Genomic DNA, 279,805 nt, shown 5'->3' on the forward strand with positions numbered 1-279,805 from the left:
TTCTCTGCTGCTCTCCTCATCCTTTGCAGCCCATTGCACATTGTCCTGCAGAACAAGTCCTATCCTAAATGTTGCCCAAGGCAGAGCACTATGGCTTTCCCACCAAGGAGAGGAGACACTGTTACAGACCCCAAGCTGGCTTCTCTGCTCTAGGGGCCATCCTTCTTCAGTGCCAAGTGCCCAACTCTCCCAGGGCTGGAAAACCAGTGCCAAACCTATAACATGCCTCTGGAAGGGGGAGACAGGACCTCCTGCATCCTCACCAGCTGCTGCCTGGGGCAAGGATGCTGGCACAGCTCTGCAGGACAGCTGGCAGGGTGGATGCCACATGGAGTAGGGCAGGAGTTTGCTGTGAGGCCAGCTCTGCTGCTATGGGCAACCAGAAGCAGGGTGAGTCAATGCTGTCTCAAGGAACAAAAGCAGCAGCTGAACAACAGAAAAGGGATTTTTTTAGGCTGATTGCTTAAAACTCTTATTCCATTAGAGACTGTTAAATTTGAAGGGTAATAAGCAATCAGCAGCAGGATGCCTTTGCTGCCCCCTCCACTGCTCAACCAATTAATTACAGTACACAAAAGCTCCCAACAGGCATTTGGATGCCTTCTCATGTCAGTTGACCTGGACAGCACAAGCGCTTCCAGTAACCAGTATCTCCAAAGCCAGAGCCAACAGGAGACCAGTAAACCACTCTCTGTCATTATTTTTTTTCTTTTGGCTTGCTTGGGCCTTTTATATTGAAATAAACATAAGGCAGCCAAAAGGGCTGAGACACACTGTTGTCCTTTATTAAACAGTACAGCTGGGTGTAAGAGGCACACAGACTAGTTCAGTTCTCTTGGGATTTGCACAAAACGTGGTACAGGAGTCGAGCTGGGAAAGCTACAAGGAGTGAGGATCACTTGGGGCAGTAACACCCACACCCCACCCATCACACAGCTGCCTACTCATCACATAGAGCCAGAAGGAACCTCCCATACTGCTGAAGGCTGATGCCCCAGAAGAGCATTGCAAAGAGGATGTCCCCATTACCAAACCCACCTGGCTCATACCATGCTGTCACAGACAGTGCCTCTCCCCAGCCCCATCTCCTCCATCCCTCACTACCCAGCATGAGAATGGAGAGGACCTCACCTGACCCAGCTGATGGAGAGAGCCACGGGCCAGGATGCACAACACCATGCTGCAGGACTGCAGAGTGGAGCCCAGTACTGTGGGGAGAACCGCAACTACCCTATATGGAGATAGTCACTGTTTGTTCCTCACCCTTCAGCTCCCCTCCTGAACACTGATAGAGGGATCCTTGCTTGCTGCAAGCCCTGGGAAACCCATGGGCACCACCAGACTTGGTGGCAGGGAAGCAGAGCCCCATCTCACAGGGTACCCCAGCATCACCTTCATGTCATGGGGCTTGGAGACCTCAGCTGCAGCTGCAAGGAGCAGGCAGCCCTCTCCTGCCTCAGAGTAAAGGACTTTTGAGTACAGAAGGAATGTGTCTCTACAACAGGATTGTCTCAGCCCTCAATGCCAGGCTCCTCCTGCCCTGAAGAAACAGCAATAAAGGGTGCTGCCTGTAACTGAAGACTTGCTCCATATCCTTGCCCTAGGGCTAGTGATGGCTCGAAACATAGTTCTGTCTGTCCCACAGGACTTCCCCATAAAGATGAACTCTTTCAAAGTGCTCAAGTTCAGCTCCCCCCCAGAGCCATCAGGTGCTGCCTCTTGGCTGTTTCCTGGGATTCATCCAGCAGATACTGTCTTGTCACTCCTATTCTGACACAGCACTGCTGCACACACCTAACAGGGCACCTCACTGTGCTCTGAAGTGGCTGTGTCTCAGATACACTTGGGAGCGATTACTAAAGGGTGAGGAGCTCTGCAGATGGGCACTGGGTACAGCTAGGAAGTGCTCCAGGTCCTGACAGCATCAGTAGAGAAATTCCAGTTACACTTCCTCTGGCCAAGAGCCAGAATGATTTCTGGAAGCTGTTACCATGACATGATTGCAACTTTCATTTTTATTTTAAGATATCTTTCCCTTGTATTTACTTTATTCTCCTTAACACAAAGCAGTAAAAAGCCCTCACTGCTGCTGCATTTTAGCTGCCTCTGAGGTTAAAGCAACTGGCCAAGCCAATATAAAGCCTTTCAGCTGGCAGCCCAGACCTGCTAAAAGCAGCCTCACCTTGGGATTAACATGACCCCACTGCTTGAAGCACCCCTAGGAAACACACAGAGAGTTGTGGCCAACCGGACACAAAGAAAATGCTTGGATCCTATCCTAGGGAGAGGAAGGCAGAAGAAAGCATCAGGATTAACCACCTGGTATTGACGCGTGGGTGAGGGGAGAGAGGGAAAGAGCTCCCCACAAGGTTTGGTAAGGATGGCCACACAGCATGGCCAGCTCCCACCTCTGCTGCGCCTGCTCCAGGAGGGAGCTAAAATCCATCGTTACCTACACAGCTGAACCACACACAGTGAGGAGCAAGTGGTGCCAGATCTGGCAGGTCTCCAGCATGGCAAACAGGATCTCCGGCAAATAAGCCCAAGAGGACTACGCTAGTTGTCATCTAACTAGGGTGTGTAGCAAGAGGAAGGAAGACGAGCCAGCTAAAAAAAAGAATAGGTAGATGGGCGTTGGTGCTCTAGCTAGCCCAGAGGAACTTGGGGCAGGGCAGCGTACCTGTGCTGCAGCACTCCTAGGCTTCACTGCAGAGACATACCCCGCCAGCCCTTAGCAAAGGCAGAGATGTGGCTGTGTCAAAGCAAGGCAGAATCACTGGGAGAGCCCCAAAGCACACGTGACTGGAGGGGATGGCGATAGGCTGGTGCACAGAGAAAGACACAGGTGGAGAGAGGCAGAGAGCATGGTGTGAGCACTCCACCTGCCCAGGACTGCTGCGTGGTCAGGAATTGGAATGGCTGGGAGGATCTAGTCCCCTTCTGGGAGTGTCTCCCAGCCGCGCTGCATGGCTTTTGCTACAGCACCGTAGAGTTTGCTCCAAGCCTCCTGCACATCCGGGCTGAAAGCAGTGCCAAGGCATTTCTCCAGCATATACAGCAAGGACTCGCCAACAGTCTGCAAACCAAACAGGGAAGGATCAAGCTCAGTACTGGGGGACGACACACAGCCCCTTCTCTCACTTGACCACCTTTTTGAACTTCTCCCATTGCAGCGTAGTTGCTCCACCAGTGGGGCCAGGCCATGCCATCCCTGGCTGCTCAGAGGGGCCCAAAGCCAGCCCACGCCATCCTCTTCCCTGGCTCTGTGCTGGCCTTTACCTCACACCCTGGGTGAGCCGGCAGTGCAGGCAGGGAGCAGGGCTGACATGGCACACATCCATCCTCTATGGCTCCCATGCGGGTAGCCAGCCCCAGCCCCTGGCATAGGAGTAGATCAGTATTGCTGAGCAATGCCCTGATGTCAGGAGAGTAGGACAGATACCAAACTGGATGCTCAGGGCCAGCCTCGTCACCTCTCAGGCCTCTCCACAGGGCACTGCCCCTTTATGGAGCTGCAAACAACCCCATCCAGGAGCACCTACACACCGAGCACAGGGCTGGTGGAGATCACTGCCCAAGCAAAGGGTAACCTGCTCTCTCTGAAGAGGACCAAAACTAGCAGTATCAGGAGGGAGCCATGCGATGGTTAGAAATCTTGCCTCAACCTGCCCTTTCCTGATGCGTTATCATTTCTGTCTGTGCTTGATGGCAGCAGAGGAGCAAGCAAGAGTTAACATGGAGGATGCTCCTGTCTTACTGCCATGGAGAAAGCAGAGGCTGAGGTGCAGCAATCCCATCCCAGTGCAGAGACAGGTGGATGCTCCTTTTTCCAGGCATGGTGAGGTTTGCCCAGAGCATTTGATGCAGAGATTCAGGGCCGAGGGCAAAGGCTGAGCCTGCAGCCCTGTGTCACAGGAGAGACTGCTGTGCCCCAAACCATGGTCCTCTTCAAACAGGGGAAATGCCTTGCTGACCTGTGTCCTTTCTCCCTGGGCTTACTGAGGGAGAAAATGAGCTCAATGAGTTTCCCTGATCAACCCAATATCACTATGCAGATACCTATAGCTTGGGGGCTGCCATAAGCCACCAGCTTTCTCTCCAGCCAGCTGAAGCCAGGAGATGGGTGCAGAGGGAGGGGGACAGCCGAGGGCTGCAGGCAGGGCTGCAGCGGGACAAGAGAGGATGCCTCACCGAGAAAGACTCCACCTTCACACCAACTGCCTGATGCTTCTTGCCAAGGTTGCACAGATACTCTTCCAGGCAGGAAAAGTTCTCCAGGTGGCTTACAGCAGCATCGATCACCAACATCACCTGCAGGAACACAGAAGCAGAATGGCATTAGCAGCAAGGTTCTGCTGTCCTCTGAAAAAGAGTCGGGCCCCTTCTCAGCCTGACCACATCTCAGCCCAGCAGATGTCCTCTGAACTTTCCTTTGCACTCTGTGTGTCACATCACTGAGGCATGCTGGCAGACACACTGCATCCTTCCATGGGACACTGTCAAAGGTGTCACAGCAAGCAGCACTACTCACCTCCCTGTCCCAGAGTGGGTAAATAGCCCTATAGCAGAGCAGTCACAGGCTAAGTTCTAATGCCGATGCCGTCATTACAGGTTTTAGGACCCCAGGACTTCCAGGGAGCCCTGGAAGTTGCCAGAACTAGAGCTGACAAGTAGACATTGCCAAGTTGTTGCAATTGACAATAAGGCAACTCTAATTCTAAGATCAGCCAAGGTATTTTGAGGATGTGGGGGGAACAGTACAGCCAATAGACCTGGTCTAGTAAAGCGTGTACCACCATGGTCTCATAGGAGCATGAAGAGTGAAATGGAAACAGGACAGAGAAGGGTTAAAGAAGGATGAAGGGAACAGAGACACCAAATTATAAGAACAGATTAAAGCCAGGGCATGGTTAGCTTGGCAAAGCCAAGAGGTGATAGAATTATGCTCTATAATTTCAACAGCAAAATTATCTCCAACAAGAGCAAAGAGCTATTTCAAGTAAATAATAGCAGAAGTAAAATGGAGTTAACTTTGCCAATAAGCAGAGGCTGGTAAATAACAAGAAGTTTGCAGTTATTTCAGCTGTGGAGTGTAGTCCTGAAACAGCCTCTTATCAGGAAGAAAGACAGGCAAGCGAGGCACCCAGCTGGTTTAAAGATGGAGCCAGACAGTTTATGAAGGCATCTGGAAGCCAAGGCTGTGCTCTGCCCCAGTGTGACCAGTCTTCAGTGCTCAGCAAAAGGTCTCTGCTGCACCGGGCGTAATTCTGTCAATGTATGAGCTCTTCCACGTGACATCAGCCTTGCTTCTCTTCTGATTTTTGGGGGGAGGTGAATACATATCAGAGCACCCGCCAAAGGCTATCCAGGAGATACTGTGGGCCTTCTGGATCTGCAGTCACACCCACAGCCTCTCCACAGGAGCGAGTCCACGGGACCCTGGCCCGCTGCTCAGCGCATGCCACCTCCTGGTCAGCAAGTGGCCAAGGAGAGGGCTTCAGTCCTTGTCTGGACATAAGTGACCTCAGGGAGGCACTTCCACAGTAGAAAAAGCAGGCTTCCAACTTTCACAAGAGGCAATCCACTCTCAGATGAGGGCATGGAAACAAGCATAGTACTTCTGACCCACCACAATTCAAATCCTCATCCCCTCCCCAGTAGGAGGGGATGTAGGGCAGTTTGTCCTGGCAATAGCACCTTCTGCTAGCATGAGGAACTCCTTGCAGTTACCACCTCAGGAGAAGATTTCTCATGTTCCCCAGACAGACACCCCACAGTCCCAAACCACTGCCTAACGGCTTCCTCCTCTACAGAAGCTGTGCTCCGGCCACACTACAGCCCTCTCACCTTCCTGACGTGGTCCAGGAACTCGGGAGCAGAGAGGCACTCCTGAGGGCTGGCAAACTGCTTGCAGTTGTACTGGAAAAGGGGCAACAGGTCAGGGTCCAAGTCAAACAACCTGCAAAAGCAAGAGAGAACCCCCTCTTCTTCTCACTCTCTCAGCTTTATTTAGAGGCCTTCTCACCCCAGGAACAACCCCATCAGCAGCACACCCGCAGCCTCCCTTCTGCCTCCCTCCCCACCTGTAAAAGACCCAGAAGTTCTGGAAAGTCTTAATTTTGGGCAATCCTCGCTATCTTTAGTCAAAAACCTGTCTATTTCCCTAGCCCACAGGCCCAGCTCTCTTGATATATGTTTATGGCACCTGAGGACCAGTCCCAGCTCACTGGAGTTCCTCCCAGCCTGGCCCTTCTCCCCAAAGTCTTGGTTGTTTTCTTAACTCTTCCCATTCCCACTTCATGAACAGTTTGAGCTTCAAAGCTCCCAAATCTAGGGAAGTTTCTCCAGCTTTCTTGCTTGAGCAAGAGGGACAGGTACAAAATCAGCTAATGCCCCGCTGTCCCACATCATCACCGGCTCCCATTTCTCCCCTCCCTCTCCTCCCGGCCAGCCTCTGCCAGGCACCTATGGGTCTCAGCAGCAGCCACTCAGGCAGATCAAACAGGCTGATGCTGTCCATGGAAACCACAGGGAATTCAGGCAAGACAGACTTTCTTCTCCCCATCCTGCACGTTTAACCACTGCATCCATGCTCCCTCCACTAAAACTTCCCAGCCGCTCGCAGCCCTGCTTTGCAAGGTTTGGCTCCCACCTGCCACTCCAGGAGCTGCTCAGCAACCCTCTGATCATCCTTTTTAAACGACTTTTCCTGGGTTTTTCCTTTTTTCTCTACCCATAACAGTGACATCAGCCTGCTCAGGAGAGGCGAGGCGCTGGGCTCACACCTTTTTCCTGACATACCGTTTCCTCCGGTCTCTCCCCGTGGCTGGAAGACGACAACTCGGGGGCCCCTCGCTGTGTGAGGTGGACACGCAGCCCCCCAAACTGCAGCTGCAACAACGTGCACACTCCGCTCGCAGCCGCCCTCCCTCACCCCCATTGCCTCCGAACCAAGTTTGCACGGGCGGAGGGTGTGAAGGGCCGGGCAGCAGCACGGAGTGGAAGGTGCTCACCAAGCCGCCCCATGGCAGCTGCACTGGAGGGCTCCATCCCCACAGCAGCCCCACTGGAGGGCTCCAGCCCCGCTGGAAGGACTCCACCCTCACAGCAGCTGCACTGGAGGGCTCCAGCCCCACTGGAGGGACTCCATCCTGACGGCAGCCCCACTGGACAGGTCCAGCCCCACTGGAGGAGATCCAGCCCCACTGGAGGGACTCCATCCCCACAGTAGCCCCACTGGATGGCTCCATCCCCACAGCAACTGCACTGGAGGGCTCCATCCCCACTGGAGGGGTCCATCCCCACAGCAGCCCGACTGGAGGGCTCCATCCCCACTGGAGGGCTCCATCCCCACTGGAGGGGCTCCATCCCCACTGGAGGGCTCCATCCCCACTGGAGGGGCTCCATCCCCACCGGAGGGCTCCATCCCCACCGGAGGGGCTCCATCCCCACGCTGCGCCTCGGGGATCCGCCGCCAAGCACGGCGAAGCGCTTCTCCCGCCAGCGGTGCCGGCGCCGCTCACCTGGTGAAGAGGACGCGGCCGTGGCGCTCGGGGCTGCCGCTCAGCCGCCGCCAGCTCTCCCGGACCAGCGCCCGCTGCCCGCCCGACAGCGGCATCCCGCTCTCCATGGGCCCCGCCCCGAGGCGCCGCTCGCCCGGCTGAGCGCCTGCCGCCCGCCCCTCGCCCGGGGGGGCCGCGCTGGGCAGGGTCGGCTCGCCCTGGATCCCCCGCGCGGGGGAAGGAACCGAAAAAACAAAATCCCCAACGGCCCCCGCAGGGCAGAGGGGAAAAGTTCAGCTCGTTCGCGGTGGAGGTGAAGTGAAGCTACCGAGGGAACCGCCGGGACCCCGCCGTGCTCCCTCCTCGGCCATGCTCCGGCGCTGCAGCATCCTCTCGCTCTTGGCCGCTTCCATGGGGACTCGGGATGCCCCGCGGCCACCTGCTCTCTCCGTGGGCAGATGCAGTCTATACGCCGCAAGATACATGTTTAATTTAACAGCAATTAAGCCAGCTGAACCAGGCAGAGTTGTTAACGCAGATCAGAAGGCGCGTTGTCTCTTTCAAGCATTCAGGACACCCAGTGTCTCTTTATTCTTCAGACAAAGGCAAACGTTGCTCTCGATTTGGCCCCAGGACTTCAGTAGCATGGAGGAAACAAAGCAAAAAGGGGCAAGCATGGTCTCAAGAACACAACAGAAGCCAGGAAAGCCAAAGCAGTCATGCAAGTAAAGGTTTGCAGAAAGATGCAAGTAACACAAAAGCACAACTATTACTGAAACCATCACAATCGGCTCTGAAGTAACAACAACTGCGCTGATCTTACTACAAGTTCTGGTTCTATACATCCTGTAATCAAGAGAGAAGACAGCAGCCTCTGACCCAACCCAGAAGCACATCGACTAAGTGTAGGCAGAAAGTCGGCTGTTCCCATTGGAGTGCTGAAAATAATCCCTAGAAGGAGACAAGTTTGAAGGCACAATGCTCAGCCCCAGCTTGTCTCCCAGGGGTCTCTCTCCTAAAGAGCCAGAGTGGTAGCACTGACTGCAGTGACAATAGGAAGTCACCCAAGACATCTCTGCAAGTGGCCATTTTCTTGGGCTTTTGAGACTCCACATTCCCAGCACAGATCAGACAAGAGTCTGTATAGGAAAAGCTCCATATACATTAGAGGAAGCCAGAGAACCCTGTCCTGTTGAAGAGTCCAAAAAACTCTCAAAGAAATTGCACTGTCAGATGGGACTAAGGAGTCACAAATGCTTCAAATTGTGGCTACTGAGTCAGAAAACAAACATTGCTTCAGGTTTGCTGTGTTTTGAATGCCACTGCAAGACAAGACAATGTCAAACCTCCTAGGTCCTTGAAACGTGCAAATAATTTCTGTTAAATCATAGCTTCTGTTAAAAATACAGCATTTTAGCTTTCATGATAACTAAGAAAAGCATGAAAAGCATATGATCTCTACACATCTATATTCTTAGAGAACGGATGATAAATAGAAAGCATTCAATAATAAAGAAAAGTCACAAGCTGCAGGTCTGTGGCTGGAGGGTTGAAACATGCAACCTGCCAGCCCATAGTGCCTCCTGCTGTTAGCCACCACCCTCCCATCCACAACAGGCTTCCACTGAAAAGAGTGTCTTAGTTGTATGGTTGCAAAGGAGGCATTCATACCAGGGACTGATGATTAGTCAATGCAATGATAACAGCTGAAGCTGCACGGAGTCCGAAAAGCAATTAGCAGAGAAGCGGGAAATACTGGGTTAATCTGAGCAGGGCAAACACGAGCCCAGCAGTGCCAACGCAAATATTAACCTTTAGCTATCTTGCAGCTGATCAAGTGCACCAGTAAAGAGCCTGAAGTGTCATCCTCTGTGCATCTGCACAAGCTACTCCTGACATATCAGCCTCTTGTCACAGCCGCACAAAGGTGGAGCTTCACCAGAGCTGAGCAGGACAGCATAGACTGACCCCGTAACGAGACGGGGGAGCAGAACAAGCAGTGCTGTGCTGTGCTGCCAGAGCGATGGAGAGTGGAGAATCCTCCCTAGACCGCAGGATACCAAGAAGTAGAGCTGAAGCACATACAAGCAGTCAGAGCAGCAACTGGGGCTGAACGTTTGCCTAGCAACATTTCGAATGTATTCAGAGCTGGTTGATAGAGGAGGAAGAGAAGCATCACAAAAGCAAGTTATTGTAGTTATGAGTGATCAGTTCGTAAAGCTTACTTGGGATATGGGACACCTTTTCTTGGGTCCATGCAGGCACTGTATAAGCTATCACATCCCAGAGCAACAGTAAAAGGCAGGTTCATCAATTGTTCCTAATGGAAAGGGTATCTTAGACAACAGAAGTGAAGCCATGACAGCAAGGGAGAACAGTGGCTCTTGTCCAATCTCTTCCTCCTGCACCTTCCCTCTGTGCTGCAGATGGTAGCTGCACGCTGAGGGCTCACAGACAAAGCACAAGTGTCAGAACAGAACAGACGTAACAGCAGCAATCAGAGTGCTAGAGCTTAACGTGTCTTCTTCCCTGGAAGAAGCCCCAGCTGATAAAAGGGGCAATGGGCTGGTTGTACCTGGTAGCACCCAAAATCTACACTGGTATGACACTTGGCAGAGTCTAAGAACTAAACAGAGTTAATTCCATCCCTGACCCCAAGCACCAGCTTCTTCTGTGCAGGATATGGGCACATTCAGGAGCAGTTTACCCACCTTCCCTGCCCTACTGAACAATCAATCCATCCCTCTGCTGCCTTCCGGCCCTGATACATGCTCTCTCCCTTAAAACCAGCAATTTTCCTGTGACAGCATAGATCTTCCAGGAGGAGGGATCTGAAATGAGGGACTTGAGGCGGGAGACAGGGAGAGCTCAGGGGTAAGAAACATCTGAACTGCCATTCGTGTGATTTTAAAAAGCGAAGACTCGGGAGACACAGTGCTGTTTCCTGTGTGCAAAGCAGCTTCTCCCTCACCGCTGTGTGGCTGTCAGAGGAGTCCCTCCTGCTGCCACAGCGCTAAGGCACTGACAGCTCAAGTGGAGGCCAGAGAGGATTTAAAATACAAGAAAAAACAAACAAGCAAACCTCCCTTATTGCTGAAGCGTTTTGTGAGCCTCCAACCATGAAGAAACCCCAGGATGCATCAAGAGGTTGAGCGGTGCAAATGTTTCCATTGTTTGAGGGCTTCCTGCAATGGTCCCCAGCTCCCTTGGCTCCCTGTACCTAGCCTGGCAGCTCAGCTCTTTTGTGAGATGTTCTTGAATTTCTGCGAGACTGTTCCTGGAGCTGTCATGAGTGAAAAAGACCAGGCCAGCAGCACAGAATTTTCCAAAATCATCTTTAGGCCACCTGCAGAAAAGGGACAGAGACCTCTGGGGAAACTCATTGACTTGCAAAGAAAACAATAGGGCTTTTTTTGTGCTTTGGAAGAAGACAAATTTATATAATGTTTTTAATTTGCAGTAGGTCTCATTACTGTAATCTACAGCCTCTTCAAATTACAGTGCCAGCACTCATAACTCTCCTTGCCAACTGTTGGCTTCACTTATTCAGCACCTCAGTTTACCCACAGGGAAAGAAACTTTCCCAATCTTGTAAAACAGTGTGACAGAACTGAGAATAAGCTTGAAAATGGCCATCTTGCACTTAGGGTTCAGGGCGCTTGGAAAACCAGTCTGCCTCCCAAAGGAAAACCACATCATCCTGGCCCAGGGGTTGCAGTTTTGCACATGCTGCTGTGCTACTGTCGGTTTTCATCCCAGCTGCTGTACCAATAAACCAAAACCCCCTTTGGACTCTTGCTCATTTCCAATTCTACATCTGTGAGTCCTCATGAATAATGCCACTCTGATCTAGCTGCTTCAGGCTCCCTGCTCATCTCTGAGACAGACTCGTGGGCTTGGCTGATCATCTTTCTTACCCCTAGTCTCAAAAACATAGGCCATGACAACTTCTCCCCAGACCCCTGTCCCCATTCTCAGGAGGAGCAGAAGTCATGCAAGTTCCCAGCAGTCTTCTCCATCCACCTCCTGAGCCGTGGCATGGCACAGCTCCGTAGCAAAGAAAATAACAAAATACAGTTGCATAACATGAAGCAAAAGAGATGCAGGAGGGAATAATCTTGCTCATAAAACTATGAAGGCAGCAGCTACAGAGCTCGCTGACTCTCTGCGTGCCTGCAGTGAGAGCAGGGCAGCACTTGAAGATTTGGGCTAAGTGCAGAGGGACAGGCAGAGGAAGGAAGAACAATGTGTGAGAGAGGATTCGACAGCATAATAAAATGGAAACATGTCTTTTGACTTCCATTTGCTACTAGACGTCTCCAGGTTCATCTTACATCTCTCACTAAGACCAGGTGGGGTAAGTTTGTACAGGCAGGTGGAAATAATCCAAGGCTGACAAGGCATGAAGCAGGGAGAGAAGCAAAAAGGGATCATGCAGAGCTGATAGCCTGAGTATTTTTGACTTATGGCTGTTGGATCAGGTCTGACACTTACAGATGCTCAGACCTCATCTTGATTCTTATTCACCTTGTGTTCTCTAGCACAGTGACAATCCACCCCCACCAGGCTGTGATCTTCCAAGAAGCAACCTTTGTCTTTTGTAAGTCACTCTTACCAAAGTGACTTCGAAAAGCCTATCTACCGTGTCGCTCTGGACTGAAAGCTGAATTTGTTCGCAAGACACAACTACAAAGGTGTGCACACTCCAAGATAGTGGGATGCAAGCAGCTGTGGTCCCAAAGCTCTCCAGCCTCATTAGCTCACGTGGAGCTCTAGCTAATATGTCTAGCTACTTGGCAAGCACTGTGTCAGCCATTACATGGCTTCTGTCCTAGCTAAGGATGGTGCACATGGGCTTGGATCTTCCTCCAACTGTCCCTACACTTCTGGACTAGATGATCCTTCAGCTGCCAAAACACCATGGCAAAAGCTTGGTGAAAAGATGATTTACTCCCCATGGAGCCTCCTCTGTAGTTTCCCCACTGGATTAGTCTTGTTTCAGAAGAGCTACTGGAGGTGAGCTCCGAAGAGGTCATTGATTGTCCTCCTTCTGATCTCAACTTTGTCTGCTCTTTCCCTCCTTCTTGTAATTTGAATTGATACAATTGACCAGGGCATATCCTACAATCTTTTTACCTACAGTAGTTCTCTCTAAGAACAACATCTTTTATTAAAAATTAGAAATTACTAAAAATAAGATTTTTTTTTTTCACTTAATTGGGCCCATTCTTTGATGGCAAAGCCCTGCTAGCATCACCTTTCAGCTTCACACTCAGCTGTCTGCTTTCAAAGCAGCAGAAATAACACGTGGGGGTTATGTGTGGAATTCATTTTCTGCTTGAGGTCGTCTTCTCCTCACCTAAGTCATTCCAGTTTTGGGGCTTTGCCAAAAAATATTCTCTAGTTCAGTAAGAAATTTTGTACCTGTAAACTCTAGCGTTAAAACTGCCTCAGCGTTGAATAAATATTGTGGCTCTGTCTTGAGAATGATGTACTTATGCCACATCATAGAGCACTTTCCAATACATTAGTAATTAAATAGGATGTTAAACAGCAGCTGTCAGCAATAAAAACTTAAAATCAGCAGGCACAGATAGCTTGCACCCATGAGTGCTACAAGAGCTGCCTGAGGGTATCTCCAACCCACTTATCATTAATCTTATTTTTTTTAATAATGCTTGAAACAGAAATTTCAGCAGACATGTTGAGTATGAAATGTGGCCATACTCAAAAAGGCCAAACAGGATGAAGAAACTCACTAGCCTGATAAAGCCAGCATAGAGAAAATAATGAAAAAACAGTAGGCAGTTTATCATAAATGCATTTGAAGACGGGTGTACAACTTCTCAGGGTGATCCATCAGTTCATGCCTTTCCATCCCTGCCAAGTAGTGGTCTAATTGTTGATCCATCTCTTACTACCTGTGTCCTAACAGTTTAACAGTTTTCCATTAACTTTGATATTCCTCATTGCATCTTCATTTTGTGGAGCAGCCTTTTTGCTTTCCCCCTCCACATGACCAGAGATGGTGTATTAGAAAACAGTTCCAAAGTGTACGACAACCACAACGCTAAGATGTAAACCAGGAAGATATGGTGGGAGCAATGAAGATTTATTTCAGTATATGGAATGGGGAGATGATGTTGACAATGTACATTGTTGTCGATATCCACTGATGTTGGAAGACAATGTATAGTTTGGGAAACAATATGAGTAAACCAAAGAAATGAGAAAAGAGGCACAGGAGACTTGAAGGCTGAAGAAAGCAACTTGCTCTTCGGTTAGCAAAAAGATCAACCAGCAGCTTGAAGACAGATCACAAACTCTACATTCAAACACTAGGTTATAAAAAAAGCCTTATTCTTGTTGAGGATCATATAATGAGACAACCGTTGGAATTTAGAAGCCTAGAAACCTCACAGATGCAAAACAAATGCAAAATGGAAACAGTCACCAGTGCCCACCCATGTGAGATCACTTACCTGCAGAAAGAAGCTATTCTTCCTTTTGAGGACAGTGAGAAGCTAAGTTTTATTTCAGATATTGTCAGCATTTTCTGAACAATGCTTCAAGCCTTTTCCTTATAGTTGTCTCCTTGCACTCTAGCACACTTCTATATGAGCAGTCCTTCCTTCCAGAAGGACAGCCTTGATCAAATATATCCAAAGACCAACCTGTACATTCTGAAGCAATACAAGATGTCACTAGGCTTTTCATCTACATCTATGGGCCTGCTGTATCACCTCACACAGGCCACAGACCAGCTTCTAGCTGTCCTGGCTTTAGCAGCCCTCCGAACATGTCTAAACAGACATTGGCTCTGATCTGGGCAGCAACGTGTAGCCCCAGACAAGAAGGCTGAATTTTGTTTTTCCCCATCTAGTAACAATTCCACCCCAAGGATGGCAATACTTTATCATATTGAACTCAGAAGTGTACGCTGCCCTACCACTACCGCCTGAAGCAGAGCCAGATTCTGATTTACAGCATTCCAGTTTTATTATATGACTTACAGAAAAATGTTGGGTGCCTGAACAAAGTGCTCCATCTGTCAAACGAAGTGTTCATAAGCAATCTACCAGAAGCTTGATGAATATACCCATTAAATCTGATGTATTATACGTATTTACAATTTAACACATCTTTAAACGTGTTTCAACAGACTTTATTCTTATCCAAATGTACCTGTTTCAATTCCCGCTGTGCTTATCAGCACATCGCTTGGACTGCAGTAAAACCTGCCCTCCTAGAACTGCAGTTCAGCAACATTTGTGTGCTAAAAGCTGATGTAAATCACCGTTGCCTGAGATCAAATCCTCCAATCGGCCCGTTTAAAGTTCATGTTGCTACTTCAAGTGTGCATGTGAGGGAGAGAGGAAAGGGGAAAAAAAACACCCCACCATTTAGACACAAATAAAATGCTTGAAAGAACAGATATTTATTACAAAATTAAATTCCAAATTCTACCTCTTTTTTCATGATCTTGTGTACAAAATACATTTTTAGCGCAAGGGAATATTCTCCCATCTACACTGTATGGTGCAGAAATTACACCTTAGTTAGAAGACATTCAGTGCATGGACAGACGCACATGCATGCACACGCACACACAGCATTAGTAAGAAAGGTTCAGCATATAGAACAGAATTACAAAAGAGCCTCTCTCACTGCTGCTCCAAAACTCTTGCGCAATCAAAGGCAAGTTCTCCAGTGCCTCTTGTAAAACACAAACTCACTTGGCAAAGTTTTAGGACCAATTACAAACTCAGCAAGAGTGTTTTCTATGCTAGTATGTCTCCTATCTCAGATATTATTTGTGACAATCATAGCCCTTGACATTCAAGTAAAGAGCATAAAGGATTTTAAAAAGTAAATCAACTCACAACCAATCACGCAACCAAGGTCTCAGTACTTTAAAGAAGACAGAGCCAGTTTTCAGTCCTGACTGCCTGCAGCCCACAGCACCCTGAAGAGAGCTATGGAGGTGGTGTTCTTATCCTCAGCCTTCCTCGCCCAGCAGGAAAGAGCCTTATGATGTTCTAACAGTCCACACATTTTTGCTTTCATGACACATGCTTGCCAGTGTGTGGGGTCACTTGCTATAAAGGGGAAAAAAATCTTACCTATATTCCTCAGCTGGCAGAGGCACAGGGCACCGCTAAGGAGTTTTTCACATTGCCAGCAGCATCCTGAGTGGAGGAAACAGTGTTAAAACGGTACTGGTGCACAGAGTGCCCACCCAGAAGGAAAACCACACAGGCACAGCCTCTGGAAGGGAAACTGTTAAACGTGGCAATGAAGATTTTCAGGTAAATGCCTGTTTTTCCATGTTGAAAATGATTCTCAGAGGGATCCAGGACAGACAGGAGTGACTTGTCAAATAACACATTTGTTAACCTTTCCATAACAAGGTTATGGTTTTGCTCTCAGTGCATGTGACAGGTATTCATCCACTCAGGCGAGGTGGCCTGTCCTACCCCCTAATCAGGCACCCATAAGAAATGGATAAGAAGCAGACATGTCCTGTACTTTGGGAACACCTGAAGAAGCAGAAGAAGGAGGGATATTCAAAAAGGTAGATCCTGTCAATGTCCTTTGTGAATCAATAAGCCCTTCCAATCAAGATGCAAAAAGAAAACTCTCTACAGGTGAGAGAATAAAGGTGGCTCCTCAGCCCGCAGGTAAGCAGTGCACGACACGAAAGTCCTCCACCTGGACCAAAGGCAACCTTAGCACAGGAGTCTCCATTCAAATCTTCCTCACAGTCACATCTGTGTCTCAGTTCTGCAAACAGGCCAGTCCCTGCTGCCTGAATAAGTATGTCCTGAAGTGACTTAACAGAAACCTTTTAAGATGGATGGATGGTCTAGGATGAAGCTATAAGAGCCTGGAGGCCTTCTACCTAGCCTCAAAAAACCTGAAGAGGTGAAAACAGAGTTTATGCATAAGAAAGAATTTGAAGCAGCTAACGTGGCAGCCTGCAGCTTTTTGTGTTTTGAATCATACAGTTTGATGAAATACTTTGCCACTGATAAAATGAGCTCTGTCAAGCAAAGTTCAAAGAGAGCAGCTGCTCCAGAGAAAAGCATCTTCTGGCCTCAGAAAGTGCCATTAGATATTTTCCACAGGACTGGGGAAGAGGACTAATAAGCGGTCCTCAAAACGAACCTGAACTAATTCTACAAGCACAAGTGGAAAAACTGAACTGAAGCAGCCAAAATTCCATTCAAAAAGCAGAGTGCCCTGCACCCATTGGCTCACATTTGCGCCACTCAGAATGTTTAAGCCAGAGTCAGTAAGGGAATCCCAATTATTCTATTGACCTCACAAAATACTGATTACTTTATGTTCCAGCTATAGCCTGACAGATTTTGGTTTCATAAACAAATATTGAAGGTCAAATTCTAACTAAAATATTTTTTTCAGTATTTTTCTCCTGGAAAAAAAACCCAAAAAAACCAGAGCAACATCAATTGACACTTACTTGAAAACCCAACTCTTGGGAGTCCAGAGGGTGCAGAGGAAATGTCTGCCCCCAGTCTTCAAATGTAGACCTTTTAATATTCTTAACTCCAGATTAAAAAAAAAAAAATAAAAATATTGTGCTGGAGGTTGCTCTCTCTTGTGGAATAGCTAGATTTTTTTCACAGTACACCTCCATCCCATTACCAGCACACAAAGCCTAAGAAACAGATTCGTCTCAATGCCATTCAAATGCTCTCAGAGAATTTCTGAAATGGTGGTCCTAAACGAAAAATAAACCTTTGTCTGTATTGAAACAGAAGCTGGGCTTGTGCACAGGAAGGTGGGATGGGAGCATGACATTTGCAACCTTCAGCTGGCCAATCCCAACCCAGAAGATTATTAACAACAAAGGACAGAGGGACCTTGGCCAAGGAAGCCCCTGGCTCATCTTCCTCAGGCAGCTCCTACAAATCTGACCCCTTCATAATAACTGAAGTAACCTAGGTTGCTGAGTTGATCTTTACTTTCCCACAGATTTAATTTGATAAATAAAGAGTGTTAGAAACTGTCACTCCAATGCACTCACAAGTTTCTTAATATTCTTAGTTATTAGTGTTAAGGGTAAGTGTGTGATTGTATGTACTGAGAAGAACCCTATGCTTTAAATAATGGCTTTTATCAGCTCTTCTGGCAAATCCTCCCCATGGCGATGGACTACCTTAGGGAAAGCTCATACTCAGAATAGCAAGGTATTAAGCAGACATTCTCAACAATGGCAAAAGATGCTGAATCACACTGCTACCTTAAAGGCAGCACTGCACTGTCTGCCTGCCATGTTGCCAACAGTTAACAATTTGCAGCTGCTGTCAAATCAAGCAGAACCTGAAGACCTTTGCAGCCTTCTCCCTCATCCTTCTTGCCTATTTATCACCTCTGTGAACCCCTGGTTCATGCAGGTGGAGGACATTCTGCAATAGCAAGTGGAAAAGCATCATCAAACCCAGCAGCTAATTAGTGCAATGACTTCCCATCATGTATTACCAGCATGTAGTAAACTCAAAACCTTTAGAATCAAAAGCATAGGTCCATACCACCTGAGTCAGTGTCTACAGGAGTCAGCTTCTAGAGAGAGATGTGACACACCAAGCCAGAGCCTTACAACAGCAAGCAGCTGTCTCACTGAACAATGCTATGGACCTCTACTAAAGACGAACGAAAGCGAGTCTGACTAGAGCCTCAGTTCCCCCTACAGAACAATTATGCTAACACAGCTCTTCTGTGTTGTAGGAAATACATTAGAATTCAAGGTTTGGTAAGAGAAAGCACAATTCATGTTTGGTAAGAGAAAGGACACACTCAACTGCTGCTCTCCCTGTACCTGTAATTTTGATGCAAGGCCGAGAAGCAGAGCAAGAACTCTGAAATGAAAAAGCTTGATTTTCTTGAAACATACACAAAAGAGTTTTGCAAATAGTACTACTTGAGACAGGAAGTGTCATTGGTGTTGGATGCTACAAGGTAGCAACCTTCAACTGTGACAAGAAACTGAAATTCCGTGAAGAGTAGAACATAGAATAAAAGGAACTTTTATAAAAACAGACCTAACACAGGAGAAAGAAATACTGATAAATAGTATTCCATTTGCTTGGAAGGGGTGGATTCATCATCCAGTGGCTCTTGACTCTTAGCAGACAAAGAATTTTTGCCCAGCCACACATTTTCTTCAATGCAGTAACTTGATGGCCAGTCACCTACAAGAGGGAACTTGCTGGAACATAGTCCGCAGATATCGTGGCACTGACAGCCAGTTTTGCAGGTGTCACATTCATTAAGATCAAACCTTCCCCTAAAAGCACAGGTACAGGCACTGGAATAGCAGGGATCAAAGCAAGAATGACAGCTGTCTGTAAAATTCCCAAGCTATCATTTCAGTCTCTAGTACACCCCAAGAAGCTGGTCCTCACAGCATACAATTGCCTGCTATTTTCATTCTACCTCCTTAGCAGTTTCAGACAGAACTACAAAGAAGCCACAAAACACTAAGCTGGAAAAATCTGGCTCTGAGTGCAGGCCTGCTAGGCAATAGTCACAAATGCTTACAGGTGACCGGAAAGCAAGGCAGTATACAGGGATAAACGATCTCCATCTCCTCTATCTGCAGAAGGCCTGAGAAACAGGCAAGGCACGGTGGCTCAGGAGATTTCAAGCAGACCCCTTTCAGTCAAAGTCTAAACATTCAGAGTGAGAACAAACACACACAGACAGCCAAGGGCAGGGTAGAATGGAGGTTCCCAGATACTCACAGGATGCTTTCAAAAACCTCACCATAAGAAAGGTGGTTAATCATGGTAAAAGTCCTAATGTCTCAGACACCGTCTGGCTCTCAAACTGCAATGATGCTTAGATTACCAGAAGGAAGACACACAAACACACACACACGTGAACCTGCAGCTTACATACAGCCTCCAACTTGGTCTGACTGCTGGAATACCACTGCTGTTTCACTGACATATATTGCTTAAAAGACTTGATATTTAAGCAGCTACTTGTCCAGGAGTATAGCCTAAGAATTCATGACATGAGTCTTTTATTTAAAGGGACCTTCTCAGGGTCATCCTCTTCCAACGCATCTTCCAACGCAGGCAGTGCAAACAAATGCCAAAGCAATAGGGCTATTATACCCAGGGTTCTCCAGAGAGGGCATTTTACAGCCACATGTCTCCAATGCATCAGAATCAACCTGACATGCAGCAGATCTCAGGTTTCTCATCCGCTCTTCCCAGGATCCCTTTGCTGGCTCTAGAACTCCCAGGAGTCCATCCACCGGAGCCCTGCCATGGGGCTGCTAGGGTCGGAGGCCATGGGTCCTACCATCCCGTAGGACAGAGGATGGAAGAGGTAGAAGCTATGGGAAGAAACCAAATGCCCATCAGCGACTGTAGAGTTTTCTGTCTCAAGAACATTGCAGCAGATCAGTCCATTCAGATGTCCTGTGGGACCTATGGTTTTGGGCTGCTCTAAGCTCCACTGGGGACCTTCTAATCTCTGCTGAACACAACATATACATAGTACACAGTTTTATCACAGGTGGTATTTTGTCTTAGAAAGCAACTGCTTTGGAGACAAGCCAGCTGAGAAAACCTACAACAACAAAGAATTTGCCTGTATTTGAAGGCTGTAGCACCATCTGACATGTGGACTAGAATCAGAACCAACTGAGCTGTGGGTTTGGAGGACAATCAAGTGTTCACACTGAGTGCTGGAATAAAAGAAAGATTCCCTGCAACAGCAAGATGTTTTATAATGTATTACTTGGACACAGATGCTGAATCCCATCAGATTTGAGGGTTTAGAATTGGGCTTGACATCTAACAAGTTCAGCAGAGAAGAGAAGCACAGACAAAGGCTAAAGATAATTAACAGGCAGTAAGGTTTCCATTGAGACAGTGAGTGTCACATTCAGGAAAAGTGCAGCTTTCAGTACTCACCTGTACACAATGAGCAGAACCAATGCCAGGAAACCCCCTTCATATACTCTTCTAGCTGTAGTGCTGGGTGACAAGTACCCAGCACAGAACTTCAGTAGTGTGTCCCAGGTGATTCCTAGAAGGAAGAGGTAGAAGTAGTCAGGAGCAATGCAGCGGCCAAAGAACAGAACTGCTATGTTCAGCCACAGAGCGCACTGACAAAGCTCTGTTAATACCAGAACTACAGGGATTGTTTTGTATTAGCAGAAGGTTCTTTTTCCCACCTTTCTGTTCAAGTAAATGCAAAAGAGATCTGGGCCCCAGCATGCTAACTAAGTTGGTACAAATTCACAAGAAAAAGGTGGGGGCAGCAAACAAAGGGAAGTACCTTGTATAAAAGCATATACAAGAACAGTTACACAGCAGAGAACAGGAATCATATCTCTAAATGTAAATGCCCTAAGCACTAGACATGACTGCATCTTCAAGGTAGTAACAAAAAAAGACTATTTGGCACTGCAAGCTGCTTTGTGGAAAAAAATTTTGAACTAGACAATGTTTGCAAGCACTTGGCACAAGAAAAAAATCTACTAAGAAAAATTATACCGTTTAGCCTGAAAATATTCCTCTTAACAGAATTTCACCTGTCTCCTTGCCTTGCCTTCTCCCAGACTTTAGTATTTACCTGTCAACATGCTGGAAAAAAGCATGGCAGGAAAGTAGTGGTGAAAGTAGAGAACGCGGCCCATCATAAAAAAAGGGAGGTAATGAAGGAGCCAGCCCAGCATGATCTGCCCTCCACCACACAGCACGACTCTGGACAGCTCTGGAACACAAACAGACTTTAGCAGAGAAAAACTCAGCTACAGATGCATTTGCAAGGCTTATCTCAGTAAGTAAACACAACAGGAATGACCTTTGCAGGAAGTCACGTACTGGTCTGAAATTGCTCCAAGCCTCTGCAACATCCTACCTACATTCTTCATGAACACACAAACATTTTTCAGGAGAACAGTTATCAGAAAAGATATACAATGACATAAGTCCCAAGGGAGTGAGAGGCGGTTGACTGTGTTCTACATTGAAACCGAACCTGCAGTCTCAGGACACACAGGAATTAAGTCATTCCAGTTTCTGATGTTTTTTACTCCCTCTTCAATGAGACTATGAGCCATTCAGATATTCACATCTGAACTTTCCAGCCTTTCTTGGAAAGAAATATTGCCTATCTTTCAGAGCCTGGGGGAAGGACTGAAAGCTCTGGTGTCTGCATGCAGCTTAGTCAATAACTTACTATGCAATAGTTTCACATCACATTTTAGAATTCAGTTCCCACAAAGAGATCTACAAGATGAAGCAACCATTGATGTAAACTGGAATGATCAAAGTATGACTTACTAGGGTTTGTGAAAAGCTCTATAACCCTGGCATGGAACATAACAAAGGATCATCATACCTCATTTCAAACATTTCACATTTCAAAATACCATGCATAGTATAGTAGTAGAGAGCACACGCAGAGCTTGAGAGCAGCGCCTTGATTCAACTAGTCTGTGGCTCTGATAGCCAATACAGGTAGCTTCTTGCAATATTTTTGTTGAAGATCTGTCCTGTTCACTAGTAAACTACTCGAGATACGAAGCTCCCACTCTCTTCCTTGAGGACACTGCTCAATAACCCAAGCTCAGTGGTACCCCATCCTTGGCACACAAACTGCCATTCACACATTTTTAGGGTGGCTTCAAGATGTATTTTCGGAAAGGAAGCCTGTTATCAGTAACCTAGGGGGGGCAAGTACCTCTACTAGAAAAAAACACCTTGGAAGCCTGAAAAAGAAAACAAGATAAGAACCATGGGACCAGTAGATTTCTGTATCAGGAAGGTTTCCCCGACATACATTTAATCACCTTCTCCTACTGATATGTCCAGATCAAATAGAGTTTTTCCAACAGATACATATGTGGTCATTTCTGAGCTGCAGTAATCAATGTAACTGAGAGCAACTGTAGCCAGCATTTTGACTCTTGGGCAGTTCATAAGCAACTCCTATGCTAGGTTTGACAATGACAGGCAGAGCTGGCACATGACTGACTAATTCAAGCTCTTGTCCCCTGCAAGAAGACAAGGTAGCAAAAGCCTACCGAGACTCATATCTTTGGATCACCTTAAGATGCCAGCTTATACCCAGACCAGCTCTGTAATCTCCAGGCAAAGGAGCAGTAAGACTTTTGAGGAGCCGCTGATAACATCTGCTGTCTGTAAGTGACTTCCAGAGCTCTTCTCTTCAGCTGAATAGGTGTCTCAAGGCCCATGCTGACATGAGGATTTCTGATCAAATTTTACAGTTTTAGGAAATTTGGCAGTTCATCAGGAATGATATGGCATGCAAAAAGCAAGATTTGTTCATCAGCATGATTAATTTCTTGTATGGAACCCTTTGTTAATATTCAGATCATTCAGTGCTACACTTTCAGAGCACTATATAGCTTAGTGTTTTGTACATACAGCTGCCTTGACAGTATTTTTGTTCAACTCCAGGGTTTCAATACAACATAAAAAAATCCTGTATCAGGAAACCAGGATGTTATAATACATATCCTACAGCACAGGTGGGATAGGAAGACTGAGCTCACCTTTTAGTTCAGATGTCAGCTGGACACCTCTCTTCAGGACCACTGCAGTGGAAACTGCTATCAGAAGATATAACCCAATAGTGACCAGATTTAGCCACCAAATCACCTACATAGGAAAAAAAGGGATATTGTGACTTAAGGCTGGACATGCGCACATGAAAGGAAATTAAAAGCTACAGGCAAGCATAAGAGTACAGTGAGAGACACTGTCCAAAGGGAGGAGGAGGAAGAGAATCAGTGTCACTGGCAAGAGTAAGCTAAAACTTGCTAAAGACATTGGCTTGGAACCTCCCGCTCCAACTTACCGGGTTTCCCAGCAAATAAACCCGATAATCAGTCTCATTGACACCAGAAAAACGCAGGCCCTGAGGAGACAGACCAGAAGGGGATAAATGGGTTTGCCTGAATCCATTTTGTATTTCGCACAGTGTCAAAGGTAAGATAAATTTGCATCCATGCAGCTCAGCTGCTACAAAATAAAGCTGACAGTATCTTGAATGCATTTAAGAGATGCTATGCTTCAAGAAGTACAGCAAAAGCACTTGAAAACAGAAAGGAAGGTGAATTGATCAATATACCTGGTAGTTGATGGGCCAGTGCCAAGGTTTGGATGTAACCTCATTGTCCTTTGGTTTGAGACCACTGTTTCCCTACAGATAAACAAGCAAGCAGTTATGCTGCGAAGCCTTCCCAGAAATGTCTGGATACACAAACACACATAAACGCTTCCTGAGTAAAGACTGTTTTTTGACTACATAAACAGATCACCTTCTGGAGATGGCCACAATGAGGACAATGAGTGTTTTAATATTATTGTGCTAACGAAAATGTTCTTTGGGTACTATTAGAGGAGTATCTTCTCACTATTCTCCAGCTTCTCTGTCACTGAGGGCGCACATTGCATAAGCAAGACGTTTGTTCATTAAGAGACTACTTTGACAGGTTTTCCTCCACTCTGAAATAACAGCCTCAGAAAGATTATTTCCATGGAAACTCATGCAGGTGCTTCCTTACCTGAGACAGCATTATCACTGGTTGCCGTGGAAATGCTTAGCATTAATAACATTTTGCTTGACTACCTTCTTTCTTTTAAGAATCTGAGAAGAGCTTTACAACTAGTAGCAAATAAAACCTTAGACCCCCCCTCCCCAAAACAGTAACTTCCAATTCTTCAGATGAACGATTGAGGAGCTGGATGCAGAAGGGCTGTGGCCAAGAACACAAAGAACAAGTACAGGCAAAGATCACAAAAGCAGTCACCTTGAAAATATTAATTCCAGCTCTTGTTTTATTTTTTCATATTCAGAGATAAACAGGGAAGAGGAAAGTAGAAAACACAGCACCTTGATGAATTTAAAAAAAAAATTAAAGCTTTCCATTTTCTGTTCAAACATTCATTGCTCTCTTCAGTGTCTGTTTAGCTAATTTTCCTGACCGATCAGAGTAATATCCCTCTGCTCACAAATATTAATTTAACTTTAAAGCCTTCCAATAGCATAGGGAAAACTTTCAACTCCCCTTTACAGAACTGAATTTCAGCAGGGGAGGGATTGCAAAACTAGGCTGTAGCTAGATCACACCAAAAGCAGAGTCAGGCATAAAGGCTACCAAACTTTGAGAAATTTTAGCTGCAATACCATCCCTTTTTTCATGTATAAATTCAAGTAGGTTGCTGAGGTATGTCAATTCTGCCCTAGCTTGCAGCCACCACCCAAATACCTCAGAAAATGCTTATTCTTTTTCATGCAAGAGAAAGGAGGAAGAAAATTATAATCCAGAACTAACAATACCCTACCCGGATCATAACCATGTGAGATTCTAGCAGAATTTCTGCAAAAGAGGGCTTCAAAACATCCAGGCTGATATTGGGCACTTTAGAAAAAGACAGAAAAATAGGTTAGAAGTCTGCATGGTTTACTTTCATTTGCTTCTTCCATAATAAACCAAACTATCTCCTCCCATGACAAATCTGTATTCTAAACATAGAGGCTTGCAGTCAAAAGTATCCCTCAGTGAATTTCACAACTGATGCACTCCTAGATTTCCTCCTTCACTTCCAGAAGCATGAGAAATACATAAAAGTCCATGAAATAAACATACTTGTATTCTAGCTGAAATTAGAGACATATTGTTCATAGGCTGCTGTTTATCTGTAAATGAGCCATGAGTGTGGGAGTGTAAAATGCACTGCAACAAAAAAGGCAATTCTACCAAGTCAACAGCCCAGGATTCCCTTTCCTCTGGTTTGCATACAGCCCCCCTCAAAGGATGAAGAACGCCAGTTTTTTTTAATAACTCAGAACTCAACCCAAGTCATCTGCAATTCATGGGGTGAAAATTATATTGAATAATTCAGGCATTATGAGGCTGTGACACATATCTAACCTCCTGGATGAGGCTGCAGAGCCCATCTGTCATAATTGGCAAACTTAGTTCTCTTCCCAGCCTCTGTCACAGTTCTACTATCTATTACTTGATGGTATGGCAAAGTCATTATTCAGCATGCCTCCTTGCCAGAGAAGGGAGAAAATACACCAGAACAGGATGGATTCTAACTTTAAAAAAAAATAATAAAAAAAAAAAATAAATATTTTCTTTAAAAAAGAAATAATTAAAATATAAACAACATACTCATATTGTATGTTGTAGAGCCTGAACTGCAGTGCCTATAAAACTTCCCACTTTTGTTATCCATGAAGATCTCAAAATCCTTAAAAAAAGACTTTATACATCTACTACACTTGAAGCTTTATCACAAGTTTACAGTACAGACAGTGAAGTAGAAAAAGGCTATGCATCTTCGAACAACCGGCCCCAGTTCAGCAAGTTTGGCTTGAGCTGAGAAAGAACACTCATATTTCAAACCCTGAATGCCGGTTCTTGCCATTTGATAGCACATCTCATCTTTTTAACAGCAAGCCAAGACACAGCCTCAAGAGGAAAAGGAAATAAATTACTTACATTTAGGGTTGATATGATCTTCAAAGTTCCAGAGGGAATTGGGACTCTCCTTCAGATATGGTGTGCAGGTGACTTCTACTTGTTCCCAGCCCCTGAGGAACAGCAGAGCAGTTACCTTCCACTCCACAAAAAACCACTTAGTATTTCCAGTTTCAACTGCTTTTGTCCCCATTTAGCTTCACGCTTTCCTGTAATACTTGCTATACCACTCAACCCCAGCAGCCTCATTCTTACACACTGTTACATGCTCTAAGCTCCATGTAGAAACCAAAACAGATTTGCAAGGAAGACAACATCAAAAAATCTACTATTTCAACCACATTTCTAACTTTCAGCATCTAAACTAAAAAACCTAGGTCCACACATAAGCAGTGTCATTTTTGAATGACGCATGTTGACAACTAGAAACTACTTCAAGTCAATCCTTAGTCTCCTTCCAGAAGAAAACCATTGTTAATTTAAATCAATCCATGCCTGTAGCAACTGTATTACAGAAACAAAAGAATTACTTTAGAGGGAACACCAACTATTCATTTAGTCTGTCACCCTGTTTCTAGCAGGTCACATCAAACACTTTGGGAGAAAGTCCATCAGACCTTGCAGTAATGCGACAGATTAATGAGGAATTTTCTACCAACCACCACTTAGAGGGCCTAACTCCACTAATTAATTAGCATTAACTAATCACCACTTAATTCTCTAAAAGACAGTGGTTACACCCCTTAAATTAAAAAAAAAAAATATATATATATAAATCAAATATTGTTTTAACCACCCATATCTGCAGTTAACAAGTAGTTTTTCCCCTCAGCTCTTAACGTCATCAATATTTTGCTGCAATAATTTCCATTCACAGGGTAAGTTTGTGTTAGAAGGGGGGAAATACCCGCTTTCTTGAATTCTGTTGACAGAGGCAGTGATTTTTATTTTCTTTTAACCAATCACATTATTACCCATAAGCCAAGTTTTACTGGTAGAAGTCTAAATGACACTTCTATTCCTGACCAGGCAGTCAGGAGAGGTATCTGCCTGCGCTCACTATGATTCAGCACCCACAGGATTCCTTAGAAGCCCTTTTTACCATAACACAGTGAAGGGAAACCTAAGATAGTAGCAATGAAGGCTGCTCTGGAAACAGAAGCATCGTGACCACACAGCCTGCTGCTTCAGGATTCATGTTAGCATCCCACACAATAGAGCTTTGCAGATACAGCAGCTTGCTCGGCACACTAGTCTGGATGTCTCTGCATATACAGTTTAATGACATAGATATATAATCCAAGAACATATTAAATCCCAACCCCTGCTAATAGCAGCTTGTTACCATTGCCCTTGCTTCAGATGCTGCATCCAAAAATGGCAGAATATCTTCAATCACAAAAGACACTACCAATAAAAAGAAATTTGGAAGATTATGGTATGGAACAGCACTAAATGCTCCAGTTTTTAGCAAGTTTTGTGAATTCCAAGGATAAAATTGACCTTGAAGAGCAGGTCTGTCATCCCCTTCTGGACTTACCAGATGACAAAAATCTATGGTCACGCCACTCTTGGATCTCTTAGTAAGGGATACTATTTTTCAGAGCTGTATACCTTCACTGTAACAGGCTGCATTATCCTAAACCAGAATCTGCCCCTCTGGTTCTACTTTTAGTACTTGCTAGTTACTTTTTAATTCTTTTAAAGATAAAGAAGGGAGGAAATGTGATTATTGCATAGTTTAGAAGTATCATTGAGCAAGGGAACATGTCAGCTCAAGGCCTTGCAAGGGATGGAGAGGGATTACAAGCTACTTGCCATTTTGGTAGAGTCTTTCCAGAAGAGCCCAATATGCACCCTGTGGCCACGTGGGTTAGTCGGACCTGACTCCGTAGAACCTTGATGAGCTTCCCAGTCTTTCTGCCCACCACTTCAATCCGCCAGAAATCATTGGAGTCTCCTGTTCCATTCTATTACGCAAACATAACACGGGAGAGGTAAAAAAAAAAAAAAAGAAAAGAAAAAGAAGTTAAAAAAAACCAAATGGAAGACACACAGGACTGAAGCATTGCAAACAGGAACTTCTGAAACTCTAATGGTGGCAAAGCTAAATAAAGGAGCCCAGGTTACCCTCACTCAAGACTTCACAGAAGAGATTCCTCGTCAGGAAGAGATGATTCTAGACATGAACAACTACTCACAAACACATTTTTATCTTGCTAACCTTACATTTTTTTTCTCCCAATTCATACTTGACTGTGGTTAAGAGTTACATTTTAAATAGAGGTAACTTGGCTGCTTCACAGAGGGGTTTAGGCAACAGCCCCTTGCATTTGGAAATTCAGCCCTCAAAGCAGATTTCATTTTCATGATGCAAAATCCTGTCATCATTCTGTCAAAAAAGGCACTTGTCTATGTGACAAGGCCAAATACATAAAATAATACTTGTCAGAGCAACTTCAAGGTTGCTCAGTTTGGCATTTATGCAGTTCAACACTGCCAAAGCCAGACTGGCAGCAAAAGCTTAAGTTATTTTCATGTCTGTGCTCACATTAAATAGACCTTAAATATGAGAGAAACTATTTCATGCTAAATCATTTTTTCCTCCGGTATAGTAGATGCACCTCTATCACCCTGACTAACAAATTAAGAAAGCAAGAATAAATCCCCTTGGCATGGTATTAACTCTCCCCAAAAGAAGGAGCTTTTGGTTTATCTTGCCATTCACTTACTATTCCATAGCCAGTGACCTGAAAATGCTTCCTTGTCAGGGGAGCCTCATGCTGGTGACTGTGAAGATTTCTAGAAGTTCTGTAATGAAATCGAAAGTCAAACCCTGGGGTTTATTTTTATGTCTCAGTAATTTGTTACAAGAACTTTGGTTTGAGCTATTCAGACAGCTGCCAGCGCTTTGACCACTGAATTCCAGACAAGGAGAGGGCAGGATACAGCCTTAAAGGCAATGGGGCCCACGCAGCGTAATGACTGCCTCCCACCCTGCCACTCTGAGCTTATGCTACACTGGACAATGCTGGAAAGGGAGAAGAGCATGACTAAATCCAATCCTCAAACAACATCCACCAGCTCCAAGTGGAAAATACATTGGTTTTTCTGAGGTTTATTTTTTGTAAATTAAGAGAAAAGGTGGGAGTAACAGTCCTGCTTTTGCAAGAAGCAAAACAAGATTCTGACCTCTCTTGATTATCAGTTTTGTTTTTAAGGGGGAAGATTGTACCATTTAGCCAGGCACATATTTACCAGGGGTAGAGAGGGGATCATTGGCCCCTGTTCGCACAAGCTGTACAGGCTGCAGAAAGCCTCTGGCCCCACAAGGGACTGCTAACCGAGGCAACCAGAAAAGCCTGGCCATATCCTGGTCAGTCCCTAATAAAGCCACTCAGACAATGAATCCCCAGTGCTAAAACCACAGCTGCAGCCAGCCTAGCCTTATCTGCACAAAACCCCTTTGCCCACACTGGATGAAGTTCATATGCAAAGAGACGGGAGCCATCTGCTGGATTTTTTCCTCAACACCACAGTTTCACGTCCCATTCTGGAAACCTAATGGAGACCTAACCAGTATTGCCTAATGAAGGTTTATCACCTTCATTATCATATATCTGGCTTTTTTTTTAATCTTAAAATCACTTTGAAAACCTAAGCAACGATTTGTGAACACACAACATTGAATGCAATATAACATGATTTCTAGGATTGCAGGTTTAGAGCTTCTGTTAAGAAATGAAAGCTGCAACAGCACAGAGCATTGTGGCACAGTGACATTAGACTACATGAAGATTAACTATCAAGTCACTAGGGTTCCCCTGCTTCCTCTCAGGAATTCCCTGAAAGGGAAGGCATCAGCCAACACTTTCATTTGAAGTGTTTCACTGCTGCGATTTCAGTGCTGTTGAGAACTTCAGTGGGTGGATACTGCCTGTGCACACAGGAACAGGACACTTGTGGTATGCTGACAAAACCCCCCCCACACACTCTGTTTGCCTAGAAAATCAGAGAGTGGGGACAAGCAACCAAATGACGGTTTTGAAATAGCTTCTCTGCAGAAGAGTTACCCTTAATATTGCAGCTCACATAGTTGAAAAAATCCCTCCGCTGCTTTCTAAGGAAGCTGTGTGGTTCCATTAGAAGTTTCCTGTTGAATGAACACCCTTCAAAACAAACCACAGAAGAAAGGTTCCAGAAACTCCACACTGGATACAGAAATACAGACACCTCTGTCACACAGCCTGCTTGTTCTGGCCTAACCATGTAGTCCCCAGCAGGAAAACCCTCCCACCGATTCTATTCAATCACACAGTCTCTTTCAATCCCAGAAATCAGCCTTACTCTTTATGCTCCAGACGAATAATATCTCCGTGTCTCACAAACTCCACAGGGCTCGAGGGGTCTGACAGATCTGCTGAAGGAAGGCAAATTAATCATATCAACGCACTGACAAACATATCAGGGTCTTAAAAAGTTTCTTCAGAATGCTCATGCCTCAAGCAGACAAACACAAAGCAAAATAATTTGTGTTGACTCTAAGCCTGGTGTAAACCACTGCTCTAGTTTAAAGACCAGCTCTGAGGACTACTCCTAAGAGCACGGCCCAGGCAGCACATTATGACCTTAAACAAAGAGCATTCCTTGTCAGACTACTGAAGATCAAAATGATACTTTTATTTCATGAATTATAAAATGACTCTAGCAACAGTAATTATATTTTTTCTACATCTAGCTTATTTGCATTTTTTATTTTTTAGACAGTTGTCGCTAATTTTTATATATACATGCCGCAAGTGAAGAAAGGAAACTATGCCAGACCGAATGTGCCTCAGCTACACTGTTATGATATTCTAAAACATGTGCATAGATCTTCATGTTCAGTACTCTATCTTGTCACAAGCACATACCTATGCAAATCAGTTGAACACAACACATCAGAATGTACCGGGACCCAACATCTCCGAACCCACAGCCACAGTAACAGATTGCACAAAATATTAACCGAGTTCAGTTTAATTTCCTCTCTTTTATTTGCAGTCCTGCCTCGCTGAAAAGTTGTCAATGCAACCTTCAGCTGAGAAAAGCTTATTTCATTCAGCTGTACAATCTGGAGAGAAACCAAAACCACAGTAGACACAAAAAGCATGGAGACAGATTCCCCTTGTTCTTCCTCCTCTCCTCCTCACATCCATGAAGGATATTTTGCCTTGGAGGGAACTCGGAATACTTAAGTGAAAAACTGAAGCAGCAGTTATAAAAGGCACTTCACTGGTACTTACCTGTATCTGAATTATGTTTCTTTATAATCCACAGGTTATTCAAATCTTTATGTAGGTAGGCAGTGACCTGAAAACATAGGATAATTTATTTTACCAAACAGAAAATGTTGGGGATAGCAGACACACATTTGCCAGCAAATCAAAGTTCCAAATGAATGCACCAGTAACAGAGAAATCCTGGGATGACTTTTATGACACTGTCCCCTAGAAAGTCAGTTAGTGGCCACTCCTTAACCCAGATCACACTTTCCATTCAGAGTATAGCTCGTACGTACAGGAGCACTACACTTAATGGCAGTTCACATGCACCCTGAGTAACAGCCTGCAACCACTCAGTTTGGCCTCCTCTCACCCTACTTCAGAGGCTCGTTCTACAACAACAGGGTATCCAAACCTGAACTTTTGGAAAAATCACTGACTGGTACCAGAAACAGGAGATTGAAACAGCACTGGCTTTACAGACAGGCAACACTGACAGGGCTTTATGACAACAGGCTGCCTGTGACAACCACAGTACTTCTGCCAAAACATCCAGAGAAGATAAGAAAGATTCAGGGATCAATTGTTAAAGCCGCACATGCTACCCAGCTAATCGTTACTGGCCTGCTAAACCTCAGACAAAGTAACTGCTCTCCTACTGCTACCATAGGCAGAGAAGACCATCTGGCCTCAGGGTGCTGTTCTTGAGCGCAACCTTCCCAAACAGCAAGACGAACTGTGCCCACTCTGCTCGCTCTCCTCTCCCATAAGCAGAAGCCCTGCTCTGTGGGACCCTAGCCCAGTCCCAAACCCAGGCCTCCAACTCAAGTGAGAGCAGATGGCCCAGTGGTTGGGTGAGGGGCCAAACATACAGGAGTGTCTGATTGTGAGAGAAAAGGGAGAGCTGGAGGTGGAACCTTATACCTTGAAGTCATATTATCAAGAGAGGAGGGGAAGGAGGCAGTAGAGAGATCAATGCCTCCATCTTTTCATCCCTAAATGTCCTCCAAGTTCTAAATTCCTTTCCCCTCTCTATAGCCCCCAAACTCTCCCAGCCCCAGGGCAGGGAACACAGGGAGGATCTCCACCCTTTCCCATTTACCATCAATAAAACTCTCATCAGAGTTCTCCAAATCCCTCTTCCCCGCTTTTAGTATCACAAAGCATGCTCAGCACTTGAATTATGCCCATCTTTCAGCCAGTTTTGGTATGATATCTCTGTCTACAGTAATAAATATCAATGTCATGTGAAAGAATTGTAATTTTTGGTTGGGAAATACAGCAGGAAAAGAAGATTGAGAAAAAGTTTCTGTTCTTTAAAACCTCTTACTCGCAACAGAGACTGAAGGGAGTTAAACACTTGTCTTTTTCTGGCAACTTTGTTTCAAAGAGCTCAGAATAATTTTTGTATACTAACATGCAAACTGCAAAATACATCTTGCAAAAGCTGCAGAAGCGGCAAAGATTTGTGAAGCTTGATGATGACGGACAAAAATAATAAATTAACTTTATTTTTTTACTACTTAAATTAGCAATAGTTACATGATTCCTGATTTTTACTTTGATTTATTGCTTAATCATTTAATCAGAAGCCCTTAGAGAGTTCTTTCGTTACAGCTAGCATACGAATGTATATTTATTTAACTTAACAAGCAAAGCTTTACAATTTCTTTGCAACAGATGAGGAAAGCAAAGCACAAAATGAGAAGTAATTCATGCAAGGTCACAGTGGCCAGTAGCAGGAGTGAAAACAACACCCAGCACTCCTGTTCTGTTGTTTTTAACACACAGCTATGAAACCTATAACATAAAGTAAAACTCTCATGTTTCAAACAAATCTATTACAGCCCTCCTTGAGGTAAGAAAGTACTATCATTATAGAAGACAATTTTTAAGCCCTCTTGGCCTCCACTTGTGGAAAGCAGTCTTGCTACCAAAATGATGCTTTGTTACTGTAAGTCACTTCCCTGGTTCAAGGCAGTGGGCTCTCTTCAAGCACCCTTCTTATTAGTGCTTCCAAGCCAAGTGCACCACTGTGGCACTGAGTAAATACATAGTTCCTGTCCCAGTGACATCCACCACCAAGTGCAACAGGAGCGAGTCAATGGTTGCAGTCAGATGCAGCACTACTGCAGTGCACTAACCTGCTGCTGGCGAGCCCCTATGCCCTCCGGGTACAGGTGCCAGTGGGAGTGAAGGTATCCCCCTGCCATCCGAAGGTTCTTCATTGTGACCACAGACCCGTATGCCAAGTCTACACGGGGAGGAAGGAGGGAAAGGGCATAAAGCAGCTCTCCTATAAATATCTCTCCCAGCTAGCTTCCAGTGCTCCAATTAGGTGTGCATTCTCCGGCTTTGTTTTGATGAAAGCTCATTTCCCCTTTGACATGTTACTCCACACAGCTCCTTGTAAGCTCATCTTCCATCCCCAACCATGATTCAGTAAAACTATTACATAACATTCATCTGAAACACTTAAAATTCTCCCACAAAGCTTTAACACGAATGGAAGTGTTAGTTCTTTTGTTTTCAGTAATGAGAGGTTTGAGATAGCTTTCCATAAGAATGTATGGTCAAAATAGATCACAACCATTTGAAGAGCACACGACTACTTTGAAACACTCCGTTGCCCAATCCCTAAAGCCATACAACAGGGAAGGGAGGCAAGCTCAGCTATCAGATAGTGGTTGATACCCTGGCTTAAGAACATCTTCCTTCATAGTCTCTCAACACAAGTGAGAGAACTGAGTCTTGGAGGACAGGATGCTCTCCCAGTAGCAGCTCTGGAGCAGGGAACTGCCAGAGAAAAGCTGAAATAATCATAAAGCTAAACCATATTAAAGGTTCAGTAGTCCTTAGCCAACCTAGGGATTAAGGAACAACCACAGAGCAATCTTTCCCATAAATTCATATGCACGCTGAACACAACACAGCTTACCCAGCAGCAGGCTGTGTTGCAAATGAGTTGATAGTTTTCATTTACAGACATTTTGGAAACAAATCCCACCTCTGAACACCTACAAACCTAAGGTGAACAGGACAAATCTCTTTTCATTTTCTCAAGCAACAGAGAGGCCAAAAAAAACCAAGATGCACGCACGCAAACTGTCAAATCCCTCAAAAGAGCATCTTTCCCTCCAGAAGGAATAAAAAACAGTTAGTGACCATGCACTAAAGCCAGTATTATTGTCAGCCTCTTTCTTTTCTGTTGATACATAGAACTGCAAAGAAGAACAGCGTGGGTCTGCCCATGAAGACAAAGGGATAAACCGCACTGTCCAGCACTGACTCACAGGAGACACTGTTTTTATTTAAATCCCTGCATACATTGACAACACTCAGAGTGGTTTATTCCTTTGAATACTCACACTCTGGAATGGAGACATTATGAAGATTGTTCCCAATCAGCTGAGACTGAAATGCTGAACTGAAGAAACCATCCCCAGGACCACTACAAAAGAAAGCAAAAAAGGTGACAACACAAAGTCTGGCAAAACAGGCAATCAAAGCTCTGTCACACATTACCAAATTGTTTTTACAGAAGGAAAAGTATAAAATCAGACATGGCATCAGAAGAAGAATGACTGAATCTAAGAATTCCCTTAGATACACCCCTAATGTGAATCAGAGCAGACAGGCACGATCTTGCAGGAAATTATCCAGAGATGCAAGAACTTAAGATCACAAAAGACGTACACACTGGCACTGCACAAAGCATCATCAACTACCTTTGAAGGTGTATTTCTAGCAAAATAACTGACCCACTCTCATGTTAAGATATAACAAAGCCTTTCTCTGTGGCTCCTTAAGTTTCATCTCTGCTTGCAGGTAAGAGGTAAGACCACTTAAACTGAAAAATAATAGATTTACTTTTATATTTATTTTTTTTTTAATGGTGAAATGGTTATTCACCTTATCCCTTAATGTTGGCCTATGGAACGTTATTACTTGGCCATTTTACTAGTGGTTGTGCTCTTCCCACATAAAAAGCATCCCTTGGTAGCAAGCATTCAGACAACAGTCCTCCCTTTGGGCATACTCAGATTTACTGTTGCAATCACAGTCAAAGCATTCTTCAGGAATGCAATGCCGTTTCAAGGAAAAAGGAAGAAAGAGAAAGAGAAGGGGAAGGGGAAAAGGAAAAAGAGTTGAAACATTTTCAGGTCCAGGAAAGAGAGGAGGGGGAAAAAAAGGCAGAAAGTTTGGTTCAGATATTTGCTTGGCATTTCAGAAAGTCTGAAGCTCAAATTCAGTTTCACTGCCAGCTTGGCCAGAGCCTTTCTCTAAGAATAATGCAGGAGTCTAGGAAGGGAATTAAACAAAGATACAGCTTGTGGCTGTGCTTCTGACACTGAAAGTGGAGAAATACATAATCAATAGCCTTTAATTCAAAGCAAAGCAAGTGATTCTTCATCTGGAGAAAATATTGTCAAATACCTTTTATTTAATACTGTAAAATGAACAGCAAACATAGCCGTGTAGAGGGCAAGCGGGAGCAGGATGAGGCAGAGTACGCGAGCCAGTAAATGCTTCCCAAACATGACCTGTAACAAACACAGACTGGGTCAAATGGCGCAGCTGCAGGAACAACTCCACTCTTTTCTGCACAGGACTCTGAGCAGCAGTCCTACAGCTGGAGCTTGTTATCCAAGCAAGCCCAGCAGGCCGCAGAATTACCTAGAGAGAGGTAAAAGCTTAGACAGACTTTGCTGTGCTGGAGCTGGGATACCTTGAAATTTCAGGGTCTTAGGAGGAAGAGAAAACCAAGCAATAGGAGAGTTACAAAGCAGTAGTAGTTTCCAAAGTGCTGGGCATCTCTAACTTTGGCAAAGGAGCCCGGGCAGTTCCCATTGACAATACTTTGGGAAAAAAGGACCTTAACTTGCTTATCAGAGCGTACATGTCTTGACACAAAATCACAGCAAGGGGATGCCTTTCAGAATAGGAAGTGTCAAAGCTAAGTGCAAGGGAAAATGAAAACTTGTTCTCCCAACAAGCTTCCCTATGCAAATGTGACAGTAACCAGGACTTCCTGGGGACCTAGATATGCTTCATTCACAGAAACCAGCTCACTTAGCCAGGACAGTCTCACACTCCAACTTCTTTTGCTGCTCAGGCAGAAGTTACAGAGAAGTCAAGCAGCAAAACCTGTGAACATTTCAACTGCCTCAATACAAATGCAGAATATTTTATTTAAAACACCTGGAAAGATGGTTTGTACACAGGTGCCCAAGAAGCAATTATATATTCACAGCCTACTGACAATGCTGATAGCAATGTAAAAGAATGGGTAATAAATAGCTGTGCAAGAAGAAAACAGCAATACTTGTTCCCTAAATGCCCACATCTAATTTCAAAGCAAATAAAGGCAGATGTACTTGCTATCCTGTGTATTTTTTTTCACATGGTGACTATCACACAATTATTAAGCTAATCATCCTCCATCCCTTAATACCAGATCCAAGGATTTCAAAAGTAATGGGAAAGGAGCTGAACACATTATAAAAATAAGAACTTAGTGAAGTCAATAAAGGAAACAGTTGCTCAGCTTGAGCACTTAAAGAAAACACTTAATAACCACTGGGCACTAGGAAAAATGCTGATTGATAGTGCATATCCAAGTTTATGCAATGGAGAGGCATATGAACTAATCTCCAGTTCCCTGCTCAAAATGATGATAATATGCTTCAATCTTTGTGAAAAGCTTTTCTTTAACTCCAGACTTCAATGCAAAGTCAAAAAAGGAAAAGCACACGAAAGACAGCATCAAGTAAACCAGAACAGCAGACCAAGACAAGCTGAGAGTTCTAGAAATCATATTAGTCCCAAAAACACTGCATGTAAGTAATCTTCAGTAGTTTCCTAACAAATGCAGAGATAAGTTATTCAGGCTTTCAGGGGCTTAATCCTCACATCAGTTTTTTTCCCCCCCTTGTCAAGCACCAAGGTTGCCAACTAGTTAGTTATTCAGAAAGTATCCACCTTCTGGAGTAAATTTCTTTACATATTCTAACACTCAGGGGCCTGCTGCCTTTGCCGACAGCAGCACAAATGAAATCACTGTGCAGCCGTCTGCTGGCAGAAAGCTTAGACATGATGGATTTGTTCCACCTCAAATGCAATTAACTGACTTTGCTCAAGAAGTGCTTCTCCAGAGCTGGAACACTGCATCTTTGCAGCCTATATCAGATTCACATTAATCAGAGAAAACAAATCACTCAGCAGGAATAGAAAAAGTCCCCCCAAACTCCCACTGTTTATGAGACAAACAGGAGAAAAACAGTAAGTGAAAGAAATAGCATTTTCAAGCTTCAGAAGAGGCTGAGACAAGAGGAAAACTGAACACCTTTTAAAATATGTGCTTGAAGAATTTGTTTTCCTGCTGGTTGCAAGAGAGCTAGTGGTACGTGTCAAGATATTACTCCAAACAGCAGATTTCATCATCCCCAAATATAAAATGCAATATATAAGAACAAGGTACCAAAACACACTAGCAAATTTCTCAGAGCTTAGAAGAACTAAGAGTGTGTGAAATTTGAGCAGGCTATGGCTGCCTTCATCCTCAAGACCCGCCAGGGAGACTGCAAGACGCAGAGCACACCCATGATTCACGACGGACTACAGCACGCTACTGCTATGTGGCCTGGGGACCCATACTCTCATCAAGCAGAGCCTGAGCTTGCTCTGCCTATGCAAAGTAGGTACTGCAAGCCATCCCTCTCTGCCAGGTAGCACGCACTCCTCAGAAGGTCACTTTACAGTGCTGAACAACATCTTGCTTTGGGCCCTTCTACAGCCATTCCCAATGAGCATTTTTAGCCTAGTCTGAAATACAATTCATTCAACCTGAAAGGTAATAGTTTCTCTGAAGAAAAACCAACAACCTTTTTGCTGTGCTCTTATGACTTTATACTTCGCTGACATATGCCGGCTTTTTAAATATATGGCGATAGCTTTTCCATTATAACCTTCATCTTTAATCATCATCATCCACCTCAAATGCCCCTCTTTGCTGCAGACAGAGCACCAGTGTTTGGTTAGTTCCATGGTTGTCAAAAACTAGGCGAATTACAAAGGCAAAAGAAAGCAAAACCAAATAAAGAAGCCCTTAATGTAAAAAAGAAGTTTGTGACACTCACCAGTGACAAGCTGAGGTCCCCCAGCAAGCCCCATAGGTCACAGACTGTGTTCAGGCCAACCAAGAGGACTATGAAAAGGCCAACAAATTTTACCCCCATTGCTCCAGCAAGGTTCATGCCAGTCAGACTCAGCCAGAGCCACCAGGAGGCAGAAAATGGCCTGCAGGACAGATAGGGCAGGTCAGTAAACGTGGTAAGTGATGGCTGCACGAATGGGCATCTGCAATTAGGTAAATAAACAGCAAATTGGCTACACTGCAAAATTACATTCCATCGTCTGTCTTCTCAGGAGCCCATGAGGAATAGAAAGAATTTTTTCATTAATTTTAGAATGATGCAAGGATAGCCCTGATACAAGGGCTTCAGACGGGCCCAACAATGAAGCCTGCGCAGCCCTAGATCTCCCCTTTAATGAAGGGAACATAGAACCAGATGTAAGCTAAAACACTAATGTGAAGATAGTCTGACTCATGAAAGGTCTGAAAATAGAAACAGAACTTCTGCTCCATAAAATGCCAACTTATATCTCTCAGAAAGCTAAGGACATGGCGGAGAACAGGAGAAAAGGCACAACCCCTTTTCCTAAAGCAGAAAGGCCACAGTGGAAAGTATCTACTCAAAGCACAAACAAAAGCTGCAGCAAAAACCCAAACAAATTACAAACTAAAATAATTTTAAATGACAGACAAGATGACAGCAGAATTTAAAACCCTTGACGCATGTATTTTAACAAGACAAAATCCCTGTGATGTGCTAAAGCAACACAATAGCTACAGCTGGAATTTAATTTGCATAAAATCAACTAGTTTGAAAACAGGATTAGCTCTAAGACATGAGAAATAAGTTCAGGTCAAGGTACATTACAGAGCTGATCAAACACTGCCCTGTAACCTAGTGCTTGCACTTGCTGTGAAGCCTGTTGTAGATGAGGATGGCCTTGGATGGCCCCACACAACGCTTCAGGCTGCATTTTAGACGTGTGCTGCAGTCATGCTACGACTAATATGATCAGTTCTTGAACATTTCATGAAACAAAAATTGCTCATATACAACACAATATACTAAGCTTTTATGTCTTTGAATCCTGGATGTGTTGTGGGGAAATTACTCTGTACAGCCCAGCCACAAAGAAGCCTCCTGACATACCCCAACACCTATAAATCACCACTTCTCTCTGGATGGGTCTACAGCAAGTATTCTGAGTAACTTAACTGCTTTATTCAGAAACATCCTGGCTGTATTTCTCTCAAATTTTTGGTAGCTCAGCTAGCAGGATTTTGTAAGTGCTTAACACAGATAAGCTGTGTTTCTCCAGCCCGGAGACAAAACTTACTGGTGCAGGACAACAAACTAATATTTTTGCCATTAAGGAGCAAAGCCTTGAAGAGGCTCCAACCATTCTTCATTCCTCTTCCTCTGACCTACAATGCCCTATGCTAGTTTTCTTTCCTGTCAAGTTTTAACACCATTTAGCCTTCTTTTTCAAGATTTGCATAAACACTACTTCTGCTGAAATTTCCTTTCATGCTAATATAATCTATTTTAGTCTTTCCCCTGTTTTACCCCAGACATGATACTTCCTCCCTAGTTTCGCAAATCCTCACACTAAACATTTCTCTATCCTACCACGGAGCCGCTTCCACCTGCAGATTTCCTGAAACAATCTCATCTCAGCCATTCACCCAGGTGACCAAGTAGCAGACACTTTCTAGTACTTTATCTGTGTGAAAGTTGAATACCTAGAGTTCAACAAAATTATCACCTTACCTGTCTGCACAGCTGTTACATTTCACCATACTCAGAACAGCTCCCATGAGGAAGAACATTAGAATGGGGTCCAGCAGAATATATTTGGACAAAGTAATACAGCCTGTATCTGCAAACAAATGCACAACGTAAAAAGCGCTTGCTGTTCCAAAATTAGTCTATGATTGCAGGAAGCCAGTTTCCTCAGTGTAGTCAGGACAAGAGAAATTTAAAAAACAGAAGTAGATCACAACATTACCGCTTCTACTTGGATAAAAAATGAAAAGAAACCCTCACAAAAAGCAGGCAGTACAACAACATCTGTGAAACGCTATTTGGGAGGTGCTGCTAACACATTCAGATGGGTGTGCTACAGATGGCAATGATCTACCTACTAAGGCACTAGTACGGTGCCAGGAGACACCACAGAAGAAGTCATTCTTTCAGACGTTACCTATCAAAAATGAATATGACTTCGATATTTTAAGTCTTCACGCCTCAGCTATCTGCATGTCCTCACAAAACCCCAATTTGGGTAACTCTATCTGCAATGTTAATTTCTCCACTTGGCTCATTTCAACAAGGAATTTTATTGATTTCTTACTGTGATCTCTTCAACAGTAATGCAGTAGGCTATTAAATAACTCTATAATATATACAAGGTATTAAATACCTCTATAATATATGGGAGACATCAATATTTCACTAGTGGGCAAAATTATTCCCAACCACCCATCTTACAAAAATTCTTAAAATTGAGGTGAAATTTAATCCCACACTGTGGTTATGCACATAACAGAAGCATCTATGAGCTAAACAGGAGTGTAAAATTCTCAGAGACCAACAATTAAAATGCTTCATATATACAAGGCAGAATTACCTTGCTTTTGGGAACCTCCCTCATCAACCCAAATATCCCCTGGCCAGGTAATATACAATAACCCAGAAATTAAATTAATTGAACAATTAAACTGCTCGATTTTGCTGTAGCAGGAACACATACCAAAAATAAGGATGAAAGCTGTGAGTAAAGCTGCTGGTAGCGATTTTGACAGTTCCAACACTGTAAGGTAGGCAAAAGGAACCAGGCAGGAGCCAAGGAATGCACAGAACTGCAAGAAAAGAAGATAATGGGAGAAGTTATAAACCTCCTCAAGGTGAACACACACTCACACCCTTCATTCATCTTCCACACCTGCCACAACAGGAGTAACTGAACTGACTCACTAAGTGCATCAGACAAAAACCAAATGAGCAAAGATACTGTTCCAAGAAGTACAGCTGCTTACTCCATTCTGTCTCTAGAGATGTCAGTAACAACAGTCGGTCATTCTCTTGCTAGACTACATCAGATATTCATAAAAAGATATGTCAAGTAGCCGCACCACACATCCACCATACCCAACTTATTTTAACAAGATATTAGAATACGAAATCTAAGAACAAAATACACCAGTACTTTTAATCTTTAGCTGAACAGTATCATGTTCCCTACACAAATAAGACTGTTCAAGAAAGAACAGAAATCAAAACAAAGGAAAGCAGCATCACAGTAAAATTTGTTCTCTTTTATGTTTGGTTCTTGCACTCTTCCCACTTTTGGCTCAAGGAAATCTAGATCCACAAAATGCTGGAGATCCGTGAAGTAAACCAAGAAAAATCACCTTCCCAGTTTTTATCCTTCTTTCTAGACACATGCAATTGGCCACTGTTTCTTTTGGGGTTTTTTTGTCTCATATTATCTGTTGTCAGTTTTATGGTTCCTGGTCTTCCTAGATTGCTGCACAGCCAGGGGTCCTGACAGAAAATCACTCTGAACAGTCATTTCCACACACCTTTTTGCTCCCTCAGCTTATGCAGTGCAGTGTCACTGGTGGTGGCAAACTGCAGGTGGCAGTGGATGATTCTGGCTTTTTGATCCTTGGCTCTCCAACAGAGCAGCCAAGCACAATCAAGTCAGCAGAAGCCCAAGCTCAGCAAAGTTCCCTTTGCAGAACAGATAAGACATTTGTGCCGCTCAGGAGTATAGACCCATTAATTCGCTGCAAGAACTGCTCTCAATAATCACCTTGCTTTCTCACCTGGCCTCTCACAGACAGATGTTAAGACTTCTTCACAATACAAACACTAATGCCTTTCTAAGGAGCTTAAAGACAAGGTACAAAGCTAAACAGACCTGTGATCTGATCCAGGAAAGCTGCTCTTATGACATAACACTCTGCTCTGAAAAGCACAGGAGAGCCAACCAGCTTGAAACAAGCCTGGAGCCTTACCCCTCTCATTCCCACATAGTTGTGCTGTTCATATCTGTCCCCAGGCTTTTGGAAAGGAAATGTACCATCATATCCACTAAGGTAGCCAGCAAGTCCAATCAGCATCTGAAGAGGAAAGGTGAAAAAACTGGTCAGAGAAATCACATTGGAGGAAGGAGTACCCAAGGCAGCAGCAGGTCAGATTTTCATAGAAGCCAAGTCTGATCCAGACAGTAACTAGTTAATTCAGACACATTACCCAAACCAGAGTATATGTACAGATTCCATATGCATACATACTGCTTTTTGTCTAAAGGCAAAACCAGAAGGGATCTGGCTGATGACTATAAGGATGACTGCAAACTCTACAGAAATACCAAGTGTGAGACTTAGCAGAAAGAATTCTGTCCCTGTAGACTCTCTCATAGTTCCCTATCCCTATAGTTTAAGAAGATTCAGCCTGAGAAGATAATCTTTCTGAGGCTGAAGGAGTGCACCTTCATCAACACAACACACTGTTGCTAGAACAAGTTCTTATATTACAGAATAGCAAGTGAAGGCTTTCAGGGCCCTTTGCAGTAGGCGTCTCAATTGCACAAAAGCTATCAAACTGTTTGATCCCTTTAAATCACAGGCTTCTGTTAAATACCCCATCCAAACCACCTAAGAGCCATGCTCATTTTTTAGCATCAAGCTTTTCAAATACCCAACATGCAAGACTGTTTTGTTTTCCCATAGTCAAATCATTTCGTAAAGAAGAAAAGACACCAGTTGAGGCTCTGGATAAAGGATGCATGATGCCAACAACAGTTAGGAAAGGTATTGGCATTCCTGACGTTTTTCAGCCAGAAGGAAGGGGAAGACTTTTCTTGGCCCATTGCCACAGCTTCTAAAAGATGTAACAAAAGAGCAGTTTACCTTCCCCAAAGGGGGGTGGACATCAAAGAAGAAGGTCCTATTAATGTAGTAACTTCCCATCTTCCCAAAATGAGTTTCATCCCAACTGGGAAAAAAAAAGAAAAAATAAACATAAACAAGACAATACCAAATAACCTGATACAATGCTGAAGGCAGTAAAAAAAACAAACCAAACCAACCAAACAAAAAAAACCACAAAAAACCCCAGGAAGGTCTTTTTACTCGTGCTTTTCATCACACTGAGGGTTAGTGCCATACATCCTATATTGGATGATGCATTAAATTCACTCAGATGTCAGGGAGAGTGCTTCAGTCATTCCAGGCAGAGTCATGTGTTGGAAGGGACCTTAAAGCCCATTCAGCTCCAATCCTCCCTGCAGAGAGACATTTCCCACCAGACCAGTCTGCCCAAGGCCCCATCCAACCTGGCCTTGAACACCTCCAGGGATGGGACAGCCACAACTTCCCTGGGCAACGTGTGCCAGTGCCTCACCACTCTCATGGTGAAGAAATTCTTCCTTATGTCTAGTCTAAATCTGCCCTTTCCTGGCTTAAAGCCATTCCCCCTAGTACTACCACTACAAGCCTTTGTGAACAGTCCCTCCCCAGCTTTCCTGTAGCCCCTTTCAGATACTGGAAAGTTGCTATAAGGTCTACTCGGAGCCTTCTCTTCTCCAGGCTGAGCAATCCCAACCCTCTCAGCCTGTCCTCGTATGGGAGGTGCTCTGATCATCTTTGTAGCCTCCTCTGGACCCGCTCCAACAGCCCCACATCGTTCTTATGCTGAGACACAGTTCTCCAGAGGAGGGTCCTTTTCAAAGAGCTCAATGCCAGCGCTCCCAAACCTCTTGTCTGCCCTTCTGAGCCGAGATGCTATAAACCACCCTGCGACCCACAGATCCTCGAACTCCCTCCGCGCTCCCTCCTCCGCACTGCGGCCCGGGAGCCGCCAGGACCCCGCCACAGACACGGGGCCCCCGGAGCGAGGCGGGCGGTGCTTGGAACGGGGCAGTGCGGGGCAGCCGGGGCTCGGCCGTACCAGACGTGCGGCGGCTCCGGCAGGCGGTGGAACCGGGAGGCGAAGCTCAGGAGGGTGACGAGGCCTAGCGCCGCCGGGTGACCCCGAACCGCCGCCGGAGCGGGTTGCGCCGGGCCGCCCTGCGGCCGGCGGGGTTCCCGGGGACGCAGCGCCCCAGCCCGGCTACCGCCCCCCGCCATCCGCGGCGCGCGGCGCAGCCTGGGACGGGGCGGGGCAAGGAGGCGTGGCCACGGGGCAATGGCTGAGAATGGGCGGGGACAGTGGGAGGGGCCGTGAGGGGGCGGGGGCCAGTAGGCGTGGTGTCAATGGGGGCGGTGCGAATGGGGCGTGGCCAAGGGCTGAGATGGGGCCTGGCAAATGGGCAGGGCCGCAGGGCCAGGGCGGGGCGAGGCCAGAGAGGGGGCATGGTCAATGACTGCGGTGGGGGCGTGACCAATGGGCATGGCTGCGGGGGCGGGGGCGGGGCGGGGGCGGGGGCGGGGGCGGGGCCAGTGCGGCCAGCGAGGGGCGGGGCCCATTGTATGAGCCAGCGGGCGGGACCAATGGGGCAGGACCGCTGGTGATAGGGCGGGGCCAGGGGCCAACGACTGGGCGGGGGCGCAGGGGGCGGGGCCTCCTCAGCGGGGCGGGCCTGATCGGAGGTCGTGGCGCCGCCGTGGTGGCAGAGCGGGATGAGCTGTGCCGCGGGAAAGGTACGCCGCACCGTCTCCCCGCTGGGTGGGGGTTCCGGCAGCCCTGGCGCCCTCTGAGGCGGGGCGGTGCTCGGTCCAGCTCCGTGCGAGCTGCTGACGGCGCGCTGAGCAGTGAGAGCGTTCCGTCTGCTCGTACCGCTTGGTCCCAGCCCGCAGAAAACAGCGGCGCCTTCCAGGCACCGGGTTTCCCCCTGCGAGGCTCCTAGGAGCGGGTTTCCCTCCCGGGCCCCGCGGAGGAGGCTGCTCGGCCCCAGCCCCCGGGCTGCCCGGACCGGGGGCTCTCAGGAAAGGGGTCAAAAGAGTTTTACCTTTCCCTGTGCATCCCACATTGTGGTCTGGGAGGAGGCGGTATCCGCAGGAGAGCAGCCTGGAGCAGCCGGGCTTGGAAACCCCAGGGCTTCACACACAAAGCTTGGGGCGTCTCTTGATTGACAGTCGGCTGAACGTGAGCGATCAGTGTGCGGAGGGGGCTGAGAAGGCCAATGGCATCTTGGCTTGTATCAGAAACGGCGTGACCAGCAGGTCCAGGGAGGTTATTCTCCCTCTGTACTCTGCACTGGTGAGACCACACCTTGAGTACTGTGTTCAGTTCTGGGCCCCTCACTACAAGAAGGATGTTGAGGCTCTGGACAGGCGCACACTCTCCTGGGTTGAAAACTGGTTGGATGGCCGGCCCAGAGAGTGGTGGTCAATGGAGTTAACTCCAGCTGGAGGCCAGTCACAAGTGGAGTTCCTCAGGGCTCGGTACTGGGTCCAGCCTTGTTTAATGTCTTTATCAATGACCTGGATGAAGGCATTGAGTGCACCCTCAGCAAGTTTGCAGCTGACACTAAGCTGGGAGGAAGTGTGGATCTGCTGGAGGGTAGGGAGGCTCTGCAAAGGGATCTGAACAGGCTGGACTGATGGGCCGAGACCAATGGGATGAGGTTTAACAAGGCCAAATGCCGGGTCCTGCACTTGGGGCACAACAACCCTATGCAGTACTACAGACTGGGGGAAGAATGGCTGGAGAGCTGCACGGAAGAGAAGGACCTGGGGGTGCTGGTTGACAGCCGACTGAACATGAGCCAGCAGTGTGCCCAAGTGGCCAAGAAGGCCAATGGAATCTTGGCTTGTATCAGAAATGGGGTCACCAGCAGGTCCAGGGAGGTTATTCTTCCTCTGTACTCGGCACTGGTGAGACTGCACCTCGAATACTGTGTTCAGTTCTGGACCCCTCACCAGAAGAAGGATGTTGAGGCTCTGGAGTGTGTCCAGAGAAGAGCAACGAAGCTGGTGAAGGGGCTGGAGAACAAGTCTTATGAGGAGCGGCTGAGAGAGCTGGGGTTGTTTAGCCTGGAGAAGAGGAGGCTGAGGGGAGACCTTATTACTCTCTACAACTACCTAAAAGGAGGTTGTGGAGAGGAGGGAGCTGGCCTCTTCTTCCAAGTGACAGGGGACACAACAAGGGGGAATGGCCTCAAGCTGCACCAAGGGAGGTTTAGGCTGGACATCAGGAAAAAATTTTTCACAGAAAGGGTCATTGGGCACTGGCAGAGGCTGCCCAGGGTGGTGGTTGAGTCACCATCCCTGGAGGTATTTAAAAGATGGGTAGATGAGTTGCTCAGGGGCATGGTTTAGTGGCAGATAGGAATGGTTGGACTCAATGATCCAAGAGATCTCTTCCAACCTGGTGATTCTATGATTCCACCTTCCTAAACGGTGAAACACATTTCCCAGATTTTTACTCTAGATTGGGCTTTAAGCCCAGATTTTCCTCACTGCATCACCAATGTTGTAAATGGAAACACAACTAAACCAGAAAGCTCAGTAGATCTGAAGCAGGTATCCCCCTGGTATGGTCTCAGCTCCAACCAACCTGACCTGCAGCTCATGGAGGTTGTACCCCGCAGGATTGTAAATGGGGTTAGTTCTTCTCTGCTATTCCCCTGGCCTGTGCTCAGATCTTCCTCTGAGGAAGACTAGGTGTAATGTCACTCTGGTGCCTGTCTGTTGAGGACAGAGCACTCCTGCTGTCTCAGGTCTTTGCTTAGCCAATTGTTTTGACTGCAATCTGCCTTGCCACTGAGAGCAACACAGCGTAAGAGATCACCCCAGCAGCCTCTGGAGGCATAGTTCCCAGCTGAAGGATGGGTTGTTTTCCATGTTCTTTTTGGTGAAATCGCCTGGGACCTTGAAATTATAGAGCGAAGCAATTAGTTTAGCACAATTTATTACAAATGATAACGCAGACTGCAAAAACAGCAAAGAACTGTAGAGAGGATCAGGAGAAACGTCTCTGCCAGCTGAGAGGCCAGAGTCCAGAGCAAATGTGGTGAAGGACATAAATTTCTGAGCAAAAAAATCATCAGCAAGGTTCCCAGGAAAAACAAGTAAAAATAGTATGCCATGAATGCTGTACATTTCTTTTTTGAAGCCACAATTTCTGTTTCTTTCCCTGTAACCCAGCAGTCTAGACATTTGAAAAAAAGCGTAACTGAGGTTTCTAATGCCCTGATTCCCTAAGGAGAGAATTTAAGTAAGTCAGTAAAAATGTGTTGCCAATACTGCCATCATGCCTCTCCCAATTTATAAGCCATTTCTCCAGTAAACTCTGCCGAGAGTAGTTTAATTAAATGCATATCTCATTTAAAGTTATTCGAACCAATCTAAACTATAATAGAAGCATCAAGTTTACAGAGAGGACTGGAACACAGAGAACCTCAGAGTCTCTCTGGTTTTCTGCTGACAGATTGTATGTCAGTGAGCAAATCCTTGTCTTTTTGTGCCTTGCTGTCAGTCTCTGTTATAATTTCTAGACATTTTTGAAGGGTGGAGACACAGAGAGATCCATGCCATGGTATCTATGGAAGGAAGGAGATGCATGATTGTGGGTTTGTTTAGAGGCATGCATGAGTCCCATTTTCCTGTGTGGAAAGAGAAGAGCATAACACAAAAAAAGTGAGCTTCATATTTTGCACAAAGCTGGCCAGAGAGCAGAGTAGTAGCCCTCCCAGGCATGCAATACAGAAAACCCTCAGCGCTGAGGTAGTCTACAGGAGGATGCTGAGGGTCCACCCTGCAAAGGCAGCCCTTATTCAGGGAGCTAACAGTCATTCTGTAGTGAAACAAAAAATCTGCATGTGGCTTCAGTTTCCTCGTTTTGTTTCCCATGGCTGGTTGCATTGGCAACTGCTGAGAGCGCATCAGGGTCTCTAGATATGTTATTTATTTCTGGACAAAAAAGCTAGGGAAATTAGGATGGTTCCTAAATGTGCTTCCAACCTCAAATCTGATTAATGGTTCTGATAGCTGGTCTGGGGCTGCAGCACAGCACACAGGGATGTGGATACAGCTGACCGCAGTTGCTCAGGATTGAATCTGACTGGCTAGTTTTCATGCCCTGGGCAAAGATTTGGAGGCATAGTCCTGTTCTCATTGGCTTTAGGAGAGAAGCCTTCCCACATTCCAGCTGAGTTAAAAGGGAAAGCGAAGAGGTGGGGGTTTATTTCCAGGAGCAGATTGCACACATTGACCATGGCATCTGAAAAGGTGAGAACTTGGACAGGGTCTGTGAAAGCTGCCTTGGTGCTGGATTTCAGGTAGAGATGGACTGTCTGCCCTCCTGGTTTTCACTGGGAACAGCAGTAGCTCCTTTCATTTGGAAAGCCATTTCATGTCATGCAAATATCCAGTGTGGATATTTGTAATAATCAGTGGGGAATTTGTCTAAAAAATACAATATAGGACAAAAGTTAGTAACATCTGGTGCGAGGGAAGCTTTGTAGGGGACAATTTAAAGGTCGCTTGTGTATTGCTGGAAACATCAGCTGCAACTACATATTCAGAGGGCCAGCATGAAAGACAGTGACATTACCTGTACACCCACAACAGGAACAGTCATGCTCAGAAAGGAGCCCTCTCTCACATAAACCTTGCTCTGTCCCGTCTTACAGTACCTGAAGCGCCTTCTGTTCATGCATTGTTCTCCTTATGATATTCTGGTGTTCCCACCATATAACCCCTTTATCTGTCTTTCTCTTCTCAGCCAATACTTTATAGCTATTTCCGAAGTTCCTGCTCTTGGAGAGTCAGAATTGGTAAGATCCAGTGCTGATCTCTGTTTCATTAAACGGTCTTGGTGTTACTGCAGTATTCTCCCCTTCACTAACCCAATTAATCAGTTACTTATTAAGAGAGAGATTAGCAAACATGATCCTGGAACAGTGAGGCATTTCTGCCTTTTCTCTGGAGTGGATTGGAAGGGAATACCACAGCCTACCTGTAGCAGGGGGAGGGGAGAGGAACAGACAGGAGGGCTTTGCTCAGCCTGCGGCTGGGTAGAGGGCATTACACCTTTGGTAAAGCTAACATGATGCAGATGGATGTTTGTTCCACGTTGTCTAAAAGAGCCCTACACCCTGTTTTCACACAAATACTGCCTCAAACCCTGGTCTGCCCAGGTCCTGAGAGATAAGCAGGGCTGTGAATAGTCCCTGTTTGAACTAAGACAGTCTTAAGCAAGGATTTGGAGGTGAGGGCCAGCTCTCCTAGCCTTTATAAGCCCTGTCAGGAGGGGCTGAGCTGCAAAGAGTGGCAAAGCTTTTTTTGAATAATGCAGTGGTTTTGCCAGGACTGATCTTTAGTGCTTTGGTCCTTCATTTGCCAGCGCACTATCTTCTTGGTGGACTCAGGCTGCCTTTCTTGAGGGATAGGGGTGGGGTTTTCTTATTTTAAAACCATTCGGTTTTCAGATGGGATGGTAACATTTCCCTGAACCTGTTACCCCTGACAGTGGTCTCAGAGTGCCTGTCTGAAGCTGTACGCTCTCTTCTTCCTAGCATTGGCTCTGAAAGGGATTGCCTATGACGTGGTGCCAGTGAACCTCCTGAAGGATGGGGGACAGCAGGTAAGGATATAGCTACCATTGCTCTCTCCAGGAGTACTGAACTTGAGGATCATTAGGGTGAATTTAGATCCACAGTAGAAAGTTCACAAGAAAACCCACTGAATTCCTCACTGCTTCTCTGTAACTAGTGGGTATTTCAAACCAGTATTCCCTGGCATGCAGACTAAAGATCATCTCCTCTCTTAAAGATCTGTGACTGAATTTCGTAAGGCTGAAGTTATTTTGCTCCTGCTTAGCCTGATATAACTGAACATACCTGGCACACAGATCTGAGAGAAGCTGCACTGCAGTTTAAACACAGACTCAACCTCACTCAGTTAACTCTAAAAGTGTGTGTGGTGGTGGTGTGTTCAAAAGATGCTGAATGATACAGCAGGGGGCTGCAAAGGGCCTGCCAAAGGAAGCGGTGGGTTGCCAGAAGAGATCTTCACTGATAATTTATTTGGAAGGCCTGAGCTGGGAGTTGTGCATCTTGTAATACCACCAGCTCGATGTGCCAGTATGGGCTAAAAATGTAGCTGGAGAACTAGTATGGTGATAACGACACTGCTGCAGTACTACCCATCCTGCACTCTGTATTGGTGGTTTATCAAGAAGTAAAATAGTTTGGCCTTGGATGCAGTGATCTCTGAGCCCCAGCGGGAGCTTGCTGTAGGCTAATAGTGCAGCCTAAATTGCTGCAAATATTGGTACTGAGGTAGAGGGAAAAGTTAGATTAAAAAAAATAAAATAATTCGGTAACTGAGTTCTAGGGGAAAGAAAAAAAACAAAGAATAAGAATTTCTTGTTGCAGTAATCTCAGGTTTGTTTCCACAGTTTTCTGCTGAATTCAAGGCAGTGAATCCAATGCAGCAAGTCCCAGCCTTGAAAATTGATGGCATCACCCTTTCTCAGTCTGTGAGTTACCAGTCACATCCCTATTAACCATTCACTCTAGCCTACTGCCAGTCTGGAGGGGATGGTATTGCCCCATCTCTTCCCTCAGAGCTCTCGTCTGTGCATTGGAAAAGAGATGGCATTTGTAATGAATGATCCCACTTAGGGGCAAAAGTATCACATAGCCTTTGCTGGGAAAGTGCTGTCAGGGGTTTAAGCTCAATTCAGCTCTGGTTCCTAACTCCACCTTCACTGAGCAGTTTGTAGTCTGACTTGGATGGCTGTGCCAGCATTTACCTAAAATTACAGCTGGGTTAAATGACTACAGGGTCCCAAGCAGACATTGAAAGGGCTTGGATTGTGTTGCTTGGAGTGGTAGCAAACTTAATTTAAAAGCTGTTGAATTCTCTTTGATCAACTCCCCTTTCCCACGTGCTCAGGATATGAACTTTCCTTTGGCTCTCCAATAACCTCCCGTTATCTTTTTGTTCATTACAGCTAGCTATAATTCATTACCTAGAAGACACCCATCCCAATCCCAGGCTTCTGCCCCAAGATCCAAAGAAGAGGGCTGAAGTCAGGATGATTGCAGATCACATTGCTTCTGGCATCCAGCCACTCCAGGTACTGCCTTGTCCTATCCATGCAAATGAGAAAACTAGAATGGATTTCCAGGAGTCCGTATCTCTGAAAAGTTCAGCCTCTTTGAATTGCTGCCAGAGAGCAAAGTGGCAGACTTTAGGACTGTATGTTAGCAATGAAATCTCTGTTTAGCCTCTTCCTGATCTGCCAATGGAAACAATATAGTACTTCCTACAAAGAAAATCCTATAGCACCCTAGAAACAGCTGAACCCATGCAGTTTCACTACAGGGTCTAGTGTGCTTCAGGAAGACAACAACTACAACTGTGTAACCCAAAGGGCAGAGGCAAAAGGATAACCTGGCAGCTGTTACAGAAGGACAGTCTCAGGAGAGAGATAGAGCGAGGTGCATAGTTCAGTGGGGGTGAGGTCAGGGCTGATCCAGCAGGCTGAACTCGGGTGGAGTGTTCAGGGTTTTGCCCCTCCTCATCTACCCTCTCCCACACTGGATGTGGCAGTGGGTAAGGTCCAGCCAGTAGAGGTCGATCTAACCTGGAGATCACTTGCCTTCACAGAACATGGGTACCCTGAAACTAATTGGGGAGAAAAAAGCGGAATGGGCTCAGAACTGCATCGCATCTGGCTTCCAAGGTGTGTCCCTCATGCAAAATTATCAGCACTTTGACTGACCCTTGAAAACTCTGCACTGGTGGGGTCCTACTTTCCTCCTCAAGCAGAACAACCAGTCTCCATAGGCTGGTGCGTCGGGGTCCTGCCCTGCTGATAACACTCCAGGATCTCGGAGGAGAGAGGCTGTCCACAATGCACTTCCAGTGCTGTGCGTTGAAGACGGAAAAAGCCTGAGGCCATCCTGTACACTGCAGCAGTTAATTCACTCTCCTATGCATGAGGGCTGACAGCACTTCTCCTTTCCACCCAGCTGCTCCCAAACTGGTCCACTTTGCACTAATTCTATCAACTATTGATATGCTTTTCTCATCAGACAAAAATATATCGGATGGCAAACTCCCACACAATCTAGCAAGTATCAGAGTAATTCTTTACCTCCCTGGTAGAAATATGGTGCTTTTCGTTTCCTCAAAACCCTTTCCCTGATATGCTGGAATGGCAGGCCCATCTTCACTTCTGGACAGACACAAGCTGACTGAATCCTTGCATTTTCCCCCTCCCCACTCTCACTTACCACTACATTGTCCTTTTAGTATTTCAGGTGCGTTACTTGAAGCAGCTGAAATCATCACCCTGTATCCCAAAATGCTGAAGGACCATAAAGACTCCTATAGCTACACTGTTATAAGATTTCTGTTCCTTCTAGGTTATGTCCCAAATTGTTCTTTTTTCATACTCGGCTCAGGGTCAACATGCTTGTGTTCATAATTCCCAGTCTAGAAGGTCTTTACCTCACTCAAGTATACCACCTCTCTTTGCAGCGTTGGAACAGATTCTGCAGCGCACTGCTGGGCGTTACTGTGTGGGGGATGAAGTAAGTATCTGAGAGTGTGTTGTGCACCATTGGAGAACTGAAAACTCCAGTATTTTCCATAAAATAGGAAAATAAATTAGGCGTGGAGACATGGCGCAACCCCATCCTGTGCCTGGAGTTACGTGTGGTGCCTTTACCATAAGCAAGACAGTTGCATGCATCCTACTTGGGCCATTACTGACTTGCAAATAGTTACCAGATGTTTACTCTTCCTTGCCTATAACCTGCTGATGGCCAGATTCTGCAGCTGTTTCTAGCATGTCACTGCTACTAGAGGATGTGGAAATGGATTATATATATTTAAGAGATTTGGAGTTCAAAGTGTCCTGTCATAGAGGCAAAGATTGGCTGAAGAAACACAGTTTCAGTTCTTAGCTCTGCCCTATGGAGCATTTAACTAAGCTGTGTTGTATTTTTCTGCTCTGGCTGTCCACTTTTAACACAGACAGATTTCAGAGGGCTCACATACAAGCTGTTCTGACCCTTACCAAGCTAAAGGCCACTCAGACCTCTTCCATTTAGTAGTCCTGTTTGGCAGGCAATCGGATGTGTCCTGCAAAGGACTGGCAAAAAGGAAGGCTCCTGCAATAACCTGTGATGCAGAGTCTTGCCTAATAGGAACCTTATGAAACTGGAGACCTTGGTGGGCAAAAGCTAGTTATAAGATTTTATACTGGAGAATAATAACGTGTGCTCTGAAAGGCACCAGAGGTCTGTGTCCTGGGGAGTGGGGTGGGGGCAGCTGGTTCTGTGTAGATAGGCAGCTAGCTGTGTTGTTCTTGAGTCTTCTTTTCAGACTGCAAGTTCCTGAACCTATGTGCAAAGGCCATATCACATACCAGGCCCTGACATTGGCAGGAGCTGCTTTGTACTTCTGCAATGCAAACAAGCAAAATTAACTCATCTTTTTCCCAGTGATGCAAACTCCCCTGTCCCTCCATCACCTCCCTCTGTGCCTTGCCAGCAGACTTGTTTGCTCAGAGGCAGTTGCCATAGAAGCACCTTGTCCTTGAGGTCACGGTGAACAGCTGGTAAACATGAAGCTCCCTAAGGGCTGATAGCTTCTTCTAGTAGTGATTCCTATGAAGTTCCTTTCTTTGTAGTGTTGTCATATTATGTATGCTGGATTAAAGAAAAGGATTGTTGTGACAACTCCGCTAAACTGGCTGATAAAATAAAGTTTCTATCCTGCTGCCAAAGCCTGCCATCACAGTGAAGCGCGATAGGACAGGCTCCAAGTTACTCTGACCACTTTTCTCTGCTACATTTGCAGGTTTCCATGGCTGATCTGTGCTTGGTGCCTCAAGTTGCAAATGCTGAAAGGTAATTAAGGCTAAGCTTGAGGTGATCTTCAAAGGCACCTATTCCTCATGCTGTGTGGGCTGTTAAGACCTTGCCCTCTGCTGTTCCCTGTGCTTGTTAGGAAAGCATTCCTCCTGCCTGCTCTGTCCAGTTACGGATTCTTCTCTGAATGAATTTTCCTACGTCACAAATACTGTCTCTTTTGGAAGCTCTTGGAAATAAGCAGCTGGGCTTTCTTCTCAGAAGCCCCTGGAGGAAACTTGATCTATGTCCTTAGAAAAGGAAAGTTGCCCACACTCCACATCCTCTCTCCCTGTTTGCACTATATTTGCACTGCACACAGCGGGGAAAGATTAATCTGACTATATTTGTTGAAAGCCTTAAATCTACGCAAGTAGCATCTGTGTCATTCCTGGGAAAAGCATAATCCCTTCTTACCTGGTGCTGCATGCTATATAAAAGCCTAGTGAAGACAGAAGAACTAACCTTTCCTCTAGCATTTGTTTTTTAAACTGATAAAGATGAACCTTATCTCTTAATGTGAGAGTACCCCAGCCTGTAAGATTTTCCCATACTGGGCAGGCACAGCACCTTTCTGCTCACTGCTGCACTGGCCAGCTGACTTTAGAGTACCTCACAAATTCTTTTCCCTTTGCAGATTCAAAGTAGACATGGGTCCGTATCCCACAATAACCAGAATAAACAAAGCTCTCTTGGAGTTAGAGGCATTCAAAGTAAGCCACCCATCCCGGCAGCCAGATACTCCTGCAGATCTGCGAGCTTGAAGCCCTTCTAATCATTAAACCGGAGCATCAAAGAAGACAACAGCTGCAGCTCAAGTAGGATTTCAGTGCCAGCCAGAAGGGTTAGTAGTATTGTCTCACTTTCATCTGGATGGGACGACAGAGGACTTGGAAGTAGGCCAGATGATGTACAGGAACTATACCTGTGCTGGAAAGCTTGCAGCTGCTTCTGACTATGCTTTTTTTTATTTGATGTATCTCCATGAAGCAGATTAAAACAGAAGCATCCATAATTATCACAAGTCTTCTTTTGTATGGCTTTGGGTTGAGGAGTGTGTCCACAAACAATTGTGAGGCATTAAGCCAATTCCGGACTCGCCACAGGGGCTTCTTCATAGAAAGTGCATCAGGAAACCAGTGTGCACAGTGTGCTACTGAACTAGTAGGCCTGCTTGTCCTTGCAGCGGCCTCAGAGCTAGGACATAATCATCAGTGGCATGGACATAAATAATAAAAGCTAGTCTCTGGCAGAAGACAGCTTAATCCCAACCCTTTTTGGGTCCCACTGGTCTTGCAAGAGCCAACAGTCCACAAACTATGCTACCCCTTGCAATGGCAAGAGAATTACTACCTGGGACATCTGATTTGTACCTCTTCTTTATGTCTAGCGGCATTCCTGTAGAATTTATAATAAAGGTCTGTCTAGAGCAAAGCCAGATGGTTTTGCCATAGTCGGCAAGACACAACTAGCTCACTTCTATATGCTGAAAATGATGGTGTTCTCTTCCCATCCTCAGACACTACTCTAGGTGTTTTTTCTAGTCCTCAGCTGCAAACTATTTCCCAAGAGAATCCCACTGTAGATTGCCCTCCAAAACAGAATTATGACTGAACTTTCACTGTGAGTACCTTCCAAACAGCAGGAGTAAATCCCATCCCACACATCCCAAATGAAACCCAACACCTGAGTCCCCTTTAGAGCTGAAAGCACCCTGGAAATTCCAAAACAGAAACGGGTAGGGCAAGAAGAGAAACCCAGAAGCCTGTGTTACCCAGAAACAGTGTTACTGTGCAGGCTCAGACACCACTGAAAGTTTTGGCACGCAGGCCCAGGTACCAAGCCAGGGACATGGGAAGGAATTTCTGCCAGTTTGATGCTGCATATCAGCTGCCCTAAGAGGGCAATACCCATGGCATTCAGAAAGGCTTTACAAACCAGTGATCTCTTGTGCCAGGGTAGCATTCACCTACATACGGGTACTTGGTCTGCCATATTGCTTGGACTCATTTATTATTATCAATATCTGTATTCAGGCTGGTGAAGAGCCCTTGCCATTCCAGGCTTATTGTGAGGATTGTGCATTATCCTAGGTCAAGCTGGATCTTGACTGTGCTGCTGTATAAGGCCCCAGCACAGTTGGAGCCCCCAAAGACCAACACCGTATGCACGTTATGCTCTTTGTTCTCCTTGTCCTTATCCATCAGGTGGGCAGGCATCAGATCAAGCAATGTGTGGCCAGCTCGGGGCACAGAGCAGAGGTCATGGTGGATCACCGTGCTCCATGAAAGAGTATCTGAAGTAGAAAGTGGTGATCAATACTGACAAACCCATTCCTAGTACAAAGGATGAAACAAATGAACCAGACTAGGTGTTCTGGGCTGCTCTGCAGCCCAATAATCACCTTCAACTATGGAAGCCACAAAGGAGAGTGACTCACCTAGGTGGAAGACAAAGGCATCCTTCAGGGCTCCCTTAGCATTGCAGCCCCCACTGATCAAAACCTTCTGGTCCGACACAGCCAGAGCTGCATGAAAACTGTGACCAAAGTCAAAAGGTGACTACAGAAAAGCCTGCTGGCTTTGCCTCACTCAGCAATGGGCAGGAGTGGGCAGACTTCAACAGGAGGCTAGAGAATTAAGATGCAGAATGGAAGTTACCTTCTTCTGCCCTGACCTGCTGAATAACCCCAAAAGAGCTATTTGTTTGCCTCTGCAGGTCAGACCATAATTGGGCCCCACAAGCATCTCATTATCTCAGAACAAGCTATCAAAACTCCTATATTTTGCTCTGTCAGTGAATAGGCTGGCTCGATTTTGGTGTGATTTAGGTCATAGTTCTAATGGGCAATAGAGTCTCTTCAGGAACAGCATAGTCCTGGTACAAAAGTTTCTTCCTCTCTGTGTGTCTGTTGTACTCCATGTACAGTGGAGACCAAACAGCAGGCATACAGTTCACTAGCACAAGGCAGAAAACTTCCCCTAGCCTGAAAAGCCGATTTCCAGGGAGACTTAGGGGTCTGCACACTCTACAGGCACCAACTAGGGCAGCACAAGAATTTGTTGTCCCACAGCAGAGGGGCTATCCACTGTATTTTGACTAGTGGAACAGAGATATGCAACAGGGTTTTATCATAATCACCATTTAAATCTGGCTTCAAAGAGAAAGGAGAGAGGAAGAAGATAAATCCTGGGTTTGCAATAGGATCTTACCAACGTGCAGAAGGCTGTCCTGCGAGGAGAGGAACTGATGTGTACTCCATGAAACCTGACAGCCAGTGGAAAGGCAGGTGAAATGTCCAAAAAGCTTAGCCTCATGAATAGACAAAAAACTTCCATACTCTGCCATATCAGCAACTTGCATCCTGTTACCTAACTTCTTCCAAAAAAAAAAAAAAAAAAGCAGTATCTTATTTTTCCTCATTCCCTCCCCTCTTACCCCAGAAAAGGTTTTTTTATCTCATGTTTTTTTGATATCAGTTACTTACTCAGGAGTTTTTATAATGTTAATGCTACCAAGCATGCCTCATCCCCCAATCCCCGCTTTAGAACAGACCTCCCCAAGGCATCCAGCTGACACAGACTTTCTTACCCAGATCGAGGATGTGCATGTCACTAAGGTAGAAAGAAGTTCTCCGACCCCCAAAAATCAGCAGCTTGTTCTTCAGTAGAGTGGCTGAATGCCTGACCAGAGAAGAAACAAGTGAATAAAGTATCTTCAGCAAGTTCCCACAACTGATGGTTCAGCCTTGGCTTCTGCTATTGGGCTGCCATAGCTTCAGTCTATACCTGCCCCTAAGCTCAAGCACTGCAGCCCAAGGACAGAATCCCATCAGTATTCATGACAGGAGATACTGGGGGTCACATTGCTGCAATCATAGCCCTATTTTAAGGAGCAAATGGTGGAGAATAATCCACTAATAATTTAGAAAATTGTACTGGGGTGAGAGGGAAGGTGAGCAAAGGTTTCCTACTCTATTTTGGAGGGCTGGAAGAAGAGCACTCTCACCCAAGCCTAGGTAAAGGCTTATCCCCTTCTGAGATGGGCTGATACCAAATTTCATGTTCTGGATTGAAGACATAGAGCACATTGCTGCAGGGTCCAGCTGCCAGTGATGACTTTTTGGGGAAAGTTCCTCCGAAAACAAAGAGTTCCTTGTGGTAGATAGTTGCACTGTGGTAGGTGAGCACTGGGATCCTCCCTTTAGCCTAGAAATAGTTCAACATAAATTTGTCACGAGAAGTGCATTGTTTGCTGCAAGACAAGTAAGAAAGGAGGCCACATCATGAAATGAGTTCAACAGGTCTCAATTTTCACTTTATTGGCTCCCCAGACAGATCTTTTCCTCACAGACAGACAGTACATCCTTTGTGTACTCCGCTCACAGCCCTGCGAGTGCTATGATAAGAGAAGAAAGTCAACCTCCTACCCCAGCTTCCTCAGAACACAACAGAGAACAAGAAGACCTCATCTAGGCTTATTCTGTAAAAGCCATGACTTAGTCAGGAAAAAGACAGTGTCTTGCTTACAAGGCCCTCTGCAAGAACCTAACAGGCAACTACAGAGCTCCGAGATCTGCTGTGCTCAGAGCAGTCCCTGATTTTAAAAGACCAGCTCTTCACCTCAGCATCCAGTGCTCTCAACAGCATATAAAATGAGAGGCCACTTCCCTCTACCATTCATACAATTCTTCCCACTCACAACCTTGGTCAGACACAGAACTCTGCAGCAACCACTTTTTCACATGGCTTTGTTGGTTGTAGGCACAGCCCCTCGTTTCTGCCAAGCTGTGGCCTTTCAACGTAGCCTTCTTATATCTGTCAATCCCAGCCAAGCAGCTCAGACCACCCGGAGCAATGGTGGACAATGACTACCCGAGGAAGGATACAGGCAGGCACATCAATTGCTACATTCTGCCAGGAGCTGCCACCCCTCCTGTGCTTTTGTCTGGGAAGAGCAGCAGTACTTACAGCCACAAGGAGCCATTTCCAGGTGACTGTGTCCAGAATGTAGATGCTGCTGTGGTCTTTGTCCTCTCTTATGCCCCCAAAGATATAGATACGCTTGGTGTCTGGGTCGTAGGTCGCTGTGTGACCATGCATGCACAATGGTATGGTGCTTTGTAGCTGGGAACCCACTGGAAGCCATATGTCACTGTCTGTGGGAGCAACACCAGACAGATGATGTGGGAGTTCAAAGATCCTCTCAGCCTCTCAAGATTAAAGAATATGTCATGAAATCTTTACTCAGGACTTTGCCCGCTTCATCTCCTCTCCTTGATTCAGGGCTAGAGGGAACACACACAGAGAAATGTTTCTGTGTAAGGAATTAAAGAAGACACTAACTAGGTGGGGAATAATAAGGTGGAAGAGAGGATCAGTAAAGTACAGAAAGTTGCAAGACACTGGAGCTATATCTCACACTTCTCGACCAGTGATCACACTCAAACTGCAAACTGCTCTGATGCTGTTACCCCTAAAAACCCACCCAACTCTTTCCAGAACTTATACCTTTGCTCCTAGCGGGCTCTCACATACAACCTCACAGTGTCTCACAGCACCTTACACTGTCAGCTCACACTAGGAGATGAGATACCTTTGCTGTTCCCTCCCTATGCACAGACCTCCAAGTACCCCTTTCCATCTGCATGAGCTATCCTAGAGTCCCATTGCCCACATTGCCTTTGATTGCCCTGAATTCCCCACCAATTTCCAGCTTCCAGAGGGCATCCTTGCAGGACTGCTGATTGGCACCTTCTCCACCGATCAGAACAGCTGTCCCCACGTCACTGAGGCACATGGCATGGCACCACCGTGGGCTGGGACTGCCTAGGTAGGGGAGAGCACAGGGCTGTGAGTAGACTCAAGACAAGACACCCCCAGCTCCCCTCCCTGCTGGGAAGAACAAGGCAGCTGAGGGCTCAGAAAGGGTCAAATGGGAAGGCAAAGGCCCCAGACTCCTTCCCTCTGGGGTTGCAAGGTACATAGCTCCCCAAGGAAGATTTTCTGTTTGCTTTGGGAATAATTGCTGTACCAGGAGAGACATTGCTAAATGAAAGCAGCCGCGAAGAGTCTGGCTGGAGGTAGGATGCATGCAGCCTGTCACTTCAGACAGGCTTTGGTGCCCTTCATTGATTACCCATCACCAGAAGGGATATCCCAGTTGTGCTGTCCCCCTGTGTTACTCTTTGTGAGGAAGGGCTATCAAGGGACAGCTTCTTCGTGCCTTAGATAGGGCAACTAGAAGCCTGGAGCTGCTTTCAGATCATTCCTCATACTACTCTGCTCCTCCTCCTTTCCTCTCCCAGGCCCCCACGGTTGGCTGAGCAAGCTAAAAAATACTTTTAAATCAAAATGTATTCTGCATCTTACCCCTTGCCTCAAAGGGCTATGCACCCACAGGCATGCCTGAGGGGCTACAGAAGCATATTGGAGAGCCTGAACTGGAAGCATCTATACTGAGGGCAACTGCATGGAGAGGAGCAGTAAATATATATGTATATACATACACCCAAACACAAACTACCTGTTATTCTTGATCACTGGGGAGATGAAGCGTGAAAGGCCTGTGACATTATAGGGAATGGCATCACTGAGTGGTTAAAAAGACAAACCAGATTCTAGGAACCAGATTCTCACCTTGCAATTCCTCCACCGCCAGATCTGCAGAGGAAACACAGAAATGGCCCTATATTGAAAGCAGCCAGCAGACATACCCTGCAAGCTCAACTCCATGGTTTAATAGCCCTTTAGCCTTCCTTCCCTCAATCGCAGCATAAGGCTACCTCACTGCAACAAACAAGGTGCAAGACCAAGAATCCTGAAGAAAGTCTCATCAGAAGAAATGCAGAAGACAGGTAAGAGCAGGGCACGCTTCTTTTGACTGCAGTCACGCTGTCGTCATTGTTTTTTCCCCCTTCTCACACTGCCTACAGCAGAAGTGACTTTATGATCGAGCTATATTCGCCATTGTGAGATGCAAGCCAAGCCCCAAGGAATCAACTTCACATGGGGACCACTGAGTTATCATCAAACACAAACTTGGTCAAGCCCTACAGGCTGACTGGGAATTCACATTCCAGAAGCTAAAACCTTTGTTTCCAAACTGCTTGGCAACTACCTTCTCACTACAGAAAAGTCAGTACAATTATACCAATTATACAAATATCCCTTTTCATATTATCCATGCTTTAATAACAACTGATGCCTTCTATGAAGCAAATGGTATGCTGTTAATAGGGGAACAAACGTACTAATGGAAAGGTTACAGAACATCACAGTAGGTAATTTTCTTTTGCCTCAATTTACTCTTTTTTAAAAGAAGGCTAATGATACCTCTTTTCATTTTCAAAGCACTTTTACCCATATGAAGAGATAAGCGTATTATGTTATGGTACAGTGTTGGCACTAAGAATATCCCATGTTCTATTTCTTGCCTTTTCCCAACAGGCAAAAATTCATCAAGTATTTTATCCAGGACTAAAAGGCAGTTCTAGATATCTTGCAAGCCAAGACAAACGTATCTGGCCTTGGAGGTATACACAGAAATGGTCGGGGAAGTTGTTGCCCAGCAACATTTATAGATCATTCAGGCAAGACCTGTAAAACAAACCTGGAAGCTGTCACTTACCTTCTTCATCAAGATCTCTCTCAGATGCAGTGGGTTCAAATAAAACTTTCCTGGGCTTCTTGGGGCGGACAGGACTCTTCCTATGGACCTCACTGGGTTCCCCCTTGCCAGACGCTGGTTTCAGGGCACAGGGTACTGCCAGGGTCCTCAGTGATGGGCAGATGTCATTCCTCCCAGGCCTGGCTGCTCTAGTGTTCACCTCTGAGCTCCGACTGTTAACCTGTGACAACAGTGCCAGTCAAATCAGCCCTGAAAAAAGAGACTTGAGGCTACCGTGATCTGTCTGTTATGGGGCCAGAGATTAGTTTCACATGGTGACTGTTTTCAGGCTCATCTCATCATTAAGTCACAAGGGCCAGCATGCCAACAGCATCAGCTGCCAAATATATGGCTGAACAATGCAACTACTTGACGCTATATCCAGTGGTCTCCTTTCACACTGCTGGCTGTGATGGGCACAGTGGGCACAAGGCAATGCGAAAGACAGAAAGGCCATCCATGCTTGAGTAACCAGGCAGATCAATCATCCCACCAAGGGCTGTTAAATTCAATGCTTCCAAAGGCATTTAAATGGAGAATAATGCTTTCTTTAGCACAAGTGAATCTTTGGCTCCAAAACTTACTTAGTCAGGTCTCCACTGAGAGAGCAGCAGCAAATGTTTCTGCTAGACATCACCTGTGCAGCTACAAGTGAGGGAGAAGGTACTAAGGAGAGAGTGAAAGAAGGAGAGCAAGGCTCCAGGATACATATACCTTAGCAGGATTCTCCAGGTCCTGGCCAAGGCACAGATCATCTGCTGGGAGCATTGGTAACTGGGTGGTCTCTGGAACAAGGGAGGGGTGGGCGGGCGTACTGCTGGAGACACCTTGGAGCAGCTGCAGCAGAAACAGGGACAGAGAGAATAAGAGGACATGGCAGGTGTACTGGCCTCCATCCACAAAGGGTCAGCAAAAAGGTGTCTTGTGAGGGACAGACACCTACAATGGAATGACCCAGCTTTGATCTCTAGCACCAATAGAAACAACAAAGAAAACCAAAGCCAGATGCTAGGAACAAACAAGAAAAGGACTAAAAGGCAGTTCTAGATATCTTGCAAGCCAAGACAAATGTATCTGGCCTTGGAGGTATACACAGAAATGGTCTGGGAAGTTGTTGCCCAGCAACATTTATAGATTATTCAGACGAGAAATAGAAACAACAAAGAAAACCAAAGCCAGGTGCTAGGAGATGCTAAATCCAAGGTCACCAGCACGAGATGAAACAACCGTGTGAGTAGAACGGCCCCAGGAAGGACTGGTACTGGACATGAACTGCCCTCTGCTGCCCTTCTCCTGCGACACATCAGGTGCTTCAGCAAAGCTCTGTTTGGGGAATAGGCCTGGAGCACCACAGAGGGCTTAGGCTCAGCACAGATGTGCATTAACAGATCCACGTGAGGCAGCCCTGCCTTGGAGCAGCAGAGAAGATGAAAAGAAGATAGGAGAGAAATTCCTGTGGTGCAGAAATGACAACACTTGGGACCCAGGGCAGGAAGAGAGGATGTTGGTTCTTTTACCTGTCCATCGACGGTCAGGACAAGCTTCACAGAGTTGCCTTTGCACATCTCTTTCAACGAGGCCATGAAAACATCCGTCCTCCAGTCACCTTCCCACACCAGAGACCTGCACAGGGGACCACGGGTTTTCAGCCCACAAGTGACACTGACCAAGGAAAAAAATCCTGCTCTCACACCAGCCAGTGACACCCCAAAAAGATCCAGCCCTGAAAGCAGCCAAAAGGAAGATAAAAGCATCACTAGAAAGAAACACCACTGCAGAGGACCAGTGGGCTTCAGCAGCCCTGGGACGACACCAGAACCAGGCAGCACCACAGAGCAGAAAGGCTTTCCAGGGCAGAGCCAGGACCTGCGGGTGGGCTCCAGCGTGCCGACCCGCTGCGGCGCGACTCCCGGGGACACCAGCAAGTCCACCGCGATGCTCGTGTCCGGCGAGTAGCAGCTCCAGTCGCCCAGCCCGAACACCACCAGCTGTTTCGGTAGCGGCAGCGGCAGCCACGCCTGGAACCCCATCCTGCTGGACTGGCTGCGAGCCGAGGGAAGGGGAGCAGCAGAGAATCATCCAGGAGTGAAACGGAAGGTCCAAAAAACACACGAAGAGGCTTGAAAACAGGCTCGTGCCAGGGCAAAAGGAGAGGGCTTGTCTCATTTAAAGAGGGAGCTGCGCACGGATAGATCCCAAGCGGCAGCCCAGGGCACGGGGCAGGGGCTACGGGGCACGGAGCAGGGGCACGGGGCTACGGGGCGGGAGCACGGGGCTACGGGGCACGGGCACGGCTCCCCCGCGGGGCGGCGCCGCGGCAGCTCCGCACCTGCCGAGGCGTCGCGGCGGGTCCCGCAGCGCCCAGAGCACGTAGAAGGCGAGGCGGCGGGCGCGGCCCCGCGGTGGGGCGCGGGCGGGCAGCATGGCCGGGCGGAGCGGCTCCTTCGCCCGTTCCCAAACGGCGGCGTCTGCGAGCGTTCCTTGCAGCTCGCGTAAAAAGGAGCAGGTGTGAAAGTTTGCCGCCGGGGCTGCCCCCGGAGCAGGTGGGATGGGGGCGGGTGCTTTCTAAATGACACCGAGTTCTGGAATCCTCAACATAAGAAGGATGTGGAGCCGTTGGAACGGGTCCGGAGGAGGCTACAAAGATGATCAGAGGGCTGGAGCGCCCTCCCTCCGAGGGCAGGCTGAGAGAGTTGGGGTTGTTCAGACTGGAGAAGAGAAGGCTCTGAAGAGCTCTTATAGCGACCTTCCAGTACCTGAAGGGGCAACAAGAAAACTGGGGAAGAACTGTTCGCAAAGGCTTGTGGTGATAGGATGAGGGGGAACGGGTATAAACTGGAGAGGGGCAGATTTAGGCTTGACATAAGGAAGAATGTCTTCACCATGAGAGTGGTGAGGCACTGGAACAGGTTGCCAAGGGAAGTTGTGGCTGGAGGTGTTCAAGGCCAGGTTGGATGGGGCCTTGGGCAGCCTGATCCAGTGGGAGTGTCCCTGCCCATGGCAGGGAGTTGTAACTCGATGATCTTTAAGGTCCCTTCTGACTCAAACCATTCTATGATTCTATGAATCCGTGCCACTCTGTATCTGGTACCACCTGTGTAACAATGAACAGCACTGCTGAGCTCAGAGCTGGTGTTGGTAATCAAACCACTAAAAGCAGTAACAGGGCTTCAGCAGCCAAGAAGCAATGTTTTTCACATGCAGCTTAACAAGGAAGAGTCACTTCCCAGGCAGGGCCATCAAAACACACTGTGGGGCTGAGCATCTCGTGATGGGAGCATTTCTGCTGCAGCCCAACCATAAAAAAAAAAAGAACACAGAAAGGGTGAGAAAGAAGTAACGTGATGAAATTTGACACACTTTCCAGCATCCCCAACTAGCTGCTTAGTTTTTCCCCTTGGCCATATTAGAGCATTGGAACAGGCTGCTTAAGGAAGTGGTGGAGTCTCCATCCCTGGAGGTGTTCAACAAGTGAGTAGACGTGGCACTTCAGGACATGGTTTAGTAGGCACAGTGGTGTTGGGCGGGCAGTTGGACTCTATCTTTGTGGATTTTTCCAACCTCAACAATTCTGTATTCTATATGACTGAGCCAAGCACAAAGCCAGGCATTCATAGTGAGTGCACAGTAATCATGCTGCTGCAGTCCTGTTTTTCTTTTCAGTGGTCTTGACACGAGAGGACAGGTCTTTAACATGGTAGAGTCTTCTTTCTCTCTGAGCAACTTGCTTTACAATTGCTCCTGCCCATCAATTATTTTATAAGAAGTGCTCCAATGAAACATCTACTAGAATAGAGACAATGGAATTGCAGCACTTGTCCTACTGAGCTTCGTAAGAAGATGAGGGGAAGGGTGGCTTGGGCTGCAGGTGCTTCCCACAGGCCATGCAAACACAGTACTCACAGAAAGATAAAGTTGATGGGCAAAACAGCTATGATGAGATATTATTAATAGCTCAATAATTATTAATGAGCTCTAGGTAATTTCATCAGTATCTGGTAACTGAAGAGATATTTTTAATCCTTTAGGCTGAAAGCTCAAGTAGTGGAGTAGCTAACTAGAGAGATCTCTGCATATGGATGAGAAAAGTACCAATATGAAGCACTGGAGGGTAAAGCATTCAAGCTCCACCATGATATGAGCTTGGCTACTTCATTGTTCCTCTCCAGTTCTCCAGGCATTCAGTAGAATCAGAGAATTTGAAGAATTATAAAGAAAATCCCAGCAGTTCCTTTTAACAGACAGAACATTTGCTGGTGGGAACCATCATCACCAGCTGAGTATTTTCCTATCCATTTGCAACCACAATGTCCAGTACGCTGCAAGGTACATTTTGAGTATTTGCCTCTTTGCTCATGAAACTAAGTTTAATTGTATTCTCAGATTGTTGGAACATTTGTAGTTTGGGTTTTCTTGCTTTAAACATAAGACAAAGTTCTTGGCTGCATAGTGAAAAGTTTATTTAAAGGGAGTAAGTTCCAATACACTATTACAAACCAGCCACAATATATCAAATATAAACAATACAAACCAAGCAGAAGGAATGCAAGCACACTATAAATATAGTCTTCACACGTGCCCTTCAGCAAGAGGTTCAGTGCCATGTTTTGTTAAAATACCCTCCCCTCCATTTAAAACTTGTATCTTGGGAGGACATGAAAAGCAAAAGGTTGGCACTGAGAACTCAACTTTGAAATCAGAAGACATAAATATTCGTATCACATAGATAAAGACTGACAGACAACCATCACAGTTCACAAGAATGTAGGTCTGAAAAAGGTATGACCAGCTACAAGATGCTCCCAATTCAAAGATGACACTAGCAGCTTGGAGCAGCGAGTTGACAGCAGACTGCTTGCCTCTGTGGGGAACAGGTAGTCACCAGGGCATCCTGAAGGTCACAGGGAGACCATCTCCAGTTATTTGTAATTTCCAAACATCTCCTAAACTTCAAGCTCACTACTTGGCAAAGCCTCCTTAGCTCCAAGCTTAATGGTTGGCATCCAGCTTCTCCCCCAAGAGACTTGATTCACCACTCCAGAAGGGCTTAAACCAGATAATCCTCACTGATGGATCACAAAATTCTCCCTGTCTTGTAGGCTAGGTAAGTGAAAACAAAGAAAGGGCAATTGTAGGCTAAATAAGATATAATTGGGGCAAGCCGAGTAGCTGCTAATGAGGTGATAAGGGTGTATAAAGCCTGGCGGCACAGCAATTAGAACACCACTCAGAGGGAAACCACTTGAAGGAGGAGCTCGGAGTAAGAGAGAGCGCTCCAAGAGAGAGCAGCTGGGAAAGTTAGGGCACTCCAAGGAGGAGCTCGGAGTTAGAGCACTACCCAAACGGAGGCCGGGTCGTCGGCAAGAACCCGGGAGGCGACGGAGAACAAAGACCGGGAAGAGAGGTCCGGCTATCCGCGGCACTTTCGATGAAACTTCCGAGAAAGCAACACGTAAAATCCAGAATGGAACACAGGAAAGCCAAGGGGAGTCAGACCCACCATCCACCCAACCTTATGCTGTGTCTTCAGTTGCAACAGCACCCCTGTTTCAGAATAAGTTGCTAGAGATTCTTTGGAGGCAAACATGGAATAACCCCACAGAAAACTCTCCTCCTAGCAAGATGTATTTAAACCCGACAGTTTTATGTACCTTCTAAAAGTTTATTTAGTTGGCATTTACTGCGAATCAATTTAAGCAGATAAATGATGTAGTGCTTTTGACTCCTGCTAAACCCCTGGCTTCTTTCACAGTCAAATTAGCCAATGTATTTATGATAATCAGTTCCCAGATTTTCATTCTACCAATTGATATGTTCTGCTACATCTACATTGTCAGAACCAATATTTTCTTTCACGCTTGTAGGTTAAATAAACAACCAACTTTGTTGCTTTGGTCTCTTAGCCAGCCTCAATACACATACACACACACTACTTAATGCCAGATTCAGACACTTTTTAGAGAAAATGATGAATGGCCACAAGGATTACTCATCTATGTCTATTTATTGTTCCTATGGTCCTCAGGTTTAGCATCAGCATATCAAAAGGAGTAGTCCTCTGGTGTTCATCAGTATCTGACAGCAGCATATGATTTTAAAAGACAAAGACATTATGGTGCCAGGAAACTCAAAACACCATTCTACTACTCTTCTGATGGCAACAAGGCAGTCTAATGAACAGCTTAGTCTGCAGGAACATCCTGTAGGGGCTCTCCTTGCCTGACCTTAGGAAGAGCCTCCCCTCCACTCAAATAGGCAGAGAAACAAGAAGAAATCCTTTGGATTAATGACATCTATGGCTCTTATTTCAGGCATGCTCTTTGTTCCTAAGGCACCTTGTGATAAATACTCAGTGGAGTGGCTTTTGTAGGAGTAGTAAGACAAGAACAAAGGGTATAAGCAGTCGGGTAAAAGTGAACTCCTTTAGGGATTCCTTCTTGACCCTAATGCCCCACAGGAATGAGTAGGTCTTCCAGCAACTAGACATGTGACAAGGTTCACACCTCTAACTCACCTCACCAGGTCCAGCACCACAATACCTGACTTGCTGCAGGCCACAGATGAAGGTTACATGTACACAGCACAGTTACAAGGAGACTAGCACAGAGGGTAGAGCCATAACGAAAGGCATGTGGCTGTATTTCACTCTGTTGCATAGTAACTCGACCCTCTTCTTCACACCCGAAATCAGACAACTAAGCTCTTTCCCCTACGCATTTTCATATTATTTGTTCATGTAAATAGCTCATTACTGATAATTACCTACATAAGTATTAAACGGGTCCCATGCATGAATTTGCAACTAGTCTATGTCTGACATCAATAACCCTTCACAAGAATCCATATCACAGGCCTCCTAATAGTTTGTGAATAAGTTAAATAAGTACAAGTGGTTCCCGATTTAAGCAATTTTAATCCTCTGTCCTTGATAAAGCACATACATTTTAAAGTCCTGCTCCTACAAAACAGGAAACAGAGAGCTTATAACCTTCTTTGACATAAAAAATTGCCCAACAAATTGTTACCATTGTTATAAATAAACAATTATACAAGCTAATTTTTACACAAGTCCTGCACTACAGAACTGTCACATCTCTGACTGAACATATACATCTTATTTCTAGATTGAAATTATATTCAAATAAAATGGAACACAATTTTAAGCTTTCACAAAAGCAAGCCTAAAATGCAAATAAGGCTTCTTCCTTGATTTAGCTTTTGGAATTTCAAGACAATGTACAGGAAGAAGAAACCTATCTGAAATAGGTTTAAAAAAATGTAGGCCTCTTTCAGGTACTGGAAGGTCGCTATAAGATCTCCTCTGAGCTTTCTCTTCTCCAGGCTGAACAAGCCCAACTCTCTCAGCCTGTCCTCGTAGGGACAGCCCTCCAATCATCTTTGTAGCCCTCCTCTGGACCCGTGAGAAATAAGAAATACACATGAGAAATAAGAATACTTCTTTGAACTTCTTTGGAATGTGAATGACCGCTGTTAATCACCAGCCACAGCCAAGCCATTGGATTTATCAGAAAATGAATAAAGACTATATATCCTTCCAAAAAGGAGTCGTCACTTGGATAATGAATGCTCTCTGAATACCTGAGAAACATACTCATGTAATGTGGAAATTAAAAGAAATAAACAAAAAGAGGACAACAGTGAAGCTTCTGTTTCCAGCAGAGGCACAGAATATTTCCTAGAACTATTTTGTGTTCATAAGAGATACCAGATACTTTTAGGAAACTTAAAAGTGAAATAACACACACTGAATGCTTTCATTTCCACTGCAGCAGGCCTGTCTATGGGCGCACCGCATTTGCAGGATAGGCACAAGCTGATTGTGATGTTGCTCTTGGGTTAAAGTCAATGAGACTGGGGGACAGGCACAGTTCCAGATGAGTGACCTGAGCCTGAGGTCGTTCCCCATTTTGGAAAGCTACAAGTGAGCAACAGGATAATCACCTACTGTGCAACTTATTTTAACTAGAACTACTAATTAATGGCTTGAAAACTGGCACAAACTATTCATGTGTCAGTGAGTGACCAAAACTGGTTGTGAGGAAGGTCTTAACTTCTTAAAAAATGACAAAATGTATTTTGAACCTTGATATGAGTAACAGACAAGCAGGAGGCGATGTACCTGCAGATTAGCCAACAGGGAGGCCACACTGTAAGGGGAACAGTTTCTTACTGGAGGTAACCTACTAGCCTGCAGCAAGGCGCACAACTGAGGATCAGTAATTCTGGAATATCTAATGGATGTACAGATCAGAGTTCCCTTAGTCATAAATGAATCCTAAGTAGAAAATGGAGTGGGTGCCAGACAGCACATGATACATTAACCGGCAAGAACATGTGTGGTTCTAGGGATCTCACAGCAAAGGAATAAAGGCAGCCACTGAGTGGGGCAGTACTGACATTGTAGTCAGACTGAAGGACCTTTTCTATCTTCTCCTGCTTAGTGTCTGGGAATTTAATTTGATAGACAAAGGATGAAAAAAAAAACCCAAAAAAAGAGAGCACCTTATCCAAGTTGCTCAAGCCTCATTCAAGTGCTGTACAACAGCCACAGGATGGTCCTCCATCTCCCCCAAGAGAAGCTAAAAGGAGGAATAGTCCTTCCCAAGCAACAACATGAAGGAGCTCCTTACTCTGACAGATACCAAGCCCTACTGTTCTGTCTCCCTGCAAGGTTGTCCTGTCATTGCCCCTGCTTGCATAAGGCAGCTGTGCATTTCCCACCCCCACCCTATCCAAGTGGATGTGCTCTCTCTCTCTCTTTTGAGAGAAGTGACTGTTTTCTCCCCATCCCAGAGCCCAAGGCAGCAACAACTCTGCTCCTTATCCTGACCAACTCAGCTCCCTGTCTGCTCACTCAGAAAGGCACTGTGCTCCAACCAATGTTCTTTGCATTTCCACTGCTCCTGCTCCCAGCCTGGGCTGCTCTGCTATAGACTGACTGCTCTCTCTTAGCCTTTTGACCTACTAAGTGCTCTGGGGCAGTGAGTAAGTAAACAGAGATAGTTAAAAGAGCAGCTTGAATGTGGAGCAAATTGCACAGTATTACGATACAGCCTTAATAGGAAATATGCAGCACTCCCATGAGAGTGAAATTTTTGGCTTTAATTTCCCCAAAATCATTTTGTCCATCCTTCCCTCTCAATAGAGGGAACAGACCAAGTAGAGGTGTTTTACCTGGAGGATTTAAAAATAAAACTCAGAACTCTACTAGAATCACCATGCAAACAGCCATGTTATGTCTCTGCAAAGAGGTATCAAAATGTAAATACAGCAGTATTCTTAGAAAAGAGAATTATTTCAAGTTAAAAGTATTAAAATAAACAACAGTTACAGATAAACATGAGTTAAAATTCATCTCTGAAGGATTAACTTAATCCTTGTTCAATTCTGCCAGTACAACAACTGCCAGTACTGCTCAAAGCAGAAGGTGATCCCTAACGCCATTGCTAGCCTACAAAACATGCCACACAATTCCACCCTTCACCATGTGGTCAGGATTACCAATGGCCTTGCTGATTGTGGTTCACAGAAAGGACTGGTTAAATCTCACACCTCTGGGGTTTCTGAGCAGAATTCTAACAATACATTTGCAACAGCAATAGCAGCTGACAAGCTACACTTCTCTGGGGAGCCTTTTCCTTGCTACATATGGTATTATCCAGCTGGCAGCAACACCAGTGAACAAACATGCTGCTACTAAGAAACATTTCCTGTATATTTATTGGTTGTTCTCCAACCTTTTTGTATTTACTCAGCACAGCAGTAAACAATTTCTTCTGCTTCACATCTGGATGACAGAAAAAAACTTTTGTTGACCAAAGTATAATCATCTACATATCCCTACAATCAAGAGGTATAACATCCAATCTGCAGGAAAACAGGACTTATGGGCTTCTAGGTGTGCGCCTTCCCCTCACCTCCTGTTCAAACACAGTGGCTGCTGTTTCAGCCCGCCCACCGTGTGCTGGCCAGCAGCACCCTCACCCACATGAATGAAGGAAGCGCTGGCTGCTGGTGACATGCTGTGGTGGTAGGCGATGGCATTATCAGTCGTTGGGTGACAGGCCAGCTGTGCTTTTGGCTCATTGCAGCTGACAGCTGCCCTCTGGCAATGCAGATGCAGCAGGAGAGTCAGAAAAGTTACACACAAAATAGTAACAGATCAAGAATATTTGCACTTCATTTCCAGTGCAACAGATCAAAACCATGGCCACTTGAACCTGGCTTCTGGGCACTGACCAGCTGTGACACAAAGGCCCAGCTCGATGTCTGCACAAAGGAGATCTCCCAAATTGTTACAGCAAGAGTAGCTGCCTGTCGACAACACAGCTACCTTTCTCCACTGGGACAGCAAGGAAGGAGGGTGTGGGGAGAAATCAATTAGCATCTGAAGAGGAGCCAGCAGAATTGTGCCTTGGTTCTGTCACACACCAGTGCTCATCAGGCGCTACCAGGGCTGTGTAGCAGCCTGCTACACTCACCATTACCTGCCTGCCATCCCTGCCCGTTCCCATGTCTTCAGCTAGTGTAATAGATGTGGAAGAACAGAGTCTTATTGCGGAGGAGAGAGTACGAGTTATCAAATTTCAACAGGTAGATGCCCTCGCCTGGGTACTCGTGGCTGCCCGCCTGCACCTCCCGATGACTGTTCCTCCGATATACAGGCATGATCTCTCCATAGCGGTTCCGCAAATAGCTTTTGGTGCCCCTTTCCACGTCACCAACAGGGCTGAGTCCTGAATGGGAAACAGGAGACAAGTAAGAAGGCCAGAGCCAGTTAAGCCACCAGGTAGTCCAGAAGAATATCAACAAGACCAGGATACGGCAGAGGCATGCACATATATGGAAGGCTAACTATGATAGCATTACCCACAGCATCTGCTCTGACTTTTCTGCAAATCACACCCACAAAGTCCAGCTTGTTTTCTTTCATGACAAAGGGCATGTCAAGAACCAGTTTTCTTTGGAATGGTACAGTATCCACTTGCCTGTCAGCCTAGTCTCCTCTCTCCAACTTTACCTTTTAGACACCTCACCACTTTTACACACACAACAGTGGTCCAGTGTTATTAATTTGAAGCAAAAGAAAGGTGGGAAAGGTTTTAGCTATAGCCTCACTGTGTTTATATCTTTAATGCACTTCTCTAAGAGGATTCCTCATACAGGAACCTACCCCTCTCTGGAGGGCCTGCAAAATTCATTTCAGACACTCGTCTCCCCAGCTACACTGGTCACACAAACACTGGAGCTACAGAATAGGCAATTGCTATATGTTTCACAGGTACGAGGACAGAGGTAGTAATCCTCTCAAACGCAGTCAGCAGAAGGAAATAAAATATTTTTGCATGTACTCACTACCAGAAGTATCTCAGTCTGAGAGGCTAAGAAAAATAGTCAGATTAAAATTTCAGGTCATAACCTTTTTATCAGCTAGAAGTCGAAGAAATTAATTCAAATTTTATTTTTTAATGTGTTCAATTTTAGAGAATGTTTTTGGAGAAGGACAGCCATTGAAGGCTGAAGCAGGAAAGGCTAAGTGCTTTCTCATCACAGCCTAACCAAGAACCGAAAAGGCCACAGAGATAACAAGTGAGCTGACTAAACAAAGTAGATGGAAATTACAGCATCTGACAGACACTTTCAGCAGCATGGCAACAAGTACTACAAATTAATCCTTATAACCTGTGCACTAACCTTCAATTTCCTCCTCTTCCTCTTCATCCTCCTCATCACTGGATTCACTGACCTGAACAGTAATGGCAGTGCTAGTAACAGTGGTCCAGTCAAAATAGACTCCAAACCCAATGTCGTAGTCATCTGTAGCAAACTCCCAGCAAATGCATTTCCCATCAGGATGGGTTGGCACGCGGACAGTCACCACTTCGCCTCGCTTTACCACCATCCGACCATTCTTCTCCTTTCCCATCTTGGCTTTGAATTCCTTTGTCTTCTCAGTGGTCCACATGGTAGGGGGAGCCAGAGGGGGAGGCTGAGCTGAGACAAGGAAAAAGATTGTGGGCTCACTTGCCTTCACTACTGACAAACTGTTATCTGAAAATAGTGAAGCTATTTCTGATAATATATTCTGATAATATATTTCTATATTTTGCATTGTGGAGCCTGATCCCAGAAGCCTTGGATGTGAAATTTTCTCACTTAATAGTCAGGAGCTCAAACTTCCAGCAGGAATTAGCAGTGTCTCCAGGGCAGGTACTTAAAAAGTGGCCCTTACCAGTGCTTTCCTTTCAGGACTCACCTTTCCTCTGCTCCCCAAGGAGGTCTGCAGTCTCCAGCTCAGCAGAAAGGATATCCACAGCACCAGTGTGATCTGACTGAATCATGACTATATCCCCTGCTCCTTGAGGTAAATGGTAGTTTGGTATCCGAACAGCTTCCTGCACAAAGTATGTAAGAATCATTATCACAAAGATCATCACGGTAAGAAAGTCTCCAGCTGCATTTAAAAAAACTCTAGTAATTCAGGCATCTTTCTGAAGCCAAGTCAGACTCTGCAGAAGCTTCTATTAGTTAAAAAGAACTGTCTATCTCTGAGACACCTCTCTGCATTATTTCCCCCACAGCATCAAAGTCATGAACCTCGAAGTCAAATGCTCCCATCAGTTTTACAAATTACACACCCCCTTGGCTACTGGGGAGCCCCTTAGCAGGCACATCTTTGCATCTGTCTCAGAGTTAATTGTCACCTCTCAACAAAGCAATAGCCTTACAGATTTATCTGACTTTTGGAAAGAATTCCCAAGACATTCCCGAGTCTTACTCAGGAGAGCCTTTCAGCTCTGTGTGCATCTGAACTACAGCCACAATCAAACCGTCATTTGCTGTATTCTAGTTAAAAGTCCATCCGTTTCACTAGAGCCGACTCTCTCTCCTCCTATATGAAAACACAGCTCCTGTGCTGGGTGTCTCTTGCACAGGTTTTACTAACTGTGCCTGCAACGCAAACAAACTGGCTGCTCACCAAAAGAAGCAAAAGACAGCAGAGTCACTTTCAGTTCCCTCTTCCATAAATCTGCAAGAAGGGAATCCCCAGAGCCCCAGACAAGAGAGAGAAGGTAAGAATAACCTTGAAGCCTTAGCAAGCCAAAAACTGCCTGGAAGTGAGGACTAGGCCAAAACTTAAGAGAGATTTTCCAAATCAGACTGATAGCCTTTACCTCCTGCTAATGTATAGAAAAAAACCCCTAAATCTATGTTAATACTATTTTCATCTTAATACGAACCTTAAAGCCTCAGTCCCATGGCCATAAGCACAGCAGTAGCGAGGAAGAACTATTGCTGCACCTCCATCCTTGCTTTCAGACACAAGAAACACCCACCTACCCCTCTGAGGGACTGGATTTGGTCAGGCAGCTTCTTTTCTAGTTCAGCTATTCCCTGGTCCTCCAAAGCGCCAGCTTTTTCCTTCGAATCCTCTGTTGCGCCCGCACTCATGAGGGACCCGATCTGTGACCTTTTGGAGGAAGAGAGCACTACAATTGAGCAGACACATTGCTGCATCCATAGGGAATACTAAAATAGGGCAAGTGTGGCTTTTGTTCCAAATGTTTACTTCTAAGGGGGGGTACAGATTTTACCCAGAAATAAAGCCATTTCTTACATAAATTCTTTCAACAATGTCACTTCCTTTCCTAGAAATGGCAAACTAGACAAGAAGGTCTGTAAGAACAACTCAAGTGAGCTGAATACCAGCATACACAAAATGACAGCAACATAACAAAAGAATGGACACTTAGAAGGGACAACTTTTTAAAGGAATAAAACTGAGAGTGATCTGTAACAATTTCTCTGGCAGCCCAGGACCAATCTGGACTTCAATGCCATTGTTTTCCAGCTTGTTTGCTTTTTAGTTCAGCAGTTGCACGATCACATCTAGAAGGGCTCTCTGGTCACTCACTACCATAGGCACATACATCTGCTCAAAAAGGCTCTCCACCAATACAGAATCTAACAGCTTGGGAATTTTTTCCCCCAGACACCACTGAAGTCCAGGAGTCTTACTGAAAGATCATGAAGAGCTACACAAGCTTTAAAAGCAGTTTTACAACGAGTGTTCAGCTGATTCCTCTTCACGCAATCCTTTTGGACCACTAAATCCCTTTCAAAGGATATTTAACTTGGACAAATTTATCAGATAACATCCACAAGCGTCCAGCATCTACTCTTGCTACTTTGTTCACAGTCTATATTAATCTCTTTGAAGAAAATTAAAAGGCATAAATAGATGAAAGAATACATATTTGGAGTCAAGAAGGCTGATACAGATGTCATTAGTGTCAAGCCAAGAAGGCATTAAACTGCTGTTTTAGTTAACAGGGTTAACTGATAATAGGGTTGGTCACCAGCATTATTGCAGCAGTGACACAGAGAACGAAGGGTGAAGAAAAAAACCCCAAATATTGTCAAGAAAACAGTAAAAGGTGTTTACTTGCTCACTAGAATTATAGACAGTGGGAATGCTTGATTGTTAAAGCATCTTTCAGACAGGACAGAAAAAATTTCCTGCAGAACGTTTAATAACACTTACAGTGGATTACAAAACTTTGCAGGGTTCCTTCCAGGTGGAACGACTCTGATTTGAATAGCTGAGCCATGGACTACACTTCATAATTTCATAAGCTTTAAAACAACCTTTAGCCTATAAGAACAGACGCTCCTATACCAATTTCAGTATATACTGTCCCAAAGCAGACAATTCACAGTCTCCAGTTCCTTCTCGTCACCTGCACAGAATCAACTGCCACGCGGAGCAGGCCACAGGGGTGAAACAGACTGTCATGCATGTGGGCCATGACACATGAAAAGATTTTCTTACCCACTCTGCAAAGTACTGGACTCCAAAGAATCAATCTGCTGATCTGCAGGCTTCGTCTTCTGGACCGAGTCTTCATTTTCTAACAAAAAACAACACAGAGAGAGAAGGCAAACTAAATTTCAGCCTTTAGAATACACAGACAGGAAGAAAAACTACAGCCAGCTCTCAAACGCTGACAAGGTCACATTGCTGTGGAATGAGTAGCTGTGCCAAGCAGTTTTTCATGTTATGAGCCATATCTAGTACCTTGCAGAACAAAAATTTTTAATCATTCCAACACTGGGAAAGGGAGAAAAAACCTATGCATGTTTTTGGTACAGAACCACTCTTAGAAGCACGATCCGTTCACAAACCACCAATCCCAGTTTTAGAAGGTCAGAACAAAGCCAAATTTCATCATGTAAAACAGGGCTGACAAAGCCCTGGAAAAAGCAATCATGCAGCGGTTCCCACAGGGCACTGACGAGATGGAAATTCCTAGGTCACTGCTACAAGGACTGTCTATAAAGATGGCTCCTGGTCTCCCCCGAGTGTCCTAAACTCTGGGAAAGCTCTGTCCCCATATGACTGCAGTACATGCTCCACCACCTCACCATTCGATAGCATTAAAGCAGTGAACTGGGAATGGACAAGTTCCAGCTTTTGCAGCTCTCCAATGATATGTCTTACAACCGCTGGCCATTTCACAGAGTCAGTTCAGATTTGGGAAGCACCTCCAGCCTATAGGAACACAACACCAGGTCCCCAGCCCACAGCAAAGACAGCATGGCAGGGTTAGTCTGGCTCCCAGCTAGATGAGGGTTTCCACCAAGGAATGCACCCTGTCTCTAATACACCTCTATCAATCCTTCAGCCCTTCCACTGCAAGGAAGAAACACTGGAAACTCTTGCTGGAGCTCCAGGCACTCGAGCCAAGCACCCTCGGAGGCAGGGGTGGTGTGGGTGCTCCCCAGCTGCAGAAGGGCACACCTGGACATGACAGCCCACCCGATGCAGCCGTGCTGGCCAATGACTGATGCCCGGTGCTGCTCTCTGCAAGGGGTACCGTATTGCCACCGAAACAAACGGAAATAAGGCTTCTCCAGGAGAAAGGAGGAAACCCACAACGGTAAGGAAACTAGCGGCATTCCTTATGGCCAATACTAAAGCAGGCACCTCCGGGCCTGCCCGCTCTCTGCCAGCAGCCCCCCGGGGCGCTGCTCCTGCCAAACCTCCTCTCTTCCCAGAGCGCTGCTCCCCTCAAGCTCCCCCCTATTCCCCAGGGGCGCTGCCCCCCGAAGCCTCCCCTCATCCAGGGCCGAGGCCCCCCCTCAAGCCTTTTCCCCCTCTCTCCCCGAGGCACTGCCCCTCCCCCAAGCTCCCCCTTTGCCCCTGGCGCACTGACCCTCCTCCAAGCCCCCCTCCGCCCCCGGTGCTGTCCCCGCCCAGCCGCCACAGCAGTCGCTCCTGGGGAACCCGTCTGGGGCTGCCAGGTCTCGCCGCCGCCGGGAGGGAAGGGCACTGGCGGGAGCCGCTCCCGCTGCCAGCCCGGCTCCCCCATCCGCCGCCGAGCCCGTACCTGAGGCCCCCCCGGCGGCCGGGGGCTCGAAACGGGAGACGCCGCCGGCTGCCAGCGCGGCCGACATGGGCAAGGCCGGGCCAAGCAGCGACGCGACAGAGAACGGGGAGCGCCGGGCGAGAGGGAGAGGCGGTGTCGCAGCGCTCGTCCCTCAACCGCCCCCTTCGCCAACGCAGCCAATCAGCAAACAGTTCCGCGGAACAAGCGGGAGCGCTGGGCGGGAGGCTTCGTAGGGCTGACAGCACGGAGAGAGCGGCGGAGGGAAATGCAGGGCGCACCTCCGTGCGGCGGCCGTTGCCATGGGAACGGGGGCCCGCAGGGACGCGGCGCCGGGGCCGAGAGAGCCGAGCAGGGGCTGGAGTGGCCGGGGGTGGGGCAGCTCGGCTTCCCGCTGTACGAGCCCTCACCGCCGCCGGCCTGTGTTGCGGGGGGAACAGCAGCATCATAGAATCATAGAATAGTTTGAGCTGGAAGGGGCTTTAAAGATCATCCAGTTCCATCCCCCCTGCCACGGGCAGGGACACCTCCCACTGGATCAGGCTGCCCAAAGCCCCATCCAACCTGGCCTTGAACACCTCCAGCGATGGGGCAGCCATAGTTTCCCTGAACAACCTGTGCCAGTGCCTCACCACTCTCATGGTGAAGAAATTCTTATGTCAAGCCTAAATCTGCCCCTCTCCAGTTTATACCTGTTCCCCCTGGTCCTATCACCACAAGCCTTTGTAAACAGTCCCTCCCCAGCTTTCTAGTAGCCCCTTTCAGGTACTGGAAGGTCGCTATAAGATCTCCTCTAAGCCTTCCCTTCTCCAGTCTGAACAAGCCCAACTCTCTCAGCCTGTCCTCACATGGAAGGTGCTCCAGCCCTCTGATCATCTTCGTAGCCTCTTCCAGACCCTTTTCAACAGCTCCATATCCTTCTTATATTGAGGATTCCAGAACTGGACACAGTATTCCAGATGAGGTCTCACAAGAGAGGAATAGAGGGGCAGAATCACTTCTCTTGACCTTCTGGCCACGCTTCTTTTGATGCAGCCCAGGATACAGTTGGCCTTCTGAGCTGCAAATGCACATTGCTGGCTCATGTTGAGCTTCTCATCAACGAGCATCACCGGTCACCACTTCATCCTCAGTGACTCCTTGTGCCAGGGGCATCACGGGCTTGAGGCACCTTGCAGGTACTCTCAGCTCTGCCCCTGCTGCAGCCTGTCCCCCTGGCAGATCGTTTAGTCAAAGGGTAACTCCAAAACTGGCCAACTAGATCTGCTTAGCCAAACAGTTTTATTTCTTGAGCCTTTTCAGGTGTAAATCGTTAGCTGGAGGCAGCCTCTCTGGGACATCATAGAATCATAGAATAGTTTGGGTTGGAAGGGACATTAAAGATCATCCAGTTCCAACCCCCTGCCATGGGCAGGGACACCTCCCACTAGATCAGGCTGCCCAAGGCCCCATCCAACCTGGCCTTGAACACCTCCAGCGATGGGGCATCCACAGCTTCCCTGGGCATCATGTGCCAGTGCCTCACCACTCTCATAAGTGAAGACATTCCTCCTTATGTCAAGCTTAAATCTGCCCCTCTCCAGCTTATACCCATTGCCCCTAGTCCTATCACTACAAACCTTTTTACAAAGTCCTTCTTCAGCTTTCTTGTAGCCCCCTTCAGGTACTGGAAGGTCGCTATAAGGTCTCCTTGGACCTTTCTCTTCTCCAGTCTGAACAAGCCCAGCTCTCTCAGCTTGTCCTCATATGGGAAGTGCTGCAGCCCTCGGATCATCATACGGGCATCCAAAGCACTTAGCCTTTGTTTAAGTCTGTATTGCTTCTCTTGCCCCAGGAAATTGCTTAGCAAGATGCCTTCGCCTTTCTTAGATGTCACTCAGAATTTCTTTTCAGTAACTTTCCACTCGCTGAATTGTAGAGCTTCTGAAAATCTAGTCACATTTAACCTGTGGCAGTTGAGCCACCAATCTCAAGCAGCAGGGAGGCGACTCGTTATTACTTCCTTGTTTTACACTTTGCTGAACATGAACAGCGTCTCTGTCTCTTCCTCATTTTATAAACACGTAATTGATCAAAGACTGATATTTAAGCTAACTAGACTGAAGTTTGGGGCTACAGTCTGGCCTTCAAAAGCTTCATGAATGTTCAGAAAATAAGCAAGTTGGCTTAAATTTCATTGCTCTCCTTCCCCTCCCTAATGGAAACCACAGAGGGACTCAGGGCTACATTCACAGAGCCAAATTGTTCTGCATCATTATTTTAAGTTCCTTTCCCCAGGGGACACAAGGTAGAAGTTCAAATAACCAGGAACGGAGAAAAATCTTTATGCTCCAATGACTAGAGTATGAACATTGTTTTATTAAAAGCACCAAAAAGCAATTTCACTGCAGTTCTGTTGGGCTGCACAATCTTGACTGTTTGAAATATGCCACCAAGAACATTGACTATTGCCACAACTTTGCCTTTTGGTTGGAGGAGAAGGCATCAAATACAGGGCTCGATTTCTCAGACAGCAGCCCTTCAAGAGCGTTTCTACTACAAGCAGATACAGCCTATATAATCGTTTGCAGTTACCAAAGATGGCAAGAATTTTACAGGCTTTGTAAGCCTCACCCTCATGCTGGGATATAGGGATTACGTATGGTGGTAGTTTAACTGCTGAGAAACACTGAGCCATGGGTTAAAGATATCAGCTGTAACCCATTCTTCCTCCTGCAGAAACTGAAATTCCTCTGGGCTGGGATAAGTGATAGCCAGCCTTTTGCAGCAAGCTTGGAAATGAGACTCTCTCTATAATGTTTTCCAAGGCATGCAAATAAATTGGGAACATCTCACAGACTTGAGTGGAACCTAGACATTCTTGAAGATAATGCCCTATCCTGATAGTTATTTGTGTTTTGTGCAACTTTACTCTGATAGCCTCCAGCACTCTGAGCAGGGGGCAGCCCATTGGGTCTTTCAGGAAGTGTGCACTAGAGCAGGTGCCAAGTTAAGGCCACGATCCTGGGCATGTCAGCTTCCCAAGAAGAAATATCAATGAAAGGCTGCAAATAATTGAAACCGAGATAGTTACTATAGAAATAAAAGTGATAGCATCAGCTCAGCGACATAGAAAGTTTTGCAGTTTAGGGGAAATGGCAGATTGGTAGAGAACTACATGGTGAATTATGCGGAAGCTACACAGCATGAACAAGTGAAGTTACTGCTAGTTTTAATTCCACTGTACTGATATTTTAAATTTCAAAACCATTGACAATACTAGTCTGGTGTTCTTTTGGTATCACATAAAGCAGGGCACTGCTTTTCAGAGTCAAGCCAAAGTTGGGGCAAAGTTCTGAGCAAATGCCGTGAACAACCAGTAAAACTTGGTAATTGTCTTTCAAAGCTTTGGTCAAATTGGAAGGTTACAATCTAAGAAGTGTCTTCAAAAATAGCGGCAGCTGTTCACTGACAGTTCCAGGTCCAGCTGGCTCAGACAGCCAGTCACCCATCACTTTCTTAATGAGCTATATGGCTTCTTGGTTTAATTAGTTTTTCAGCCTCTTCTGTGTATAGACTCTGTTGTTGACAATGTAACTTAGCAAACAGCAATGTTTTTGCATTAGGCAGAATAAATTCCAGCTCATTCACCCATAACTTGTTTTTTCTGTAAATGCAATGAGGAAAGCAGAGCTATTTGTGCCACTAAGAAACCAGATGTAATGCTGTCCCCCAGGGTAGATCTGGAGAATGAGCACTCTGCTCCACTTTCACAATGTCACACCGGGCTCAGGGATTCAGATGCCTCTCGAGTTGTAACTTCAAGTAAAAACTGTTCAAAAATTCAGAAATTCACTTCCTTTTCCTGCTGATCTGACACAGAGTTAATGGCATTAGCTGTTGCCCTGTGAAATAAAAATTTCTGGTATTTTGTCTTGTATTTCAGGAGAGTTCACGACATGTGTGAGAGTTGCTGGGGACTGAGGATCTTTAGCAGATTCATTGCCCTCGCATACAAAGCCAACATGGGCCTCTTCCTGGAGAAAAAGTCCCAATCAGGAAAGAAAGCAGATGCCCTCACTTTCTCACAGTTCATCCAAGAAGCAGGACTGGAGCCCTATACTACAGTTCCTTCTCTGCAACAAGCCCAGACTGGGGTAGAAGCAGATGCTCTCCTTGTGTCACAGGGCACCCAGGGGCAGGATTAGAGACTCACACTACACTTCCACCTTTGTAGGAAGCCCAGCAGGGCTGATACCTTTGTCACCTTGCAGTTTGTCCAAGGAGGTACAGTTCCACCTTCTCCCAATTACAGAAAAAGTCATTGGAACTCATAGCCATTTGATGACAGCAAACACATCCCCACATTGGCTCTTTTCTGCAGTCCTTTGTTTGCTTCCAGGAACTAAGTGAAGCAGACGCTATAAATCAGGCTTTACCACTGTCTGTCTTTCACTTCTGCTTCACTGTTGGTTAAAAAGACAAAATAACAATCATAGACATATTTTAATTACCAGTGATTGACAACTTCCCTGCAGCTCAAGTGAACAGATTTCTCTCAGGCTTTAGTGTCTGCAAAGTGGGCTCGCTGTAAAGCCCAGATGTAAGATAAATGGCATATCCAATAACTGCCATACAAATGTGCTGCCGGCTGCTGTTGGCAGCAGTAATTAAGTGAGAGGCCCAGTTACAACATGCATAACTAATCCTTGGCCTTGCCACAGACATTATTTACTGTGAAGCAAAACCAGACAGCGGTTTATCATAGTAAACAGTACTGAAACACATGTAGATCATGGCAGGAAGTATGTAAGAAGACTAGAGAATTTAGGGAATAAAAAAATGCTTTGTCCTGTGTGGATTTGGACAGAATATCCAGTTACCTCCTTTTTCCTTGAAAGAAGCATGACATAGTCTGTGGTGGTGATGGGGAAGGTGCATTATCACCAGCAAGAAAATATGAATGAGTACTGATTAAAGCCTGGCTCAACTGAACAAGCGCTCCTGACTAAATCATCACTGTTTTGTCTGGCACCAACAGTTTCCATGAGACACCCATGGAAAAAACCCCTTTTTTAAAAAAGACTGGGCCCAATCCTATTTAGTTATTTACACCAAAGCTGTAGCCACTACAAAATAACTGTAATTTGGTTTTGTAATTGATTTTTCTATTGAAACTGCAACAGAAACTAAGTGAAACCGAAGCAGTTTGTAGGTCAAGATGTCTGTGTAATAACCAAATTCAGGCCAAAATAAAGCAAGACTCAGGCAGTTAGGGAGAAGCAAGTTTGCTGAGCAGTCTAGAGAGTGAAACTTGTAAAAGGAAATGCGTACGCATGGTTATTGGCTAGAATATTTTAAAGAATGTGGGACCGAACTATGCAGGTTCTTGCACCCCTCAGCCCCATGAGGGTGCTGGGATAAGACCTCAGCAAAGCATTCTGTCATGGGCTTTGTTACAGTTTATGAGGATTTAGAATCATAATCAGGAGTTTCCTCTAGAATTGCTAAGAAAATGACAGAAGCAGCTGTGGAGAATGGAGACTTGTCAACCAACATCCCACCAGGCTCCACTACAGCTGCAGTTAAGAGTTGTCTTAGTGCTGATCAGCCTACGTTGCTTTGTAGGCCAGTCTCCAAAGGATGCCAGGTGCAGTAGAGCAAGATGGCACTGGACCAACTCACTCTTTTCTATCAGCTGGCTAAAGGGAGACTCCCTCAATTGTGCAGCTGTCAGGTCAAACCAAGGGAAGGTTCAAGGAAGAGAAAACAAGTAGAAACATTTATGGGCAATAACAGTCCAAAACAGTTTGCTAATAATTTAACAAAGAACGTTTTTCTTCAGTGCCTGAATATGAGTATCTTTCTTGGGTCTTCGAGAAACAGACTCAGGGACTTGAATCCAAAGTGTTCCAGGCATTACTCTACCGTGTGGGGCAAAACTGAGCCTAATGGCTCTGGAACAATCCTGCACAAGCAGGAGCCCTCAAGCAGTGTTCCCCTGACTTAACATCCTCTATAGTCTAGTCCGTGAACTACTATAGGTTCATTAGCTGTAAGAACTGTCCTTTCTAGATATTCCCAGGGGAAATTTTTTTCTGCATCCAATGCCCCAGTCCTGATTGGTGGCTTCAGAAAGCCCTGGTAAGTAGCCAAACAGAAACCAGGGACATCATAACTCAGGGCGGATAGTCCAGGGTTTTTTTTGCTAATACATCATCTAAGACAATTTTCACTGGCAGGTATGTGGTCCTAAGAGTTACACAGAGTTCAGCACCTTCCAAACCAAAAAGACAGCTGTGGGCTGAGGCAAATCTCAGAGCAAAGAGAACATCTCGACAAGCAGTAGCTCGGCATTCAACCCTTTACTTTCTCCTCTTAAGTCACAGAAGAGGCAAATCTTTGCTGACAAAACTCTTGAACCCGAACTACGGGCAGGATTTTTTCTGCTCTGCACAGATGGGGCAGCATTCAGGAAAACAGCAGTCACTGAGTAACTTCAGCGCCTTCTGGTGGGGCAGGATCTACCCCTTGCTGCAGCTCAGGGCTGTGTAGAAAATGGCCACCAGCCACTCATCATTGACCCCTATTTTTCCTGCAGAACAAACAAAATCAAATGTCAAGTACCAATGCACACACAGGTGTGAAGAGAGATTCTCATCTGCCAATCCCGTGAAGGATTGCATGCCAATCAGTCAGGGCCGGTTTATTTGAGACCTCTAGGATCATTTTAGGCAAAGGATGCTGAAATTAATAGTAAAAAGTCTAGTATAGCTCGTATTTTTTGTGGCTCATTCTCGTCCAGTAAATAGCAGTCCTTTACAGGCTGCATATAAAGTCATATAGCCATTCAGCCATTACAGCATCACAGCACTGTAGCTGCTTTCATGAATCAGAAGTGCATGCAGGAGCATATAATGACATTTTGATGGACAGAGGTAGGAGACAGCAATAGGAAGAGCACGTCCATGGAAACAGAAGTTGTACCTAAGGGAAGAGGAAAAGATTTTGACCATGCTCTTGCTCAGAAGGTCTATCTCCGCTCCTGTTCACTGTTTTAGCCTCAGAGCTATTGTTTCACAAAGGGAAGCGGTAGGTCTTCAGAAACTGATGGTAGGAAAGCAGTGCTCCTGAAAGAAAGGGTAACCCCAGGCACCAATCAGAGAAACTGGTGATGAACACCCATGCTGCCTCATTTTTCCCATCCATTTCTCGTGCATGACTGCCCCTTCCACGCACGCTATTCCCACTCCAGCTGTACAGGGGCAGGGTTTTCTTCCCTAACTCACAAAATTATTGCCAGTCCAGTTTCAGCCTTGAATCACCCAGGCAATGGAGCCACTGAGCGCAGCTCCTCAGAAGAGCTGCTGCCAAGCTTAGGCAGTACAGCTGTTCCCTCTGGAGCCAGGCTCCTCACCAGGGTACTGCAGCAAAGGTGGTTCTTCAGCCTGAGGGCAGAGGCAACTGAAATGAGAGAGACGGAGAGGATGGTCCTGGAGAGCAGCTGCACAGCACGGGTGGCATCGGGGTGGGGGAGTGGGGGAGTGGTTGAGGTCCTGTGTGAGGGAAACTGGGAGGAAGCCGCAGGGAATATCTCACTGCACCATCCATGGCTGAACTGGGATTCATCCCATTAATGTTTCTTGTAACGACTCCTTTCCAATAGCCATCTTAACCAGCTAGAAAAGTTCTTCTCTGAAGGACCCTCACTGCCTTGTGTGAGAGTTAATCCACAGGCTGGTGGAGAGATGGCCACAGGAGGATTGTAGATTTTGCCATGTAGTGGTCTGCTTTTTAAAAAAAAAATGTGTGGGTAGGTGTAAAAGTCATCCCTTGCCCTTTCTCCTCCCGTGCGCACAGGTCATACTACAACTGCAGAAGAATTTGTCAAGCTTCAGGTTCCTCCTCACTGCAGGCAGATTCCCTCAAGCCAGGGCTCTCCGCTCTTTTCCTCTCCTTTCCCCTCTCCAGGTGGATCCCCATTACTTGTCTGCCCTCCCTCAGCCCTGCGACCAACACCCAAATTTAGCTGGCAGAGGAACCAGGTTTAGCTGGTGAGTAAGAGGAAGCAGTCGTCCTTTGCAGGATCTGCAAACCTTTGACTAGTAAACAGCCTTGCCCATAGCATGAAGAGCAAACATTTGAGCCGTCACTGGTCAAATCAGCACAAGGCCAGGAATGGCCTGGCTGCAGGGGCTGGGTACTCCCAGGGGTCAGGAGCAGGGTGTACAGGTCATACCTCTGCACTCAGAGCCCTCAAAAGAGCTACAGCAGCAGCTTAAAGTGAAAGACAATGCACTGGGTTTGCATTTTCGATTGTGGAGACTGCAGGCTGCTGCTTTGCACATTGTTTCCTGTGAAGTCTCACAACAGGTTATCTTGCAGCAATAATCTGAGGCCGTGGCAGGAGCAGGTTTTCAGTGCCAGTGTTGTTTGGTCTGGAGCTCCCTTGACTCCTTTTGACTATGTTTTCAGATTTACAGCCACCAAGTCTACAACTACCTCTAGATAAACAGAAAGCTGAAACTGTAAAACGTTCCTGTGACTCTGGCAGTTGGTGACTTGGGGAAGTGACCATGTGACAGGGTTTGCAATGATGTTTCACAATAAAATTGTGAGAGGCAATAAGAGACTCAGCCAGAGCATATGCACTGTGCTTGCCCCATGAGGTCCCAAACAACTGCAGCACATCCAGGCTCTGAAATGACGTAGTCCTTTTTACCTGAGGAGAGGGAGAGCAGTGACAAGGCTGTACACAACAGAGGGTTCCTGGATGGCGGGGTGAACGATGCAGCAGATGGACAATACATGTGATGGGAGGCAGCAGAAGAATGCAATGTTTGCCCAGGCCACCAGCAGAGTGTTGTCGTAAAAGCACGTGAGCCCCGGCTTCTGCAGGTCTGCTGCAATAAGCAAGGAGAGAGGGACTCAAGAGCCATCAGAACCAGCACAAGTGACCGACCAGCACCTCCAGGTACCAGCGGTGTGGTTACCTGTGCTCTGCCACATGCAGATGAAGCACAAACCACTGCTCCCATGCTGGGACTGCTGGCTGCCTTCCCAAAGTGTTGTGGAGGGACTCTGCTGCTCACCACCGTTCCTGCACGGCAAAGGGCAGCAGCAGAGTGACACAGAGCAAGCAGCCTCTCTGTCAGGAATAAACATGCAGAGAGCTCAGCTGCCTTGGTTGTCTGGCCCAGTTCATGCAGGGTGATTTAAAGCCTTTAGCTGAAACAGCCAAGCCTTGGAATCCGGCTAGTTTTCAAGACCTATAAAAAGCCATTTAATAATCCCTGCTTCCTCTCTACCCTGAGATGATTAGAAAGAGGATTTTATTGTTCCAAGCACTTCCCTGGAGGACTGTTCTCCCCACCGGTCCTGTTTTATATAAGAGTTAACAGGCAGTTAACAGCTTGTACGCAAACAGTTGCTGTGATGCTGTAGGCTGCGCTCCTCTCCTGGATGGACATTCAGTGTCTATCAAGAAGCATATCTGCTACAACTGTCCCTGCACTCATGAAATAAGGAGAGAGACATCTCCTTTTCAGCACTGTCACTCATTTGGGGAGACATTTCTTCTGTTGCGTGAATATTTAACAACTTGGTGTCTCAGGGCTGGGGGGAAATCTTAATATGCAAATATCGGATGAGAGGGAATGAAGAAAAGGGATTAGACTCTCTTCAGTGGTGCTCAGTGACAAGGAGCAGTGGGCACAATCTGAAAGCTGGGACTAAATGATAAAGAGGTCCCTTCCAATCTAAACAAAAAGAGAAACACTATAAGAAAAAAATTCAGAGGGTACAGTATGGCAGGGAGGCTGGAATCCAAACGCACTGTCAGACTTGTACATTACTACATATAACCTTCACCTTTGCATCACCACCCCCGTGGCAGCAAACTCACCAACATAAAAATTAATTCATCTGTGCTGATGGCATTGAAGGTGTGAAATAAGGTACTGCTGCAAGCAAGTGTGACTTCATAGTGCCACTCAGTGTGCTTTTCAGGACATGAAAAAACACCCTGCATACTCACTTCGTGGGAGGTGTGATAAATTGCTCAGGATTAGCATACAAAGTGACAAAGTGCTCAGTGTAGGAAGGAAATAAACAGCCAAAGGAGAAAGAGAGAGCTTTATTTAAGGAATTCCAGTAAGTTCTGGAAGGATGAAGCCAGCAGTTGCCTGAGGAGTTGTGTTTTTGAGAAAGTGCAATTCAATCCTTCCTGGCATAACACTGTCATATAAAACTGCTGCTGGGGCCAGCAGGTTTGTGCCAACTGAGAGAGATCCCTCCTTACTTTCCATTCAACGCAGAAGGGCTTTAACCAGCTCCACATCAGGTGCCTGTTCTTCCCTGATGAAAGGATCTTCCAAGAGTTGCAGAGTGCCACTACAAGGATACTGGCAGAGGCTGCTGTCTTGGCTCTCTGCAGGAGTGCATACAACACCTTTTTTCCTAGGGTGAGCCAGATAAACCAACAAAAAAAAAAGGAGCTTTAAGGTGAAGCTGGTCCTTTCCCCCAACACGCTCTTGATGCAGCGAGAACACAGTCCACTGGGCTTTACTCCTGCCACAGCTAAGACCCTTGATGCCCAAAGCCAGCTTGAGCATTACAGGGACTAGTCAATGCTGTCTGGCAGGGAGACCCGTGAGTGTGACTGACCTGTTCCTCTTGTGAGAATAAGCCACTCAGAGCAAACATGCTGGGGCCATCAACTTCCCTTCTTTCCAACAAAAGTGGTGCGTGGCTTACAGCCAAGTCGAAGAGAATCAGATTCCAAAAAGAATCAGTCTTGGTGGATCAGTACCATGGGTTTGCTGGCTACACTGCAGCAGCTGCCTTCAACCAGTAGCCTGACTGCCACTGTCCCACAAGCCACAGGCACCCACTGTCACTGAGGAGTGTTGATGATGCAATGAGTAGTAACAGAGTTGCGCTGTTGGCACTGGACCGGGTTTTGCAGTTTCCTCTTTACCTGGCAAGGCAACGCCCAAGCAGTCTGCTTCACAGGTGCTCAGTTCTTCCATCGGATTTGCTAAAAGAGAAAACAAGACATCAGAGAAGACCAGCATCAGTCCTGAACATGGATCCCTCGGGGGCCAAATCAGTGAATCCAAATCCCTGACAAGGACAACTATGGCCAACGGGTGTTATTTCAATAGTTTTCACCCTTCACTCCAACGCTGAATGCAAACCCACATATAAGATTAGCTTCCCAGCAGGGATAAAAGTATGTAGGACAGCCATGCCCTTACACCCAATCTACAGCCATTTCTGTTGACAGTCTCTGGAAGAAAAAGTAGGTGTTACCATGTTGTTGAGAATGCTGTTTATCTTCTCTTCATCTGCAGAGCCTCGCTCCACCTTGCATTTATATGCTGTCAGCTGGATGCGATCCTTCAGATCCCTGTATGTCTAGATAAACAGCAAAACCAGCAGCCAGCTGAGTGAAGATGACATTTCTCAGTCTCTTCTCCCAAGTGATAGGATGAGAGGAAATGGCTTCAAGTTGAGCCAGGGGAGGTTCAGATTAGACATTAGGAAAAATTTCTTCACCAAAAAGGTTATCAGGCACTGGCAGAGGCTGCCCAGGGAGGGGGTTGAGTCACCATCCCTGGAGGTGTTTAAAAGATGAGCACATGAAGTGCTTAGGGATATGATTTAGTAGTGGACTGTTATGGTTGGACTCAATAATCTCAAAGGTCTTTTCCAACCCAGCAATTTTATGATTTCCACAGTTACATGGTGCCCTGTAGATGAGCAGGGCAACTATTCAGTCCCTCCTCAAGTTCCCACCACAACATAATTCCACAGCACAAATGCTAGGAGTTACTCTCCTGGCTCATTTAGCTTCCACTGGGAACCATATCACTGCTCCCAGGCCACAGGGATAAAAACACCAAAACCTCAGGCATATGGCAGAGCACTGGAAAGATAAGGAGAAAAAGCAGGCTTTTGTTCTATCTCTTCACACACACAGCAGGAATCTACCTCAATGACAACATCATGGCACTTGTATTTGGTGGCGAGGTTCAACCGCGTCTCCACATCCTCTACCAAGCGCACGTACTCCTGCAGCACCTATGAGGAAAGAAAGAGCATCTCTGCTCTCTTCTGTGAGTAAAGCCAGCAGCTCAGTAAGCTGTTCTCCCACCCCCAGCTAGGAAGCAGCTCATTTGGGGAATCATTCACAACCCAAATACTAACATGAAGGAGGACATATGTAGCTGTTCTTTGCTCACCTGCACAGGAGCATTGTTCCTTTGCAAAATCTCCACTACCCGGTGGAAGCCAATAGGTGCCTTCTTCTTGGTGTAGCCCAGCCAGTTCTGAAATGAGAGCAAACCCTATGCTAATCCTAAAGGACAATCCCTCCAGCCACAAGAAAATGCTTTTCCCCAGTGCCAGCAAGGTGTGCCACCATCCACCACATGCACCAGTGGCCAAGCCCTTTGTGCAATGGCTGTGTGCAGGTTGGCTGCGAACCCTTTGGTAACAGAGCATGAGGGCAGCCCCTTTCTCTGACCTTGCTGCTGCAGCCAAGCCAGACCCAGCAGAGGTCTTAGGCAAGGAGAAGAACATCAGACTGCAACACCCTGCAAACAGCGGTGCTGGGCCTTGCTGATATAAAACCAGTCTATCTAGTAACTCCAGAAAAAGCCAGATATCAGTACTTGGAATTAAGTCCCTTAATTAAGTCCCAAGGCTTTCTACAGCTCACCTTGGTGGTGAAGAGGGCATCCACGTCATCCCAGGCTCGCAGCTTGGCACGGGCAGCCAGGGCAGTCAGCACATACTGCTTATCAGGAATCTGCGAGGCAGAAAGCTGCAGTGAGAGGACTAGCACAGCTCAGAAGGCATGCGTGGGTTGGAATGGCATCTGCTCTCAGCCCTGTTAGGACCCACACCTACAGTCAGGCATAGAAGTGAGATGCTGCCTGAGGTCAAGATCAGAACTGCAGAGAGCAGGAGGTGGGGATTTGCAAGTGCTGCTGCAGCCAGGGTGCATGCAGTGAAAACTTCCATATGCTTCCCACTTGCCTTTCTGAGCCTCCAAAATGACCCTGCTCAAGGAGGATGATGCACCCCCCTCCCTATCTCAGTGCCAAGCCTCACAAACTCCTTCTACCCAGCCCCCTTGCCAAATATATTTTTGCAGCCCATTTTCAGTTAGTGCTGCCACAACAGGAGGAGACTCACGTACCTTAAATGTTTTCTTCAGGTTGCTCGGGCTGCTGAACGTTCCCTAGAGAGAAAAGACAAGTTGGTGCCAATTCAGCAGGGCAGGTCACAGCAGAGATTCAGACTCCTGTTGTAAGGCATGTGCCTCACACAGGGCGAATTTCCCCAAGTTTTCACTGCTTTTTGCTCACGTCAGTGCCATACGAGGAAACAGCTGGCAGAAGAAGGGAACTACACCACCCCTTTAGCTTTCTGGCTTAGTTTCCTCTACATCCTCAAGTGGTGCACCTCCAGCACTTCCAAGACCAGTATCACACACCTCAGCATCATGAGATTAAGGGCCAATTCTGGCTCCTTGGAACCAGAAGCAAAAGACAGTGGTTTCTAGGAGGCAACGCCCTGATAGGGTGTCCCAGGCAGAATGTCCCATTTTAAGAATAAAATAGAAAATGCCAAACTGGTCCCAGATGAACAAGGGGAGCTGAGTTCCTCTAGGCCTCTCTGAGCGATGAAATATGGCCTCCCTCTCATTCTCTCATTAACATGCCCCAGCTTAATCATCCCACATACTGAAAGCTACAGGGTAAACCTGTAACGTAACCCTTCTCTTCTTCCACATCGCCCTCACCTCAGTCTCTGTGTAGTGGTAGAAACAGGCATAGAAGAGGGTGGTCACGAGTGGCATGTTGAGAATTGAAGCCTTGCGAGGATATTTCCGAAATATCTCCGACTGCCCAGACGACTCTAAGTGCCGATCATTGGCCTGCAGAAACAGGAAGACAGAAAGGGTGAACACAAGCCCAGGCAACTACCTGACCTAGGTGCATGGTAGAGATTGGAGGAGAGTGTTGCGATAGGAATGCACAAGCAGAGCCTCAACGTGTTGTGAAGTCTCAGGTCTGCTACTTCATGTATCCCTGCCACAGCAGCTTGGACAGCAGTTAAATTACACTAGCGATGGGAGGCCAGCTAGATCCAAAGTGGTATAAGTTAGGGACAGATAGAGATCTGGCAGCTAGCCCCAATCATCTCCTAACCAGCATGGAAGACTTCATACCTCAATGATGATCTGTCGCTCCAGCAGGGTATAATGGTCTTGGATGTGGGAGGTATCCTCAGCTGAAAATGGCAGCCTGGACAGATGGGGAGGAAGGAAACAGTGTCAGCAGCTCTTAACACAGTACACTGAAGGATGCTCTTTGCTACCAAACATGCTGCCCACAGAGATGTTGGGAACACCTCCCATGCCCCCCAGCCTGGGTGGCTAGTAGGTGCTCAAGTCCCTGCCCCACTGCCCTCTCCAACTGTCTCTCTCCTAGACAGGCTCCAGAGAAGCAAAAATTATGTCGCAACTCTCGTAGAACAACCTAAAGCTGATGCTACCCATTTCCTCAAATGCTCAGGCTCCCAAGCTTTCATTCTTCACAACCTGAAGAATGAAATCTCAATGATCAGTAGGTCCCTGAAACACCTTTGCCCCTAAATAAGTAACAAAAGCTGCTGGAGTCGTGGTCACCACAAATTCTTCTTCTCTGGTCTACGTTGTGTCTACAACACCCAGCTCCCAACTGAGGCAAAACCTTCATCAGCGTTCAAACTGCATAAGCTGTGGCACTGGAACAGAGGTCTAATTTTCTTTACTACCATCTTCAGTGAAACACCCACATCCCACCCATTCTCTTGCATTTTTTCTTACCCGATGCAGCCTTTCAGAAATTCCCGCCTTTTTTCTACATCCTGGATGTTCAAATGCTCTCGGTACTGGGACAGCTGGGGGGAGAGAGAAAGGCAGCACAGTGTTCTCAGGAACTTGTGAAATGCAGGACTCCCCCAGAGGGCGAAATGCGGATGCAAAGCTCTCATCTGACTACCAGGCACCCTGCAGCCAGCCTCCCCCTGCCCACTACACCCTCTCTTCACTGAGGAAAGGGAGCTTCTGTTCCTGGGAATACTCACAGCAACTTCCTCAGTTCTGTCAAGGAACCTGCAAAAGGCAATGAGCAAGCATTAACTTGGAGGCAGGTTCCTAGCAGCATGCTCAGCCCCACCACAAGGCTGGGCAAGAGCCTCACCTGAGCAGATCCAGAAGAAACTTCTGCTCACCCGTCTCTTTGAGGAAATGGATCAGATGACACAAGGCCACCTGCCGCACTTCCAGCTCCCGAAACAAGATCTCTACAGCAGACAGAGGTATGTACAGGTGGGTAAAGATAAGTTAGCACTACCAAGCCCGAGGGAGCTAAAGCACAGTGTATGGAATTGCAAGCCATTCTCAGTATTCAACAATGTTATCTTATCTCAAAACAGTCTTGGAGGCTAGAGCACAGGAGAAGAGCCCGTTCACCAGACTGCCAGCTGAATTCACAGCAGTGTGCTACCCTTATGGACTCTTTTTCATTCACCCCATCGTCACTACTGGCTACCACCCCTTATAACTCCTCTCTGGGGCCTTTGTGGACATCACCATCCCCCCTCCCATCTTAGACGCACTGCAAAAATGTTTCATGCTCAGTAAACTAGCAATACCCCAGATGCTCTCTTTGGGATCTGCACCCAACGGAAGAACTAGCCACTCCGCCCTTAACTGAAATATACTATAGAAACCCTGGCCCCAGTTACACTTACCTCTCCTTAGCGTCCGTTTCAGGAATATCAGGACCTGCGAGCACAGAGAAGCAGCTCTCAGCTGAACAGATCAGTCTTCACCACAATTAAGACAGACAGACAACAAATTGGTCAAGGCCTGGGAAAGCTTTTGCAAAGGGTGTCTGAATTCTGCTACCCGCTCGTCACAGGAGGAGCAGTGAGCCAGGGCCACAGCTGCCTGGATGCCTGACTAAGCTTCTGCTCTGGAGCTTAGACAAGCAAGAAAAACATTTACAAATGAAAACCTTTCCATGAGAGATCCACGGGCTTAAAAGACCTGGATGAGGGAAGGTCTAACACAGTTCCGTTCACCACCTGCTTAGAAACCAGATAAACTGGAAAGGCCTCTCAAATTCTCTGTACTGCAAGGAGCAAATTAAACCCTGGCCTTCAAGACGCTGCTGCAAAGATCTGTAAGGTTGAACAATCAGGTTCTTTGTTATTAACCTGATATGAATTCTGCAGTGTAGCAGAAAAAACAGCAGGAATATGAACTTACCAGTGGAAGCTTTTACATTTTTCAGTCACTTCTTGGGTTTAAGTAAAGAACAACCCCTCATTTTCAAAGATTAGGTGGCCAACAGACTGCATTCACACAAACCACCCTCTGTGGGGCCACCCAGGAGGTCCCAGCCCTATCTGGCCCCAGCAGGACTCACAGCTGTAATGACATTCCCATCATGTCCAGACACAGCTTCATCCAAGAGCACCAGCTTGTCCTGCAGGGAGCGGAATCTCTCTAAAGAGCACACCTGGAGACAGAAGGGGTATAAATAGGCATATGGGACATCAGACAATCCCCAGACTGAACCAGTCCCTAAGGTACTACCTATTCTTCCCCCATGATCACTTCAGCAGAGAACTTTTCATTTAGCTGAAACCACGTTCTGCATGATCCCCAGGAATCTGTCCACAAGGGTTGCAGAGATAACCTTCTTCGTTGCCCAGGCTAGGACAGTAGACATTGCACAACCAGGAAACACACCCTTGTAACAAGGCAAAACTCTGCACACCACAAACCACCAGCCCTGACAGGAGGAAGAAACTCTTTAGGGCCCTTTCCACATTGGAGACCAGAAAAGTAGAGTTGTAAGACACTTCCTTTTTTCTTCTTACCCCATAATTGTGGCCTCTCTCAGCCTCTAGTTCACCTCAGCCTTTGAGGAGACACATGCAGAGTAACACCACAACCTCCCTGTGTGCTCATTGCAAACCAAGGTGGCTGAGAATAAGATTCCAGCTCCAGTGTAACCAAGATTACTTCTTTCCTCCCTCCACTTGTCACTAACTCAGAATGGAAGTAAAGCCCCACACCCTCAAGTTTTTTTCAAGAAACCCAGTCCGAGGGAGCAGAAAGGGTAGAAAGGAAAAAAGCAGTACAGATATCTCCTGTCAGACCCTAGCAGAGTGGATAACTCAAGTAAACATCACAACAAAACCCTGAAGGTTTCCTTCTGCTCCCGAGCTAGTGTGACCCTAGCACTGCCACTTGGCAAAGCAGCAGACAGGCAGAGCACCATCCATGCTAGATGCTGCAAGCAACAGGGATCCCCTCCCTGCTCCAGGGAGAACAGCCAGGAGCATAAGGCAGTGGAAAGCAGTTTAGGACCACCCACCCTCCATCTCTTGCAAGCAGGTGGGAGTGGAAAGTCCTTACCTTGCCCCTCTGCATTCGCCTGACTGTATCTCTGGGGCTCCAATCACTGCTGTAATCCTGCCACAAGGGAAATAAAGAGCTCTTGAGCCTCAAGAGGCCAGATCACATCAGCAGTCCCCAAGCTGCCTTCCACTTTTGCTGGATCAGAGTGACGGCCTATGTGTAGCTTCTCAGGCATCATACAGCTGCTCTGGGGCAGTATTAGCAGGATGTGTCCCTACGATGCTCATGTGCAGATGCTGGGCCCTCAGACTCTGCATGTGGCTGAGGAGGGATGCTAAAAGTTCAGATACCAACAGAGTCTTTCTATTGCCTCAGTCAAGTCTGTCATCATTGTCTTTATAAAACGTGCATTTCAACAGCTTGTCCTCCTTGCAAATTAAACCTCCAATGTTGCTTTCGGAAAAACAAACAAAATACACCCAAAGCCAACAAACCCAAAACTGAGGGGGAAGGAATCAGTTTCTTGTTACAATTCAGACAGAGCCTTCCACAGCAGAGCGGAAAACACAGGGACAACTGCCTCAGGCAAGCGCCTGGAGAGTCACAGAGGACTAGTACAATGTGACTCGAAGCTGTAGCTACTGCTGTTGCAATGACTGAAGTTCTCTGTCTGCAGACACTATGACCTGGAAGCAATGGATAAAAAGTGGTGATGGTCTGAGCCGCTCAACTCAGACTCCAAGAAAGCATCTAAACATTTGTGAGACACTCAACCCAGCAGTTGTAATTCAGACTCCTGCCTCGAAAGAGACAGAAGAAAGGGGTAACCAGAACCAGCTCCAAGGACATTGAATTTTAAATTCATTGAAGATTTATTGAAAGACCAAATCTAAATGAAAAAAGGGCTGCCTCAGAGTGCACATGAGTCTCTCAAGTCAACGTACAGCTGAGCATCAAATGCCCTAAGCATCAGAGTTCCTTCCAGCACCTCTAGCCAGAGGCAGCTCCTCAGCCTGTCACTGTCAGGACACTGGTTCAAAGCTGCCACTAATTTCCTCTTCTCTGTTATTCTAATAGGGTTGTGTAAATGTGTGAGGCTTGTTGTGGAAGTTTATGGGAAAGACAAGCACAGAAAGGGAGGGATCAAAATTAATTGGGCAGAAACAGGCATGGTAAAATAAAGGGAAAAGAGGCCACAGGGTGTCTGCCAAGTTTGAACAAGTGGATAATAAGTGTGCCTGTCTGACTGAGACCCACAATGGATGACTGCAGTCTGTCCTATACTCACATTAAATTCTATATTTAATCACCTTCTGTGTGAGTGGGCTCTCTATTCCAAGCGTATGTGTTGTATGAACACTACTGAATTCCAAGCCCAACCAGCTTGCTTTTAAGAGACTGTACAACCCTTCTCTTTCCTGATCCACTGCCTCTGCAGACAGACTAGAACATAACACGTTCTTACTTTTCAGAAAATGCAGTCGCTTAGAAAAGGTTTAACTGAAAAGTTAAGAGAATTGGTACTGCTTTAGCTGAAACCAGAACATAGCCAGCAGGTAGGATAAGCAGTCTGAGCATCAGGAACTGGAACGTGACCACAAACCTTAGGAGCTCAAGGATCCAGGTGCCTGCAACTGGAGGAGTCTAGGGTCTGAGACTCAGCTACAAAATAAACCGGAAATCTAAGACCAGCTACTGGAGACACCCATTGAGTGTGTGTTCCACTATTGGAATTCGATCCCGTTCAGGCATAAAGGAGGCTCAGGATCAGGCTTGAGTGTTGTGTGTTTTTTGTCTGTTAGTAAAGGCACTGGTTTCTCTAAGTGTTAACCCCTGTGAGCAGCTGTGTTAATATTGAACATGTCTCCATCTGTTGGGAATATGTCCTTAGTTCTGTTACTGGCTGGTCCTGGGCACATGGAACCACAACCTCACATCTAGTAGGAGGAATTAAGACAGTTCCCATATCCACTAGATTCTGCAACACCTAACACTGCCTATCTGGGAGAATAACATTCCTGCTAAGTGGAACTCCACTTCTGTGCATCTCCCTCTGTGTTGTCCCAGTGATTTATAAAAAGGAAATTTAGCTTTCAGATTTAAAAAGCACACGTGATGCAAATTCATCTGACCCAGTATGAAAGCTTCTTACAGGCAAAGCACTACATAGAAATCCTTTTCACGGACTTCTGGGCCATTCATTAGGAGAAGGAATAACTAAGACCCCCAGCAAAGCTCCCCACTTCTGAGCAAAAGCAGAGAATACCTGAATTACTGTGAGGCTGCCTTGTGCAGCTCCCTGTCCTATTCCCTGCACTGGCCCCCGGTGTCTGGAATAGCAATTAATCGCTTCGCATGAAACCAATAGAATAGGAAGTTCTCCTGATGTCAACACACTTCAAATGCAGGCTGCTCACCTTATATTCAGCTTTTGGTCTGCGCAGCTCTGGGGCATAGTTTTTAACTCCTGTGTCAGAAAGGGCTGAGAGGGAAAGGCAAAGCTGAGTACCACATGAAAATCCTGATTCATACCTGCTTCCAAACCCACCCTTTTCTTGGTTTTCCTCATAGAAGAACCAAACTAAAGCACCAAATGGCAATACAAAGTTGCTCTAAATCCAACAGCTGCCAGTTGTACATAAGCAGATTACTCCAAACCACCATGCTAACTCTTTCACTTTTTTGCTGAATGATTTCCAGACAACTCATCATTCAGTTTCCCTTTCTGCAGCATAAGGAAAATGAAACTTCCCTTTTTTCGGAAGTACTTTGTTTTACATAAATCTGCATCCCTCCTAAAACAAGGCAAGGATTCAAAACTTACCATCTGAAAGGGACTGGAAACTTGGAAGTTTGTTTCGTCCTGAAATCAAAACAAACACTAATGAGAGAGCATGTTTTCATCAGCAACACTGCTGTTATGCAGAACATAAGCCTGAACTGCAAGCCAGTGCGCTGCAGCTATGCCACTGTAGCACAAGCCACTCTGTACAGTGATTCACACTACACCGGCAGAGCTGGGGCTCACCTGCTTGCAGTCTAAGCCTTTGAAGTTGCCTGTGGCACCACAAACCATACCACATCCCAGCCTATCTGCCTCCTTGTTGCTGAGGCCAGGAGACATTAGAGAGCCTGAATTTACTCGCCTACCTCCACAGCAGAGGCTCAAGCATACAGCACTGCTTAGGCCATGGCAACACAGAGAGCTTTGTTCACCAGGGCTGCAATTTGGATGCCTTTCATCACCACTGCATTATCAAAGTTGAGAGTAAAAAAAACACCCCTGAGCAAGATAGGCAAAGTAAAAGCTGGTTTGTTGTCTGGGTGTGAGATGACTTGCAAGCTGTGCAAGTCTCTCCACAGTTCGATGTGCAGTTCCCTCCATAACCAGCTCCACTACCACTGCTGTGACCCTGTGTTTGCTGAACCAACTGTAACATCAACAGCAGCCAGCTGAGCTCCAAATAAAGAATAATGAACCTGTCTTCTCTATAGCACTGAAGATCAAATGAGGGCCACACACGTCAAGCCAGTCCCTTTGTAGCCTGGATTGCTGTACAGTGCTCCACCTTGCTGTTTTTTTCTGGTATCTGGCTTTTAAGAAACCATCATTTCCAACCCCCTCCTCCCATACCACAAGCGCGTGAGACCTTCTGCACAAGAGTCTACAACTTTTGACCAGTGAGAGATGCACTCCCACACTCTGAGGAGAGATCAGAGCTTCCCTGTTTTGTAATACACTTAAAAGAAAATAATTCACATCAGATAACACCATTGCCCTTTGACACTCCTGAGAGAAAACCCACTCATCCATGTTGTATACAACGAATCTCACCTTTGAACAGGCTGCTTAGGGAGTAGGAGGATACTTGTTTGGGAAAAGCAGCATAGGAGGAAGAGCCCTTCTGCAGGCTGGAGTCTCGGCCATCCAGCGAGCTAGTGCTGCTGGAGGCTGTCTCTTTGATTGACCAGGAGATACCTATGTGCAGAAAGGTAATTTATAACATTATATAACAGAGAAAGAGAAAACCAGTCTGTAAACAATTATCTTATGGTACAGCAGGAATGTTACCAAGTGTTTATTTGTCAGCTCTGCACTAGCACATCCTGATAACTTTGACCCTCAGCATTAAGCAGATGCAGTACACAGAATTCCAACCTTGTGCAATACTGCTTGTTAAACAGTTGCACGTTGTCCTCCAGAAATGGTTGATTCCAGCAACACTGTACAGCTGCTTATAGCTTATGCAAAAAAAATGCACAGAGCACCCAACATTTACATGTCGCTGCATGGAGTAAAGCAAAATCTTTGCTTTAAAGATACAGAGCAACCCAGGGAATCCCTAGATTACCTCAAATTACAGAAGCACAAGTACATACCTTCCTGAATACCAGAAAACTCAAACAGGTGTTTTGTTTGCATGGGAAAGAAACCAAACTCTGTGCATATGCTGCTAGCAATAATGCATGTCTCCCTCCTGCTTGACTGAGACACAGTTTTCCCTTCTTTTCACGCTGCTGCACAACAAAGACATTTTAGAAAAGTGTGATAGAGCAAAAAAGCCAACAGGTCAAGACTTTTGCTGGGAAAAGAAAGAGCCTCAACCAGAGGGAGGAGCTAGAACACAGGACAAGAAGAACAGACTCTTTAAGGGTCCTCTGGGTGATCCAAATGTAAATTTCCACTGTTTGGCACTGGCTAGCAAGTGCCACATATTCTGTGGGTCATGAACTCCAAAGCACAGCAGACAGCATATTCTGTGGGTCATGAGCTCACTCCTATCATCACTAGAAACACACTTGCTTAATGTTTACATTTCCCTTTTAAACTTCAAGCATAAAAGTCAGCCTATAAACAAACACTAAACCTCAGAATATCTCCTTAAAGTGCTGGGGGTACAAAGCACAGTGACCTTTAAGTGGTGCCATGTCAGGCAGCAATGTGAAGGAAAAGATCACCTAGAATCTTGCAGATCAGCTGAACATGATGAGCATCAAGCCATAACCTCCAAAATATCTGTTCTAAGCTGGGCTACATAATAGGAAAAACACAGTGAATTTCCTCCACTTGTCTGCACTCCCCTTCTTTATGCAATTTGTGCTTCTGCTCGCTCTCTTTTTAGTGGATCAACGCAGGTAAATCAAGTGGCTCACATGACCTGAGGAGACTGGAATTAGATTAGATATGCAGGATTAGATAGCAAGCAGTACTCCTGACCTCAACTAAATGACATGATTTAAGCAGTAACTTTAAACTCCCTCTGTCTCAAGAATAATTCACGGTACTTTCGCACTTACTTCCCACAGGTTCTCCACTCCAGCTGACCCTCTCAAGGTCGTCATCATCATCATCATCAACAATATCTCGAAGACTATTTACTGCCCGTTTGGATTCCTTTAGCTATGAACAAAAGAAAGCCCTTGTATAAAGACAACCAGTGTTGCAGAGCATGCTTTGTTCCCTCTTCCTTCAAACAATCCCCCCGAAGAGTTTTGAATACAGCTGCCACTGCCTCCTCTGGAGGAGGCATTTTACACCTGCAGGTGTTCAACAGACACAGCAGCCCTTCCTCACTCTCCTTCCAAAAGCCTCTTAGACACCGACAGCACAACTAGCAGGAGATGCAGTTTGCTGCACGGGTGAAGAACCACGGTCCTAATGAGATTTTGGACAGACTACCGTGGGGGCGAGGAGGGAGTCCTCGGTGGCCTCCACACAGGGCAGGATACGAGCTCCCTCCCACCAAGCACAGATCCTCAGGGAAGCCTGAGGCCGAGCGAGCAGCGGGGGCGCGGGGCTGTGGGGAGGTTTGGGAGGAGGTGTGCATCGCAAACCGGGCCGGGCCCGGGCCCCACCTGCGAGAGCTCATCATCCTCGTCGTCGAAGGTGAAGGCCCGGAACTTGGAGCTGTGCCAGTACTCCTCCTCGTCCGCCTTCGCCCTGCTCATCTGCAACGGCACCGCGTGGCTGCCTCAGGGGAGCGGCTGCCCCCGGGGTTCCCCCCGCCCCTGCTCGGTGCCGCCAGCCGCCCGGTGCAGCTGCCCGCCCCACTCACCTCCCCAGCCGTCCCTCCCGCGCCGGGCGCCGCCAGGGCAGGACGAGCCGGAAGCGCGGCGGCCGCGCGGGGCACGCCGGGACGCGTAGTCTCGCGCCTCGTTGCGCACGGCCCCGCCTCCGCGCGCGCCGTCACAACGGCCGTACTACAACTCCCAGAGGGCAGCGCGGAGCGGCCGGGCTCGGGGCGCCGCCGGAAGCACCGCGCTGGGACCGGAAGCCGGGAGGTGGCGCGGGCGTTCTAGCAGCTTCCACGGGAGTCTGGCACGGAGCGGTCCCGGTCCAGATGGCCAAGTGGGGGGAGGGTGACCCGCGCTGGATCGTGGAACAGCGCGCGGACGCCACCAACGTGAACAACTGGCACTGGTGAGCGGCCGGGCCGGGGCTCTGCCCGCCCTGCCCGTCTGCCAGCGGCCCGGGCTGCGGCCCCGTCTCCGGGAGTCTGGGGAACACCGGGGTGGCTGCCCAGGGGAAGGAAGGGCTGCGTGTGTCAGTGTCTGTCCGTATGTATGGGAATAGGGAAGGACGGGGAGAAGGATGGATTTTCCCAGCATGCGCTAACTATATGCTCTGTCTCGGATTCTCACACTGTCTGGTTTTCTCGCAGGACGGAGCGAGATGCCTCCAACTGGTCCACAGAGCGGCTGAAAACTCTCCTCCTGCCTGTCAGGGTGGAGGGGGAGGAAGGGGCATGTGAGGTGACAGAAGTGAGCAAGCTGGATGGAGAGGCCTCCATCAATAACCGCAAAGGGAAACTTATCTTCTTCTATGAGTGGGCTATCAAGCTGGCGTGGACTGGTGAGTGGTGTTCTTGTTTCCTGTTTCAAGGTCAGATTCATCTATAAGATTGAGATTTAGAGTACTTTTGTTATTTGGGAAATAACAGTAAAGGGAAATGTTGTGTTACAAGACAAAACAAGTTTGTTTTTCAAACAACCAGGTAAAGAAATGTTGATCCGAATGACGTAATTGTAATTGCAGGCACCTCAAAGACAGGAGTAAAGTACAAAGGTTATGTGGAGATTCCTAACCTCTCAGATGAAAATGACATTGATGAAGTTGAGGTAAGCACCGCTAAAGGCTAATACTGCTGGCTGTATGGCTGTTCTGACAGGAATCCTCAAAGCATTAGTATTTCCTTCCATGTTACCTTTTCCAGAATATCTGCATTTGTAGTGTTAGAGACTGCTTAAATTAGTAGAATCATAGAATGGTTTGCGTTGAAAAGGACCTTAAAGATTACTGCTTCCAATCCCCCCTGCCATGGACAAGACCAACTTCCACTGGATCAAGTTGCTCAAAGCCTCATCCAACTTGGCCTTGAACACCTCCAAGGAGGTGGCATCCACAACTTCTTTGGGCAACTTATTCCAGTGTCTAATCACCCTCACAGTGTAGAATGTATTCCTTATATCTAATCTAAACCTATCATCTTCCTGTTTTAAAACCGTCACCCCTCATCCTGTCACTGTGCTCCTTGATGAAGAGTCCCTCCTCATTGTGTTGTGTCTTTATTGAGTTAATTCTTGTCTTCTGGAAGCACATGAATGCTTTTATGTACATGTGTATGTTATTGGGGGTGGAGAGGTAGAATTTTAGGTTAATAAAACTGTACTGCTGTTTCTGAAAGTTTAGCCAAAATCGAACTGTGATGTTGAGTTGAGTCGTAAAAAGACTGTGAAAGCATGGCTTGTTATTAGCCCCTGTCTTTCTTGTTTAGATCCTTGTCAGCCTTGCTAAAGATGAGCCTGACACTAACTTAAAGACACTGATGAAGCAAGAGGGTACAAAAAAAATCAGAGATGCCATGAAAACTTATATCAGCACTCTTAAAACAGGTACGTAAATGAGAGGGAGAACTGTTATGGGAACTTATGTGGGCTAGTGCTAAAGAAGGGCTGAGCTTAAGGAGAGGAGGGAATATAAGTTCCTTACCCTATTTCAGGTGTCAGAGCAATTTTTCTGTCTCTGAAAATAGTGAGTATTTAGCAAGAAGCGCTTTTGTCTCTGGTTGCTGTAGCATGGCCCAGGAAAATTGTTTAGAGTGACAGTCCAATAATAAACCAAGTTTTTTGAGATATGTTTTCAAAGTGTCCTTCATACTCTGAAGCTCAGCTGCAGAGAACATAAAAGCAGTAAAATGTGTTTGCTGCTCCAGTGACACAGAGTATAGGTCACTGCATGTGGTACAATCTAGCCTTCTGTTTGCTTACTCCATTGGAAAGTGGTATTTGTCCCTGGTGTGTTGGTTTATGTCTTTTGCCATGCTAGTAAGGGCAGGTGGTGTTACTTGGATTTGAGAATAACCAACAACTGAAAATTGCCCTGCAGGTTTTGTTGGTGTCATTGAATGAGTTGTCTTGGCATCTGCATCAAGATTATTTTTTGCAGAAGATAACGCCAACGGCTGGATTCAGATTTAAAACAGCGTGCTTTGCTTGAGTTCAGCTTTGCTCTCTAGTGCAGGCTGGGAACACTAGAGTAGCTTTTTCGAGTCATTTTCCTGTGTTACACTACATGTGCTGGAAATGCAGGTTTTGCTAGCACTGTTTCTGTTTTTCCAGGATTAAATTTCTGCATCCTTGGGTTTTCTTCAGGCATTTTAGTGTTCAGGATAGGAGATGCAGTCACCCAGTGAAAGATGAGAATGTTATTTAGGAAGTACTGTATAGTCTTGTGTGCTGGAATAAATAAGTATAGGTGGCAACTATATATTCATGGAATCATAGAATGGTTTGGGTTGCAAGGGACCTTAATGATCATCTAGTTCCAACTCCACTGCCTTGAGCAAGGACACCTCCCACCATACCAGGCTGCCCAAGGCCCCATCCACCCTGGCTTTGAACGCTTCCAGGGAGGGGACATTCACAGTTTCTCTGGGCAACCTGTGCCAGTGCCTCACCACCCTCATCATGAGTAATTTCTTCTTAATGTATAATCTAAATATTTTCCTTTCTAATTTAAAGCCATTCCCCCTTGTCCTGTCACTACAAGCCTTTGTAAACAGTCCCTCCCCAGCTTTCTTGAAGTCCCTTCAGGTGCTGGAAGGTCGCTATAAGGTCTCCCCAGAGCCTTCTCTTCTCCAGGCTGAACAACCCCAACTCTCCCAGCCAGTCCTCATAGCAGAGGTGCCCCAGCCCTCTGATTGTCTTTGTGGTCCTTCTCTGTACCTGTTCCAACATTTCCATATCCTTCTTATGTTGAGGATTCCAGAACTGGACACAATACTCCAGCTGGGGTCTCACGAGAGCAAAGTAGAGGGGGAGAATCACCTCCCTCGACCTTCTGGCCACACTTCTTTTGATGCAGCCCAGGCCTTCTGGGGTGCAAGTGCATGTTGCCAACTTATGTAGAGCTCGTCATCAATCAGCACCCCAAGTCTTTCTCTGGCTCTCAATCACATCATCCTCCTTCTGTATTGAAGCTGTGTAATGTATTTTGCGGTGGGAGTTATACACGTATAATAAAATTTTGCCACATAATGGAATTTTGCGAGTTTGAACAGTTAAGGAATATAAGCAAACTGTTCTGTGATTGGTAAAGGCAGAGGTGTTAGGGCTGGAGAAGAATCAAACGTGGTGCCAAAAGAGGCTGAAGGTTCTGGTGGAGTTGCTGAAGCACTGGGGCTGCTGGACGTGGCACTGGTGGGACCTCCCCTGGGTTTCTACATGTAGTCCTGATCTCTGGTGTCAAAAAAGATAGCTCAGAGATGGAGTTGGAGGTGACTTCATTGTGTGCTACCGTGATACAAGAGATAGAGAACCAGTCTGAAAAGAAATGGAAAAGCTTAATTTGTCTACACCAGCAAGATAAAAGTATTCGAGACTTGATAGCTATTTATATTAGAGAGAGAAAAAAAAAAAAAACAACTTAAGTGCAAGGCTAACATTAACATTAATATGAGAGCAAAATGTGGAAGATAGCAGTCAACATATCTCGACTAGGAAGGGGAGGTAGGTTTCTAACTGTTAGCATAGGCAGTTTCTGGCCTTCAGTGGAGTATAGTGAGGGTGAGAAAAATTCATTGCTTATAAAAAAGAGGTCTGTTTACTTTTTTTAAAAACTGGTTTCAAGTCGTGGATGCCAGGGAGAGCAGAGGAGAGACCAGAAAGCCCTTTTTGCTTGTGTGTTTTGAATAACAGTTAAAAGGTTTACTTGATCTTTTATTGGTTTCATGGATGCATTCCTGTCGTTTCAGAATTCACCCAGGGCATGATTTTGCCCACAGTGAATGGTGATCATACGGAAACAACACCGCGAGTGGCTCCGAAAGGAGAAGACCGCAAGGTACATAAAAATGTGTGAACACACTTTGGATCTGTGAAGAAGAGTACACGGTATTAGATTCCAGGGCTTACATGAGCCACCTATGCTGCTTAAAGTATATATATACATATATATATATATATAAAATTTGTTTTTCTTTTCAGGAATTGGCAGTCTGTGGTGTAGGCCTAACACTTTTGATTTGCAGCACGTGGTATTTCTTAGTTGAAGCAGGGTGATAAATCTGCTTTTTACACTCAAATATGATTGTACCTAATCATATCTTTACCAAAAGCTTTCGCTTTTTCTCTTTGGTATGTGAACACCTGTGAAGTTTTTTTGTGAAAAAAGTACATGAGTGTTTGTTTTGCTTGTTGTTTTGTTAGATGGCTGCTAGCAGCAGTACTGCCCCATCGCAGTCCAAACCCATAGGAGTCAAGATCCCTACATGCAAGATCAGCTTGAAGGACACCTTCTTAACATCTCCTGAGGAGCTGTACCGGGTGTTTATTACTCAGGAGGTACTGTCAGGCTTGTTCTGAGAATTGTTCTTTGCACAGAGGATGTTGTTCCCAAGAAACTTTTTAAGGCATTCTGTAGGACACTTAGCATTCATGAGAGTGGATAAAGAAAGCCGGACTGCAGAAAACTTAAAGCTCGTGTGCATCTTTTCATACAGTTGGTAAGAAAGGATTAATGCAAGCCAGAAGCCAGTTCCAGATTTTCGTCAGCACCTGGCTGTAGGTGTATCCCTCTCTGCATGTGGTCAGATCTCTTAGCACACAGTCGTGTGCTTCTTGGGTTTGTTTTGTTTTTTCCTTTTAAGGTTAGGTGGTATCTAAGTGTATGTTGGGAACAGTTTCCCCTCTCCTGCCCACTATTATATGTATTATATAGTTGAAAAAGAGAGTGCAGCATTGTATAATTATTTAAACAAGGCATTAGTCTTTTGTTTCTCCTTTTTTTCCAAAAAGAAAAAAAAAAAAAAGACCTTTTTTTAGAACTAGGTTTCATTAAGGAATCAGCAGAGTAAATCAGCATGGCTTACAGAACACTGCAAAGAATATCAAAGCTAAAGGTTCTTTTTCCTTGGCCCATAGAATGCTGCTGTGGTGACTATTACTATGTTTTTCTGGCAAGGGCGCATTTTTTGTCTTTACTTGATGAAGACCTTACGCTACTTACTTGCCTCCTCTTCCAGAACTTTTGTAGCTGGGTGGGAGCCATTAGGCAACAAGTTTGTGAACAGATAATGTCTGGTAATACAGATCTCCTCCTGAATTATTTTCAGATGGTCCAAGCTTTCACCCATGCACAAGCTGCTGTGGAGGCTGATAAAGGAGGCAAGTTTCAGTTGCTGGATGGTAGTGTCACAGGAGAGTTCGTTGATCTAGTAAGTACTAACTAGCGCAGGTGTATCTTGTTTGGGGGCAGCCTTTTCATTTTTGAAGTATGTGTTCTGTATCAATGCTTCAGTTAGCTAATTGTGGGGTTCTACCTGGTGCCCAGTAATTATCTATAATTGCGGTGGCTATTGAAGCACTTCTTGTTGTATGGATTAATGTATGGGACTTCAGTCTGGGGAGAAAATCTGGCTTCCTGTCATGCATTTGGTGTGTCTATGTGTGATTTTACTTATTTATTAGGGGTTGGAGGGGTGTTAAAGATGGTAACTGACTGTTTTGCTCTTAGCCTTCCTGCCACTAAAGTCTTCTGCACAAGGACACTGTCTCAGTGTTTGAGGCTCTGCTATGGCTTACGTTACTAGAAGAGGAGTGGAAAGAAAAAGACACTTAAAATTTCGTCCCTGCTGTGTGTATTTCTCAAAGGGTCTCAATGCAGTTCTAGTCAATTAGTCTGCAAAATTTTCAAAAAGTTACTACTCAGCCTTTTTCTCTCTTTTCAAGGTTCCTGAGAAGCAACTTGTTATGAAATGGAGATTTAAATCTTGGCCAGCGGGTAAGTAGTCTAAAAATGGACTATGGTATTATGTCCCTTGTCTGTCAGAAGAATTCCAGTCCCGTTTGCACACTGCCCTCTGGCTTGTGATTGGGGAGCATACGGTGTTCTAGGAGCTGCACCTGCCTTATCCCAACTTCATATCCCACATGATCAGAATCATCAGCCGTCGCTTAAAGCAGCAGCGAAAGGGATTAGAAACGATGAAGTAGCAGCTTGCTCAGCTGTGGCTGCAACTGCTTCAAACCCCATGAAGAGGGAGCCCTTGCCTCTCTCTGAGAAAGGCCTGCAGCTGTCATAAATAGATCTTCTGGGAAGAATCCTGAGGAGTCTTTTAAGTGGTGCGGTGTGAGAGAAGGAGCAGAACAGCTTCTTGGGCAGCATATACTATACTGCACACTACTGACAGATTTGCTTTGGTTCCTCCAGGGCACTTCGCAACAATCACCTTGAACTTCACTGACAAAGGTGGTGAGACTGAAGTGTGCTTGGAAGGCAAGGGTATTCCTGCCAGTGAGGAGGAAAGAACAAAGCAAGGCTGGCAGCATTACTACTTCGAGAGCATTAAACAGACATTTGGCTATGGTGCCCGCTTGTTTTAATACTGGTTGCTGGGAAGGCTCTGCCTGAAGACTCTGCCACGTGGACTGATAAATTTCTCACCTGTCCCCTTCTAATCTTGGCCCTGCTGCTGAGTAAAGTGGGATGACAGGTGATGAGGAGGGCCGCTGAGCAGCACCACTTTCAGTCCCTTGCTGCCTTGTGCATGTCTCGTGCTGCAGGGATTCTCTTACATGTACATAACTTCTATTGCTAAATAAACCTAACTTAAAAAAAAAAGCCATGGAACTTGTGTCCTCGTGTCAGCTTGAGTTCAAAGGGTCTGTCGATAGGCCGAGGGAGGGATCTGTCAGGGAAAACACCCATCAATGGGGAGTGCTGATCCCAGTGTGATTTACTCCTACTCTGCTCTTGGGCAGCAGAGAGCATGAGTTTGATGCAGTTTTTGGTTTGAGCAGCTGCTCATTTTCTCTCTGCTTGTCATTTGCTGCTAGTAAATGTTCCAAACCTTTCCCATTGCTGAAGGGATCTAAGATCCTGTTCAAGCTATTCCTCTCCTCCCTTGCACAATCCTGTCTTATACGCTAGCCTGCTCTACAAGTGCTGATCATTTAGTCACCTGATGTCCAAGGCAATTGACAAACCTACAGGATGGTTCTAGCATGTTGTGGGGCCCAGGGTCAGCTAACCCCAAGAGCTTCATGCCAAAGCAGGCTGGACTCTGTGGGTGAGATGATTCCTGTGAAATAAACAAGGTGCAGTACTTTTGTCTGACCCCACTTCAGTTGTTGCTTCACCTGGTGGGAGAGGGAAAACCACTCGCTTGTTCTCTCCTGCTAATAGTTCCCAGAGATGTCTTCAAAAGCAATAAATTTGATTGTAGGACAGGGAGGAAATGTAGTTCTGGTCAGAAATGTCAATCCACTTAACCTCGAGCATGACAGAAGTGCTCAGTTTTCCCTTTGAGGCGTTAAGTTTCTGTTGCATACTTTGTTTTCTGCAGAACACCTCGGTAAGCTAGAAGTTCATAATGTTATTGGCTGAGAATCACTGTATGGGATATTTTTAAAGAAATGCATGAATCTGGGTAGCATGTTGTAGCCGGTGATTATTTATGGTAAAGTGTTTATGGACAGCAAGAGTGTGGTATGATACTAACTTCTACATTGTGTACTTAGCCTTCTGCTGACTTGTGACTGCAAAGGAAGTTGTATGGAGACCAGGCACCTCTAGATATGGTAGGGCTTCTCTGTGTCCTGCAGGGCTCTCTTAAAGCACCACCCGGCTGGGAAAGGGGCTGCAGGTATTTTGCCAGGATTCTTATGCACAGATGAACTGTATCTGGTAGGCTGCAGGAACGTAGCAGGACATAAGCACATTAATTTCACTGTGCAGTGTGCATGTTTGGTTTTCTTTTTAGGAAATCCTGGACAGAAACCTTAAATAGCCAAGCGTGTTCACAGCCAAGGCAAAAGCTTTGTTACAAGAACAGCGAAACTATTTGAAAACTGAAAAAATGCACTCATTCTAGGTTAACTTGAGAGAAGCTTAACAGCTGAATCACGGTGTCCTAGCTGTGCTTTGGCAGCTGTGCTGGCAGCTGACTACACCATGGCAGCAGCACTAGACTGCCATGGGGCTTGGCTGGCACAGCTGAGCAAGGGCAGCAGAAGGCAGGCCCCGCTAATCACCTGCCACTGGAAGGTTAGGAGGTGGGACAGGAAGGCAGCTGAAGTGGAATTTTAATTGCCTTCCTTTCATCACAAACAGGGTTTACTTTGGGCATCCTGCTGCTACTCTAATAGGACATGTTTTGGCCTCAGCCAGCAACCTGCATTCGTGGGCTCACAGACTCGGGGCTTTGCTTGAGGGGTGTTGGAGGGCTATTCTGCCAGCAAAACTGGCTGCCCTGAGTTACGTTGGTGTTGACCCAACTGGCTTCATGCCCCTTGGGCTGGGAAACGCCATCCCTGCAGCAGCAGAACAGGCTGTCTAGCCATGTAGCCATGCCTTGACTGCTGTTCACAACTCAGTCTATTGGACTAAGCCACCAATGAAGGCCAAGCAGTGAGGTATTACTTAGCCTGAGGTGCAGATCGTGTCAGGATATGCTGATTCTAACAGAGCACAGCGGTGGTAGTGTCTTACACCACTTCAGCCATTTATTTGGGAAAGGTGATCTGAGCCTTAAGTCGCTGCATGCTAGTGGATGTCCGTGCCCTGTATCTTGCCTGCTCTCAGCAAAGAGACCCACTCCTTCAGCAACAGCTGACATCTAGTGCAGCTACGTAGATGCTACTGAGAAACTCCAGACCTTTGCTTTACTTAGGAGTGTCAGTAGAGCTGGACAGTTTGCAGTCCTTCAGCTGTTTGGTGGAAGGTAGGAGGGGCTATATAAGGTGAGGAAGAAAAGTGAAGTCCAGTATACCCCTACTCAAAGGCTCTTCAGGAATCCAAAATGATATAGGATGAGAGGGAAAGTTTTGTGGTTTAAAGAAAACAAGGGTTAAAAACCCCAGAAAACGGACAAAATAAACTGAGTTTTTCAGTGATGAGAGGTCAGAGGTGGATGCTAACTGGCTATGACTTACAAGGCACATGGAGAAGATGAGTAAGGAGCAACCATCAAAAAACAGACTATGGGGTTCCTAAAAAGGGGAGTCTGAACAGATTTAGTGAATTCTGGAATTTCTTGCAGCTGGTGGTATGGTGCCACTAAAAGTTTACATGGATTTAGAACAGGGGTGGAAAAGATTCGTGGAGGAATGAAACAACCAAAGGCTATTAAACAGAATGACCATCATACCTGGCTCAAGAAACCTCTTCACCACCAGCTGCTGGCAACAAGGAAAGTACTTCAGGGAACTAGCGATGTGTGCTTGTCCTTCTTTTTAGTCTATCTTCCTAGTCACCTGCTGTTGACCACTGTCAGAGACTGAATACTGGTTTAGGTGGACCTATGTTACGACCCACTTGGCCCTTTCTCCTGTGTTTTCATCATTTGTGTATGTGAAAATTCTATGGGAAAATCAAGCCACAAATCAAAGAAATTGAAAGCCCCTAGCCTAAGTAACTATTGAAAATGCTTTGGAATGCCATTGCAATCCTGCTTCAGTGGCAAAATAGGAAGAACTTAAATGATTTTTTAATTTTTTTATCTTTTTTTAAGCCAGAATGAAAGTAGTTGGATGTTTCCAGCATGACAGGGCTTGATGCTGTTTATCTTAGAAGACTTGCTTGGGAAAGTGGAGCAATCTTTTAGAATTCAGTGAGGAATGGGGCTGGGGAGAGGGAAGGAGGAAGAGAGAGTGAGTGAGAGATGAGGACAAAGGGAATCAGAGCAGCCTGTAACATCAGTTCATGAAAAAATACTGAAAAATGCAGTCAGTAACCTGTACCCAGTTAATCAGTTAAAAAAATAATGGCTAGCACTCCCGTATCATGGTTATATCAAGCACAACAAATATCGATTCAACCTATGCCTTTCTTTGGCAGAATATCAGTGCTTTATTAAGACTTTAGGCAAAGTTTTATATGATATTTTTGTTTGTAAATAAGGGAAGGCCTTATAAAGCTCTAATGAATCGAGTATGTTTTAGTATAGAAGATGATAAATCAGATGATGATAACTTAAAAGTCCAACATAATTTACATCACCATCAGTGCTGTAAAACCCTTAGAAGACAAGATAAGGATTTAAATGGTCTTGACCAAGTGGAAAAATGATCCACAAGAAAAAAACAAGCACATTTGCCCTCGCTGAATTGTGAAGTTTTACACTGGGGCAGTAATGTGTGAAAAGAGGGGAAGCAATATGCTTGGCAGCACATCTGTAAAAGACATTTAAGCTGGGCAGGTTATGGTGAATTTTCAAATGAACAGAAATTTAAAACATCATGGAAGAGAACAAAAGCTGCCTGAGCAGACTGGTGTTTGTAGGTCTTGTGAAGAAATCTTTCCACATAATATGAAGAAAGCCCTAGATAAGACACTATGGCTTCAGTAAGAGAATCCCTGCAATACAAGACATGCCTCAAGAAAGATGTGAATTACTTGGAGGGAACCCAGTGGTGGGCAAAGAGCTGACTAGAGGTCCGTCGCTTCTAAGGAGAGCCTGAAAGAAGTGCATTTGTTTAGTCTAAGGAAGAGAAGATGGCGGAGAAGGAAGGAAATAGGGAGCACAATGGTAAAATTCTGAAATACTGAAGAGATAAGAGCAAATAAGGCAAAAATATGCTGTCTGTGACCATTATAGATGTGATTCAGGTGGCTTTAAAAAAAGGAGGAAGGATTTAGGTTGTCTGCTAGGAAAATATCTCTCTCTGCCAGAACTGTAAAGCTGAGGGTTACTGTGGCATCTCCATCACTGGAAAGCTTGAAGCCTAGGAGAGAGTAGGACCCTAGGTGAGGTGAGGACTGGTTTGCCCATGTTCCTGTGATGGGGCTATGCAGTTTCTTAAGACATCATCTAAATCCATTTTCTGTGGTACATCCCTATGTGCAAAGGCTGTGGTGCCTGGTGTAGGGAGACTTTCTCACAGCTCTTTAGAAATATCATGGCTACTTTGCCGGCTGCTGCTCAGCTCCTGCAGCACAGACAAACCCAGCCAGGATCGGGGCTGGCATGGTGAGAGATGCTGGCCACCAGATGGACTCTGCTACAGCCCTTGGCCTGTCCATGACGGCTGTGATCCCACCGCTGAGCTCCCATGCAGCGAGAGAAGAATAGCTGACATGCTTGCAAGGACCTGGAACAAAGCAGGGGCCAGGGCCCACCAGCTGGGCTTCTCTCAGGCATTTCTGAGGGGCAGCTGGCCGCTTCATGGCAGGGAAGGAGGGTGTGACATTCCTTTCCCGGCTGCAAATGTGTGGGTCCATCCTCTGTGGAGATGAAGGAAGTAAATCTCATCCCATGGACATGTCAGGCAGGGCTTCCCTGGTGTGATTTCAGCATTGCTCTGCACAGTGTCAGTGAAAGTGAAGCAGAAGATCCTCTCTCTTGGGTGCTGGGGACCTGCCGGGACGATTCTCTGCAGTCAGGGTGAAGGCAAAGCCCAGGTCTCACCACAATCTCCTGTTTGCCCAGTGTTCGCACTGTGGTCAGCACGGCTACTGCTGAAAAACTGCACTAGAGTGGGTTTTTTTCCACCCTTCTGCATGCCATGCTGTGCCCTCAGCACACCTTGCCTGGATGGCTGGTGTGGCCACACAGTGGGATGGGTCCTTCTATGGATCAGGATCTGAAGTGCCTGAAAGGGCTTGGGTTTTTTTTTTTGATTAATCAGATCTTCAGTTCTAACTCTCTCAGGGTCCACAGACCATCACAACCATACTTTGCTCTTTCCTAGGCTAAGGCCAGGCCTTGAGTGTGAGATATGCTTCACAGACTTTGGCCAAACCCTTCTGGCATTATCATCCTCTGTCTTCTTCCAAAGTGGCTCCTTCCAGGCCCAGCTGGGCTTCCTGTGCACTTTCCAAGATGCAGATTCTTGGAGAGGAAGCCCTGAAGAAAAGCAGACAACAAATGGCATCTCTGTTGCTGCAAGAGTGTGCCTATGAAATCTTGCATTCCCCACCCTGAGAGGCGGGCTGTACTCACCCCACTGTCTCCCAGCTGCTAACCACGGACCTGTGCTTTCAAGTCATTCACGGCCAAAAGGTCTTTGCATAAAGTTGCTCCTGACTCACCTGAGGTGGAGAGGGGAGACCAGGAGGGACAAGAACACGCTTACCATCCTGACTAGCAAAACCTGGGCATAGCTCCTTCTGTGTACAAACTAACTCAGCTGCAAGTTGAATGCCAGGAAACTGATACACCTGAGCCACATGGAGCTCCGGTCCAGACTGGCAAACTATGACAACTCACCTGGTCAAATAAGTCTTGTGTTCAAAGCTGAGGGCAAAGGTGCAGCTTCAGATTCCGTCACAGACTCACTCTGTTATCTCAGGTGATACTTTGTCTTGAGCACCTGCAGAATTAAGGCAGCAATTCTTCCTGCTTCCAACCTCTGGCTGCAGGATTTCCATAGCCTCAGAATTTGAGAGTGGGGCTCAGCACCCGGAAGAGCAAGGACCTTGTTGCAGAGGATAAAGGCATGTTAGGCACGTTACATACACAGTAGTAACTGCTGACTGCCCTTCCAGGGAAAAAGTTAATTTACTCTGTGCTGCTTTTCCTGCAGAGCAGAGTTCAGCCTGCTCCCCCTGGCTTGGACTCCACACAACAATGTTTTTGATGTTGCAGAAGAGCAGCGGGAAGCTCAGAGCATCCTTTGCTGAGAGGAGCCGTCTGTTCCCCTCAGGCAGGGGCCAGCGATGGCGCCAGGCAGCTGTGGAGTAGAGCCCCATGCTGGAGTAGCAGATAACCCTTGGCAGATGTGCAGTCAGCACAAAGCAAAAGGAGCAAGAGAGAAGGAGAGAAACCAGCTGGAAATAGCAAGAGTTTGGAAGTGGTCACTATTTACGCAGCAAAATAATGGCAACAAAAAGTTGTGATCCCTGGAAAGCTTTGCAAATCCCTCTGCTGTCATTAGCTGTTGGCTCTGGAGGTGGTTTGCCAAACCAATTCTCCAGCTAGTATGATGCTGGGTTTTGTTCTTCACCCGCTCCCATGCTCAGCAACTGCTTAAAGCAGCATGCTGGTGTATGGTTGGCCAGTACCCAGCTCTGGCCAGGCTAAGCATGGAATAAAACCTGGGGTCACAGCTGAGGCATAGGAAAAGCATTTGCTTCTCAGCGCTGATCCTGATAGTCTTCTCATAGGATGTTTCCTTCACATACACCATGGCTGTGGCGGTGGGCTCTGGATAGTCTCTGTTAGCTAAGATTCTTGCAGCCAGAGACCATCAAATGCAAATGCAAGGGGAAAAAACCAAAGCCACCAGGGTCTCTGCAGAACAGCTGGGGGTGGGGACCCAAAACATGTAGCATTCAATGTAGTGTGACCCCTCTCAACCAAAACAAATAGCAACATAGGCTTCAGTCCCAAGTGAATGACCTCAGCAACACATACATACATAAAGTGCTTTATTGCAGCATCAGAATAAAGAATTATTCTCTATGAAATTTTGTTGAAATAAAAAAGATTTTATATATATTATATGTAAAAACCAATAAACTTTAGGAGTGGAAGCTTAGAGATTCATCACTTAAATAGCAGTGGGCTGGGCAGAATCTTTAATGGTCTATAAATGTTTGCTAAATGTCCACTTTTCTCATGGTGCCCCACAAAGCCTTACAGTGTCTAAAGTGCTGGTGTAAGGAACTTCTTGTTCTGCTTCTTGTTTCTCATGCTCCAGTTCATGCCTATATTGTTCAAACCACAGAGACAGCAAACAGCCACTCGGCTTTCAACCAGCTTTTCTCAGGGGGGAGGCTCGATGCAAGAAATTTTTCTACTTGCCCTTGGATGAGAATTCCATTTAGTATAGAAATTAGTTTCTTTTTTGGGGGTTAGACTGATTGACATACCCAGTATAAAGAGGAGAAGGGTGCAAATCCTGGGTAACAGTCCTTATTACAAGAACACTTCCTCAGAGAGAAGCCAGTTTAAAATTGGCTGAGCTTTTGAAAGTCTCCTTCAAGAAAGGCTGTTTGCAGAGGTCAGGCTCTCACATGTGGGTCCAATGCTGGACACTAGGCACAACAGGAGGTTGTTTTAAAGAAGTCCGTACACTGATGGTAAATAAGTTTCTCTGAGAGTCTGCTGATATTAATGATGACATATGATATGGGGAGAGGAAATACGAAGATGCTCTGCCAAAATGACAGAAGATAAAAAGCTCATCCTTCCATGGCCTTGGCTGCTCAATTTGTCTGCTTCCCATACAAACGCCTCCATGTTTGTTGCCCAGCCTACCCCAGGCTCCAAGAATCAAGCCACCAAATCACTGCTTTACCCTCTCGACCACCTCTTTAAAGAAACTACCTTTTCACCAGAAACCAGTGAGCAAATGACCACTTGGGCTAGGGAACAAGTAATGGTCATGAAATTTTACCAGGGTCTGGGTCTCTATCCATGCTTATTTGTTTGTGTCTTCCTTCTCACCCTTTATGTAACACCGGTCATCTCAGAATGCATGCCTGTTGGGAAATGGACAGTGTCTGCCTATGTTTTCGTAGCACCTGTAACTGGAGTCTGGGGATATGAGTGTGGAATAATATCAGTGATAACTTAAATAATACTTTTTTTTTACCTGCAATGAAGTCTTAGGTACTGATAACCGAGGGTGCAATGTTCTATCGGTAACCAAGGAAGATAGATCAACATATATTCAACGCGTATAAGACAATCCCAGAAAGATTCCCTGAAGAGCTATCAGGCCATGCCTATTCACTGGCCCTGGAGAAAGCTCCTACAAGAAGGACAAGGCCTAGCACAGGATAGTCAATGAAGGACCTCTGCTCCCTGATGTTTTTCATGTCCAACAGTGTCCTGCAGAAAAATACAGAGTAGCCAACAGCCTTAGGTGAAACCTCTACTCTAGAAATGACTCCATTCTTCTTTATGTGTGCTTGACTAACTCTTTTCTTTGATGCATAAAATTTGCTAAATAAAAGCTATGAACAGTTTCTGCCATATTCAGCAAGTGAATGTCAAGGGATAAAGGTGCTCAGTCTAGTTTCTCTGCAGGAAACTTGGGAGATTCCAAAATATGCTGGGAGAAATTGCCATGGATTTGTAAGAAGCTGAATAAAACCCAGGTATGACCAAAGCGCTAACAGAGAGCATCATGATCCATGATGTGCAGACACCAGGTACTGACATTATTAGCACATGTGTGTTTTCCTCCATACATGTTCACCTGGCCAGGCACTGAGCCTAAGGAGCACAGGGTGCACCCATGGCTCGCTTTCTCTGGGCTGCCTCTCGCTGTGGACTTGGACAGACACAGCAGGGCCCGAGGCCAGCAGCAGACCAGAGAGGGACAGCATTGAGTTCTCCCAGTGGTGCCTGGCTTGTTCCCATCCCCATGGAGAACTTGGCTTACCGTTTTTCACTTGTCTCCAGCAACAGCACAAGCACCAGCTGAGCTGCCTCCTGCCCCTGGGAGGGCTGTGGGTGGAAAATGCAGGACTTTCTGCTGGCCATGAGTGTCATGAGTGCTCCCAAGCACCGAAACCCACCAGAGGGCTGCTGGGGACCTGAGGCATAGGGGCTGAAATGCACACAGTACTGACCACCTCTGAGGTCTCCCCATGTCTGGCTTTGGCACCCAGTGTTCCCTTTCACAGCCAAAACCATGGTGACAATCTTGCCAAAGCAGCTCAGGCAGCCAGTCTCCTCCTGCCCCACCCCACCCCCGGACTCATGAAACCCTGCTAAGCCTCTCTCTGCTCCTCCCCAACCATGCATGCGAAAACCCAAGGAGAGAGGAGGTCCCACTATGCACCATGGCTGGGACAGCCCCGTCTCTCCCTAGGAGGACCCACCCCCAGTTTCAGAAGCAGACCAGCATGTGCCAGGGCAGGTGTACAGGCAAGAGCAGCAGCTCTGCCTGCAGCAGGTCAGCTCCGCAGACATGGCATGAAGCCAGCAGGAGCTGAGGCCTTTTCACCCTGCAGATGCTCAGCTTTCAGGTTGCACTGAAAGATTGTAGAAATAAAAGCAGATGGGAGCATCTCCCTGTTCCCTTTATGCCTCTTATCCCCTGCGACTCCCCATGCGCCAGCCCAGGCATCCCAAAGCGCAGACTGCCCTGGCTGGCACGGCAGGGATCGCACCGCGATAACCTCCAGCACCCTTGGAAATTCCCATGAGCAGGGCCAGGGCTTTGGCAGGCTGGGCCAGGGTGGGAGCTGGAGGTGGCCGTGGCTCCTCCGAGTGTGGCTGCGACTAGTACTCCTTGGCCTCCTGCAGCTGGGAGAGGTACTCCTCCTCGGCGGGGTTGTCAGCACACCGTCGCCCGTTGTTTGGGGGCCGGATGGCATGGTAGCGGCTCCAGTCGCCCTTGCAGAGGATCCAGGGCAGCATGTCCACCTTGTAGTGCAGCTCTGGGGAGAACTCAGTGCTGATGAGGTTGGGGACGCCAGCCCCCTTGCCGCGGGTGATGAGGCGGGTGTGCTCGTCATAACAGCAGTGCTGGGCTGCCAGGGTGGTGCTGTCGAGGGAGAGCATGGAGCGCAGGCAGAAACGCGCTGTTGGCTTATAGATGTCCAGGCGCTCCTTGGGGCCACTGGCATCCCGCCATCGGAAGTTCTTGCCCTGCTGCTCATCCCGCAGGTTGACAGCGCTGTAGACAGCCTCCAGTGGGTAGGAGCAGGGGCAGCTGGGCAGGTCTGTCAGCACCTTGCTCAGGTACTTGGTGAGGAAGTCACTTTTGCAGTTCAGCCACTTCTCACAGCTGTCCACCTCTGGGGGAGAGGCACCAAAAGGTGAAGGCACGCTCGCTATACCCAGCTGGCATTTGCCTGTGGCTTTGCTGGCATCACTAGCAGAGCCTGCAACAGCCAGGCAGGAGCAGCCAGGCTCTGGGCATGAGCTGGAGCCAGGCTCCAGCCCTGAGGCAGTGACAGAGGGAAGGGGTTTTGTGCTGCAGCAGAGCTGCCCCTTGCAAGAGTCTGCCTGGGGCACCTATCGCTACAAGGGTCGGGCTGGCAGCTTACCCTCATGGGTGAGGGCTAGTGGCAGGCTGGCTTCAGCCACAGCACCATAAAGCCGGACTGTGTTGTACCAGGGCTGTGGGAGGAAAAGGGTTTCCCAGGATGACTGCCGAAGCCCGCACATGGCAGTGGCTTGGGTGACTTAGGTCTGGACAGTAGAGGTGGGAGCCCTTGGCAGAGCCCTCCCCGTCAACCAGCTACACCCCCCCGGTGGGGCTTGGCACTAAAGCCCCCAGTGCAAGGCAGAGGCAGAGGCTGACCTGAGTTGAACAGCTCTGTAGTGTTGTCACTTTTGAAAGGAGTCTCCTCTGTAGGGAAGACCATTTCCCTCTCTGCTCCTTGAGGGGGGAAAGAGAAAACAAAGAGCCAAGATGAACACCAGGAAGAGTAATGTTTTTTTTACCTCCATAAGGGCACTAGACACACAATCTTCCACCGACAATCCCGACAGTGCTTTGGCAACACAGCCCTTTGCCTGGAAGGAAGGGCTAACAGCAAGACACACAGGACAGACTTGCCCAAGGCTATGGGTTATGCAAACACCAGTGAATGAAGCCAGCTCCCAATATGCCTCAGGAGAGAATTTCAAGGTCCCAGTGTGAGAGAGGTACAAGAGTCACACACAACTGGACACCAGCTCTACCACCCTTTGGCACCACATAACTGCCTGGAGAGCCGTGAAGCCACATCAGAGATTTTTCATGTAAACAAAACCCCCCACGACCATTAGCCCAGATCACATTAAATATATGAGGAATGGTTGAGGGAATTGAGGTTGTTTAGTCTGGAGAAAAGGAGGCTGAGGGGAGACCTTCTCCTCTTTACAACTACCTGAAAGGAGGTTGTAGCAAGGCAGGTGTTGGACTTTTCTTTCAAGTAACAAATGACAGGATGAGGAAATGGCCTCAAGTTGCATCAGGGGAGGTTTTACATTGGACATTAGGAAAAATTTCTTCAACAAAACGGTTATCAAGCACTCGAATGGGCTGCCCAAGGAAGTGATGGAGTCACCATCCCTGGAGCTGTTTGGCAGATGTGTAGATGTGGTGCTTAGGGGCATGATTTAGTGGTAAAATTGGAGTGTTACATTTACATTTGGACTTCATGATCTTAAAGGTCTTTTCTAACCTAAACAGTTTGGTTCGGCTCAGTTCTGTTCTAGTCTAGTCTAGTCTAGTCTATTCCTTGAAGAACGAGCAATGCCTAGCCAGCAGCAATGGGGGATTAGCCCACATCAGGGTCAGACAGTGTCCATGCAGTGGTATGGCTGAGGGCTCACCAGGGCAGTGTGGCAGGTCGCAGGTCCTTGACTCTGTTGCTGTGCAGGCGTAGCCACAGGACCGGGTCCTCTTCTGGTTGCCACTGCCACAGGTGATGCTGCAAGGGGACCAAGGGCTCCACTCTTCCTCATCTTCATAGTCTGCGCGCGACACGGGAGAGGCAGAAAGTGGTGGACCTCAGCAAAGCCTCAGCAAGAGGGGAACCAGCAGCCACCCAGGACCTCTGTCAGCTCTGCCCTGTCCTTTACAGGGATGCAGGGCACACAAAGGTGCCTGGCTGCGTGATGCCAAGGGCCAACCCTGTCCCCACTTGCAACTCCAGGAAGCAGCCCCAAGCAAAAGCTCTCATTCTCACAGCCTTGGGCATGGTCATACCAACCCAGACAGGTATCACTGCCCACCCTCACTGAACCTGCCTGATGCACTGGCCATGATGCTGAAGCATCACATGTTAGCAAAGGTTGACTGGTTTTAGGCTTGTGGCCGTGAAGCTGCAGGAGGGACCTGCTGTGGTGCCCTGGTCTGTCTGCCTACTGGCACCTGCAATCTAGCTCTCTATGCCTCCTCTCCTGGGACGTACCCTGGGCTGTGACAAAGGCTTTTGGCATTGGTGTCACTACAGAGACCTGAGTCAATGGCAGCAGCACTTGGCATTAAACTTTTACATGGTAATTCTTATCTAAGCATGCCTTCACTACAGTCCACGCTGCAGTCTAACAACATGCAGGGGTAATTCCCATGGGGGTGCTGGCGTGCCTGGCTGCTGGCAGCCCCAGCCAGTTGCAGGCCTTGCTCCTTGGCATGCTCCCTTATTTTGAAGTTGCAGCTGAGCACCAGTGCATGCTGTGATTGTTGGTCCAGGGCTGCTCCACAAGCAGAGCTCTGGGTCAGGCAGACCAGTCTGCAGGGCAGCTGCATGCACCAAATAAAACTCACCATAACTATATTTTTCCTTAAAGATCCAGTTCTTCTGCGCTGGCCACTGCTGGTCCCAGTCACCTCCCACTCCACTGAGCATGGACTCCTCCTCCTCATACTCTGCTGTGTAATCTTCCTCCTCCTCTTCCTCTTCCCCATCTCCTACATCCAGGTTGTCATCCTCTTCCTCCTCTTCCTCCTCCTCCTCTTCCTCTTCCTCTTCCTCCTCCTCCTCAGGGGGGTCGGTGTATTCCCAGAAGAGGGGCCAGAAGAGGTCCTTGTGGGACAACCACTCAGAGGACGTCACAGACCAATCATTGCTTGTCTCTTTCAACAAGTCCATCTCCATCTCGGCCTGAGGATCATCCACCACTTCAATAGTCACCTGAAGGCCAGAAATGAGGCAGAACAGTGAGCCGAGGCACAGTGCTGGGACAGACCTACCAACCCCTCACACTGGTTCCCAGCCTGAGAGGTCAGAGATGGTATGGACTACAGAAACAGAAGTGGAAGAGGTCTTGCCTCACAAGGGACTGAGCTAGGGCAGAGCGGGAAACAGGGGGGGACTGTTTGTCACCTACAGAGACCAACACCATGCTCAGAAGTTTAGAGGTCACCTCTGTAGGAGCATTTGCTCCTGCTCTATGTTGAGAGGCTGGAAGAAGGTCTGTGAGGAAAAGGCCATGAGGAAATACCTCTTGCAAGAAACTTGTCTGTGCCAGGTATTTGCATCAGGTAGTTACTAAGAAGACAGCAGGGGCCACACAGACCCCGCTCATGAGCTCTTTCCTCTTAGGGAACCAAATAAGGTTGGGGAGGATATGCGGCGCTCACTGGCATCCCCTCCACTGCCCGCCCAGACCTGCTTCCCACCTGGATGTTGGGGTTTTGGGCGCTCAGGTCCACGTTGGCCAGCCCCGGCAAGCTCTGCAGGTCCAGCATGAAGGGCAGGCTCTCCTCACGGCCAGTGCTGCTGGGGTGGGGCACCACTGGGCTCCTGGCAGCCTGCTGAGCCACCCCACGGCGCCTGTGCCGCCGCGGGCCAGCCTGTCCAGTTCGCCTCAGCCCCCGTGCCTTGCCCGACGGTGACAGCTCTTCGTTCCCTGCAGAATGGGGGTTGGATGAGGCAGAGACCTGGAGAGGGAAGAGGCAGTGAAGACATATCCCAGGGGTGGTTGTGCAGGGAACAAACCGTTGCCCAGCAAAGAGGACTCTGGCCTCCTGCACCTAATAGCTCCTCCATCTCATTTTATTGCAGCGTCAAGGGAGCAATTAACATGTTAATTAATCAAGTTAATAGCCAGTGGACTGAGCTGTGCCAGGACGCGGCCCCACTGCACCTGAACAACCTACAGGTCTACTCAAGCTTGTGCTTCCCATCCCCACGACCATCCTCTCTGCACCCTGCGGCTGTTCCTCTGCTCATCTTGCCTGGCTTTCTTCTTCTCACTCACCCTCTTTGGTTGTCACTTGGTCCTTGGAGTTGGGTAACGGCAAGGACTGCTTCTGGTCACAGAGTCACCAGAGCTCACATTTAACAATTTTATAGCTTATTATATAAAAGTTTATAACGTGGCCTTCATGACAAGAGAGAAAACCTCATCTAAATAAATTATTCTGTGGTGTCAGCATTGAGGAGATGACTTCAAGCAACACAGGTTTAATTGAGATTTCAGATGCTGCCCAAAGGCTACCACAAGGAGTGAAAGAAACTGCTGGTAGATATAACCCAGCTACCTTTACCTCCCTGGGAAAGGGAAGATGCCCAGCTGAGCAGGACAACAAAATTTACTTGCCAGTGCTGCAGTGGCTCTAACTGCTGCTGCAGTGGCATGTGGTGCTCGGCCAGGCCTGCCCAGGCGGCGCAGGGAGCAGGCAGGGAGCCTCGCCGGGGCGGCAGTGCCAGCTGGCTGAGGGCACGAGGAAGCGGCCAACAAACCCTGCCAAACTGCCGGGCTCGCGCTGTTCCCACGTTCCTCATCCCAGCACTTGGTGCACGCTGGCATGAAAGAGCACAAGTCAAAGGGCCAGCAGGCTCCAGTGCGCCCAAGAAACCGGAGATGGGAACAACTGGCAGCCACCCTGCAGCACGGGCTGTCCTTAGGAAGGTCTGTGGGGCCCCGCAGCTCGAGCGGAGGTGCCCGAACCCCCAGCATCTCCGCCAGTGGCTGCCTATTCCTGGCTGCCCAGCTGAAACCCGCTTTTGTTCCCATGCTTTTGCCCTTCACGCCAGCCCAGCCGAGAGCCGCAGGATTAACGAAGAGAGCGGCATGCCCCCTCCCCACGGGGGAGCCGGGGAGGGGGATGCAGAGAGGCATTTCTACCTGCAATTAGAGCCAGATGGTTTGGGGAAGGACTCCCCTCCCTTTCATCCTGATCACTGGAGCACTTCAAAGGCAGCTGAAGGCTGGCCAGGCTCTCATGAGCGCACACAGCCTGTCCCCAGCCCTGTGCCCGCACATCAAAGCCCGCGCCCCCCTCCCGGTCCCCGGGGGAGGGAAAAGAGCAGCAGGGACGCTGCTGGTCCCTTGGCTGCTGCCCAGAGCAGGCTGGACACAGGGAATAGCTGGTGACAGACTCCACCAGATGGGCCCAGGGAAAAGAGGGCTGCGGGAATGAGGGAGCCTGTGCTGCCCAGCGAGAACATTGGGGGCTCACTCCTCTCCCTGGCTGGGAGGACTCTGATGAGAGCAAACATGGGCACAGACAGACTGACCCCTCTTGCCTGCACCTTCCCCTTCCAGCTCCCTCTGCCCCCTTGAAAAACCACAACGGCTCTGGGAAGGATACCGGGCTCTGCCCCAAGCTGTCTCCCAGACCTTCACCAGGTCTCCTCTTGTGCCCAGGGTCTCCATGGCAGGAAGCAAGGAGGAGCCCAGGGAGAGTAGCAACAGGGAGGGGGATCACACAGGCAAACCTGGCTGTATCCCGGTGCTGGCTACACAACACTGCCCACTGGTACTTGGTTTGCTGCCAGCTGCGCGTGCCCAACGCAAGCCCTGCACAAGGGGCTGCCAACAGCCCTGCAAGGCTGGTGCTCCTGAATAATTTGTAATGAACTTATTGGGGCTGTGTAAGCTTGTTTCATAGACAATCCAAATTTAATACACATGGAAAGCGAGGTCTCCTCTAGCAAAAAGATCTGAGCTCACCCAAGGACATCAGAGCAAGCAAGCCAGGGACAGACTCCAAGTCTCCAAACTTACACTCAGTGCCTAATTCAGATTTTACGCCCAAACAAGTTTAAGAAATTCAGAATACTGTTCCCACAGGGAAAATGTAAAACCGCCCCCGGGAAGCTGGCTGCAAGAGTGTCACAGGGCAGACAGAGCTCCTTCAGCTCCCAAATCTTCAAGAAGCACAAAGACCCCAGGGGTGTCCACCCTGGATGGCCCAGAGTCCTTCAGTGACAAGTCACAGCACTGTACCACCCAATCCTTCCCTCCTACTAACATCTGCATTGCTTCAAGGCTTTGCTGGTTAAAATTTGTCCCTGCATCTGAAGATGTCCCTCCTGAGCAAGGTCCTGCTCAGTGCCCTGCCTCAGCTGATCCAGCCATGGATTTTAGCAAGGTCCTATGAGGCCCAGTGCTCCCTTTGGGTCAGAGCATCCATGGCACCACGATCCTGATGGGCAGTTGTGTCTTCTCCATGTCACCAAGGGGCTCCTGCCAGCCTCACAGGCAACTGCCCTAGAGGGTTGCACTCCTGCTACGTGACACCCACCCTCTCTTCTGCCCTGCCTAGCAAACAGCTGGATAAAGCCATCAAGCCTGGAGCTAAGCCACTGCACTGCATCAGTGAAGGGAAGAGAAGAGCTGGCCTATCTAGAGCGAAAATTCTACTCCCCTACTTTCCATGGAATGCTGCAAACCGTCACAGAGCTGGTCATCAGCAGCTCCCTTCTGTTTCTGCTGCCTAGGAAGGACACTTGCGACCATGCCACAGAAGCAGAGAGCGCAGTGCTGCAAAGCCATCAATATCTTGCAGCTGAGCTCTAGCCTTCTCCTGCACCACCCAGCACCAGGCAATGGAAAAAGCCGAAGGGGGAATTGCTACATCTCTTCCTGCATACACTTGGGATATCCTGCCTGGCTAGGAATAAGGGTTTCCAGGGCAGGAACACAAGAGAAATTCTGGGGCAGCACTCTGGAATGAGCATGTACTTTTCATTGTCAAGACCATGCTTAGACTGAAGGCCACAAACAGGGTCATGGCCCATCTCCCTGCCAGCCCAGGAGCCCTTCCTACATAGTCCATGCTCTCCCACATGTAGGACTAACCACCTAAACACCTTGGGGCACAAACTCAGCAAACATGTCAAGAAGAGGAAGGAACTCATCATCGATTCACCCCAGTGTTGTGCCTACTCTGTAAATAAAACAGGTGACAGGGTGCATAGAAAAGGTGTGGGGAAAGGCCACACATCATTTCTTTAGAGTCTAAAGGCTGATATTTTCCCATTTCTAGCCCAAACACCTCTATTAAAATTGCTCAGAAATCTGAAGAGAGTGGAGAGAGCAGCTGCAAAACCATTTCAAGGGATGGAAAAACTTTTCTAGTGAAAGACTTGTACAATTCAATTAATGTGTCATGTTAAAAAGTGAAAGAAATGACTTGATTTCCCAGTTCTTTAAGGCAATAATCAGGCACCACAGACTCTAATCCAGAACATAAATACATAGTAGGAACCAAAGTATGCCAGTCAAAGCCAGACAAATTCAACTGAGGAATAAGGATCATGCTTTTAACACTGTAGGTAATTAACCACGTGCTGCAGCTCTGACATAGAAAGTACAGAGATGTGACATGTCAGATTCTACAGCAGTTTAAAACCTAAGAACATCAACAGACTAGTCCACGCACAGTACTGCCCTTTGGCAACGAGGGACACCGCTTTGCTGCCACCACAACCACCCGTATTTGTCCCTCCAAAGTATTCCTCAGCATCTCCGTAGTCACTGCAAGTTACAAAGTGCTCTTTGTAACTACACACATTGCTGAGCAGAGCTGCTTCTCACAGGGTCAAACCCAAGCCAAGTATGTTTGAGGTAACTCCCCAGGGAGCGAAGTACTGCTGCAGCCTATGCATCAGTCTGTGCCTCAGTGTCGTGGAGCAAGCGAGTCTCTGGCATAGGACAAATTCAGAGGATGCAGCTTCCATCCATGACTATCCTGAGCCAATTAATGAGCACATAAACCTGTTCAGCCTGAACCAAAGAAACCTGTGCATACAGGAGTCAGATCAGAGGCAACGTTCAGACTGTGCTTTGGCCTTGTTAACACTGCAGTGAAGAAAATGAGACATTTGGTAAAGGCAGGCATCACACTGGGTTCTAATTATAAGGAATGGGACAGTTTTGTTACTTAAGCATTACTGCTTGTGTTAGGTTTCCTTTGAAAGTTTTACCATGCCGTACTGAAACAAGAACTCATCAAAACAACTGATCTGTTCCTGAATAGAGCTGCCTATGAAGCACCTTCCTTTTTTTTTCTCCCAAGCTCTTGCTAACATTATTTTAAAATCTGTCCTGCCATTCATCACAAACTTGCCCAATTACAAATTAGCCAAGTACAAAAGAAAAATCAGAACACTTTTTTCTCTTTTACCATATAACTTTTTATTCCGTATTCACCTAAATGAGCTCCAAAGACCTGAAGAAATCTTTCAGAAAAAAATTATCTTTGTACTTAAACCAGGTAGAACAACTCAAGAGCAAGGTTTTATTAGAAAGCTATGGAAGCAGAGGGACACTGGTTGGTTGCTCCAGGAGGGAGGCCAGCCTGTCTGGGGGCAGCCTTGGGGCTGTAGTTTGCAGAAGGGCTAAGGACAGTTTTCGTTGGTGGGACTAGAAGAAAGTGGAGGTTTCCCCAGTGCTACCAAGCAACAGTCTTAACACTCTTTAAAATAAAGGAAGGTTGAACAGGAGGATAATCAACAGGAACAAATCTCACATCTGAGGGAGCATCTCACCGCTGCCTCCCTCTGATAGTGCTGAGCATGCTCTCTCATTGATGACCCCACCACAGACACTGCTCAAATAGGTGGCTTTCTTTGCCCAGCTGGCTTAGCCTCCTGAGGGCTGTATTTTGATCCTCCTGACTCATAACCCACTCAGCGGCAGTCTTTCAGATAGAAAATCCACTGGATACGCATCAGGCACATCAGACTTCTGCTACCCATCAGAAGCAGAAGCTCATCACCTGCTTAACAGATTTCCCAGGACTGTGCCAAAGCACAGTGTCCTTCTAAAGGTGTCAAGAGCTGTGTGGGTACCTACAAGAAAATGCGGAAGGCAAAAATGCCATCCAGTCCCTGTTACTGTCTGTAACGTCTCCCAAGCCACAGCCTCAATGATCAGCTACAACACCTTTAGATATATAGGCAGGTGGTTTAGCAGAAGCCATCATGCACGGTTTTTACAGGTGAGCTCTGGAAGATCTGCCAGTGGACACCTCCAGCTGCCTCTCTCTTCTTCTACTGTGGGTTACACTCTGGCCTGCAAAAGCACAAGTAACAAGCAGGACCACAGCCTCGCAGGACCACGGCCTCCCACCGGCTCTACTCACTGGTCCACCTTTGGGTAAACTAGCACTCGAGTGCTCGTTTTGTTGTATTTGGTTTTGTTTTGTTTTTTAAATAAAGATACAAGACTCTCCCACTACGTTTTGGGAGAGCTCTGCAAGTGCCCATGAAACAGAGAAGGCACTCGGTCATCATGCGTGTGGGCAGATCTTGTTTATGACAGACCAGCAGGAGCCAGCAGCAAACTGTGGGCTGTGTAGATAATTATTATGCCCTCATGATTATAATTTCCATGCAGCTACTAAAATACTTCAGATTATATGAAATCACTCTCTTTTCTAACTAGCTTCATCCCAACTCTCTTGAGTAAGGAACTGCAGGAGGCAGCATCAAAGGCTTCCTCATTTATTTTCATGTCTCACATTTATTTACACATCCCACAATTGCGACAACTAATCTCAAAACTCTTTCCAAGGTTGATGACTCAGTTGCCTTCGAGGCAGAGCCAGCACTGGAGCAGAAGACACTGCAGCATGGAAAAGCAGCACCGTGCAGAACCGCAAGGAGCAAAGACATGGCACAGCTGACTTTTTGCAAGACCATAAACAGGGTGGTTGGCCAGGCTGTTGTCAGTGCTCCTCACGTCGCATCCCCGTCAGCACAGCACAGCCCCTCTCACTCTCTTGTAGGTATACCGAAGAGTAACTTGCCCATGGCATCCTCAGCCAACTGCTCAGGTTACTTGTGACACAAGGAGCACAAGTAGGAGCTCGGTGGCTTCACCTCTCACGGTGCCTTGCTGTTGCTCTCCTCAGCGTTACATACAGGTGCTTATCTACCATAAATATGTTCTCCCTCTTTAACACTGAGATAAAGGATGTAACCTGCCCATCTTGCAGACAATTACTTGCCCCAGGTCTCTCAGGTAGCCTGCAGCATGGTGGGGAATAATGCAGGTCTCCCATGCTGTACTTGAAGAAGGCTCTCAGGAGGGTCCCCCACTGCTCAATTTTTCCTCCCCACCTGCCTCCCACACAGATGAAACACACAGGCCTTGCAATGGAGAAGCTGCTCGTTAGCACCACTGACAAATTCCAGCGCAGCAGCTGGGGCTGTCCTAGCACTGGAGACTCTGCCCAAGCACACAGATCCAAGGGCTGACTCTCGACAGGTGATGCCTGCTACAAGGAGCACAGCCAGCGGCACAGCAGCTTCACCTCAGGAGGAAGGTACCCTGACACCTCTGCTGCAGCGAGGCCAGCTGGGAGCTGCTCAGAGCACACCAGTGGGTACGGGAGCAAAGCCCCCACAGGGACTGCACAGAGGGGTCTCCCAGAGAAGTGAACAGACACAGTTCCATATCCTTTGGTGCTCTCTGGCAAATGCTCCTGCTAGGGCATATGTTTTCTGTTAACATAGTTGAGTTGTAATGCGCATAAGCTCTTAATGCATCAGACTGAGTTGCTGTTAACTTGTTCCAGCTCTAAACCCCATGTGCTTCAGTAACCATTAACTCGTTCCAGCTAATGATCCACATTTGTTAGCCTGCACACCGTAACCCTCTGACTGCTCCAGCTGCTGCTTCCTTCCCTGCCACAGCCCAGGCAAAACTGCAAAAGGAAAAATATAACTATAGCAAAGCAAGTGCAGGAATCTGGGGAACCAGAGCAATGGGAGCCTCCCCCTGCCCTCCCAGACTGCTAGAAGAGGTTGCAGTGCGGGGGGACAGGACAGGCAGGAGCACAGGGGCACCTGTCCCCGTGTCCCATGCAACCCCCTGTGCAGGTAGTGGGGCAGGGAAAGTAGACAACCAAACAGATGCACATCCATTAGGGATCCTGCAGAGTAAGCTAGACTCAAAGCATCTCTACGCTCTGCATGGGAAGGGATCTGCATCTCAGTTTCCCAAAGGGGCACAACTCACAGCCAGCAGCCCCTGCTCCAGGTGTTTGGCTGCAGCTCCCCAGCCTGAAGGCGGGCTTGTGTCCCGTCCCTAGCCCAGTGGCAGGATTTAATGACTCTTGCACCTCAGCGTGGGGTGGAGAAAGAGTCTGAGGGTAGGAAAATCTTCCTCTCTGGCTCCAGTCTGTGTTGTTCATAAGCTTTTCCAAGAGAGTCCCTGCCACTTCTAAGTGCCTTACCAAAAAATAATTACTTTTCTCCCCCCACCAGATGGGAGCCTGAGGCCTGCAGGGCTGCAGAGGCAAGTCCAGAGTCAGAGGAAGGCTAGGGCACATCCAAACAGTGAGCCCCACTTCCCCAGCATCTTATCTCCTAGATGACCCTTCCTCTTCCTTCTGGCCAGTCACTTCCCAGCAGGACCTCAGCTGTCACTGAAGGACCAGCCCTGAGGGTGGGCTCAGAGGCGCAATAGCCCAGCTGCAATCCTGAATCTGGGCGAAGACAAGTTGACTCCCAGATGTCCACAGCACCTCCGGACAGTCCCACATCTCCTCCACTGGAGGCATGAGGGGCCCACCCTGCAGATGCTCTCCAGGAGAGAAGAACTAGATACTCCTCTAAGTGGGATTTTTGATTTTTAAGGAACATGCAGCTTGACCATATTATACCACTGCAGCGTTCCCTGAGGGGAAAGGCCAGGAGAGAAGAGCGTATTTGAAGCCATTTGTACAACACTTTGTCTTGCTGGAGGTGCTGCACAGCACAGTACAGCTGGCCTCCCCTGGGATTCTGGCTGCTGTGGGAGCAGCTACAGGTGAAGGGAGAGCAGAAAGGGCAGCAAGAGGGAGCGCCAAAGTGGTGGGGATGACAGGACCTCACAGGGACATAAAGACATGCCAATTCTGTGTTGGTGGGGCACCTCCTGCAACCACAAATACTATCTGCTTGCCTGTCAAACACCCTGGGGCTCTGCTGCCAGGGAAGAACCAGGGCTGAGCCTTCAGGCTCAGGCTGCCAGAGTTGGGATGGAGGATGAGCTCAGCTGAAGGGCACTGCTCCCAGGCCATATGCCAGCCTCCTGCTATGCCTGATGTGATGGAGGCTTCCTTGGCTGGGGACACGTTCCCAGCCCTGCCTCATAAGGTCCTGGCGGACTGAATCAATCAACAGCTCCTAATCCACAGAAATGCACGCCTCACCATCTCTTCCCAGCACACGGGTCATTCCTGGCTGTCTGCAGCTGGGTCACCACCTTGCAACCACCCAGCAGTGCCAGACCAAAGTAAGGCAGCAATTTACTGTGTTTTGTTCCTTTTGAAGCAGTATACTCCCTCTGCGTCCCTCCCCCCCGCCCCTTGCCAGAGACTAAACCAACCTGCAGCCCAGGAGTAGTTGGTGCCCTTCAGGCCAAGAGCCACTTGGGACTAACAGGCAAGCAGGTCACCATTTTTTTGGTGTCTTCATCATGAGATGAAATAATCTCATGACAGCTTCTCATATAAGCCCTAGGTGCTCCCTCCCCCCCGGGAATGTGCAGTAACTGAAAGGCTTGGAAGCAGTAGCATGTGGCCTGACTTCTGCAGCTGGGCATGTAAAAAACCATCTGACAGCCCACTGAAAGTTTCCTGCAAAAATGTTCTACTAAGAAAAAAACAAAAAACCCCGAAGTCCTTGCACTTTTGCAAGCTTCTGTCTTAAATGGAAACATTTTCACACTGAAACATGGCGGCAATCTCTCATCTGCTTCTTGGCTACAGGCTCTGGTGTTTTACACAAACCCCAAGCCTCTGACTGACAGCACCGGCTTCTGAGGAGCTGGACAGCACAGCCCACCTTGCTGTCATGACAGTAGCTCAGGTGGTCCTCAGGCTTCCCTGTGCGAAGCGTCCTGACATCTTGTTTCAGGAGTTATTTTGAGCGGAAGGATATTTATTGATACAATGGAAGATTGAAGGTCCCTGGTTCGCATTCCCTACCTCTAAGACACTGACAAGAGGAAAGCACGCTGCCTCCATCAACTCACTGGGCTTGGAGGGACCACAGTAGGAGGCAGGATGAGTCCCCAGCCTGCCCGCCTTTAAGAGCAAGATCTGTAAACGTTGCCGGACACTTTTGGAAACCTAGAGAGAGGGTTGGGCAAAGCCCTGTGGAGCGAATTATGCCTAATCTTTTCCCCTCACATGTGCCTTTTACAGGAATCCCTTTGATTGTGACAATGGGAACGCAGCAGACCTATTTGTGCAGTGAAAAGGGAAGAAGCCCCCTTGTCGGGCAGCTTCCCTACACCCGGCTCCCCTTTGTTTCTGTTCCTGCCTCAGCCCCAGGGCGGGAGGGTTTTCAACTGTGTTGACTAAGATAATTTGGCACTTCTCAAAAGGAAATTTGCTACAAAGGGCGAAGTCCCTCCCTGCGCACAAAGAGCCCCTTTCAGAGCGGAAGGATGCTTCAGTGCACGTTTTGTAGCCACAAATCCGACCTCAGCCAAGGACAAAGCCAGGGACAAGAACGCTTAATTGCTGAAGAAATGAAAAGGTAAAAAGCACATCCGCAAGCAAAATGACTCTGCTACTGACACAGCCCGCAGTGGGGGATCTGTCTGTGCAGGCAGCCAGCACCGAGCCGGCCGCTCCCTCGCAGCAGCGGCCGTGTCCCACGCAGGGCGGACAGGGCGGACAGCACAAGCGGGAGATCCGCAGCACGGTGAGAGAGCTCTGGGGACAACGAGATCCTCTTCTTAGCCACAAAGCCCCGGGGGAGCCGAGAGGGACCAAGGGCTGGTGGGAGGCACACGGGCGGCTCCCGCAGACCTCCATCTCCCCAGGCAGCGTGTCTGCTCCCAAACGATAGGACTAGCCCGACTTACAGTCTCCTGACAAACTCCGCTCAAGCCCTGCTGATATTTCCTTTATATTTTCTTTTCACGCTTTTTATTCAGCATAGCCATGCCACATTGCCTTGGAGCTCCTTTACTCTGCCTGCTGGTGTCTCCAGGAGGCATCACACCACTGCTATGCATTTAATTGTTAAGCACCTCTCTGCACCCGCACTCCCCACGCACAGGGCAGGTCGATGTAAATCAAGACTGCTACCAATAATTAGTAAATTAATCGGCAAGTAAAACATCTTGATGTAGACCACGCTTAAATGTAGTTTGCCACTTCTACTCTTGCTGCCTGATGTAACTAGTAAATGATAAATACCGTTGTTCTTAATTTCCTTAATCCTCAGGGTCTTGGAGCCAGTCATACCAGGTGTCGTGAAAGGCACTGATTTGCAGCAACCTACAGCCCTTACGCTACAGTCCTCCGTTATCTCTTATCACAGATGCCAGATTTGCTTTGCTCGCAGACTCAGACCAGGGAAACTCCAACTGCAAGCTCCAGCCTGGATCCTCACACCCTGTCCCTATCCCACAGGAACACCCCCGGGTGCCTCAGGGAGCTCTTGGTCCCCTCTCACTAAGCGGTTCCCTCCTCCAAAGAAGCACCTGCCGAGCACCCACCAAGACCACTGGAGCTGGGCTGGGCAGTTTGGACCCTCCATAAAACGCTGCTGCCTGCTCTGTCGTAGCTGTTGATGCTCACTACCAACACCCCCATCACCGTTACTGCTGTACTACTACTTCTATATGCAGTTATTGCAGTGGTTGTGTCAGTTCACACAGATCTAATAACTTCTAACATTTACATTTCTACCATGTTAGAACATTATCTATTTTCTATTTACTAGAAGAGCACTGGAACCCACTGGTATAGGACAGAAAAAATCCAAACATTTATTAAAAATGCACCAAGTATTTTGAAATCTATTGAGTTTATCAAAACATATTTTGCATTTAACCCCCCTGACTTCATAAATAAACAAAGCATTAAGCAATGTGATGAGCCGTCCCTTGTCTCCACAAGGGACACAAGCTTTTCCAAGTATTCGGTTACCCAAACCTGAAGATCCCCTGGCACTGGTCAGTGCTTGGACCTGCCAAATTCATGCCCATGTCAGACTGTGATGCATCTAATCTGCAAGACAGTTTTGAAAACCCTGCTGTACACCTGCCTGCTGCTTTGGAGCCTGCCTGCCTTCCCAAACATACCCCAGAAGCCTCACAACTATCAGATACTGTCTCTTGGTAGTATTTTGGCCACAGTTTGTATAGAAAACATTCTGCCTTTTCAACTTACAGTCAAACAGACTGAAGAAATATAAAACATTCTCACTACATCTGTTGCTTATGTTGGGCTCACAGTAACTCAGGCAAAACTTTTCTGCACAGTATCACAGCTGAAAATATGTACACTCAAGTGCTTGTTCCTTTAGTTAACATCGGGAAGTAACGGATCCTAACTGAACTGTAGGGGTTTGGGACATATCAGTAGGCTATTGCCCAAATAGTCCGTTCCCTTCATCCTTTTTTGCAATTAAAAGGCCTTCTAACTAAAAAAATTACTGAAAATCTTAAAGTTTTTCATTTTTCTAAATTATTCATTACAGAAGTGCAACTCTGAGGCTCAGCATGGACTCTCATTCAATTCTAAACCAAGGAAAAAAGTTTGCTTTAAATAAAGATGTTGAATTAAAATAAGTCAAAGTTATGCAATTGCTTAATGGTTTTGATCGTCCATCTGTTATGCTCCATCATTTCCATTTTTCTCCTCCTGGCCCCCTTCATTCTACCCACATCTGTAGGGCATTACCCATACTGTAACCAATACTCCAGCTGTGGCTGCCCCGCTGCCATAGAGACAGGACCTATCAGCGCAGCAACAGGAACCATCTGTGCGTATGACCCAAAATCACTGCTGGTTGTTTTTTTTTTTCCTTAACCACCATACTGCTACGCTTGTGCCGTCTCTCTGCTTTAGTTCAAACAGCCAGGCATGACTACTCCAAATTCTCCCCCCCACACACCAGAAACAGAGGATTTCCTCCCAAAACGCAGCTAGAAGACATGTGCCAACACCTACTGCTCTCTCCCTGCCACACGCGCTGTGCAGCCAGTGCCCCGAGGGATGCAGGGTGTGCACAGGAGCACAAACAGACCCCCAGAGGAATCCATTCTCTGTCTTCTGCTGAGATCCTAACCTCCACCCTTGAATCTTTGCTTACAGACTTCTTGTATGTTTGCATTTCTGTGAGAAGCAAAGGTCCCGGGGACAGAGGCTGTGCTGTCTAAGTGCCGTATGTGATCCTTGGCCGGCTACACAACGCTCCCCATTCACAACCCTTCACAACCTGGGACTGACGGCAGCTTGCCCCACTTCCCAGCTTCCCGATGCATCTTAGAAGTCAGATAAAAAGGAGCCTGAGATTGCGTCGCAGGGTCCTGTGGTGGGGACCTGCATAGCATCCCAACATACAGTTGGTCCCTATCCTATGCTCCCTGCCACAGGGCTGCAACTTTCTTGGATTTCAAGCATAAATTCCTACTCCCTCTGCAGCCGGAGCCCGAGCATGTTCTGCTTGGCATTTGACTGGTGAGCAAACCGGCATCTATGTCTATGTCTTGAAGTTTCACAAGCAAAGTACAGCACCAACACGGTATGACCAGTGCTAGAGCATGTAACAACCTCAGCAGTCCGGTTTGCATCTGCCTATTCCACGTCCCAGTCAAAACCATTACCAGGCTCCAGTGGTGGTACCCGTCCGGATGCAGCCTGTGCCCTCTCTTGGCCATTGCCCAGGATTTCTGTGCAGCAGATTGCTTCTTCACACTTGTTCCCTGGATTTCATGCTGGAATGGAGTTTAGCGCATCCGACAGGAGCTGCGAGTATGAGTTCTCCACAGACAGCACCATGTTTCGGCAATAACTAGCAGTACAGCATATTCCCACCACTCGTCATTCCCACCGATCTGACTGACCCTGCAGACCAAACCTGCAGCTTCCCACACCGCAGTGCATCACCGCCAAGGGCTGAGCTGCTCTTGCCCTGTCCTGCTCAACCTCCTCCCGTTGCTGCTTTTTCCACTTATTCCTTTCACCCACTTTCAGCAGCAAAACTCTTCGCAAGGGTATTTTTTTTTAAACACAGGTCTGCTGCCTGAAACACCTCTTCTCCAGAGAACAGTTTCAAGATGGAAACAGCTCGTTTTATAAGTTCAGCTGCCTCTCTTATTCAAACCCTTCTTCGTGCCCTCCTTGTAGTTTGTTTTTCCCCTGTTCCCTTCCTGTCATCCCCATCAGGTCCCAGTCCCTCCCTGCCCGCTGCGGTTTTCCCTTCGGGGCTCCAGGGCCGGCCAGGCTCGGGCTCTGCTCCCGAGGGCACCTGCCCTGCCGGCAGCGATGGACGGAGAGCGGGACCCCTCGGGAATCTGCCCCGGGCTCGTCCCAGCGGGAAGGAGAGATGCTGGCTGAAATCCGTCGCGTTTTCTGTTTGTAGTAGTGGAGTTTCGGAGTTCCTGGCAAGCCACCAGCGCCGCTAACCTCGCTGCAGGTCGGGTGGTGCCCGGGCTTCTCCCTGCCCCGCGGGATGTTGCCCCCTGGAGGCAGCGGATCCTCCGGGCGCTGGGATCCTCCCGCAGCCCCCGTGGAATGCAAAGACCCGGGGCCACCCGAAAACCCCGGAGGCCGGGAAGGGCTCTGCCGCTCAGCGAGCGAGGGAACGGCCCGGAGGAGGCAGGGAGCGCCGCTTCTCCCGCGTCCGCCTTCCCACCGCGGGCGGGCGGGCGGGATGCGCCCACTCGGGGATGCGCAGTCGCTTCCCAGCGAGCCCCGACGGCCGCCCGGTGCCCGCCTCAGCCTTCCCGGGCTCGGGACGGGGAGCAGAGGCCGAGGGGGGCTCGCCCCACCGCTCCCCGGGCTCTCCATCCTCCCCCCAAGCCTGCCTCACCTCCGCCAGCTTGGAGCTCCTCTCCTTGGGGCCGCCGCGCCGCGTCCTCACGGGCAGTCCCCTCACCGCAGCCAGGAAGGTGGTCAGGAAGACGAAGCCGAGGAGAAGCACGACTTTTCCTCTCATCAGAGGCATCTCTCTCTCCCCCTCCCTCCCTCCCGCCCCACCTCGGGCAGGCAGCCCGGCAGCGCCCGCCCGCCGCGCTACGAGAGCCGCCCTTCCCCGGGAAACCCAGAGGAGCGGGGCGAAATAATTAAAACAAGAATAAGATGGAAAATCTCGGGTCGGGGTGCGGGCGGGCTCCGCCGGTGCGGCGGCTCCCGGTGCCACTGATGCTGCAGGATAACTCCGAACAGCTTCCCAGCGTGTGCGGGGAGGATGGGGGGGGAGAGGGCTTCGTCTCCCCACCCCCCTCCCTAATCCTCTCGGCACTCTGATTTCTCGCCCTCCTCTCCTCCTCCCCCCGCCGAGCCGCCCCCGGGGCACCGCGGGGCTGCGGGCGCCGCCGCATCGCCCGGCCCGGGGCTCTTTGTTCGCCGCCGGGGGCGCCTCGCCTCGCCTCGGCGGCGCCGGCCCCGCACCGGCCCCGGGAGGAGGCGGCCGAGGGGGCTCAGAGCCGCCCGCCTCGCCCCTTGCGGAGAAACGCTTCCCTGCTCCGTGCGCCCGGCGAGAGCTCCGGCTGCTCCCGAGCGGCGGGAGGAAGTTTCCATCGCTCAAAATAAGCCTTTACTCTTCGATCTGCTCTCTCCTTCCCAGCAGCATCTTTTCCGGTCCCCAAAGACCGCTGGAGATACGGTGTGGCTGTTTACTGGGGTTCTAGAGAGCATCTTTTCCAGGATCTCCAAGGGCATCCATCAGCCCGTGAAGCACCAGGGAAATGACGACGAAGGAACTATGAGGGAAAGACACTGAGCGCAGGTTTTGCGGTCCGCTCGGGAAATGTGCCAGCGCGGGCACTGACCTCGGCTGCCTGGCAGGGACAGACGAAGTCCAACATTTCTACAGCAGCCTTAGCGCAACCCCACAACTCACCCGGGCCCCTTTGTGCACCCACAGTTGCCAACAGGACTTGAACCTCCTTTTCAAACACCAACATCTGGTTTGTGCAAACTTAGGCCTGAAATGAATGGAAGGAAACGTTTAGAACGAGCCTTGGACTGCAAGACAGATGTGAGGTCAAGAATCCCATGTGAGATGGATCAAGAAGCCTTTTCAAACATCTTATTAGCAGCACGACAGCTGATAGCAGCCCAGCACTCCCTGCGCTGGTGGGAATCCCCTCCAACAGCAGGGCAGCAGCCTGACTTCTGAGCAAAGTTCCATGTCAGGAACAGCAGTCCCCGCTGCAGACCTGTCTTTCCAGAACAGAACCCGCTTCTCCAGACTGTGCAGTTCCCATACAAAGGACCCAAACCTGGCAAGAAACGACTAAGCATCCAACTCACACACAAGGTTTCTGGGCTCTGGAGTCCAAGGCCAGATGGTGACACTGACCTATCTGAGGGTCAGTGAGATCTCTATCTGAGATCTCAACCAGGCGATGGTCTTACCCAGCCATTTCAGTATGAAACTCTTGTGTTGTGCGTTTTGGTTGGTTTTGGGTTTTTTTGGTTAGTTTTGGTTAGGTTTTTTTTGTTTTTTTTTAGGGGGTGGTAGAGAGATTGGGAAGAAAAGGGAAGGTGGTTTAGTCTCCCTAAGAGGGCAAAAGAAAAAACTCACAATATAGTTTTTTTTTTTTTAAAGTCTTTATTATGCAGAACATAGAATATATTTGAATGGATTCTTTTTCCCAAGCAGTTTTTTTCTCCAGTGTTTTTTTTTTTTAAACATGCATTATAACCTTCGTAAAGCCAATATACCACCTATTTATCTTTTCCCTGCCCACAGAGCATCCAACTTCATGTTAATCCCCAGTGTAAAAAAAATTAGACATCTGGCATAAAATATTGGGTGAAGCCCATTTAAAAATTTTATCTAAAATGTCTTATCTACAAAAAAAATCCAATATATATGTACATTATAGCAACACAGAGGCATAAGAATACAGTGCAATTTCAGATGAAGTGCTGTGACTTGGTAATTCCACCCAGGGCTTGTGGAAATGTGAGCCACCATTGGCTTTGGGCTGCTAGCCTAAAGCCTCAGGCTCCAGTGTTCCTCTGATCTCTCTCAAACTGGTCTGAAGTTAATAATATTGCGAGGCTGGCAATGCATTTAGCTTAATATACCATTAGGGGGTAGCAGAAATACTGTCTGAGCAGGATGAGATTTGGAAAAATCCCCAAATGCTCTACAGTAGTCAGATGGTTTGGAATACGTTTCACTTTGCCATGGGTATTTCTGGAACAGCACCAACCCCTGGCATACTCAAGTGAGACCTGTTCATGTGTTGTTGAGGAAATTAATTTGCTAGCTGCCACTGCTTCTGAAGTCCCTGACCCTCTCAATAATTCTCTCGCTTTCAGCAGCACAGGAACATCAGTGCAAACAACTGCACTACTTCTGGCCTTTGCATAGAGGCACCTCTTCTGCTCCTTAAACAGCTGCTGCTTACCAGGGTCAAACACAAATTGAGTTGAAACTCTCTCTCCCAAGTAAACAGCAGTACATATTGCTTAACTATGGGCACAGAGTATTCTTTCATGGGTTAAACTCCACTGCATTCTTCAAGATCAGTTTTAATTTCAATTCTTCATACCAAGAGTCACAGCTTAAGGCCTTCAACACACCACAGCTGCCATCTCCTTCACCCAGCCCCTTCAGGGGGTATAAACACAACTGCCCAATGGCTGCACCAAACGCTTCTCTGTAGTGGAAGATAAAGCACAATACTTCACACAAACACTTTATGGTTGTGCTCTAGCTTCACATCCACATCCCTAAAAAGATGAACAACTGCAAAGCTGGCAATGTTTACAGGAATCATAGAATCACAATGGCATCAGAGTTGGTTTTGTTTGTTTGTTTGGTTTTTTTTTGTTTCTCTTTTAAAACCATACTCAAATTACACACGTCAAATGACTGGTGCCTCTCCCAAACAGTGGTCTAATACCACTTGGTTTTCAGGTCCAGCACCAAAGCCAGCAATGCACCTGCTGAGGGGTCATACTAGGCTCTCCCAGACAGCTCAGTGCTTCACTAGTGTTAAAACAGAACAGACCATGCGTACCTCAGATCTCTATGCAGAAGGTGCCACCCACACACATCCCAGCATGCTTGACACTTTCACAGGCTGAGTATAAACTGTAAAAAATAGATATGTATAAACTGTACATATAAACTGTAAAAATTTTGATTGGGCATTGTATATTGGGATAAATCTCCCCTGGTTTCCTCCTCTGCAATGTGGCAAGGGAGCTTATGCATGGCACTCTAGATCCAATGCTGCAAGGTGTTCTCCTAAATGAAATGGAAAGCTCATGCTCACAGCTTTCCTCCAACCTTTCTTATGATCTGTCTGAATGGATAACATGGCTTCTGGATGAGCAGACAGCTGTAAGTCAAATGCTTTTCAGAGGTAAAGAAATTAAAATTTGCACAGAAGGAGAGGAAGTATTGGTTTAGTTGGTGTGGAAAAGTTTTAGAGGAGTGTCCCTTTAAGCACTGAAAGTTGCATTCCCGTCTTAGGGATGCTTGTTCAAGCAGACATGGAAGATCCCTTTACAGCTGAGAATGTGATGATTGCCCCTTTTCTCCATCTCTGCTGAGTCGGTACTTCATCCACAGCACAGGGCTGGGTCACTGATTTCAAGGCCACACTCCTCTTTCCTGCTCTGTGTGAAGGTGCAGGTCTGACAGTGGGTATCACTTCTACAGTCTTAGAGGAAACAGCAAGAGGAGGATCAATGATGCAGTTCCTTAACTGAATGACTTCATCATGATAAGATGTTCAGTCAATTCACTCTTGAGTCTTTGCCTAAAGCAGAAGTGTGCTACACCAGTAACCAAAGAACAGCTCTTTAAGGATACTTCTTACAAGGGAAAAAATAGAGAAACTAAACAAAGTAAAATATACCATATACAAAGATACTATACAAAACTTTGTGTCTGGTGAAAAAAACCAAAAAGCCCTGAATATTTTGACACAAAAAATACGTGGTTTCTTCTCTGCCAAAGAGCTAAATGAAAGTTCTGAATCAGGCTCCTTAAGACAAAGGTCTGCTTGGGAAGGGCATTTACTAACAAGGAGCAGATCTCTCTCTTTGCTGATGCTCGGTAATAGGAGCTTCTCAGTTTAAGAATACAAGAATATGGCCATCAGCCTTGAAAACAATAATGGTTTTAAACTCTTTATTCTGCTCAGCAGAGGCAAAAATCTTTCTTGCTAAGTTCTTCAGAGAGGTACTGGGAAGCTAACTATTGTAAAATTAAGAGTAAGTTTAGCCAATGTACATTACAGGGCAAAATCCTTTGTTCAAAAGTAGCCTTCATTTTCTTTTGAATTTTGCACCTCTTAAGAAATACCAGGAGTCATTTTCAATTAGAATGTCTCAGAAAAGTTGGCAGGGACTGAAGTCTATTTCTTAAGCAGTTTTTCTTCCTTTGTGATCTCTCAAGATTGGTTCTTTCATGCACTTCTACTGCCAGGACAAAAAGGAGACAGATTTCTGGTCAGTACATAAATATAGCAGCAATCCATCCTACATACCGTGACAGCATACACGCTGTAGGTTTGTCTCGTACAAACCAGCAGCGGTCTGCTCCTTCGGTTGTGGCAGTGGATTTTTTTAGTAGATGTGAAAAGATTTTCCTGGCTTTCACGCTCGGTGAATTACTGACTTAGAAGTGTAATGTCTTGGACTTGTAACTTCTTACTTTTTCAGAAGCAGCTTCAACAGGTATCAGACTTTGGCAAAAGAGGTTGCCCGGAATAAAAACATCCGGGGGAAGGAGGAGGGGAGTTGCTTCCCCAAAAGAATACGGAAAGGCTGAAATGTAACCAAGCAGTCTGCAAATGCTACTAACTACCTGAATGATTTCTGAAATGTCTTTGCAACCCAGAATTCAAAGTCATATCCAGACAGCGTGACAGCAGAAAGATACTAAATGGCCGAAGTTCAGCATGAAACACTTTCCTCAGGTACAAATGGAATCCCAGTGGGGACCAGCAATTTAAAACACTGACAATTTCAGAAGTGTTATACAGGAGTTATCTAAATTGCTGAGACTTAGCCAGATGTTTTTCTCCCTTCTAAAGACAGGCTGCCCTAAAACTGAATCCCAGAGACAAGATTAAGACTTGAGACTTGTAGAATCTACAGTAATCCACTCCTTACAACACATCACATTTTCAAACTGACTTGACTATGCAGCAGACAAAAGCACGCTGTACATTTAGGAATGCTCAAAACTGCTCCCTACTGACCCATGCTTATGCCTTCATGCTGGTCAGTTTTGTCTGAGCTTAAAGTCAACAGGACCAGGGCTGTCCACCATGATCAAATTAAGAGGACCAGGACTGGAATCATGTTTCCTACTGCAATCCCAGAAGGAAAAAAAAAAAAAAGCAATAATTCTTTGAGGTAAAGCTTCTTGAAGTCAGAAAGCAAGTCATCTGCTGGAATGTTAAAGCTAGTCATGGGTAGAACACAGGCAAGAAAGTAAGCTCATGTAATTTCAATTTACTCACTCCATGGCTGAACAAGTGAGACTACTCCATAGCTATCAAGGCTGCACATACAGGTTACAGACTTCTTGGACCATGCACTCACTGAGCTCTAGAAGGTGAGCAGATGAACACTAGTGGACTAAGACAAACAATTACCTGGACTTATTTTGAAACAGTCAGTTTTAGTTCTTTTCATCCAATTAAATTTCTGATATGCAATGGTAAAAAAACCATATCAATGTTTTGAAGTTCCATTACGTTAAAACTGAATAAAAATTTGTAAACACATGAAGAGAGATACAAAATAAAATAGAAGCCAATTCTGCTTTAATTCACCAGATGTATTTGCAGAAGTGCTTGGTTCTAATGGCCAAAGCGTTCCTTTCCTGTTTACTGCAAAGTGAACATAAAAGAACTTTAAAAAAAATCATCGTTTTGCAGCATCAGGCAAATGGCTTTGGGCTGCACTCTGCTTTAGCATTACAATGAAAAATCTGCTTCAAAAAGCTCCAGTCACCTGCAAATAGCATCATGTTAACCCAAGCTGAAGAGCTGGCCCAACCTAAATGACATGATGTTAAAGGTCTACTATCTTTGCAGAAACCCTACATGTCCAACGTATAAAATACAGAAACAAACTATACTGCAACTGACTCCTGCTATAAAATTTTTGGTACCTCTTCAATGATCTATTCTGTTCACCGAAAAAGTTCAAGATGCAATGACTAAGTAGCAGAAAACCTCCAAGGTGTGCTGAAGCAAAAGTGTCTACTTTAAACTTTGATAAGATAGTGTGGAACTTGCAAATCAAGATTCCAGACAGCAACTGGCTCAGTGAACATTAATTTGATCTCACAGTAACAGAAATGCAAAATAATAAAGATGTCAAACTAAGTGCAATTGTGAGGACGTTCTCTGTTCATGGAAGGCTACACAGACACGGAGCTGCCAACTGAGACTGTTGGCTAGCTGAAATGTATGATACAAGATCCAAGACGTCTACACTCTTCACATAAAAGCCTTGCACAACAAGGCCAGTGAAGAACAACTCGTATGACAAGAAACGATGAATTAACACGGCAAAGGGTAGCAATCAGTCTTTTACAGATCTGCATGAAATAAGTGGTTCTCCTAATAGTCATCCATTTTACAGTCCTGCTTATTGAGGGATTCTGGTCTTAAGAAACAGAAGGCTTGCTATGCTTTACTTAATACCAAGAACACCCTTCTAGAACTTAGCAGTTACTTGTTCATGGGTTTATGATATTTCTAAAGCAAGAGAAATTAACCTGCAGATGACAAAGCAACAAACACTAATCGGAACACTAAACAGAAGTATGACAGAAGAAAGACAAAACACAGACCATTTAAAAAAAAAAAAATTAACAAAACCCCTCTCCATCACTTACCCTACATCAAGAGGACAATTAGTGTCAAAACCAGGAGACAATCTGGTATTCATACTGGGAAGCAAAAGAGGCTAGAGTCCCAGAAGTCCTTCTGCCTGTGGTTTACAAAACTAAATAATGTTTGGGAACAATGGTCCTGTCAGTGACATGTCAACAACACATTTATTTTAAAAAGGCTAAATTCAAGTTTTAAACACAAGTAACTGCAAAAAAAAAAAAAACACCCAAAAAACCAAAAAACCCTTTGGTTGATTATCCATCTTGTTAAATATGTCAAAGTTAGCAATCAACAGTTTCTCTAGGAAGTCTCCAATAACACACAGGTCAGCTCATTCCTTACTGGGAAGGTCAGACACCTAGCAGTGACACTGGAAATACTGCTATGCCAGCGTCACACATGCTCACGACATCTCAGCCAGCATTTGCGAGGCTAATGGTGCATACAAAGTTTGAGCTGATCAGCCACAGCCAATTTGGGTTGCTGTGAACTCACTGAGACAAATAAATAAAAAAGCAACAAGAAAAAAATAAAGCCAAGCACCTTTAGGGCCAGACCCTGAAGACACAGGAATCAAAGCTTTTTTTTTGTCCTCTCCCTATTTACAAAATGCCATGTAGAGTTGATGTGCCCACTTCAGTACTGTGAGGAAATGTCTTATGCTAAGCAGTCATAAGTGTGTTGTTCAAGGACGCTGAATGCCACGGAGTGTCCCACGCGGTGTGTCCCTCCCGCCAAAGGACATGGAGGGAGTTCAGTCTTCTGTTTCTTCGTATGTTGTCTCGTCAAACGGCCGGTCCAAGAGAGGTACCAAACGGTGACGGGAATATTTCAGTTGCAAAAGGTCCCCAACTTCATTGATTTCTTTTAAAGCCTGAGAAAGAAACCACAGTAGGTCAGCAGAGGAAGGATGCAAACAAGCTACCATCACATCTTCCTTTTTGCATGCCTGCAGACCACTCTGACAGCCATTTTACTTAAGTGAGATTTTACCGTGCTAGAAGTCTGTAGCTTCAGAGGTGCACGGGATTTGGTTTTGATTTTAGCGTTCAGAATTCTTAAGACCAAGTGAGCAGCACCAGTCAGTCACTCAATCAAGAGTGATTCTGCATCCAACATGACTACAACACCAAGGTAGGATCATAATATCCAACAATGTTAACTCAAATTTCACAGTCATCAAAAAAAAAAAAAAAGCCATGACTATTCATAGACAGAAAACCCAAGAACAATGTTCCTACCTTCTTGGAGATAATAAAGGTGAAGCAGAAAAAAAAAAGTATGTTGAGGTTTGACTTCTCTTTATGTATCATTCAGTACGAAGACATGTGTTACTATACCATCTCTGGCCTACTATATTTTTTAAGCTGCAAGATAGCGAAATGCAAACTGCAGTATTGTGCTGACAAGTTCTATTGATACATTTGTTATATCTACACTTGTTTGATTTGCATTGTCCATATACAACTAGAAATGCAAGCTCTACATCATAAACAACACCACATGGGAGGTTTTTGCCAGCCAGTCTAAAGAATAAAAGAAAGTTACTCACTACAGGCTGCCCAGGGAATTTGTGGATGCCTCGTCCCTGGAGGTGTTTAAGGCCAGGCTGGATGGGGCCTTGGGCAGCCTGGTCTAGTGGAAGGTGTCCCTGCCCATGACAGGGGGGTTGGAATTGGATGATCTTCAAGGTCCCTTCCAACTCAAAACATTCTATGAGTCTACGATTCTACTCTGCATAGTATCCCAAGCATTTTCTCCTAAGAAAGCAAGCCCCACTGACTGAAGTTGCCACAAAGGCAACACTGAGGGAACCGATGGCCCAGAACACTGCTAGTGAGCTAACAAAACCTTTCACCATTTCAACTGGAATGCAAATGTTATTAAGTTTACCAGAGATCAAACATCTACTAGCATAAGAAATGAGGCAAGTCCCAGCTCTGTTAATCTTACTTTCTTCAAATACTCTCTTTGATAAGACCCTAGCTCACAATAGGTTCGTTAAAAGTCAAACCTTAAGCCTCACTACATTTCTCTACCTAACACTCCTCAAGTAAGGTGTAAAATAAAACAGTTGCTGCAGACAAATCTGCAACAGCACCTGATGCCAATTATCTTACATAGACAAGTGACAAAGAAATTAGTTCAGAAGACTTCCAAGTCCAATGTAACTTTTGAACTCAAAGGCTGGCATTCTGCGCTCCTTTGAATTGTAAATTTATTCAGATAGGTACATTCCTTCAGAATGCCACTAACTCAACATTAATGCTCCAATTTTAACATGTTCTGGGTCAAATGTCTGTCTCTTGAGAATAGTTGGCAGACGGGGGTTAATATCCCTACATGCTTTTCCTTCCTGGATAGATAGTTCAAGTTTTTGTTTCTTTAAACACTGGCCCCTCATGCTTGTTATATCTGGCAGCAAGAACCTCTCCACTCTAAAATCTGGGGGAGTGACAAACCCAGAAGTTGGACCTGGGTAAAAACAAAACAAAAAAGCATGGGCACAATTTGCCAGGGCTTTAAGTAAAGATCCCATATGGAAACAATTTAATATTGAATTTCTGTTGAAAGAGTCTGTTAACTGTTATTCTTGAATGCAGATTTAGGATTTTATTAATTTAAAACAAAAAGGATCATGTGACCAGCAAAGACTACAAAGGAAATGGCACTGGTGAACTCTGACTTCAGGAGAGTGTAATATATTTTTCATCACTGAAAAGAAAGCACCAGCCCACAGGGATGCAGGTTATGAGGGACCTCACTCTGATCCTGAGCCAAATATTTTCAGGCAAGGAAGTTTTATTTACATAAAACGGTTAAAACTGTAACTGAGAACTGTTCCTCATCATGTGTGTTTATTTAATAAGAACAAGGAAGCATTACAAATATCAGCATTTACAAGACAAGCTTCTCTTCCCCATACTCCAAACCTGGATAAATTTTGTTTAAAAAAAAATTGCCCTAACAGCCCTAGTTAGCACCCATGAAAACACAGAAGGGATACCAAGTTCTCCTCTCTGTCAGTGACTTGAAGAAGCTTTCCGCCAGCTCTCTCCAAGTCTATTAATTTCTTTTTTTCCCTCTTGGATATTGTTGCCACAGTTAGCAGAGGGATAAGATCTGAAGGTTGCCTTAATGATTAGCTGCCTGAAATCAAATCTCTTTTCACTACATCACAAGAAAACACAACACAGTCACTGACACAAAGACACTCCTTATGAACTCCTCTTGCCAATGTTCCGAGTTCAGAGTACGCAGCTGTTTTGAACCTTAAAGTGGATTACACTAACTTGGACCAAAGCCTCCACATACTGAGCTAAATCAGGACCTCTTCATTCACTTCAAAATTCACACCTCATTTTACCCTGGATTAATTTTCTCAGGCAGACGAGATCTAATAAATTAAACAAGCATTTCCTCGATTGAGAGCATTTAGCACCTACAGCGGTAGTCTAGAAATGAGCCCTTAGAGTTAAATGCACAAAACTTAAAACATTTTCTGGAAAGCAAAAAGACTTGTAAGTGAATTGACAGGAAAAGAGCTTTTTTTTAAGCACAGTAACAAAAGTTATAGATTGGTTTTTGGAAGAGAGCATGTCTAGTGCTTATGTAGACCCTGAAAGAGCAGGTTGTTACAGTAAAGACTCCAGATAGTCACTAAGAGAGGAGACCAAGAATTTAACTGGCAGCAAGACTGCGTGATTGCTCAGTTAGAGCCAGCACATCAAGTCTGCAAACTGAGCTACAACTGAATCTGTGCAACAATATGATTTCAGAAACTTCAGTTTTCTTTCTTTTCTTTCCTCCTACCTACTTCCCATTAATTCTCCCATGGCCACCTGGCCAAAAGTTACTGCTCCATCATTTCTGCAATGCACTCAGTTCTATTACCATGCTCTGAGCCAAGCCTGTGATACTATTAATTTTATATAGGAGGAAAGGAAGGGGAGGGACTTATCCAAATAAACCATTTCAGAATTTTTATTTGGAACAGAAATAACTGAATTGGGATAATTATGGGAAGAGTAGAGGACAAGCAGCTGGGGAGGGACTCTAAACAGTCTGTTGTTGGAGTGTCAGGGCAGAATCTCTCAGATCTTACAAGGCAGAAACAACTTGGAAGCAGCAAGTGCAACACCAGAGATACATAGGTTATTGAACTAACACAGAACAACACTACATATACATTACCAAACTGCATATACCACTTCCTTACTATTTATACTGGGCATTGATTCCCCCTTGACAGCTTCATGATGACTACTCTCAATCACCTTCTTGTCCATGATACATCTGGAAATAATTTCAAGGATTTTTTTCTCCATCATCTTCCCAAGGATCGATGTAAGGCTTCTCAACCTGCAGTTCCTCAAATCACACCTTTGCCCTTCTTGAAGTCAGTGGTGACATTTGCTTTCTTCCAAACCTCCTCCACCATTACATTCAAAAGGTGATAATCAAGAGTGGCCTTGCAGTGATAGCCAGCTCTGTCCCTGCACTTGTGGGTGCATCCCATCAGGTCCCATGGAATCATGTATATTCAGTTTAAGTTTTCTGTTATTTGATCCTCATTGACACCAAGGCTAAGTCTTCAATGCTACATAGTTTTCCACTGACCTTGTGGGTCCAGGATTCCTAAGGGCAAGTTTCATCAGTAAAGACTGAGGCAACAAAGGCACTGAGTATCCTGGCCTCTTCCATGTCATCTGTCACTTGACCCCTATGCTATTCAGCAGCAGCCCCACATTTTACTCTGTTCTTCCTTTTGCTACTAAGAGTAGCCCCAACATAAAAGCCTCAACTGCTGCATTTCAGTTCCAGGTGGACTTCAGCTTTCCCGACCTCATCTCTGCATGCTCAAGGCTGTCTCTATTTCCCTTCCATCACCTGTCCATCTTACATGGGGCTCTTTTATATGCAACACTTACATGCTTCCATTTTATGCTTTTGTTGGTTTGTTCATCTATGCAGGCTTTCTCACTGCATTTGCTCTCCCATAAGTCAGGATGGACAGAGTGTGAGAATCAATCAGCTGTCCTGAGCCCCTCCTCTCTTCAGGACCAAATCCTATGGGATTCTTTCAAGCAGGTCTCTGAACAGGACCTAGTCTACTCTCCTTAAGTCCAATGTTGTGACTCAGCCTAGCTTAGGTTCCAAGTCACAGAACAGCAAAGTGGGAAAAAATCCACAATGGAGAACTCTGACAGAGCCAAAGGCAGCCTATGCACGCATTCATCAAACAACATGATTCAGAAGACTCAAAAGAGAATGTGGTTACCATACCAAAGCACAGTAGGGTTAGTGGGCTTATTCATATAATTCCCTTTTCAACTACCTTAATCAGAGAGTAACTTCTATGCTGAATTTTTAAGGCAGCAACTGTGATGCAGGCCTCCATTCCTGATGGAAGACATTTAGTGCAGGCGTGAGTCAGCAAGACATTGCATGTGGCACAGACTCATTTAGGACAGGATCATTTAAGATACACTGCTCTGAAGCTGTAAATAAGAACTGGAATAGTAATCTTTGGGATAAAAAAAAATCTCACTGGTAATCACGTGTTGAGGTTTGCACTTGCTTTTGAGAAGAATACAGATGTTTTGGGGGTTCTCAGGCTTCTTTTTTTCTTACCTTCTGCATCTACAGCCTGAAGAAACAATTTTTTTTTTTTCCTTTTAAAAGGTTCAGTAGAAGGTAGAGCCTCTTAAGAGAGGAAAAAGCGTTATCTCAAAGGAATGAGACTTCCTCTCACATCATTTAAAACAGTTAAGGAAAGTTCCTGAGATTTACTGTAGGCACCCATTCTACATTGTGAAGCAAGGAAAGAGAGGTGGAGTCATTGCCAGCTCTGCTACACAATGCTTTGAACATTAGGTTCAAGTAGTTTGTGTACTAAACAGTGAAACAGTCTACAAAATATAGACAATTGTTGTATCTGTTAATAGAAGGCATGAGCAAAGAAAGACAAGATGAGACACTTACTGTATCAAGCATCTCTTTGGTATGAGCTGCAGACAAACAGAATCTGGCTCTGGACTCGATGATGGGGGTGGCAGGGAAACCCACAACCACAACACCAATGTTCCGTTTCAGCATCTCACGCCCAAATGCACTGCCAGGAAGAACAAGGAAAATTGTCAGAATATCTGTGGAGGCAAAGCAGCAGCAGTAGCATGAAGGTCTCGGTATGTTAACCCATACCACCTTTTGTTGAAGCAAGCCTGTTAGATCACAATTTTGGAGTTTCCAGTGATTTCTTTTAGAGGAAGAATACCTGTTCACAGTAGCCTTTTTAAATTCAGTCCCAAGGTGGTCCTCCTCAAAAGATTTCACTGTATTAAGTTCTAACAAAGCTGAAAGATTATACATGGCAGAAGCTGATCTTTTAGCAGGATATTTCTGAATGGGTTTGTAACCTAAGCTTGGAAATCTTACAGATTGCAAACAGGGAGTTGGTCTTAGTAGTCTAAGTATACAAGGAATCCCCCATGCTCTAATTCCTCAAAGTAGATGCTTCTGTAGTTTCAAGATGGTTTGGTTTTGCCAATTTGATTCAACTAAAGCGCGTTATGGTGTCACAGAAGGTACCACTTCTTAAGTGTCTGTCTTGGGAACCAACGAGTTGCCACAGTAAATTGAGATAATCTAATCTGACACCAAGTATTTTTCTCTCTTCATACAACTCTTCATACAACTGAAACACAGCATCTTCAAGAAAACAATTTTTTATTAGGCTTAAAGAAATTAGCAGCTGTGACTTATGTGAGGAGACACATGAAGATCTATATCTTCTCCATAATGGCAATGCAATTATGAATGTTTCTACAGGCCACAGGAAATGGTTAGTGCTTTCTGAACTGTCCTTAAGTTCATTGCTACTTCTGAAGACAAGTGGCTTATAAAGATGTACAAAATTACCATCCTTTTACTAGGTTTACATTTTCTGCCTTTTACTTCTTCTACAACTATTTTCCTTATAAATAGGTGCACCTTGATACACTTAATTTTGTACCCATTTAGTACTCTTAAATCATTTTAAAAACAGACTACAAGAGACAGAGAAAGGATGAAGCAGACCCAAGGTAGATCCTAAGGACCAACTCTCATTACAGCTCTGTGTTCTTGCTTGTTTCTAAGTAAGTTACTGGCTCAGCTGCTCAGGTAATAAACATTTCCATGAACATTTATAGGGAAAAGATTGTACTGACTGGTAAAGTATCTGTGCGGTAAAACCAGAACGTCCCTGTGTGCTGGATGGCTCACACTGCACACTCTACAGCACTCATGAAGGCTACAGGCATTTTATATTTGTTTATACTGAGAAGGGTGGAGGAAGAATATCTACTAGCCTCATGCAGAGTGCTGGAAGATGTTTGTTCTCTCACAAAACCACAGTGCTTAGCCAGACTGAAGCCTCACTGAGCTAGAAGAGCACCAGAAGTGTTCAGTATGACTTGAAATGAAGCTATGCTTTCCAAATTCAAAAGTGTCAGTTGAGTACTGCATTATACGCAAACAATGTAAAGCAGCTATCAAAGCCAAGTTGTCGTAGAAACCAGGCTTTTACGTTGCATTTTTTAAAAAATATATACGTTATATTCCACTTGCTGATTTTTAGCTTTAATTATCCACACAGCAGCCCACATGTTCATAAGCATTTATAAAGCTATGTGTTACAGTTCTATTAGCACAATAGTAACACCTGAGCTATTAAATCCAGACCTCTTAAAACACTTTAAATTCATCAAATACAGGTGGTTGGGTCCCACTGTGTCCTGTTTTCCCTTTGTTTAATTTTCAGAGCTCATCTGTGGAACTATTCACTGCTTCTGATCCAGGAGCTGGTTGAAAGATTCCTCCAATGACTTTTATTTCCATTCAATTTCAGCTTCTCTTTGGCACACGTATACAGTTTACATATACATGAAATGAAAAAAAACCTCCAACTTTTAAAACATGGTATGTGGTGGTAAAATTGCTTCCTTTAAGTGCTTTCTTGCTGACTCAAGCTACAAGCCCTGATTTTCTCAAGATCACTTCTAGGAAGTTTCCATGTTTTATAAGACTCAGTAATGACCGTAAAAGTAAAAATCAAACCAGTCTTTTCTTACATTTAGACAAGTCTTAGTATTCTTGTACCATTCTATCTTTAAAGATGATGGATGGGAAGTTTTTGTGTTAAACCTACCCAATTTTTGCTGGCATGTACAGCATCAGAGGCACAACAGGAGAATCTTCATTTCCATAGATGATAAAACCCATCTCTTTCAGTCGTCTCCTGAAATACCTCGTGTTTTCTGCTAGCTGCTGCACACGTGCTTTCCCTAGAAAAGAAATTTAAGATAAGACTCTGAACGCAATAGTCCTAAGTCACACCTGTAACTGCAACACAAGACCTTTAGCTAAAGCGCAGACTATGAATGTATCACTTGTGCTTATGGAAGTGTTAAAAATTAAATGCAAGCCAGAATTCACACTTTCTTCTCCCTCATGTCATCAGGGTTAACTACTTCTTTTCTGATAAGGATGTAGCTGAATGGACTAAGACAAGTATAACCATCAAGTCTAAACATTCTCTAGGTTTTCCATATCAGGTTATCATCAAGAGGTACCTGGAGTAACAGGATAGTTACCTGCTTTTAAACAAAAGTCAAAATTTGCTTAACATTGACTGGTAACTGCGTCTTCAAGACAAGTTTGCTTACACTTTGAATAATTAATGGAAACACATCAAATCAGCTGAGGCTGCTTTCCATGATTTATCCTGCTTGTCTGTATCGATGGAAATTACTATTTTTCCTCCTTAGATCTGCTTGCTGAGCTGATCATGTGGCTGCTCCCCAACTTCTTTGGTAGAAGTTATCTAGATTTGAATTAAAAAAATTAATTCTCATGAGCCAGCTCACTTCAAACAAGCAGTAGCAGCCAATTTATCATGTATTCAGCCAATTCTGTATTGATTTTTTATTGACATTGTTCAAAACTAGTATACAGGATATTAGAGAGTGCATATAATTTAAATATTCCAGCTACTCAGATACAAATAGGACAACCTATTTATCAGTTCATTAAATTCTAGCCTAACATAGTTTACTACATTTATGTGTTGTCCAGAAAAAGATACACAACATTGACCTAAGCAGATGATAATGCATTTCTGATCAACTAGTACTCTAATATGCTTAAGAGGTTAAACTATGTCAATGATGAGACTATGACAGGTAACATTTATAATTACTTGTCTCTGGCCCACAGAGTATATTTCTGGATAATTGATTAACCAAGCACTGCCTTCATCAGATGGGTGATTCATATCCTGAAGCATTAAGTGTATAGCAGCGCAGATCCATGCCACATAGTGAAGTTGGCTGCTAGACATTAATTATCCTCCTTTAAAGTTGTAGATAACATAAGGTGATTAACTAAAAGGAAGATCAGACCTCAAAGAAACACCCACACAGCTATGCTCCAGGCCAGAACAAATGTAATTTTAAGAACCTATATAGTTTTCATTGCCAAGAGTATTAGACATTCCACCCACAACCATGCAATCAAAGGCAACAATCCCATCAAAGGCAAAGCATAAGAAAAAAGGATGAAACCTGTTAAGTTTGCAAAACTTGGCCTATCATTAGTGGGCAGGAGCCAGTATTTTTAACAGCATTCACTGCCATTTAAGGCATCTCTCCTCTTCCTCCCTTAACAGCATTATTTCTTAATCTTTTCTTCCCCAGAGTTTCTGCAGATGCCTAAATTCTTCTTCCTCAAAAAGCAGTAACATTTCAGTAAAACACAAAGGCATCTTGTGCTTATGAACTTATTTTTTAACTACATCAGATCAGATCCTCTAGTGAAGACCCAGCTTTCTCTTACGGTTTAAGGCCATTTACTTAGTTATTTTGAATACCACAGGCTGTATAGTGAAGTTGGAAAAAATATAAACTCCCAACAAAATGAAAAGAAACAGGCCTACTGCAAGATACTACAGATAGTGCGCCAAGTGCTACTACTTGCACTTGTAACATTCAGACAATCAATAAAAACACATTAAATGTACACAGCAATCAATGTGCAGAAAAAAGCTACTATGGTCCCTTCTGAGAAAGTTGCATCTGCATGTCTCCTATATAGAAACACACAACTTTTGACAACACTTCAAGCCAGTGATGTACAATCCCATCAAAATAAGCACAATATTTCACTGTGAGAGCTATAAGGTAACATATACAGCTAGATACAACTGGTGTGAATAGCCCCTCTCTCACGATAAGGAATACAGCTTCTCCCATACATTCTCTCCATGCTCCCATAAAGCATGGAATTTACAGTGCTTCAGGCAGAAGGAACTTCAGCACACCTTTATAGTCTTCCCCTCTAAAGTCACACACCTACCCAAACTGCTGAGAGCCTTCCAGGCTAAAGATTAAAGAGCAACCTTAATTTGTAGTTGGCAATCGCTTCACAGTCTTCCTTAAACTCTTTCCCATAAAGACTCTATGATTCTAGATTTGTCCTTACAGATTGAAGACAGCTTTGAGATACAGAAATGTTTCATGCACAAATCTTTCAGTTCTCCAGAGATGTAATCACCTACAACAGCAACTAATAGATTTGGAAGACATTTGCCTTGTTCAGATTTATGGGACTCAAAAGCCTCTCAGTTTTTGCTCCACTCCAGAATCATCAGTCAATTTAATGAAATTATTACCTCTCTAAAAACTCATCACAATGGCTACAACAATATTACTAGGAACTTGAAAACTTATTTAGTGGTGTCTTCTCACTACCCACCTGTCACTCCATTCTTCTGAAGAGAGCTGTAGTCATGGTGAAGCAAAACACTAGGAACTGAACAAGAGCTGGGCACTGGTTCCTTGTCCTTTGCTTTCCTTTCTCTCTGCATTCTGTGCAACTACTTTTCTCTGCACTTAAACTTTAGTCCACTTATTCCACTATAAAATCCCAGACCTGAAGAATGATGCCACAAGCTAATCGAAAGAGGTTTGCAAAATCGTGCAAAAAGCATTCACCCACTCTTCAGCTCTGTTAACATCAGCTCAGTCTCACTGGTACACGCTAGCATAGCAGGTTAACTTCCACTACAGTTTTACCACGTTTTCTGTGACCACAAAGGCGAACCAAGCAGTGCCTGGAGACAGCAGTGACTGTACTGTGTACCAGTGCTAATACCACTTGCATCCAAACAATGCTTGAGCATTCAGACAGCATCTCAAAATCCCTTCCCATCACAAATGTCATCTGAAGCTCAGAGCTCTGTCCATGTCTGCTCCACTGTAGGCCTAGAAAGCCTGCCAGGACTGCAGTGATCCTCCAGCAGCTGACTTTCTTGGCAGCATGCAACTTCATTTTAAGACCACGCAAAGAAGGCCGTCTCAGACACCACCCTGCCAATTTTTCCTCACACAGAAGTTGTGCAATGATTCTGGTAACATCCTTTCATCTAAGAAAATGGAATGTGATGACCTTCAGGGAGGGAAGGAAAGGGGGAAGAAAGGGAGGATTACTGGAATTGAGTTTTCAAAATGCTGGAAAACTTGAACCCCTTATCAGATCAACTGATCTGAAGTCCCTTACGGGTCCTGTAAATATCTTAAGCTACTGACAGACCTATACTGGAATTACAAGATTGACTAACAGCAGCTCCTTCGCTTCTGTACTCACTTGCAAATTCACTGCAGTCGTAACATTGCTCTTGCAATTCAGTACAACACTTCTTTGCTTTTAGCAGTCTGGATATTTAGTCTAAAGCCCACATTTATCCCCCGAGGAACATGTTGCCATAGTGCCAGAAGTAGAAGTCACATGCCATCTAAAGGAAAGAAACACTCTCCCTTCATCCTCCTCAACTCAGAGATGTAGTTATGTGGATTTAGCAGAGAAAGAAAAAAAGAACAGAAAAGAAATGCAACAATTGCATCTGCTTGGATAGCTAAGATGGGATGAATATTTATAGCTGACAGTTTGAGACAAGAAACATGCTTTTACCTGACATAACCTTTTACCAGTCCAAGATAATAGGCAGTCACTTTAAATTGGCATTGCTCATTTTCATATCAACATTCGTTTTACTGTACAGCTTAAGTGCAGAATACGTGGCACAGAGCTGCAGCCCTCCCATCCCATGTGGTACTAACCACATGTGAACTCCTAGATCAGGAGCAGCTTTGCTGAGAAAATCACTTGGAGCTCCTCTCAAACCTCCACTCTAAGGCAAGGCCTGTAGCATCATGGTTATCCGCTCTACATGGCCAAGAACCCCATCTGGCAGAACAGACAAGTCAGTCAAGTTGTAGTTTCTGCAGAAGAAGGGTTCGGTGACACCAGCTGAGCCCATACAACAGGTAATGACTGACTGATTAGTATTTCTACCATGCTTCCAATACTTAGCACATACCTTCTAATACAAACAGAAAAATTGTGCCCACTTCTAAACAAGCTTCAAAAGATGGTGCTTCTAGATTTCTGCTGAGGGAGAGCATTTCTCTTTTCTGATATTTTACGATATGTAAAGAGTGGCATATCAAGTCTCATAAATACATAACAAGGAATGCAATAATTTTAAAAACTGCAGTTAGCGTCTCCCTGGAAAAGTCCCACCCAAAACCCTAGCAAAAGTGCTCAATTATGAATCTAAAGGCACATGAGATGCATATGCTCCTGAAACCCTAGTGGAAAGTAAACTAGTATCTCTGCCAGGACAGATTCCCACAGGCTAAGAGAATTATACTACTTCACTTGTCAAGGCCTCTGCTTTAGAGGTCATATTGCTCAGACAGACAAACCTTACAGTGAAAACATTATCTAGGAGATAATTTCTTCTCCAAGAGGAAATTTAAGTAAGTTGACACTTCCCATAGTTATCTGCAGAATAAAAAAAGAGGACGCACATTCCACCACATCAGATCTAAAATCCACTTGTAACAGGCTTATCAGTGAGGCATATGAACAGAGCAGTTCACCTTTATTTAGTTTCACTGCTCTCCACATTATAGAATCTGATGCTAACACTCACAGTCTAAATGGTGCGAGGATTCTCAGACAGCCCTTATTTGCAAAAGGCAATTTAATAAATGCACAGCAATTAAGAACTTTTGCAAGGCTAGGAAGAACAAAGTCTTTGAAAAAACAAAGAGAAAGCCAGATACTTCTTACAGCAGAGATCCATATAACATCTCTAAACCATGTTAAAACAACTCATCTCTACAAAGAAGCCCTAGAATTTGTGGAAGTGACTCTAGTATTTGTAACCTTCCTGTCATCTATTATGGCTGATGAATAAGCTATCATAGATGGCATTGGGCTCAAAAGAAAATTTAGTTTAACCAGGATGTATTTGTAATTGCCCCCCTCCTGTGATCTCTAGGCAGTAATTGGAGAGCAACCACAAATCTGTCCTCCTAAACAATGCAATACTTCATCAACAAGGCTTCTTGAGAAATAAAACGCTTGTTGCATTGTACACAAACAGACTACCGACTGACATCAAACTCCAGAGGAACAAATCAACTTCTGATGGACAAAAAAACCTAAGCAGGATTTTATTTGCTTGTCATACTAGGGATCACTGTCACCTAGATCTAAAGCAAAGACACTTGGCACAACACAAAGGAAACTCTATGTTTACATTTTGAATTGATTGTCATAAAGGCTTCAAAGCAACATAATAGGACACATCTTTTAAAATAGTTCCTGGAACAGTTAATTATATGAGCAAGTTGCAAACTGCTCTTGTTGGTCAACAAATACCAGTTCAATGGAAAACACATCACACTAGATAGCTATCAAAGTTACTACGTATTCTCTCATTAACTAATCTAACAGTTGCTCAGCACATTAGCTTTAATCTTCCAGTCTTGATTCCACATATGTTTTTTGTTGGCAACAAGGACAAGAAGGCTAAACCAAGCAATTTCATGCCTTCATCTGGCATACCAGTTGAAGGTCAAAATCTTTGGGTTTAATGATTAAAGATTTAGAATAAAGGAAACACTTCATATGAATACATTGCTACCCAATACATGCAGAATCATTCCACTTGTGATATGTTATTGCCCCGATTACTCAGTCTCTTCATAAAAGCTCAAGCTGTAACATAGTATGGCATCCTTGGTTCCAGTTTTCATTATGCAGTCAATGAAATTCAAATGTTTAGTAGCAGAGAGTTGTAAGAATTTCGTGCCGATTTGTGAAGATGTATGCTGATAATAGCACACCGCCTCCAATAAGACTCAGTACGTATTAACAAGAGGTAGGTTTTGTTAAGAAGACTGGCTGGCACATGTTAAAGATATTTTAAATCACTGCAAAAAGGAAAGACGATTAGGGCGAGTTAATCTTAATATCAACTCCATTAGATAAAAACACTCTTAATTCTTTGCAAAAGAGTACTTTCACTCTCTAGTGTAATTTGTTTTGCCTTGTTTTTCAGGCTTGTACCATCTTAGAAACTCTTGCTAGTGCAGAGGTATTGGAGGTGAGAAGCATTATATTGCCTATTGACAGATGTGCCATCCCTAATTTGCGGCAGAATAATTTCTCTTGGTTCAGTCAAGTGATTTCTCCTGGAATAAGTTTACTCTGACAAAAATACCATAGTTTTACTTTAGTAAGCATGAGCTCAGCAGGAATACTTTGCTAGGTGGGCTGTTGATGTTGTAGGACTACTTACCTGGGCAGGTTTCTTGTTCTCTCCTGACAGCCACAATCTAGGGAATTTAGTAAGTCTTTTTACTCTCTTGTACAAAAACTTTTCCAAGACTAAACAAGTTAATTTTTTGTTCTTTTTTTAGAAGGAAAAAAATAATAAAATCAAGCTAACTAAAAGAAAGTACTTGGTCAACTAAGAGTGATCACAAGGATTGCAGTAGCTCTGTGCACATGCATGTGTGAAAAGACAACGAATGAGCAGATCTCGACCTGCTTTTTCAGGAAAGAATGCTGAAAGGCATTTTATAACCTGAGCAGTAATGTTTACCAACTGCTGCTATTTACGTAAGTAAAAATTGAACCTCCAAATCCTTGTGTGGAATAAAGACAGCTTATGGAAAGGGTATGTTCTGTAGTATCCACCATTGCTCCTAAATGACATGCTCAACCTATAATCCCATTTTATGGAAATCCCCGACCACGCAACTAAGATTTTTATCAGACACGTATATAATCAAACAATTACAAAAATAGTAGAATAGCTGACTATTACTGAAAACAGAAGAAAAAAAAAAATCACAATCCACTATGAAGGCACAGAGAACAGCACTGCCGTCATGTCCTGCTCCCCAAACAGAAGATAGGGTGGCTAAATACATCCTTCACAGAATGGATATGGACCAGGCTGTAACATTTCATGGTTGCTTCTGAGAAGACCAGCATCAATGACAGTGAAGATAAAGCACCCTTTCATTAGCAGATGGAACTTTTTCTCCATACACCGTGCTATCAATGGGCCAAAGAGAGAAAAACAAGCGATAATATCTACTTCAGAAAGCCTGTATTTTCAGCCATTTGAAAGTGTTTAAATCAAAGTAGGCTCGTGATGAAAACTTGGTTACATATATCATTCTCTAGAAGTTTGTTTCTTCAAGCCAGAATGACACTATAATATATTCAAGCTTGTAAAATTTTTCCACATTAAAACCACCTTGTTTTTGCAAAGGCTTACACTTCCATTCTGTTTATTATTCCTACATTTCTGTCTTTTAGTTGGCTGTTTCAGTGGAAGACATAATTCAGCATTCTCTGTTTTGGAAACAAGCATTTTTCAAGTCTCAACCAGGAATCCAATGTTCTTCTGCTGATTTAACAGATTCTCCACTAAGCTTTCGGAAGCTAAGTGGCCTCCCAGGGGCTTATAAAGATCTTTTGCAATGTTAACATAATAAGTCAAGTTGTTTTCTGGACACTATACTTGTAAATATCTCATCATTAAAAAAATGCAACAGACAATTCCTTTTCTGAGACGGCATAAAAGCACTACTAGTCTTTTACTGCCATGAACATGCTTTTCATATAAGACACAGAAGATTCCCCTCTTTAATGCTTTGCCTGAAAAGCACGAGTCAAGCATGACTTCTAACGAAATTTGCACAAAGAAAAACAGCAAAACATTTTCAGATTTGCTAAGTAGTAGAAAGGACGAGCTCAACTTAAGAATACTTGACTGGAAACAAGGATCAGGTTTGAAACAAAGTGGTATCTATTTCAGGGCCACAGCAAGTAAAGCGAAAACTAGATAACGGAGATATCAGTTCATAAAATTATGAAATTTTAAACTAAAAAACAGTGGAAAATTGAACAAAATTAAAGTTCAACACTGATTAAATGGCAACATTTTTACTTTTTAAAGAGAGTTACACTAAGAGAGACAGGGAGAACACAAGGCTGTTAAAAATGCTGTAATAGCTGGGACATGGAATGAAAATATCTGCCAGAGCTGATTTTAAGAGGCTTGTAACATCATCTGTCAAATAGTCAATAATATGAACTCACATCCCAAGGCAGAAAGGGAGATAAAACCAATTTACATGCATAATCAGGTCAAAGGCAGCACTCACCTACATGATAATGGAAAGGTCACTTCCTACAGCAAACTGTTCTTTCTGCCTCAAAAAAAACCCACCCCAACCTCAAGACACAATTAAAAAAAAAAAAAGTGATTTACAACAGCTAAAAATCAAGAGGAAGTTTAAAGCAAAATTTTCCCTGGTTTCTTCTGCGAGATTATACTACAAAAGCCAACAAGGAATCAGAGTGAAAATTATTATAAATTCTATACAGTTTTCTTATCTTGTGGAATACGTTTCCTATCTCACTGTCCAAGCTCCAGGGACAAAGTGACTCCACATCTACTGATTTGCCTCCTCTAAGTTTGTGCATGTGTGCACTGCACCACTGCCAGTATTTGCTGTAAGAATTTTACATTCTATCTCTCAGATGCCAGCCACAGATTTTCATTACAGCTCTTCAGAAAAGCATTATATATAATTATACAACGTGACCCAAGATTGCACAGAGATGTATTAAAGTGTAGGGGTCAAAATACTATATTACCCCAGTTTTACATCATAAAGCACCAGCTAACACAGATGAATGCCAAGAGGGCCTCCCAAAACAATCAGAATCTTTTTTAAAAAAAGTAATTAGAATAATTCCTTAACTCAGTGCTACTGTATTACTGCCCAGCGAAGTTGCAGTTGCCCCATGCCTGGAAGTGTTCAAGGCTGGGTTGGACAGGACCTTGGGCAGCACGATCTAGTGGGACATGTCCCTGCCCAAGGATGGGGGTTGGAGCTGGATGATCTTTAAGGTCCCTTCCAACCCAAACTATTCTATCATTCTACTGTTTAATAACTCAAACTCTAGTATTTAGCAAGCCCGTCAGAAGAGAGGAGCAACTCACTCGGTTTTTCCGCAGCACTGCTGGGGGATCCATGTTTAAAACAAACTTGGAAATGGTTAGTTATACTGGGAAGAAGCTTTCTGTCTATAGAGTGGGGTCCCCAGCTGGAGCGCATCTTCCACTAGGGGCCACTGCTGCACAGAGGGAGCCCTCGGGCTGCGGTACCCGGGTGGCCGGGGCTCCCCCAGCGCGGCAGCCACCGGCTGGCAGGATGCCTTCTCTCCAGAAGCCCGTCCCGCATCACGGTACAGCCACGCCCAAATCATCCAGGAGACGCTATGGAACCGCTAACGGGACAGCTGCGTCAAGTTATTTATTCTTCTGACACACTTGCGTGCTTCCCGAGCTCACTGCTCAGGAGATAAACTACAAATAGAGTGGGAGGTGAAGCCCGGTTTAAGAGCCAGTGCGCTTGAAATCATGAAGGAGGAAATCAAAAGACTGCTGAGGGCTCGTGTTTGTTGTCCATATGGCAGCAGCATTAGCCACGATTTATTTTAGGAGAAGCAGTGAAGGGCTTGGCTTGTGGCCATCCAAGTTAACCCCATGCCTATGGCTTTTGAACAAGGCTGTTCACAGAGGATTTGCTTAGGTTATGTAGGTACCGAGTATAGAGCCACTGCACAGGTAATGGCAAAAACGCTCAGTGTTTTAAAGGAGAAAGGAAAACAGCTAAATTTGATTTAAAAAATTGGCTACGGTAAAGTCAAGGAGATTCAGAAGTGGAAAAAGGAGGAAAGACAAATTAAGGCTGATGTTCTTGGCATTGAAAGATCTCCGAGAAACAAAATTTATACTAATACCAAGTATCTGTCACTGCATTTGCCATCAAGCTAAACAGTTCCAGTGGAGTCTAAAGGCACGCCAAAAACCATCTGGGTGCATGCATTGTGTACTCATTGAGTTTATATATACTAGTGAGATTGAAGCCTTTGGCATATTCCGAAGTCCACAGGAGTACTTTTCGATTTGCACTTTCTGGTTTTGTTCGCAACTATCAGATGCATTTAGAGAACTACAAGTCAGTCTGCTCATACCATGAACTTCATCATAAAGAGATGCAGCTCTCACCATGAAGAGACCAAGTCTCTTTATGCAACTGCAAAGATATGACCTGTTAAAGAACTACCATTTAAAATATACTGACTTAAAGGTTTTAAAAGGACTTTGTTGAGTGTGCAGTCATAGAACGATTTGGGTTGGAAAGGACCTTTAAAGGTCATCTCATTCAATCCCCCTGCAATAAGCAAGGACATCTTCAACTACACATGTTGCTCAGATCCCCTTCCAATCTGACCTTGAATGTTTCCAGCGAAATGCAGTATCTACCGCTTCTCTGGGCAACCTATTCCAGCATTTCACCACCCTCACAGTAAAAAATTTCTTCCTTATATCTAGTCTGAATCTACCCTCTTTTACTTTAAAACCATTACCCTTTCTTATACTGCAACAGGCCCTACTAAAAAGTTTTTTCCCCATCTTTCTCAGAAGCCCCCTTTATGTATTGAAAGGTCACAACGGAAACACTTTCCCAGAAGATCTTATTCTTAAAAATAACACACGTTCCAGGGTTTAATAGAAACTCCACACTGGTTGCCACAAAAGAACTTGACTGAATAGGCTACACACACACTCCAAACACCACAGAGGTAGCACTGCCCAACCTTGTAGCCAATAAAATAGTACTGGCATTAACAGGATAAGTATGATTTCTTCCAACTCCCCCAATCTGTGTATTATTTGAACTGCCAGTTTTCTAGAGCAGTAATGATCTCTGTACAGCAGTAAGCACAACAGACTTAGCTCATGTCAAAGGGTTTTTGTGATATGGTGACAAAAAGATGTTACAAAATGACATGGTAATAAAATCAGCTAAAATGGCTGCTCACTTGTGCACAGCCATGACAGTATTCTAATTATTTGATTAGTCATCTTTTGCCTCAAACAGCAGGCTTCATTATGTGAGCAGAGAGACTTTGAAATAAGATACATGTGTAAAGGAGACCAGCAAGAATAAACATTTTAAGGCATTAGTAAAAGTAGTATTAAAACAAGTTGATTTAAACTGAGCCAATGTTTATCAAACTACAGGAGACAGCTTTTTCTTTTTTTCTTTCTCTTTTTTATCTGATAAACCAGTACAATGCTACTGACACCACAGAAAAAAACCAACCCAGGTTAACAGACCCTCCTGTCTCAAATCTGGCCAATGCTGGCTCCTAAAAACAGTGTAAACTAAACATTTAGAAACAGTTGCAAATACATAAAGTGAGTAAATTCCATTAGAGGCGTTTAAAAATGCTGAAACTTAAATTATTACTCCTTAGTCATTAAAGCAAGATTACAAATGTAACTCCAGAACTGCTGAGCTAGGGCCACATAACAGCTTGTTCATGGCACAAAACAGACTAGTTGACAAAGAATGTCCCCTTGAATCTTGGCTGCTTACCAATTAGCACATTCTTTGCAAGTTTAACAGAGCTGTTCTAGACATGAGCATGGTTCAGCTCCATACAATGCTTTGAATGAACAGCTCCTGAGCTCTGCACAATCGCATCTGGGAGTACCTAATGTATCTACAATCTGTCCAAGAAATGAGGCTCCAGAATTATCTTTGCCAGCCCAGGTCTAGCTACTTGCCATGCTGTATTGGCTTGTCAAAGACCATGAGAAGGAATCTCAGAGGACAAATCAGCTTCCCCAACCACATGCTGGAAATGTGCACAAGCGAACAGACATCAGCTATGAGGCAGCAGGAATTGATACCATTAAGAAGTGTCAATGCAATGAGGCCCTTCTAGGAGGCATCTTGCACAGTGACTCTGGAAACATCCACTCCACACTCTTCCCTATGGTCCAACAGCACTAGAAGAGGCATTTGTGGAATGTAAAATAAGCTCTTCAGGTTTATTATTCTCTGTGCACATATATAAATGTCCCAAGATACTGAAAATAAGGTGCTACTGCTACGGGAGATAACAGTTGCACTTTTCATAAAATCCCTTAGGTTGGAAGAGATGTCCTGAAATGAGCCAGTCCAATTTGCCTGCTCAAGCAGGGCCAGCTGGGGTAGGTTGCCTAGAACTGTGTCCATCTGGGTTTCGACTATCTCCACAAATGAAGATTCCACCACCTCTGGAGTTTTCAACCTGTTTCAATGTTTGATTACCCTACAGCTGCGGTTTTCAGAAACTCCTTCCCTCTCTAATGAATCCTAAAATTATCCAAAAAAAGTTATCATTCACTAGAAACAGAAAATAGCTAAAATTACCCACAATAATTCAGTTCTACCTTGTAATTTTAGCTGCCTCCCACAGTATTTCAAGTCTATCAGTTTGAGAGGCTAATAATAATGAGCACTTCACAACTTTGGCTCATCAACATGCTGCACATAATAGATGTAAGGCATCTAGCCTAAATGGCTCGAAGCTGCTGAAATGTTTTGCCTGCAAAAGGTGAAAGTCCAAGCTGCCAAACCCCAGAATAATACACATCCGCTTCTTATGTACCCTGGCAGCCAAAGAATGAGTCAAACTTGCCAGGGCACTTCGCTCGTTATACATAAAACGCTTGACTGAATTTTAGTAACAACTCAACATGGCTTCAGAGTTATTTTAACCTGTGGCCAATCCCCATATGAAAGTCCAAACTGCCTAGCCACAGAAATAACAAGCATAGCAAAGCCACGTTCAAAGCATTTTCTCCTTACATCTAAATCTAAGATAAATGTTATTCATGCCACACTGCACAAATATAACTGCAAGGACTCCAGCTCCAAAAATAGAAGTGGTAGGAAAGTAAGAACTAGTAATGAGTGGTATTACTGCTACCTCTGCCCAAGAAAGACAGACTCAAATGCTTTGCAGAGTTAGTTGATGACACTTCCTTCTGCAGCAATTCACCTCACAAAAGGCATCCAAAGAACTTGGCAAGATTGTGCTTCATCATGGGGTTGCTCTGATTATTTTTTTTTTTAAAGCAAATTAAAACAACAAAGTGAGGAAATTTCTACAGCAAAAATAGCAATATACGGTGAGAGAATTTAGAACTGTGTTGCAAAATAAAAGAAACTCTGGAAGCGGAGACCAGCTACCACACTCAACAAATCAGATACTACAGTAAGTCACATTGAATATGATCTACTCTCAAGCATTTAAACCTGTCTTAAGAGTAGAGTTATAATTTAGATATTATGGGAGACAAAGCTGCCTTTCCACTCCAAGACCCTTACAGGCATTTCTGTTGAACAATCATCATTGGCTCAGCTTGAGGGTGTTTCAGTTTCTCTTTGTCAGAGCATAGAACTGAGCCTGAATGCATCATATAATTAGGCAGGTTAGAAGAAGTAACAATACTTTGGCTGGGAGAGCAAGAAAAAGTAGTAGTTGCCAGGAGGACCAATTAGCTAGCAAACCACCTAACACCACTCTGAACTTTTACTTATAGATGCAAGCGGACTACTTGGCAGGTTTTCAGAGAAGGAATGTGCCTCCCTGAAGCTACAGCAACCAAGAAGTTTAAGTACAACCACTTCTCGAGAAAACCTCTAATAGTCTGCGCTATTCTTACTGCTAGGCAAGAACTACAGTAACAGTCCCTGGGTGGTAGGGTACATTAAATGATGGCAATTGCACCTGAAATGCTCAATATTTTTATAGTCACTTTTTCAAGCTCTTCCCCCAAACAATTACTAGAACAGAACTTGCAGCAAGAATTAGCTTCTGAAAAATCCTACGCAATCTTGCTTTCTGAAATTCTCCTTTAAAGGTCCACCTAACAGACATAAAAAAGAAGCTAAAACCTAGTAACCAAAGACAGAGAAATATGCCATTTTCATAAACAATATATATTTCTTATTTTCTCCCAATACAGACACGAAGCCTCTAAGTCATTCACCGCAACCAAAAAGCTGCAGCCTTGGCAGGGCCATGTAATTTACCACAACCAGGTGGTGTGCTGTCAATAAAGGAGGGGCTGCTATCATTCCGGGGCAGAATAATTACTTTCCCTTTGAACCAAGGACAATGTTTTCAATAAAAACTCAAAGCTGTTTAATGCAACTTCCAGTGTGTCAGACTCCCACTGTGCAGCTCCAGATTTCATTAGACTCACACTCGTGAAGGAGACCATTTGTTAGAAACACAGCACATGTCTCTCAGAGAGGACATCGAAGACATTCAGTTACAAAAATAAAGAGGCATATTGAACCTTCTTTAAAAGCTTTATGGATAGACTTTTTCCAACGCAAGTTTTACAGGGAAAGGAGCTGAAGTGCATTAAAATGTCGTCTATCTCTTAAACCTTTTAAGTAAACTATGGTAGACCTTCACTGCTCTGGCACGCAGCTCTTCCGGCTCTGCATTTTTGCATCTTAAAAGCAGGAGTAGCAACCTTTATTCTGGGAGGAAGACTAACAGGTAAGGGTTGTGAAGCACAGTGAATTAAAAGTTAGCTAGTAAGCAAAGCTTAAGAGCAGAGCTGTCTCTTCCAGTCCAAAACACCACTAGGCTGACATTCTTCTGACACATCTGGAAACATATCCCAGTTATACTGGAGTAATTCAGAGAACTGTACCTTGCAGTGTAATTAAACAAGCTACAATACAACCAAATGGTACCTTTACTTTGAGCAATGCAAGAGACTGGATGAATTCACTACCTACCAAATATCCCCTAGAGCTTCAAACTCTGCCAAATACAAAACAGTGATTATTTGAAGACTCAAAGTATTTTCTGAGTCTGTTTCCAAGCCAAATTCTGACTTTCAGCTTCCCCTTCTTTCAACAGTACATATTTAATGAAGTGGTTAAGAAACATCCTCTTTTCACAACACCAGAACATTTTGTTCATCTTGGAAAGCTAGAATAACCGTCAAGCCTGGAAAATTAAAGGTGAGCTGCAAGCTCAAGTGTGACCATTTCCAGGAATTAAATGTAATAGAACAGAATGGAAATGTTCACATAGTTTTACTTTCAGGATGGTAATAATGTTATTAAAAGATTGCTTAGCCCAGTTCACTCTCGATTTACCCTCTCACCAAAATCAAATCAGCACATTATTTCTTCATGAAGCAGTTGCTTAAAGGATGCTACTCATTTTCTATTATATTTTACTTGCGATTTACAGCCTTAGAAGACAAAGATATTCAAACAAAGCATGATAGAAAAGAAAAACCCCACAAATTTAACGTTTCAGATTTTGCACAAATCTCAATGTGCATTTCAGCTCATCCCCTGCAGGAGCTGCAGACAGCAGCTGATGGCTTACCAGCCAGAAGACCTCAACTAATAAAAGAAGGGGTACAAGATAAAGCACAAGATCTCTTGGTCTTCAGAAGCAGCATAGTCATGTGCATGAACAAAAAGCTTCACAGGGAAAGAATAAGTTGTCTCCACTGTATGAACAAGTAAGGGTGGCTCTTACCATAAGATATTGGGGTCCATCCCCACCAGAATGTCAAATATCAATGGAAAATCTCTTCGTTGTTTTTTTCTTAATGAGTACATGCAGTGTGGACATAACACAACAGAGACAGCAAATAAACTTCAATGGAGACAGAGATACAGATGTATTTTCACTCACACTTAAAAACTCTTCTCAGAGGTAGAACATTTCTTGCACCTATAAAGTAGCCTTCGATGCAGATTTTGCAGGCTTTTCTCGAGCCTAGAGACAGGTGTGAGGCAACTCATGCTGAGTGTGCAAAGGTACACACATCTTTACAGGGTAGAGGCTGTTTGTTTTCCAACACATGCCAACTAGTCTCATCTTGATAATGAGCCATTTATACTGTTTTCTTTTTGTACAGTATTGTTTCCTCCAACTCAGCTGTATTACACAGAGTACACTACAAAACCATCTTTTTGAGGTCCCCGCCAGCTATAAAGCACTAGTGTTGCCACTGTTAGTAAATGCCCTTTAATGAGAAAGTAGTGAAAATCAAGTACATATTGCACTGTCAGAACCCAGTCAATCCAATCAATTGAGCTAAAGGCAACTGAAGCCATTTGTCCTTACACAAAGAAAATACTTTCAGAACTACTAATATTAAGTAATGCACAGTACATGGGAAAATGAAGCCAAACAATATAGGCTATGACACAGCACAGATGATCAGCTGCTAATTATATCAGCACTTATACCAGGGCACAGCCAGACCGTAGCATGTTTAGAACCTTCCTCTTGATCAACCTCCTTCTTCAGTGAGTGATTGAAGAAGTGATGTCAGATTCTAGTTAACACCATATCAAATCATGTAATACACAAGTCTAAGGACAAACATGTCAAAAGACTTGAGCTGTAGGTTTTACAATGACTCTTCCTTTTAGTTTGCATTTTAGGTTTCCTAAATAATCTGAATTTTTTAAGGCCAGCAACTAAATTAACCTATTTTATTAATTGAAACACCTTACTCTCTCTTACACACAGATGGATTGCTATCTGCATTGATATGTAATTAAATGAAACAAAGCTTGGGGGGGAGCCTACAAAACACACAAGGCACAAACAGTTAATTTTGCTGAGCTTTGTAAAGTGAACTTCATTACAGTTCTAGGAAAAAGAGATTTTTTAAAGGCTCCACCGATACATATCATGGATACACTAAGTGGCATTTTAAAAAATACCAGGTATTTTTAGCATCAAAATAAAAATACAACCAGTATTAATTAGGAACTCCTTGGAAATAGTCGATGTGTTCTTTCAAATCCCTCGTTTAAAATATTGCTCCACAACAACATCCAACTCTTTGGTACATGCAAAAGACAGGATTATTTGTAATATAATATGGAAACATTTCAGCTGTCTTAATACCAGTATAATTCCTATGCAAGTCTGGCATTTGAGACATGCTAGATATTTGTCACTGAAGTGCATGCATTTTTGTGTCCTTACGCACAGCCCATTAGTTGATGCATTGCCCTCCTGCAGATTCGCTCTTAAGTTCCTGAAAAGATAATAATCTTTCTCCAAATTTAGAGCTTTTTGGGACCACTTCTTTGTTCTATAATGCACCATACAGTCTTCAGGAGTTCACAGCTAAAGCAATACCAACAGTTTAATCTGGCTGTAAGTAATTCTGCAAAATGCATGTGTTTCCATTTGTAAGCCTTTAAAAGAGATACTAAGAATCACTGGGTTTGTAGCAATAGCCTTTAGGAGGTTTAACACTCGAGCTGCAATGCCTTTCCCCTCTCTGATTTGAAAAGCTGCCCTTTCCCTCTGTATAGATAAGGAAGTGACACACAACAGGGATACAGAGTCACTAGCACCTCAGAATCTGTGTGATAATTAGAAGAAATTATTTGCTGATCTCAAACACTATTTAAAGTCTGCACAAGCACTACACAGACATGAGGGAAGGATTATTCAGCAGGACATGCATCCCCTTAGGCCTTTCTCTGCAAAGAGCGCTGCTGGACTGATTCTTCTCCCAAATCCTGGACACCTGTGCTGCCAAAAAACTTGTGGTTATAGACAATGTTCAAGGACTTCCCCAAAACAGACTTTGCATCTCTTTTATTTAAGGCTAACATACAAAAACTGTTATGAGGTAAGCATTGGTTTGCAGAGGTCTGAATTACTAATCAGTTATCATTGGCGCGGGGGGGGGGAGGGGGGACGACACAGGACTCAAACAGAAAAAAACCCAACCCCAAAACGTAGGTAGCTCTTCTATTTAGAAAGCTAACCACAATTCCCATTCACATGTACTCAGGCTTTTCTCTCATGTAAGATAGCATACAAACTAAAATGAATAGCTCACATTGTTTACTGTCAGCAGCCCCTTGATTTTCAATACACAGAAATTACCAAATAGTAGATCCATATTTCATAAATCATCTACTTGAGTTAACCATGTAAGAGAACCACATGCTCAAATGTAATGCCAACAACTCATAATTTATTCCAAGAACTCAGTTTCAGAAGATGAGAAAGCCTCTTGCCATTTCTCTGCATACTCAAAATGCACTGTGTATTACAGAAACCTGCTTTTTTATAAGACTTTCCTGAGTCTTAAAAATGACTGCTGGTTGATGATACCATGAGATTCCTTAATGACTACTAGAATTATGTTTAGCTGGTAACATGTTTCTAAAATGTTTTTCCAGTACTAATTACAATAGTATACCAGATCCAAGTCAGACACTGGGAAAATAGCAACTGTCACACAATGGGAAAAAAAAAAAAGTCCTATGCTTTCCATTCGTGTTCAGTGCAACTCTCCACAGGAAACCTACCTAGACAGAGATAAAAGGATTTGATGTTTTTAGTGAAAAAAGGATCTTTTCCAAGACAAAACCAACCCAACAACAAAACCAAACCAAAACACTGCCTCCTGTAAACAGCTGTCAGAAACACACAAGCCCCTTCACTTAAAGTAGAATTCAAGGTAATGCCTGCTCTGGTAGAGATATATTATCCATGAACTCTATTTTACCATTTAAAGAGAGCAAGACAGTGAGAGCACGTCTGGGTATCCAAAAATCATTAAGACTGAATACATTTCATATGCAAAACATTGCGTAAGAACAACTCCATTTCACAGATACATAACACTTACCTCCTCCACTATGTTCCAAGCCTTATTTATCAACACTGCACTGAGAGACTGCAGGCTCATAAAGAGGAGGGCACCCAAACTCCAACTCCACAAACCATTGCTATATTTTTCTATCCAGAACTTTTCCAGAGGCTGAATTTTTACTGAAAGCAACTTAAGTTCTCTGTAGAGTATCATGGCTACATAGAATAGCTATCCAGACAGGACCAAGTAACTTTCCTGTGAGAGAAAGTGAGAACAAAAGCACACTACCAGTTCAACTTCACTCTGACACCAGCTGAAGGATCTACTGAGAAGCAGTATTGCCTGCAACAAGTAATTCCCTCCTTCCCGGGGAACCCAGAATGCAATTTCTGAAATATAATTCACAAGAGCAATACTTCTAAACAACTGTTTATCTTTTATGTTAGCTGTTCATATTCACTGTATGTTAAGTGGCTGAAATTCATTGCATCTTAACAATTATGATTTAGAGTCATCTTTATTTGGAAGTTGAATAAAGCAAAAAGCATTGGCTTAGACAAATCAATAGTTTTAAAGAATGAGATTAGGGCTATTCCTCCAGAACAAAGAAATTAAGTTTGCATTACCTGGATACACCTATCAGCCAACTCTTCATATCAATTACTGGTAGGATTTGTGGGACTGGTATTAACACCGCTTAGACATTTGCACATCTGAATTGCGTATTATCACAAATGTGAGTCATGATAATAACATTCATAATAATTGCAAAGACAGTTAGACATAGCCTGTTTGACAGCTATTCCTGTGCCTTGCTGAGAATAAAAGGCAAAGAAATGTGTGCTGGTCAGACTATTCTTCTGAACTAGTTATGGTGCCTCCACCATGAAGAAATCAAAAACATGAAGAAAACCTTTACGCAGTTGCAATAAAACTTAACTTGCCAAGTTAATGGAATTTTACAGAAAAACAAGCATTTTAAAACTTCAGTTTTCTTTTTGTTATGATATCATGGACACTGGAACCTAAAGCACATCTTTGCCCTTAAAGATCTCAAGAATAACACGAAGAATCAGCAAAGAAGAGGCAGAAGAAAACAGACTCAATCCTTTATACAACACAAATAGGTTAGCAGGCCTTTATGGCAGACTGAAGCCACAAAGAGAAAAACATCAGGAACACATACAAACACCACATTTCTCTACAAGCTAAGGAATGTGCAAGCTTTGACAAAGCATATTATACAAATGATATTTATAATCTACTTCCATGGAGACAGTTCAGTAGCTTTACAACATAGCAACGAAGAGTGTGAACTATATTTTCCATCTGCTTTGTGTGGGCTTTTTCTCCAATGGAGGCCGGTATCAAAGCTAACTGTTCTTTGGGATTTTAAACTGCAACACAAGAGGGTAGAGAAATGCTCTTTGCCTTTGTAGTACAAGAGAAGATGATCAAGGATAGGGCCTCTTCACATTTCAGCCAGGAAGTGTTACAAATAACTTACTAGGTACCCAGTTTCAGGTAGCATTACTAACTGCCTTCACCAATTGTAAAATATCACACAGTTAATACCTTACAGAGTCAGATGGATTATCACCTTCAGCTAACATCTGCCATGAGAACAGCAAATCAGCCTACCTGCATACTTTAAGACAGTTACAGCCAAAAGGGAAGGATATGGTCAGTCTAAAACATGAATTCAGTTTTAGCTTAATGATAAGAACAAAACTATCATCACTGTAAGAACTCCTTGCATCTCTAAAGTTCATTTAGAGTGGTAGCATAAAATCTCTTCTGAAGCAGTCTACCTCAAAAGAGATAAAACAAATAACACTAGCATCTATTGTACTGTTATATATCATTAGTACAAGTTCTGCCATGCTGCTGCTGCTAAGCTAGAGCTCACCCTACATTACATGGCACAGACGTTCTCTACATATATAGACCACTAGAAACAGATAGCAAGCCACATTTCTTTTCCTGGAATACAAAAAGGCTACAGTGTACACCAGCTTTTCCGAGAAAGCACAATGCAGTAGATCTGATCAACACAGACAACGCTTCAAAGAAAAAAGGACATGAAACACACCACAATACATTATTCCTAAAAAAAACCCTAAGTGTATGAACTTGTACAGCCCTTACAGCTACATTAGACTGCCCTCAGATCTGAGGGGAAATCACTGAACATTTACAAACTGTACTAGGAAAAACGTTGCTATAAAAAAAAAATCTTACTAAAGTCCCCATATGAGCCTTCAAACAACCCTTCAATCTCACTGAATACATCAAACCCAAAAGTTAAGCAATCTTATTATGTACACCACCACATGGATCTAAGACTGTGCCTGAGCAGCAATAGTTTCTCCCAGCACTCCAATAAATACCACCACAACAGAAAAACCAGATTCCCTGGATCCTACACACACACCTACCAGAACACAGTGTAATTCCCCCAGTTAACCAGGTGTTTACAGAGCTTCCATGAAGACACTGTCTCTCTTCATGATAAGCTCTCAAAAGAATTCATCCTGAACACAAGACAAACACTTGTAGGGTAATATTTTTCTATCTACGTGGCACCTTCCAAAGGTTATCCTTGGTACTAAAATTTCTAAGTTAACTATATATCCAAATCCATGGTCTCAACCAAGATATCAGGACACAATTTCTGCAATCATTAGGCTACAAGCTACTATACCTCCTTTGTGATGGGTAAAATCCTGTAACAAAAAATGGTTCTGTAGTCTTCCTCTACTCCAAACTGGGCTACTTTCTCTCAAAATACAGTGAAGGAAGCAGGTACAAGTAGGAGGCATTATAAAAATTAGAAGGCGTAAAATCCATTAAATATGAGCGCATACAAAGCAGGCAGTAGCCAAAGCCCTATTAGGAACAATAAAGAGTTTGACAGCCATATGTGTGTCACAATGCCCTATGCTAACAGAGCAGCAGCAAAATAACCAGTTACCAAGTTGGTAGCTTTTTTTTAAACCAACAGCTGCAATTTTCACCTATATTTAAATTAGTGCATTTTTCATATAGATGCAATACTCTGAAAAAAACGAAAACCAATCCTATGGTTTCAATTAAAAAAAAAAAAAAATCACTAAATGTTAACTGCAGATGTTCCAATACCCTCAGGGTTGTGAAAATGAATTCTAATTCAGTCCAAATTCGCAATGGTATGAAAAATTTTCCACAGGGAATGTACTTACCTAAACTTGCAATAGTACAATTACAGGTCTACTACTTATCTTTAACCAGTTTTCCATGCCTAAATTACAGAAAACCTGTTATATAAAAAAAAGTCATCACTAATGGAAGGATAGCTAGTATTTAAGTAGAATTTTTTAACTACACTGCAGTATATTGTCTGCAAAGGCATTCAAAACAGATTTCTTAACTTTAAACATTATTTAGTCATTATTTGCAGCTTTTCGTTTTGCTTATGTGTTTCTGGTTGGAGTTTTTTGTCAGTTCTTTGTTGGTTTTGGGGTTTGATTTTTTAAAAATAAATAATCCAATTACCCACTGTAATAGTCTGAAGTTTGTCTGGAAATGCATTGTATTTATATGCAAGTGGAAGACTCATTATGATTTGCAAGGTCTGCAGTTTCCTATATCTGCTGTTTTAGATATTAAAAACCATTTCTTATCTATACATTTCTCCCCCCTAATTTCCTACCTCTCAGCAGCTTCTGATCTATCTGCTTCCCCTCCTAGATCCATTCCTCACAGTGCCTCTGTTAATACCGGGACAGAAATCAGTTGTGCATCAACTTCTGACCTTTCCAAGACTTGCAGGACAGAAATGACAAACGTTGCATCATCTGAAAGAGCTGGCCACCATTCTATGCATTAACTTTGCTATTCCAGGCATACCTGTGTGAAGCATCTAGAAGATAATTACAACTTCACACTAGGAAGGACTTAAATAGTTAACTGAAGTGGCTTATCTATCTACCTATGGATCCAGTTGTAAATTCAATCCAAACTCACTTCTGCAAATAATTTCAGTATCTTTCATCTTTCAAATATCCCTTTTTTTCCTCTGTTAGCAGTATGACCACAACTGATACTTAGGGCATCTCGGGTGGTTTTGTTGAGCTAACACTTTGCAATACTTGAGAAAATGAAAAAAATCCAAAGAAGAGATGCATTGACAATGCAAAATGAACAACTGAATTACTCAAAGACTTTTTGTTTTGTACAACAGCATAGGAGAAGAGGCACACAGTAAGCATTCCCTGCACCAAGCAGCCACCAAAGACTGCTTTCTTTGCCCAGACGCAACAGCAACAGACACACAATCCTGAACGCAGTTTTGACTCAAAAAAAAAAAAAAAAATCTCCTTTGTAAAAATCCCTTCTGTGGAGACATGTCTAGCTATGCATGCATCAGAGTGGAAGTCTGAGAGGATCCAAGACATTTTTAGCTATGCAAGATCTACCTTTGACAACTCTAAGACTCACAAAATCAAACTTGGAAAAGAATAATTAAGTTCTGTTGTATCCAGAAAAAAGTGAAGCAATTTTTCCCATCGTAAATTCTCAAATACAAGAATAGTCTTCAGGGAAATACATGTAATGGAGTATAGTTCGTGCAGCTTTACAGAAAGGTTATTATTTATCAACAGTATTAGCATTCAGTGTATCATTTTTTATTTTGCCATTAGGCACATCTCTTATGAGTATATGTTGCAATTCATAGATTGGTTGGACAAGATATTTACGTACTCAGCTTTTGAGTAGTTATTCTGTAATTCTGCTAACTGCTCTTTGAGATACCAGCTTCTCTGTGGATCCCTTATTAGCTGGTCATAAGTCAATATTTTTTTTTTTTTTTACTATATTGCTTTTCAAATTTCACATCAAACCAGTATAGAAGTATGAGGTTATACAATATCCACAGGCTTTAGTCTATTTTTCCGAAACTCAAAACCAGTTCAGCCAAGTAGAAGGATCTGCCTGACACAGAAATCACAGGCAATGATGAGATAGCCCTAAGAAACAGCGCAAATTAACTACAGACAACTAGCAATAACCTTCTCCCTCATTTCCTACAGCCACATCAGCAATTGAAGTGCTGCTCTTCACTATAAAATCAGACGCAAAGTGTGTAAGCGCAAGAACCAGTATCTGGCAAAAATCAGTTAACTGGTTACACTTCATGACAACATCTCAAAAGTTTGTAACAGTATTATTCCCAAAGTCATTAAACTAATGCTTAACTTCGAGCACAGCAAGGCTTGGTATTTAGTGGATAAGATATACCAGCCAACTGTAAAGTTTCCACCTTTGGTTAGAAATACTCAGTAATCAGCTTAGACTCCAAATAAACAAATAGAGCTAGGGTATCCATTGTCCTACCTGGATAGTGAGCAAGGCTGAGGGGTGGGATGTGTTGGACTATCCTACTCTTTAGCAAACTTCTTTGGGAGATGGCAGCCATAAACACACATCTTCTGGTGAAACGGAACAGGACTACGCTCCATAAAGAAATGATGCCAGAAGCACCTTGAAACAGGTTCCATGAGCTTGAGATAATAATGAGATCCTACACAGAAGTAAAGTTTGACTACCATCTGATACTGTAAGGTACTATGAGAAGTATTTCATCTTCGTGTTAGCACTTACTGTGAACAGCCAGAAAAAAAACCTGTCAGACAGTCTACCTTCTACTAACAGTATCTTAGTAGGAGGATCCCTTAATGGATAAGAAGAGTGAACAGAATAGTCCTAAATACCTACTTTTCCTCAGTGGTACTAAATAGGATCTTACGGAATGGACCACGGTAGTTTCCAAAGGCCCTTGTCCCTCAACATGACTCATGCACCTCCCAATATTGCTAGAGATTACATCTACCTAACACAAGGAACTGTGGGAGAAAGAGAGGATGCTGCAAATGTCTAAGTGCTCTTTACTGATATGTCCTATAATTGAGAATTTCCACTTTGGAGGTGTTGGTACGGGTTTTTTTGTTTGTTTTTGTTTTTTTAAAAAAGCTTACGTATGAAGTCACTGAGAAAGCAGCATCTGTATTTTTCACAGAACAGTCTTCATACATCTTTTTGTGACAACCTTCAACCATTCCCATAAGAGGACCTATATAACATCTCAAGTTTCTCCTTTGACATCAAAAATGCTTACATCTAAGAAGTTCATCTCATGATAAAAGCTATAGCCTGCAAATTTGTCACCATGTCAGAGCTGCTCACGTTTGCCTATGCATCTGTTAAAGCAAGCATACTTGCCCTTCTCCAGCATGTTCCTGATTTACCCTAAGACTCTGCAATAATTTCAACAGGAAGGGTGTTGAGCTTTCCCATGTTAGTAAGTTGTATTTGGCAAGCAGAACCTGGTAGCCTGCCACCTGGAAATGCAGTGAGGTGGAAGAGTAGGCTTTGTGCCTGAAAAGGCGCAAAACCAGGAGACCTTGTCTCTGCTGTGACATTTATAGACTCAGTTTTCCTGCACAGCTCTATTTTTCAAGGATCCTGAACTACCAAAGCTGTGCACAGAAAACACACAATTGTATGTACAATGCCAGGTCCTGAACAAAAAGTTACTTGTCAGGAATATAGCAACAACCCTGGAAAAGACAAGCATTTTCAGTAAAAGACTGGAAGCACTAAACATTCTGCTTCCAGCTCTTGGTACAGTTATTCTGTAAGAGTGCCACCTCTCTTTGCAAAGAGCACTTAATTCAGCAGATGCTAATTGCAAGGTAGATGAGTTCTCCAGTGCCCATTTAGAGCCTGAGTTTGGCAACACACTTAGGTAGGAAGACAACCTTGAAAGTCTTAAGATGCTTCAGATGTATTTTACTGGCTTTTTTTTTTTTTCCCAAATCACAGTGTCTATAGACAAACAGTTAAGAAATCTTAGGAGCTGCAAGCCAACATGAACATGAGAAGCATGCATACTCTTAATACATTTTCCCTTGCACAGACAGATTTGTAACCACAACTTTTCCACTGCACCAACAATTAGGCAATAATTTGAGTACTAACAGAAGCTTACCCATGGCAGCAAGAAGCTCTACAGCTTGGTTAATCCTGTTCTTGACAAGACAATTTGTCTTGAGCTAAACTCCACTGCTGAAGCTAGACTGCAGCAGAACCTGCACAATCTCATTTAAAGTCATCTCAAATCTCTCCACCAGCCTTATGCTCTCAAAACACTGGTATACAGGTTTTTCAGACAGTTTCTTCCTTCAAAGATTAAATCTGTATTATCTAAGGAAGTTTATTAATTATGGGACATTAGTAAACATCTGCACACCAGTAGGACTAAAGTACACGTTGTGGATTGTCAAGATTGTCCACATTCGGGAATCTGTGGTAGATTAACTGCACCGCTGTGAAATAGCATGGGTTGACCTGATGCCAACCACATTTCACATCGAACTCACTAAAGCAGGCAAGGGCAGTAGTTCAACTTGTCTGTGCCACATACACAACCTAATATACCTGCATATAGTCCACAGAAAGGGCTTCGGTTACAGATTGTTGCTTGTTACAAAATGAGATAAAAATGTTTACATCCTATGCATTGCATAGAATGAAATTTTGACACATCAGTACACTGTAGACACTATTATAATACTAGTATTAATTTTCCTATGTAGCAAAAGTGTTGCAGTTGGCAGGGCTGATGAGAGGAAGTGGTGCTTATGGGGGTCACTCAGGTGATTTCAAAAAACTCTGCTCTAGTAATCATGCATCACACCAGGAACCATGAACTCAATTTCACACTAACCCAAAGATGGAGTGCACATCACCTCATTTGTGATCGCTCCTGTTCAAATGCTTTACCTTAACATTCATACAGATTTATAAGCATTTTAATAACACTATTACTAACAATATACACCGGTGAGCTGCTACCCAGTATTTACTCTTTCCGCTGTATGAGCAACACACCAGCATTTTGTAGAAGTGTGGCATATCAAGTGCTATTGAGAATAAAAAGTGAGCCACACATTAAATCAAAGCTAGTGTAAGAAACAGAAAAATGAAATGAATTCAACAAGCCCACACTCCTAGTTTTACTTCTGCTACAACAGATCAGCGTTTAGACTATGAAGATACAGGATGACAACTCACACCTGAACAGAAACAGCAAGAACCAGAATGTTATGAGAACAAAGTGGGTGTACAGTTATAAAGCTTTAGGAGCTCTTGCACAAACACCACAACGTTGATTAAAGTCATGGAGAAGAGGCAGAGAAGAATTCTCACATTCCAAGGCACAACACAAAGGGTACAGCTCTGCTAATGTCTGTAAACACTCTTCAAAGCACCAAAGGCTGAAAGATTTCTCCTGCCCGGCCCAGGTTAAAGCAATTTTTCTGAAGACTTGCCATACTCTGTGGGAGGGAGGTAGGGGTGCAGCAACAAGCTGGATTTTAAAGATCCCCAGCTGGAAGCACAAATGCAGAGAGTGATGTTTAAAGCTGTCAGTCCCCCAGAGAGAAGCAGGAAACTGTCTTTATGACCCCTACAGTATTTGTTTTTCCAACAGCTTCCCAGCTCAGCTTGAGATTCTCAAGGGCAGCAACAAAAAAAGTTTTCACTTTGCGCAAATTAGTTTTGACTGTTCCCTGGGTTCCCAAGGTGATAATTTAACACCTCATTAACAAGTGCATTATTGGAGGAAATTCAAATGAACCGATTTTAATGCTAATTGAATGTTTTCAATCTCAACCTGAAGAAGTATTTATTTCCACTTTGGAGTACAACAGCAGCCACTGCTTCCATTTGTGGATTTACTGCTAACAATGTCAAGGTAAAAACTTCATTTATAAATATACTATAAGCTACTTAAAATTCAATTCTAAGACATGTAATGTGGGCTATTCCTTCATTACTGTTTACACTTTATACTTGCACGTACTTGTGGCTTTTCTTTGGAAAGAAAAAGGGAATTTTACAAGATGTCCAAGCTGAAGAAACCTATTGGTTTAGGCAGCCGATTGAACTACTGAGGTCACATTTTCACTCAAGGGCCTGATTAACTACATGGAGGTTGAAAAACTAATTGCAGGGTTTTTTCCTGCCCTAGAATTTAAGCAGACCAGGCTTATTTTTGTTTCCAGTATGCTCCCGTCTGTGCATATTAACTATATAGCAATGGTCCTGTCTTATCAACAGCTCAGTTCTCTGCCAACACAGCTGCACATTCTTATTCCCTTTGGCTATAATTGGTTTAACTAACTTTTCTGATTCAACTCACACTCAAGTTTGTTGTACACAGCAATGGCAGGACTAGAAATCCATAACTTTTTTTTAAAGGTTTCCTCTGACTAGGCTTAATCAACTACTAGCTCTTCACAACTGAGGTGCTCAGATGAGACAAATACCAATCAGACTATGTGCAGCTAACTGACTAGCCTTCAAAAGTTAGTTATTAATTTCCAATAGGTTAGTAGCTGGGACAGCCTATACAACTGCAATCCAATTGCCTGCAACACTACAGCTATGTGGGATAAAAATCCTTGATTTCTATACAGTGCTCAAGACAACATTCATTCAAAATTTAAGTGCCATCTTGGGCAAAGTCTATGCACAACTTATCCTAGATGTGCTACGTTTGGCACTGTGATTGGGTGGGGACAATTGCCTCCTGGAACTGAGATGGAAAACAGTAAAGTTGTTACAAGCGCCAACATGTAAAATTACTGTTATAGACTTTATGTCCATGGGAGGAAGCAGTTCACCTCTTTTTCAAGCCATTAACACTGCCAGCTTTAGCTCAAACTTAAAACATTCCTGGATTTAAGGCTCACCTTCAGTTTTTAATATACAGGACAGGAAACTAAGTTTCATCTCTGAAGGAGATTAACCAGTTCCTAGACTTGTTTCACCTTGCATGTTTTGATTGCTCACATCTCAGGTTACTTTAAAATTTTCCTCCACTTTCCCCCAGCAACATTATCAGAGCAACAAATGGGCTGGGTCCTGAACACCAACAGTGCCAACGGACTCCAGTTGCACAGGATATATCACTGACTCTTATGTAAATGGCAGAAAGGAGCTGACTGGGTTCCAAGTCCTAGTGAGACTGTAATGGTGAAAGTCCCGCTTTCAAATAAAACGGAACCATTGACGCTGAAAAATTCACCAAGATAGGTCAAGTACTTCATACTATAAATCTAAACAACGTCTCATTTACCAAGACAAGCACCATGCCGTCTCATTTTCCCTACATGGGCTACATAACTAGCCCAATCACAACATGAGCAGCAAGAATCAGGTGGTTCTACTCTACAAGCTTCCAGAACTTCCTTCCAGAAATCAGTCATCTTTGTGTATACTGTGATCCCCAAAAGCCTGCTTATTGTGTTTTAATTACTACTGTTTTAAAAAGCCCCTTTATCTACAAAACTATCTTAAGTTCATTCATCCACTGAACTGCTGACAAGCATCTGTAACACTTGATTTCACCATAATGACTTAGAATTGAAAAAGCAGCTCAAAAAAATTGCTTTTGTGGAAAGGTTTCCCCATCTCTTGTACAAACTCTGCTTTACTGCCTATCAAAGCCAATTGTGATGATATGCAGGATACACATGTACATTGTCATCGGAGTTCTCTGATGACATTCTATGTGCTCAACACGTTCAGCACTCTTGAGGACAACTGTCCCTTTGAAGAAATTCTGAAAGTGATTACAAATCAAGCATGCTTTGTTTAAGACCACAAGATGGTCTTCTAGCCAACTACATGCAAGACAAATAATGCAAAGTAAAATAGGACAGACATACAGCATTGAGCTAGTAATGCAGAGGTGTTTCAGAAGCAGTATGCGAAGCACCACGATACCAAGCCCTGTAACACGGCTCTGCCATCGCTTGGAGTGTTTTTCACAGACTGGATGAAGGAGCAAGTAATACACTTGTATTCATATATAATTATATTCACATATATTATATTATACTTTCTTTAGAAAGATTGAAAGATGCCAATCACATGCATAAACAGTACAGAAAATTAACAGATTAGTTTGAACACAATTCAAGGCACAAGAAACTACTGTCCCAACTGAGGCAGCACACTTCCATGCCAGCCATCTTATGTCCTCTACAAGCAGCATTTCAGCATTTCATAGCAGCTGTATTTTGTCTGTGCTGCCTCCTACCAATATCCTATTTGGTCACTGGCAGCTTGCTGGAAATATCCGAAAGGAGATTATTTATTTTTTCAGTTCTGTAAAGTTTTAGTAACTACAACACCTTCTAATCTAAGTTTAGAGCCTCCAGATGTTTCATTAGATTTAGAAATAACCTGAAGTATAGGACAGAGAATTGACTTTTTTCTTGCATTCATACTCAAAATGGAATTTTTTCCTACTTATTCCCCAGATACAGATCATCTCAATCTGACATCACAGTTTCCACAAAGTTTTCTTGCAATGGAGGACAACAGCTTTTACAAATAATAGTGCAAAAGTAGTAGCAGTAGTAGTGCAAAACCAGCTTCATGTAGTTTGAAGCTTGGTTAATATCTATTCTCAAGAGCAGCACTGGGGACAACTCTTGGCTGGTACAGGTATCTCACAGTGATCACTCAAACACCCCCTGCTAGCACAGATACAGGCTCCTGGTGGCTTCTGTACTAAGCAATCACCAATACTGACTGCTGGCACTAGTTCTGTCCTCAGGTAATGTAAGCAAACATTGAAACTTGTTATAAGAGAAAATGAAGTCATTTCTCCAGCAAGGTTTTTCAGTGGAGGAGTTATATCTGTCAGGTTAGTACGTGACCCACGTTCCAAAGCAAACACAGTTTTTCAGTACACACCACCACCTCGTGGCCACATGCCCGAAATTCCCATGACTGAATATATTCTGCAGCTTGAATCCTAAGAGCCTCTGAACTGAATGCTACTGACAGACTCTCAGAAAACTTCACTGTGATCCTGTGTGAGCTGCTCACAACTTTTTAATTACCTGCGGGGAGGAAAAAGTATGCTACATGAAAACTGCTGTACCATTTCAGTTTCAAGGCAGCTTACACATCACAACTGCAAGCTATTTACCTCATGCTGTAACTGAGGGAAGCTGCTGCTTACCAAGCAAATGAGACAAGAACTTTTATTTTTGACTTTGAATGCATTGAGACTAGTACAGATTTGTCCTTTCTTACTTTCATAACGAAAAAGGAAAACTAAGACACTGACTATGAACATGCAGAATTTCTTCTCCCTTGTGCATTGAGTCTACTGATCTTGAAAACTGTTCCTAGCTCCCCAAGTAAAAAGGGGTTTCAGAATGAAACATTCCCATATTTAACTGAGGTGCAAACATCAGTACGTACTAGAGATGCAAAAACCATTGCCTCTGTAGCAACCAGCACACAAGACTGTGAAAGCTATGTAGCAAAATACTCTGAAAGTAATCCAAAAAGTGGGGCAAGTAACAAAGGACAGACAATGGGGAAGAAAAAGAAGGATGCTAGAAAAACTAGACAGAAAACAAAGATCAATACAAGGCAATATTGTGTCTTAGATATGACTAATAACTTACCTCTAGCTGGAGATTTCTTATTCTATTATTAAGCTGATCTGCCACATAGGATAGTGAATTGGTTTACTGCTTTAGAAATTTCAAGTCTACATGCGATAACAGATAATTATGAACACATCCACTGCATGAATTTTCTGTTGAAGTGATAAAGAGGATTTGACTGGCTTCCCCCTTCCACATGCTTACTATCAGAAAGACTTACCAACAGTTGTACCATCTTCACCCATAATGCACTTCATGGAGGTGATGATTTGCTCCACAACAGGAGGTGACATTGATGTCGCATACACAGCGCTGTGCGAGTATGTCCTGAGGTAATCAATCAGTTCCTAGCAAAACACAAAAGGCATGAGATGCTGCCTTTCCAGCACTCGGAGAAATGCTTTATTGTTATGTCTACATGGCACAATAAAGCAGGCCACCACAAGAAAGCTCTTTCAGCATGTCTTGCAAGAGAACAGGTATCTCACGGACTGATTTTGCAGTACAAGTAATAAATAGTTGAGTGAACAGCAGGGACACGAGAACCCATAGTTATGTCACAGGGCGAGAATATGTGTTGATTAAAGACAAATGCCTATGACAGACTTGTTTAGCTAACAGCACCAGCACTGGAGTGCAACAAGAAGTCTGCATTACCAAAGCAGGCTGTGTTTCACTTATAACATTGGGAGCATAAAACAAATGCCATAGTGGGAGCAGGATCCATAGGTGCTTATGTATCATGCTCAATATAATTGTTTCCCCACAAAAGTCAGCAAATAGGAGAACAGGTCACAAAATGTATTCTCCCATTTATCAGCACAATACAAAGCAGGAGGTGTAATTTAAGAGTGCAAGAACTCAGCCTGCCACGCCTGCATTTCCCCATTAAACACACCCATTACATTTGTTAGAGGGCAAAAGCAGGTTATACAGGAACGAAGGACCAAAAACTACAGATCTAGGCTGCCTGTTGTTAACTATTACAAACCCAGTCCAACATACCCAGACCACCCCATTTATTATAAAGATAATATATTATACTATAAATTATAAAGACCAGTGTGAATGGCAGGACAGATTGTTTTCTGCTACCATAAAATTAATAAAGACGGCCCTGTAGATAGCACAAGCTATATGGGGACATATTCTAGAAATACACAGAAGTGTTCAATTTTTTGTTGCTGTCTATCTGAAGTCAGAGTTAAACAAAAGGAAGTTGTAAAGGGACACTGAAATAAACTAGTTAAGAAGTTTTAAGGCTTCTTACTTCTGAAGCAACCCCTCAAGCAGAAGCTTAAAAGACAGTTGTGAAGGAATCGTAGCTGCTTCACCTTATGCCAAAGGAGTCAATTCCACTAGCTCACTATCTTTGGAAAAAGATTAATATGGTGCTTTCTTCTCAGGAAGATTTCAGAGTAATTTTAATCCAACTACAGTAAACTCCCAAAGAGGAACATCTGCAAGCCCCATCTGCATTTGGATGGGCTGAAGTAATCGTCACTATTAGTATTTAAAAAATGATTGTGCTGGTAGGAAGATGGTAGAGTTTTACTCTCAAATAAAGCGTAGAAGCCCGAAACTGTGATATACAGTTGAGGATACAAGAAAAGGGATACATGTAGTTGTCTTCATCATTGCTCCCACCTTTTAGTAGTACTTCCCAAATGAAGAGAGTAAGTAGCCAAAAAAAAAAAACGAACCAAAAAACCCGAAGAACCAAAAAGGGAAGAAGTGTCTTTTTAGAAAGCAAACTTTTCAAGTCCCGAGGGAATCAGTTCTACCAGAGTAACCTAAGAAGGGGATTTCCTCCAAACAGGCTAAAAATCTTCAGCTTTTGGCATTCTTCCTGCAAGCCTCATTGAAAGTAACATTAAGAAATCCCTGCAGTTCCTAAAAATATATTACACCACTACTGGGCATAAACAGAGATCATCACTCACCACGTAGGAGCTATGCAATTATGAGGTATTTTACTAGACTTTTCTGCACTGCACATACTTTCATTGTACTAGATAGTATGTAAAATTATGAAACAAATGGACAATTGGGATACTTATGAAATAGATCAACTTCGAAATGCTTAGTGAAAGGCTCCACCACCAGCCTGAAACAGCCATAAATTCCCAGCTTTTTACCTTCTTGCCCCCAATGTATCCTCCAGCAGCTCCAAAGCTTTTGGTGAATGTTCCCATCATAACATCCACATCTTCAGGATCGAGTCCAAAATAGTCCACTACACCCCGGCCACTGGGACCCAGGGCACCTATACTATGAGCCTCATCAAGGTACAGATAGGATTTGTACTTCTTCTTAAGGGCAATCACTTCAGGTAAACGAACTATGGATCCCTCCATACTGTTGAAAAATAGAAATTCAGTGTAAGTTGATTAAATGGTTGGGGCCTCCTTATAGAGCCTAAAGACACTACGTTCTCTTTTCTTCACTCTTTCAGTAATCACTGAACACAAAATTGCTAGACACATCATGTTCTGCAGAGATAGGAAAGATTCCTATCTTTTTTTGCCTCCTTGCAACTGGGGCTCAGATCTCTATTTTCTACCTTTTTAACATCCTTAGGATGTTGGTATGTAGACTAAATAGTAGGGACAACAGTAAGGTAAGGCAAAGAAATGTGTTCAGTGACAATTTTATAGATCAATTATCTCGTTTTCACTTCCAACCTAACGTCAGTATTCTGACCTGACATCCACTTACCTGTTGTTTTTAAGTTGAAGAACTGACTAGGCTCTGTAACTCATCGCATTCCAAAACATCCCATTTTGTGCTGAAAGTCACTATGATTTAAATGCCTGACACAGGTAAGCTTACTACATGTTCCTACTCACTCTCAACAAAAACATTAAGTTTGCACAATTCCATTCACACTAGCATCATCTAGTGAACACAGAAAGAATGGAATGGACAAGCAATTTAAGACCTCAACTCTGATGTAAATAATCAGTTTAGATTAAGAAATGTTTACAATCTAATCAGGATGTGGGAAGCATTCTGATAACACCAGTTGCAGCTACAGTACTAGCAACAGAAAGTCCAGGATGTGAGACACACATAGCTCAATTTGATTTGCAGATGAGATTAATAAAATAACTATGAAGTAAAAATATTCATAGTTTGATTTGGCAAAGAAACCCAAATACTAAGCAGCTAGATCTCATGTGGAGGGTCTTAGGAATACAAAGAATAGTTTGTACCTGTATATTCCTTCCACCAAGATAAGAATTTTTTTCCAGGGCCTCCGTGTACGAGGTTGCCCATGCACAATAGCATCTTTGAGCAGCTTCTCCAGGCTTTGCATATCTGCACCAGAAATTACTGTTAAATGGTACCAAAACAGCTACTACCTCGAGCTTTGACATGACTAAAGACAGCAATATTCCAGAAATGCACAAATTGCTCCAGCATGGAGGACAGAGATTAAAGCGCATAGGTGACTGTATGAGCTTCTCCAAGGAAGATTTTCATGATCCTAAGCTAAAAGCAGAAGTTAGACCATTAGGCACAAACAGCAAACAAGGAAGGAGAGAGGGGAAAAAAAGGGAAGCTATCGTACTGTGAGGAAAAGAGGAAAGCATTTTGGTAGTTCAGTGTATCATTGTGGATCGAAATAACGCAAAAAAACCCCAAGCAAGCTCAAGGATAATTAACTAAAGTTAAGTAGAAGACAGACCAGACTGTAGAACAAGAAAAGGAGCAAGTGTATGTTTTTATTGGTTTTGGTTTTTTTTTTTTAAGTTGAAGAGACTGGAGATGTAGAACAGAAGCTACTAAACCAAAGGGAAGAAAAAAGAGCGAATGATGTAGGAAAGGGAACAGTGCTCAGCACGTATCAGAAGCTAAACAGGTTAAGTTGTTAGTACCAATGTATTCTGAAACCTTACTAGATTTGGCTATAAACATTTGACGTGATCCTAGAAGATCTGACTAATGTGAGCAAATAAATAGACATGAAATCAATCCGGAAAAGAAAACGCGAGGAAAGGAGTGGAAATACAAGTGATCAAGTTGTAAAAGCTGAAGTGCTGAGCAAGAGACAGATAAAACACTATGACATAAAAAAAAAGCATCAACAGTCATGGAAAAAGGATTGGCAGGCCAGGGCATTTGTAGCAGCGAGAGGAGCTTGTGAACTAGACTAGAAATTATACTACAAAATAGATCAGTTGGACTGTTAGAAGGCAGCTAATGTTCAGAAAAAGACAAGGATGAAGAAGTCAGCAGTGGAGTCCCTGCCTCTAATAAATCTCTCAAAGAAGAAAGGATAAGTTTAATGCAGTTAGGGAGAAGAACAGAATACAAACTTCTGCTCTGATCTCTCAAAGAGAGAAAAAGCGGGAACAAAGTCTGACCTTAATAAAAATTACAAACTGCAGAATGAGGTAGAGGAAAAAAAAAGAAAACATTGAACAAGGACTTTAAGGGGGATTTTTCTTCTCCCTCCCATAATTTCTAAAAAGCAGAATGTGAATGAAGCCATTGCCATCTCAGAAAAATGCAGCTAACTAAGGCAGGACAGATTATAGCAAGAGTAAGTCTGAGAACACACACAACTGTGAACTGAACATCATCGTAACAGGCCAAGATCTTTCCTCATATTTTGCCTTCTGACACTAATCTGCCACTCCATTCTTTCTCCAATCCCCACTACCTGTAAGGTTTCCGTCATAGAAAATCCCCCAGTCTTCACCATTGGCAGTTGGTACCTCATTCCCACAGATTATCTATTCTTCCTCATCACACCAGAGCCTCCAAGCCCTTCTCCTTGTACCCAGACCTATGTTTGTCACCAGTGTTCTTTGAAATCCTGGAACTCGATGTAATGTACAGAAATATGCCTATGCAAATGCAGAAGTTGAATGCAAAGCTTTTGTGAACTTGCCCAGCAATCAAGATTTATGAAGAATTAAAAATAATCACTGAATGTTACAGTAAGCTCTACACTTCCATAAAGAAAATTATTCAAACAATAGAGAACACAAAAGAAACAATGAGCACAGCAGAGGATCCCACTATGAAGTAGGATGAAGAAAGGAAAACTATTGCAGTCACTCAAGCTTTGTTGTCACCACCGCACACTTCAAAGACAGCAAGAGTCATGATCTCAGAGAGTGATACTATGAAGAGTATCAGGAGCAGCTGAAGAATGAAGGTAGCATCTTTACTAAAGAAGGACAATCAGGTCCCTCTTTCACTGAAAATAAGAGAAGGAAACCTTCAGTATTTTTGATCTGAAAGCAAAAACCTCCTTTGGAGGAAGCTGAAACTAGCAAAGTGAAAATTCTGTGTGTTTTGCAAACAAATAATTTAAGCAAGTAACTCAATGAAATTAATCTATGCTTCACATCCCAAAAATTCCTTTTGTACTACATTGTACCAATGCATGGCTTTTTAGTTTAGCTAGGACATCCGCATCTGTAAGCGTTTGTTGCTGCTGGATTATGTCAGCATCTGGTCCTAAAATTAAACTTTAGACACAAACTGTTAGACTAGTCTAACCATGCTGAGCTATCCAAGTAACAAGAAGCAATGTAGAACACTAGTACCCACGGACTTTCCAAAAGGCATTGTGTTCCTCCTCATATGCAGAGGATGTAAGCCAGAACCAGCTTCAGGATAAAAATGTTACTAGTTGAGCCTGTACGTATCAAAAAAATATCCACTCCAGGATGATTACATTCTCAGCAGCAGCAGTCTTCTGACCTTTCAGGTAACCAGCAACTGATTTCCTTGCATGAAATTGGATTTCCAAGGCTGAGAAGACAGAAGAGATTGTATCTGATCTATAGGATCTGCAGAAAGGCAGAGTCCACAATCTGATACTTACTGTTGTGCTTAAAGATTCGAATAGTTGCTCCTGACAGTCTTGCTCCGAGCACTAGTGACGCATGATTCAGTTCATCACTCAAGATCAGACAGCCCTGAATTAGAAGGGGAAAGAGGAAGATATTGAAAAGATTATGTTTCACAGCCAAGCATATAACACCTTTCAGCTCTGAATTGCTTAGAGACCATTTAAGAAAAAATTCCAACACAAATGCAGCTAGCCCAGGCGAGACTTACTAGGAAAAAACTTGCAACCTTAGTATAGCAAATAAAAATACACAACTGCTGTTAACTGTAAGAACCACTTAAGTTGCACTTTCACCAGAAGTCCTACAGGTCGATCCGCCTGAATATCTCCTCTTGATGATTAGTACTCATCCTCCTGTGCAGCCAGGTAAACCACAGAGCAGAGCAGCTTGCTGCAGTTCACTCTGGGAGTCCACAGTGGTGATAGGAAACAGGCCACAGAAGTCTGAGATTAAAGACCTTATCACAAAGCTGCACTATTTCTTACAGTAGGAGGTAACCACTGACTAACCCATGTGTGCACAGTGGTACCAAAGAGTATAATTTTCTTGTATGAACGTAACTATTAAGTACTTTGTAGATGGAGGTAACAAACAAGAGACAGGAAGCGGAAAACAAAACGGCCGAGTGAAACAGAAGCTTTCTGAGCCATTAAACATGAGGCTGAATTTGTTTACTTTATCAAAAAGGAGAATATATATCCTTGGATAAATATCAAAACAGGATAACATCTGTTTTGAGAGCAGCAATGATTACAAGTCAATAGCTGATAGGTTGAACATTGAGTCACATTATTACTGTGTGCTACAGGAATACATATGGAGGATTATTTAGTCAGAGCAATAATATTTCTAAGTAACCCTGGCCCCCTCCAAATACTGTGCAAATCTGCTGCAACTCCAGAAGTGACTAAGTTAAAAAAAATCTAGAAAGTATGTCAAGATGCTGAAGATCTGACACTAAACACATGCTTATTCTATGTTTCTCTGTTAACAGCTGGTGGACGGAAGAGCCAGGAACACTTCTTCTCTGCCATGAGCGCTACTAGAAGCGACTGTGAAAAGCATTGCCTACAGTTACTCAAGGAGGTGCCACAAACAAGAAGAATATCTTCTCCACAATAAAGGTAATTCCGCACTAGAATTGCAATGTACCTAGAAATAGTCTACATCCTAGGAAAGCTTGAGACTGTTTTTCCCCAAAAAACATACTAAATTTCAAGTGTTCAAGCTACTTTTTCAAGGACTTGCCTTGCATATTTTAGGGAGTTTGGCATAAGAAGCATAGAAATCTCCAACTAGCGTTTGCTCTTTGGAACTACTATGCAAGACAAGAAGTATGTACACTACATGAGGGCACTGCTGTTAAATGCTACTGTATAAACAAATGAATGAAGAAATCAGTACTTATGACAGATTAAAAAAGAGGAAGAAACGATTAATATTCTAGAATGAGCTTCTCCATAAAAACACATACAAGTTTTTGGTAGAGAAAGAAGATGTAACAAATGGATGAGGAGCCTCTTCCCCCCACTATATAAAGGGCAAAGTATCAAAGAAGCCACTTGTGGAGTACAGTAATCACTGGTGATCATATCTAAAATTGAGTGCTGCTACTACCATGGTAAGAATTCAGTTGCATTTATCAGTGAGCATACTTGAGAGATTATCCAGAACACTAACTGGAGATCACACTATTGGTATCTCAAAAAACACATGCTAGTGAATATCGGAGCTACCAATGCATCCTGCAAGGCAGACAGGAACTGAACTGAATGTCACGTTTTACCACAAAGTACTGCATACAAGAATTGCTTAATTTAGTCCTGAGCACTTAATTTCACATACTAATACAGAAATTAATTTGTTTTCTTATAAGCAAAAAAAAAATTCTTCAAGCACCATCACTCTGACCCCATTATCTAACTTCTGTTAGTCCAGAGCTATGATTAAAAAAGCTCTGTGCTAAAAGCAGTACAGAACGCTGTTATTAACTAGTTATAATAACTATGCTAACGACACTTACTCCAAAACAGGCAAGTTTCTGAGTCCAGCTTACCCTCAAATCGTCTAACAATTTCTGACTATGCAGTCCTCAAACCTAACATGATCTGTGGTCTAGACTCTGTACAGTTGGCAGTGACTGTCCTAGGCAGCCGATAACCTGGCTACCAAAAGCGGGGGTCTCCCGCTGATAACTGCTAGGTGCAAAAGGACCCATTTTTAGCAAAACTAACACTACTGAAATACAACTTCCAGTATACACCAACTATACCCATTTTCAGCATCTGCTTACTAGAAGCTGCTGCTTGCAAGGCACAGTGAATGAAGACCAACGAAGCTTTTGAATTCCTTTTGCTGACCAATGCTGATCAGATTATGGGGTAGAGTTGGATCCTACAATAATCAAATTATATTTGTTGCTGTTATAAGATGATTCAGAAACAATGTAAAACAATGCTCCTACAGAGCAGAAGTAGAACAAGTGGTCTAGTATTACACATAGGTGAGTAACCTTATTACAGTGGTTTGTGTTTTACACTAGTTAAGTTGCAATACATGTGCCCAGATATGATGTAAACAATGACTAGCTTCAACTTGTATCAGTGACTGTCAAAGAAACTCCTTCTGGACAAAGGCAGATGCCATTACCGATCATATTTGCCAAACCTCCAAAAACTTGTGTTCCAAGCAGCTTTGTATCTGAAAATGTATGTAGAACACACAGAAAGACACGAACAGTAGTAAAAAAGAAAGAAGAGCCCAAGAGTTTAGTCAGTCATGGGAATCTCTAGGCTTTACTGAGTACTCTATCACAGCACTGTTAAACTCGCTCTGCACACACAGCCAATTGTGTACTGGGTGGTGCCAGAATTCAGGATTTAAGTGATTTCTTGTTTGTAAACAATTAAGAAATCAAAAGTGTAGTGAGAAGCAAGTTCAGGCAGCCACCAAAAGCATTTAGTGAATATTCTGAACTGTGAAATAGTTCATTAGACAAGAACTCTTTTCTTCAGAAGAGAGAATTTTCTGTTTGGAGTATCCACCTGAGTATAAGGGCACTTCTAGTGTAACAGCGGTTTAGTAAATGTGCAAGTTATGCGCATGAAAACAGGTATGTTGCATGCACTGGAATTTACTCTTCAGATTTTCTTAAGCTGTAAACTTTATGTTCAAATGTGAAAGCAAAGGAGCTAAATTAGATGTCTCAAGGGCATTCTCAAACTATTGAAGATATACAGTGGGATCCACATACACAGTTTGAATAACTCTGCAGTAATCGTAATTTGTACTAATGTACAATAGACAGAACTCTACTTAAATGTATCTCACTGTGTTCTGAATTCAAAAGGTCATGTAGAAATCAGAAAACATTTTCCTGTTGAAGAGGAAAAATCAAGGAGATGTGGGAAGATAAAGAGCAGAAGAACGCAGGTAAAAGACATGTCAGGAGTAACAAAACCACAGCACTGCAGAGTTATTTGACTCCAGAAAGACCAGGTTTGAAGCACTGAATTTCTCTCTGGCACTGGACTCAAAAATGTTTTCATTACGGAACACATCTGATATTTAAAACTTAACAGACCAAAAGAAAATAGGCACTATGTAGACAGTGCTGCTTCATTGTTACAAATAAAATAGCATGTGGGAAGACACTACAGCTAGTCAAGAAGAGATTCGCCAGGAGGAAAAGTTGCTGAGAAGAACAAGGCAGCAATTTTATCATCTGTAGATATCACAAGTGGAAGAATTTACAAAGTGATCTCAGGAAGTATAAAAAAAAATGGAATAAAAGGAACAGAATTCACTACACAGGGACAGAGAACTCTAATAGGCTAGTAGTATGAGGCTAACAGTGAATTATTTTCAAGAGAGAGGAAACAGTTTCAGTATTACACTGTTTTGCTTTAAGTAGGAGCTAAGAAAACATATTTTGCACCAGAGATGCAAACAAAGAGCTCTCTTCCATTTCAATTTGCAATAACTAAACAAAAAAACAACCCAGTCTGAGACGCAGGATGCTCAGGCTGCATCATGTACTGTTTTATGGGGCACACACTAGGCATTGCCAGTCTTTCCATTTGACCTTGTTTCTCTGCAATAGTTTTTCTAGAATTTGCTCCTTCAAAGCAAGGATTTTTTAGCTATCACTCAAAGATAATAAACTCTGTATGTACCAGCATGCAATTCAGCTTATCTGAGTGTCTCACTGACACAGTCACCTCTTAGTGTCTCAAGACCATCAACATACCTTCAGCCAACCAGCCTGTTAATCAGAATCACAGAATCACAAGGTTGGAAAGGACCCATTGGATCATCGAGTCCAACCATTCCTAACACTCCCTAAACCATGTCCCTAAGCACTTCATCCACCCGTTCCTTAAACACCTCCAGGGAAGGCGACTCGACCACCTCCCTGGGCAGCCTGTTCCAGTACCCAATGACTCTTACTGTGAAGAATTTTTTTCTGATATCCAACCTGAACCTCCCCTGACGGAGCTTCAGGCCATTCCCTCTTGTCCTGTCCCCTGTCACTTGGGAGAAGAGGCCAGCTCCCTCCTCTCCACAACCTCCTTTCAGGTAGTTGTAGAGAGTAATAAGGTCTCCCCTCAGCCTCCTCTTCTCCAGGCTAAACAACCCCAGCTCTCTCAGCCGCTCCTCGTAAGACTTGTTCTCCAGCCCCCTCACCAGCTTTGTTGCTCTTCTCTGGACACGCTCCAGAGCCTCAACATCCTTCTTGTGGTGAGGGGTCCAGAACTGAACACAGTATTCAAGGTGCTGTCTCACCAGTGCTGAGTACAGAGGGAGAATAACCTCCCTGGACCTGCTGGTGACCCCATTTCCGATACAAGCCAAGATGCCGTTGGCCTTCTTGGCCACGTGGGCACACTGCTGGCTCATGTTCAGTCGGCTGTCAACCAGCACCCCCAGGTCCTTCTCTTCCGTGCAGCTCTCCAGCCATTCTTCCCCCAGTCTGTAGCGCTGCATAGGGTTGTCGTGCCCCAAGTGCAGGACCCGGCATTTGGCCTTGTTAAACCTCATCCCATTGGTCTCGGCCCAGCAGTCCAGCCTGTTCAGATCCCTTTGCAGAGCCTCCCTACCCTCCAGCAGATCGACACTTCCTCCCAGCTTAGTGTCATCTGCAAACTTGCTGAGGGTGAAACCACCTTTCATACACTAACGTGTAGCCTGAGCCTTAAAATGCTAGCCACTCCCTCAGAAAGGGGGCAAGAAATGGACTGTTACTGGTCCCATGGATGCTGTTTCCGAAATAGATTTTTGCAAAGGTTAGAGATGCGTATCGTGACCTATAGTTTCCAAAGAGAATATCTGCAGGGGTTGCCACTGAAGAAAAACAAAACCAAACAAGTAGCTCTCAGAAAACAACCAGCAAAATCTTCATTAGATAAGCTCTTGACAGTGACTTAAGCCATACCTTGCCAACTAAAGCAGGAATGTTCATAGAGTTGGTTGCAAACCCCATTCCATATGTCATTGCAGATTCCACACCTAGGAATCTGGCAACTAGCTCTTCCAGCTCCTCATGTTTGTCCAAGTTTCCTGCACAAAATACAAACAAGACATTCAAAGTGAAGAGAAGCTTTCACTATTGCTATATTCTACAAGAAGAACTTCCACCAACCAGCCTTCTCTTTATATAAAAGCACATAGAGGAATACTGAAAAAAAAATATATAGGAAAATATAAGTGAGCCAATTGCTGCTCCATGTCAACTAAACACAGCAAGTCAATTTGTCTTCACTATGGTAAAAGCTTCTTTATTGATTAACCTGAAGTTCAAAAGCTGGAACAAGTAACATTTGTAAGACCTGCAATCAGATTACACATTTGAAAACATACATTTGAGGAAAACACTATCTTGCCCAACTTACCCATCTCCTGCCTAGTGCTGCACACCCCAGCTCCGTACTGGGACAGAACTTCAGCTGCTGCTTCTTGGCAAGTCCCCTCCTTCTGTGCAAATCCGAGGTAGTTATAGGAACCCATATTAATAATGCCCTTTATCACTCTCCCCGTGTACCTGTGTTTTAAAAACATCACAAGTTAGGGTACCCACAATTAAAAAAAATTAACCACACCAGAAGATTCTTATTTCAGTTTCGTAGAATATACACAGAAATGTTAAAAATAATAGAATCAATCATTAAATGATTTGGTACTGCCTCTCCTCATCAAACTGAAGCAATCAGTGAAAAAGATGCTTTTACTAATCTTAGTCTCAAACTACTTCCCAGAAGAGTTTACATTAAAAGGTGCATTTGCCATCATATTTATCACTGCTTGAGGCTTCTCAAACCCTTTTTCCCTCTGGCACATCCCTCCCTCTATCACAGAAACACACAAGTTTCTTTTCAATTACAAAGTAAGAGCTCTAGATCAACTAACTTGGCAGCCCCTCATGCAGGATATCTATATCCAGAGAAAGAAAACACATCTGGCACTGCTCTGCTAATAATATGTGACAAGGAGATTAAGGATGAAGTTTAGCACAGAAGAAGTTTTAATTATTTTGCACTCTAAAGCCAAGGAGAGAAATAACTAGTTTCACCAAGTACTGTACTGGAAACCTCTGCACAAACTTGTGACATTTCCAATTTGTATAAACCCTTGTCCTTGCACTTCTGGTTTTGTTTCTACAGACTACTTCAGTTCTGAATCAAAACAATCCTGTTAAATTCAGTTTCAGACAGCAACATTTAATTGAAGTGTCAAGACTGATTATAAATCAACACAAAGTCACAAGCAGTAGTGCAATCTGAAGTACCCACTCCAGGTTCTGGACATCACACACAAAAGCATTTTTTATTATAGACACACGCCCATCAAGTTTTAACACAGTCAGGAGCCTTAGTAAGAAGTAAAAAGATTATATACAAATAATCACCTTGGTGGCCAGATGTGTTGCAAAAGAGCAAAAATAATTGATTCAAGCCACTAGAAATCTCAAAATGAACATGATTCACTGCTCCTTTAACCTCACAGCCTGCAACTTTTTCTTACTAGCCTCCACCTAAAGATAGTTGGTAGAATCTTTTTCTTCAGTTTTGACTCACGTGAATGTCCAGTTATAGTCATGGGAAACTCTCTCCATCATGTCCACTTTGGCCCCTGGCACACTGCAGATCGGACGGTTCCAGCTGTCCCGAATGCGCATGTAGAGGTTTCTGTTATAGAAATTTTCGAAGTCCTGGTACAATGGGACAAAGTCCTGAAATACATTGAAAGCACTCAAAGTAAAAGGCAAGTATTCCTAGTTTGTTGTAACATATATAAGAGGAATAAGTAGTTTCTGTCGTTTGAGTATAATTTATAAATTAAAAAAGCCAAGAAAACTCAAGAAAAAGTTAAGAGCTCTTCATCACAAGCCCTGAAACTAATTTCACCCAAAGCGTTTTTAATCATGGAAAACTGTGCCAGTGCAAAATTATTTGGAGGTGAGACAGGAGCAAAATTGAAGAGATTTCTGTGCTATTGCAAAAACCACCTACTAGACATGATTTCCAAATTGTTTCAATCTGCAATGCCCCCAAGATTTCCCCAAAAGTAGGTACTTATTTCTATATAACTTACATAGCTAATAGAATCTAAAAGCCATCAACCACAACTAGAAAAAACAGTCATGGCATTAGGTTACACTTCAAGTCAGAAAGGCTCAAAGAATTCTAACACATTTTGTGCTGAAAGCAACACAAACTAAATCGGGAGCTCTGAATAACGCAATGAAGTCTTGTTCTCTGAACTCAGATGGAACTTGGAATACCTTGGCTCTCTTTCCAGCTCTTGCTGGGCAGTTAAGAAGAGCATCTCTCAAAACATGCAATAATTCCCTTGTGAACTGCATGGACACACAATCTCTGTAAGAGACTTTTATTTATTCTTTGGAGTTAAAGAGAGCAAGGGAGCATGCAATTGCTGTTTGAAACCAAACAGTATGCATTTCTCTACTGAATTTGAAGAATTTGAAAACTGAGATATTCTGCTGTTTTATTCTGTATATAACAAATGCATGTAATATAGCAGCACTACCACTGAGGAGGTTATCGTTAGAACTTTCCATAGCTTTCTGTTCTAATTTAAGCTAGTCAGCTACATTATGGCACTTCTTTTCTGCACAGCTTATCAGCAGTGAAGTCCCACAAGATTTCCTTGCACGAGCATTTCCTGAATTCTAGCTTCCCTTCCAATGTTTTTCAGGAAAAGTAAATGACTGTCTTAAATGGATAATACACAAGAGTGTCTAACTGTGATAGCAAGAACATGTAAGCACTCAAAACATTTTTTTCTAGGCTATTTAAAAATGCTCCAAGGTAATGAAATATCCTTATTACTATTCAATTAAAAGAAAGTTTGACATTCAGTAGTAATGCATAAGAATGCATAATTGATTTGATATTGTTGGGGGGAAAAAAAAGCGCCTTTTTAATAATCTAGAAAAAGAAAAAATAGAATTTATTACAATGATAAGAGCCAGCATAGCATTTCTTTCTGTTTTTCATAAGAGAAATGCAAACATGGTGAGCGGCATTCTATTTTCAGTGACAGGATAAGTAAGACAGAGTATCTGTCTGACCAAATATTACGGTGCCTCACATTTGTATCACTGAAGCAAAACTGGGAGCATTTATACCAGCTTTTTAATAACAACTCAAAACAAATGGGCACCAACAAGCTTTTACTTAAAATACTCAACTGCAGGAAGAGCACTTTTTTCTTTACCCTCCTAATTTAATGATTTAACAGCTTTATCCTTTCCATTTGGCATAAAGAAACCATTTAAGTCCACTCCTTTGCATCCTCCTAGTAGATCCACACAGGAAAGACAGAACACTGTGTCAACTTTTAAGCAGACATAGTTGGTCCTAAGACTCCTTCCAATTTGCTTGTGTGTAATGATAGGCCAAAAAGGCACAAGAATATTAATTTTCATGATTTCAACTATGGAAAATCAAGCCAGTGATCACTCCTTCAGAGAATCTCGTCTTTCACTTCTCAGCAAAGACAGACAATGGAAAAAAGATAGCTTCAAGTGAAGAAGCACAGAAGGGCAATTATTTCTTCAGTGTTCCTCTACTTAAGTATAGTTTTGCATTATTTCACGTGCCAGGTCTTCTCTGAAGACCCTTTCTCAAGAGAGGTTAACAGGTGTAGTAGCAAATGTAGATTAGATTACAAAGTTGTAATCTCCTAAAAAACCATTAGTTTTCTGAAGTAGGTATACAGCTCCATCCTTCCTCAACTTCAATGTCTCACATTGTTCCAGGCAGAAAGTGTTTTTCAAGGTTGAATCCCTAACAAACTGGCCACTTAAAATTGAGAAAAACATCTTGGTATTTACAAATTCATCCATAGAATCACAGAATTTCTAGGTTGGAAAAGGACTTCGAAGTCATCCAGTCCAACCATACCTGTCCACTACTAAATTGTATCCCTGAGCACTTTACCTACCTGTCTTTTAAACACCTCCAGGGATGATGACTCAACCACCTCTCTGGACAGCCTGTGCCAGTGCCCAATAAGCCTTTCGGTGAAGATATTTTTCCTAATGTCCAATCTGAACCTCCCCTGCTGCAACCTGAAGCCATTCCCTCTTGTCCTATTGCCTATTACCTGGGAGGAGAGACCAATACCCGCCTCATTACAACTTCCTTTCAAGTAGTTGTAGTGTCCCCTCAGCCTCCTTTCCTCTAGACTAAGCAACCCCAGCTCCCTCAGCCACTCCTCATAAGACCTGTTCTCCTGCCCCTTCACCAGCTTCATAGCCCTTCTCTGGACAAGCTGTAGGACCTCAATGTCCTTCTCGTAATGAGAGGCCCAAAACTGAACACAGAATTCAAGGTGCAGCCTCACCAGCACCAAGTACAGGAGCACAATCGCTTCCCTGGTCCTGCTGGCTACGCTGTTTCTGATACAAGCCAAGATGCCATTAGCCTTCTTGGCCACCTGGGCACACTGCTGACTCATATTCAGCCAGCTGTCAACCAACACCCCCAGGTCCTTCTCTGCCAGGCAGTTTTCCAGTCACTCCTCCCCAAGTCTGTAGTGCTGTACAGGGTTGTTGTGTCAGAAGCGAGGGACACTGGGCCTTGTTAAACCTCATCCCGTTGGCCTCAGCCCATCGATCCAACTTGTTCAGATCCCACTGTAGAGCCTCCCCACCCTCCAGCAGATCGGCACTTCCTCCCAGTTTATTGTCATCTGTGAACTTACTAAGGCTACATTTGATCACCTCGTCCAGGTCATTGATAAAGATACTGAACAGGACTGGACTCAGCACTGAGCCCTAGGGAACAACACTTACGACCAGCCTCCAACTGGATTTAATGCCATTTACCACAACTCTGACCCCAGCCATCCAGCCAGTTTTCAACTCAGCAGAGGGTACACCTGTCCAGGCCAGTGGAAGCCAGTTTCTCAAGCAGAAAACTGTGAGAAACTCTGTCAAAGGCTTCACTAAAGTCCAGTTACACTATATCCACAGCCTTTCCCTCATCCATTAAACAGATCACCTTATCATAGAAGGCAATCAGGTTAGTTTGGCAGGATCTGCCTTTCATAAACCCATCCTGACCGGGCCTGATCACCTGGTTGTCTGGCCTGTGCTGTGTGATAGCACTCAGGTTGACCTGCTACATGATCTTCCCTGGCACCGAGGTCAGACTGACAGGCCTGCAGTTCCCTGGATCCTCCCTACAACCCTTCTTGTAGAAGGGTGTAACATCAGCCAGCCTCCAGTCAAGTGTAACCTCCCCAGTCAGCCAGCACTGCTGGTAGATGATGGAAAGAGGTTTGGAGAGCACTTTCACCAGCTTCCTTAATATCCTTGGCTGGATTCCATCAGGCCTCATAGACTTGTGAATGTCTAATTGTCCAAGCAGGTCTCTAAAGATTTCCTCTTGGATCACTGGAGCTTTGTGCTACTCTTCCTCCCTGTCTACTGGCTCAGGAAACTGAGTACCCAGAGAACATCTTACCTTACTATTAAAGACTGAGGCAGAGAAGACGTTAAGTACCTCAGCCTTATCCTCGTCCCTTGTCACTATTGTTCCCCCTGCACCCAGTAAAGGATGGAGAGTCTCCTTAGCCCTCCTTTTGTTGTTGATACATTTGTAGAAACATTTTTTATTATCTTGCACAGAATTGGCCAATTTAAGTTCTAGTTGGGCTTTAGCCCTCCTGATTTTCTCTCTGCACGATCTCACTTCATCCTTGTAGTCCTCCTGAGATGCCTGCCCCTTCTTCCAAAGCTCACATACTTCTCTCTTTTTTCTGAGATCCACCCAGAGCTCTCTGCTCAGTCAAACTGATTTTCTTCCCCACCGGCTTGTTTTCTGGCAGAAGGGTATGGTCTGATCTTGTGCTGCCAGGATTTTCTTCTTGAAGAGCATCCAGCCCTCTTGGACTCCTTTGCCCTTAAGGACTGTCTCCCATGGAACTTGATTGAGAAGTCTTCTGAACAGACTGAAGTCTACTCTCCGGAAGTCCAAGGTGGCCGTTCTACTGACCCCCCGCCTTGCTCCTCCTAGAACTGAGAATTCTATCATCTCGTGACCACTGTGCCACAGGTATTCTCCAACTGACACGTCTCCCACAAGACCTTCTCTCTTCACAAACAACAGGTCCAGCAGGGCACCTTTCCTAGTCAGCTCACTCACCAGTTGTGTCAGGAAGTTGTCTCCCAGACACCCCCGGAACCTCCTAGACTGTTTCCCTTTGGTGTATTCCAGCAGACATCTGGTAAGTTGAAGTCTCCCACAGGGAGAAGGGCTAGTGATCATGAGACTTCTCCCAATTGCTTGTAGAATATCTTATCAGCCTCTTCTTCCTGTCTGGGTGGTCTATAGCAGACTCCTACCACAATACCTGCCTTATTGGGTGGTTCACTGGTTTTCACCCATAGACACTCAATCCTACTATCACCATCACCATCACTGAGCTCAAGGCAATCAAAACACACTCTAACATACAGGGCTGCTCTACCGACTTACCTTCCTCGCCTATCCCATCTGAAGAATTTATAGCCAAACATGGCAGCACTCCAGTTATATGAGTAATCCCATCCCATTTCCATGATGGCAATTACATCACAGTTTTCTTCTAGTTTGACTTCTAGTTCCTCCTGTTTGTGGGCTGTGCTGCATGCAGTAGACACACTTCAGTTGGGCTGCTGATCCCGCTACACTCCTGACAGGAATAGTCTTAATTGCTAAAGTGACTACTCACTGTAGTTTCTAACTGGTCAATAACCTTTGCATCTTTACTGCCACTTGAAGTGGTATCCCCAGCTTCCTCTGAGGTAGCAGATCAAAAGGCCTTGCTGGCACCCTGGCACACCATCCCTCAGATCCTGGAGTGCCATTCCCAGTTTTGGGGTTTGGTGGTTTTTTTTTTTTTTTTCTATCAAGCCTAGTTCTGTCCCCATCCCTCACCACATCTAGTTCAAAGGTCTGTTGATGAGCCCTGCTAGCTTCCTGGTAAGCATCGTTTTGTCCCCTAAGGACAAGCATATCCCATCTTTCGTCAGCAAGCCTGGTGTTGTACAAAGTTTTGTCCCTCACACCAGGTTTGGAGCAGGTATTTATTTCCACTCCTTTCCTCATCACTCCTTGTAACAGGAAGGACAGAGGAGAGAACACTACCTGTGCACCTGATTCCTTCACCACTCGTCCCAAGGCCCTGAAGTCCCTTCAAGATCTTCCTTCATATATGAAAATTTACATAGCTGCTATATGGTATTACAAAGCAGCGACGAGCAGGAGAGTACTTCTAGTAATATATTGAGAAGACCCTGATTCATAACACAAAATCAAAACAATCATCTACACGTCTGAAAACCTCTCCTACATCATTTGTAGCAGTGGGGAAGACATAAGATCAAACAAACTCTGGCACATTAGAAAATCAATACTTGAGGGACTTGTGCTTGTTATGTCTAATTATAATCTACTGAGATTCTTTTAAGCATTTTCAGCTCCTCTTAACCATGTTTGCATGAGAATTCAACTTTGCAGTAGTTATTCAAGCACACTATGTGTCCCAGGAAACAACTGGACTTGAGTCAAGGTTCCTGGCTTGGTGCGGAGGCTGGAAATTAGTCATTATACCAACTCAAACAGGTATGCCTGGGCTGATACAGCCCAATCTCACCTCGGATTACTGATCAGCCAGAGAGTGTTTTATTTTGAAGCCAGAGCTGACAAAGCAGGAAGAGTAACAAGCTCAGCTGGTGAGATAACGGCAATCACTTTTAATAGATTGATACAACCAAGAGATAATATGCAAGTATGCTCTTGCAAGCCAACAGTATAACTAAGTTTAAAGTGATTTAACTGGGAAGTAGAGAAGTTCTATGAACCTAACAGATTGTGATAATGAAAAAAAGGTGCCTCAAAAGTTAACAAGTATTCAAGGAACAAATTATGAGTAAAGGAATTAAGTTCTAACACAGGACACTAGCCTTAGTTTTTGGGGGTACCTAAGGTAATAGCAAAGGGCTCTAAGTGAGGCATTAGCAAAGGGGCTGGCATCAAGCTGTCTGCTCCACCTTCCATAATAAATGACTCTCAGCTAGCTCTTATGAGAAAGTGCCTTGAAATAGGACAGGTTGGAAGTGTTACCTCAGCACAGTACAATCTAGTTTTGATCTGTTGACCTCCACCAAGAGGTTTTTGTGACCCACGCATTTGAGAACACAGAAACCGGAAATGGTGGGGATATTGTGCCTTCATAAACTGATACTGACTTTGGAGTGTGGGAGCCCTCTTTTGAAGCTAGTATACAGGACAAGATGCTTTGCCTGGTTGGTTTAGGGGGTTGATTTTTTGTTTGTTTGTTCCGCTGCACATACCCCCATCATTCTACAGCATGACATTTCACTTAGAGAGGACAGTACACTTGAAGGACCACTTGAACTCCTTATGGAAACAAACCATTTTTAATCTTCGAACCAAGAAAAAGCATTTCGCCATGGAGGAGGGATGAAGTCTATCAATCCATACTACTACAAGTTTTTGGCATGTGCAGCCATAGTGCTGTCCTGCAAGACTGTCCTATTGCCAGAAGCAACCCCGGTCACCTTTAAATTGCCTTCAAAGCTTATTGTTATTCTTCCATCAAGTTCTCATCCTATTTCAGATCACACACTCTTTCTAGCCATAACAGACTCTAAGAATATCAGCTTGAGATGGTATAGCTTCATTTGGAGAAAAATTTTCTAGGAGTGTGTCGATTCTTTGAGCAATCTTCAGAGCAAGCACAGTGAAAGCAACTGCAAAGGTTATACTGTTTCCAAACAGTATAAACAGGGAACAAAAGCAGCATGTTCTTTCATTTAAATCCATATGAACATGGAGTTAAGAAATCCTAAACAGCTCCATTCCTGCTGATTTAAGCCTAGATCATACCCCTTATTAGTAAGGTGATGTCTGATGAGGAAACCTAAGTACTAGTGGTCTCCCAGAAGCCTGAAAGGCACAGCAATTTTAAGAGTGAAACAAGGGAAGAATAAAATTACCCCTTGGTGAAGCACCTTAGCACAGGTGATCTGGTAATCCAAGATTCTGTAAATCAATACTACAAACGAAGGTCCTAATAGAGCTTTGTAACCATCAGGCCTGGGCACAGCGACATGCAAATGCAGTGATTATGATCCTTTTAGAGCCATATTTCAGTGTTGCACCTAGTCTAACAAATGGTGCCATGAGCATCAGCCAGGCTTACCTGCAATTTACATAATACATTCCCTGATAATAGAAAATTGACCCTGAATGGAAATTCAGTTGACAATCGCAGCAATTTTCAGGCTTTTAAAAGGAAGCAGAAAGACTAGTTCAATTCACTGCTACATGAGTCATGAAAAAAATGGAGCAATAACTGTGGGTAGCCTTTATACCGTCAGGAGGCCTTTGATGAGCTACACAGACGCTAAGAAAATGTTGAGCAAAAGACTCTAGGGCACTGCCCCTGAGATACACCTACAGCTGGATTCCTGAGAACAAGTGTTTGAAAACTGGTACCAAACACTAGAAACACAATGTAGATGAGCAAAGTACTGAGCATGAAGAAGTATGTTAGAGTTACCCTCTCCAGCTGCATAGTTGCTCCTGTATAGAAAACATACATAGAAAACAATCATACTGGAAGAAAGGTAAAAGTGGTTTTCATTCTGCCTATAAAATCCAACAAGCATTTTGCAGATTTAAATACATTGTGTGATCAGATATTGTATTAAATTGGGTATGCATAAACGGATTCTACAGTAATTGACAATGTTAATCTTACTGCTTACCCATGCTTAAAATAAACTACTAATGCTTCTGAAAGGATGTGCTACACAACACTGATTTCCAAGAAAAGCTCAGCTGGACGTATTTTAAACTAAGCCAAACCTCATCAGACCATTTCCTGGAAATCAGTACTAGCAAAGCCAGTTCCTTTTCAACTTTTTGAGTTCCAGCATTGAGTTAATATTCCATTTTACCGTAATCATTAATTTCAACGCAAGACTCTAATAAATTCCAAGATTTACCCATGATCAGGGACAGTCCCAATATAGAGCTGTTGGGAAGCCTGCTCTTTAAATTAGTTTGGAAGCTTTTGTTTTCTAGTTCTGACGCACAGACTAAGATTACAACACGAAGTGGCAATTTAAGGAAGAATTTGCTCTACTGAAATAAGTTGCTTCAAAAATACACAAAAGAATGAAGGCGATTTTTTTCCATATTTGTTTTTAACACTACATTTTGGATCTAAGTTTATGTTACGCTTTTAGCTGTGATCACCTTCATAGACAAACCACAGAAAAACCACATACTTCAGTTCCATGACTTTCAGGACATGTTCATTCAGCCCTGTACGAAATATTTCCTCACACTACAGAATTTTGTTTTTCTCACAAAGCAGGTTGTCACACACTGTTCAGCTACACAGCTACTCCCGCAGCCTTTGCTTTGAGCTTTTCACTTACGCAATTACTAACAATTTCAAAAAGCTAAAACTAACCCTCTTGCTTGATAATTAAGAAAATCATAATCATCTAGCTGCCACTTTACATTTTAAATAATAAAAATATTACTTTTACACAGAGGTTTCAAATCTGCCAGAAACTACCCCAGGGCAACTGCAGGGCTCTTGTGATTTCCATGTATTAATAAAAAAAAAAGTGTGTGTTTCAAGCCTTTTCCACACACTGGTATCTGCATATACCTTACCAAAAGATGATTCGGCTGTCAGCCAGCAGCTTGAGAGATTCAAATATTTGAAAATCATGAGAAACTGTTTCAAAACAAGTAATTGAGCACCACCCAGAGCCAAAAAAAAAAAAACCTGGCTCCCACATTGGATACGCTGCAACATGCTCTCAATCCATTTGCAGGCAAACAAAGCTTAAAGCAAAGTGTGAGGATAAGTACTGTATGTTCCAGACCTCACATGATCCCACCTCTATTTGTCTGATATCGGAAACAGCTATTTCAACCTAAGCACTAGAAACGTGATTTGAGGAAGTACAATTTCTTCAACACCAAAACTTTTTTAAACAGGATTTCCTATTTTTCATTCTTATGCAATTCAATGGCACTTCTTACTACTTCCATCCACACATGCTACGTACAAACCAAAACCAGAACATATGCATCCTATGCCTGCAAGTCATGACCAACGCACAAACTCAAAGGATTCCAAGTCACCTGTCCAGGAGGTACACTACTTAATCAAACGTCTTTCAGTGTAAGATGCAATGCTAAGTTAAATTATACAAAATTTCAAGGCTAAGATTTTTAGAACTAGCATAATTGGTTGCTCATGAACTCGGTGCTTCAGCGCCTTCTGCGACAATCTTTACAGAGAGCCCAGTATCAATACTGTATTCCCAAATTAGACCTACTGCCTGAGGTCTTCCAGAGTCATAACTGCTTCCACAGATAAGAACTACCGTAAGCAGCCTTGCACCTCACATACTGGTGACAGAACAAGAGTTTCACAAAGTTTGTGCAGCAGTAACACAAGAACTGCAGTAAAGAGTAACTGCACCAACACTTCAGTTACCCTTTATTATCCTCAAGTAACATGAGCACAAACTAGTATTTAAACTTGTATTCTAAGGTCCTGGTAGATTTCTGCAACTGTTTCCCTGTTGTCTTCTGTATCAATTTCTAGTTTATACAGAGAAAAATACAAAGATGTCATGTTGTCAGGTGACACAAACCAGAGCAGCTCAAATGAAATTTGATGCGTTCATTTGTCGAGTTGAGATTTAGCCAGCAATCCTTATTTGGATGTTATAACTGTTAAAAGGGATTCAAGATTTTTACTTCTAGATTCCAGAGCTGAGTTTTGGAAATAGTGTAAATTTAAACTCCTGTACTTTTAACCAATATGAAATACCTATTCCTCATTAAACTTCTAAAAGAACGTTTCTGTTTTGGAATTGAGCACTTCACTATTAAATCAGCTTAATTCTACCTCATGATGCTCACACAAAGAGCTACTGTGAAGCAAATTTAGACATTGGTTACTTTACTGCATCTCAGCTAATCTACCTTAAGATGACACGTACTTTACTTCAGTGCTGCCTCCTAAAAAAGCCTCCAAATAAGCTTTCCCTTTTTTTCTTCCCCCACTCAACCCCTCTCCTTCCCACCCTTGATTAATTTTTTGTATTAGTGAGATCTCCTTCCCACCCCAAGTATTTTCTGCTAGGCAACTGCTTATGTGGCAGCCAGAGAACCAGAAATCAGCAACTGGAAAACAAACTCCCTTAACGTTTTATAAGCCAGACTGACTCCCCAAAGCACTTGAGAAAAACAACCTCAAACAGCAAGAGTAAGCCAATTCACTCCACATTTGGAGCACACCTCATTGGTATTCACACTGTGCTAAAAGGGCTCACGCTACGAATTAGAAGGAAACAGCCTTCAAACTGCAAGTTTAAACAGTAGTTTTCTTAACAGTAATTAATTCCTGTGAGGAATAAAGGCTTCTGAAAATGTTCTACAACTACTCAAAATCAGGATTATCTATTCCAGAGTAACTGTTGAAGAAAGCAAGATTTTTTCATCTGGCACCATAAGCTTTTATGAATAGGACTTATTATGAATTCATTCTTTTTAAATACTATCAGCCAGGCAGGAGTCAATACCTCAGATTACTCACCAGCTAACCTTATAGTGTTCCGGACTCCAGATGAATTTGAAGTCATCCAGCTTATGCTCTGGTTCTCATTCACAAGCTTTTATTTGCAACTGCTTAGGCTAAAAAGAATTAATAGCATTCCAAATCAAAACACAGCCACCAGAGCAGCATCGGTTTGCTGTCAGACTCAAACCAGATCCTTTGATAAGCATTTCTTTAGCTGCTGATTGTGGCATATGCAGTCTCTTTCCCCAAAACTCTTGTTTCTGCAGCTGAGGCATCTCTCAGCATGTTAATATAACTGTTGATGCAGCTTTGCAGTGGACCAGATGAGAGAACTGCTCCACCAAAAAAATAGCCCAACCAAAAGAAACATCATTTTGTTTAATGACACAGCAGTACTAGCATAATATCTGGGGCATTAGACAGGAAGAAGACAGGCAAAGATAAGGATAGAAGACAAGGAAAATAGCAGAAAACTTTGAAAAGACATGCTCAAGCTATAGCCTCAGCCACATCATCTCCCGCTGATGAGTACTTCCCAGTGGTTACCTTTTGTTCTTCTCTTTCTGTTGCATTTTGACACTTCTCAATCTTCCACTGCCGCATGAAATCTCGCAAATATCCAAAAAGAGTGAGAACACCATAGCCTACATAGGTCAGCACAGCAACGAGCATTGGCGTTTCCTCAAAAGCTTCATTGAAAGGCCTTTTGTATAATCCTCCATTGTGCACAATATGATTTATCTACAGTAAAAAATTAAAAAAGGTAGTTGTGAGATATTAATTTAAAAAACAATAAGCATTTTGGAGTAATCCCTGGCCCTCTGATCAGCTGTAAACTCTGCATTCCCACTGTCCAGCTCAGAGTAGTTCCAGCTAGGTTGAGTCATTACTGACAAATACTGTCCGTCCCCACAGGTGAGGTTGCTAAGTTGTTAACATAACTAAAGTCACAGTTACCAATTTAATACAGTTTAATCTACATCTCGTTACAGTTCTTTAGCTTGTGAAGCTACAAGGAGAACACTGTTAACATCCAGCCCAACCAAAATAAAAAACAACACAAAAAAAACCCCTGCTTCCCCTGTCCACCAAGAATTAGGTAGGGACAAATAGCACAGCGAGGCTTCCCAGGCTCACTACAGGGAAACCAAAACAGAAATGAATACTTTTACTAAGCTAAACAATATGTTCTCAGGATTATGAGAACTGGAAAATCTAAAACCAGACATGACTTCAGAGGCCTGTATTACTGTAACAGAACAAGCATAATCTATGTGTCTCCACAGCTGTTAGTCTAAAGATGCTGACATAAACACTGTAGTCATCCATGAGGTGGACATGACACCACAGACAAAAAAAGTCACTGCATACACAGTCTCAATTTTGCATATATGTCAGCATACAGAACAAAGCAAGGCTTTCTGTGCAAAATCAACACTAAAAGTCATCTTGCTACTTACACACCATCTCCTAAAGATAAAAGCTTGACTAGTTGTATAATACATGTGCACGTCCATCTCAAGTGCAATTACTGTAATACATAATATTTGTGACTATTACAGAAAAGCTTCACAGCTACAAGGAGTCACTCAACACTAGCAACGGGGGAAAAAAACATCATGGTTTTAACTAGACTGCTTGTTCAAAGAATTAAATTAAATATTAGATCTCAAAAGTCAATGTATTAAAACACCAAAACTCAGCTATTAGATGCAAATTGCTCTCTGAATTCCTAAACATTATAGAATAGTTACCCTATAATAGAAAAGCAACGTGTGCAAGAACACCCTCCAAGACATAAATCCTCTATCTGTAGCATCAAAGGTGACAAGTCTTATTCCTTGCAGAAAAGACTCATGTTTGCCAATACCCTTGGTCTCAGGAAAATTACAGCCCATTAGGCAATCTTAACAGATTAAGAATGGCATACAAATCTAACTCCCTGGTATGAAAATATATTATGGAGGATGTTGCCGGATGTGCACAGCAGCAGCTGAGGACCAGAAGAAACCAAGACAATACATTTCAATAAATATCTATATTAATAATAACACCACACTGAAGAGAGGGCTATGACAAGGATGTTGCTCCAATTTCACTGGACTGTATTCAAACTGCGTCTCCTGCCTTTTGCTAACAAAACCATCCAAAAAGCCACAGAGCGAAACACAGTTTCAACCAGAGTAATTCCTCAGTTTGGTAACTGTAGTTGTGGAGGCTTCAACTGCTGCAAGTGTGCAAACAGAACAGCAGAGACAGCAGGAATCTCTGCTTTAGCAGCAGCAGCACATATGCCAGATGCAAATGCATAACCTGCAGCGCTTTGAGGCCATGTCTAATACTGAGGTTGTTTTAAAAACATAGTGCCTACAGTGGTGGCTTAAGTTAGAAAATTACTATGCTTTGGAACAAGTGTAGGAACACTTGCTCACCATTTCCAGCTCAGATGATGGCAATTTAAAGGTTTAGCAAAGGCCACAGGACCATACAGTGTTTTCTTCAGGAATGGGGCCAGCCAAAGGAACCACCCCTGCCCCGCTTACTCCACTGTGAGCCATCTGCATCACACTCTGGCTTGCACAACTAAGGCTAATTTGATTTTCAGCACAGATAGCCTCCAACACTGATCCAGGTTTGGAAATATAATGGTTTGTAGAAGGTTATTTATTAGACTCTAACAGCTTTACAGCACTGCTCCACAAACACATCAGATAGATCTCAGCAAAAAAGAAACAGCAGCTGTTGGGAGAATGGAGGCGCAGCAGTACCACCACAATCAACCGACTCAGTGAGCCAAGGCCGCAGAGGAGAGCATTCCCTTCTCTTAGCTATTACTCTCGAGATTGCTTAACTACGTCAATATGGCTCCAATTCATGAAACCACAGATATTACTGCATCCAGTTCCGAGAAAGATCAGGCGCCAAAATTCCAATTACTACAATTTCACAGCTTCAAGTTGGAATTTTGTATCCTCACTCTGACAGACCAGCCTGTGAACAGCAGCTATCCAGAAACACAAGACACACTGGCTACCTGTGACTGTCTACCAGTAGCTGATTTCTGAATAAGTAGACAGAAAACTGGTAGTGACTACTTTGCAAATTACCTACCATCTAATAAATATCACATCAACACGATCAAAGTCTTTCCTGGGTAACTAGAAGAGATGAAAGGCTACATCCTCAGATCCATACTCTTAGGTGATCTAGCACAAAAAACAGCTACTGAAAAACAAACAAACCCATATACAAAGTTAATCAGAAGAAAAGCATACCAATTTTTTTCTCCGGGTTTTTAGAGGTGCCTCTGCCTGTGACAAACACTAAAACTAAACAAGTTATTCCATGCGGTCAAAGAAAACATTTCACCAAGAAAGCCCCTCTTCAGAATACCTGTATCAATTCAATGCATACCCCAATTAATTTCACCTCCCAATGTTCTACCAGCATGCTAATACAGCCTTACACTCTTACGTCAGCTACCACAAGCTGAGAAGCTTCTATGCTATCCTATCGCAATTCAATATTAAAGAAATGCTCTGAATGCAATTCCACAGACTTTTTATGAAGCATACTATGACTATAAATGCACTCTAGAATTGCCTATAGAAGAGACATTTGTAGCCAAATTTTACATACAAGCCTATTCTTTTTCCCAAGAATGCCTTCTGAATCTGTACATTAGCCTTCAAATGAAGCCTGCTGCCAAAGAGCAGCAATTTCAGTTCCGGAGACCAAGAAGATACACAGCTTGGTGATTCATTTCCTTTTCTGGGGGTGAAGGGGAGGGTGTAACATTAAGACTTTTATTATTTCAACAAGTCTTACTACAACAAAGCAAGCCATGATCTTTGAACTACAATATACTGTGTATCTAAGTGGAGACTACAAAGGAAATGCAGGGTTCACCTAAGCACGTAGTTCAAAAAAAGCAGGTGGATGCTCACCTACATCTCTCTTCCCTGTACTGCCCAGACTGTGCGTATGCAGAAGCACACCATTACATTAAGGAACTCAACAGCAGGAGGAAAGTCAGAGCGCACCACCCAGCTGGTCACTGAAGGCAGCAGAGAGATGGCATTCTGAATTGGCCACAGGTAATGCCTGTGTTGGGCCAAGCTCTTGGTGAAACAAATCCCATAAAACAGTATTGCAACAATTCCTGGGCAGCAACATCCTACAGGTATAGCTAGAAAGGACTGCACTGGTCTATGTAGAACACATAGGGACTCCAGTTAGAAGTGTCTCCCAAATCCCATAGCAAACAGTTCCAATTCACAACATATTACATTACAAAACTGACTTTGGATTTAAATCATCCTGCAAATTAGGAACACTAAGAAGCATGATAGCACGTGTAGTACAGACAGAGCATGAGATTATAGATATACAAATATGCAGCACAAGCACACCCAGCCTGATGTTTTTGCCCAGCCACCACACAAAGTTATGCTTTAAAGACTATGTTGGCCTTCAAACAGCATTAGGTATTGCAGTGCCTTAAGGTCAGCTACCATTAGAATGAGACTCAAGCTCCATAAAGAGAAAAGGCATTATCTTGAGTTATTTGAATTCTTTAATGACATACACGGAAAACACTTTGTGCAATACCCCTTTTGCCATTACCTTAGCATGATTACAGGTCATCTGGCATTAGGCACAGAATAGTGTCAACTACACAAAAATAGTTTTCATTTAAGCCACCTACTGAGCATAAATTCATACCAGAATGTATCAAATCATATGCTTCATTGATTATAGCCTCCCGTAGCCTACTAGATGTGAACATAACTCCTTTATCAGAGCATTAAAAAAATTGCAGTTCACAACCAGTAGTTAACAGCAAACCTGCTTCCCCAAGTACCCTTCACCATTTTCCTTTTCCTAAATCAGGACAGTAGGATCTCTAGAGAAGAGCCACTGTACCTTACCCTGTCCTGAATTTACAAAGAAGGTAAAGTGATATTGGCAAACAGGTACAGATTTTAGTGTTATATTATGTTTCCACTGCTAGCACCCAAAACAGGTCACATATGAGACTGGCATTATTCCAAATCCCATTTTCTTTTCATTAAAACCTTATTTCTCAAAACCTATAGGGAAAAGGGTTTTGAGTATAGTTGCTATACCTGTGTCAGCAGCTAGTTTGGCCAACAACCCTCCTAAACAAAGCCCGCGCGGTAGAAATTGGTACATACAAAGAAGTGCACAAGAAGCTTAACACTGTCAAACTGAAGGGTACCATGCCCAACTTTCAAAGCATTAGAAAAGTAGTTCTGTGAGAACACAAAAGCTGTGCTTAAACATAGGAACAATTGCAGAAACCACTGCAGACAACACACAGGATTTATCACAGGAATCTGGATACACACCTTGCATGGCAGGCACATAGTTTAGGGAGAGAAGATGCTGCAAGTGCAACACACACAGGACACAGCAAGAATGAAGTACGTGATAACTTGTTATGATTTTACTCCAGGAAAAGCCTAACACTGTGCTGAAGAAGCTGTTTCATTTCATCATGCCAGGAAGAACAAAGTCAGATGAATCTGGCAGTCTATATGTAAGCACCTTAAAAGTATTATTTATGCTATTTATTAAAATTTAGTAGCTTCTCATTGCCACATACCACACACACTGCAGAAATTTTACGAGCAGCTTCATAGCTTCTTTTTTTTAGAAACATGGTGTGGAAGACTGCTTCCATGGGTTGCTTGCATTTTTGTTATTATTCCACCAATTGTAGGGAATAAAATGGAAAGATACAGGATGCACCTCTGTTCTAGGATGTGCCTCCACGCTCAAAAGTGGTCATGTTTATTATAAAGGAACAAGGGAATCGGCACTCCAGAAACTACAGCAGTAAGCGAGAATCCCACAAAGGCAGCTGATCTAAGCTGTTGGAGCATTCTGTGGTAATTTTACTGTCACTTCTAGTCCTCTTCCTTGCACTGGTTTGTTTTTAGACTTCATACCTCAGACTCTGGCATGGGTAAAAAGACCAAATATTTGCCACCAAAATTAGAATGAACTGTTTTGAACCCAATTTTAGGCTTTCCAAAAAAAATCAGAGGAGGGAAACTTGTTTTACAAAACAGCCTTTAACACTCCAGTGTATTCTCAACTAAATATTTGTTATTATTGGCAAGTGGTATAAAATATTTTTATGTGCAACTAGTTATTACCCAAAAATTCGGCATTCTTTTGTTAATATGAACTTGACACACATATAAAAACAGTGTAAATCTTCATAATGTTTAAGTGTGGTTTGCAGGTTTTTTCCCCTACTACCAAGTGCATGATGCAATTAAGTTTGGGATTTTTTGCTTGCTATGTATGGCTGACAATTTGAATCTTATCAAGAACACACTTTTTTCTGACAGTTTATTTTACGTTACCTTAAACCTAATATGTTACTTTACCTACTGTGTTCAGTAGATTTTGCGTGTACAGCCTTTTTAAAAAGAATTCCTTAACTGCACACTTAATTACTAAATGTGTTTTACAATAAAGATTTCCAAATACAGCACAAGCCTGTAGTGGCTCACTAAGAGGTCAAGCTCTAGGCTCTCTGATAGCACTCCTAATGTACTTCAGAATTCGGTCTCACTTACTTTTACAAACATTAAACCCCATTATCTTCTCTCAGCTCTTGCTTTCTCAGCTGTAAGTATTCTTCAAGACTATACTTAATTAAAAATGGCTCTTTTTCAAGGAGTGATTTCTTAACGAAGCCAAAAAAAAAAGTTGGAAACCTCACTGAAACTGGGCCAATGTTTTATATTCTCCCTAGGGAAACTAGAGTCAATAGACAATTAAGATACAGCTTTTTTTCTAACAAATTGAAATAATGACATTTAGGACAACAACATTTCTGCTGAACAATTAAGAGAGGAAAATACAACATGACATACCACACAAGTAGTTACAATAACAAAAAATGAACTTGGATATATTTGTAACAATTTATTATAGCATTTAAGGCATATCATCAACTAAATAGGAAATGGCAGTCCAAATATAACTGAAAGATTTTAACACTTTATCCAAACTAACTCCTTGGTAATACATTCAAAACTAAGAGAACCCATTCACATCAACAGCTGCCCTGGATGTTTGCTTTCATACCAATACAGATACACAAGTTCTCAACCAGTAGAGCACTGGCAGTACATCTATCAGTTTAATACGATGACCTCAGAAATTCATTCAGCCAGATAAAAAGATGTGTAGCTATTCTTTACATATAGTCTTTTATAATTAAGTTTGGTATTAGAAAAGTATCCTCATACACAGGTATGCTTTTTCAGAAATAGAATTCTGTCAATTAAAACATCTGAAGGAAATTACAGCCTTTTCTAGGTCAGCCAATTTTCTACTCCAGTTTTATGTTACTGACACAATAAATGCAGTCAATCAAAAAGGCAAGCAAGAGGCAAAAAGTAATAATTTCTTCCCTTGCATCTGATGCAAGCCTCAGAGTACCTGCTACAAGCCCTAAGGTGTGCATTTTTACAGGGGTTCAAGGATTAAATGCTATGTCTAGACCTGGGCCAACTCTCCTGCAATCCTTAAGTTAATCTCTGTAACCATGGAATAGCCAAGGTTGGAAGGGACCTCCAGTAGTCATTATGCCCGAGCCCCAGCTCAAAGCAGGTTTAATTACAGCAGGTTGCTAAGGGCCATGTCCAACCTAGTCTTGAATACCTCCAAAGATGGAGGTTCCACAACCTCCCTGAGCAACTTCTTCCAGTATTTTACCACCCTCATGGGAAAATTATTTTCTCTGTGTGTAATCAAAATTTCCCATTCTCACAAATTACATCCCCTGTCTCTCATCCTATTGTCACACACTTCTAAGAGTCTGGCTCCATCTTCTCTATATCATCCAGCCAGCTAATTGAGCCTTTTCCTCTTAAGGTTGAGCAAAACCAGCTTGCTCAGCCTCACCTCATTCTTTATGTGCTCCAGCCTCTTACACTTCCTAAGGACCCTCCACTGGAATCACAGATTCACGTGGCTACGTCAGCATTGTTCTGGGGAGCTCAAAACTGGACACAGTACTGAAGATGTAGTCTCACAAATACTGAGTATAGGAGAACAATCACTTCCTTGTGAAGAAGTTTGTGAGATTTATTTCTTTATGGTATTTTTTTATCTAGAAATATTTGTGTTCTAAGTTTGCATACAGATGTGGAAAAACCCCACAATTCTGTACTCAAAATCACTTTTATACCAGTGGATAAGGCAGTTATTTAACATCTTTATCTTGTCCTAACCTTCATACAAAACAAGGATTTATTCATATTGCTGCTACCACTAACTCACTGCAAAAAGAAAAACTTTCAGTATTTGTTACGCTCGTCTTCATAAGTGTGCTCTCCTAAAGACGTTAAACTAGCCTGAATTCCAGAAAAAGCAGTGATAAAAACAAGATGATGCCCGCTACTCCCTTGCAGCCTAAAGCATGTCAGCAGATGAGCCTACAAGCAGTATTACTGCTCCCTCTAAAAAAAAAAAAAAAATGCCAATCACAGGACCACACAAGCTGTTTTGAGCACACCAAAGCTTTCAGAAATAAGAATAAATATCTACGCTTTCCATTTGAACAGCTGTAAGAATTCAGGAGATGTGACAGTCTTAAAGGAATGCAAAACCCTCAGTTCTCTCACTCTTTTCAATCAAACTATTCCTTGTCTTCCTGAGGAAGTAGTATGAGACCTTGTTTACAAAAGCATGTATGCAACCAGCTATCTGGAGATTGCTATAGTAAGGCATTTGAAAACCTTCTAGAAACATACAGGAAATTAAAATTTGTTTTGCTTACATCATTCCAGCTCCTCTCTAACTAACTTGGGGATACCATGCACAACAGAAATTAAGAACTTGGTATCTAAAACTTATATTTCAATTTTTTTTTAGTTTGATATTTCTCCTTCAACTTCTAGAAGCACAACAGAATCATTCTAAGGCAAGAGGTTCAATTAAGGATTCCAAGAAAACACATTACCGAAAGTCTGTTCACAATAATAGGTAGATGCCAATAAGTTATCATGGAAAATACGGGCACCTTGTCACATCAAATATGTCCCAATCGCCCTATTTTACACAAGAAATTTTTTTTCAGATTAAGTATTAGAAAACCATTATCTGTTTGCTTCAGAGCAAAACACTCCAAGAGAGAAATACATTCCAGTATAAAATTGCAGAAAGGAAGAAAAAGCAATTTTCTCTGCACTCTTTATTATTCCCACAAGTGTCTTGATAGATCTTAAACACCATTTTTCTACTGAACTCACTTAACACTCTCTCCAACAGACCAGAAAGACATAAAAAGCAGAATCACTCAAAACCTGAAGAGGCAACTTCACCGTTCTTTTATTTACACTTGCTTTCTTTCTCCTGGCTGTGTTCATGCCACGACAATACTCTTCGAGACATCAGGCTTTCATTTTGCATAGTACAGTATTACACTGAAGCATTAAATGAGTTTTGAACCCATCCATACATTACCATTCTTCCTACCATGCACACTCCCTTACCGGTATAGAGTCAGAAATAAGCAAGTTACTTTTCTCCAATACACGACCAATTTTTAATTGCTAAATGGCTTTTGAACCTCTTTTAAATAAGATGCTTATAACAAGATTGCTGCATTCACTAAACTTGAATTTCTAAACAGATCAACTAGCTTGAACACAGGACTTCCCAGGAAAGCAAAAGGAAGAGCTGCTATTTATCTTAGTATTTCAACAAACTGTTTTTTAATATGCTGAAATCCTAACTTCAAACTACGACTTTCCTAGCCACTCATAATATTTCATTAAGCTCCAAGGTAGCCAAAGTCAATGACAGCACAGTTGTAGGGACAGCAAATTGCCTTCTCCTCTTAACAAATAGAAGGATTAACAGTTCAGATCCCAGCAAGAGACAAAGTAACACAAACTATTTAAAAATTGAGGTGAACAATTTAACCATCTTCTGCTCATGCTGGAATAATTGTGAAGAGCCCACTCTCCATTAAATACCAGTCTCTCTCAGTGGAAGGAGTTCAGAGGAAAGCCTGAAGTCTGTGTCATAAGAATAACACCCTTAAATAAAAATATTTTAGGGTAAAAAACCAAACAACAAACCCAAAACAAACAAAAAAACCCCAAACAAAAATACCCCAAACTTACTCAGGTAACCACAGCAGAGATGTCCTAGGTCAGGGCAAGCTTTTTTTTCCTTTTTTTTTTTTTTTTTACATCATTCAAAAAATCACTAGAGCTGTAAAGCTTTCCTGCACTATCAAGCCCTAGAGACAGGCAGGGTGATTTACTACCCTGTCTCTAAGCTCTCCATTCACAAGCTCCAGGCTTTTCCAGATAAACTTTCAGTGACTGTTACACTTCTTTATACCAATGGCTTTTCTTCTCCCTCCTCTTCCCATCAATATACTCATTTTATCTAGAAGTCTTCTTGCTTCTTACTTCTCATAAGGATCCCATTACAGGATTTCTTGCAAAAATACCTGCTTTTTTCCCACCCTCATCCTTACTTTTCCGGGTTTTTTTTTCTGCTAAACAGAAATTGCACTCTAACAGATCTCTTCACTTGCAGATTCTCAAGTGTTGCATGTGGTATGTACATAGTATAGATATGTACACACACATGAATATAGTCAATGCACAGTAAGCATTAACATGTTTCCCTTTTCCTACTTACAGGCCCAACAATCAAAATTCAAAAGCCAAAAGGCCAATCAAGTAACCAGGGGAAAGCTATAGGTGGCTAGTACCCCTAAAAAGATACTTCTTCAAGTCAGGTTGTAACATTTAGACTCTTATTTTGAAAGTCAGCAATCAGTCCCACATTATGGAAAAAAAAAAATGCAAGACTCCTATTTAGAAGACCAGCAAGCAACTGCCAGAAAGGTATAAAACCTTCTTGTGCACTTCTTGCATCCACTGACAATGCCACTACACTTTGGCTTTTTGCCACTTCTCCAATAAGCATCCTCCCCCCCCTTTAGAAATAGGTATCTCAAAAGCCTTAGGCTTCCAAGAAATATTTGGGCACATCATCAAACACAAGCTACTAAATGAACAGAATAAACCAGTATGGTTTTTATGCTTTCTCAGTTTGACATTGATGGCTTTTCCATTCACATGTTCCCATGATTTCCAGATACACGGCTGAAAAAATATCCTTGAGGAAGAAGCTTTCTTCCCCCCCTTCCCTGTTCTTCTGAAGCAAATAACTATACTCAGACTTTCTGTAAAAACAACAGAGGTGGAAAAAAACGTTCATAGAACACTCACCATCACCACGCTCGGTCTTAGCGCAAAGATTTACACACACTGTTAGCAGCTTTTGGCATTTGCAAGACAAGACCACCAGTGTAAGAGCTCCCTTAACCAGTACAAGCTAACACTGCTGCCAAATGAAGGGTACTGTACCTCCTCCTCCGTTTGTTCACTCCCAATACCTCACTACATCCCATGAAAGCACAGGGGCAAGACTATGAGCATCCATCTAGTGAAAGAAACACAGTAAGCATCCTGGGCTAAGTTAACTGAGGAAAAAGAAAAAGTTTAGTTTTACCCTGCATCAGTTCTCAGTTTGGTCCATGCTGTGACTGCACAAGCCTACACTGGAGAAACAAAAGCAGCAACAGGAGGCACAACAGTGGACGAAGGTTTTTCTCGAGCAGCTTTAGGTGTCCAAAGAAACATGACCTGTTCCACATCGCTGGGACCACTCTCATGAGAGTCACCAAAGACCTCACATCGTAAAAGTTTAGTGATCTGCAGAGAAACACCTGAAAGCCCAAAAGCACAAATACACACCAGGAAGGCAGCGAGACCAGAGGCACCACATCAACCTTTGGCCCCTCACAGAGGGAATCATAGAATCACCAGGTTGGAAAAGACGTCTTGGATCATCGAGTCCAACCATTCCTATCTGCCACTAAGCCATGTCCCTGAGCACCTCGTCTACACGTGTTTTAAACACCTCCAGGGCTGGTGACTCAACCCCCTCCCTGGGCAGCCTCTGCCAGTGCACAATGACCCTTTCCGTGAAAAATTTCTTCCTGATATCCAGCCTGAAGCTCCCCTGGTGCAGCTTGAGGCCATTCCCCCTTGTCCTGTCCCTTGTCACTCGGGAGAAGAGGCCAGCTCCCTCCTCTCCACAACCTCCTTTCAAGTAGCTGCCGAGAGCAGGAAGCCTCTGTCCAAGGCTGCTCGCCGCTCAGCCCCGCACCAACACCACGAAGGAGCCGCCTGGGTCCCCTCCGCCACAGCGCGGAGCCGCTCGGTACGGCGAGGCCCGGTGTAAAGCCCCGGTGCCCGGAGCCCCTCCGCCCGCCCCGCCGCGCACCTGAGCGTGAGCCGCGGGGAGGCCGCGCACGAGCCCATTGCGTAGGGCGCCGCGGGCGGCGCCGCAGCCGCTAGCGCGGGGGTGGGCACCGGGCGCCGCCGCGGCCCGCTCCATCCCGCCCGGCCGCGCTCGCTCCGCCAGCCGCACCGGAAGCGCCAACCGCCGCGCCCGCCAATCGCCGGCGGCTGCGTCACGGGCGGGGCGGGGAGCGAGGCGGGGGAAAGGGACCCGCCCGGTCGCAAAGCGGGACGGTGGGAAGGAGGCGGTGAAAGCGGCCCGACCGCTCGGCGGGGGCGGGAGGCGGAGGGCGCCAGTGGGCGGGCGGGGCCAATGGCGGAGCGGGGAGGGCGGGGCCAGTGGGCGCGGCTCGGGCTGGGCCGGAGCCAATTAGTGGGCGGGTCCAATGGACCCGGGGTGGGCGGGGCCAATGGCTGTAGCGCGAACGTGTCCTGCCCAGCGGCCCCTCGAGCCCGCACCGCCCCTCGCCGGGGGTTGGGGGGGGCAGTTCCTTCGCGACGCTGGGCGGTGTGAAGGGCAAAGGGGTCTCTGTCGAGTCTGGCGGGAGGACTCTCGGGGGAAGTGCGGCGGGGCTCTGTGGCGGGCGGGCTGTGCCGTAGCTGGGGCGGGTATTTCGGGCTCGGCTCCTACTGGCCGATGAAGGACTTGATAGGAAACCCCGCAGGCGAACTCTGGGCAGAGCTTAAGTCAATGGGATTTAAATTCGGGCTTAAAGACAGGTGTGGGCTTGGCTGCCTTGCCGAGCTGGTGTCCCGCAGCTGTAGGAGCCAGTCTGTTATTGCTGCCTGCGGCTGTGTTTGAAAATCATCGTGTATCTGATCAAAGATGCTCGGAGGGCTGGAGCACCTCCCGTAAGAGGACGGGCTGAGAGAGTTGGGGTGTTCAGTCTGGAGAAGAGAAGGCTCCAAGGAGACCTTATAGAGACCTTCCAGTACCTGAAGGGGCCCTATAAGAAAGCTGGGGAGGGATTTTATACAAAGGAATGTAGTGATAGGACTAGGGGAGTGGTTTTAAGCTGGAGAGGGGCACATTTAGACTAGACATAAGAAGGAAGTTCTTCATGAGAAGAGTGCTGAGGCACTGGCCCAGGCTGCCCAGGGAAGTTGTGGCTGCCCCATCCCTGGAGGTGTTCAAGACCAGGTTGGATGGGGCCTTGGGCAGCCTGATCCAGTGGAAGGTGTCCCTGCCTGTGGCAGGGGGGTTGGAACTAGATGATCATTAAGGTCCCTTCCAACACAAACCATTTTATGATTCTGTGGTTCTATGATTCTATGATTGGAGCCCCCAGTCAAGACCCTGAAGAGTCCTAATGAACTCTTGACCTCTTACTCTTGGGTGTGACCCTCTCCCTCTCATTAGCCCATCTGCTGTTGTCCTACTGCTCGGTTATACATCTCAGCCTCTTTCTGTGCTGTTCTCATGCCCATCAGCCTCTCCAGAGGACAGCTCTGTCACCCTGGGGCTGGAACAGGGATGGAATTGGAGCCCTTAGGGTAAGAGTTTAGGATTTAGCCCCTCCAGAGGAAGGGAAGGGTCTTCCTGACCATTACAGGCATCACCACTGGGAAGTATTTGTAGGTTCACTGCTGTCAGTTTCTGCAGCCTGCTTGAGGGGCTAAGGTTGACTGTGAAGAACAGAATGATGGTTAAAAGCCAAGAACAAGAGTTGTGCAAATGATTTCCATCCATTTTTGAGTCAATTCACTTCTGTCTCAGATTCCACCTCCTTGCAGAAGAAATAATGGTTATTTCTCTGGCTGTTGAGGGACTTAAGAAGCCCAGTTAATCTCTGCTTCTAGAGAAAGGCAGAGAATTACTTTTCCCAGAATCAGTGTATAAGGATTGCTGTACTCTTAAGAGTGTGCTACCAGGAAAGGCTGTAGGGGTGTGTACCTGTCCCTGTTAGCTGAAGAGAACCTGGGCTGTGGCTCAGGGTTACTATGTACAGTGGGGAGAGAACTGTGCTCACAAGGGAGCAGGCTGTCTCTTCTGCCAGATTCGTGCTAGGAATGCAGTCCTCAGCTCCTGAGGAACATGGCGAAAATCCCTACTCACATGGGTCCCCACTGACAGTCATTCTCCAGAGGTGGGATGTTCCCCTCCTCTGGAGTGGGTCTGTTGTACTGAAGATGTAGGACAGGCCTCCTTCCTGCCAGCCTGCATTCCTGCTGGATCTAATGCAGCTGTTTCTTTCATTCTAGGTACCAGAGGAGCAGGAGTCACTCAATTTACAGGAGGGCCCAGATCACGCTCGCAGAAGCCCTGAGCCTGTGGCAGATCAACTTGTATGAACTCTTCCTGTGGCTGAAGGGGTCCCAGCTGGGGAACTGGGTCATTGCTCTCCTGAGCCGGATGCACCATTCCACATACTGACAGGAACTTGTGGGAGGTGGCTGGGTGCTCCCTCCCTCCCTTCTGCTCTCCACAGCACATTTTACTTTTCGACTGTTTCTGTCTATACGTTTGATTATCAATATGGCTGGATTGGCAAACAGTTGACTGCTCCAGTGGATTCAATACATGCAGACCCTGCACTGTCTTCAAACAGAGAAGCACATCAACTCAAAGATAAAATGCAACAATCTGAAAATCAGCCAGGAGACCTGGGGCAGATTGGGGTGTGTGGGAATCCAAGCTATGTCGCTTGAGAGCTAGCCAAACAGCTGACAGACCTGGTGGCTCAGTACAGCTGGTGTTGCAGTGCTGTATTAGGTTTTGAATACTGAATCAAGGAGGAAAAGATTAAGAGTCCTGTCTTGGACTGAGTTTTCTTTTTCTTTCTTTTGATTAGGAAATGTGAAAACACACTCTGGAAACTAAAATTCTGAGAGTATAAAATATCTCTTTATTGTGGAATAAAGTCAGCAAAGCAAGGTATACAGGGCTGGGCATGTGCCTGAAGCAGGGCTGCGTCTACCCAGAGGCCTCCTCCCCTTTTTATACATTTCACGAAAATTGTTCCATTTGGGCATGAAAGCAGTGAACAATATAGCCCACCTGCCCCCCCATCAGCATATGTTGGGGTGGTCTTGCTGTGTGTCTTTCAAGAAAGGTCAGCCCAGGTGGTCCGGTGGGCAGAGGAAGGAGGGGCAGCACTGCCCCTCCGCTGAACCCCGCACCACAGACAAGCTGGGACTACCAAAGAAATAAGACATTCCACCCCATGTCTTAAATATTTGTCCAGAACTCAGGAAGGAAGGAAGGAAGGAAGGAAGGAAGGAAGGAAGGAAGGAAGGAAGGAAGGAAGGAAAAAGACAAGTTAACAAAAGACATAGCTAAAGAGACAATTTTTTAATGCTTGGCTTCCTGCCTACAGAGTGAGCAATTCATGTCACTGATCCAACACAACATTATCCCATGGAAAATCAATTAGTTTTCCTTCAAATCAGTGAACTGACTTGGTGGCTGAGGGAAGGTGTCCGTAGATTGGATGTATGGGGAAACTACCCCTTCTGTGCAGCATATTGCTCTTGCATTACAAATCTAGTGTAAATCTAGGGTGATTGGAGCACAGAGAGAACCAGCTACCTGAAACTTAGTCCAGAGAAAAAGGAAACCAGAAGGCAGCTGCCTCTCCTTTTGGCAAGAGTATTATTATTTGGATAGAAGAGAGAGAGGCTTTGCCATATAATGTGGCAGTGCAATGAAAGGGCGGAGAAATTGAAAGTAATCTTTAACTACCCATACGAGATAGTTAAGTACTTTCCCTTCAAAATGAAAGCAAGCAAAAGCCATGCTGAATTTGGAGAAAGGAAAGATATTTTAGCATGGCTTCACCAGGGGCAAGTCCTGTTTGACCAACTTGATGGCTTTCTATGGTGGGGTAACTTCAGCAGTGGACACAGGTAAACCAACGGATGTGATCTATTTAGACTTCTGTAAAGCCCTTGACACAGTCCCCCACAGTATCCTTCTCTCTAAATTGGAGAGATATGGATTTGATGGTTGGATGGTAAGGTGGATAAGAAACTGGTTGGATGGTTGTATTCAGAGAGTAGTGGTCAATGGCTCAAAGTCCAGAGGGAGATCCATGACAAGTGGCATCCCTCAGGGGTCTGTACTGGGACCAATGCTGTTCAGTATCTTTATAAATGATATTGACAGCGAGATTGAGTGCACCCTCAGCAAATTTTCGGATGACACCAAGCTGAGTGGTGTAGTTGCCACACCAGAAAGACAGGATGTCATCCAGAGGGACCTGGACAGGCTGGAGAAGTGGGCCTCTGAGAACCTCATGAGGTTCAATAAGGCCAAGTATAAGGTCCTGCACCTGGTCGGGGCAATCTCCATTTTCAGTACAGGATGGCGGATGACGTGCTTGAGAGCAGCCCTGCAGAGAAGGACTCGGGGGTGCTGGTCGATGAGAAGCTCAACATGAGCCAGCAATGTGCGCTCGCAGCTCTGAAGGCCAACCGTATTCTGGGCTGCATCAAAAGAAGTGTGGCCAGCAGGGCGAGGGAGGTGATTCTGCCCTTCTATTCCTCTCTTGTGAGACCTCATCTGGAATACTGTGTCCAGTTCTGGAATCCTCAATGTAAGAAGGATATGGAGCTGTTGGAACGGGTCCAGAGGAGGGCTACAAAGATGATCGGAGGGCTGAAGTGCCTCCCCTACAAGGACAAGCTGAGAGAGTTGGGGTTATTCTGCCTGGAGAAGAGAAGGCTCTGAGGAGATCTTATATTGACCTTCCAGTACCTGAAGGGGCCCTATAAGAAAGCTGGGGAGGGATTTAATACAAAGGAATGTAGTGATAGGACTAGGGGAATGGTTTTAAACTGGAGACAGGCACATTTAGACTGGACATTAGGAAGAATTTCTTCACCATGAGAGTGGTGAGACACTGGCACAGGTTGCCCAGGGAGGTTGTGGCTGCACCATAGCTGGAGATGTTCAAGACCAGGTTGGATGGGGCCTTGGGAAGCCTGATTTAGTGGGATGTCCCTGCCCATGGCAGGGGGGTTGGAACTAGATGATCTTTAAGTTCCCTTCAACCCTAACTATACTATGACACTATGACACTATGATACTATGATACTATGATACTATGATACTATGATACTATGATAGACGCTGTGCCCTAGAATAGAGGAAATGTGCCCCAGGATCAGGGATGGATATTTGGGCTTCCTTCAGTGGGGCAGCAGGACACTGCAGGCAGGACTGCGCACTCTGTGTGTGTTGGTCAGCATCAGCTGAACAGGGTGTGAGGCATCTGTGCCGACAGCTGTAAGATGCAACTATAGGAAATGTCAATAGTCATAGGAAAATCATATCTCCGGTGAAGGTGCTGCAGGCCTGAGTGGTTGCTGTATCAGGCATGGCCGTAAGAGGGAAGTGTGTGCTTAGGCATTCAGTGCCTTTCTCTGGGCTGGAGCAGCCCCACCTGGGCTGGCTGTGGGCTCTGGGTACCCCGTCCTGTGCAGGGCTGAAAGCAGGGCCTGTGCCTCCAGATGCAGCTGAGCTCCACCACAGCTGGGCATGCAGGTAGCGGTGATGGACACAGAGAGGAGCAGGGGAAGGGAGGCGAATTCCCATGTGCAGACGCCTGTCACTCCCTGAAGATACGGGAGGATGAGATGTGCAACCCTGACCAGTCCTGGGAGAAATGGGGCTGCCTTGTCCAGAGGTGCTGGGCAGCCAGGTGGAGTAATCTCACTTCAATTGCATCTACGTCAGATCACTGTGTTAACTGGATCACACTTGGATTAGAGCATTCGGGCTTGAGGATGTTGGGGTGCTTTTAGGAAGTATTGGGGACCTCAGGAGAAGGAGATCTGAAGTAATTGAGGTGAGCTTGAGAGATTTACAAAGATGAGGGCAGGTCCAAGAGAACTGCCAGCTCTCTGAAAGACACATTTTGCCCGAAGCAGTTCTTGGAGGCTTTTATAGCCCATGTGTGTACAGCACACAAGGTATGTAGCAGAAACAAATAGGACTTGATTGTTACCAAGCCTATTAGGCTCTGGTAGCTGTCACCCTCAGAACATGGGCCATCCCAGACTGTCTGCTTTTGGTAAGTGCTTGTTAAAATTCAATGCAGCACTAGGCAGAAGAGTACATTTGTACTGTGCAATATGGAAACTTGAGGCTCCAGCAGGTTTATACTTGCTGGCTCCCATGGGTCCCATGCCTTTTGGAAGAGCTGAAGGACGCTGATGTAACAGTGGTAGCTCAGGAGGGGTCCCCAGGCTGTATCTGGCAGTGTAAGTGTGAGCTGAGTTTTATCTGTTTGATATGGGGTGATACCTGGCTGTTGTATAACAGAGGACTTAGGGACTCGGCTCATGGTTCCCATCTCCTATGCTCCTGCTATGCTGTGAAATCAGTCACTGCTGTTCTGGGCTTGTTTTCCTGTGATCAGCATAGAACTGAGCCCTCCTGCAGGGACCCAGGGGGTGCTTTGAGGAAAAACAGAAGTGAGATTGATTTCCTCTAGGTATCTGCCCAGACGTATGAGCAGCAGGGTCTAGTCAGGAGCACCGAACGACCTGACCACTGGCTTCGCATGAGCTGGCAATGTAGAGAGGCACACGATCTTCTTATGGATTTGCTTCTCAGGGACATTTTTTCCTTAGAGGAAGAAACAGGGGAAAATGAATACAACAGAACTGAATTTATTCTTTGTTCATATCACAGCATCAAAACAAAGTGCATCCAATAATAAGCTGCACAAGAGCTGTAGGCAGGTGTTGTGGCAAGGCTGGGGGTGACAGGGTGTGTTCATCTTTTGGTGACTGGCTGAGCATATGTTGATCTTGTGCTTCTAAAGCACCTTGTATCTGTGCAGTACCATGGACTGTAAGCCCGGCTGGTTATCCGGAGGCATAGGAGGTAGGAGAGAGCTGAGGGAATGTGTATTGCTCAGCACATGCATGTTGTGCATCATAGATGGGCAGGGGTGTTGCACAGCAGGGGATGTGGTGTGTGGAGGAGGTTGTGGACGGGGGGTTGCTGTGCATTTGGATACACATGCAGGGTGCTGCCTGTGCTGTGTACAGGGCAGATGTGCCAGGAATGGCTGCGACACCAGAGGTTACTTTGCAGTTAAATGAGGCAAAGCATTACCATGGTGACTGCACTTTTCTCTCCCAGCCAGATGCTAGGCTCCCAGGCAATAATGTTTGTGTGTTGTTCTGAAAGCCCTCTCGTTTGAGAATGGGTGAGGAATGTGCTACTTGCTCTTTAGGCTGGGGAAGTGGTGAACATGGGAATATGGGGGTGATTTCTACACACTCCATCTTTCTGTAAAACGGGGGCACTGTATTAGTACCTCCAACCCTGGTGGCTAGAGCAGTGCAAAGACAGAAGGGCTGGGGTCTGAGTTACTAGGATACATTATGTTTCTAGCACTGTATGTCCACACAGTGTCTGCAGGAGCAGTGAAGTCTGAACGAGTTACCAGTTCTCAGACATCTGCTGCTCGTGTGCAGAATGCTGTCTGTCGGAAGACCTTGCACCCACACTGTGAGAGGGGTGCTCTAGGGAGCATCACAGTGAACAACTTCAACCCTAGCGTTGCCAGGAGATTGAAGCTCACCAGCCATAGGTACTGCAAGACTCCAAGGACAGACAGAAGGCAAATGTGCACCAGAACATAGTGCCTAGTGTGTTCACACTCGCTGTTAGTGCCCACATGGAGTATGTTTTCTGTTCTTCCTCAGTTGTATCAGATCATGTCCTATGCTGTAGCCACTGGCAAAGAAAGTACAGCTGCTTCTTTCAGGTACCACAGGAGCTAAGGTGCATTCCTCAGAGACCTTATTTCTTTCATCTTCAGAAACCTTACTCCTTTCACCTCCTCTCTAGGTTTAATGGTCAGTGGTCTGTGAGGCTCGATAAATCATATCTGTCCTGTGCTCTCAGTTAAAGGTTTGAGGAGATGGTTGCTTTGTGTTGTGCAGGGAATACTTAGAGGAGGAAACGCTTTATTTGAGGAGAAACACTGATGCACCCTGTGCAGACCCATATGCAAAAGCTAGAGAGAACAAACCAAGCAGATGATTGTACTGATCCTGTAGGCTGAAGTACCACAGGAGACCAGATAGGTGCTGTAGACCAGCAGGCAGGTCGTTGTGTCACTTCTGCTGCATTGGAACATTGCAGACATGCAGAACACAGCTCAAGGCAAAGGTCCTGTACTTCTCCTCAGCAATGTGCCCATTGCAGCATGTTTCCTTTGGTACTCGTCTTTTGCCTTTAAGGGTTTTTTGTTTAAAGCGCAGAAAAACATGCTAGACACTGATGAACAGGGATTGTCATCTTGCAGAGAGCTGGCAAAGGAACAAATAGCTGCCCTCCAATGGAGGTGAAGCAATCTCTCCACACAGCAGTGGTTTACTAATTTGCATGGTCATGAGGTCTCATTGGAAAGATATTTTTAAATGAAAAAGCAAGGAAATGAGGCAAAACAGATGTGAGCATATTCCAGGAGACACTTAAAAGCTAAATTTTTCATAGTGAAAACCTATAATAGATCAGTCTGTGTGCTATGAACATCTCATCACAAAACTATATCACGGGAGGCTTCTGCTATCTATTGTTGTCTGAGCACTGACCTTGGCTATTAGATCTCAATTAAGCAAGTAAGTGACTAATGTTTCTCCCTCTCCTACTTTTCTGCTGCAGAAAATAATATTCAATGACTCAAACACTAAGTACCTGCACACTTACTCTCCAGATGGGAGCCTATTGTTTCGCTGTAGATTCTCTATCACCTAAACAAACAACATTTCTTGTGTGAATTCCAGGGAAAGGAAGTATTAAAGATCTGTGGAGCCAGGGACTGCAGCCTTCAGCAGCCTCTGGTGCTCCAGAGCAGTGTTCAGTGATGCTTGCAGCTACAGAGGAGGGGTGAGTAGGCCACAGGCATCAGAAAGTGCATGCCATATCTTCTTTATGCTTGCTCACTTGGAATCCTTCTTTCCTTTAATTTTCCCCCGTTATTTTGTCCTAGGAGAAGGGAAGAGCTGGTAGATTAGGCAAGGGAATAATAAGACTGTGCAAGACTTGCTTTGCTGCATAAGACCCCTGTGCCAGCCAGGAGATGTCTGCAGACTGGTTCCATTTTCAGCCCAGGTAAATGCTGAAGTAACAAAACAGTGTGCCAAACTCCTATCTCTCCTGGAGCATAATCACAGCACTAGGCTAGGAAGGGCTTGCAGGAGACCATGTCCCTACACTGTGTTTGACATCTAGCAGCAGCTGTCAATGGCGGGAGGAGCCACGGAATCTGTTGATGGTTTGCTCCTGCTGTTGACAAGTGAGGACAGGGCATTAGGAGGGGATGAAGAATTCTCTCTGCCAGCTAATTACCCCAAAGCTGGGATTTAGGCAGGGAACAGGCAGGAAACAGGTGACATGGCAGCATCTCAGCTACAAAGATGGAGGAGGTGGCAGGGAAAGGACAGATTTTTGTTGCATTTGTTCTAGCACAGCTTGGAGGGAAGAGTGAAGGAGTGGGGGGGGGAATGGTTTGTGGTCAAGGACAGTCTATCTCCTACAAACCGCCAGCCCATTGAGGAGAAAGAGACACCACTTTGTCACCAGCATTGTAATGAGAAGTGGATGGAGCAATGTCAGTGTGAAGAACAGAAGACAGGTCTGCTGCATGATGGAACAAAATGCTTTGAGTGGGCCTATGGCATGTTTTCAGCTCTCTGGGCTGAAAAGGGGATTAATTGTGTGCTTTCAGCTGGGATTAGAATGGCTACAGATTGTCTGCAGCAGTGTGGCTAGAATCTTCCTGAGCCCCTATCACAGACACATGACAATCAGCACTTTTGCAAAATTGTGTTTCATCATAGCAATGAGAACAAGCTGAAAAACTCAAACCAGTCATTACAAGATTGGTGCTGTTCTCTGACAGTCTTTCCAGGTGCTGGCTATATTTGACCAAAGGTCAGAGCAACATCTGACTCCAGAGGAACACTTTCTGAAAAGCCAAGGGGGAAAAGGTCGATGTATATGAAAGTGTGTTGACTGGAATGGCAGAGAACTGTATTTAAGCTTGATCTCAGCCACCGAAACAAGATAAGACAACACCAGATCCATTCTCTCTGTTCTAGAAAAGATGGGACATGCTATGCAACAACTCAGAGTGAGAAGGATGTTGTATCTTGGTGCTTGTCACATATTCAGTGTGTTTGTTCTCTTTTCTCTGCCTGCCTTGGCTGTGAGCAGTGACACTTTTTCTTTGTCCTTGAAAGAAACTATTTCCAAATGCTTTTTTGTTACCATTACTGCTAAGAATTGTTCAATGCTCCACTCAGGTTTACTTTCATTTGGTTCCGTCCCATGATTGCAAACTCCACAATCTCAGAATTTGTCTAAGGAGGCCTTAGACAAACTCTTATGAACCAATGGGTCTTTCCAAAATTTACATTCTGTCTGGAAACAAAGCTAACTCCGAGTCTTCAGCAACAACCAACACCTGTGCCTGGACTGATTGTTTTTGAGCAAGAACAGCGCTCTGAAAGATGAGTCTTTTTTCCAGGCTGTGTGCTCTCTTTTGGCTCCTCCATCATTTCAAAATCAATAGCTGTCTCTGATTGCCCCCTCCCCGCCAGACCCTGCTCTTTGCTACTTCATTTTGGTTTTAATTTGCCACAGCACAATTGCAGTCATTTTTCCCCTATCCTAATTAAGAAACCTATCCATTAAGGAGAAAGAAAACAAACCCAAAACCTTCTTATCTAACCCCTTAGCACAGAACAGAGACAGAAATGATTGGTGAGATGATCACCTCTAGAAAGCCAAGGCCTTTATTGATTCTTCTGGCCTTCCTCGGTAAATACAGAATGAGTTTTAAATTCTCCTTAGCAGGAAGCTAAAAACTAATGTAAAGCACTGACTTTCTAACATCAGAGAAGAAAGAGGCAGTATGTCTTCTAGGCTGACTCCCTTTTTACTCTCTATACATAATTTCAACAAGAATATTTGAAGAATGAGTCATTGTACATCATAGAATCATAGAACTATTTAGTTTGGAAAAGACCTTTAAGGTCAAGTCCAACCATAAACCTAACACAGTCCACCACTAGACCATGTCCCTAGGGCCCACATCTGCACCTAAGTGTGAGTGTCACCTCACCTTGCATACAAGAAGGCTGGGGAGAAACTTTTTATAAAGGTATGTAGTGATAGGAGTAAGGACCATTCTGGCTTCCTAAGAGAATGAAGATTAAGTTCTCATGGTTTGTGCATGTGTTAAACTCCCTGTGTCCCCACATTCCTGTTCAGTAACTTAGAAACCTGTTTGATAGATGGCATAAATTTCACAGCTGATTAAGTTCCTGCAGGTTTAGTAGGTAGCCAGTTAAAGGAGAGGGACTTTACAAATACCCTGATTCAGGAAAAGGATGCGCTTTACGTCTATTAAACACTGGAGAGATCATGTGGGAAAAATGCTCAGCTGGAAGAAAATGCTTCAGTGAGAGCTCACAATTTTTGAGGAACATAAATCCGTAGGGAACCGTGGTACATTTATTCTGCTTCTCACAAAACTGCTTTTATATTTTGTTCTAGGTAGGAGGAAAAAATTATTTAGTTTAGGAAACATAGTAAAGAAAACCCACAGCCTAAGATCTAAATTTAAATGGATCTAGATTTAAATGGATCTGGTTGATCTAGCAGATTTAGGAACTAGAATTCAGCAGTCCATTTGTTGTTGGCATCCTGTTTGTAATAGAAACCAGCTCTGGGAGAGAGAGTCGAGTGCCACCAGAAACAGGAAAAGGTGCTGAAGAGGGCAGCTAGGAAAGACAGGGGCCCAGGGCACGCGTTGTCAGTGCGAAATGTTGTGGGTTCTGTGGTTGTCTCATGTGGCACAGAGGAGACTGGAGGGGGGCAGAGCAAAGTGTAGACTTCAATTATTTGAAGGAGATTTACAAAGACAGTAGAAACAAACTCTTGGTAGTAACAGATGGTAAGAGAAAGGCAGAGGGAATGGTTGCAAGTTGCATTTTGGGAAACTCAGGACATAAAGTGAAATTTCTTCATAAGGTGAGTAGGGCAGCACTGGCACACGTTACTGAAAGAAATGGTAGCGTCTCCATCGTGAAAGTTTTCTAAGTCGCATGTGGGTAGCCCATTGGCAACAGCACTATTCCTAGAGGGAGGTTGGAGTAGACACCTTCAGAGGTCCCTTCAGGCACATTTCTGTAGTCCTTTGACCACTGATATCAGAAGATGATGCAAGGAAGTGGTTTGTATGAACTAAGCTGTAGCTTGCACAGTGGCAACTTTTATCTCACCTCAACTTTCCCAGAGCATATGTGAACATAGTGTTCAATTCTTTGCAGAGGAAAAAATGGTTTTATCAAGGTATTTGTGATTACCATTTGCTAAATATAAATAGCTGAACTTTTTTGGTACCACGTGTGTCAGGTGCATTTTATGCCTCTTGTACCAGGCCTAGAGTGTTACATTACAGATGGTTTTCAACCAGCCTTGGTTGTTAGGATTCACAGAGGCAGTGGCAGGCTCTGGATGACTGTCACTGGTTTTCTCTCAAAGTCTCTTCTTGCACAGGGGTTATATATTAAAAAAAAAAAAAGAAAGCCTTTTATATATAGGGGCTTTAGAGACCTCCAGCAACTTATTTTTCTGAATCATTACTGTCTGCAGTTCATGTACTTCTGTTAACTTTTTTGAGATAATGTATTCAGACCCAGGCATGTTTTATAATTTTATCAGAACTAAAGTATGCTTAGAGTGCACTGGATTATAGCCCAATTAGTTTTGCATCCCAGTTAAGTGGAAGACAAGTCTTGTCACCAAAAATTCACTTTTCCATGTTGAATCTTTCCTACTCAGGTGTGATGCAGAGAATGAAAATTATTCACATGCAAATAGATGAAGACAGATCCAAGCTCTTGTCTGTACTCCACAGGATGCAAGCTGGCTTCAACCTGGACCTAAAGCCACATCAGTGAGGTACTGTGCTGCTGTCTGGTATTCCCTACCTACTAGATTCTCCGTACCTACCAGCTCCGCAGAGCATGTAGCATAAATAGAGGCACTAAGGTGCACGTTACTACTATCTGTAGAAATATCTGATGTGGAACAACGAGGAAAAATTGTCAACAAGCTCTCAAAGAAAGAAAAAATACCTAAGATTAGAATCATTCCAGCAGCAGGTACAGCTCTAGGGACCACTTTGCCTGTAAGTTAATGCCTGATTGACATGCGAGAGGCATGCAGTGAAACTGTCTCAGGCGCTGGCCAGTAGTACCTTTTGTAACATTGAACTTTGCTACCACAGTACTCTCAAGAGGACTGAAAATTGTAAGATTCTACAGGCAATTTCCTCTTCTGCTTCCAGTATTCATCCCACTCTGCTTTGATTCCAATTCGAGATTTTATTTTTCCTTTACTCTTGATAATATATATTAAAAAAAGGTAATTCTTTAAACTGTGTGGAGCAGTTAGATTTATCTATAGATCACATAAGGAACAGAGTACATTTGGTAAACAACATGCTTCATTTCTATGTGGCCTTGAATTAAACATGATTATTCAGCTTATAAATTTTCTTCCAGAACTGGTCCAGATGATCTCTTCTTTCCCTCCCTCAGCTGTCCACAGCAGGACATCCCAAAGATGGTTGATGCCGTTAATGCAGTTTTGTGTTTGTGTGCCTTGGGCAATACTTCCTTAGAGAAATTAAAAGCTGCAGAGATTATCTCAGCATGCACCTATACGAACACAAGCAAGTATTTGTGGTACCTATATGTAGGAAAAAAAAAAAGATCAGTGCTGGGAAAAACCCTGTTGTATCACCAGAAACCTAAACAAATGAGGTGTGATGTCACAGCCTGAGAGCTGTGTAGAGTAGGTCAATGGTTCCCAATAATTCTGTCCTAAAAGGAGGATCAGCAGAGAGCATGGCTAGATGCAGCTCTATTCCTTACCTTCTTCCCAGGGCCACTGCTGCCTTTTTGAAATCATGTTCTGGAAGCAGAGTCTGCAGAGCCCACTGAAGTCCTGTGGTTTGCTCATTTGTACTCCACACCTCTGTGGTCATAGAACCAATGCTCCTGCTAGGGTTGCAGTTCAGGAAATTCTCCCTTCCTGCAGCTGTTTCTCTGTGTGTACAGATCACTCCCCCCATCTCCCCAGGTCATTTCCCATACACCCACTTCTGGGTCATGGACTTCATTTCCTGGTGTCCAATACAGGATTACATCAGGACTGTCTCTCACTCACAATGGCATTAGATAACAAGCTTGAGTGCAAGTTGGTCACTCAGCAAATTCTCAACCCAAGTCATATCTAAACAAAAGGCTCCAATGGACTAGATGCTTCCCACAACCAAATGCTATCAGTAGTTTGCAAAAGTTACTACAAGTTCAAACTGCAGAGGATAAACGGTACAGTTTCTTGTCCTTGAATCACAGGAATACTCGAATTCTGGAATAAATGATTGCTTGACATTTGTTATATATTTGTAGGGCCACTACAATTAACTGGAACTGGTTTCTTCATGCCCCAAGCTGAGGTTTAAGTCTGTGGTTCTCATTTCTTATGAGAAACCAGCTCCAGTTCATGACCACCTAGTTCCCTGACATTGTCTTCTCTCATCTTTGGTGCCAAAGAGTTAAGATCAGCCACATCTGATTATTTTAGACCTTAAATTAGTGGAACTCTTTGCAGTATTGTATAAGGAATCAACACACATTCACCTGCTATGAAACAGGCAGACCAGACACACTTTCCCCATGAGGAAAAGCTGCCACATAGATATTAAACAGCATCTTGATGCTGCAGGGAACACCTCTCAAACTGCCCAACAAACCCTCAGCTGCCCATAAGCAAAGCAGCCCTACAGACATATACAGGGCTCTTGCACCAGAGCTGGCAGATGGCAGAGGCAGTACATCAAAAAGAAGTCTGGAAGGAACAGCACAAGAGATGCAGCAGCATTAATACACTGGAATAACTAACCAGAAAAAAAAAAAAAAAGAAAAGAAGGAAAAAGTCAGCCCCAAACTGATAGAGATCTTTAATTTAAAAACCAAGTAAGTTTATTCATTGGGAAAGTGAAACAAAATACCCCAGGGATAGTGCATTCCACTCCAACAATTAAAATTGCATTAAAAAGCAGATAGGAAGGTCTGAGTCTTAAAGAGAACAGGCACAAAAGCTAGTGCTTTTCCTTGTTTCAATATATTTATCTCTGGGTGACAGAGATAGTCACTGATTAATTTTTTAGGTACTTAATTTACAACTCCATTGCTTCTACTTGCAAGTCATCCTGTTCCTTAAAGACTCTAGCTTGGGACTAGAGAACCATAATCTGCAGGCACTTTAAGAGGGGGCAGTTTTGAAGGAACATAGGGCTCAGTCACATACTTACAGTTGGGAGTAAACCCAGCTGGGAGCTACTAGAAATCCTAAGTACAATTGTTTCTCTCTAAAATCTGAGGTATGCAAAGGGAAGTCCCGTTCTGCTCATAAAACTAGTTTCTGCTGTGGCTGAGGGGGTACAAGCAAGCAAAGGGAGAGCACAGGACCACAGCAAGCTCACAGCAGGTGTTGCTCAAGGGAGCTGCTCATTTCTGATCACTGAACCAACTTTTGCTCTGGAGGGAATTCTCTTGGAAACGTCGCAGGTATGTCTCACACCCACAGCAGCCTGTTCTCATTCATAGTTGTAACTGCCCTTCAGCTGAGCTTTACAAGCCCAATAGGATTCTGTAACACATAAGGATATGTATCTTTTGCTTGCACTTTCTGCCCAATGATTTCCAAATACGTCATGACTTGTCACCAAACAAAGCTTATAATTCTCCAACATTCAGGGGCTTTAAAGGGAACCAAGAACAGTAAACATTTGCAAAAGAACAGCAATAGAGTTCATCTCCTAAGTCCCAGTCCTGACCTTCTTTTCTTTTTAGATTCTTTTTCTCCCCCACCATATTTCTTACAGCAAGGAGTACATTCATCCTGCAAAAGTTTATTAATCCCAATACAGACGAGTGAGTTCTATGTGATTACATTAGTTCCCAGTTCCACACAGAGGTTGTCTGTCCAGTCCATGTCAGCATGATCTCCGTGTCTCAGCTGTCTGTATTTGGTTTATGTCTCTTGGCTCTGCTGTTCTCCTGATGGTGACTGTCTTCAGAGGGTGCCTGGCCCTTTCCATTTGCCCCAGATTCCTCTGGAAATTTCTGACCTTCAGCCAAAACCTGCCGAATAGTCATATTAATGCGGGAAGATTCCAAGTACTTGGCACAGACCTGCCAATCCTCATCAGAGCTGTGCTCAAGGACTGAGCCAGCAGGGAGGTCTGAAGGAAGTGCTTGGTCCAGGCATGAAGGCAAAGCTGTCCCTTCAGGGTTGGGGAGGACCCGGGGGACAGCATGGTACAGCAGACGGCTGAAGCCAGACATCACCATGATATCTCCACTGTGCATGAACATTGCTGTTGGGGCTTCCTCCCGCTTCAGGCCCCCGAGCAAAAATATTGAGGATTGCCCAAAACTGGAGATGGCATGAGGATGGAGAAAGAAGAGAAAACAAATTCAGATAGAGAACAATTACATGTAAACTAAGAAAATATTAAGCAGCTAAGTCCCTTTAGAAAAAAACGCAAACAAGAAAAGCAGATGGACTCCTAGTAACAAATGAAAACACGGAAAACAGACTAAGAGGCCTAGTTCAAGGTAGGCAGCGTGAGCAGTCACCCTGCAAGGTTTCATATATTCCATATTTCATCCTCACCTGCTGGCACCCAATTGCCACTCTGCTGCTTTAGAACAGAACTGTGCTCTATGCAAAGAGCTCTTCCACTCCAGGCATCCCATCCATGCCATTTAAGCAGCCTTCAAAGAAAAAAAACCCTGTCCCCTTGACCTACAGCTTCCTACTATTCAAAGCTTCAGAAACTGTAGATTATATACCCAATTAGCACATTACACCATACCAACTTCCCATAACCATATGCAACTATAGAAAAAAGCAAAAGGAATAAACAATCCTTCCACAATACTCCAGTGCTTGCCTTGACTCACCTGAATGATAAAAGGGGCCGAGAATGGTCTAGTTCAGACTCATCTACATGAATTCCCAGTGAAGAGTCAAAATGATAGTAGTTCAAGATCCCTGCTTGGGCTTGGAAACCTTGGAACCCACAGGCTGCAGCCACTTGTTCTGACAGGAATGCAAGGTCTGAGGGGAAAGGAGTGTGGTGATTTGCTGAGTACTTCTGGAAGAAAGAGAGTGAGAAAAAAAAACAAACGACACCCAGAACATCAGAACAGCAAATAAAATTGGCAACAAACACTGAATAAGAACTCAGAAGTTTGGCTGATAGTCATGGAGAAGGTCATCATATTTGCCTGGAAAATGACTACAGCATAGGTAGAAACAGAGCAAGTTTACCTCTCATCATTTAATTCTGGGCCTATGCTGAGACTGTGAGATATTCAATTAATTGTGGAGTTAATCATTACATTTGGATGGCAAACTAAGTCGGTAAGATTAGTACCTAAAGTTAGAACCAACATCCTGAGGATCTACCACCTAAAGCTGCCAATGGAAAGACACCTTCTTTGAAGAATAAGACAAATGGGAATCAACTGCAAACAAACCTACTTTTTCTCTCTCTCATGAGTGATTCCAAGAGGACTGGAAGGGAATAACCACGTTTTTTATTAAGGCCACCCAATAACAGGCTGACTTGGTAAAGTCAAGCAAAAATACACAAGCAGATTTGGTTAAGTATCTGCAATGTACTGATATGATCACATATTCACTCTATCATCTCTTCTCAGCCTCCATCTGACTCAGTCTTATGAAAAAATTTATTTTGGTCAGGAGCCCCAAAATAGCTATTAATTGGTAAGTGTGTACCATACTGGCTCAGACTCGCATCAGCAGCAGTCTCTTCCTGCTCAGGCTCACCCCTCCAAAGAGGAGTAGTTCCTCAGCAGCAGCTGTCTTCAAGCACTCAAGGTCATTCTCACCTTAACGAGTTAATGATGCTCTTGTGACCATCATTTTTCGTAGGGTAAAAATGCTCACTTACCCCAAAACAGAGTCACAGGTCTAGAGCTGAGCATACGGAAAGAACACAGCAATGGACTTTGGCTGTTAAATCCTTCACAGTAAACTAATACATATTAAAATATTCTTATAAGCATGGTTTGTTATAGCCTTTCCTGGGGACTGTCTGGTAGGATCATAAGCATTTTATTCCACGATACCCTTGTCTGTTGGCTGTTCCGAGTGCTTGCAGCTAAGAAAAATGGAGAAGAATTTAATTTCAGTACCTTGGTATCCCAATTATAATGGTAACCAAGGGTCACCCATCGCAGCTTCTCCAACAAGCTTCTGGGCTCCCGTTTACTGGAATCTTTCCTTCTGCAAAGACAAAAAGGAAAGAAATGGAATATGCATTAACTTCTGAGGAGATTTCTGGTAATGCAGCATATAGTAATGAGATTTACTTATCTATACGACAGCCCGTTAAAATTTTATTTTCAGTGCCATTATTTTTTTCCTCCAAAGACCTTGCAAATTCAGTTCATGCAATTTGTGCAATATAGCTATAGGGCCTACTGCCAACTGCTGTAAGTTTGAAAGCTTCCATTTTCAATATGGTTCATAATGAGTTTTCAGGAAGACAACACAATGAACTGATGCAGATTCAGTAGCCAGAAAGCATGTACTATTTGAGCACCTGAAAGGGAAAGAACAGAATCTGTGAATATCTAAAAGCTGCAAATACAAAGGAAAAATAGTCCAGGCACCTAATGGAAAATTACAAAAAAGGAAAATGCTTCGCCTGACAGTGAAGCACATCAAGCTGCATAATACTGCAATGGGCTGTTAGTTGTACTGGCTGGTACTTTTACGAGCTGTCCTTAGGATGGACTCACTAAATGTTCAGTAAGAAGCTAGACTGCTCCAGCTATGACCATACCCTTCCTGTAACATAAAGAAATCGAGATCACAGGTGTCTATCCAGACTGTTGTGCAGGGCAAAAAAAGCCCTGTTCTTCTTAAGTGACAAACCTAGTGCAGAGGGACTTGGTGGTCTGAAGCCACACACATATTTACTATTCTTACTTGAAGATGGTGAAGGCAGAAGAGATCCCAGGGAAGGGCTTTTACTAGGGCCTACAGAAAAGTCCTTAAAAAGTTACAAAGAATATTACTGTAGTAAATCAGATAGAAACATGTTAGCGACAAATATAAAAAGGAAGGTACACATCTATCTTCTAATCCACTTCTTTCAGCAATTTCAGCTTTTTTTCTTAAGCCAAGTCATGTGTTATGGTAAAGAAAGAAAGAAAGAAAATGGAAATGTACTCAGAACATCATGATAAACAGTACCACCAGATGGTTGGCTTTCATTTATGGCCTCATTATTTCAGTAAGACACGCTCTCTTTAACAAAACAGGATTCATATTTGTGCTGCCATGGTCAAGTCTCAGCCAAGCATCTGCATTTAATGTGCCTTTCTGCCTGGACACACAGCCTGTTTCTGCCCTTCACCTACACTGTACTGTTATCTCCTAAGCTAAACCAGGAACAGGAATGAAAGGCCAGTTTATTTACCTTCAGTAATTTTTCATAGCTCACTGATTATTGAAGAAAGCAATCTTTCCAGTTTCCATCTTTGTCAGAGGGTAATAGCAACTGCAATTACTGTAATGCAGCAACACAGAAGCTGTCAAATACACGCTGCTTGGAACAATTTATGGAGCCTAGAAGCAGGTAACAGAGCATTTAGAAAACTGATAGCCCACAACTCACTCCTCTACATCTTTCAGTCGATAAACTTAATGTTCATAATCAAATGTTTTAGCACATGTCTTTTGAAAGTCCCCTTTTGTTACAGTGCTAGAGTGTTTGCACAACAGGAGGAACCCTAATATGCTCAGTGGGTTCTTATTGCCAGAACTCAGTATTCTGCATGTGATTTCACATGTGATTGCTAAGGACAGAAGTCTTAGCGTCATGTAAAAAGTCTTACTGTCATGTATCTGAACTCATGTATACGAGTTCCTAGAGCTATAGCAGCAGGTGCTCCTACAAGAAAGCACAGAGAAATTCTGGTACAACTATGGTAGAAAGAGAACAAGACCAAACAGCAGAGGAGCTTTGGTCTGAAGCTCCCTTTTTTCTTTATTCACTGTTAGGTAATTGCATATATAAAGGCAACCCACAGCCTTTCCTTAGACACAAATATATCCCTTGTAGAGATGTTCTATTCCTTTTCATGCTTTTAATTGTTCCCAATTGTTCCCAAGAAAACACCCAAACTCCATTTTGTGAAGAGCACGGCATGCATTTCTAGGAACTGCATGGACTCTCCCTACCTCGCGATTCCTGCATCCTGAAAAGAGCAGATAAGCCACAACCCAAGCATATTTACAATCTTTTCAATGCTTAAAAAGCATTAAAGTTGTGTCCAGTCTTGGAGGTAGGCCTCTTCTCAGTTAAACACACCATTTCTTCCCTCCCTGAAAGACTCTCACTCCAGATACTAGACAACTTGGCTAGTTTGTTCCCTGTTCCCTAGGTAAAAGCACAAATACAGCAGTTTGCTCACTTGAAGACTCAAGGCGAGAGCTTAATAGAACTGCCAGTGTTTCTGCCAGTCATTACTCTTCCAAACACTGTTTTCAACCAAACTGGATTCAACTGCAAATTAACCTTTGTTCTGATCACTCTCTGTGCACACAAGAAGTGCTGCTGGGGGAGATCTGTCAAGCTCAAATAGTACCCCACTTTTTTTCAGCTGCAGAGGACAATGGCACAATACTTTCAAAGAACAGTTTTCTGTTGTCATGTAACACAAATGTACAAGTTAATATTTCAAACACAAAAAAGGCATCAGAATTTCTTTTACTAAGTCTGACTGAGCCAGGAAAACACAAGTGGGGGCATAACTTCTCTCCTAGGTGCAAATATTTAGAAGTCCTTATCTTGCTTTTGCCATTGTATGTTGAGAGGGTTTTTAAGAAAAATCTCAGCATGTCAATTTTACTAAGAAACTGAGGTGAAAGATGAGAGTTGTTTGGTTACTCCATCCCACGATATAATTGTTATGAAAAATGAACAGTGAAATCAACAAGGTAATAAAAATAGCCAAATAACTGAAACACTGTGTACTGCGAGCAGCATCTATCATGTATGTATTTTTACAGGGGACTCTAATTTAGAAGTTAGACTTTAAAACTTTTTACTCTACTTCAAAACTTGGGCAAATTCTCAATTAACTTCCAAATCAAGTAGAGGAAAGGCAGCTGCATCAGCCACAGAACTCTAAGCCTGTAGGAATCTTTCAGAGTAAAGAGGATTGTGATTAAAATGGTACCTTTAATCACCATCTCAGATTGGATTAAAAAGACCAAAAACCATCCCACCAAATCAAAATGAAGAAATATTTTGGAAAGTAAAACCAGAGAAACTAGATGACTTGAGAAGTCCAAAAAAGTACAAATAACAGCCTTTCAGTTACAGTATACTAGGTCTGAGAGCTGACTGGGACGAAGAGCTAGCATGAGTGGGATGTTTGGAAAGGATCCCTTTCATCTCAGAAAAACTGAGGCCTAGGGGGACCTCATGGTTCCATTTACAGCTGAGCTTAGCAAGCTTCCAAGCACCATGACATCAGCCAGAGCCACTATTTTACATTTGACTGATGGCTTTGGAATTATTTGCTACTAGAAAATCCCATTGTGAGGGTGAAAGCAGAGAATTTACAAGGATGTACGTGAAGCCACAAACACCCCATCTTTAACTTAGCATGTCTGACACTATCTGTATACAGCTACCATGCACACAATCTTTTTCATCTCCTCTTCCCCGCTCACTTTTCTTAGACCTTCTCAAAGCTGCGACCTTCTGTCTCCGTTAGTTCTGACCACCAAAGGTTATTGTGGACTTACCTCAGCTGCTCCTTGCTCTGTCCCCACAGGTCAAAGGTCTTCTCAGGAGGCATGTGCAGGTCCAGGTTGCAGACATTGGGTTTCTGGGGGTACAGCTTGAGACACTGTTTCACCCAGTGACGCTGGCAGCCCGGAAGGAAAGGGTTCAGTATGAAAATAAACCCTGACCACAGAGAAAAAGGGAAAGGGCAGGGAAAAAGTATGATTAGACATTTCCCTGTTTTTTCTAAAATTAGAGCAAAGGACAGGGGTTGGAGGTAGTGAAAAAAACCATTAGACGTACAACAACTGACTCTGCATGTAAACTGATGAAATCTATTAGTAGGTCTGAAGAGTTAACACCTATTGTTTTTTTCCATACAAACAAATGGTAGCCATAAAGTAGAAGACAGGGAGGGCAGCCAGTGCTGGTCCAAGTAAAAATACGACAATAAAGGGCATACCTGTGGAAGGCACATTGATTACAGGTAGATAAGGAGTAAGAACTCAGACAATCAATTACTTTGGAGTAAATCTGATTCTGAAATCATTCAACAAGATTTTTCTCTTGAACACTGCGAAGTTGAAGGAATTCTGGCCTTGTTTTTCTAGATTTCAAACTAACCCTGTCACTGCCTCTGAACTCATACTGCCTTCTTACTACTACTTCAGCATCGTGAACTGCAGAGAGCAGTCCATGGGCTGAGAAAGTCTGTAGTACAGGTAAACTATCCTCTCTTTTGCTTCATGCTTATTTTCGGGTAAGTCTGGTTGTATCTCTATTTGTATTTTGATATGGTAATACTCAAATTAAAATTAAAAAAAATACTCAATTATATCCCAAACTGCTTGTTGCTGACTGCATATACTTTGTAGTCATAGTTAATTAACAAAATAAACACATAGCCACTCTGCACGTTCATTTAGAAGGGCACCTCTGGCAGAGTTCAAGCAGCAGCCCCAGTAGGAGGGTTAGCAGAGATGTAATGGATTGATTTGGTCTGTAACTTAACAGACAAGAGTCCTTGACATAAGATCTGCCATCACCAGGAATGCTAACAGGAATTCTTCACTGGATTTTCCTTCACAGCACTCCAGGGATGTTTTCTTCCAGGCCAGGGTCAACAGCATTGATGAATGAGTGTCTGATGGGAAGATGCTATTAATCTGTATTGTACCTACTCTGAGAATCAAGGCACTCTCTCAAAGACTGTCAATTCACTAAGACCCACCAACACAAAATTCACATACAAAGAGAGATAAGGATATAGGAGGAACAAAGGAAAAGGAGGTTTCAAGGTTTTGCCCTACTGAGTCTTTTTGAACTTCTCAGTCATATAAAGATAAACAGAAAAAAAGTAGATGAAAAAGGAAGAAGCAATGCTAAGAGTCTCAGCAGAATACAAAGTTGCCTTTTGGCCTTATGAAAGTAACAAAAGCACAGAAAAAGCTTCCTGCCAGCACTCCTCAAAGACCTGGCAAGATCAAATTAACTGGCTAGAAAAGAGCCTTCAGTGTATGACATACCGTCATTCATTTCACTACATTCTCTGCACTTTCAGACAATGGTAGCCTACTGATAGGTCTACTTACAAGACTTTTTTTTGCTAGAAGCATTACATTTTCTTTCAGTTGGCCTCTGCATAGAATAGAATAATAAATATTGTTCCTCCTGTTAACAGCTTTTGATGTGGGGTTCTCAAAGTAATTTACCGCATTCATGAAATTACGCTCTACCACGAATGTATTATCTCCAGGTATTAAGGAAGGAATTGAAGCCTGGAGTTACACACAGAGCTGAGAACAAGAATGCAAGTTTTGTGACTCTTGTATCAGAAGCTTAGAATATGCTCATGTCTCTCCACACCTTTCAGTCCAGATTAGTCTAGATTTACAAAAGCAAGAACAACCAAAAATTGCGTTACTGCTATGCTTCTGATGTCAAGACAGGCACAACCCCCTGAATTTCTAACAGTTAGCAGAGTTTTGCTATCCAATTCTACTCTAACATTCAAGTTTAATAGTTCCTGGGAGAGCCAATAGTGCTAGAAATCAGTGACTTGCTCTTCTCCCTCCCAAGTGTGGCAAGAAATATATTTCCATAGCAATCTCTTTGAGCTGACCAAAGAACACCACCGGCAAGCTTTGAAGGCAACACAACTTAATCTCTTGGCCTTGAAAGAGTTGGTCCGAGTGGAATGAGTAAAAGACAATTCCTGGGGATCTGTAGACTAAAGGAATCTGCCTTGAAGAAGCAGATGCAATTCTCTTCCTGCAGCAAAATCTTGCAGCACATTAGAAATTAATTTATGCCTAGTGGAAGTGGTCTCCAGCCTAGGTTAGAGGAAGGCTAAACCATGTAGATGTCTAGCAACAAGAACAACCCTTCATAAAACCAATTTGTGTCAGTTACAAATCCTCAAAGACAGCATCACTCACTTCTCGCAGAACTCAGGACACTGCAAAAGAAATCCACCCAGGTTCCTTAATCTTACATTTCATTGCTTAGTGTGAGGACAAACCCAAATTACTTCCCTTCTGTTTGCCCATAGATAAACTAAAGAAATTCTAACTTATTTTAGGGGGCTATTGGGGCAGTTGGTATGTATAAAATATATATCTCATGGTGCTTTAGGATGTCTAGATAAAGGCAGCTGGAAAAGGATAAAATGTTATTCTTGTCCACACATGACTTGATTCTAAACAAGACTGAGAATTTGTTAATGTATTTGCATTTCATTTTAGTGGAAGGTTTTCTTTGTCTAAGCAGAAGAAAAATGCAGAAGAAAAATGCAGTTAAGCGGAACACTTGTGATCGCCCCAATGTAATTGCTAGGAAAAATTAAGTTTAGACAGACATAAAATGACAAGTGAGACCAAACAGCGGCAGGTTGTCTGACCAACTTTACTGCCTGCTACAGTGAGACACCTAGGCAAGGGGAAAGCATGGGATGCTGTTTACTTTGGCTTTAGCAATATTTTCTTGTCAGTCTCCTGCAGCATCACTGGAGCCAAACTGGGGGCTCATGGAGTTTATCCATAAACTGTAAGAGTGAGCAAAAGCTGACTGGGCCACCAGGTGTAAAGAGTAGTGATTTGATCGTTCACAGTGTAACCAGTGGCTGTTATGAGTTGTATTCCTCACACTGATACTGAGGCCAAGACTGATAACTACACCTACATCAACAGCTGGACAAGGGGACATTCATCCTCACTGCACTTACGGATAACATTATATTGGGGCAGCAGTGGATATGCTGCAGGCTATCATTGCCACTGAAAGGGACACTGGCCAGCCAAAGGAATGGGCCAACAAGAAACTCTGGAAGTTCTACAGTGATAATTCTGCGGAATAACCGCATGCAACAGCACAGCCTGAGGGCTGACAAGACCAGGCAGCAGCTCTAAATCAAAGGATCAGGTGTCTTGGAGAACAAACTGAGCACAAGTCAGTAGTGCACCCCTGTGTCAAGGAAGGCTGATTGCACACTAGCCTGTATTAGTTAAGACCTACCTAAAGGGGCATTATATAGAGGGTGGAGCCAGTTTCATCTCAGGGGGCTCATACCAAGATTATGAGAGGCAACAATCTCAAATAACAGAAAGGCAAATTTTGGTGAAAAATATCACAGCAAGAAAAATATCACTTCAGCAAGAGTGGCTAAACAGTGGCAGAGGTGCACTGAGAGGTTGGATAATCTTTATCCTTAGAGATATCCCAAACTCACCCATACAAAGCTCTGATCGACCTGATCTAACTTTCAAGTTCATTCAGCTTTAGTAGGAGAGAGATGAACTGGACTTCTGGAGGTGCCTGCTAACCTAGCATCTCTCTGTGATTCTATTACATGACCCACAAACTCAAGATCCATTTCATTGCTTGAAATAATGTTCCTAATGAAATTACTCTGTACCTTGAATAGGACAAGAGGTTCATATTCACTTATTGTAGTCAGTGTCTACACCAGCAGGCAGATGCCACACTTCAGCCCTGAAATGACTATTTCAGTCACTCATCTAATTCTCATGATATATATTGAGGAAACTATAGATGCTACAGAAATACAAAATCTCTGTCAAAGGCAACAGGGATCCATTCTAATGGGGGATGGTCACGATGATCAGAGATCATGAAACAACAGGTGCTTCTGGCTGGAGCGCCTCCCATACGAGGACAGGCTGAGAAAGTTGTGGTTGTTCAGCCTGGAGAAGAGAAGGCTCCAAGGAGACCTTATAGCAACCTTCCAGTACCTGAAGGGGGCCTACAAGAAAGCTGGGGAGGGACTTTTTACAAGGGCATGTAGTGATAGGATGAGGGGGAATGGCTATAAATTGGAATGGGGAAGATTTAGACTAGACATAAGGAGGAAATTCTTCACCATGAGGGTGATGAGGCCCTGGCACAAGTTGCCCAGAGAAGTTGTGGATGCCCTGTCCCTCAACGTGTTCAAGGTCAGGTCGGATGGGGCCTTGGGCAGCCTGATCTAGTGGGAGATGTCCCTGCTCATGGCAGGGGGTGGAATCAGATGATCTTTAAGGTCTCTTCCAATTCAAACCATTCTATGATTCTGCTCTGACCTTCATATATTGTTGCATCCCACCCTTTAGTTGACCTGTTTGTCCTCTTGCACTTAAAATAACATTAAATTACACTTAGGCAAGCCAAAATAGCTTTTCCAGGCAGAGCGAGGAGGATAAGATGGAAGACGCCTGAATCCAAAGCAACAAAGTTGTGTTTAACTTTTTTGAAATCAGAAGCACCTACCCGGATACCCATTGAGGCCATAGGCTTTCCACTGCCTAACTGGCTGTAATCCAGCTCTGTAGGCATCTTGATCACTGACTGAAGAAATACTGAGCTGTGATCTGAACACCTGGCAAAAGAAAAGATTTGGTTTTGTTTTTTTTTTTAAATATATATATATATATAAAACTTATTCAAACATAACACCAATAAGAAAGACTACTGCCATGTTCCAAGGCAAGTCTCGTGAAAATGCCAACTGTACCACAGAACTATTTTCTAAACAAATGCGACCAAAACAAAGCACACTGCTCATGGAGCTTACACGTACTCAACACAAGAATAACAAGTGCCTACACTTGGTACAATACTTTGGAATCAGGAGACATATCTGCCACACATAAAACTCCCTTTTTATAGTAAAGAGAAAAAAATAGGCACTATTTATTCACTTCCACAGTACAGCCTCAACATTATAAAACATTCTGGTAATTATCAGTCTCCATTAGAGAGCAGTATTTAGTACCCATAGCACTCTATACCTTCAAAGCATGTTCCAAATGTAAGTTATCAGTCATGATTCCATGGGGTAGATGACCATTCCACCTGTAATCTACAGTAGCAGTAGTACAGTGATGCAGTGGCTAAATTGTCTGATGTGAAGGACAGAAACCCTGTAAATTCTGAATACCGCATGGCCATTTCTGTTTCCAACAGCAGGGTCAGTAGCTCAAGGCTTAGCAAGAAATATTTCTCAATGTACTCTCTTGGGTCACAGTAACACATTTTCAAGCTGCAATAAGCCAACACTTGCTGAAAGAAGCAAACTCAGTCACTGTGTACCCACTGTGTTCCAAATCCTTTCATTGCTTAGGGCTGGGAACTGCCTTTGAAAGCACAGGGTAGATGCAGGTTGGTTTTGTTCTGGCTTAGTTCCCCAGTCCAGTTCTCCACGTGGCTGTGCAGATGTACAAACCTATATAAGTGAAGAGCTGGCCAGGCACAGTGAGAATAAGCAGGCAGAGACGAGCAAAACTTGGTTTACCTCAATTGAAACTGTATATGAAATGAAGGCCTAAGTGCAAGCACACAGACTCTGCAGTGATGAACGTGTAAATCAGTCTCTCTGCAGGCTCACAGCTCTGGTTAGGGGTCAAAATAACATATTTGGAATTTGTGAGAAAATTCTAAACTAGAGCTGGGCAGCAGCTTCTGGCAATGTGTTCAGCTTGACCAATTTTTCAGTGCTACTAAAAGCAGCTCTGTGACCATCAGCCTCGAAGATCTCAGTTTGGAGTCCTGTCTGCAGAACATCCCCAGGAAGGATCTTCCTTTGACCAAGACTCTGGTACCTCTCTGCCTTCTCAAACTGCTTATACACCAGCTGCTGCTGGAGCTTCTGGAGAACAGGAGCTGTTTCTATGCTGAAGAATTACATGTGTTGGATCAGTTAAATAAGCCTGGTAGCAGGGCAGCTGGTGTACGTCTCACTTCACCAAAGAGCTCAATCACTTTAAACAGTTTTTTGTGAGGAATGGAACAATAGTATCTGGGCCAACCTGCCAGACCTGTAGCTCTTCTTAAAGCAAAAAGCCACATGTTTTTAACCCAGGGGAAAGAGGAATAAAAGATGCTTGTACTACTAAGCTAATAACTTATCTTAGAAGGTAACAGGCATAATAAGAATGATATGGAGAGGGCACAGATGCTTGTGATGCTTTCAAGTACTTTGAATTTCCCAGAAGGGCCGTAATGCTGGAATCTTTTATTTGATAAAGGATTGTGCAAGCTCAGGAAAGGCTGAAACATTAACAACTGCCTTGTTTAATGCTAATGTCTTGAACAATTTCATATGGGTCAGGTTTTGTGTCCTGTTAACAATATCAAAATTATAGTCTGAAAAGATGGCAAAGTATATATCCTAACAGAACACTAAAAAAAAATTCACAACAAAAAAAAACCCACCCGAGCTATTAATAATAAGGGAAAGTTTCATTTTAACTATATTCCCAACTCCGTTTTCTCATACGGAGTAAATTCCTGGTTAGCAACACGTGAGCTGGTATCCGCTACCCTCTCGCAGGGGACAAAGTGGAAGATGAGTTTCAAGAATCACTTCTGCATCGCTCAGGACACGGCAAACTACTAACTTTCCTTAGGGACCTACGTGCCCCATACCCGCTCCAGCAGCCGGACTCGTCCTGACAGCGATACACCAGGGGGAGCAGAGAAGGAGAAGCAGCTTAACTCCGCGGACAGGCGGCCGGGAAGAGCTGCGGGGACCCGGGAAGCGGGGTCAGCTCCAGCAGCGACGTTGGCTGTTCCCCTACACGCGTTCCTTTGCCGTCCTTTAAGCGACGGTCGGGAGATCCCTCACCGTAACGCCAAGATCCAATTAAAGGCAGAGGCCCAAGAGGCGGCGCTCGGGAAGGTCTTTCCCGAAGGTCCCGCCCGCGGAGCGCGGCTGCAACCGCAGCGTCATGGAATGGTTTGGGTTGGAAGGGGCCTGAAAGCCCACTCAGCTCCAACCCCCTGCCATGGGCAGGGACACCTTCCACTGGATCAGGCTGTCCAAGGCCCCATCCAACCTGGCCTTGAACACCTCCGGGGATGGGGCAGCCACAACCTCCCTGGGCAACCTGTGCCAGTACCTCCCCGCATTCATTGTGAAGAAATTCTTCCTCATGTCTAGTCTAAATCTGCCCCTCTCCAGTTTATACCTCGTCCTATCCCCACACGCCTTTGTGAACAGTCCCTCCTCAGCTTTCTTGTTGCTCCTTCAGATACTGGAAGGTCGCTATAAGATCTCCCCTGAGCCTTCTCTTCTCCAGGCTGAACAATCCCAACTCCCTCAGCCTGGCCTCGTACGGAAGGTGCTCCAGCCCTCTCCATCCTTGTAGCCTCCTCTGGACCCGTTCCAACAGTGATCTTTAAGGTCCCTTCCAACCTAAGCCATTCCATCGTTCCATAGTTCCCAGGGCGAATAATCCCAACGCCCCGAGCCGGGAACTGCGCCTCCAGCCGCCGAGGAGGCGGAGCAGGACCGGTTACCTGGGCCCCCGGTGCGGAGAAGTCCACAACGCCCCTCAAATCCAACGTGTCACGTTGCCGGTAGAAGCGAAAAAGCCGGCGGAAGGCGTCCTCCCCTCCCTCCCGGGTCAGGGCCGCAGCCACCCCCACCGACATTTTGGCCCGGGCGGGGAGGGCGGAGGGCGCAGCGGGGGCGGGGCTTTCCCGCCATTCCGGCCTGGCCGCGCGCGGGTGGGCGGGGCGCCCCACCGGTCCGACCAAGGGGTGGGCGTGGCCTCGCACTGACGGGGCGGGGCATACGCACCATTCCTGTTTGAGTGGGTGTGGTCACGCGGAGAGGGGGCGGGGCTTACCCGCCATCCCGTCCCTCTCCGCGAGTCCCAAGATGGCGGCGGGTGGTGCTGTTCGTGGCGTGGGGCGCCGCTCGCGGAGGTTGTTCGATATCTTCGTGGCCGACGTTCCCTGGACGGTGTCGAGCCGTGAGTGCTGTCCCCCTCCTCGTACCCCCGGTGCCGCTGGGACCGCGTAACCAGGCGTGTGTTTTCCCCGCAGGGGAGCTGAAGGAATACTTCTCGCAGTTCGGGGCCGTGCAGAGGTGCCAGCTGCCCTTCGTGAGTACCTGTCCCCCGCTCGCGGGTTCGGAGCTCTCGCCTTTCCTCCCGCCCCGGCACTTCGAGCCGCAGGCCCCGCCGAGGCTCCGTGCTTTCCATCGGCTTTGAATCGCAGAATTCTTAGAAGGCTTAGGAAAGGCCTTTAAGGTCACGCTGTCCAGCCTCAGCGGCGCCCTGGTGTGCCAGGTCTGCACGCTTTTTGAGCGTCTCTTAGGGATGGAGGCTCCACCCTGGGCAGCCTCTTCCAGTGTTTCATTACTCTTTCAGTCAACAAATTTTTTCTGATATCCAATATAAACCTCTGTTGGTGCAACTTGAGGCTATTTCCTCTGGTCGTATCACTTGATAGCTGGGAGAAGAGGCCACCACTCACCTCTCTGCAGCCTCCTTTCAGGTAGTTGCAGGGGGTGATAAGGCATCCCCTCACTCTCCTCTAGGCTAAGCAATCCCATTTTCCTCAGCTGCTCCTCATGAGACTTGTTTTCCAGACCCTTCGCTACCTTGATTAAAAGAGCTTTAGAAAGCCCATCTTTTGAGTCCTGTTGGCATTGCCATTTTTGAATAATTCACCCAAAAGCACCTTGAATTTCTCTGTCATGATGTCGTCTTTCTTCTGACAGACGATAAAGTGTTCATGTGCTTGGTATTTGCTGGCCTAAAACCCCTAAAGATGCAGGTATAAACCTACAGCCTTTCCCTGGTGTGGGCTCATGCCTCATCCAGATGGAAGGGCTTAAACAAAACCTGTGGCCTTCTCATGGTGCTCCCAAGCCATCAACTATTTATGGCTTTGCCAGTTGAATTATTTATCTACTGAGCACACAGATCAGGAAAAACAGTATGCAGTCCCGTTTGTTGAGATGAACAGTCAAAACAAGTGTTCCTTTTCCATACTCTTACTTGTTTATTTGTAGGTCATTGTTGAAGGAGCAGAGGCTCTTTTGCCTGCCCATGTTTCTCTATGCAAAGTAGTGGGCTGTTAAATTACGCTCGGTGTGTAGTCAGCTTCAGTTGGTGAACTGATAGGTTCATTATCAGTTGAAGGCTCACATTCTCTTTCTCAGGCCCAGAACAGAATATGTTGCTTTGTTGTGAAGGCTGGCAGCTTACTATAAACCTGCCTCCATCACTGATTAAAACTGAACTGATGCACATGTTCACATCTTGTTTTGGTGATTACTTTAGGAGTGTTCATTGATGCTTAAAACTGCTGGAGTTACAAAAATCATCCAGCAGTGGAAGGTGCCCTAATTAAGACCTTAGTGGAGTATTGAAATAGGCAGTCTGACTCTAGTAACTTGTGGGGAACAGCTTCAAAAGTGTTTCAGTTCTGTGGCAGAGATGCTGTGAAGTCTTACGTAAAGCTTGGGATTAAAAGCACATCAGTAAACTTGGGTCTTCTGCAGTATCTCCATTTTATTGACGACTGTTTTTTTCTCACTGGCAAATTATTCTTAAAAATAACCTTTTTATCTTTTCAGTGCAGTTAGTGCTTGTCTTCTTGAATTGCATCCTGCTTTTGTAGTATCTTAAGCAGCTGCTTTACCTTGCTGGATGCTTTTCAAGTACTGGGGCAGGCTTATTTTCAGATCAGGTTGCCATTTAAATGTCAGTTCTGTTGCGAGTAGCTTAATAGTAAGCAGGTAACTACTGCAGTTTGAAACAACCTGCTATGAGTTATTCCAGTCTTCCGCCATAACTTATAATTGTAATTTTTATTTCTTTCGTGATTGCTGGACTTGAATAGAGAGAAAAGGATGGAGAACAGCCTCTGCTATGCCCTTGCATATTGTCAAAGAAAGTAAATGTCTTTCAAGTGTGAAAAAGGCTTCTGAAATAGCAGGTGTACCAGTTTCTTGGAATCCTTAAATTGAATATCTGTATAAAGTTTTTAACAGCATGTGTGCATATTTTCTACAGTAATAAGTTTTTATTTTTTTGAAACTGGTCACTAGGATAGAGACACAGGCTTTCACAGGCGTTACTGCTGGATTAAATTCTCAACTCCAGAAGATGTTCAGAATGTGTTGCAGAAGGACTCCCACATACTTGAAGGTGCCAAGGTAATGTGCTAATTCCTTTAATGAGTTGTCTTTTAACTCTGCGTTTTGCTGCATGCAGTACTATCAAAATATTGCCATACTGGTTCCAAGTGTGATTAAGCATTTTGCCACTTAGTGTGCTTTAAATCATTTAGTTTCTTCTCTCGACTTGTTAACATCTGAGATGGTATATCCATAGGTACCACAGAGATCCCACACTAGGGATCAAAACCTCCTGCTATGCCAAGCTGAAGGAGTATGAATGCAGTAGAAATGCCGTGGAGCTCTTTGCTATTTGTAATACAGGTTTCTGCAGGTGGATTCCAACATCTGGTTTGGATGTTGGGAGGCAGGGGGAAGATGACAAAAAATGTAAAGCTAAGCTTTAAACTTCAGTGAAAATTTCTTTTTTGTTCAGCTATTGCTTCTTACAGGAGCAATCGGCTGCCTACTTTCACATTTTCAAGATAACTTAATTAGCTGTAGTGTAGCTTTTTTTTTTTACTTGCTGTCTCTAACATTTTAAACATTTATAAAGGAAAAAACAGGCCTCTTTGTCAATCTCAGTGCATTAGTGTGTCATATCAAGAGACAGTGTGAACAGTCAGTTAAAAAACATTGGCCTATTACCAGATGCAGAGGCATCTGTCATTGACTGGTCTGTTAAGAGCCAGACAACTGTATCCTGTAGCTTCACTGTAGTAAATAAATAGAGCAAAGAAACGGGTGTTGACAGATAGGAGGATAAAAGTATATTGAGCCCATGGCTGCCCAAAATCATTAGTAAACTAAGAACTTGCCCTAAGTATGCTCACTAAATAGAGACAAATCATTAAGGAGATTTTCTTGTAGACTTGAATATATTGCAGCTGATCTGCCTACTCAGATGTAGTAGTAGAGTGTAACTGTGGGCAAGAAGCAGGCTGGTGTTACAGATGGGATAATTCGTGTCTTCGAATAAGAATTCTCCACTGTGCTTCTGACAACTATTTTCTTGTTTTGAGACTTCCAGTGCTAGAGATGGTAACAGTAAAATGAATTGGCAAGAATAAATACAATGTTCATTTCTTGGGTATTATTTTGATGTTTTTCATTCTTGGAGCTGTGAGGTTCCATACCCACTTAACTGTCTGGGCCTCCAGAAGTATTGGCAAGAGGTGCTAGAGCCTTCTATATCATGAAACTTACAAGCAGAAGGCAGGCAGGTGTTGGCTTTCTTCATGTCTTCAAAAATGCAAGCAGTTCTTGCACTTTGTTCCAGGCTAGGTTCAGACTGTTACCTTTTATTAGTTCCCCATGAAAGCACAGGTTTTTAAGATGCATCTTGCTGATACAATCAGCAATTGCTGTGCAAATTATGTTCAGCTTTCCCATTAGGAACTTAGCATTTATGTTATGGCTCATGACACCAAACTGGTTATAAACCTATCTTCTGCTTTCCATATGAATGTTTTAGAAGCTCAGAAATGAAAAAAAAAATAGCAAACCTTCTTGCCTAACTAATTTGAAGCATTTCCATTGTTTTCAGCTTGTTCTCAGGGAGCAGTCCCGGAGAAGACACAGTCAACAAAAGAATCCAAGTGAGTGAGCAGTGGAAGGAGGCTTTATTTCACTAAATGTACAGAAACTGAAATTAAGTTTACTGAGAAACTTATGTTTTAAAACAGAATCCAGCTGTTTCCCCTCATTGTTCAAATAAACTGCTTAACCACACTAAAGAAATGCTGAATCATAAACTCCATAGCATCCATTACAGCATAAGACAGTGATTATATACAGCAGGAAAACAGATGAAATAGAAGCATTAGCTGCCTACAAAAAATAAAGCTGTAGGAGGGGGCTACATTCTTACCCTGAGATGCTGGGCAGAGAATTAGCTAAGTTGGAGCACTTGCTAAAGAATAATTCCTCCGTGAAGTGTTCCAAACTGGTCTCCGTTCCTCCACTCCACGGCTAGAAGAATTAGTGTGTGTATATACATATCTCTCCACACAAAACAAAGGGTTGTCAACTGTTGTATTACAACACTGTCCCCCGTAAACACCACTGATATTAAAAATGCCTGTTGCATAAAGTCCAGGCTTGGAGTCCATTTCTCTGCTACTCAAAGATCAGAGGCGTTCAGTCCTTCCTCCTCTTTTTCGTCTCATGCTCATGTTCTTTAGGGCGGCTGCTATCCGAGGGCCGTTTAGAACCACCGTGTTGCTTAGCTTCTTCCAGAAATTTGTCCAAACCAAATGGATCCTCCTCAAACTGAACTGGTCCATCTCTGCCCCTCCCCCTGCTGTTACGATCAGAGTTAGAAAACTCTTTGTCAGGAACAAACCTGCAGAAGAAGAGGTGATAACTCAGTTGACTGGAACGTCAGAGTATCAGTTGAGAATATTTCTTAAGTTAATTTTCTTACCTATTGGTCTTTATCCTGGCCTCTAGATCATCACCATACATGTCCTTATCCACATTTTTACTTGGCCTGTAGATGTTTTGGGCCATATCTTTGCCACTTCTCCAAGGCTGGTCGTAAACATTATAAATTTCATCCTCTCCTCCAGCAAAGCCACTGTCCATGCCCTGTGAAGAAGAAAGAACAGTGACATAATACAAACGAGTCTGTAAAAATTCAGCTTATTTATTTTAACAACAAGATACACTAACAGTGTCAAGCAACTACACATAGATGGCATTAGGTGATTTACTACTGATCTGAAATGAGTTCAAACGCTTCATTAGGATACAAGTGGGTTTGGGTCTGGGATTAAGTCCAGAGAACATCATACAAGTAATTACAAGCCTCAGTCAGGTCCACTTCTACTCTTTCATAAAGCAAGAAGGAGGATTACAAGCCATTCATATTTCAGAAAAATAGATCATTTCAGTCTGCCCTGCGAGTACAGCTGTAACAGCCAAGTACAGCCATCAAAATATGTATATTATTGAGAATTTCTGGAAAACATGATTTAAGGCAACTGATCCAAATCACAGAGGCTTATGTAAAGTATGAAAGCTTTCCCTTCTGCCTCCAAGTCTTTCACTGGAGATGTGAAAAAGAATGAACCACAACTGTGGGTCTATTCGGGGACTTTCTGAAGCCTGATGTACTTTATCTGTGAACACTATAAAGTTCAGGGAAAATAAATGTTGCTGTTAACTATTTATATCTTCAGAAGGATTTTTACATAAGAAATAATGGCAATGGGAAGTATTTACATGCTTCTCTCTCAGAGGTTTCCCTTATTTAGTCAATACATTTGTACAAAAGAAGAAAATTAGATCAGTGCAGCTTGAAGGCAAAGTAGCTTCATTCTCTCCCCACTCACCAGTGAGAAAAACACACAACGAATCCACCTTAATCCATTAATAAATCTAGAATATTCCACTTTTGTTCCATCATCTATGTATAAAGGAGATCAATAGTTTCCTAGCCAGTTATGTAGAGACATCTTTCCGAGTGCGTTCACACCATCCATGAGAATGGGATCCCTTCAGTGGTACTTCAGCCACACCCAGTAAGGAAGGATGAACATGTTCTCATAGACGTGAAAAGGTGTTTTTACCTTGCTCCGGTTGAACAGCCTCTGGTCATACTGGACCTCGTTGGATGGCCTGGGGTTAGGTACCCCCAGGGCAATAACTTCACTGATATCTCTGTTCTCATTTCTCTGCAGCTTTGACCTGAATTAAAAAAAATGAAGTTTTATTAGGTCAGTAAACAATATTTGTTGACATGCTCAACTGCAACCTGATCCTGTATTAGTTGCTAACAATTTGCTTCAGGGAGCCCGATTCTGACCACTGCCCTTCCTTACGAGGTAACATTTAAAATTTGTCTCCTGGCAAAGGAAACATTTGAGAAAGTTATGTTCAGCTGGGCATGACATTTAAATTTGCCTTCCACTATCTGCTATTTACATCAAGCCGACTTGGTCTAAAATGTCATATTTATTTTTTGCAAGAACCGGTGTAATTACATTCTAGGAAGGCTGAGCAATCTAATTTTAAAGATATTAGAGATTTTAAGCCTCCAGAAACCACTTGTGCTCAGAGCTCTCTCAGTGGCTTAGGTAAACAAGATACTTCAGCCTACACTCATAAATCTAAGCTTACTTCAAATGAACAGCTTCAGGAAGCAAAGCCACTAATGATATTCTGGTCTCACTGAAGTTATAGGGTCCGAGTTTCAACCTTTGCTGTCAACGAGTTAATTAAATCTGAAGGTACTGAAGTTCTGCTAAAGAAAAACCCACCCAAAACCAGCAACCCCCCATTCCTCCATTCACGTGGAAAATTATAAATTTAGAGGAGTGCACTGCAATATTTGAACAGAGCGAAACCAATTCATGCAATGAATTCACTGGTGAATACCAGTTTTCAGTGTGAACCAGTGAATATCTTCACAAGGTCAAATTCAGGCACTCGCATCAAGCGAAAGGAGAAAGCCCAGTGTAATTGTTTCCCTAGTGGGGAAGCCAGTGCCAGTACAGGAATAAAGCAGCTTTCTTCTGTGGCTCACCTTTTGTCAGGGGCTGCCCTGGAAAGATTTCTGTCGTGCTGTCTCTCTTTGCGCCGGTCATGTCTGATTTCATCTCTTTCTCTAGCTTCGCCATCCTCTGAACAAACACAAGGTTGCTCATTATAGAGAAATATTTGAATATCAGTATTCTTTTACAAAAAAAGTGACCTTTAGCACTATCTAAAATGCTACACTTTAAGCAAACTGAACACACAGAAAGCCATTAGCAACTCTAACATTCTCAGTGATGTCCTAGACCTGTATACGCTGCTGTGAGGTTTAAATTCAGATCCCATCACACTAGCCAGCGAATTAACCAAGTTCACTGGCTGATCAAGTAACAACACGAAGAACAGATGTCATGCCTAGAATTTAAAATTGACATTTACGTATTACAAGTTCTCTGGTTATTCTCCAAAACCACACTTCAGAGTGCTAACTCCCTCCTGCCCACCCCGCTCCCCAGAATCCCAATAATAAAGTACCTTTTTCAACATGGGTTTTGATCCCTGCTCTTCTCTCCCTGGCTTTCTGAGCCATTTCACGGAGCTTTTCCTCATGTTTCTCTTTTTCTTTCTGAGCCATCTTCCTCTCCACTTGGGCACGCATTTCTACAGCCTCACGAGCCTGCAAACGTAAGAAATAGTTGAAGTGCCAGACAGCTAGCACCCGGGATACACACAGATCTTTTACCATGGAGTTAGAATCGCAGCAGGAATCAAGCCACAAAGATGAAGTTCAAAGCCAGAAAGCCACAGCAGTTAGACCTGAGAAACAAGACCCATGGCCTCCAACAACCTAACCTACACTAAGTCACTGATCTAAAGACATTGGGGATAAGACGGTGACATCTTATGTTAGCTACAGCCTATTCACAGTGGATTTTCTCAAGGAAATAAACACACAAATGTGGTGAAACCACATGGAACAAAACAACTTAAACAACCATCTCACCTTTCTGTCAGCTATATAGAGAGCCTCAGCAAGCTTGGCAAAGTTTTCATTAATATGAACAGTCTGCAGTCCTCTGCCATCCGCAGCCAGACGCTTGTCTAATGGAATGGTGTAACCCTAGTGGAAACAAAGGCAGTTAATCACAGAAACTAACATGATTTGTAGTAACAAACATTATTACATTTATTGTGTAAGAAAACAAAACCCACAAAGGCTTCCTTTATGCGTACTTCAAATTCTCACCATGTAATAATAAGCTCTCCCGCAACTGCACACCCACCGCAAACCTGAATCAAATTTTTCCTGCAAGTTACACCTTAGTACAAATGACAGGTATTGATCAATAAGGTCCACTCTTTGCTCTGTGTTAAGAAATACGGATGATCGCTTTCCCAGTCTCTAATATATTTTACCATTTGTGTTTAAAAACTGTTTTACCTAAACTGTTTTAACCCTGTTAAGAGGTTAGCTGATTCAAAATGAGAAAGCAGGAAGGCTGACAGCTAAAGCAACAGACACTACATGCCTTCATTTTGTGCCTTCAAAATTTTGCCTTCAAAAGCTGAAACCCAGAATTATTTATAGATGATATTTTAGGATTTTTTAGAGAGCTCTACAAAATTTTTGCTTTGGTTTTAGCATCTGTAACCTAAAATTTGATCTACTAATTAGTGTCAGTCCCAGTTTTACAGCTGTGTTGGGGTATTAAAAAATAACATCCAAACACGCAGCTTTTCCTTCCTCCATTTGAAGAGGCTGCCTCACAACAATAACTTGCTAAGTTTGAGAACGATCAGGCCAGTTACTGGAGCAAATTATAAATTCTCCCTCCTCTCTGAGCATAAACTTACTGGCTGATAAAAATCAAAGGGACAGGACATGTCTACTCAAACAAGAAATAAAAACAGCTAAGCTAACCATTGATGAAAATGAATTGGTGAAAGAATGCAACAAAGCAAACTTTCCAGAAACTCAGACTGCTGTTTCTCAATGAACTACCCTTCTTTTTTCTCAGTTTAGATGGTTTTACCTTAAGGGTTTCAGAGAGTTTGGTTTCAGACTCCACATATTGCACTATTATGGGCATTTTAACTATCTTTGCCATGAAGTAATAAATTCTCTCCTGCTCCTATACTCCTGTCAATTTGATAACCCAGATATGCCAAAGAAAGAAAAACTGAGCTGTATAATTGTGTGGGAAGCAGCCAGTTTACCTAACTCCACAGGTTTAAACCCAGTATTATTCACGCTTGAATAATTTGTAGAAGTCTCCCAGCAGGGTATAATATTAGAAAAGTGAATTTATGACAACTCAAATACCTTTGCATTTTTCCAGTTTGAAATGCATGGAGGAATTTTCCACTCTTGCTGCTCTTTCACGGTCATCTGATTTAAGAGAGGAAGCAAAGTCATTTTTAGGTTTACAGCAAAAGGAAATACAGTTTTCTTTCTCAAAGGCAGCTATGAAACTGTTGAAATAAATGAGTGCGAGGTTCAGGACACTGCTACAAAAAACCCAACCCATCTTAGCAGCAATAAGATGTTAATTTCTGTACTGTACCTTTGCAACACTGAATAAAGCTATGACAGCTTTTCAGCCATCCTCTTAAACTCTCCTCACGCAGACCAGAACTCACAACCAGCTTGTTAACATTGGCACATTTCATGGCAGTTCAAATTGCAGGAAACTCATAAACAACCACCAACACCCTAACGTCTCAGAAGGATGCTAACAGGCTACTGTTATTAAGGATTACTGTAATAGTATTGTCTAAAACCAGCATCAGTCTACCGAGGCCAAAGCCTCGGGCAACTCATCCATGCCGTGGACAACTCCAGCAATTCAGCTCTGCACAGAATATATAAGAAATCTACTCAAGCTCTGATATAGGAACAGAGCTGCTTTCAGAACTGTGCTAAAAAAACCCAAGGACTGCACCAGGCACCAAGTTCATCACTTCATGTCACAGCAAAAGAACAGTAAAGACAAGGTACGCAGAAATGAACCAGATCAAAATAGAATTTGTTAATCCATCTAGAATGCAAAACCGAGAACAGCTATGGCATTTCATACCTTTCTGCTAGGAGAGTGCATTACAGGTGCTGGAGGAGAAGGTGGTCCACGGGGAATCTTTTTGTTAATTCTAAACAATTAAGAAAACAAATACAATCAGCATGTAATATATGGAAACACACTACAGGATCTTCTATTTGCCATGAAGAAGTTTTGAATAGTTACTTGAATCTTGGAGGCTCCATAGGATCCTTCTGCATTTCCACCATCCGAATAACTCTCTGTTTCGCTCCAGAGTTGAAGGCAACGCCTTGCTGGGATGGCGTGTACCTGAATAAAACAATAAGAGCACACAGTTCTCTGCACACAGCTAGATACTCCTTTCCCACCCTGACTTTCACTCAGTTCAATGCTCTAGCTGCACTTTTCCACTGTGAATACCTGTAGCCGGTAATGGCACAGAGGGAAGAACCTTGTCATCTTGGGTTGAAACTCCCAGTAAAGACTCTGTTCACAGGGCAGCATCATTCATACTGCTTCCTGACAAATCTACATTAAGTTGCTAAGCCAATAACTCCTCCACAATGTGCCCCAACTCATGACATGTTAAGACATTTAAACCCACTTCAAACTAATTTATCATGAGTGGGTTAATTCAAAATGTGTATGCCAGTTTCATATTATTTCCAGAAGAAGAGAGGAATTTATGTTCTCAGAAAGTCAAGGAATATCCTAATTTTAATCAATTTTGTATACACCACCACCTTACACAAACACACCAGCACTACATACCGAATGTATTGTGCAGGAGCTAGTTTGTCAGCTGCTCGAACTGGCATGGCTGCCGCAATTTTTTGGGAGACTGATTTCTCCAAGGCTGCTCTTGTCTTCTCTGTTATCTGAAGGCAAAAGTACAACAGAATGCATCTCATCACATACGCAAGACATATAATACACCGATGACAACAGGGCGCATCAGTGCAAATAATACCTCTCTAATTGTCTCCTCATCTGGTCTTTGCAATTCAGGATCATCCACATTCATGACCTCTTTTGGCACAAGATCTGTGTATTTGCTGTAAATAACCTGAAAGACATAATATTTTTTTTTAGTGCTGGTGATTAGGAACAAATACACGTATTTCAAAGGTACTAATTAAAACTTGTGTACAACTCCAAATGCATTACAATTACACACTCTTCAGTAACTCCCATAGAACAAGAATATATGCCAGACCCCATTTTACAGACTGAATAATGGAAGAAAAGAAGCAATTTGATTAACTATAATTATGTAAATCACTTTCTGAGCTGGGATTAGACACCAGTTTCCTGCTTCCCATTCTTACTCTTTTCCTTTTTCAGGCTCCCCAAGTCAGACAGACAAACACACATTTGTACTTCTGCTTTCAAGAATTTTTGCATCTAGATCTTTTACATGTCATTATGTTTGCTATGTTGTTGAAATAATAAATTCTTGAGAAGTTCTTTACACTTCCCCCTATATGAATACTTCAGTTTTCATACAACCTGCAGCTAGCTACCACTAATTTTAAGCTCCAATTTTAAATATAGGGAAGAACCCTATTAGATGGCTACAGGGAAGAATTTATTCTATTTATTGCACTAATGTTTCGCATTTGTCCAACAAAATAACACCAGAAAGTCTTAGTTCAAAGGGTTAAAAGTCAATGCAACTATTATTTCAAGTTCATTAATAAGGGCGTGATCCAACTATTAAACTGACCTTTAGCCTCAGCATTAATTTGTCACACCAGAGCCATTTACTGCTTCTCATCCTTCACTCCTAAAATGTTAATCCCTTGAGTATCAATAATATCCTAGCTTGTCAGATGCTGAACGAAGGAGATCTGAAGAGCAGTGCCTCTCTAAGGCACGCCAAGTTCAAGCGTCTTGCTGGATGAAGAACAAAGTATGCTGAAAGAGTTCAGAGCATCCCAGGAGACAAAGAAGTAGTAAAAGAAGTCTAAGAGGTACTCCAAAAACTACAGTACACCTGCAAATGAGCTCCAGGAACTAGTTAAACCCTAAAATACTGCATGCAAGCTGCATTAGTGTGAAAGACATATGGATAATATAGATTAAACTAGCCTGAAAATACCAAAATTTTTGTCTCCATCAAAAATCTGATACACTTGCATGTTCTAACTGGAGTCTTTTTTGAGGTGATATAGATGGGCAGGTAAAGATATTGCACTGTGTTGTTGTTCTAGAGCTTCACCTTATTTTAACAGCAATGTTGAGACATTTTATTAATCTAAGAGAGAGAGAAGATTGGGACTGTTTGATACTGTAGTATGTCCATTCACTACCGGTTTTTATCTATTAAAATTTAAAAGGAAGCATCAGCTTGTGCTTTAGATATTTCATTGCGATTGCTACTGAAAAGCAGAATCGCCTTCCAGGCAGAAATAAGATGCTTAATTTTTCATATAGTTAGATGCTTCCTTCTCTGGCTGCAATTAACAGGCATCAATTAGGAATCTGCATGCCACTGCCATCAGAGAGAGAGCAACCATACCTAACTAGTCATGTAAGGTACTCTAGCTCACAGCAGAGTTTAGACATCCATCACATTCAGAGTTTCACAAGACACCTGACATACACCAGTGTCTTGACAGTAACATCCTCATTTTTAACACATAAATCCCTACCCTCAACGTATTTTATTCTATACATTCAGAAAGCCCTGTACAGTGCCCATCAATCCTTTGTGTAAATTGAGGAGTTGCCATCAAGCACTGCAGAATGAATTTTTTCCTTGTCAAAGCATAGTTTCTCCATATGAAGCATATAACCTTTCAGAAGTCATTACAATTATCCGGCTGGAAGACTGCACACACAGCAGAGAAAAAAGATTGGCAATAAGCTTGCAAACCAAGCTCTCTCACAAGGGTAAATACTTTATGAGTAATGAATACTTTTGATTATTTGAATGATACTTATGTTCTCTTGTCCTATTCCATCACCGTGACAGGAATTCCTTCAACAATGGAACTACTCTCTCTTGTGGGTGTTTCAACTGAATTCACAATCTTGAGAAAAAACATGTAGTAAGATTTGTGGTACTTTTTGTCTCTTTTAACATCTAAGCTGCAGCCTTGGGCCACTAAGAAGAAATACAATTCTTGCACAGAAAAATCATCCTTGCCACAAAATAGTAATGGACCTTATATTTTATTCTTTGATTTCACTCTCTCTTCTGTCTTAATAAAAACACATGAAGCAATAATATCTCCTTTTCTTATTATATAAAAATATATTTATATTTATATAAAAATATATATAAAATATCTTATTTTTTTAATAAAGGGACAAAGCATCAGTCTCACCAAAATATATCAATTACTAATGCATTATTTTAGCCCGGCTTTTAGTTATGTGAGTAGAGAAAGTATTAGAAGAATCTATAGCAGCCCAAGAGCTAAGCCCATCGCAAATGGTGGAAATCCTTCATCTGGGCAAACAGATGGAACTCCATCCTCAGATCAATAAGGTCAAGCATCCAGGTTTGTCAAAACTATCCAGTATTTCATGTTCAGAGACTCTCTGCAAGCCCCAAACAGGAGGCTTGTCAGATTACTTCATTTATGTCAGCATTTTTCAAGGAAAATCCTCTGAAGCAAGTATTTTTTAAATATGTAAGGGGACAGATAAAGAGAGAGGAACCACTACAGCAGCAGAAACTGCTGACAAGCCAGCTAGATATAGGGTCCAGATGATGGAACTGCTGCCTCTACAAGACAGAATACTAAATTCAACTTCAAAAAAATCCATAAGCTGTAGCAAAATCAAAATTTGCTATTTAGCTCAGACCAAAAAAGTAGCTCATAGAATAGGATGAGAAACTTCATCTCATTTCTAGCCGGCTGCTAAGAATGTGTTTCTCTTGGAGCTAAGTATTAAGATTGAAGAAATATACGAATTATGACTGCAACTCTCATGATAATGAAACTTCTGTATGTAATCCCACTGGATCCTGCACTAGCACAAGTTCTGTGTTATAGAAAATATTCCACAATATTCAACTCAACACACATCAGAGAAGAACAGCTCCCTAAGACATCTCTGCCAATGCTCTCTCTCTCCTGAAAAACAAATGAAGCAATAGTAGTTCTGCTACTTCCAGTGAAAATGTTTCAAATCTCTAATTTTCCCCTAGTTTTACTCCCACTTGAATCACAATACTTAATCTTTAGTCTCAGCATTTGCATGCAGCTGGATGCAATCAGAATCAAGCTGATCCAGAAGGCATAGCTTAGAGTTAGAAAACCCTAATTTCAGTTCTACAGAGCTCAGTGAAGAGGTGCCAGTTTTGGAAAAGCGAGTCATCTCTTCCATCCTACTAAGGACAGCCACGAAGTAAGAATATTACTGCTTCTTTAGAGCTGCCATATGGAAGCTTAGTGAATGCTGGTACAGATCTTCATGAATCAAGTACGACAAATATTAATATCTTAAACATAACTTTACCTGTTATAATTATTTTCCTAACTGAACCAAATAAGGTACAGTGAAACAGTGACTCAGTCCTTTTTGCCTAAACCCTACTACCCTTTCAAGTTCTTTTTCAAATACACTTAGATCCCAATCCAAAGAGTTCTATTACATGAAGAATATATCTGATTCTACAAGTAAGTAGAGGTGTATATGACAAGTTGTAAAAAGAAAGATTTAACTGTACTACTTTTTTTCTCTTATTTGCCCTATAGCTTCCTCAGAATCAGTACAATTATTATTGCTTGTCTACTATTCTCCTCCAAATTATTTTTTTATGCTTTTGGATAAGTCAAATTTCTATTTTGTACCAACTATTGACTACCAAGTTTCAAATATTTAATATCACTGTATTATATTAATGTAATTAATATTTTAGCACCTTCCTCTTGACAAATAATTCAAGACACTACATAAAGTCTGACTGAATCCCAATGAAAGTCCCCTCAATAAAAGTATTGCTTCTGCTATTCTGTTTAGTCTGACTACTTCCTACAACATGACAGCATTGAGTCCAACTGATCACTTTTTTCAAAGATTTTACTTTAGATGCATAGGATGAGGATACACAAATTGTGACACCTTCTTTAATGCTGAAAGGTATTAGTTAGATATAAAATCCTACTGGCATTAACCTTCTGCAGCTTTGGTAACTGTAGGATCAATTTAAAACAACAAAATACTTGATCTGTTAAAAAAGACTTCCACTGATATTCTTAGAATGCTTACTCTATTTTTTTGTTTGTTCGGCTATTGTATTTACATAGTTTTTGCCCCTAATTTTGCAGTATGACATGAGGCATATTATATACCCATAAGCTTTTTAAGGCATCCTAAATTAAACCAGAAGTCAAATTATTTTCAAAACAATTATTCATATCAATCAACTACAATCTCCTCTGTAGCAAACCCTCGTTTAAGATTTCCTTTGGGTTAGGAGATGCTTGCTATGACAAGCAGCTGGTCAAACACTTGGTCACGCCTCAGCAGTTTTCCAGCAACCAAGATGTGCTACGAGAATTCAAGTTTTAATGTAGTCCACTTTCTTACATTTGAAAAGGTGGACGTAGATGCTCCACAAAGTGAACTTACGAGACTCAAGTAAGTGGTCCCCTCAATACTAGTCAGGATTTCAAGACAAAGCGTCATCTCTTTGTTTCTAGAAAGTCCACGGTATACAAGAAACAAGTTGGCTCACACTGAACACTATTAGAAACTGTCCACCACTGAACACAAAAATTGGTGTATCTAATGGCAATACTTTCTGCTGCAATTAAAAAGTAAGCACCTAACGAGATTAGGAACAGCCAGAACCTTCAAATATAGTAAGACACAAGGTGTAATAGTAAGACACAAGGTGTAGTATTCTGAAAGCTGAACTGTTCTCTGTTTTGTGTTCCACCACCCCCCACCCCCGCTCCCCCCGACATGAGGCTGCTTGTGATCTCAGTTTCTTGCCTTCATTGGAAAGCTCTCTAATGAAGGCTGCTAAGCTAACAAGCAAGTTTTGTCTAGAGACTCTCACCATTTTTCACCTTACCTTTTAATTACATAACAGAGAAGACCATTCTGATCCCAGGCAAAATGCTCATGTCTGTCTGACATGATTTAATTTCTAAGCTCTAAAAAACCAAGATGTAATCCATTTGCTAATGCCAGACCAATGAGTTTAAATATATGCAATGTTTAATTACAACTTTTCCAGGTATACATATCAGCCTACGTATCCAAAGAAAAGTTACCTTGTCCTTTGATTGTCCTTGTCGAGCAATTGCATCGTATTTTATTTTTCCTTCTGCATCCACCTGAACAGCCAAAGCATTGGACATTTTCTTCTTTCGGCCCATATCCAATGGGTATTGGGCCACGTGAATTTCTGGGAAAGCACCCCCATCTCCAAAATCCTACAAAAAAGAAAAAGTAATGAATGACTGGAAGACAAAAACATACTATAAGGAAATAGGAAATGAAATGGAAGACAGGATGGAGTATAACAAAATGAAATGTAGGCAGAATGCTTACGTAAATTTACTTGTTTAGCAGGCAAGAAAGCAATGGACTACAGAACTTACACTTATTAAACGAAAAGGCACTGAATGCATAGACATCTTGCAGTACTTATTCCTGGCACAGAGCAAGAGCCCGTATCAACTAGAATGCACAGGGGCTACTATGCTACAGACTACAATACATGACTAAGTATTTAATTCACATATGAGTTATTAATTAGAATTTCAAAATTTATCTTCTGCAGTAAAGCAACTGTGGAAACACTAAAATTATAAGAGCAGCAATTTTTTGATGAAAATCTCTACTGGTTATTTATTGCTTTTCATGCCATAATGAAAGTAAGAAATTAGAAAAGCTTTCCATTCCTTTCAAAGCCTTTGACATGTGAATATACTGAAAACCGGGCCAGTGCCCAACAGCCTTACAATTTACTTCCTCTGTTGTTCAATGTGTTGCTGTAACAGCATTTAATGAACAGACACCCAAAGATCTCTTAAAGTAGACTATCCTGACTAACACCTGAGGATGCACACAGAACTGGTACTACTCATAAACCAACTTCAAGCTACAGTTTCAAATACAGTTCTTCAGAGGAAGTGTTTGTTTAAAGCGGCATGAGCATCTCCCCCTCCCTCTGCTGGAATGGCACTGCTTAATGTGGAGTCTGATAATGAACAAGGTGAAAAAAGAATAAGCGTCTTAGGCAGATCGATCTCCCTCCATGTTCATCATGTGACCAAACAGTTAACACCACTGCAACAGAAAGGCTGGAATAAACAAGCAGAACATTTCCTTCCAAAGAAGAGCATGCTTATACCATCTTAAAGTGCTCACTGAAACACGGCTTTGGTTATTTAGTGCCTTTCATTGGATGTTCCACATCCAATGATTACAGAATCAACATTGAAGCATTAGCTAGAACAAGTCAGCTCTTCCTCAAATTTTTTTGCATAACTCTTGATCTGTTAAGAACAGATTTGGTTTTTCCCAATGATGACATTCCAGAACCACTGGACAAAGTTTATGCTTTGGAAATGTTTATCACTCTTAAAGAATTTGCATTTGCTTATGAGGCAGAAAGGAATCCTTAACAGTTTTTTTGAGATGTGCATCACTTTGTGGCCCACTGACACTGGAAACTCTTTGAAAACCATCATCACTTGACTTCTTAAGCAGTTCTTTTGCCAACATTTATAAAGAATAAGCACTAACATACTGACTTCAGTAATCAGTCTAGGGAGGGAACTCTACAGTGAATGCAATGAAAGTATAGCTTTTAACATTGCATGCTTTATTCATGGAACAGGTGATCTTGAGTGCTATCATGAAGCACATGCAAGAGAACCAGGTGATCAGGCCCAGTCAACATGAGTTTACAAAAGGCAGGTCTCGCCAAACTAACCTGATCGCCTTCTATGACAAAATGACTCGACTACTGGATGGGGGAAAAGGCTGTGGATGTAGTCTTCTTGGACTTTGGTAAAGCCTTTCACACAGTTTCTCACAGCATTCTGTTTCAGAAACTGTCAGCCTCTGGCCTGGGTTGAAAACTGGTTGGATGGCCGGGCCCAGAGAGTGGTGGTAAACACAGTTAACTCCAGCGGGAGGCCCGTCACAAGTGGGGTTCCTCAGGGCTCGGTACTGGGTCCAGCTCTGTTCAATGTCTTTATCAATGACCTGGATGAAGGCATTGAGTGCACCCTCAGCAAGTTTACGGATGACACTAAGCTGGGTGGAAGTGCGGATCTGCTGGAGGGTAGGGAGGCTCTGCAAAGGGATCTTAACAGGCTGGACTGCTGGGCTGAGGCCAATGGCATGAGGTTCAATAAGGCCAAATGCCGGGTCCTGCACTTGGGGCACAACAACCCTGTGTCATGCTACAGACTGGGGGAAGAGTGGCTGGAGAGCTGTACAGAGGAGAAGGACCTGGGGGTGCTGGTTGACAGCCGACTGAACATGAGCCAGCAGTGTGCCCAGGTGGCCAAGAAGGCCAATGGCATCTTGGCTTGTATCAGAAACGGTGTGACCAGCAGGTCCAGGGAGGTTATTCTCCCCCTGTACTCAGCACTGGTGAGACCGCACCTCAAATCCTGTGTTCAGTTCTGGGCCCCTCACAACAAGAAGGATGTTGAGGCTCTGGAGCGTGTCCAGAGAAGAGCAACGAAGCTGGTGAGGGGGCTGGAGGAGCAGCTGAGAGAGCTGGGGTTGTTCAGCCTGGAGAAGAGAAGGCTGAGGGGAGACTTTATTACTCTCTACAACTACCTGAAAGGAGGTTGTGGAGAGAAGGGAGCTGGCCTTTTCTCCTAAGTGACAGGGGACACGAGAAGGGGGAATGGCCTGAAGCTCCACCAGGGGAGGTTCAGGCTGGATATCAGAAAAAAATTCTTCACAGAAAGAGTCATCGGGCACTGGAACAGGCTGCCCAGGGTGGTGGTTGAGTCACCTTCCCTGGAGGTGTTTAAGGAACGGGTTGATGAAGTGCTTAGGGACAGGGTTTAAGGGAGTGTTAGGAATGGTTGGACTCGATGATGCAGTGGGTCCTTTCCAACCTGGTGATTTTATGATTCTATGATTAAATGCTGAGTCTACTTTTTTTTTGATTTAGAGAACCCTTGGAATTACTATGTGAAGTCACCTTATCTAGCACTAACAGATCACCATGCTACAATGTCAGATCCATCTTTATGAAAATGGGACTCAAACATAAACGAGAGTAAGGCTGTTACTTGCTCATGAAAGGGTGGCATTTGGGGACAATGCAGGATCACATCTGAAATACTGCATCAAAACCTCAACAGTATGCCTTGTCCCAAGAGCACTGGCTGCTGACTCATCAGAGCAGGTCTCAGACATTTTGCTAAATATCATTTCAAAATCTGGAAGGTTTTGTGGCTCATGGCAAGAAACTGTTGCAAACTAGGTTTGTAATCACAGTTATTCACCTGCATTTTTCCAGTTGAAATTACGTTAAACTGGCAAGGATTACAGCTAAATACACGCAGCATTGCCCAAATCCCTTTTGCCAGTAACATCCTTAAAAAATAAGTATCTAACAAATTTTTAAGTTTCTATCCAAGTCTAATATTTTTCTGCCCTATTTACAGCTACCTTGTGTTATGCTAAGAACTGAATACACGTGACCATTCTGTTCTCTGATATGCATGTTCGCTTCATTCTAGCTATAATCTGGAACGTGCATTTAACAAATAATAACAGAGGAACAATGCAGATGTCTTTCTCAGAGGATCCTTGTCTTCACAGATTGTAAGCTGAAATGATCATGGACCTATTTCCTTATCACAACAAAACAACCTGTGAAGAGAAGAATCCTTATAACATCCTGTTTATCATTAAACATTTTAAGTAATCTGTTGACTAGAACAATTTCCCCCAACCCCAGAAAACACCCATCAGTCTGGATGGAAATTCTGCATGCAGTAAGACTGCACAATTCCGTGCTACAGTCAAGATGCTCAGAGCTTATTTCTACTCCAGAAAACATACTTCTTTTCCCCATTAGCAGACACACTACTACAAAGTGAATTTAAATATCCACCTCTAGCACTCGTGGTATCCATCCTTTCCGGTAACCGTACGGGGGAGGTTCCCGTCGTGATGAGACTAGAGCAGTCTGCCTAGATCTTTGAGCTCTTGCCCTTTCTTCGAGTTCTAGCTGGTCTTGAGACAGCTGGGTTGGAGCTGGTAAAAAACTGCACATCCACAGACAGTCACCAAAAAAAGAGACACACAAAGTTAATTTCACTCAGTGACAATCAAACATTCCCGACTCTATTACTAAACTATTACATTCTCTGTAGTCACTCTGTACAGTTTAAGAAACAATTTATGAAACTTGAGTGTTGTGATCATAAACCTGCGGGCAGTAACTTCTGAAATTAAAAACATGTGTTCTCTTGGCATTCTGGAAGATCCCTACAAAATCCGATGCCGAAATCATCCACACTCACACCTTGTTTGAAAACGAGAGTGCGACAATGGCCATTCTCCAACAGGAACGTCGCACACCACTGTCTACTCTTCCCCCCACCCCGGAGCAGAAAAGCAAAACATGACCTTAGCCTCAGCGACTCTCCCTTTCTTTCTCTCGTGGCAAACACCCTCAAAAAAAAATCAATCCACAAGCTCCCCCCCTTAATTCCCGGTCCCTCCCGGCCCAGGCCCATTTGTGGAGACACGATTTCTCAGCTTCCCCGTTTCGGCTCCTCTCGCCGGCCCCGTCCCGGGGTGTCCCCGAGCGCCCACGCCGGGGCAGAACCACCAGCCCCGCAGGAGGCACAGCCTCCTAACAAAGGCCTCTCGCTCCAGCAAAGAAAACCCGCACAAAGCCCTCAGACCCAGCCGAGGAGCTGCTTCTTCCTGCAGGAAGCGGGCGAGGGAGGTGGAACCGCGGCCTCGCAAACGCTCCCTCCCGCCAGGCGCCTCCCCGGGACGCGACTCGGACCCCATGGCCCCACGCAGGCCCCACGCAGGCCCCACGGCGCAATACAGGCCCTCAGCCACAGCCCCGGCCCCAGCCCCAGCCCCGGCCCCGGCCGCAGCCCCACAGCGTAATGCAAGTCCCCGGCCCCGGCTCCTTTGCTCGCCACGAGCGGCCCATTTGCGCAGCGGGGAGCGTAGGCCTCACCTGTTGAGCGCCATCTTGCCGCCGTCCCGCGAGCCGCCGCGCGAGAGGGGCGGGGAATGCGAAGGCAGCAACTGCGCATGCGCAGCACGGGGCCTCCGAGGGACTTAGCGCAGTCCCCGTGACGTCACGGCCGGGGCGCGCGTCGCGTGTCCCCATTGCCGCTCGCGCCGCGGGGTTCGAGGCGTCATGGGGGGAGGGTACGGGGGCTGCGGGCACCGGGCGGGGCGGGGGCTGTTCAGTCTTTGGAGATTATAACATTGGTGCCTTGAAAAAGGCCAAACTTAATGATTAAAGCCAATTTGATGATTAAGCAGATATTGCTTTAATGTGTAATAAGTCATAGGACACACGGAGAGTATTTTCACCTAATGTGTGTCCATTGAGGCTGGTTACAGGACTTTTATACTGGTTAAACATACGTATTTATATAGATTCTGAGGAAAGGAAAAAAAATCACTAATAATAAATCACATCTTGGTCAGCTTGCAGTAAGAAAGAATGTCATTGCAACAGGAGTTTAGCTTGTTTACTAGTTGAAACAAGGACAGTCCCTGAGCAGGAACAAAGGACAGACCTGAGCTCACCAAGAGGACACAATTAGGAAGGAGATAAAGAGCATCAGAGGATTCTGAAGACACAAAGGAACTGTGATGTACATACTTATAATAATACTTATTATTCTTAATGATTTATTTATTGGCTGAGACCAATGGCATGAGGTTTAACAAGGCCAGAGGTTGTGGTGAGGAGGGAGCTGGCCTCTTCTCTGAAGTGACAGGGGACAGGACAAGAGGGAATAGCCTCAAGCTCCACCAGGGGAGGTTCAGGCCGGACATCAGGAAAAAAATTTTCACAGAAAGGGTCATTGGGCAGTGGCAGAGGCTGCCCGGGGAGGTGGTTGAGTCACCTTCCCTGGAGGTGTTTAAGGGACGGGTGGATGAGGTGCTGAGGGGCATGGTTTAGGGATTGTTAGGAATGGTTGGACTCAAATGGTCCAGTGGGTCCTTTCCAACATAGTGATTCTATGATTCTATGATTCTTTCCTTCAACATCTTGTGTGCAGTGTGATCTGTGCTGAACAGATCTGTCTTCTTGAAGGAAAGAATAAATCGTTATGTTAAGGGAATGAATTAGCTTAAGCAATAATAATAGGAATCAAATCTTGGCCAGCTTGCAGTTAGAAAGAATGTGATTGTAACAGGAGTTTAGCTTGTTTACTAGTTGAAACAAGGAACAAATCAAGTATTGAAAGGACAGTCCTGCAGCAGGAGCAAAAGACAGACCTGAGCCTACCAAGAGGATAAAATGAGGAAGAAGATAACAGAAAGACCATCAGAGGCTTCTGAAGGCACAAAGAAACTGTGATGTATATACAAAAGTGGGTGATAAACTAAATAAGGTCCCGGAAAAACAATGGACATGTAACATGTTTCTAGAAATCTATATGGATATGTATGTTTAACCAGCATAAAAGTCATGTGACCAGTCTCAATTGTTGGACACAGTAGGTGGATAACCCCATGTGTACCCTGCTGCTGTTTATTAAAGGAATACTTGCTTAATAATCAAATTGGCACTGACTGTTGAGTTAGCCTTTCACAGCATCATTCTGTAATCACCTCTGTTTGCAGGCTTTTCCCATCTCAAATGCAAGGTCAGACAGAGAGCTTGAGCCAGCTCCAAGTTAGCAAGAGATTTGCCTGTTGTGAAGTTCATAGTAACATTAAAATTGATCCTTGGAAAGTAATAGAATATGCGTAAGTTTTCTGGCAAAATTCATACATGTGCATGTAAGTGGAAATACACTCTGTCCCCAGCTCTTGTCTCATGGCACACGATTGACGGAGATCATTGCCTCGTATTGCCCAGGCCTGATAAAGGATGCTCACTTTCTAAAACTCCAAAACGAGTCTTAGAAGGTTTATTTGCTGGCATTTTTCATATCAGAAGAACAAGTAAAGGGGGAAGCTCAGTGCCATATCCCTGTTTTTTTCAGATATCCTGTCTATTCAGATAGTTTTTGACAAGTTCAGTGACTTTATGGTTCATAAACCACACCTAAAAGTGTCCAAGTAAAAAGCAGAAAATACGAAGCAAATGAATTGGAATAAAATGTCTTATTCTGTTATCTGCTACTTAGATATCCTTGAGCTGGGACATAAGAAAGAATGGAAGAAGAGAGATGTGAAGTGCTGTAAAAATATATTGATTTAAAATAAAAACTTAATGTATGAAATGCCTAGAGTTATCTTGTTCATGTGCAGTGGGCATCTAATGTGACAAAGTTGTCTTTATTTTAAATCAAGCCAAGAGATGCACTTTTAGAGTATAGTTACAATGTGGAAAAGTACTTCCCAGAGAACTGGAAACTAGGTGGAGCTTTACATGGATAAGTAGCTACTGGTTTTAAAGTGGTAGTATGTGGCTACATATATATATATATAAAATTAATTTATTAATTAGTAACTGCTATTAGCCTTTAGTGCATCAAAGGAAGAAGAGTCACATTGTGCTAGGTGTGGTTCATCTAGAAAAGAAACAGAAGCTGGTTAGAGAAGAAAAGGCTAGAATGATTAATAGATAAACAGTCTTCATTAGAAACAAATCATACCATAAGAGGCAGGAAGACTATAAAGCAGACTAAATGAATGTCTTAGAATCTTCTTGTCCTCTTGTCTGTATTATCTTCTACTCTGCAGGACAGACTGGTTCTACAGGATAAATTCACTGCTACAACTTCTACGATGAGGGAGATGTGGAAGAAGATAAGGACAGACTTCTTGCAGTCTTTCTATGCCAAAACTCTTGTAATGTCCAGTGGGAATCAGACATTGGCTTTGCATTGTGGTGACAGCAACTCTGTCATCACCTCTATGAGTGACAGATACTTCCTCTCCTCTCCGAGACAGCTGGCCTCTTATGAACACTTTAGACAAAGCTAAAGATACAAGAATTTGACAGAGATCATTTATCAATAATTTTCCTGAGCAAAACTCATCTGTCATTTCTCCTACCCATGTCTGTCAGTCATTTAGCAACAGAATTGGTGTTGTCACATGTGGCAATATTGCCTCCTGATTCAGGAGCCTCCTCTCACGCTCAGAAGTTGCTGTGGTCTCTTGTCTCCAGCTGTTATACTAGCCTCAGCTGAAAAATTATCTTTGCTCCCTCCTACTTCTACATTTCTCCTTCTTCCTTTGCCTATTTAATGCTATATGGTATATATACATTCTGTAGGCTGTTTCGCAATACGATTTATATGACAGCCACAGCACAAAACTGTTCTTTACGAGTGTAAAATTGTAGGTGAACAACATGCACAAGGTAGAAGCTACTTTGGTTTCCTCAGTCTCACAGCCTGTTTTTTAGAACAGCACAGTCACTCTTTGAAGACAGTGAGCTGTTCATGTTTGCAGATGTTTATAGCTGGCTAGGTATAAGCAACACCGGTTCCTTTTAATACTTCCTTTTCATCCCCTTGAACTACTTTCTTTTAATTTTTTTTTTGTTTAATTTTGATGTCTGAGTTGGTTAATTTTGAGTTTGTGAACATGTGAGGCTCTTGGCACTGGACAGAGGGGATCATATGGTATGAAGGGACGGTACAGGCTTTTTCAAAAGCATATAGCTCTAAAACCACATCACAGTCTTCTATGCACTTGCTGCTAATCCAGTTGTGAACAACTTCTTGTCCCTGCCCTACATTACCTATCATGTAACAAACTTAGAAAGTGCTTACGTACGTGTTTTAAAATGTTTAGTAGAGTAAAATGAAAATTATTTAGAGGTTCTGAACTAAAAACTGTGGGAAAGTTTGAATCTTTTTCAACATTTTCAAAATGGATCCTTCAGACTTTGGTGTAAAGCAATGTTTGTTGGTCAAGTATAGGCTGAATGTGCTTATGAAAGTGGGAAAAAAGCTTTAAACAAGAACGTACTTAATTTCTGATCCAATACTTCTTGTGTTTTCCCCATGTGGAATGGTGTTTTGGTTTGTTTGTCTTTCCTTCCCCCTCCCCCCCCAGTTTTCTTCTTGAAGTGAGAAAACAATTTTAATTTTTTGTGTTTGGTTAGTCAACAGACCAAAGAAAGTTTTTTTTATTATTCACATAGTTGTCCTTGAACCTGACCTGGTACATCTCCTGTTACTTCTGTCTTCTGCTTCTCATGCCATTTTAATTAAAGCATTAGTGCTGTGCAACACCTTAAGATGTATGCTAGGTGAAATGGAGATCCAGGTTACGAGAGAGAAGCAGTTGAGCATGAATTTCATGTGCAGTGAAGTAACAAAAAGCCTCATGCAGCCCATGGATATTGAAGTAGGGACATGGTGAACAGTAGAGGGACTCTGTTGTCCTGGTGTTCAAGTTTTTAAAACAATGCTAGACCAATTGAAGAGGGTTAGAGGACTGCAAAGATAATATAAAGCTAGTGTTAATTGTAAGTGTGGGGGAAATAAAGTAAGTAAACTTCTTTTGTGGGGAACTTTTAAGAAGTAAATGTTATATTGCCAGATTAGAATGAGATAAACTCCATTTATTTGTACTTACTGTCAATAAAATTACAAAGACAAATGATCTGAGTGAGCAAATTAAAGCATTCAGCATGTTTTGCTCATTATAAGATGATTGAGAAGAGATTGGACCATCCTGTGTGGGTAATGTACAAGTTTGAAATGCAAGAGCTAAAAATATTCTTTAATCTCATAGAGGAAGGCAAAACAAGAACCAGTGACTGGAACTGGAAATTAAGGAAATTAAAGTGAGAAATTAGGCAGAAATATTTAACAGTGAGAGCGATTAAACTTTGGAAAGCTGCAGGGAGTGGTAGCTTTTCCATCCCTTGTTATTTTCTAATCGAAGCTGAAGTCGCTTGCAAAGAGATGCTTTATTACAAGCCTGAACAACTAGGGCTAATACAGGACTATCCAGATGAAACTTTATGTCCCACAATATATACAACATCAGACAAGAAAACTTAATATCATCTTCTGGCTCTGTGAATTGATCATCTCTGTGCATCTTCATATATCTCCTAGATCTGGACTTTTTTCTGAACCAGGCCTGGTAATGGCTTAAAGGCGCCAGCTGTGGCAAAGCTTTGGTAAGAGGAAACTTATGCAAGAACTGGTGCTGGGATCCTCAACCACATTTTCTCTAAATATATATCTATATCTAAGAAGAAAGGATGAGTTCCTTTTTATTTTTACCATCATCTTTTTTTGCTTAACATTTCTGGACAGTAACCCTATCAGGTCTCCATATACATCACTTCTCACAGGTACACCAAAATGATCCTCTGTTTTGTGAGTAAGGAGTTGACCCTTGGCATGGCTGCCAGCAAGGACATTTTTAGTTTGCTGCAAATACCACAGCTGGTTTTGAGACCATATTCCTGATGCACTCCATGGAGCCTTTTGGGGTAGATTTAGGCTATTAAATCCTCTGCACCTTTTTTATCTACTTCAGCACTTTTCACATTTGCAAATGCAGTATTAAACGGTTCATGAAATATCTTGTAACAAATGAAGATGATAATACAAAGTAATGGAATAAGCTGTTGTTAATGTTAGGGAGATATCTGTATGCCTAACAGTCGCTGCACATTGTGGGATTAAAATGATCACAATAAATGACACTTCTTAACTCAAGGGATAAATTATGCCATAGGTAAAATGCTAAACAGTGAAAAAGAAGAGATTTACCTAAATGAAAAGGTTCAGCCACACAAGCAATCCCTGCGCTTCATGTTCCCTTAGGGGTTACAGGCAGCATTCAGAAGAAATATTTATATCTAGGGGGGTAAAGATCAGAAGGTCTATTAGTGCTTTTGCAAAAATCTTTAAGTTCTTCAAGCTTTGTCTGTGTTATGTGGAACAACTGAAAGGGAGGCTGGTTTAATTTCTATTATTTGTTATACTTTCTAGAAAATTCTCAGGCAGAAACGATCTCACTTACTTCTGTAACACCTTCCAGGCTCCAGGGTGTTTTGCAAATGTTTTGCAAGCATTCCACTCCCAGCTAATAAGCATATTTTAACACAAGACATGGTGGTCCACAGACACTTCCCAACAACCTGCAAGAAGGGTGATATACTTTAGCCACCAACGACTTTAGCAAACAAAGCAAAAGGGAAGAAATTATGAAAGAGGTATGGAGGTGGCATGCAATTGTCTGAACTGATACTGGACAACAAGGCTGAGCAAAGGTCTCAAGGAATAAAATATTAGTAGAAGTGGATTATGCAGCTTACCTAAAGCACAGCTCCCCGAGCAGCACATCACTTTCTGTTGTCACATTCAGACACTGGTCACTACTGACTAGAAGGGACTGAATGACCTGGGGCAACGGGCATGTTTCTTTCAAGAGATGTCTTAACCAAATAATGGCTCTGTACTATATAATCAGTAAGAAGATGCTATTTTAAAATTGGATGGCTCCCAGAGTTAGCTGTGAGCTTTCTGTTGCTGATAAAAGGGCAAAACCTGCCAATTTCCATTTTAAGGTGGACAAAGAACATGGCTGGGTTTGGCCCAGCAGGAGACCTGTGGAAGGATGTTAGACTATCTTCAGGAATTAGCTCCAGGTAGATTGTTTGGCTTCCTGTTTTGCATGTTGTTTTGCACACCTGTCAGCCCTTGTACAAAGGTATTTGTAGGATTTCTTCTGGTGACCTGAACTAACCAGAAAAGAATCAGAAGATAATTCAGAAGTACAGATCTCCAGTAGCAGAGATTCTACAGCCAGATCTTCAACTTCTATGAATTGCCATTGCTACAGTGACTTTTAGATATGAACTTGTTTATGTCTGCAGAAGATGAATCTGCCTCAAAAGTTGTGTTGTTGACCATCCACAGAATGGTAGGACAGATCAGAAGAGTGAAGAAGGACCTGCTATGTCAAGCTGTTCTTCCCTCTGCACCAGCAGCAATTTCTCCCCATCCCTTTTCAAGTTTCCTTGTTAGGCTAGTTCTCTAGGTCCACAAAATCATAGGATCATCTATTTTCTGGGACTGTTTTGATCTCTTTTCCTGTGCCTCCTCCCATATATGAGGACTGCCTGGTGTAAGGAAGACTTTCCAGATATTTTGCCATGTTCTTTATCAAATGCAATCTAAACTAGAGATTGATTCTCATAGGGAGGACCAATAGTGACCTTCTGTCCTCTCTTCAGGCAGCATGACTGCTCTTACTGCTCCAGTTTTTAGGACAGAGAGGCCTGAGTCTTTGGGTTTGTTTCTCCATTTCCTGAGATTCCCACCTGGGATGCAAATGTCTTCAATGAGTATGAAAAAGAAATGCTTTTTGCTTTTCATCTGTCACAGCAATTTAGGGTAATCTGAGATTTAATTTATTCACCAGTTGAAAGGGAAAGGGAAATCAAGCCAGCATCTTTCTTTTGAGCCAAGCTTTTTCTTGTACCTCCCACCCGTGCAGGCTCACACAAAAGAGGTCTGATCACTCTAACTAGGTGCTTGTTCTAATTATAGAAGGATTTAGCATTGGTTACATAATTGCCCACTACACATCAGCACACAGCATTGTTATACTACAAAAGCCTCTTTTTTCCCCTCTCTCTGCAGCAGACCCAGTGTCAGCCTGTTTAACTGAGAGCTGCAAAGAAACAGAATTAATCTGAAGAAACCTCCCATAGCTTTTCCAGGAGATGCCAGCAAAAATCAGATACTGACCTCCCTTTGCTGGGAGCTTTGCCAACATGTGTGATCTAGTGGTTAAAGCAGGGGGCAGATAGCCTTTGCTGCAGTCTTAAGCATCTTGGGTAGAAGTAGAGAGCTGAGATCAGGAATCAGTGGTTGTGCTGAGGTTACAGTCTCTATTTTCGATTTTGATATGCAGTAGCACAGTAGTTTTTAAAGGATACACTGCCATCACACCCTGTATCAACCCGAGTCATGGAGGTTATGAATTTGCAATCACAAAAAGCCATAGCAAAACTTCCACGGGCTGTAATAGACACAGGAGTAGATCTTTTCCCATATTTCTAAGCTTATTTTGTCTTGTGATTCAGAGTGGTTACTCCACGTTCAGCTTACACTCATTTATCTCTCATTTTCTCAGTAGTACATCGCATGCACATCTCCCTCACTTTTTCTTTCTCTTTTAATACCACCCCCTACACTGTAAAGCTTCCTTCCAACAAATAGCCTTTCCTACACAATTTGTGTTGGTCCAAGACTAAGCTGAGATGCTTCACTGCATACCAGGAGTTCAAAAGCACCCACCTGTCCAAGAAGGGAAAGAAACTTGTGGGATTTTAGCCAGTTTTGCCATCACACGGCTGATGCAGCAACTGGCCCCGTGGGCCTGTAGCCTCAATGTGCTGACAGGGTGATTACCCATAATACTCTGCCCTTCATAACTCGTAAATGCTTTGTCAGGAAGCCCATCTTGTGCAGGCATTTATGTTAATGGCTGCCACAGGGGACAAACAGGGAAAACAAAACTGAAATGAAGCCAAATGGAAACAAAGGGGGTACCAAGCAAATATTCCCAATATTATTTTGATCTTTTAGGAAAACCTTTAGTATACCACTGTCCCACTGCCAGGGAGGAAGGTGGATAAATTACCATTACAGCAATTTTAATGAGGGCTTGGATGGAAATCCTGGCCATCCTGGAAGAGAGGCTAGTCATCAGCATCTTTCCTTGAGCACAATGTCCTGGTTTATCTCCCTCTTCTAGAAAGACCTTTTGCTTCATTCTCTTGAGTGTTTCTAGATTGCTTTTTGCCCTGTCTGTACCTTTTTGGGTGCAACTGTATCGCTGCAAATGTGAATGGAAGCACAGTGTGGTGATGCTTTCCTGCATTTGTTTCAGTGTTTCCTGAATCCTGTTGAAAACTTTAATGCTCAAATTATTATTAAGAACTTTTCCCTCTCATTCTGGTTTTGATCTCTGGCATCCTTTTAACATATTAAGGATTAATTGTGGTAGCCACATCCTTAAGTCTGTCCCAGATACTTACAATTTTCCACTCTGTGTTCCCTGGTGCTGTTGAATTGCAGGTTCTCTTTATCAGAAAGATACTGGTGTGAGAATAATGTTCAGTTTTCTTCTTTTCACAATAGGAGAAAAGTTCAACCAGAAACGCTGGTATCAAGTGGGTGACTATCAAAGTAGGTGTTTGCTCCGGGGAATAGTAATCTCTTGCAATATTTATGAGGTAACATTTTTTCATTCTCTGCTTTGTTCTTTCTCTCTTTTATCATAATCTTTATTGCAAGAAGACTTTAGTAAAGAGATTGGTTTTGCATTGAACCCTGAGTAGTATAAAATTTATTATCATTTTCATTTCCTAGAATAAGGACCTAAAGGTTAGCTGCAGAGAA

At 44.1% G+C, this 279,805-nt stretch overlaps 13 protein-coding genes across 22 annotated transcripts; 3 read left to right on the forward strand and 10 right to left on the reverse strand.

The window, feature by feature from the left end:
- Positions 1-762: 762 nt before the first annotated feature.
- On the reverse strand, positions 763-8,341 carry NGB (neuroglobin). Its single transcript, XM_009566843.2, has 4 exons — positions 7,524-8,341; positions 5,848-5,959; positions 4,192-4,311; positions 763-3,076 (listed from the first exon to the last, which is right to left on the reverse strand). Exons 1-4 carry the CDS (start codon positions 7,628-7,630, stop codon positions 2,930-2,932), a joined length of 486 nt encoding a protein of 161 aa, XP_009565138.2. The 5' UTR covers positions 7,631-8,341; the 3' UTR covers positions 763-2,929.
- Positions 8,342-13,725: 5,384 nt separating this feature from the next.
- On the reverse strand, positions 13,726-44,564 carry POMT2 (protein O-mannosyltransferase 2). 3 transcript variants are annotated; one of them, XM_054068435.1, is made up of 21 exons: positions 44,366-44,564; positions 43,327-43,411; positions 42,430-42,534; positions 41,160-41,268; positions 40,178-40,286; positions 38,411-38,570; positions 35,709-35,815; positions 34,640-34,722; positions 33,416-33,525; positions 31,293-31,359; positions 30,355-30,427; positions 28,740-28,818; positions 27,826-27,977; positions 26,029-26,120; positions 24,863-24,939; positions 23,646-23,717; positions 23,373-23,432; positions 23,068-23,173; positions 21,120-21,260; positions 20,456-20,570; positions 13,726-15,691 (listed from the first exon to the last, which is right to left on the reverse strand). In XM_054068435.1, the coding sequence occupies exons 1-21, from the start codon at positions 44,542-44,544 to the stop codon at positions 15,673-15,675; spliced, it is 2,100 nt and encodes a 699-aa protein (XP_053924410.1). In that variant the 5' UTR covers positions 44,545-44,564; the 3' UTR covers positions 13,726-15,672. The 3 variants fall into 3 exon arrangements, with proteins under 3 accessions (XP_053924410.1, XP_053924409.1, XP_053924408.1); XM_054068434.1 differs by having other exon boundaries at positions 13,738-19,872; positions 30,355-30,424; XM_054068433.1 differs by having other exon boundaries at positions 13,738-19,872.
- Positions 44,565-44,970: 406 nt separating this feature from the next.
- Positions 44,971-55,586, forward strand: GSTZ1 (glutathione S-transferase zeta 1). Of its 2 annotated transcripts, none has more exons than XM_009566773.2 (9): positions 44,971-45,057; positions 49,085-49,136; positions 49,878-49,945; positions 50,762-50,842; positions 51,320-51,445; positions 51,979-52,054; positions 52,855-52,907; positions 54,181-54,230; positions 54,868-55,586. In XM_009566773.2, the coding sequence occupies exons 1-9, from the start codon at positions 45,037-45,039 to the stop codon at positions 54,992-54,994; spliced, it is 654 nt and encodes a 217-aa protein (XP_009565068.2). In that variant the 5' UTR covers positions 44,971-45,036; the 3' UTR covers positions 54,995-55,586. The 2 variants fall into 2 exon arrangements, with proteins under 2 accessions (XP_009565068.2, XP_009565069.2); XM_009566774.2 differs by lacking the exon at positions 44,971-45,057 and adding an exon at positions 48,484-48,588 and having other exon boundaries at positions 54,868-55,581.
- On the reverse strand, positions 45,115-63,525 carry LOC104064499 (actin-fragmin kinase). Of its 3 annotated transcripts, none has more exons than XM_054068988.1 (9): positions 63,416-63,525; positions 61,860-62,735; positions 60,869-60,892; positions 59,936-60,058; positions 59,201-59,388; positions 58,239-58,438; positions 57,822-57,913; positions 57,443-57,497; positions 45,115-47,963 (listed from the first exon to the last, which is right to left on the reverse strand). In XM_054068988.1, the coding sequence occupies exons 4-9, from the start codon at positions 60,027-60,029 to the stop codon at positions 47,852-47,854; spliced, it is 741 nt and encodes a 246-aa protein (XP_053924963.1). In that variant the 5' UTR covers positions 60,030-60,058; positions 60,869-60,892; positions 61,860-62,735; positions 63,416-63,525; the 3' UTR covers positions 45,115-47,851. The 3 variants fall into 3 exon arrangements, 2 of the variants coding, with proteins under 2 accessions (XP_053924963.1, XP_053924964.1); XR_008450224.1 differs by having other exon boundaries at positions 47,878-47,963; positions 57,443-57,608; XM_054068989.1 differs by lacking the exon at positions 57,443-57,497.
- Positions 63,526-66,344: 2,819 nt separating this feature from the next.
- TMED8 (transmembrane p24 trafficking protein family member 8) lies at positions 66,345-78,464 on the reverse strand. Its single transcript, XM_054068987.1, has 6 exons — positions 78,311-78,464; positions 76,753-76,831; positions 75,261-75,390; positions 74,176-74,314; positions 73,614-73,913; positions 66,345-72,655 (listed from the first exon to the last, which is right to left on the reverse strand). The coding sequence occupies exons 1-6, from the start codon at positions 78,375-78,377 to the stop codon at positions 72,438-72,440; spliced, it is 933 nt and encodes a 310-aa protein (XP_053924962.1). The 5' UTR covers positions 78,378-78,464; the 3' UTR covers positions 66,345-72,437.
- A 2,287-nt stretch (positions 78,465-80,751) lies between these two features.
- NOXRED1 (NADP dependent oxidoreductase domain containing 1) lies at positions 80,752-87,295 on the reverse strand. Its single transcript, XM_054067102.1, is given in 7 exon segments — positions 80,752-83,875; positions 83,877-84,042; positions 84,660-84,687; positions 84,690-84,881; positions 85,704-85,750; positions 87,009-87,213; positions 87,280-87,295. Coding segments are annotated over 7 exon segments (780 nt in total). The 3' UTR covers positions 80,752-83,749.
- A 1,101-nt stretch (positions 87,296-88,396) lies between these two features.
- Positions 88,397-101,893, reverse strand: VIPAS39 (VPS33B interacting protein, apical-basolateral polarity regulator, spe-39 homolog). 3 transcript variants are annotated; one of them, XR_008450223.1, is made up of 20 exons: positions 101,575-101,727; positions 101,017-101,119; positions 99,554-99,697; positions 98,543-98,581; positions 98,136-98,200; positions 95,776-95,832; positions 94,778-94,870; positions 94,098-94,131; positions 93,545-93,647; positions 93,429-93,456; positions 93,169-93,242; positions 92,530-92,605; positions 92,101-92,235; positions 91,495-91,536; positions 91,012-91,101; positions 90,533-90,619; positions 90,282-90,371; positions 89,601-89,705; positions 88,953-89,325; positions 88,397-88,744 (listed from the first exon to the last, which is right to left on the reverse strand). XR_008450223.1 is itself a non-coding variant. In XM_054068985.1 (20 exons), exons 2-20 carry the CDS (start codon positions 101,665-101,667, stop codon positions 89,305-89,307), a joined length of 1,479 nt encoding a protein of 492 aa, XP_053924960.1. In that variant the 5' UTR covers positions 101,775-101,893; the 3' UTR covers positions 88,952-89,304. The 3 variants fall into 3 exon arrangements, 2 of the variants coding, with proteins under 2 accessions (XP_053924960.1, XP_053924961.1); XM_054068985.1 differs by lacking the exon at positions 88,397-88,744 and adding an exon at positions 101,775-101,893 and having other exon boundaries at positions 88,952-89,325; positions 101,575-101,667; XM_054068986.1 differs by lacking the exon at positions 88,397-88,744 and adding an exon at positions 101,775-101,847 and having other exon boundaries at positions 88,952-89,325; positions 101,575-101,686.
- An 81-nt stretch (positions 101,894-101,974) lies between these two features.
- On the forward strand, positions 101,975-108,836 carry AHSA1 (activator of HSP90 ATPase activity 1). The gene is made up of 9 exons (XM_009566778.2): positions 101,975-102,139; positions 102,381-102,571; positions 102,755-102,837; positions 103,494-103,611; positions 105,972-106,060; positions 106,426-106,560; positions 107,331-107,432; positions 107,947-107,998; positions 108,428-108,836. The coding sequence occupies exons 1-9, from the start codon at positions 102,060-102,062 to the stop codon at positions 108,598-108,600; spliced, it is 1,023 nt and encodes a 340-aa protein (XP_009565073.2). The 5' UTR covers positions 101,975-102,059; the 3' UTR covers positions 108,601-108,836.
- A 1,510-nt stretch (positions 108,837-110,346) lies between these two features.
- On the reverse strand, positions 110,347-136,748 carry ISM2 (isthmin 2). Of its 2 annotated transcripts, XR_008450155.1 has the most exons (7): positions 136,613-136,748; positions 122,233-122,493; positions 121,378-121,744; positions 120,441-120,581; positions 119,422-119,499; positions 114,159-118,912; positions 110,347-114,062 (listed from the first exon to the last, which is right to left on the reverse strand). XR_008450155.1 is itself a non-coding variant. In XM_054068629.1 (6 exons), exons 1-6 carry the CDS (start codon positions 136,745-136,747, stop codon positions 118,395-118,397), a joined length of 1,500 nt encoding a protein of 499 aa, XP_053924604.1. In that variant the 5' UTR covers position 136,748; the 3' UTR covers positions 110,347-118,394. The 2 variants fall into 2 exon arrangements, 1 of the variants encoding a protein (XP_053924604.1); XM_054068629.1 differs by having other exon boundaries at positions 110,347-118,912.
- Positions 136,749-138,360: 1,612 nt separating this feature from the next.
- On the reverse strand, positions 138,361-219,662 carry SPTLC2 (serine palmitoyltransferase long chain base subunit 2). Its single transcript, XM_054068418.1, has 12 exons — positions 219,479-219,662; positions 207,662-207,856; positions 196,036-196,190; positions 194,854-195,002; positions 194,397-194,521; positions 188,935-189,028; positions 186,305-186,410; positions 185,228-185,447; positions 183,310-183,436; positions 151,819-151,954; positions 149,613-149,742; positions 138,361-144,501 (listed from the first exon to the last, which is right to left on the reverse strand). The coding sequence occupies exons 1-12, from the start codon at positions 219,590-219,592 to the stop codon at positions 144,382-144,384; spliced, it is 1,671 nt and encodes a 556-aa protein (XP_053924393.1). The 5' UTR covers positions 219,593-219,662; the 3' UTR covers positions 138,361-144,381.
- Positions 219,663-234,496: 14,834 nt separating this feature from the next.
- Positions 234,497-249,345, reverse strand: ALKBH1 (alkB homolog 1, histone H2A dioxygenase). 2 transcript variants are annotated; one of them, XM_054068699.1, is made up of 6 exons: positions 249,174-249,345; positions 246,144-246,252; positions 241,400-241,562; positions 237,769-237,859; positions 236,509-236,699; positions 234,497-235,978 (listed from the first exon to the last, which is right to left on the reverse strand). In XM_054068699.1, exons 1-6 carry the CDS (start codon positions 249,306-249,308, stop codon positions 235,555-235,557), a joined length of 1,113 nt encoding a protein of 370 aa, XP_053924674.1. In that variant the 5' UTR covers positions 249,309-249,345; the 3' UTR covers positions 234,497-235,554. The 2 variants fall into 2 exon arrangements, with proteins under 2 accessions (XP_053924674.1, XP_009565142.2); XM_009566847.2 differs by having other exon boundaries at positions 236,509-236,702; positions 249,174-249,343.
- A 130-nt stretch (positions 249,346-249,475) lies between these two features.
- On the forward strand, positions 249,476-253,879 carry SLIRP (SRA stem-loop interacting RNA binding protein). The gene is made up of 4 exons (XM_009566848.2): positions 249,476-249,631; positions 249,705-249,763; positions 251,719-251,826; positions 253,334-253,879. The coding sequence occupies exons 1-4, from the start codon at positions 249,538-249,540 to the stop codon at positions 253,391-253,393; spliced, it is 321 nt and encodes a 106-aa protein (XP_009565143.2). The 5' UTR covers positions 249,476-249,537; the 3' UTR covers positions 253,394-253,879.
- Positions 253,387-270,542, reverse strand: SNW1 (SNW domain containing 1). The gene is made up of 14 exons (XM_009566781.2): positions 270,457-270,542; positions 269,368-269,521; positions 265,544-265,705; positions 260,275-260,370; positions 260,076-260,182; positions 259,509-259,613; positions 259,344-259,413; positions 258,590-258,655; positions 257,270-257,386; positions 256,801-256,942; positions 256,316-256,412; positions 255,360-255,477; positions 254,213-254,376; positions 253,387-254,131 (listed from the first exon to the last, which is right to left on the reverse strand). Exons 1-14 carry the CDS (start codon positions 270,468-270,470, stop codon positions 253,927-253,929), a joined length of 1,617 nt encoding a protein of 538 aa, XP_009565076.1. The 5' UTR covers positions 270,471-270,542; the 3' UTR covers positions 253,387-253,926.
- Between the last annotated feature and the right edge of the window lie 9,263 nt (positions 270,543-279,805).

Source organism: Cuculus canorus, chromosome 5 (assembly GCF_017976375.1).
Source record: "Cuculus canorus isolate bCucCan1 chromosome 5, bCucCan1.pri, whole genome shotgun sequence".
NCBI lineage: Eukaryota > Metazoa > Chordata > Aves > Cuculiformes > Cuculidae > Cuculus > Cuculus canorus.

Excerpts from the sequence above, each read along its gene's own strand:
- SNW1 (XM_009566781.2), bottom strand. Across the intron at positions 259,614-260,075 it reads GCTCCTGCACAATACATTCG|GTACACGCCATCCCAGCAAG; the intron begins GTATGTAGTGCT and ends TGTTTTATTCAG. Across the intron at positions 256,413-256,800 it reads CAAAACCCATGTTGAAAAAG|AGGATGGCGAAGCTAGAGAA; the intron begins GTACTTTATTAT and ends GTGTTTGTTCAG.
- POMT2 (XM_054068433.1), bottom strand. The coding sequence starts at position 44,544 with ATGGCGGGGGGCGGTAGCCGGGCTGGGGCGCTGCGTCCCCGGGAACCC. Across the intron at positions 43,412-44,365 it reads CCGGAGCCGCCGCACGTCTG|TTGGGATGAAACTCATTTTG; the intron begins GTACGGCCGAGC and ends TTTTTTTCCCAG. Across the intron at positions 35,816-38,410 it reads GGGACCTCAGCTTGTCACTG|GTCATGTTTGGGAAGCATTT; the intron begins GTGAGTGTCACA and ends TGTTTGTTACAG.
- GSTZ1 (XM_009566773.2), top strand. The coding sequence starts at position 45,037 with ATGAGCTGTGCCGCGGGAAAG. Across the intron at positions 49,946-50,761 it reads TGAAGGATGGGGGACAGCAG|TTTTCTGCTGAATTCAAGGC; the intron begins GTAAGGATATAG and ends TTGTTTCCACAG. Across the intron at positions 51,446-51,978 it reads CTGGCATCCAGCCACTCCAG|AACATGGGTACCCTGAAACT; the intron begins GTACTGCCTTGT and ends TTGCCTTCACAG.
- ISM2 (XM_054068629.1), bottom strand. The coding sequence starts at position 136,747 with ATGCCTCTGATGAGAGGAAAAGTCGTGCTTCTCCTCGGCTTCGTCTTC. Across the intron at positions 120,582-121,377 it reads TAAGGAAAAATATAGTTATG|ACTATGAAGATGAGGAAGAG; the intron begins GTGAGTTTTATT and ends TGTCGCGCGCAG. Across the intron at positions 118,913-119,421 it reads TACAGAGCTGTTCAACTCAG|AGGTGGACAGCTGTGAGAAG; the intron begins GTCAGCCTCTGC and ends CCTCTCCCCCAG.
- VIPAS39 (XM_054068985.1), bottom strand. The coding sequence starts at position 101,667 with ATGAGCAGGGCGAAGGCGGACGAGGAGGAGTACTGGCACAGCTCCAAG. Across the intron at positions 98,582-99,553 it reads CCTAAGCAGCCTGTTCAAAG|GACGAAACAAACTTCCAAGT; the intron begins GTGAGATTCGTT and ends TTTTGATTTCAG. Across the intron at positions 89,326-89,600 it reads ACAGCATTCTCAACAACATG|CAAATCCGATGGAAGAACTG; the intron begins GTAACACCTACT and ends TTTCTCTTTTAG.
- LOC104064499 (XM_054068988.1), bottom strand. The coding sequence starts at position 60,029 with ATGTGCCTCAGTGACGTGGGGACAGCTGTTCTGATCGGTGGAGAAGGT. Across the intron at positions 58,439-59,200 it reads GGAAATGGCTCCTTGTGGCT|GCTAAAGGGAGGATCCCAGT; the intron begins GTAAGTACTGCT and ends AACTATTTCTAG. Across the intron at positions 47,964-57,442 it reads GGACAGCCTTCTGCACGTTG|GAAAATGGGACTCATGCATG; the intron begins GTAAGATCCTAT and ends CTTTCCACACAG.
- SLIRP (XM_009566848.2), top strand. The coding sequence starts at position 249,538 with ATGGCGGCGGGTGGTGCTGTTCGTGGCGTGGGGCGCCGCTCGCGGAGG. Across the intron at positions 249,632-249,704 it reads TCCCTGGACGGTGTCGAGCC|GGGAGCTGAAGGAATACTTC; the intron begins GTGAGTGCTGTC and ends TTTTCCCCGCAG. Across the intron at positions 249,764-251,718 it reads AGAGGTGCCAGCTGCCCTTC|GATAGAGACACAGGCTTTCA; the intron begins GTGAGTACCTGT and ends ACTGGTCACTAG.
- NGB (XM_009566843.2), bottom strand. The coding sequence starts at position 7,630 with ATGGAGAGCGGGATGCCGCTGTCGGGCGGGCAGCGGGCGCTGGTCCGG. Across the intron at positions 4,312-5,847 it reads TCCTGGACCACGTCAGGAAG|GTGATGTTGGTGATCGATGC; the intron begins GTGAGAGGGCTG and ends GTGTTCCTGCAG. Across the intron at positions 3,077-4,191 it reads TGAAGGTGGAGTCTTTCTCG|ACTGTTGGCGAGTCCTTGCT; the intron begins GTGAGGCATCCT and ends TTTGGTTTGCAG.
- ALKBH1 (XM_009566847.2), bottom strand. The coding sequence starts at position 249,308 with ATGTCGGTGGGGGTGGCTGCGGCCCTGACCCGGGAGGGAGGGGAGGAC. Across the intron at positions 241,563-246,143 it reads TGGCCTCAATGGGTATCCGG|GGTTTATTTTCATACTGAAC; the intron begins GTAGGTGCTTCT and ends CTCTGTGGTCAG. Across the intron at positions 235,979-236,508 it reads CGGCCCCTTTTATCATTCAG|TTTTGGGCAATCCTCAATAT; the intron begins GTGAGTCAAGGC and ends TGCCATCTCCAG.
- SPTLC2 (XM_054068418.1), bottom strand. The coding sequence starts at position 219,592 with ATGGAGCGGGCCGCGGCGGCGCCCGGTGCCCACCCCCGCGCTAGCGGC. Across the intron at positions 207,857-219,478 it reads TCCCCGCGGCTCACGCTCAG|ATAAATCATATTGTGCACAA; the intron begins GTGCGCGGCGGG and ends TTTTTACTGTAG. Across the intron at positions 195,003-196,035 it reads GACTATAACTGGACATTCAC|GTACACGGGGAGAGTGATAA; the intron begins GTGAGTCAAAAC and ends TTTAAAACACAG.
- AHSA1 (XM_009566778.2), top strand. The coding sequence starts at position 102,060 with ATGGCCAAGTGGGGGGAGGGTGACCCGCGCTGGATCGTGGAACAGCGC. Across the intron at positions 106,561-107,330 it reads GGGTGTTTATTACTCAGGAG|ATGGTCCAAGCTTTCACCCA; the intron begins GTACTGTCAGGC and ends AATTATTTTCAG. Across the intron at positions 107,999-108,427 it reads ATTTAAATCTTGGCCAGCGG|GGCACTTCGCAACAATCACC; the intron begins GTAAGTAGTCTA and ends TGGTTCCTCCAG.
- TMED8 (XM_054068987.1), bottom strand. The coding sequence starts at position 78,377 with ATGTCGGCCGCGCTGGCAGCCGGCGGCGTCTCCCGTTTCGAGCCCCCG. Across the intron at positions 75,391-76,752 it reads TCCAGTACTTTGCAGAGTGG|GTCACAGATCGGGTCCCTCA; the intron begins GTAAGAAAATCT and ends TTCCTCCAAAAG. Across the intron at positions 72,656-73,613 it reads GGAAGAGGAGGAAATTGAAG|GACTCAGCCCTGTTGGTGAC; the intron begins GTTAGTGCACAG and ends TTTCCCATTCAG.